The 276,666-nt window shown below is 41.5% G+C and overlaps 4 protein-coding genes across 9 annotated transcripts; 1 reads left to right on the forward strand and 3 right to left on the reverse strand.

The window, feature by feature from the left end:
• Nucleotides 1–1,881: 1,881 nt before the first annotated feature.
• NADK (NAD kinase) lies at nt 1,882–49,919 on the reverse strand. 2 transcript variants are annotated; one of them, XM_048824751.2, is made up of 12 exons: nt 49,657–49,919; nt 40,374–40,593; nt 20,156–20,239; nt 14,473–14,602; nt 13,809–13,917; nt 13,476–13,561; nt 13,038–13,140; nt 11,309–11,463; nt 9,100–9,199; nt 8,041–8,198; nt 6,679–6,761; nt 1,882–4,621 (listed from the first exon to the last, which is right to left on the reverse strand). In XM_048824751.2, the coding sequence occupies exons 2-12, from the start codon at nt 40,550–40,552 to the stop codon at nt 4,477–4,479; spliced, it is 1,332 nt and encodes a 443-aa protein (XP_048680708.1). In that variant the 5' UTR covers nt 40,553–40,593; nt 49,657–49,919; the 3' UTR covers nt 1,882–4,476. The 2 variants fall into 2 exon arrangements, with proteins under 2 accessions (XP_048680708.1, XP_048680709.1); XM_048824752.2 differs by lacking the exons at nt 20,156–20,239; nt 40,374–40,593; nt 49,657–49,919 and adding an exon at nt 17,153–17,856.
• Nucleotides 49,920–89,593: 39,674 nt separating this feature from the next.
• Nucleotides 89,594–174,181, reverse strand: GNB1 (G protein subunit beta 1). 3 transcript variants are annotated; one of them, XM_048824769.2, is made up of 11 exons: nt 173,974–174,181; nt 123,332–123,439; nt 115,588–115,626; nt 113,732–113,838; nt 108,285–108,348; nt 106,014–106,176; nt 98,318–98,384; nt 94,945–95,146; nt 94,133–94,349; nt 90,204–90,331; nt 89,594–89,744 (listed from the first exon to the last, which is right to left on the reverse strand). In XM_048824769.2, exons 2-10 carry the CDS (start codon nt 123,386–123,388, stop codon nt 90,225–90,227), a joined length of 1,023 nt encoding a protein of 340 aa, XP_048680726.1. In that variant the 5' UTR covers nt 123,389–123,439; nt 173,974–174,181; the 3' UTR covers nt 89,594–89,744; nt 90,204–90,224. The 3 variants fall into 3 exon arrangements, with proteins under 3 accessions (XP_048680726.1, XP_048680725.1, XP_048680727.1); XM_048824768.2 differs by having other exon boundaries at nt 90,220–90,331; nt 173,974–174,177; XM_048824770.2 differs by lacking the exons at nt 115,588–115,626; nt 123,332–123,439; nt 173,974–174,181 and adding an exon at nt 115,341–115,363 and having other exon boundaries at nt 90,220–90,331.
• Nucleotides 174,182–174,234: 53 nt separating this feature from the next.
• CALML6 (calmodulin like 6) lies at nt 174,235–239,055 on the forward strand. 3 transcript variants are annotated; one of them, XM_048824772.2, is made up of 6 exons: nt 174,235–174,305; nt 175,414–175,503; nt 231,903–232,077; nt 232,254–232,398; nt 235,526–235,626; nt 238,691–239,055. In XM_048824772.2, exons 3-6 carry the CDS (start codon nt 231,954–231,956, stop codon nt 238,735–238,737), a joined length of 417 nt encoding a protein of 138 aa, XP_048680729.1. In that variant the 5' UTR covers nt 174,235–174,305; nt 175,414–175,503; nt 231,903–231,953; the 3' UTR covers nt 238,738–239,055. The 3 variants fall into 3 exon arrangements, with proteins under 3 accessions (XP_048680729.1, XP_048680730.1, XP_048680731.1); XM_048824773.2 differs by lacking the exon at nt 174,235–174,305 and adding an exon at nt 174,446–174,874; XM_048824774.2 differs by lacking the exons at nt 174,235–174,305; nt 175,414–175,503 and adding an exon at nt 220,418–220,532.
• Nucleotides 239,056–247,092: 8,037 nt separating this feature from the next.
• TMEM52 (transmembrane protein 52) lies at nt 247,093–253,460 on the reverse strand. Its single transcript, XM_048825124.2, has 5 exons — nt 253,233–253,460; nt 252,639–252,682; nt 251,466–251,510; nt 248,847–249,016; nt 247,093–248,202 (listed from the first exon to the last, which is right to left on the reverse strand). The coding sequence occupies exons 1-5, from the start codon at nt 253,284–253,286 to the stop codon at nt 247,889–247,891; spliced, it is 627 nt and encodes a 208-aa protein (XP_048681081.1). The 5' UTR covers nt 253,287–253,460; the 3' UTR covers nt 247,093–247,888.
• Nucleotides 253,461–276,666: the final 23,206 nt, after the last annotated feature.

Below are 276,666 nucleotides of genomic sequence, written 5' to 3' on the forward strand. Positions count from 1 at the left end.
CTAAGGGTTTTTTTTTTAAAAGCACTTAAAACCCCGTAATTTAAAACTGGAAACATTACTTGGAACACTCACTTTGACAGGAGACAGAAAGAGAGAGCTTGTGACCCATATGTAAACAACTGTGGGAGTCATCCTGTCAGGTGATGTCAGGAGTCATCCAGCAAGGTGAGTTCAGCCAAATGAGTCCCCTGATGGGGCAATGATATTCCTCCACAGTAGAGGCAAGAAAAGAAATCACCGTCATGTGAAAGTCTGGGTGTGGTTTTGGGCCGTGCTTTGGTTACAAATAGCAATGTTTCTCAATTAGTGAGACATCTCTCTGCAGTGAGGAAGTGAAAACCCTCCTGGCACATACTCTCAGGCATGTCAGCTCTAATGTGGATACACCATTCAAAAACGGCCATATTAACCAGGTTCAGCAAACACTAAATTTCCTTCACTGCTTGTCAATCCCCTTCATGTGGCTTGAGAATATGCACCAGCTGTTGCTTTGTTGGACAGATTACAGGCTAGGCTAGTCAAGAAATCCTGTAAAGATGCCTTAGACTCCCAAGCTAATCAAAGATTCCTTAAGTATTTATCTCTGGGTACAGGTCAGGATGAGCTGTATGGCATCAGAGCAGAATGTTCATTCATAAACTTCTTTGGGGTCAAATTTTGCATAGAAGGATTGTGTTTAGTATTCTTCCCAGTGTCTCAGAGGTTGTCCTTAATTTCACTAGTTCTTTATCCCCTTCTCTTGGATCCTTAAGAAATTCAGTGTAGCTATGTGAACACGATGCTTTTGTTTTAGCCTACACAGCGAATGCCAGAAGCTTATTTTGTACCTTTCCCTAAAGATTGGAAGTCTTTTCTCACGAGTGCACACATACTCAGTTTCCACCTCCATATACCAGTAACACTATAGAAGCTAGTGTTCAATATGTACCCTAAAACACACTGTACTTTTGAGAAATTACTGCATATCTATTTCTATGATCTAGAGACAGGTCAAATGCTGATGCATAAAGCCAACTTTTAAAAAAGTTTATTGAACGGTTTGAAAAATATTTGATGTTTCAGGAATATGTAACAAGTTTCCAAAGCATTAACATGAAACATTAGGATTTTTAAAACGTAAGTATACACTGGATTATACTGTGTTACATCAGTTTTAGTACTTCAGTAACTTGCATTTTCCTTTATTAAAAAAAAAAGTATCCTTTTGGATATCACCAACTCATTTTTCCTTTCAAAGGAGTAAATTACAAATCTTTAGGCCTTGCCTACATAGGAAAGGGTTTGAAGGTATAGTTATACCAGCAACCCACACGCTAGCAGAGATGCAACTTGTCTCAGTAAAAGAGGTCTTTTGCTGGTACAGCCTAAACCATTTCCACAGAGTAAGCTACACTGGCAAAAGGATGGTTTTTTTGCCAATATAACTGCATCTACACTAGGGCTTTTGCTAGAATAGCTGTATCAGTAAGGGGTGGCGGAAGAATCATGCCTCTAACTGACATAGCTATGTTACCAAAAACATTTCAGTATAGACCAGGTGTTAGTAACCTGCTTGTGTACGGCCAATTAGGAGAGACGGGTCTTGTAGTGGGGGAGGTGGGGCATTCTTAGAATTAGATAAATTCTTAAAGTATTAAAACACAAACTCACTGTTTGGGGTTTTTTGTTTAAGCAAAGCTGGTAAGAAAACAGGATTAAGTAGTTTGTCCAAAGTGAAAACTGAAGCATAAATCCACCAGGTTACTTTCTTCCCTGTAGTCATGGTTGTAGCTCTCTCTATTCAGCTGTGTAGCAATCCACAGATTTTTGTCATCAAGGTGGCTTTCATAGGCAAAACTATGAAGAAACTTCACTCAGAGCCAAATAATGCAACTGCCTGTGTATGTTAGATTAATTTTAATAAGAAACATAAGTCAAATTTAGAGGGAGTAGTTACATAGGGTTTTAGAGATTACATTTTATGAAATGTACACTGAAAATTGAAGTTCCATAATTTGCTACATGTAATGAATGATATTTACTATTATAAAAAAGCACAAATAAAAAAGGTGCTAAAATGCTAGATTTTAGCTTTTTTTTAAAAAAAAAAAAACAAGTTCTATATAAGCCTCATTTTTACTTATTTTGCCTTACCATCTTCTCAAATGGTTTATTTTTTCACTTCCTATCCAGCAAAGCCTTCTGTCCATTCTCATTCATTTTAGTATATTTATACACTAAATGTTAAAATTAAAGGCTCTACTCTGTTCCTTTTCCCAATTATTGCATTTTTAAATAGGGAAATGTATCTTTTTCCAAAACAAAATGTTTCTGTAGCTCAGAAAGTAAACAGCTATTCGAAAATTGAATACTCTGTCGGCTAAAAAACCCGTAAGCAACTTTAAGCAGTGATATAACCATTATACTGTAAATTCAAGTGAAAAACAAAGATCTAAAGGTTTCAGAGTGGTAGTCCTGTTAGTCTATATCACCAAAAAACCAAGGAGTACTTGTGGCACCTTAGAGATTAACATCTATTTGGGCATAAGCTTTCGTGGGCTAAAACCCACTTCATTGGATGCATGCAGTGGAAAATATATCTTCCTACTGCATTTTCCACTGCATGCATCCGATGAAGTGGGTTTTAGCTCACGAAAGCTTATGCCCAAAAAGGTCTAAAGCTGTCTGAACATACTCAAGGATGTCACAGATTTTGCTGGTCCAGACGGAATTCAACCAATATTCTAGATAACAAAACATTTACATACTTAACATGACTTTATATTAACACAATTTTAGCATGATTTACACTGTTACCAGAGTTTAAATCTGCTGCTTTATGCAGAGTGCTCTCACCTTGATTTGACAAAATTTAACAGACTGGGGCAACATGCAAAAAAAGAGACATTAGCCCATGAATCAGAGGACTGCAGGGTAGGTAGAACATGGGAATTAATACATCCCCCATTGTTACCCCTGACTGCACAAACATTAATAAGAGCAAGACAACTATGAAAGTTCAATAGAGCTTCTTTGCAATCCCCCACTTAATCAGTAAGAAACAGATTCCTCTGCAATAATATGCTGAAGACTTCAAGATTAGCAGAGAACATCCATCCCTTTTAATGGTCTATGCAGAGATACATGAAGATGCTAGGATTTGAACAATATGGTTATGAGAGACTGCACCACAGAGAACATAAATGTAAACATTATAACTGAGTTTGATTTTTAGTAAAAGTGATTTCAGTACAAACCCTTTTTTCAAACTACTTATTTTCATAAAAGCATGTACAATAAAATATGTACATAAACAGGTTAGAAACATTTGAAAGACTTATAAAAGTACATACAAGACTTAAAACATCTTGAAGTGTGCTGAAGGCACCATCGCTACTATGCTGGGAATGTGTCCTGTTTCTGATCAGCCTATCAAGGCAATATCCCTTTTCTCCTTACTCAAGAGCTCCATCCTGCAAGCAGCACACTTATCTTCAATGGGCGTGAAGACCATTCAGATCCTAATTTAGAATGTGAGACTAGTTAACGTAATTAGTGGTTCAAAAGAAAAACAATACAGCCATCCTAGAAGAGACTCTGCTGGTTGGGTCAACAACACTTGATGAAAATCTGTAGTTTACAACCTCAAATGCTGCTGCTTACTCCAGAGGTTAAAAAGAGAAAAGAAAAAATCCATACCATTTCTAAGGGTCACAAACATGCTGAAAAAGCAAGGAACTGCTCAGGCATAATTAGCTCATCAACAAAAAAGTATGCCACTTCACCAGTTTGTCCACGCAAGCAGTTGTCAATGCTGCCTATGGGGACCCTAAATGATGTCCATTCAAATGGGCAGAAAGAAAAAGGGTTCTCGATACTTACAAAACTATCTGTATTTCTGATAGTAAGTTGTATCTGTAGAGTAACTGTATAGTGGTTCTTTCCCCTAATTCTTGCTATATTTTTATGGAAAGGCAAAATATTTAATTAGTTCACCTGATGGGAAGACATTTTGACTACTATGCATTCATTTACGTTAACAAAGAGCATTTTAAAAAGAAAAATTCCTTTGAGTTTTAGATGAGAAGTCTTAACCACAGAATTACAAATCTACCAAATTAACTGGAATATTTTAATGCCATTTTTCTATTATGTATCTAGGTACAACCTAGAATACTACTCTGCAAATTACTCGTTACAATCGTGTTTGAGGTGGTTTGTAGATCTGTGTGTTGATATTGATTAAAAATACCAACCCATTATAAATAAATAAAAAAAAAAAGGCTAACAAATCAGATTCTAAATTCTTCCACTCCTATTCTCAGCAGAGAGGAAGCAACATGATAATTTCTGGTCATCAGCAGAGCAGACTGATATGAGGTACGTCACTATTTAAAAAATATATGTATTGGTCTATTCCCCCTAGGCTGAACAAACATTTTTATACAAGGGATACTGCCATTTTAAGTTCCCACGAGTCTCATTAGGTGGCGACATTCAAAATTCTTCTTCAACAGCAAAGTGATTTTGCTTCTTCCGAACATTCCAGTGTAAACACTCAGCCAGGCTTTCAAACCAGTCGCTCACAGGATCTCGGAAACAGATCGAAGGGAGGGGATAGCAAGAGGTAGTGATGCTAATACTGCAATACAGGAATACCCTCAGTTAGTAATAAGGGAGGATAAATAGTAGTAAGACTGTACATTTGTGGTTACAGAATCAAACTGTCCTGGATTCCCAGATTTATCTTTTTCTTTCTTTAAATACACCCTTGGGACACTGGCTACATCACTAAAAATTCAACCCTTTGGAGAATGGTCAGTTTCCAAAAAGTCTGGGGGTGGCAAAGATGGGGCACAGTGCCTAAACAATACAATGAGCAGAAACAACAAGGAGTCTAACGACACCTTAAAGACAAACAGATTTATTTGAGCATAAGCTTTTGTGGGTAAAACCCCACTTCTTCAGATGCATGGAGTGAAAATTACAGATGCAGACATAAATATACTGACACATGAAGAGAAGGGAGTTACTTCACAAGTGGAGAGCCAGTGTTGACAGGGCCAATTCGATCAGGGCGGGTCGGCAGCTTTGCCTCTCCTGGAATTGACACCTCCTCATCTATTATTGGGAGTGGACTACATCCACCCTGATTGAATTGGCCCTGTCAACACTGGTTCTCCACTTGCGAGGTAACTCCCTTCTCTTCATGTGTCAGTATATTTATGTCTGCATCTGTAATTTTCACTCCATGCATCTGAAGAAGTGGGGTTTTTACCCACAAAAGCTTATGCTCAAATAAATCTGTTTGTCTTTAAGGTGCCATCGGACTCCTTGTTGTTTTTCTGGATACAAACTAACACGGCTATTCCCTGATACTTGTCACAGTGAGCAGAGTGCTTTACAAATGTTGAGATCAAAGCTCTTGGGAGCAGAGGGTTCTAGGCCAATCTGCCTTGCCCACGACCCTCTCTCATCTTACTCCTTGCTGGGGTTTAACAACCTCACCTTTGGACCAACTCAAAATTTAACGTCTTAAAATATTAAACTGTCACCATGATCCTCAAATTTCAAAAATAAGGGCAGCAAATACTAAAGAGTCTAACTTTTCTACTTAAGGACCAATCACCAAATCTAAGATTGGGATCTCTGACTCTTGCTGTCCACCTAATCTGTCCATCCCCTCCATTCTTCAAGTGGTCAGGGCAATACAGAAGACTCCAAGTGCAAGATCCTGGCAATTTTCCAATTCCCTGCCTGCCCACAAATATGAAACAAAGGCAGCGTGTCACACAGCATGACTGGTCTATGAAGGAAAACACCACACTAAGCAGAAGACAATTTTGGGTTTCTTCTTAGCGTATCCTCTCTGGGCTCTCACACTTCATTGTATCTATAAAGAGGTTAAGTTCTTTCAGCTACAGCACTGTGTCTCATGAGTTGCAGAATCCTGTCACTAAACGTAGCAAGGGCCCATCAATGCATCTGCTGTTGTATAAGTTTATTTGAGCACAACAAAGGGATACATCTGCTCTTTTTGATGTTTTATCAGCCTTGCCAATGGCACAGGACACAAACATGGTCTTATCCTGAGAGGTACAGAGTACATGAAATTCACATTCCCTTCACTGTACTCAACAGGTCTCACGATCAGGACCGGTTTCAGAGTAACAGCCGTGTTAGTCTGTATTTGCAAAAAGAAAAGGAGTACTAGTGGCACCTTAGAGACTAACCAATTTATTTGAGCATAAGCTTTCGTGAGCTACAGCTCACTTCATCGGATGCATCCAATGAAGTGAGCTGTAGCTCACAAAAGCTTATGCTCAAATAAATTGGTTAGTCTCTAAGGTGCCACTAGTACTCCTTTTCTTTTTATGATCAGGACCATAACTTGAAGTCCACAGAATTCTTTAAGGACATGCATTAAGTAATGTTTGTATGATTTTTCCTGACACTTCATTGCTTTTAAAATTGACATTGCTTTTAAAATGTAATTGAAAAAAAATTATTTTCAAGTGAGAAAATGCCTGAAACAATATAGCATTTTTAATTCAGCTTGAAATTTAAGGGTCACGATGGTCTATCATAAAGGCTCCAATCATTTCCCTACTAACCCTAACCCAAGTTTGAAAGTGTGGCCGCAGATACTTGTGTCAATATTACAAAGGAAGATGATAACAGTCAAAGAAAAATCTTTACCTGTCTCCATGGCAGACTTCCTGTCTCTTCCTCCCATCAAATGAAACCCATGCTGTGTTCCTGGCATCTGGGGACAGCATGATCTGAGGAAGAGTAAAGCAGAAGACTTAAGACTGAAATAATTACAAGAGCTTTTGTAGCTAAAGGGCAAAGAGGAAGCACTCCCCTGAATATTACACTTTGTTATTACTCTTCAGTGATCTAACTGTTGTACTGAAATTTAGCTTCCTCTCCTGCCATTTTTTACTGAAAGGTTTGGCATATTATGGATAAAAGTTTAATATTTTATATACAATTTACTTCATATGCAGCATATATGTCCCCTTGTTATATATGTACATTGGAGCCTTTTCCTAATGATGGCAATAAGCTGATTTACCAAAGGCATCCCAGTTACAAAAGACCTGAGCTGATAAAGAAGTCAATACATGACCCAATTCAATGAGATGAGATTATGAAATTCTCTGCAGACAGAGTCTAATCTGCATTCTAGAATGATAATTTGAACTTTGATGCAGGGTGAATCTAAGGCTTGCAAATTTAAAAACAGTTTTTCTTTTAAATAAGACATGCCATAAAGTGATCAACTACCACCATAATAGCATCATCATCTACTGTGTAAATAATTGTGGGTTTATAGAGATGCCATTAATAAGTAACGAATCCATGAAGCAAAAATTTATCATTTCTTTAAACTCTACCCTGCACTCTCCTGGCCACATTTTCTGCCCCGCACCCCTCTAAGAAATAACCCAAGACTTCCATATTATAGATTACTATATAACTGAAACAGTTATATAAATTAATAAACACAAAACACCTGACATTCATTTTTTGAACTCAAAAATGTATTTGTGAAAACAAAATCCACTTTGTACTAAGACCTTGCCTGTCAAACTTTTCAGCAGAACTATATTATTTAAATCACAGCAGTAAAAGACAAAGAGAGTTTATAACAGATGTGCTGATACCACTTTCACTGCACACCCGTGAAAGCTGTGATACTACTTTTGACACCAGGTTCTGATCCTTCACTGCCTTTCACCTTGTGTAGTCATCTACATCTATGCAAAATGGATATAAAACACTTACTAATTAGAATGGTAGTGTATTTACACCCACTCTGCACAGGTACAGATGACTATATAATGTGCAAGTCAGTGGAGACTCATGGTCTAGAAGTTTATTCTTCTAAGCAAGTATATGTTGCTTCAAGAGTACTTTACAAAGTTCTACAGTATTCAGTAATGTTTTGCCATGGTGGATAATAATGAACACATTCTACCCCCTTGTTTTTTTTCCAGTTTCAATAGTTATCGCCACAAGTTTCTATCTTTAAAAAACGAAAGAACACAATTTAACCTTGAGCTCAACTCCTGCAGGAACAACAATGGGTCTGAAGGACAGTGAGTGAGGGCAGATTGGGGTGATCATTATTGCAGGAACATTTGGATGAATCATAGATGCTCCTGCTGCAGCCGCATAAGCCGTGCTACCAGTTGGTGTGGAGACAATCACTCCTGTGAAGGGAACAAAAGTTTTATAAATGTGGCTGCTTGGCTTGATGCTGTTATTTAAAAGGAGGCCAAGAAACAGGACTGTTGCACTCCCTCCATTTGAAAATACTTTAAAAAAAAAAGAGCTCTTTCCAACTTTAGTCATTAGCTGGATTTCTCCTCCACTCAACACAGGTATAGTAGAGACCGAAATTTTTAGCTAAATGCTTTAAAAGATTGCTTATAAAAAGTTAAATTGGTGAAATGGAAACGTCTAAACCACAAACTCACATTTCATATGACAGGAGTGGTAATAAACACATAACCAGGAGTCAGAGACATCTTTCCAAACCGAGCACTGACAGAGACTACACCTCTAAAGCCTTGGGCGAGTCAAACAGAACTACTGTGCCTCAGCTTGCACTTTTGTATAACACAGATCTATTTACTTTCCTTAGAGGGATAGGAGGATTCAATTTTTTGAAGAGCTTTGCAGGTGAAGTGCTAATATTAAATAAGTAGTGACTTCATTAAAAAATCTTAAGATTGCAGCAAACTCAGACATCCAACTCCAGGATCTTCCCAAACCGTTTTTTCCCCCCTTGCCTTTTGTCCCTAATTCCCCTACACAAACAAGTGGAGACTTGACACCAGGCCTCCACAAAATAAGATACAATCTGTAAGCCTCTTTTCTGCTTTCAGTGCTGCTCTATGGACTGCAACAATTGTTTAAATGAAACTTACCACTCCTCTGCAGACCTAGTTTTCAACAACCCAGGAGCAGAAGCCAAGGTCTTTGATTTCTACCTCATAAAACAATGCACCCTTTTTTTAAAAAGTAGGCGCAACCTAAGTAAGAGCTGATTAGCCTGTCCCAGTCTTAACAGTATGAGGTATAGGCTTTTTGATTATGAAACGGACTTACCGTCACCTTGCACTGTGGTTATGAGGTGTCCATTTAGAAAAACATCCACATTGGAAAGGTAGGAGGAAGGACCTCGATCCACTACAACTTCATTTAGGACCTGACATAATGTACAATACCACTAATTATTTCCCTGGAAGCATAATATTTGACAAGTGACTAGTTAAGTACGTCTCCCAGATCTTTGAAAGGTTAACCCCCACCCACCCACCCCATTACAATGTCAGTTTAGCTTAGTCCTGGAGTCACATACTTTTGTTTTAGATTATTTGGTGCAATGGATCAAAAATTAGCTAAAGGGCAAAGAGGAAGCACTCCTCTGAATATTACACTTTGTTATTACTCTTCAGTGATCTAACTGTTGTACTGAAATTTAGCTTCCTCTCCTGCCATTTTTTACTGAAAGGTTTGGCATATTATGGATAAAAGTTTAATATTTTATATACAATTTACTTCATATGCAGCATATACATCCCCTTGTTATATATGTACATTGGAGCCTTTTCCTAATGATGGCAATAAGATGATTTACCAAAGGCATCCCAGTTACAAAAGACCTGAGCTTGATAAAGAAGTCAATATATGACCCAATTCAATGAGATGAGATTATGAAATTCTCTGCAGACAGAGTCTAATCTGCATTCTAGAATGATACATTTGAACTTTGATGCAGGGTGAATCTAAGGCTTGCAAATTTAAAACAGTTTTTCTTTTAAATAAGAGATGCCATAAAGTGATCAACTACCACTATAACAGCATCATCATCTACTGTGTAGATAATTGTGGGTTTATAGAGATGCCATTAATAAGTAACAAATCCATGAAGCAAAAATTTATCACTTCTTTAAACTCCACACTGTACTCTCCTGACCACATTTTCTGCCCCACACTCCTCTAAGAAATAGCCCAAGACTTCTATATTATAGATTACTATATAACTGAAACAGTTATAAGAAAAGGAGTACTTGTGGCACCTTAGAGACTGAACCAATTTATTTGAGCATAAGCTTTCGTGAGCTACAGCTCACTTCATCGGATGCATACTGTGGAAAGTGTAAAAGATCTTTTTATACACACAAAGCATGAAAAAATACCTCCCCCCACCCCACTCTCCTGCTGGTAATACCTTATCTAAAGTGATCACTCTCCTTACAATGGGTATGATAATCAAGTTGGGCCATTTCCAGCACAAATCCAGGTTCCCCCCCCACAAACCCACTCTCCTGTTGATAATAGCTTATCTAAAGTGATCGCTCTGCTTACAATGGGTATGATAATCAAGGTAGGTCATTTCCAGCACAAATCCAGGGTTTAACAAGAACGTCTGGGGGTGGGGGGGGGAGGTGTAGGAAAAAACAAGGGGAAATAGGTTACTTTGTATAATGACTAAGCCACTCCCAGTCTCTATTCAAGCCTAAGTTAATTGTATCCAATTTGCAAATGAATTCCAATTCAACAGTCTCTCACTGGAGTCTGGTTTTGAAGTTTTTTTGTTGTAATATCGCAACTTTCATGTCTGTAATCGCGTGACCAGAGAGATTGAAGTGTTCTCTGACTGGTTTATGAATGTTATAATTCTTGACATCTGATTTGTGTCCCACAGTATGCATCCGATGAAGTGAACTGTAGCTCACGAAAGCTTATGCTCAAATAAATTGGTTAGTCTCTAAGGTGCCACAAGTACTCCTTTTCTTTTTGCGAATACAGACTAACACGGCTGTTACTCTGAAACCTGAAACAGTTATATAAATTAATAAACACAAAACACCTGACATTCATATTCTGAACTCAAAAATGTATTTGTGAAAACAAAATTCACTCTGTACTAAGCCAAAAGCCAGTTCTCATTGGCATTGATGGATTTTCCTTTTGCTTATATGAATCAGTGGGAGATTCAGTGGTAAAGATTACTATGAGTAATTTTTTTGTTTTGAAAAGGTAAGGAAACCTCTGGTGCAGATACAGAATATTACAGAAATTAAACACAATGAGGTTGCTTCTGCACACTCCACCCACCTTCCTTCATTATCCTTAGTAACCATTCTGGAAATTATGTGGAAGCAGATAGCATAGATGTTATAATACTGGGTTAATATCATTGGGTGTAGATACAGTATGCAAAAGAGAACTGGTGATTATCTCAAGTGAAGAGTGAATTATTTCTTAGTTCTTTTGCTTATTTCCTATTTTATGCTATTCAGACTCTGACCTGATATTGCATGATTTGCTTGCCCATTTCCATCTCTAGACTTGTAGAGATCACTCCATTTTCTTCAATACCATTTTGTATCAATGTCTTCTTCTCTCTGTGTTCCTTTACTACTTTCACTTTCAATCTGCTCCGGAGAACAAGCGCTGCATTGCCTATAAGAAAAAAATAAAACCACACACACTAGAGAGTGGCACCTACTACATTATCAGGAACTGCACCATTTGCACAGCAAGCTGGTAGCATTCACTGTGAAACGTTTTTCCCCATTTTTCAGTTGCTCATTTCTCAAGTTTCTTTTGCAGGAGAATTTTCCATCCTTTGTCTTAATTCAAAACAGAATTTTTTTTTTAAAGGAATGAGCAAAACTTGAGTCAAATTTGAGTAACACAAGCATAAAAACCCACTTTCCCACATACGTTGTAATGATAAATCTGAGAATTTACATGTACATAACCTAAAGCTGCTGAACCTAGCAACCTTGCATTTGGCTTGTTTGATAATCCTCAGGGAGACATAAGACAGACAAAAATGAAGACAATCAGTTCATTTTTAAAAAGGTATGAACTCTGAAAGACAACAATTTAGCAACATGAGAATCCTGTTAATATTTTTGGATGTCTTAATTTTGGGATGCAAGCTGAGCAGCTTTATTTCTCAGCGACCAGTGCCAGCAGCTTTTTTTCCTTTTCTTTTATTTCAAACACAACTTAAATACCAAGAACTACTGTAAATGCAACTTTCAGGTTGAGAAATCAAGCACTCAAGAGTCAAACTTCGAAAGTTAAGATTTCTCCTTCAGTGCTAAGGCACACAGCTCATGATTTTCTATTCCCATTTTCCATATTCGGTGTAAACTTGATTGGTTTACTATTTAACAACATATCAATAGGCCAGATTAGATTCACAACATAACGTTCAAGAAGGAACTTTAATTTTTGGGGAAAAAGTAAGTACTTGTGGTACCTTAGAGACTAACCAATTTATTTGAGCATAAGCTTTCGTGAGCTACAGCTCACTTCATCCGATGCATACTGTGGAAACTGCAGAAGGAGGTTTTTTTTTTTTGCGAATACAGACTAACACAGCTGTTACTCTGAAACCTTTCATTGTAAGGAGAGTGATCACTTTAGATAAGCTATTACCAGCAGGAGAGTGGGATGGGAGGAGGTATTGTTTCATGGTTTCTGTGTATATAATGTCTTCTGCAGTTTCCACAGTATGCATCCAATGAAGTGAGCTGTAGCTCACGAAAGCTTATGCTCAAATAAATTGGTTAGTCTCTAAGGTGCCACAAGTACTCCTTTTCTTTTTGTGAATACAGACTAACACGGCTGTTACTCTGAAACCTTTAACTTTTGGAGTTTTCTGACTTTTGGATGCTTGATTTCTTACCATTTTAACTTGGCATTGTTTACAAAAACTAAGAAGTTACATGTGGTGGGGTCATCTACTGTATGTCCATGCAATTAGATATAGGTTTTTGCATTTTATATTCAGATTGTGCAAAACATTAGTTCTATATTCTTTCCTTACACACCACAACCAAGCAAGGAGTGATTTCTGGACCATTCCAACTTTTCAAATCAGCGAGGAAAACGATATTGAAAGTTAAATATCTATTTATTTATGTATTATAGGACTCAGCTGAGTCCTACTTTAAAGAAAAACTAACAGGACAAATAAAGGATAACTCTCTAAAAAGCAGCAAAGACATCAGAAGGCTTACCTTCTATAACTTGAGTAACTTGGGACTGAAAGTTCTCGAAGTTAAAGGGGGTGAGAAATCCAAGAGATCCCAGATGAAAAGCCATAACTGGAGGTACGCTGCCCTGTCCATAAAAAGAAGAATTGGGAAGCTGTTAAATGTTGCACAAATCAAACATTTATGTTATTTCCATGATTTTTAATGTATAAGAGGTACCATATTACAGCCCAGTCTGTCTGCAAATATCTTAATTATGGGTTTTACTTCAGTTGTGCATAATAGTAAAAGACAAAGGTATAATTCACCTAAGTAGCTCTCATGCTTTTTGAATGAGAAGGAGAGACTTGGCAGGAGCAGAATAAAATAAACACAACTTGGCAGAAAACTTCAAGATTGTCTCTAACATAGAGGACTTGATTAGGGAAAGGACCTCTAATTACTATTCCCTATAGGACTCACCTGAAAAAGTGAAGAAGCATAAAGCAAGGTACCATCTCCTCCCAGGCATATGATAAAGTCTATCTGATTGGAGATATCATCATAATCTAGAGGATAACATTGAAAATAAAGGTTTAATTTACATAATGTGTCACAGGTTTCAATTTATGGAATAAATTTGGCGCAGCACACTGATGCTAATTTACATGTGTAAATGATTGACACTATCAAAATAGCTACATGGGTTTATCAAGGATAGGTTTCCATCAGACAATTCTGATTCATTTGAATGGATCACTAAGGAAACAGAATAAAAAGGCAGTAAACCTAGATTTTAAGAAATCATTTCTGTACCTTCTCTGAAAGTGCAAAATTTCTTCTTCACTGGTCCAAAATTATCATCATTAACTATGGCTGGGTCTTCTAGCACTTTTTTTTCTACATAAACTATCATGTTGTTCTCCTAAAAGAAGCATAATTATTTACTAAAAAAAAATCTGTTCATGAAATGACAAGCGCCTGAGCAATATTCTATTAGTTTACAATGATTTAAATTACATATGATTATGTAAAATATTACAAGACTGATTGCCTACTTCTGTATGTATGGTTACAATTCTGCAGCATTTAAGCATAACACTTATTGTCATATGAAGGCCACATAACGATTGAATTAATGAAACTAAACTTCGGAATTTTCATTACATGCCTGTGATATGGTAACACTGCTATGTTTTCTAATATTTTTTCTCAAGGCATAATCAAATGAATATTTTACCCTATTCATCTACGTTAAAGAAGCAGATTCCTTTAAGCTAAATTAAGCTGAGCTCTTATAGCAAGAGTAACTTGTTTTAAAAAGTTTACTAATTTATTATTTCTGTTGTTCTCTATATGTATTGACTTATTCATACAATTCTACGTACTCCTTCTGCAAGAAAGCTAATACATACAAGTTAAATATGAGATGGTTATACTGTAACTATGCAAAAAAGTAAACGCTCACAATTTGAATTACCTCAGTAAGATAGACACAGAGTTCTTTAAAAGGCTGTAGCAGACTGGCATCGCGAATCTTTTTGATAACAAGGACACTCTTTGGAGGTTTGTTCCATGTCAACCGCTGACTTGCTGGGTCCTGAATATGCCTGTGGAGGGAAATCAACAGTATAACTATTATATGTGGGAAAATGGATTGTAATTTCTTGACTATCAAGTTAACAGTCCCCTTTTAGTCAAAGTATACTGGACTGAAAGAGAGGTGAATAAATCATGAAAAACCTTAATATTATAGCTAAATTTAATCTAGTAAAGAGACCAGACTGGCTACAATGCAATGCCACACCAGCTTTCAGCAAATATGTAATTGCACTTTTCATTGAGAACATTCTGTTCAGTCTTTATTAAGAAAACGTTCTAAGTTTTAATCACGAGAGGTCCGGAAAGATGCAACTAAACAATTATACAGTGATTTATAATGAAAGCAGTTTTCTTGGAGCCAAACTGCACTGCTTTATACTGTATAGGGTTCTGACTAGATGGACCATTTTTCTGCCCCAATATAGCAATTCTTATTTCCCCACTAAGTTGACAGACTAAAGTAATATTAAGGTGCCTACTCCTACAGGTACAAACATGCTAGAGAAGTTTGAGAACATGGGTCCTTTGTTTCTGGTGGGAGCATAATGATAGCTACTAAAGCCCTTTCTTGAACTACCAGACCACTCCACTCAGGGTGTGTCTACACAGCAACTAGGTTCCCAGTGCTGGCCCGTGCCAGCTGACTTAGGCTAGGGTCGCAGGGCTGTTTCATAGCTGTGTAGACTTCTGGGCTTGACCTGCAGCCCAAGCTCTGGGAACCTCCTGCCTTGCAGATCCCAGAGCCAGGACTGCAACCTGAGCCCAGAAGTCTACACAGCCCTGCAGCCTGAGCCCTGTGAGTCCAAGTTGGTTGGCATGGGCCACCCACAGGTGTGTAGATGCTGTGTAGACATACCCTAACAGACTTCCAGCAACTGTGCTCCCCGTCTCTTGCATTAGGGGCCACTCCACTTGGACTATCAGAGTGGTGAAGCATTAAAATGAAAATCTGAGGAAGCAGTAACATGAAAGACTACCTATGCTTTTCTTCCAACACTATAATATTCAGCACGGGTCTATATCAATCTAAAGAACAGTAAACACAGTTTTAATCAATGAGACTCTCAATCTTAAATCATTAAAACCAAAACAAGTCAAGAATTGTAAAAGGGAAGTTTTAAATATTTCAGCTCTAGTCTGGGAAGTTACCTACGTAAACATTTTATATTTCCTCTTGGGAGATATTACAATAGTGCTATTCAGAAGGCATAACTAATTAGCTTAGCTAAACAGCTGTTCACTTGATTCTATTCCTACACAAAAACTTCACTAAGGTTCTTGCTGGATGAGAGTGCATATTTTCCTTAAAAAAAAAAAAAAATTTTACTGTCCAAGTCACTTTGTCAAACTCACTTCTAATTTTACAAAAAGAACCTTAGCCTCAGATCTAATCTAACAATTAGACTAATATAACTTTTTGTGGATTTTTTGGGAAGGAAAAAATCTGTAATGGAACCTCAGTTGCAACCCTAAATATGAAGCAACAACTGTGGCTCCATAATACATTTAGCTGATTTAGGGAACACATCTACATTCTGCTCTATTTCTTTAGCTAAAGCTAAGTAAATCATTTTACACTTGTCCTTAGCAGTTTATAAGCATCTCATCTTTTTCCATATGCTGTAGATGTAATCTAGGCAGAAAAGTGGATTAATGCAAATGCTGAACAAGCCAAATTTGCAAACATATTTGGAATAGCCATCTTTTGATAGAGGGTTAAAACAAACACAACTGTTTTATATCCCCTAGCATCTCCAAAATACATAGGGTCAAAGTTTCATGAAGCTATCCTGAATTGCGAGATAAAAGTTGAAAAGATCAGCTCCTATATCCAGAATTGCTTATACGTATATTGTATGTACATATGTAGCATTAACTACAGACTGTAGTGAAATACCGAAACACCAAGTACACAGTCACTGACAAACAGTACTGTAGTTTTTATATAGATGTAACAGAATGTAAAAGTGAGAACAGGGATCAGAACTCATTTACCCCATACCATCTACAAGGTCTTCAGTTTCCTCCATCCTTTTCTCCACTATATTTAATCCTATTAGATGTTTTAGTTTTGAAGACAAAGAATTGTGTTTCAAAGGTCATCACAAACTAATACACACTTCAAAATCTCCTCCAATTTCACCATCCAACTACTAACTGAACTGTTATTAAAAATAAATCCTGAAGGAGTAAGGAACTGAACAATGAAGAAAAGTCACAAGCAACACATTTGAGATTAATTTTGAATTGCTGCAAAAATAATTGCAAAGGGAAAAGGGATTCAAATTTTACAAGTCATTTTCAACATTAATGACCACGAAGGAAGCAGTGTTGTTTCTCCTCTACAAGTTTTCAGAAAGTAAATTAGAATATCCTATCTCTGTAACAAAGAAACAGGATAAAGACATTTCAACATAATCAGGCTGGTTCTCTGTCAGCTGTAAAAACTGCAGATTGTATCAGTACGATGTCACTTAGTAATCTGAGAACACATCGGAACTCATATGGACTTTATTCAAACAAACAAGACAAACAGCTTATTATTTCACTGTACTCACCATTTCCGTGCAGTTCTATTAAACGAGGGATCATGCATAACATGCTTAAAGATTTTCATGGCTTTCTTCAAAAGTTGTGCAAGTGCAATAAACAGAACTCCAGAAAAGGCCTTGACCTAATCATTTTTAACTGAACTGCTACCTTAAACAAATCATTTTTGTCTGAAGTTGATATCCAGGTGAACGTTTCAAATAGTCCTGATAAAATGTTTTTGCTGCTTCACAGAAAAATTCCTTATACAAGTGCTACAAAAAAAGTATTTAGACACATCCTAATGTCTTTCATTTGCAAAACCCCCTTTCAAAGAAGTTTAACTGAGACTAAAAGCTACCAAAAATATAGTATTTGACTTCATTAAAATTCATTCCATTCAGTCATTTCAATAGCTTTTTCACAAACAAACTCTTCAATTCTGTCAAACACTAGAACTAAAAAAGACTCAGATTTTGTGCTTTTATATAAAGTGCTGCCTTCGCACTCTAGTGTAGGATTTTCTGTTACATTCCTCTTGCAGAAAGTATTTTAAATGACAATCAGAAAAATAGCTGACTTTAAAAATACAATTCTTAAAAGCTGAAACTATCATTTACAGTTTAGATTTCTAAACAGCCTTTCACTCTGATGACCTGAGAATGTCCTTATCTCCCCAGCAATTCTGAACACTGCATGAGCTGTCTTTTTCTTGGCAATCAGAGCGCTCTTAGTACTGCCTACAGTCTCTGTACTGGACTAATCTTGACGTACTATCATTATATTGTACAGCTCTGGGTCAGCCCATGGGGAGGAGTATATTTGCCACAATCAGGTGGTGAAATACATGATGTAAGCAAAACTTTAAACAAATTACAGTCTGAGCCACAGACTCCTGCTGACAGAGGGCATAAGGAAGTTAAAGACCTGCCTGCAGATCACAATTTCCTCCACACCCTCACTGGAAAAATCACCAACACACTTTGAGGAAAAATTACTACTTTAAATGCACATTTAAAAATCCAGATCACTTTACTTTGGAGCCGCGATCGGCCGAACCTGCAGACGCGGCAGGTAAACAAACCGTCCTAGCCTGCCAGGGGCTTTCCCTGCACAAGCAGTGGAACAAGTCTGGGAACCACTGAATTACAGTAACAGTGCACCCACCAACTTATTTTAAAGAGGTGTTTACCAAGATAGTTAGTCCAAATTGGTATTTACCTTCTCTCTCATCCTACTCCTGTTTACCAAATTAGGAATGAATTCAGCGTCTTCTCAAGAGAAATAGGCATAATTTTTATGCTATGCAACCGATGTCCACTGGCCAAGACCACCTGAAGAATTGAAGTAATGCCTTATTTCTGCACTCACTTTACCAGCAGTGCATGAGGTAAGCAAAACTGCCAGGCTGAGCTGAGTTTCACCTACAGCAGGTGTCACACGCAAAGCTCAATTCGTGAACTGCAACTACAGTATTGTAACTCTAGCACTATCAGCTTGAAACTAAGCAGCACAGGGAAAGAAGCATTTACCACACCATGATACCAATTAGCAGTTTCTGCACTTCGCAATGCCTATGCAAATCTTTGTCTCTCCCCCCTCTTTAAATGGAGAAAAATGCCAGTTTATAGGTAGAGTAACACAAGAATCCCAACAGTAAGGAATAAAAGAAAGGATGCCGCTCACAAACAGGGAAGAAATGGTAAAAGAAGTAGAAGTGGGTGGCAACCTGGGCAGCAGTAACCATGAGATGGTCGAGTTCAGGATCCTGACAAAAGGAAGAAAAGAGAGCAGCAGAATACAGACCCTGGACTTCAGAAAAGCAGACTTTGATTCCCTCAGGGAACTGATGGGCAGGATCCTCTGGGAGGCTAATATGAGGGGGAAAGGAGTACAGGAGAACTGTCTGTATTTTAAAGAAGCTGGATTGAGGGCACAGGAACAAAACATCCCGATGTGCGGAAAGTATAGCAAATATGGCAGGCAACCAACTTGGCTTAACAGAGAAATCTTCGGTGAGCTTAAACACAAAAAGGAAGCTTACAAGAAGTGGAAACTTGGACAGATGACTAGGGAGGAGTATAAAAATATTGCTCGAGCATGCAGGTGTGTAATAAGGAAGGCCAAAGCACAATTAGAGTTTGCAGCTAGGAAGGGATGTGAAGGGTAACAAGAAGAATTTCTACAGGTATGTTAGCAACAAAAAGGTGATCAAGGGAAATGTGGGACCCTTACTGAATGGGGGAGGCAACCTAGTGACAAATGATGTGGATAAAGCTGAAGTACTCAATACTTTTTTGGCTTTGGTCTTCAGAGACAAGGTCAGCTCCCAGACTGCTGCACTGGGCAGCACAGTATGGGGAGGAGGTAAGCAGCCCTCAGTGGTGAAAGAACAGGTTACAGGCTATTTAGAAAAGCTGGACATACACAAGTCCATGGGTCCGCATCTAATGCATCCAAGGGTGCTGAGGGAGTTGTCTGATGTGATTACAGAGCTGGGAAGAAAGTGGTGTATTCCTAAAACACTTTGTTAAAGCAACCCCTAGAGAAATGTAACCCAGATAACTGGCTGCTGTCAGTAACAGCACAAGAAAAGCTAGTTAAACATAGGGGGTAGCAGAAATATGACTCTGAAATAATGCATAAATGTGATTTTTTAAGTTGACAAAAAAATATGAATCACAAACACAGATATAGGATGAGTAAACCAATGACTTTACAAGACTGTATTTATATGTTTTTCTAAATCACAAAGATTAAGCTAATAAGCACACTGATTTTACTGATTTTAGTCCAGTTCAATGTACACTATCTGTCCTCCTCACAAGATGTTTTTTCAGGGCTTGTGTGGTGCAAATGGTACATAGATTTTTGGCTGCATCAGACTCCACACAGGCACTTCTTAAGCTAACTGAAAAAATCTTTGTTTAAGCACTGGGTAAAATACAGTGGATATTGATTAAAAACACAGATCAAGATATTCTCCTGAATGTAGGATGAAAATACTGTGCATTTTAAAAAGAGGCACTTACATTATAGTTTTAGGGTTTTGCAGCATACATGCCTTTGGTCCAAATGTGGTCACTGGGCATGGTCCATGCAAGGAGCGTGTCCTCCTGAAAAATGAAACACATGTAAGGGAAAGCTGAAGTAGGAATGAATTATATTCATTATCCAAATTACCTGTTTCTTTGAAGTAGTTAATGCTAAAAAAGGAAAGGTGGGGGAAATTTCATTTCTAAAGTCTCAGTATGCAGCTGATCAGCAAGTCAACGTAATTCTGTACAAAAAACTGCACACACAAAGTTAAAATGCAGTTGCTGTTATCTACGGGGCTGCATTTGAGCACCATATGTTGTCTTCAGTGATTATTGCAGTTGAAGCATTAGTAGAAGCTCATCTAGACTGTGTATTGAATATTTCTACATAGCATATGACTACACTTCTAGTATCCTAGTACCAAATAGACTTAGGGGTATGTCTACACTACGGAATAAGGTCGAATTTATAGAAGGCGGTTTTTTAGAAATCGGTTTTATATATTCGAGTGTGTGTGTCCCCACAGAAAATGCTCTAAGTGCATTAACTCGGCGGAGTGCTTCCACAGTACCAAGGTTAGAGTCAACTTCCGGAGCATTGCACTGTGGATAGCTATCCCACAGTTCCCGCAGTCTCCGCTGCCCATTGGAATTCTGGGTTGAGATCCCAATGCTTGAAGGGGCTAAAACATTGTCGCGGGTGGTTGTGGGTACATATCGTCAGGCCCTCCTTCCCTCCCTCCCTCCATGAAAGCAAGGGCAGACAATCGTTTCACGCCTTTTTTCCTGAGTTACCTGTGCAGACGCCATACCATGGCAAGCATGGAGCCCGCTCAGGTAACCGTCACCCTATGTCTCCTGGGTGCTGGCAGACGCGGTACGGCATTGCTACACAGTAGTAGCAACCCATTGCCTTCTGGCAGCAGACGGTGCAGTACGACTGGTAGCCGTTCTCGTCGTGTCCGAGGTGCTCCTGGCCACGTCGGCTGGGAGCGCCTGGGCAGACATGGGCGCAGGGACTAAATTTGGAGTGACTTGACCAGGTCATTCTCTTTAGTCCTGCAGTCAGTCCTATTGAACCGTCTTATGGTGAACAGGCAGGCGATACGGATTGCTAGCAGTCGTACTGTACCATCTTCTGCCGAGCAGCCATGAGATGTGGATGGCATGCAGTCCTTCTGCACCGTCTGCTGCCAGCCAAAGATGTAAAAGATAGATGGAGTGGATCAAAACAAGAAATAGACCAGATTTGTTTTGTATTCATTTGCTTCCCTCCCTCCCCTGTCTAGGGGACTCATTCCTCTAGGTCACACTGCAGTCACTCACAGAGAAGGTGCAGCGAGGTAAATCTAGCCATGTATCAATCAGAGGCCAGGCTAACCTCCTTGTTCCAATAATAACAACAACTTAGGTGCACCATTTCTTATTGGAACCCTCCGTGAAGTCCTGCCTGAAATACTCCTTGATGTAAAGACACCCCCTTTGTTGATTTTAGCTCCCTGAAGCCAACCCTGTAAGCCGTGTCGTCAGTCGCCCCTCCCTCCGTCAGGGCAACGGCAGACAATCGTTCCGCACCTTTTTTCTGTGCGGACGCCATACCAAGGCAAGCATGGAGGCCGCTCAGCTCACTTTGGCAATTAGGAGCACATTAAACACCACACGCATTATCCAGCAATATATGCAGCACCAGAACCTGGCAAAGCGATACCGGGCGAGGAGGCGACGTCAGCGCGGTCACGTGAGTGATCAGGACATGGACATAGATTTCTCTGAAAGCATGGGCCCTGCCAATGCATGCATCATGGTGCTAATGGGGCAGGTTCATGCTGTGGAACGCCGATTCTGGGCTCGGGAAACAAGCACAGACTGGTGGGACCGCACAGTGTTGCGGGTCTGGGACGATTCCCAGTGGCTGCGAAACTTTCGCATGCGTAAGGGCACTTTCATGGAACTTTGTGATTTGCTTTCCCCTGCCCTGAGGCGCATGAATACCAAGATGAGAGCAGCCCTCACAGTTGAGAAGCGAGTGGCGATAGCCCTGTGGAAGCTTGCAACGCCAGACAGCTACCGGTCAGTTGGGAATCAATTTGGAGTGGGCAAATCTACTGTGGGGGCTGCTGTGATGCAAGTAGCCCACGCAATCAAAGATCTGCTGATATCAAGGGTAGTGACCCTGGGAAATGTGCAGGTCATAGTGGATGGCTTTGCTGCAATGGGATTCCCTAACTGTGGAGGGGCCATGAACGGAACCCATATCCCTATCTTGGCACCGGAGCACCAAGCCGCTGAGTACATAAACCGCAAGGGGTACTTTTCAATAGTGCTGCAAGCTCTGGTGGATCACAAGGGACGTTTCACCAACATCAATGTGGGATGGCCGGGAAAGGTACATGACGCTCGCATCTTCAGGAACTCTGGTCTGTTTCAAAAGCTGCAGGAAGGGACTTTATTCCCAGACCAGAAAATAACTGTTGGGGATGTTGAAATGCCTATATGTATCCTTGGGGACCCAGCCTACCCCTTAATGCCATGGCTCATGAAGCCGTACACAGGCAGCCTGGACAGTAGCCAGGAGCTGTTCAACTATAGGCTGAGCAAGTGCAGAATGGTGGTAGAATGTGCATTTGGACGTTTAAAGGCGCGCTGGCGCAGTTTACTGACTCGCTTAGACCTCAGCGAAACCAATATTCCCACTGTTATTACTGCTTGCTGTGTGCTCCACAATATCTGTGAGAGTAAGGGGGAGACGTTTATGGCGGGGTGGGAGGTTGAGGCAAATCGCCTGGCTGTTGGTTACGCGCAGCCAGACACCAGGGCGGTTAGAAGAGCACAGGAGGGCGCGGTACGCATCAGAGAAGCTTTGAAAACCAGTTTCATGACTGGCCAGGCTACAGTGTGAAAGTTCTGTTGCTTTCTCCTTGATGAAACCCCCCGCCCCTTGGTTCACTCTACTTCCCTGTAAGCTAACCACCCTCCCCTCCTCCCTTTGATCACCGCTTGCAGAGGCAATAAAGTCATTGTTGCTTCACATTCATGCATTCTTTATTCATTCATCACACAAATAGGGGGATGACTACCAAGGTAGCCCAGGAGGGGTGGTGGAGGAGGGAAGGAAAATGCCACACAGCACTTTAAGCACAGCACTTTAAAAGGTTTACAATTTTAAAATTTATTGAATGACAGCCTTCTTTTTTTGGGCAATCCTCTGTGGTGGAGTGGCTGGTTGGCCGGAGGCCCCCCCCCCACCGCGTTCTTGGGCGTCTGGGTGTGGAGGCTATGGAACTTGGGGAGGAGGGCGGTTGGTTACAGAGGGGCTGTAGTGGCAGTCTGTGCTCCAGCTGCCTTTGCTGCAGCTCAACCATACACTGGAGCATACTGGTTTGGTCCTCCAGCAGCCTCAGCATTGAATCCTGCCTCCTCTCATCACGCTGCCGCCACATTTGAACTTCAGCGCGGTCTTCAGCCTGCCACTTACTCTCTTCAGCCCGCCACCTCTCCTCCCGGTCATTTTGTGCTTTCCTGCACTCTGACATTATTTGCCTCCACGCATTCGTCTGTGCTCTGTCAGTGTGGGAGGACAGCATAAGCTCGGAGAACGTTTCATCGCGAGTGCGTTTTTTTTTCTTTCTAAGCTTCACTAGCCTCTGGGAAGGAGAAGATCCTGTGATCATTGAAACACATGCAGCTGGTGGAGAAAATAAAAGGGACAGCGGTTTAAAAAGCGGTTTAAAATTTTATAAAACAGTGGCTACACTCTTTCAGGGTAAACCTTGCTGTTAACATTACATACATAGCACATGTGCTTTCGTTACAAGGTCGCATTTTGCCTCCCCCCACCGCGTGGCTACCCACTCAACCTTCCCCCCTCCCTGTGGCTAACAGTGGGGAACATTTCTGTTTAGCCACAGGCAAACAGCCCAGCAGGAATGGGCTCCTCTGAGTGTCCCCTGAAGAAAAGCACTCTATTTCAACCAGGTGACCATGAATTATATCTCACTCTCCTGAGGATAACACAGAGAGATAAAGAACGGATGTTGTTTGAACGCCAGCAAACATACACTGCAATGCTTTGTTCTACAATAAGAAAAGGAGTACTTGTGGCACCTTAGAGACTAACCAATTTATTTGAGCATTTGAGCTTTCGTGAGCTACAGCTCACTACAATGATTCCAGAGTATGTGTTAATGGCCTGGAGTGGTAAAGTGTCCTACCATGAAGGACGCAATAAGGCTGCCCTCCCCAGAAACCTTTTGCAAAGGCTTTGGGAGTACATCCAGGAGAACCGCGAATGCCAGGGCAAAGTAATCCTTTCACATGCTTGCTTTTAAACCATTTATAGTATTTTAAAAGATACACTCACCGGAGGTCCCTTCTCCGCCTGCTGGGTCCAGGAGGCAGCCTTGGGTGGGTTCGGGGGGTACTGGCTCCAGGTCCAGGGTGAGAAACAGTTCCTGGCTGTCAGGAAAACCGGTTTCTCCGCTTGCTTGCTGTGAGCTATCTACAACCTCATCATCATCATCTTCTTCGTCCCCAAAACCTGCTTCCGTATTGCCTCCATCTCCATTGAAGGAGTCAAACAACACGGCTGGGGTAGTGGTGGCTGAACCCCCTAAAATGGCATGCAGCTCATCATAGAAGCGGCACGTTTGGGGCTCTGACCCGGAGCGGCCGTTCGCCTCTCTGGTTTTCTGGTAGGCTTGCCTCAGCTCCTTCAGTTTCACGCGGCACTGCTTCGGGTCCCTGTTATGGCCTCTGTCCTTCATGCTCTGGGAGATTTTGACAAAAGTTTTGGCATTTCGAAAACTGGAACGGAGTTCTGATAGCACGGATTCCTCTCCCCAAACAGCGATCAGATCCCGTACCTCCCGTTCGGTCCATGCTGGAGCTCTTTTGCGATTCTGGGACTCCATCATGGTCACCTCTGCTGATGAGCTCTGCATGGTCACCTGCAGCTTTCCACGCTGGCAAAACAGGAAATGAGATTCAAAAGTTCGCGGTTCTTTTCCTGTCTACCTGGCCAGTGCATCTGAGTTGAGAGTGCTGTCCAGAGCGGTCACAATGGAGCACTCTGGGATAGCTCCCGGAGGCCAATACCGTCGAATTGTGTCCACAGTACCCCAAATTTGAGCCGGCAAGGCCAATTTAAGCGCTAATCCACTTGTCGGGGTGGAGTAAGGAAATCGATTTTAAGAGCCCTTTAAGTCGAAATAAAGGGCTTCATCGTGTGGACGGGTGCAGGTTTACATCGATTTAATGCTGCTAAATTCGACCTAAAGTCCTAGTGTAGACCAGGGCTTACTTGACTTGTTCCAGGTTCACCTCCATTCCTTACACAAGAAACACCACAAACTCAATAATGCCACTGTGACAGTGAAGTTTCCCCTACACAGTTCTGCCAGTGCACGTCAATCCTGACCCGCAACATTCCTGTTATTTCAGTCCTCGTTTCCTCCTGAGCAAAGGCTAGTAGATGTGCTGTTTTGTAATGGGACAAAAGTCCACTAGAGATAGTAGGTGAAGATCAGCTCACTTGACTGTGAAATAATGAAGTCTTGAGCATAAAAATGAAAAACTAAAATCAACAATATAAACTTCAAATTCTTCCTGACAGAGTGAAAAGTGAAAGCATATATTGTTAAAAATCTAAACTCCCATATCAGAATTAAAAATACATAATTCTTAAGAGTCAACTTTTAGTGTTTTTTTCCTAAACTACTGTAAAGATTATGCAAAAAAAGAAAAGGAGTACTTGTGGCACCTTAGAGACTAACCAATTTATTTGAACATAAGCTTTCGTGAGCTACAGCTCACTTCATCGGATGCATAAAGATTATGAATGACTAGTAGACAAGGTTTTTCCAACCACACAACATGTAATCCTAAACCAATACTTAAGCAACAACCACCAACAATAAGAATCTGGAGAACTTAGGAGTGTTCAGCTGTTGGATCAACCAGGTGATTACAGCTTTTTAGGCAGTGCAGCAAATTTCCTGAAGTTACAGCACAACATTAAGACACTACACCAAACATGAGACTCTCAGCAAATTTTTGAAGAAGGCTTCACTAACAAGACAAGCAAAACAGCACATATATTCCAGTTGTAATATTGCCCAGCAAAACAATGTCTGTGTTCTGTCTTTGTTATATAGTTCAATAGTTTCATGGCCTTCACTAAACATTTTGCAACAGAACACGTGTGCCTAGTTAAATATTTAAAACACTAAGAAGGAAAGCTACCAGGGCTTCTTTCATACTGTATTTTAGGACATCTGCATTTTAAATGATAAAGTATTTTAGCACAAATTAAGTGTTCTCCAAACAATCAACATACAAAAACAGCTGCAGATACACATTCAGAACTTCAAAGCCAAAGACCAAAACCTATTCTTTCATATCTTTTTAATTTTCTCAGGCCATGCTCCAGGGAGACACGGCAGTAACTGGTATTTTTTGTGATTAGACAGCTGTAAAGACTGCCTTGAATCAGTTTCCAAGGGACTTCAGTCCATATAACCACAAACACATTCATCCTAATTCAGCACACTTGTTTCCGAATTTTCTTAAAACACTATACCTTCATTAAAGATCCTACAGAAAAGGTAAAGCATCCAATTTTAGAACTAATAAGCTTTGCAAAATGATTGATATATATGGTATAGATACACAACACCCACTCCTAAAATATATTCTTAACAGGTATGCACATTTAAAAGGTACCCTATGTCTTAAACTGAGACATGTAGTGTGGTCCTTGATAACCATTTTCAATAAAATTCACCATGCCTGAATACATTGTCAGGTCCTGGGCAATGTACAAGCCAAAATGATTTAACCCCTGTTGTATTAATTTAGATAGAATAAATGGACCAAAGGTGTTAACTTAATCAATGTCTCTTTCTCTGGCCCAATCTGGTCAGGACATCCCTCTGGATGAGAATAAAAAAGATCCAGGGACTGAGGAGATAGTAGGAGTGCCAGTCATGACAGTGAAGCTTGCTCAGTAGCTTTGGTTTGTTCTCCTTGAGTGTTCTTCCTTTACCCATCCAGCCCCTCCAAAAAAAAAAAAAAAACCCTCTCTCTTTTAAGGATCCAAAAAGTGACTGATGGGTAGAATAGCCCATCCCCTCATTATTTTGTCCACCAATTAGGCCTAATATACAACACACCAATTTTGGTTCATTAATTTTTGGCTCCACATATCGGTTTTTAACAAGCATAACTTCAACAGTCCTTGGATTATATCACTGTGGCATCTTTAGTTTCAACTAATCAAGTTTCTCTGGTTCTCATCCACATCTGTATTTTAGGATTGTTCTATTATAGATTGTGACGTTTTATGAATTTAGACTCACTTTTTACAAACTGAACTCATGATTAGGGTAAATTTGTAGGCCTTATTATCACTACAGCGCCAACCCTACAAACACTTAGGCACTTTAAACATGAAATCAGTAGGACTGCTCATAGTAGTAAAGTTAAGCATGTGTATATTTGCAGTATCAGGGCCTTGTACATGTCCTGAATTACTAGTATTTTTCCTACAAGAGTTTTGTTTGGAACATAAAAAGAAAAGCTTCCTTTTCTCTCCATCACCAGCCACTGAAAGAATTCTTGCATAGTCAAAGGCTAAAGAAGCCAAATTAAGTGTAACTTCTGATAATTAACTGAATTATTATGTGGGAAAACACTATAAAGTGATGCAGACAGGTGGCTTATGTACCATCACCACTGAGAAATAGTGGATTGAAATTATGCAATAACATTTAAGGAGGGTACACGGAGATACATAGATTTCAGAGGAACAGCCGTGTTAGTCTGTATTCGCAAAAAGAAAAGGAGTACTTGTGGCACCTTAGAGACTAACCAATTTATTTGAGCATGAGCTTTCGTGAGCTACAGCTCACTTCATCTGATGAAGTGAGCTGTAGCTCACGAAAGCTCATGCTCAAATAAATTGGTTAGTCTCTAAGGTGCCACAAGTACTCCTTTTCTTTTTGGAGATACATAGAATATCAAACGCAAAAAATTCCTATTTTACCATCAATCTGTCTTCTTTGTTTGTTAACATTAATCTTTCCAACAACTACAATATGACAAAGGCAGTCACTAGTCAATTTACAGAATTTGTAAAGGAATCCCAAATGAGGGGAAAAAACCAAAATTCATAATTTCTAGATTCAGCAATATTAGCATTTTCTCTCTAGTATAAGGGGAGGCAGGCAAGTGATGGAGAGTTGAGACACACACTTTTCTGCTGCGGACATTCTAGTCCCAAACCAAATTTTTTTAAATTATTATTTGTTGATAGTCTGTGGTCAAATCACATGAACAGATTATATAGAATTTAAGAAGGACTATGCCGGCACGTCACAGAGCCAGTGGACTTTTGATTGATAAAATATAAAACTGCATTTCCATAGCATTTTTCAGAGCATCAAAGTGCTTTACAAACATAAGCAAAGCCTCACATTGGATAGATACCCATTTAAAGATTAACTTGAGGCACAGAGAGGTTATATAACTTATCAAGGTGTCTCAGAAAGTTAATGGCACAACTGGGAATATAACTTTGTAATCTTGGTTACCAGTAGAGACAAAATGAGCTCCCAACCCATTTAGAAATAGGGGAGGGACTTGGCAAAAAATAAATGTGGCAGTGAAGATGAGATGCCATGAAAATTTCATCCAAAGACTGACCTAGGTAGTATCAAATGTGATGATGTTTCGGAGATAGTAACAGACCAAGTTGGAGGCCTGGGGAAATGTGTCTACACCTGCAGCAGTGAGTTTCAGAACCTGGGTCAACGGACTCAAACTTGTGCTATGGTGTTAAAAAACAGCCACACAGATGTTCTTACTCTGGCTCTGAAACCCACCCCACTCCCCAGGTTTCAGAACCTGAGTGGGAGCATCTACATGGCTGTTTTTAGCATCGCAGAGTGAGCTCAAGTCTGTAGAACCCGGGACTGCAAGAACTGGTGTCACGGGGGATTATTTTGGCAGTGAACACATGCCCTAAACAGCATAAAGGACGGCATGTGAAGGATTAAGCCAAACACAGAGGCTCCTAACTGTACAGATAAGTACAATTTTTGAATCCTTAGTGAAAAGTGAAGAGAGGAGTTTTTGCTTATGGTATATTATGGTTTCCAGTGTTTAACTGGAAGTAGCTAAAGTCAGTTACACCAACCAATTAAACTGAGTAACAACAAACAACAACAAAGTGAGTTATACCAATGAACAGATTAATCATTCCACTGTGTAAAGAAACAGAGGCCATAAGACAACCTGCCAAAGCATTTAGTTTACAGTCTGGATCCTTTCCTTGAGAATAGTTAAGGACTGGTAAAAGGTAAAGTTAAACTCAAAAATCTCACTTCTATAAGACCTGGGAAATAATTAACAAAGCCATTTTAGGCTTGTTTAGTGATGTTTTACCTCTGGTACAGACCAGAAGTCCCACTTTTCATATGGACCACAGAATTCATGAGGTAGCTACTGTTAAATCACGTAGTAAAGACTTACTCCTGGGAGAACTCTGCACCACTGTGCATGCACAGAAATTATGTCCCCTGCAGATTTATTTGCTTCCCTGTAGAAAAATGACTTTCTGATGGGGAAGCAAAGGAAAGGCACAAGAGCAGCCCTGTGACCCTCCCCAGCAGTATGTTTCGGGGGCCCAGGGCAGCCGGCAGAGAGGTAAATCACAGTGGCGCAGGGGACGAGAATGGGGAAGACCCGGCTGGTGGCTCCTGCCCTGCACCGGGCTCAGCTGCTAGTCACAGCTGGGCTGAGGAGGATGGGAGCTCCTCTTCCCTTGCACAGTATCCGTGGCCGGGTCAGACCCATCCCCAGATTTCTCCCCTGGCTGAAGAAAGCTATGCAAACTCCCCCCACCACCCACCCGCTTCCTGCACCCATTGCTCCTCAGCTGCAAAGAAAGAGATCCCTGTAGAGGGAGTGCTCCCCCATCCGCCCAACGCCCGTGCATCCAGACCCCCTCATACCCAGACCCTTCCACCAAACCTCACCCCCGCCCTGCACTTAGAACACCCCCCTCCATGAGCCCCAATCCCCCTGCACCTGGACCATCCTGATGAACCACCCGCATCCAGATTCCCACCCCACCGAGCCCTGAACACCAGCATCTGGGCCCCCGCACTGAGGCCCCCACACCCATACCCCTCTGCTGAGCCCCAACCACCTTCACCTGGACCTCCCTGCAGAGTCCCATCACTGTTGCATCCAGAACCCCTCAACAAGCCTCTGTGCATCCAGATTCCCCCCCGCATCCAGATCCCCCACTGAGCTGTCCACACCCATATTGCCCCACACAGAACCCTCTCGACCCACACCTCGACCCCCACACACTAAGCCTCTCCACACTTGGATCCTGCCTGCCCACACCTGATGCACCTGGCACAGAGGGGCAGACCCAGTCCTTACACTGTGTCACGGTTGGGTGCAGCCTCACCACTGAGTCAGTGTCTTGGGGAGGGGGTGGGGGGGCGCACAGTTATCTCCCACCTCTGTGTAGCCAGTGGCCTATGCTCCCCAGTACCATGCTGGAGCCTCCGCATTTATTTGACAATAAAATTTCCAGAATGCCCACAGGAGTAAAAGACTGTTGCAGAGGGGCTGGGTTGTCAGATCATCAGAAATGCCTCCAGGACCAGAAGAAAACTTCTATAAGTACTCCTTCTGGCTCAGAAATTGGAAAAAACAGATTCTTAATTTTGCAGCAAATGTAATGCTGAAGAATCCAGCTTTCTAGGCATTTTTAATGCAGGTGACCATGAGTCCCTTCGTCCTTATTGTGAAGTAAAAGCAACATGAAGCTAAGACAGGCAGGTAATGGAGATCAAGAGTTGTGGAAAAATACTTTTTCCTCGCAACTTTTTATTTTGAGTAAATATTTGCCAATCACTAAACATTAATTTATCCCAGAATTCATTCATATAATCTAAGTGGTATTTATTTCCTCAGCCTCAAAGAGTTGAGGCAGTAACTTGCAAAATCTTGCAGAGTAAGATACCAAACATACCCAAATGAGTGAAGAATTGGAGCAAGCACTTCCAGTGTAATTGCAGAAGGTTATGATTTTTGTTTTATACATTTAATAGAAGGGTTAGATTACATGACACCGCCAATGGAAATGTGAGTTCCGAATTTCAATTTAGCCTCAAACAAAGAGGGGCATGGTCTAGTGGCCTGAACATGGGACTAATACCAGTTCTAAAACAAGTTTACCTTGGAGAAGTCACAACCTTTCTGCTTCAGCTTCCACCCGCTTCCCCTAACCAGTAAAATGTGGATAAAGTTTACCTACCTCCCATATCTATTGGAACAATTAGCTAATGATTGTAAGGCACTATGTAAATGTTACCATAAACATTATAGTCATTTACACTGAAAAGTGACAACAGGGAAATATACCTCTCCTGTTCCTGATTAATTCATGTAATGTGCTGACTCATTCCCAGCCCAAGAGAGTTTACAATCTGCCAAAATACAAAATTATATGAACAGTGGAAGAAAGAGATACAACATACAAGCAAGTGATTGCGGTGACATTCTGTGAGTTCCACATTTTTTTTTTAAGAAGTTTGAATAAAATTTGTATTTACTAATAAAAACAAATATAACAATTTCTCCCTTTCCAGCAGGCCAATAAAATTGACATTTATCGATATCAGAGACACATGGTGGGTGAAGTAATATCTCTTATTGGACCAATTTCTGTTGGTGAGAGAGACAAGCTTTTGAGTTTACACAGAACTCTTCTTCAAGGTGATTTAACTGATGTGTCAGTACAATGTATTAGTATAAATTTCAAGCATTACTGAGCCTGTCTGAGGAGGAGACAGTAATAGATATTTTCATACTTATCCTTATTTATTCTTTTATTATCAAGAAGAAAAACAAACATACAAGGACTTTAATGACACTATTTCTTAATAGTATATTAAGGATGAACAAGAATTCCAAGTATGTGTAGAGGAATGAAGGCAGCACTGATAAAGTCTTCATACATTTTGAAATTATAATGTTTTAAATTAGGATAGTAAACCATTCCCTTGCTTATGTACCTTCTGACAGCTTCCACTCCACTCAATTTCTCCCCCCTGCCCCCCAAAATTGTTCTGTCCCTTTCACCTACATATTTTTTCAAACCTTAAGGAGTGGCATGAAAGAAACTCCTTCCCGCTCCTCCTACAAAAGGCAACCTCTAAATACCTCTGTTCCCACATGTATTTAAGCAATGAAAGTTATACACAACGTCACGCGTTTGCAGTATTACAACATTGTGCATTGTATGGATTTGTACCTTTCAGGACCTGAGCCTGCATGCTGCAGCATAACCTCAACTCCTGTGGCATTCATTGAGAATAGAAACAGCTCAAAAGCTTAAGGGATCAGATCCTCAACTCTGATGAAGAAATCCATATTTGATACAATTTACCCACTGTACAGCACCATGTACATCTTTCTAAGGCATTATATAATTAAAATTAGGTTTTCGGTAAGGGTTTTATCAGGATTGAATACGTGTGCCATTTAATCAAAGGATAAGATTCTTTTATTAAGTGAATAGAGATAAGAAGGTATTACTACCATTTTCTATTCTACTTATAATGTACTAATGTGCTTTAGAAATGTATTGAACTATGGAGAGAGAGCCTGCTAAGTTGATATATAGAGAGGACTCAATTACAAATACTGCATAGCAAACCTAAGATAATTTTTATTTGACATTTTACAAGTTCCTTTGAACTGGTGGTGAAAGAATCACAAAACCAGACAAAGAGTGACTTACAGAAGTAAGTTTTAAGTAGTAAACCTCATTCAAAACATGAATGGCTACCCCGACTGCAAAGATAGATTGTAGTTTCAGAGCAATTTCTATCCATCAGAGAGCAAGCTAAACAAAAGAAAATGGAAATAAATTAAGAAATGTGTGCCCAATAGAAAAAAAAAAGCAGGTTTCCTAACTACCAAAAAAAAAAATTACTTGGAAATATTCACACCTAGAAAGGAGAGAGCAGAATTTAGGCCAACAGGCCTTTTACTCATGTAGACTAATATTAGGTGTTTAAAATCCTATGAACACAATCAAATTTCTGCACTTAAATGCTGCTAATTATAGGATATATTTCTACATAAATACTTTGTTTTCTTATATTGTACTGTGTAGTCCATAGGCAATAACAGGAAACTTCAAGCATTAAAAGGTTTCCACTGATCCTGCAAGAACAGCCTCCAAAAATTTTTAAGTACATTAGCCTAAAGAAACTCCACAGAAACAGACTAACACGGCTGTTACTCTGAAACCCCACTTATTAGAAAACATTTAATCAGCTTACAGTCTGTTTTGAGATCCTCTTCTCTTCAATTTGGGAGTCCCTCTCCCCCAGCCCCTTTCCCCCCATCCTTATAGTCTCACCTACAAATGCTCCACATTGCAGCAACAATACTGCTAGTAACACAGTTTGGATGGGAGAGACAAACCTCTCTGGTAAGCAGCTCCTTTAGAATTTTGCCATGCCCCTCAGGCATCTGGAGGATCAGAGTTCAGTAGTGCAAGGTACTCCCTCCCTCCCTCAAAGCATACTGCCTCCACAGTACAGTCTTTACCTGCCATTGTTGGTCTGAGAAATGCCACACCAGAAGTTAAATCAAGGATCCCCGTGTGACATAAGGGCATTACTAGTAGGTTAACAATCTGGCTCGAGGAAGGCAATAGAGATTTCTTGGTGCACTAATTATGATCTATGAATAAAAGGTACTTTTTTGCCACCCCTCATTACTATACAGATGAAACGCACCCAACCAGGTTCTTACTACCATGTATACTAACTCTAGGTGGAGCTGTTCAAAAGATCTGGTATCAAGTCCAGCTCTGATCCTACAATTTAAGGAAGACTGAACATTCCTTTTGGATTATATTACTATCAAGCTATTAAATTGATGTACCTCAACGTCACCATTTGTTCCATACTTCATTTTTGTAAGATGTGTAGAACTGGAAGTTGGATCCTTTGTACGATGGTTGACTTAAAACTGACAATAGTGTAACAAATTGTATCAATCTACTCTGTAAAACATTACGGAGTTCTATTAAATAAAGCCACATGTATCCTTGTAAAATTGTGTACATAAAGAACTAGAAATATTACTTGAACACCCGTATACTTATTTTCTGAGTTATGGGCAAGCTCTTTCAGTATATGATAAATGCTACAGCTATGCATTGCATCCACAATTCCTATGCTTTGTAAAAAAAAAATGTGAAAAGTTATTACTATGTTCAAAATTCTCTCTTGAAGCCAGCAGATGATAGACCAATGACTGTTTTTTTCCTTGGTAATATACTTCTAATCTCAGAAGCTATTTAAGGGTTACCTCACTATGTAAATACAGACTAGAAGAGCAAACACAAAACTTGGGTAAATTTCACTTTTGCCCTGCTTCTACAAAAGCAGGAAACTTCCTGCTCATTCAGAAATATTGGGGGGGGGGGGGGGGGGAGGGGAGAGAACCAGCCTTTAATCTCCATGTTCATGGTTCAAATCCATCCAAGGTCAGTAATAACCATTACCATGGATGGATATTCAGTGCTCTAAATGAAATAAGCTGAGCCCTGATTAGGGGGCAGGGCTTCTCTGACTAGGGGTCCTATAAAGGTAGCCAGCCAGTCGTGCAGCGGCACAGGGGAGTTTGTATTGTTTTTGCTGTGGGTGTGGTTTGTGTTTCCCAAATTAACAGGATTTGGGTGGAAAGGCTATGACAGATACAGAGGTAGCAGTTGGAGTGACTCATGTCGTGGAAGACACAATGAAGATGACTCGATGTGGAAGCTGCAGTATGTATATGAGCCTGGAGGTGGTACCTGGTAAGAGTTTTGTCTGCATGAAATGCTGTCTCATAGAGCTGATGGAGGAAGAAATCTGAGGTTTGGAGATGCAGGTGGAAAGTCTGGCTGAGTTTAGGAAGTGGTTTGAGCAGATTATGGAGCAAAGCCATGAGGTATCTGAAGGGAAAAGCTCAGACTTGCAGATGGAAGCAGGACTGAGGAATTCTGAGGGGAGACTGGGTGAGGAAAGTGGTCAGTGGAAGCATGTGACTAAAAGAACCAGGCAGAGGAAAAGATGGGCTAGTGAAGGAGAAACAGACCTCAAGAACAGGTTTGCAGAGTTAGAAAATGAAGAAGGGGCTCAGCAGGCAGTCACTGAAGGTGGAAGGGCAAGGAAGAAGAGAAGAGCGGCTAGTCCTACAGGAAAAGGGGAAGAGTCAATGGAGACTACACCAAATATGAGCCCCAGGAGGATACAGGATGGGTTGAAGAGGATTACAAGGGAGAAAAGGAATGGAGAATAGCACCGTCACCAGGAAAAGGCAGGTCTATGTGATCGGGGACTCTTTACTGAGAAGAATAGACAGGCCTGTATCCAGAGCTGATCCAGAGAATAGAAGGGTATGCTGTCTTCCAGGTGCTAAGATACGGGATATAGACCTGAGGTTGAAAACGATCCTAAAGGGAGCGGGAAAGAATCCCCTAATTATCCTTCATGTGGGAACAAATGACACGGCTAAATTCTCGCTGGAAAGTATTACGGGAGACTATGCTAGGCTGGGGAAGACGCTTAAGGAAATCGAGGTTCAGGTAATCTTTAGTGGGATTCTACCTGTTCCTAGAGAAGGGCAACAAAGGTGTGACAAGATTATGATGATCAATAGATGGCTTAGGCAGTGGTGCTATAAGGAGGGCTTTGGGATGTATGGCGACTGGGAGGCATTCATGGACAGAGGACATTTCTCTCAGGATGGACTTCATCTGAGTAGGGAAGGAAATAGACTTCTAGGATGGAGGCTGGCACAACTGATTAAGAGAGCTTTAAACTAGGAATTTGGGGGAGATGGTTGGGAGATGTCCAGGTAATCTCCATGCCGGATTTTAGCATTGAGAGGGAAGAAAACGAAGTAAGAAAGGATACAGCCCGTAGGTAGGAGAATGTATATAAGGAGAAGGGCAGTGTGGATACCAGTCTAATAGGTTATACTGGCTGGAGAATGACCGTGCTTAATAGGATACAGAATGTGAGCAAGGGCAAACAGCAAAAATTAAGATGTTTGTACACCAATGCAAGGAGCCTAGGTAACAAAATGGAGGAACTAGAGCTACTGGTGCAGGAAGTGAAACCAGATATTATAGGGATAACAGAAACATGATGGAATAGTCGTCATGACTGGATTATGGGTATTGAAGGGTATGTGCTGTTTAGGAAAGACCAAAATAAAGGCAAAGGTGGTGGAGTAGCATTGTATATCAACAATGAGGTAGAATGTAAAGAAATAAGAAGCGATGGAATGGATAAGACAGAGCTCGTCTTGGCAAAAATTACATTGGGGAAGAAAACTATTAGAGCCTCCCCTGGGATAGTGCTTCAAGTGTGCTATAGACCGCCGGGATCTAATTTGGATATGGATAGAGCCCTTTTTAAATGTTTTTAATAAAGTAAATACTAGTGGAAACTGTGTGATCATGGGAGACTTTAACTTCCCAGATATAGACTGGAGGACGAGTGCTAGCAATAATAATAGGGCTCTGATTTTCTTAGATGCGATAGCTGATGGATTCCTTCATCAAGTAGTTACTGAACCGACTAGAGGGGATGCCATTTTAGATTTGGTTTTGGTGAGTAGTGAGGACCTCATAGAAGAAATGGTTGTAGGGGATAATCTTGGTTCAAGTGATCATGAGCTAATTCAGTTCAAACTGAACGGAAGGATTAACAAAAATAAATCTGCAACTAGGGTTTTTGATTCCAAAAGGGCTGACTTTCAAAGATTAAGGAAATTAGTTAGGGAAGTGGATTGGACTGAAGAATTTATGGATCTAAAGGTAGAGGATGCCTGGGATTACTTTAAATCAAAGCTGCAGAAGCTATCAGAAGGCTGCATCCCAAGAAAGGGGAAAAAATTCATAGGCAGGAGTTGTAGACCAAGCATCTCAGAGAGGTGATTAAGAAAAAGCAGAAAGCATACAGGGAGTAGAAGATGGGAGGGATCAACAAGGAAAGCTACCTTATTGATGTCAGAACATGTAGGGATAAAGTGAGACAGGCTAAAAGTCAAGTAGAGTTGGACCTTGCAAAGGAAATTAAAACCAATAGTAAAAGGTTCTATAGCCATAAAAATAAACAAAGAAAGAAGAAGTGGGACCGCGAAACACTAAGAATGGAGTGGAGGTCAAGGATAATCTAGGCATGGCCCAATAACAAACACTTTGCCTCAGTCTTTAATAAGGCTAAAGAGGATCTTAGGGATAATGGTAGCATGACAAATGGGAATGAAGATATGGAGGGAGATATTACCATTTCTGAGGTAGAAGCGAAACTCAAACAGCTTAATGGGACTAAATCGGGGGGCTCAGATAATCTTCATCCAAGAATATTAAAAGAATTGGCACCCGAAATTGCAAGCCTATTACCGAGAATTTTTAATGAATCTGTAAACTCAGGGGTTGTATTGTATGATTGGAGAATTGCTAACCTAGTTCCTATTTTTAAGAAAGGGAAAAAAAGTGATCCGGTTAACTACAAGCCTGTTAGTTTGACATCTGTAGTATGCAAGGTCTTGGAAAAAATTTTGAAGGAGAAAGTAGTTAAGGACAATGAGGTCAATGGTAAATGGGACAAAATACAACATAGTTTTACAAAAGGTAGATCGTGCCAAACCAACCTGACCTCCTCCTTTGAGGAAGTAACAGATTTTTTTAGACAAAGGAAATGCAGTGGATCTAATTTACCTAGATTTCAGTAAGGCGTTTGATACCGTGCCACATGAAGAATTATTAGTTAAATTGGAAAAGATGGGGATCAATATGAAAACTGAAAGGTGGATAAGGAACTGGTTAAAGGGGAGACTACAACGGGTCCTACTGAAAGGTGAACTGCCAGACTGGAGGGAGGTTACCAGTGGAGTTCCTCAAGGATCAGTTCTGGGACGAATCTTATTTACTCTTTTTATTATTGACCTCGGCACAAAAAGTGGGAGTGTGCTAATAAAGTTTGCGGATGATACAAAGCTGGGAGGTATTGCCAATTTAGAGAAGGACAGGGATACCATACAGGAGGATCTGGATGACCTTGTAAACTGGAGTAATAATAATAGGATAAAATTTAATAGTGAAAACTGTAAGGTTATGCATTTAGGGATTAATAACAAGAATTTTAGTTATAAGCTGGGGATGCATCAATTAGAAGTAACGGAAGAGGAGAAGGAACTTGGAGTATTGGTTGATCATAGGATGACTATGAGTCGCCAATGTGATATGGCGGTGAAAAAAAGCTAATGCAGTCTTGGGATGCATCAGGAGTGGTATTTCCAGTAGGGATAAGGTTTTAGTACCGTTATGTAAGGCACTGGTGAGACCTCACCTGGAACACTGTGTGCAGTTCTGGTCTCCCATGTTTAAGAAGAATGGATTCAAACTGGAACAGGTACAGAGAAGAGCTACTAGGATGATCCGAGGAATGGAAAACTTGTCTTATGAAAGGAGACTCAAGGAGCTTGGCTTATTTAGCCTAACTAAAAGAAGGTTGAGGGGAGATATATGATTGCTCTCTATAAATATATCAGAGGGATAAATACCGGAGAGGGAGAGGAATTATTTAAGCTCAGTACCAATGTGGACACAAGAACAAATGGATATAAACTGGTCATTGGGAAGTTTAGACTTGAAATTAGACGAAGGTTTCTAACCATCAGAGGAGTGAAGTTTTGGAATAGCCTTCCAAGGGAAGCAGTGGGGGCAAAAGATCTATCTGACTTTAAGATTAAACTAGATAAGTTTATGGAGGAGATGGTATGATGGGATAACATGATTTTGGTAATTAATTGATCTTTAAATATTCATGGCAAATAGGCCTAATGGCCTGTGATGGGATGTTAGATGGGGTGGGATCTGAGTTACCCAGGAAAGAATTTTCTGTAGTATCTGGCTAGTGAATCTTGCCCATATGCTCAGGGTTTAGCTGATCACCATATTTGGGGTCAGGGAGGAATTTTCCTCCAGGGCAGATTGGAAGAGGCCCTGGCCGTTTTTTGCCTTCCTCTGTAGCATGGGACACGGGTCACTTGCTGGAGGATTCTCTGCTCCTTGAAGTCTTTAAACCATGATTTGAGGACTTCAATAGCTCAGACATAGGTGAGAGGTTTTTCGCAGGAGTGGGTGGGTGAGATTCTGTGGCCTGCGTTGTGCAGGAGGTCGAACGAGATGATCATAATGGTCCCTTCTGACCTTAGTGTCTATGAATCTAAGAGATTCTCGAAGTTTTTCCCAAGTGAAGCCCTATTAGTCGAGATTGTCTCATTGACCACCTCTCTCCAATTCACGATCACACAGACCACTTCCACTACAATTCACTATCACGTGACATCCACATATCAACTATAACAATTGTTTACACGGAAGAGTAACATTTGAAAAGTACAACTTTTTAGCTGTCTTAAATGCAAGGTAGCAGGTAAAAACAAGGAATAGGCAGCACCACGTCACCAGCCAGCTGTCTATGTGCTTCACAGACTACAGTTTGGGAACCTTACGGAGCATTCGTAGGAGAGATGCCAAGGACTGAACGGGCTATGGCACCACAAGCAAGGCAAATATATTGTCACTGTTATACTTATTCAGTGGTTATTTAGACTGGAGCGTTGCCTTTTATCAGTGCTAAACAACATTCTATCCAAATTGCATTTTCTGTATTTCTTGCCCTCATGTTCTATATGTGTCACTAAGGATTTGTGACCAGAGGTTCTCTGATACTAAGTTTGTCCACTCCTGAATACCTAACTTTGTTTATGACAATCTAAAGCAACTGAAGATCATGAAGTCAAATGAACGAGAAACAAAAGAACACATGGACTCTTAAGGAGATCCTGTCAAACAAGATATCCCTAGAAATAAAAAATATATATATATATAAAAGAACAAGACAGAGCATAAGCAGAACTGTTCTAAAATGAACATTTCTTCAATTCTTACCATAAGATGTCATTAGCTGTGATTCTTAATGCCAATGAAAGCTGCCCGCATAGGAAGAGCCTATATTATCATATTTGCATTACATAAATGTGGCACTAATGTTATATTAGTTTTACCAAAGAATCATCAGCGTAGAAGATTCGAGTCTAGTTTACTTCATACCTGAATTCTTTGGTGCTTCCGAGGGCTGGTGAAGCAGACAAACTACGAGTCTTAGCCCGACCCCGGATAGGGTTAGCACAGCTCCACTCATCATCATCATGACATGCTGAGCAATGAAAAGCAGATTCAGCGCTCTCATCATCTTTACTGATGCAAAAGTTTTCTTGTTCCGCCTCCATGGTGGAAGTAAAGGAACTTCAGCTGAGGGAAATACAGCTTCCTTTGGGGAAAGAAAAAGTAAGATTTTACTTTATTTCAAATTTTGGAGAGTACAAACCACAAATTAAATGGACACTATCTAAGTTCATAGACCTAGAACATGACACACACTTCTCAAGCTATTCTTGAAGAGATTCCCACCCTCCGGGCAATTTCAGTGCTCTGCCAAGTCACAAGAAAAACTGGCAGAAGGATGGAGGAACCGATTGAAGTGCGTGTGTGTTAATGATGCCAGTTACCTGGGTTGTTTAGGGCCACTTTGGGCTGCAATTTTAAGACCATTACAATCCTATTTTAAAGAATTGGTAGTCACTTTCTGTTATAAAAGGAGTACTGGACAAAAGCCAAAAGTCATTTTTAAAATTAAAATACCAAAATCTGAAATTACTGTCGTATACCTGGATTCATCCTCATCAGGTAAGTGAGACAGTGGGGCATTCCTAAGTTGCACTGTACAATACACTTGGTCTTAAGAGCATTTTTAGTAACTGTGACTCCAGACAAGGGGGAACAAGACATCAAATTATGCAGTCCAATACTTTGTTTCTACCAAAGCAACTTTATTAGCCTGATATCTCTGTGACCAACAACAAAGCTGTGGACCAAACGAACAAGAACTAAAAAATTCGGTTAAGCAGTTCCAGAATAGTGAACTACAGTGGAAGGAATGGACCTCCTAAGCAAAAAAATAAAACCATTTTGAGAGGATTTGGATAGTTTACTGAAACTATAACAAAACTATTTGAGCAAATAAATTTGTTAGTCTCTAAGGTGCCACAAGTACTCCTGTTCTTTTTGCAGATACAGACTAACAAGGCTGCTACTCTGAAACCTATAACAAAACTGATTTGTTTGGGATCTATTCATCTTGTTGTTCCCATCACTTCCAGCAATGTAACTTCAGGCACAGCTCCCATCTGAGACTAGGCAACTGTCAGAATGCCAGGAACAGCACTGCAATGGACCTGAAAAAGGCACTCTTTAAGTGGACTTTCTTCCTTAAAACCCTATTTGGAGAAGATGTGGCCCTGCCAGGCACACAAGTCTCAAGCCTGAGCATATAGTTTTACACTGGGTAGATTTCTAGCCTTTAAAAAAGAAAAACAACAACAACATGAATTTCATGAAGACAAAACTAGCATGATGCCAACTCTACTCATCACAAGAAGTATGAAAGAATCCTGCATTGCCAGGGAAACAAATGGATAAAATGATTTACTAGGTCTTTCCCACCTTAAAAATCCGAGAGTTTACATGAGTGTACCAATCTGTTAACAGAACTTCCTACTGAAAGTCTACTACATCATCAATATATATATTTTAGTCAGATATGGTTGATAGTTACATACGAGTAGCTTCTCTACATAAAACATTCTATACTCCCTCCTTAGAGAATGTAAGATAACAATGGAACAAGCCATTTTAAGTCTCATTTTAAGTCCCTGAAATGTTTACTTTCCCCACTAATATTAAGAATCAACATTTGTGCAGGTTCTTATCCATATCTGAATATAGCTGCTGAAGAATCCTTGTCTATATATAAACAGCAAACAAATTTCAGTTTAAAAAGGAAACTGAATCTAAGAATAAACAGTGATTACAATAATTAAGCTTGGATTAATATTTTATACTTACTCTTTAATAAGCTCAACAGAAAATACAAAGTTATCTTGCTATAATATTTGCAGGATTGCACTTTTACAACTGCAAATCCTTTTGAACAGATTTCCTAATACATACTAAGAAAAGGAGTATTTGTGGCACCTTAGAGACTAACCAATTTATTTGAGCATGAGCTTTCGTGAGCTACAGCTCACTTCATCGGATGCATCCGATGATAAATTGGTTAGTCTCTAAGGTGCCACAAGTACTCCTTTTCTTTTTGCGAATACAGACTAACACGGCTGTTACTCTGAAACCTAATACATACTGTGAAGAATGTGATAGTATGGCATATCAATTAGGAAAGACTGATAAACAAGGGAAGCTTACCAGTTAACCTTCCCTAAACATTAACCCCCAGTCCCGCACCGGCCGGGGCAGCAGGAGCCCCCCTCCCTTTAACCAGTTAAACGATATAGTTTTAATCATTTAAACAGTTAACTTTTAAAATTATATTTACATCCCTATGGTAAACAAATATGCTAATAGTAATTTGCTGTGCTGATCCCAGGATATTAGAGAAATATCTTTCACCAACACAAGTTGGTCCAATAAGACAGTTTTCGCGCTTACACAGAGCTCTTCTTTGGGTCTAGGAAAGCTACTCAGAGTGTACTTTCACCCAATTTGTCTTTCTAACAATAGTAATGATACTTTGCCACCCTATAGCACAGTGGTCTCCAACCTTTTTAAGCACAAGATCACTTTTTGAATTTAAGTGCAACCCAGGATCTACCTCAAAGAAAATGCAGAAATAACAGTAAACCCAAACACTCTTGCCCCTCCCCGTCCCCAAGGCCCTGCCCCGCCCCTTCTCTGAGGCCCTGCCCACTCCATCCCCCCTGCCTCTGACCCTTGCTCTCCCCCACCCTCACTCACTTTCACTGGGCTGGGACAGGGGATTGGGCTGTGGGAGGGGGTGCAGGCTCTGGGCTGAGGGGTTTGGAGTGTGGGAGGGGCTCCGGGCTGAGGCTAGGGCAGGGGATTGGGGTGCAGGCTTTGGGAGGGGACTGGGGTGCAGGAGAGGGCTCAGGGCTGGGGCAGGCGGTTAGGGTGCAGGCTCTGGGAGGGAGTTTGGGTGCAGGGGGGGGCTCCAGCCAGGCACCACTTACCTCAGGCACCTTCCGGGTGCAGCACAGCGGGGCTAAGGCAGGCTCCCTGCCTGCCCTGGCCCCACACTGCTCCCAGAAATGGCCACCATGTCCATGCAGCCCCGGGGGGAAGAGGGGCAGGGGTCTCTGTGCGCTGCCCAAGCACCGACTCCACGGCTCCCATTGGTTGGGAGCTGCGGGGGGTGGTGCCTGCAGGCAGGGGCAGCACTTGGAGTCCCCTGCCCCCGGCGCCACAGGGACATGCTGGCTGCTTCTGGGAGCTGTGTATGGAGCCCACTGGCCCTGCTTACCTCAGGCGGCTCCCAGGCGGCAGCGCAGCGGGGCTAAGGCAGACTCCCTGCCTGGCCCCGTGCTGCTCCCAGAAGTGGCTGGCATGTCCGGCAGCGGCTCCTGGAGAGGGGCACTTAGGCTCCCCGCACTGCCCCCATCCACAGGCACCACCCCCACAGCTCCCATTGGCGGCTGTTCCCCATTCCCAGCCAATGGGAGCTGCAGGGGCAGTGCCTGCAGGTGAGGGCAGCGCGCAGAGACCCCATCTCCCTCTGCTCCCGGAGCAGCTGCCGGACATGCCAGCCGCTTCTGGGAGCGGCGTGGGGCCAGGGCAGGCAGGGAGCATGCCTTAGCCCTACTATGCTGCTAGACTGTCAGTGGCTGATCTTCCGGTTTGGCTGCAGGAGGGTTGGCATGACAACCCTAGATCGAGACTGAGATAGACTATCAGAGGTTCCATGATCGACCGGTCGATCGTGATCTACCAGCTGGTGACTACTGCTATAGTACTTTGAAACAACTGGAAAGTTGCCTTACAAAATACTAAGCCTCTCAGCACCCTATTTTAAGATACAGCCATTGCCTCTAGCATGGGATACTGTTTCAAAACTATTGCTGGTTCATTACTGACTCAGATGGAAATGCCACCTACTGAATCACCAACCACCACTTCCTTCATTCCTGACATGAATTACATCCCCATTCCAAAAGGACACGATGACAAAAATAGATATAATTTAGTGGCATGCATTAGTTATCAATTTATAATGTCTTTCACTTTTCAAGATACACATGTTTAGTGGCTCAGTCACCTGTGAACTTGAGCTTGGAAATATTCATTTCAACATACTTTTGACTTTCCTAATACCTAGGAATTTCAGAAGAGGGGCCTGGCTTTCAGACAGACAAATGTGTGTGCCAATTATTTGATTTGTACATAATTACTGTGATCATGCATCAATAATACAGAAATTACTTTTTGACATGGAAAATTATGCATCTAAGCTCATTTGTATTAACTTTGTACCACGGTTTTATACAATTTCTCAAAAGGAATACTAGCTTCTTCTGAACTAATCATAAAATATAATTCACTTAAAAATTATCTAAGTTTAAGAAAATAAGCCAATTTAAATATCAGATATTAAATGCCTAAAATAAAATATGACAGGTTTCAGAGTAACAGCCGTGTTAGTCTGTATTCGCAAAAAGAAAAGGAGTACTTGTGGCACCTTGGAGACTAACCAATTTATTTGAGCATAAGCTTTCGTGAGCTACAGCTCACTTCATCCGTGAGCTGTAGCTCACGAAAGCTTATGCTCAAATAAATTGGTTAGTCTCTAAGGTGCCACAAGTACTCTTTTTTTTTTAAATAAAATATGAAAGGCGTTTTTCAACATATTAGTATTTTAAATGTGATGGCTGAAAAACCCCTTATTCATTTTATTTGGGTTCATTCATCACCTTTTAAAGTAGTTATTATTCTTCAAAGATTCATTTGTTTGTCACAGGTTTAGTGACACCAAACATCAGTTTTGATACAATCCTGGACTGTATTCTGAATTATGTAAAAGAACCTTCCCAGAACAAATGCCAGGAAGTTTCCATTTTGCATTTTACCTTATGGCTTGCATATAAAGTGTAACCAAGATTATATTTCATATTAGATGCTCACCAAGAAAGCACTACAGAAAGTCAGAAAAACAGAATTCTATTTCTGTCTATGCCTAGTGCTGCTTTAGAAGTGTACGTGATCCCAGTACACTGCATCTATGAATCTACTTAACATTTTAAGACAATCCAATGCCTCTACTCCCCCTCTACTTCTACCTCTTTGGTCTTTAAGGAATTATTGGTCTAGTATCAGTAAGTCTTTGAAGTGGATTCCTGTGTTCTTCTAAGCTAATATCAGCCAAACCCGGAGTAACTATAGCAAGTTACGTGCCTATAGTGCCAAGTGACCAATATGTTTCATTTCTTATGCGTAGCAAAAGCCAAATATTGGTGACAGCTCATTAGCAACTAAAATGACAATCATCCAAGAAGTCTATTTTTTTAATTAATGTGAAATTGTTTTTATGATTGTTATTCAGCACTCCTAGTGATTTTGCCAGGGTGCTTTATAAATAAATTATTAATTACTGAGTATTTATTTTGGCAGCTTGAATACTGTATCATTAGTAAGATCCATTCATTCTAACATAAGTGTTCAATTCTTATATTAAATTCAGCTAAAAAAGCATCAGGCAATGATATGTCAAGTTTTCACAGCTATTTCATTGTAACATTATCAAAGGGGAAAAAAAGTCTGAACTTTTAAATTCAAAATTATTTATTTTTTGTATCATCACAATGCCTAGGAGACCCAGTTAAGGGTCAGAACATCTTATGCTAAGTGCTGTACAAATACAGAACATAAAAACAAAAAACCCCCAGAGACTGTAAACTCTTTGGATTAGGGACTAAGTAAAAAGACAAGAAATTGATACAGATGGGGGAGAACAAGGAAACAATGAGACAGCATTGGTCAACATATAAGCAGTTTCTCAGCACAACAGCAGCTTAATCGCTCTCAAGTTTTTTAAAGGCATCTTGGCAAAGTTCTCCTTTGAGGAGATTTTGAAGGAGGATAATTAATTAGTTTTGCAGATGTTTACGGGTCACTCCTCCCGAATGTAAGGAGCAGCCTGGGAAAAAGCATGAAGGTGCCCGTTAGAAAATTCAACAAGTGGGCAGTGAAGGCTAGCATCTTCGGCCGATCATACGAGACGGCTGACATCTCAATACCAAACCAGGGATGACAGGTAAGGTGGGGATAGACCAGGGGTGGGCAAATTTTTGGCCCAAGGGCCACGTCTGGGTGGGGAAATTGTATGCAGGGCCATGAATGTAGGGCTGGGGCAGGGGACGGAGTGTGGGGTATGGGAGGGGGTGCAGTGAGCAGGAAGGGGGCTCAGAACAGGGGGTTGGGGCACAGGAAGGGGTGTAGCAGGGGGCTCAAGGCAGGGTGTTAGGAGGCTCAGGTGCAGGAGGGCTTCAGGGTGCTGGCTCCAGCCCAGCTCTGCTTACCTCAAGCGGCTCCGGGGTGGGAGTGGCGCGCAGCGGGACTAAGGCAGGCTCTCTGCCCGTCCTGGCCCCGTGCCACTCTTGGAAGTGGCCAGCATGTCCGGCAGTGGCTCCTGGGGGTGGGGTGTGGCAGGCAGTTCCACCATACGCTGTCCTCACCTGTGGGTACCACCCCCAAAGCTCACATTGGCCGCGATTCCCCATTCCCGGCCAATGGGAGCTGCGGGGGGCGGTGCCTGCAGGCAAGGGCAGAGCACAGAGCCTTCTGCCCTTCCCCACCCAGGGGCCACAGGGACGTGGTGTCATCCGCTTCCAGGAGCGACGCAGGGCCAAGGCAGCCTGGAGCCTGCCTTGGCCCTGCTGCGCCACTGAGCTGGCAAGCCTGCAGGCCGGACTGAAAGCCCTGATGGGCTGGATCCGGCCCGTGAGCCACAGTTTGCCCTACCCAGGACAATTGTGCTGCTATATCAATCCCTTCATATTGTGTTTACAATACCTAATGCGGTATATATGGGTGTTTGCCTCATTAATACTTTGCAAGGAAATCAAAGTGAAGTTAGATCAAGAATTGGTATGATATATGTATGAAGGCTGTTGTACAAACACACATTTTTATTAGATAACCAGAAATCGTATTGGACATTCAGATCACACCATTTGACCTGTTACACATCTATTATTGTTATTACTGATTTACTGTAATTCTCATAAGAGTAAGACGACCATTACATTCAGAAATCATTATCTTAGCTTCCTTTTCTATTAATTTGCATTATGCCTCTTCTGTGTCAATTATTCAGTAACTCAAGGAGTCCTCTTTACCAAGAAGCCAGTCAAATGGAGGATTTCTTTACATAGCTGTTTGCACCCAAAGGTTCCCCTTCAGTCCCACCAACAATGGAGAAGCATATGTCAGCTGGACAAGTGTTTGGTTTGTTTTTTTTATGTTTTAGTTACAGATTTCCCTCCCACCCCCTCATGTAGATGGAGTCAAGAAATACACTACAATCACTGATAGCACTTGTGACTCAGAAGCATCTTTCCAGTGGATGGTTATACAACTTCTAACTCGTCTATTTCCAGTGAAAAACAGAAAGCATCACTGTCAAGAGTCAAAAATACCAGAGTAGAAACTTTACTGCAGCAGCCCTCCTCCCCAAGATCATCTGTGCAACATTTCAAGCCACATTCTAGCTGTACTGTTTCTCTTCCTCTTTAATGTAGAGCAAAGATAAACAGAGCAGATATAACTAGATTGCAAGGCCCAGAACAAAACCGAAATTCCGAGCAACTTCCCCAACAGTTCAACCATCAAGACTGTGTCGTTTGATTAAAAAAAAGAAGCCACATTATTAACCAGCTGAGGACTCCTTCATATGACAAGGTGCAGTCACAGGCCAGAGGGGAAAGGAGTACTTGTGGCACCTTAGAGACTAACCAATTTATTTGAGCATGAGCTTTCGTGAGCTACAGCTCACTTCATCAGATGCATAGCCCGACTTGATTATGTAAAGAGTTGTCACTTTGGATGGGCTAGCACCAGCAGGAGAGTGAATTTGTGTGGGGGGGTGGAGGGTGAGAAAACCTGGATTTGTGCTGGAAATGGCCCACCTGTTGATCACTTTAGATAAGCTATTACCAGCAGGACAGTGGGGTGGGAGGAGGTATTGTTTCATATTCTCTGTGTGTATATAAAGTCTGCTGCAGTTTCCACGGTATGCATCTGATGAAGTGAGCTGTAGCTCACGAAAGCTCATGCTCAAATAAATTGGTTAGTCTCTAAGGTGCCACAAGTACTCCTTTTCTTTTTGCGAATACAGACTAACACGGCTGTTCCTCTGAGGCCAGAGGGGGTTATTCTATCTGTTGAGTAGTCTCTTTTTCTGCACCTAGGCTCTGAGACCACATCTGTGTGTTTCCATCCCCTCAGTGCAGATTTAAGAATGATTATTCTTGGTTCACAGGAACTGAGAGAATGTTATTGTCAGTTTTCAGAGCAGCAGCCATGTTAGTCTGTATTCACAAAAAGAAAAGGAGTCCTTGTGGCACCTTAGAGACTAACCAATTTATTTGTTATTGTCAGTGTGTTTCTTAGACACCACTTGAGACCATCTATGGCTTTGCTAAGGAAACCTGCACTGAAACTAGTTACGCCAGAAGGTACCCTCTATGCAAGATATATATGCACAAACCATATGCCAGCTGGTCAACTGTTTAAGGGCCTGTACCAATGAAGCCACATTTGATACACACAGTTAATGAACATTGGAGTAGCACATGGTACATCCACAGTGCTTCAAGAACCACCAAAAAGACCCAAATATCATCTTTAGGCTTGGATTGATTATTTTATTGGTAAACATCAGTTTCACCACATGCTAACAAAAATATTGACATTTTAAATTGTAAATATTGTAATTGAAATTTACAGACAGGCAAAGTAAGACAATATGCTGCTCGAGAAGTCAAGAGATTGATTTAAGGCTATTTAACATATATATTTTGATATGCTGACAATTTATGTTTTAATTATAAAGCTTTATTTTTGTGGATCTCAGTGTCTACTGTCATTAAATTAGTACCGTCGTGACCAGCTGCCCATCGTCTGGCCACCCCATAACTTCGCATAACTGTGAAAATTTAAACCAATAAAAATGAAAAAAGTCTTAAAATAAACACTGACATCCATCAAAATGACTAAAAAAAAAAGGAAAACTGAATTCTGCCAGGCTTCATCCCAGAGACCAGTTGTGCGCCAAGCATCCTCCCGCGGGCCTGCCCCGCAGCACCCCACGCAGGGGCAGCAGCCGCTGCCCAGAAGGAGGCACCACAACGACCCGGGCAGCCTGGCTTTGCTACCTCCTAGGAGCAGGTCCTACCCGCCCCCGCGCCCCCGCTCCGCTCCATTCCATTCCCCCTCCCGCGCTCGCCTCGCGCCGCCGTGCCCCGCTCACCGCGCTGCGAGCTCTTCCCCTCAGAGGCCCGCCTGCCGGAACCGGTGGTATTGGCGGCGGCTACTCCCGTCCAGTGAGTGCGGCCGAGAACCCCGGCGCGCCTCCATAGTCCTCCCTGGTTCCTCCGCCTCCTCACGAGACCTAGCCGCAGCCGGGCCCGGAGCCGGCGACGGGGCAGGGAAGGCGGGGGGAGGGGGAAGAGAGAGAAGAGACGACAGCCCTGCGCATGCGCGAGACCGCCGCGGTTTCCCAGCCAGAAGGAGGCGGTAAGAGCAGCTGGGTTGCGTACGCGAGGGTGGGCTCGGAGCCCGGAGGCTGAGAGGGGAGAATCACGCTCATGCGCATGCGCCAAACCTCTCACGACACCGAGGGGGGAGCGGGGCAAAGGCGACGAACATCGACGCGCATGCGTGGGGTGCGGCTGGCTGAGCGCTGCCGCTATCTCCCGTCTGGGTTGCCTCGTGTTCTGGCGCGTGGCGCTGCTTCGGCTCGGGGGCGGGGCGCAAAGCGACGCTGCGCTGCGCTGCGCTGCGCTGCGCGTAGGGGGAGGGGCCGCCAATGCCGAGTCCAGTGGGTTTGCTCCATTTGACGCGCCAGGCGGCTGGGACAGCGAGGAGCGAGGCTCGTGCTCTTTGGGGTCAGTGCGCTGCATCGTTTTGCACCCTTGGAGCCCCTGCCACCCACCTGGTCACCGTGTTACACATGCTGAGCGTTGCCAATTCCAGGCACTCATGAACCATGAGTTAGTTATTAAACCCCCACCACCACCACCAGAGTGGGTTAAAAAGCATGAGATTTAAAATTAAAAAAAATTAATTTTAGGCTTATTTTATTTCCCCTAATTTTTGAGCTTCGGTCATGTTTTCAGACATGAGAACTAGAAACGTCTCCCTTTTTTTAAAAAAACCAAAGCTGAGATTTCCATCTCATCGCTAGACGGTAGACCGTGAGAAGTGGGGCTGTGGGGAAAACAGCAGACTTATGGTAAAAGTGCAAGCGTTGATAACACTGTTAATGCTGAAAAAATATTTCATTTGTATTACTAAAGCTGTACTGTGCTAATCACTGTACAAACATATAAGAAAAAGACACCCTAGCCCAAAAGAGTTTACAACTAAAGTTTAAGATGAGACACATATTGTATTTATCAGAACGTCCCACAAAAGAACCTAGCAATTCTGCAAATCTCCAGTTCAGTAGTTTCCTCCCCTCCGGCCCGAAACTTCACATATGTAACTACAAAGATACTTGGTCACCTTTTTAGAAATCATGCTAATTGTGCTCCTTCCTACTGCCTTTTATCTGATGCCTGCAAAGTACTTTATAAATCTTCGCTATGCCTCACAAAACCACTGAGGTGGATGTGACGTTGCACTCCATATGTTTTATGGAAATATGCTTATGAATCTGACATAACTGGAATATGCTTTATGTTAAATACCCCTTGTACAGCGTTATTAGAAAACTTGTAATCTACTAAGTGTGTTCATCCTATTGGTTTGCATGTATTATTTCTATATCTGGAGTTAGGAGAATAAGATATAAACTTGTATCACTGCTGTAAACATAGTAAGTGGAGGCCATTAAGGGTGCTCCAGAAACACTCAGTTGTAAATGGCCTTAGTTACTTGAAAGTCTTCCTGTGTACGTGTGGGCCAGCCCATGGGGAACGGAGACTAGGGATCTTACAGTGATATGTGACTATGTCACCTGATAATGAAATCCATCTTAAATCTGGTACTTTTTCATTTAGAAGGAGGGGGGACCCAGAGAGACAAAAGATTCCCGCCTTGTGCCAAAGCTATAAAGGGGGGTGGAGCAGAACAAAAGGGGCGGCCAGTCATGAGAAAAACCCTGCTTACCACGTAAGATGTCTGCTGGAACTAACAAGGACTATACCAGGGGAAAGGATATCAACCTACTCCATCCCCAACCAGTTGGAGCCTCCTTTATATCCCCACATTTATGTCTTCAGATAGTAGAAAGAAGTTTGCTCTTTTATTTCTGCTGCCCCATATGATGACAGGGATTGTCTCTTTTCTATGTTTGTATAGAGCCCAGCACAATGAGGCCTCAATCCTGACTGCACCCTTTGGGTGCTACTATCATATACATGTATAAATATTTAAAAATAATCTGGAACTTGCTCTCTCCGTTTTCCCCTTGTGTACCCTACCAACGGTAGCAAGTGCACTAGTGGAAGCTGTGGTGTAGACAAGGAGTGATTACATCCTCAAATAAGTCTGTAAGAACTTCAGGGCAAGAATTAAGAGTTTCTAAACATCTGATGAAGTGAGCTGTAGCTCACGAAAGCTCATGCTCAAATAAATTGGTTAGTCTCTAAGGTGCCACAAGTACTCCTTTTCTTTTTGCGAATACAGACTAACACGGCTGTTCCTCTGAAACCTAATAGTTATGCAGGGCACCTAGCTGTAAAAAAAAAACAAAACAGAAAACTAATAATCCTTCTGCACTCATCTCCAAGGAAGGGGAGTGGGCTATACTCGTGCCTGCGAAGAACTGGTGGATTGTAGATACCACACTGAATGTTATGATTTCCTGTCCATGAAGGAAATTACAGGCCAGATACCTTCATGTTTCATTTAGGAACCATAGCATGTGAAACTGCACATGCCTCTATATGTGTGCCACATGTAATCCACGGATTTGTTGGATATGCTCTGCGTGGAGCTTCAGGTGGATTAAAACTCATCTTAAACCACTTATTTTGTTTAAGTGACTAACCAGTACCCAACGGCAGCCTGTGATGAACACACAATTGGTATCATACCCCTTCAGAACCCTCTTCCACCTTCCCAGCTGATGGGCATCTGTGGCTTGTTGACAATGTTTGGTTATAATACAGAAGGAAGACCAAGCTCAGACAAGGCCCTCTGTAATTTGTCCCAGTCTGTACAGGGTGTGTTGTAATTTTATCAGCAACATATTTAAATAGGCTAAATACAAACCAGATTCTAATCTGTGTGAGAAGTGCAAGTATAACATATGGGCTGTGTGAGGGGGAAATGAAGTCAATGATGAGATCATGAATAAATAGGGGACAAATTTCAGAGTAACAGCCGTGTTAGTCTGTATTTGCAAAAAGAAAAGGAGTACTTGTGGCACCTTAGAGACTAACCAATTTATTTGAGCATGAGCTTTCGTGAGCTACAGCTCACTTCAGCGGTTGCATACCGTGGAAACTGCAGCAGACTTTATATACACACAGAGAATATGAAACAATACCTCCTCCCACCCCACTGTCCTGCTGGTAATAGCTTATCTAAAGTGATCATCAAGTTGGGCCATTTCCAGCACAAATCCAGGTTTTCTCACCCTCCACCCCCCCACACAAATTCACTCTCCAGCTGGTGATGTTGTCACTTTGGATGGGCTATCACCAGCAGGAGAGTGAATTTGTGTGGGGGGGTGGAGGGTGAGAAAACCTGGATTTGTGCTGGAAATGGCCCAACTTGATGATCACTTTAGATAAGCTATTACCAGCAGGACAGTGGGGTGGGAGGAGGTATTGTTTCATATTCTCTGTGTGTATATAAAGTCTGCTGCAGTTTCCACGGAATGCATCCGATGAAGTGAGCTGTAGCTCACGAAAGCTCATGCTCAAATAAATTGGTTAGTCTCTAAGGTGCCACAAGTACTCCTTTTCTTTTAGGGGACAAATGTCTATCACACAACCACTGCCACTCTTTGTGGTAGTCAAAAGCAGAGGATTCAAGGACTGGATGAACTGTGGTGACTGAATTCCTCTACATTTCAGGTATGAAGCACACTAGTAGGGCAGCATAAGGAGAGAGTCTTGTCTTGCTGCTGGTCATACTCGACCTGTTTTGCAAATTTGTCAAGGGACTTATAGGGCGCTCATCATTAGAGTGTCTGAGCCCTTCCCAATCACTCGTGGATTTGACCTTCAGAACGCTCCTGTGAGGCAGGGAATCATTATCCTAATTTTACAAATGGGGACCTGAAACACCAGGCAGGGTAAGTGACTTACCCAAGGCCCCACAAAAAGTGTGTGGCATAGCCAGGAATAGAATCCATATTTCCCAAGTCTCAAGCTGGTGACTTAACACATAGGCCACTGTTCCTCCAAAGGAGAAACAGAGGCACAGAGAGGTGAAGTGTCTCGTCAAAGGTCACACACCAGATCAGCAGTAGAGCTGGGAATTTAATTTACGTATCCAGAGTCACAGCCCAGTGGCCTAATGCCCAGATGACATTCCCTCAGTCTCCAGTGCTGTCAATCACCAGCCCAAAATTCAGATTTAAAAAAAATATATTACAAAGTTTGATATTCTAGAAAGTTTAAATGAGCTGGGTGCTTTAACTGCAGTTAGGGTGATTTTGTTATCCTCATCTGGTTCTTATTAGTACTCCTGAGGGCATTCTTCACCAAAAAATGAAAAAGTCTGTGCACAATATTTTAAAATTCTGCCAAATTCTGCAAATTTTAGTTGTCAAATAAATGTGGAGGCTCCAGCATGGCATTGGAGAGCATAGGCCACTGGCTACACAGAAGTGGAAGATCACTTTGCAGCTCCTCCTGGGGGACAGACTCAGCCATGAGGCTGCACCCAACCCTGACATAGCACAAGGACCAGGCCTGCCCCAGAAACAGCCCAGTGCCCTGCCCCTCCATGCCAGGTGCACCCAGGTATGGGCAGGCAGGCTCAGCTTGGCAGGAGCTTAGTGGGGTGGGGTGGGAGGAGGGAGGAATACAGGTGTGGATTGAAAGGCTTCTGTGTGGGGCAATCTAGGTGTGGGTGGCTCAGTGGGGGATCTGGATGCACAGGGGCTTGTTGGGGGGTTCTGGATGCAATGGTAATGGGATGCTGCAGGGGGGTCCAGGTGAAGGTGTTTGGGGCTCAGCAGTGGGGTCTGGGTGTGGGGGAGATCTGAATGTGGAGGGATAGAGCTCGGCAGGAGGGTCTGAGTGTGGGGGTCCAGATGCTGGGGGGTGGGGCTCAGTGGGGTGGCAATCCACGTGCAGCTGGTTGGGGCTCAGTGGGGTGGTGATCCAGGTGACTCATTGGGGTTGTGCAGGGGGAGTGGAGCTCCTCAAGGTTGTGTGTGCGAGGGCTGTGAGGCTCAGCGAGAGGGTCGGGGTATAAGGGGGTCTGGATGTACGACAGTTGGGTGGATGGGGGAGCAGCTCCCTGTACAGTGATCCCTCCCCCTGCAGCTGAGGAGCGATGGGTGCAGGAAGTGGGGGAGTTTGCAGAGCTTCCTTCAGCCAGGGGAGAAATATGGAGGTGGGTCTGACCCAGCCCCGGATGCCATGCAGGGGAAGAGGAAGTCCTGTCCTACCCAGCCCAGCCAGGACTAGCAGCTGAAGCCGGCGCAAGGTGGGAGCCACCAGCCAGGTCTTCCCCAGTCCCGCCCCCTCCCCTACAGTGATTTACCTCTCTGCCGGCTGCCGTGGGCACCCAAAACATACTGCTGGGGAAGGTCGCATGACTGCTCTTGTGGCTTCCCTTTGGCTTCCCCTCAGAAAGTCATTTTTCTGCAGGGAAGCAAAGAAATCTGTGAGGAACTTAAATTCTGTGCATGCACAGTGGCGCATAATTCCCCCAAGAGTATTATTAGTTACCACATTAGTGAATATTCTTTAACACAGAGGATAAAATAGCAGTCCTCAACAGTCATCCTGACTCTTTATTTGGTAATTGGCTAAAAATTCTCCCTGCTTTAAAATCCCTCTCAGCCCCTCAGAACATACATCTAATCTTATGTAAGAAGCTCTCCAACTCAGCCACAAATAAAGTCCCCACCCCCAAAAATCACTTTCCTACCTATTGGTGGCTTATGGCCAAATCCTAAGAGAAGCTGAGAAACTACAGCTCCCCTTGAAGTCATCACAAACTGCCTCTCCCTTCAGTGAAAGCAGGATCAGGTCCCTAATTCTGTACTCACCTAACACATGGGGAGTGTCTTCGGTCAAATCCAAAGGGGTAAGTTACAGGAGGGCTTAGAATCTCTCAAAATTAATGCCTTAGGCATTAATGCCACTCCTGTTCCCATTGATATCAGCAGGAGTTTGTCACAGCTTTAGAAAGGAGTAGGATCAGGCCCTCATGTAGCTGCCATTGTAGACATAAACATAACAGTGGCCATACCAGGTCAGACCAAAGGTCCATATAGCCCAGAATCCTGTCTTCCGACAGTGACCAAAGCCAGGTGCCTCAGAGGGAATGAACAGGTAATCATCAAGTGATCCATTCCTTGTCGCACATTCCCAGCTTCTGGCAAACATAGTGTTTAGTTAACTCTTGCACAGTTGTCTCAGGAGATATCCTGTTTTCTAGGGATCAGATATTATTTTAATTGCATGATGTAATTATTATTTGTTAGTCCAGTCTCAAGCATATAACTCATTCAGAGCAGCTCTGGATAAAGATATCAGATCAGGTCAATTTTGCTAGGGTAATTTACACCATCTGAGGATTGGGCCAATTATTTGCTACATCCAGAATTGTTTTTCTCGGTAATGTAGGGAGATAAGAAAAGGTGGCTGCAGTTGATGGGTTGGTGCAGGTTGTTTTGAGATATCACATGTTCTCTAGTCAAAAATTCTGTGCATTTTGCAAGGAATTGGGGGTCAGGAAACGAAGTGAGTACAACATGGAACTGAGTGCCAGGAAATGAAATGACAGTGCACATTGAAAATGAGGAAGTTGAAAGCTAAGTGGTGGGGAAATGCCAGAGATTCAGTAGAAAGACGGGTTTCAGAGTAACAGCCGTGTTAGTCTGTATTCGCAAAAAGAAAAGGAGTACTTGTGGCACCTTAGAGACTAACCAATTTATTTGAGCATAAGCTTTCGTGAGCTACAGCTCACTTCATCGGATGCATAGAAAGGCGGTAGAAAGTAGAAAGACGGTTTGCTGTCACCATGACATCGGAGGATGAGCAATACTTTGAATTTTATTCACCCCACCATCATGGCCAACAATTGTATCAACCTTTGTGTATAGGAGAACACAATGTATGGTTCTGGGAATCCAGTGGTATTTTAGAGAACAAATTGGTATTAAAATGCTTAAATGATGCACAAATTTGAAGCAATGGTGGAACTTGAGGTTAGGAAGGAATTGCTCCCCAGCCAAGGAGTTGCAGGGTTTTTTTACATTGCCCCCAACCCTTTCTGGAGCACTAATAAAGACTGGCTTTTAGAACAAGATGGAAATATCCCAAATTATTTCCTGCAGCTTCAGAGGCATGGGAGGAGGCTGGCATTGGTAGATGGGGAACCTAAGGCACAAAGAGGAGACGGGACCAGCTCAAGATCATACAGAAAGAATCAAAAATAGAATCCATCTCTGCCTGCTCCTTTTCCCTACTCTTAGTACTAAATGATGTTCTCTCTCTAGTGAGATGCAATCCCTCTTACAAGAAAGAAGCAAAACATTTATAGCCCAGCACAGAGGGGTTATGCTCAGAGATCCAGTGTTTATGTAACAGTCATTTACCCCCAGATCTCCGGTATGCAAACCAGGCAGAAGACATTTCAGTTGCACTGAGATTCTTGCAAAGGTTAAGGGAACAATGCTCCTTTAGGATTTTGCCTTCCACTATTTCCAATTTGAATAAATATTGATTATTAAAAATAAAGATGCCAAAGAAAACAGATTTTTTGAGCCCATTGACAGTATCCCTTGCCTGCGTGGCGCTGCCTGCCGTCTTGTCAAGGCCATGAACTCTGGACTTGATGAACACTTATCCTTATTAATTGATGGAGATTAGATGAGATTGCTAACCAGCTGTGTGTCTCCTATTTATAACAAACCTATATGTACCGCAGTCATGCTGCAAGCTGCCCAGGTTCCACAGTGACCTTGGAAGTCCTGCTTCCTGGGCTAATGGAAGAAATGCAGCATGCCATGCCCTGTGACATCCTCTTGTTCCTACACAGAGCATAAAATAGTCCAAGTGCAGGACAGTTATATCCCTTTTGAGCACCTGCTTGCTGACAAGGAGCACAGAACAGGTAAGCGTGTACAGAACCTTATATTAGGCTGCACATAGTAAGGTGCAGTGAAGGTAGGCCCTTTGTGAGAGGGATGAGAAATGAAATGTTTGAGGGTCTCAGAATTCACAGTCCCTTGTGCCTCTTTCAGGAAAAGCCAATAGAAGGAAAACCTTTGGTACTAATACCCACAGTTCTTTCTGCTTAGGTCCTTGGTTTTGCAAAATATAAAGTGCATGGCTTTAGGTTTAATGGAACACTATTGTCAGATTCAGCCTCAGCCAGTCAGATCAAACAATAGCAGGATGTTTCTGCTAAAATGCTCAGCAGTGAAATCATTAACTTCTGAATTGTCATTAGGCCTCAGTTAACCTGTTGAGATGAAGGAGTTCATGTCTCCCTTATAGCTGTTTAAGGTTTATCTACCTGCCATTTCTGTGTAACCATGAGGAATAGGAACTTAATGTTTTTCAAAATGGAAGCTTAAATCCTGTAGAACCTGATATCTCCACTTGCTATGACATAGCAGTTAATAATGATGCTGTTTAACCACAAAACCACTGATGGATGGACAGGGGAATTATACAGTACTATTGCTTTAACTTTTCAGAGTGGTGTGCAAATAGTAACTGTGTTCTCATAAGACACCCCCATGAGGTAGGTAAATAAATATCATTATCCCCATTTTAAAGATGGGGAAACAGAGGTTAATGGACTTGCAATGCACTCACAATTCAGTGGCAGAGCTGGGATTAGAAACTGGGAGGTTCTGGTTTCTAGCTCCATGCTCAATCCACTTCACAATGTTTGCTGTCTCTGATAACATGATAAGCTTGAGAGCAGTTGGCAACTGGTGTACAGAAAGCTCAGTTAGCGTGAGTGGAGAGACTTAGCAGTAGAAAAGTGAAATGTCACAAAGGAGGGAGGGAGAACCAATGGCAAAATCTTTACCAGAAAACCCAGCAATAGGTGGATGAAAGAACCAAAATCTCAGTATTGTGGAGAGCGAACAACTGGCTAGAGAAGGTGCACTGAGTGTGTGTGTTCAGGTACCTCACTTCCTTTAGTATTGCAAGTAAATTTCATATGAGTTTCAGAGCAATTTTTAGCAATGTTAAGAAGGGATTTATTCAGAGGGAAATGTTCTTAAGGGAGTTTAAGCAGAGATTTGATGACTGGCCAAAAGGAATGTAAAGCTGAGATTTAAAAGGTCAGTTTAACATTGATAGTCACACCTAACCATAGAGAATGCCATTTAGAGGTAAGAACTGCAGGAAACTCAGCTGTGGGAAGCACAATCACCTTATCTGAGCTGCTATGTCTGGGCTCTGCAAGGAGGGGAAGGGTCACCAAGTTCTCTTGGTCTAAAATAAGATGGAGCTTGCCAAAGCCAACTACAAGCTAATATCCTAGGCCCAGCACACTCTGGATACAGGCCACATTATGGAACAGAAACAGCTTTAGTGCCACTGATACCTGTCCTCTGTCCATTGACAGGAGATCATCCATCCATTCTCATTCTCCTGAACCTCTCTGCAGTGTTCAACACTGTTGACCATGAGATACAGCTATACTGCCCAAGAAAAGTAGCAGGAGTCCAGGGTAATGCATTAAAATGGTTTAAGTCCTTCCAGGACGGACAGACGGACACACACACACACAATAGTGATGGGAAATTGCTCCTCCATCACTAGATCCCTCATTTGTGGAGTCCCACAAGGATTAATTCTCTTTCCTGTCCTATTCAACATCTACATGCAACCACTAGGTGAACTGGTCAGACATCAACTCAAGTGCCAAGAATATTCAGGTAACTAACAGCTCTACATATCCTTCACCACATATGGCCACATAATCACCACCAAATAGCTCGGTGGCTGAATGAGATCAGCTTATGGATGAAGAACAGGCGGCTGAAGCTGAACCCAAGCGAGATAGAGGTGATGGAGGACAGATGAAAGCACTTTAAAGAGTTTGCAGCCATGGTGACAGTCTCCTTTGATTAAAAGCCCATGCCCACAATTGGCCAGTTCAGTCTGTAGTTCAGGAGTGCGCCTGGATTCCTTATTGACACTAAGTTTTCACATAGTAACAAGCACAGTAACACTTTCTACTGTTGGATTTTTGTTCAGTTTTGTTGTTAATAAGAAGCCAAATGATCAGACTCAATTGGTATTTCTTAATCAAAGATTTAGTCAAAGATTAACACAGCACAATACAGAAAGGAAGGCCATAGTTACCAAAATGATCTGGAGACCAGAGAAGCGTCTGTAGGTCAGTTCACTCCTAATTCCCCAAAGCACCCATCCTCCTATATTTATTCAAGACAAAAACAAATTCCTTTCTCATACTGGACTACATAAGAAGTTCCTTTTTATGGTATCTTATCTTGTCTAATTAATAGGCTAAAGATATCTGAAAGTAAGTCCTTATTATAGAAAACATCTGTACCAACAAGTAATTCGTAATAAACTAAAAACATCACTCAATAGGTAATTATTTCATCGATCACCAAAGACACTTGTAATAAAAAAGTCTCTCTTTACCTGGAGACATTCTCCTCAGGTCAATGGGGCAAGGTAAAAAGTATTATACACATTCCATTATTTGGTCACACACCAAAATTCAAACTAAGTACAAAGTCCCTAGAATCATAGATACAAAACATTTCCATTCATACATTAAGGAGCATGGGATTTTATATACAAAGAATTGTGGGAATACAAAAAATCATGAGGAGTGGTTTATTTGCTAACAATACTATTGCTAATTGGCTTGTGGTGAAGAGACTGGACGAGAACTCAGGAGTTCTGGATTCAGTTCCTGGCTCTGCAACAGACCCCTTATATGACCATGGGCAAGTCACTTAATCTCTCTATGCCTGTTTCCCACCTATAAAATGTGGATAATACTTTGTTTTCATCCATCTTTGCCTGTCTTTAGGGCAGGACTATCTCTGTCTTTGTCTCTCTAGAGTGCCTAGCACAATGGGACTCTGATCTTGGCAGGGGCCTTTAATTGCTACTGTAATACAAATAAATAGATCTAAAACATGCTTTCCTATTACAGTATATTCCCAGACCCACAAAGGAGTTGGTTTACCCTAGATGGGGGGGGCAAGGAGGGAGATGTTTCTTATCGAGTCAGCTATCCTAATTCTTTCTATGAATGTAGCTTCTCTCGGATTGGGGGGATCAGACAGCTTTTCCTCCGGGCAAACTTTCCCTGAAGCACCTAAAGGACTATTACCGATAGCTACAAAATGTAAAACTTGCAAATAGATCTATGAAATGCAACATTCAGACTGGACAGGTTAAAAACCCAAACCTTGCGTCTATATGAAAAAAGTTAGTGGGTGGCTCAAGATCGTGAGTGCCAACCTCAGGGCAAACTGTCAAAAAGCAGGGCAGAAGCCCACACTGATTGTAATTAGATTTCACCAACCCAGTAACAAGTGTGAACGCTTGAAGCACTATAACAATCTTACCATGGAGTCACAGACAATCCCCTTGGACATTCCAGTGTATCTTGCCCTGCAGGCAAGCTGGACTATGTGACAGATGGTCACTTTACACCAAAAATCACTATCATATTCAGGTTACTCCTGGACTAGTCACTTACTCCAGGTCAGTTGTATTCAGATCTCAAACCAAAGATAATGTCTGTAGCCAATCCTGTAATAAACTAATTAGAGATTTGTTAACGAAGAAAAGAAATGTGTTATTTACAAGGGTAAAGCAGGAAACATACCTACACAAATGAGTTACAGTCTTAGATTTAAAAAGGTAATTTAAGATTCTATAAAGAGATCTATATGTCCTTTATGGCTGACCCACTGTGACACTACCCAGGGTACAATCTGGACTGTTGGGACAGCTGTGTCCCTCAATTCTCCAGCCTAAGGTGCCTTTTACACTACTTTCCTGTGAGAGCAACCACTCCTGGCCTTGATCACACACAGCCTTTAGCATGCAAATTACTCCCAGCTGAGTTATAAGAGTGCTTCTAGCCAGCCACTCCTGAATTAAATTGCAGAGTGACACCAGCAAATACCCAGTCCCAGATTGTCCCCAGAAACGTGCATCTTGTACCGCCCAGCTCTTTCCTTTGTGACAGGGTCGGGCCAGATGGCTACAGGAGAGTGATAGAAGGCTGATATATTAGCCCCAGGTTAAGTAGGTCCCTTTTCCCTAGGTAAGGTAAGGGGGCAGTTCCAGAACAATCAGGAACTTTCTGGAAACAATTAAGGCAGACAGGCTGATTAGAACACCTGTGGCCAATCAAGAAGCTGCCGGAATCAATTAAGATAGGCAGGCTAATCAGGGCACCTGGGTTTAAAAAGGAGCACACTTCAGTTTGTGGTGTGTGTGTGAGGAGCTGGGAGCGAGAAGGTGTACTACTGGAAGACTGAGAAGTACAAGCATTATCAGACATAAGGAGGAATGTCTTGTGGTGAGAATAAAGAAGGTGTTTGGGAGGAGGCCATGGGGAAGTAGCCTAGGGAGTTGTAGCGGTCATGCAGCTGTTACAGGAGCCACTGTAGACAGCTGCAATTCACAGGGCCCTGGGCTGGAACCTGGAGTAGAGGGCGGGTCTGGGTTCCCTCCATCCCCCCAACTCCCTACTTGATACCGGAGGAGTTGACCTGGACTGTGGGTTCCAACAGAGGGGAAGGTCTCTGGTCTGATCCACTTGGTGGCTCAGCAGAGACTGTGGGGATTATTCTTCCTTTTCCCCATGCTGGCCAGTGATGAAGCTAACTGAGTGAACGGCAGATTTGAGCCAAGAAAGTGGCCAAATTGAGGGCTGCCGTGAACCTCTGAGGTGAGCAAATCTGCCAATAAGCATAGGACCCACTGAGGCAGAGGAGGAACTTTGTCTCACCTTCTGGACCAGACAAGCTCATAGCAAGTCTGTCATTTTATTAATAGAAGATGATATGCACCAACACTTACCTCAAATGGAGTTTCTCAAACACTTCAGTCCAAACACACTGGCTTAGATAAAACAACAAAACAAGTTTCTTAACTACAGAAAGATAGATTTAAAGTGATTATAAGTAATGAGGCATAAAAGTCAGAATTGGTTACAAAGAAAGAAAGGGTAAAACGCAAACTAATACCTAACTTAACAAGCTAAGTGAATTTAAAGCAAAAGGTTTTCTCACCATATGCTTACAGCAGTCTGGCTGGATTCTTCAGGCAGCACCCTTCCCCTGAGTTCAATGATCCTTCTTTTGTCTTTCAGATGTTTTTGGTACCATGAGTAGAGATGAGGGGAAAGAGGTGATTTTTATATCTTTTCTTCCTCTTTGAGAATAGTCTCCAGCTGGAGTTCAGGTGGCAGCTAGTCTGTTTATACGGGAACCACCAGCTGTTCTATTGCCAAGATGTAAATTTCTCACACACCCTTCTTCCTGACAAAAAATGGCTGTGTAACCAGGTGATAGTCCATTTGATTTTGTTGGCACCTTGCTGAGGCATCAGTTTGTCCTTTTGTCTCTGAGGAACTAGTCTGAGCCTGCTTTTCTAAACTTGGAGCATGTCTCAGCAATGTCATACAATAAAATCTTATAATTTTACATACAATGGTTGCCACACACCATTGTATGTATTGCCAGGACAATAATGCTCAGCAGATTTTGAGTTTTCAAACTATACATCACAAGCCATACTTTTTACAAGACTGTGATAAATTGTGTAAAAAGGATGAACAGGAGTACAGACTGTCACACCCATGCAAGCAGCATGGGGACCTCTGACTTATGTTTAGGAATCTTTGCCCCTCGGAGCCCAGACAGCATAAAGATCCTAGTTCCTTCTTGTCAGGAATTTTTATTCTCTTTACTCTAGAAGCCAAGCTGATGGGATGAGTTCATGCACAGGCCTACCTTTCCTGGAGAGAGTGAGGAATGCAGTCAACCAGGTCTCTGTCCTTTGATGCTACACAATGCCTCATTTTCCTTCAATGGGCCATCTTGTGTGCAGGACAAGCACTTTACCTTAATTCATGTTTCTCTTCCTGTTTTATGAGCTACACAATTACAGATTTACAGTGCAAACCCTCAACTTAACTTGATACCATGGGATACAGATATAAATAGGATTAATACACACAGCATCCCACAAGCATTTCATAAAGTCTAAACACTAGACATTCTTATAATGCTAATATCTATTTTAACTATACTAATCCACATGTAAGCCAGATTGATTCAGTGAGGCCCTGGCATGACCTAGCACCTAGTCTGCTAGCATCACAGTGGGTGTTCAGTCCATTTTCACCTCTCAGCTGGCAGCGGTTATTGGAAGTTTCTGGAGAGAAGTCAAGGATTCCAAGCCTCTATCTCTTGTGATCTCTCCAGGTTATCTTTGGGGAACATGGTCATGTGGGGGAAGCTGGCACTTCAGTGCTCTTGCTACACCTGCTCTGTGGGGAAGGAGAAGTCATCAGTCTCCAGGGCTGTCATTCCAGCACTCAATTAATTAAATTTTACACAAAATTGTAAGATAAACCTTTACGTTGCTCTTTCTCAATATAGTTAGACTCAGTCCGGAGCCCTTTGAAACCTAGCAGTATGGCAATTCCTAAATCAGTGAGAGTTTTGTAACTTCAGTGGCAGTAAGATCTGCCTATTGCTTAGTGAGAAAGCATGGTCTAGCTGATAGGGTGTTGGGAGACCTAGCATTCATTATTCCTGGCTTTGCCACTGACCTGCTGGGTGACCTTGAACATGTCACTGCCTGTCTCTGTTATCCAATCTGTAGGCAGGTGATAATATACCCACCTAGTTAAAATGTTATTGCTACATATTTATTTATATCTGACAATTTTGAGCTTGGCTATGGAAATCCTGCCTACACTGGTATGACAATTTAATTTCACTCAACGAGCTGATAGTGATCCACCACACACACCCTTTAAAGGAGTTTCAATTCTATGCAGCCCTAGCTCTTCTTGGGCAAATTGTTTTTTTGGGTTTGTTTGGGTTTTTTTATCTCATCGCTGACCATGAAGCTTGCCCCACGGTTTACTGTTTGCAGCATATGAAACCATCTGACTTAACAGGAAATGCAGAGACAGAGGGTAAGGAAATGGGCAATACAGAGTAGGCTGCTTTCAGGCCCAGATTGGGGCAGAGTGAACAAACATTCAATTTTCATCTGGTTGCCTGCTGAGGCTAGTTTTACACTTCTTTGATAATGATTCATGTAGCAGATCGCAGACTCACTGCTATGGCACCTCCAGCTGGTTGCCTCAGGAATTAGCTCCTTTTCAGCCTCAGAGCACCCTCTGCTGGCCAGTGTCTTGCCTGCCTCAGGCCCCCCATGTCCCTCCCAGACGCCAGTGCCCCTTTACCTCGGGGTTCTGCCCTAGCAGTACCCATGCTCTGCATCTCCCCTCCTAGGGGAACCCTCGACCCTCTACGCCTACCTTGCCTCAGTGGCTACTGCCAGTCATCATCTAGCCCCCTTTACCTGTGGCAGACTGCAGTCTATAATGGCCACTCATCATTGGCAAGGGAGAAGGACCTGCTGCCTTTGCCTATCCCCAGGATGCCCCTCTGCAGCCCCAGTACCTTTCGTAGGCTTTCTACAAGGCCTGCAGCCTGGGGGTTTAGCAGGCTGGAGCGCCCCTGCTCCCTTTACCCTTCCCCAGCACTGCTCTGCCTCAAGTACCTGGCTCCCAGAGAGCTAGCCCTTCCCACTGCAGGGCTAGAGTGATATTCCTGCAGATCCTGGACCCCCAGCCCTCTTATCAGGGCCCAGCTGGGCCCTGATTGGGGAAGCAGCCACAGCTGGAGACACCCCAAATCAGCCTAGCTTGGCTGCTTTTAACCCCTGTTCTCCAGGAGTGGGGCGGCTGCCCCACTACAATCGACTAACCCTGATATTCATAAAATAGTCCAATGGGTGGGACCATTACATGGTTTTGACATGAAAGGTAACTGATAATACTTCTGTTGTATAAAGGTGACTAATACTTTGGTTTCTCTTCAGAGCAGACCCAGCTCTATGCCACTGGTCTATTGGGTGAACTTTAGCAAGTCACTTCTCCCTCTGCCTCAGTTTTCCATCTGTAAAAATGGGGGATAATGATAATGACCATCTTTGGAAAATGCTTTGAGATCTACAGATGAAAGGTGCTACAGAAGAGCGAGATATTAAGGTTATTAAAATCTTGGAAATCCATCAGTGCTCCTGATCAGGATTTATGAACGTCTGAAGTGAAATCCACACCGCACTTTTCATTACTCCATCCCAGGTTTTAAACAGCACACTGGGAGGTCTTAATCAGTTGTGTGTGGGCTTATGGGACCAAAGTAAATCCTGGATCTTGAGCTTTGGGAAATTCAGATCCCAATCCACACTTCATGCTTGCTCTAATATCTGCCATGGGATGAATCAAAAATCTAGCCAATCTCCAGTACTCCGAGAACCTTGCTCTGGCTAGTCTCTCATTCTATGATTAGCAAAGTTGCTGGCTTATTCTCAGGGAGCAGCTATACTTTGAGATGCAGATGTAAATTGAAGTTTAGTTTTGTTTTGTACCATGTATTCTAGAGGGAAAAAAGTCAGGTAATTTTGAAAACGTGAGCATACAGGAAATGTAGTGAAATAATCAGTGTGTGCCTCAAAGGCAGAACTAACCAGTGGCAGCTACGGGATGATAATGGAGTTAATTTTGAACAATAAACATTACACGCCATCCTTCTATATTCAGCACTACTGAATCAGTTAGGTAACCATCAAAAAGAGAGACAAAGAGGTCCAATCCTCTATTAACCATTGATTCATTTACATTAGAATTCCCCACATCTCAACCTTATTAACATTCTTCTCATGTATTTTTTTTTAAGCTGTAAGCCACAGCTGCTCAGATCACAGATGTATGTGAAAACCTTGTCCTTCAATACCTTTCTTCAGAACTCACTCAGGAAGTGATAGAGAAGGAAAAGGAAAAAAGCCCTTTAGCCTTCCACAAAAGGAAATGTCCCCTCCTGAATGAGCTCCCAGAATGACAAGAGCAGCTGCACCCAGCCATTTAATGATCCTTCTATTTGAGGCAGGTAGCTTAGTAAGTTTCAGATAAAAGGATTAGACATTCAGAGGGATAAGACTGCACCTGCACTTACAATAGATTGGATAAAATTACCAGGGTGATCAGTCCTGCTGCTTGATGGTAGAAGCTCATCTCCAGCTAGGGTCAGGAAGGAACATGCTCCCCCTTGGTCGGCTATGGGACAATTTTTTTATATTAAAGGGGTTTTATATTTTCCTCTGAAATATCCAGTGCTGGCTACTAGGGGACAGGGTTCCAAAGTAAATGGAGCACTGATCAGTTCTTGAGTGGTAGATATTGACACAGTCACAGGGCTAGCTGAACCTGTGTCCCCTTTCTGATTTCTCTCAGAGCACCCCGTCCGGTATCAGGCCTCCTACCTTTACCTCGGCTATGGTGGAATTCCATACTTTTTCCTGTCTTAGGCTTGGTCTACACTTGAAAGGTTATATCAACATAACTACATTGGTCAGGGTTCTGAAAAAAGCCACACCTCTGGGTGACATAGTTATGCCAACATAACCCTCATGCAGAGGCAGCTTTGTGAACAGAAGAGCACTTTCATCAACATACATAACATTGTTCGAAGAAGTATCCTTCCTGCACTGACTGAAAAACCCCTTCTTTCGGTGTAGGCTGTGTCTATGTTACGGGACTGTGCTGGCATAACTACACCGACACATCTATAAAGGTATAGTCTTCGCAACGTAGATATACACTTAGACCAGCCTGGGGCTACAGTACTGAATAATGCCCATCCATGACTAGTGAGTCAGCATTCCACCTACTGTCTGTCAGCTACAATACTGGCATGTAGACACATTCAGCTCTTGCCAAAGCAAGCATAACTCTAGCTGGAGTCAGTGGAGTTGGGCCTGCTTCCAACTGAGGCTGCGTGCATGTGCAAGGGAGAGAAATGGAGTAACCAAAATGTGCAGCTCTGCCCACTATCCCTCAGGCAATTCTCATTCTTTACTTGTTTTGGAGTTTTCCTGGGACCCTCAGTGTTGGAAATATGGGAGCCTGCAGCCAAATACCAGGTCATGTCAAACATTCCACAGGCTCTAATAATTGGCAGAGAGTCTTTTCTGAAAAGGAAATCTGATTCTGCCCTTTTATTATGGAAAGATGCCATATAGATCTCTGTCTAAACCCTCAAGTGCTCAATTGCCCCAGTCACAAAACCTCGGTGTGACAGTTTGTGCCCTTATGTTCACCCCTTCTATGATTAATTTCATACAAAGTATGCCTTGTGAGGTATCATTTGAAAACTCATAATTTGCTGGCCATTATTGTCCTGGTAAAATGTGTGTGACAACACTGTCTAAAAGTATAAGATTCTACTGTACAAGACAGGTTCCAAGTCTGGGGACAGCTTCAAACCAGTTTCCCAGAGACAAAAGGCTAGTAATGCATAAGCCAGGTGTCAACATAATCAAATGGACTATCACCTGGTTAAAGGTGAAGAATCATAGGACTGGCAGGGACCTTGAGAGTCCAGGCCCCTGCACTCATGGAAGGATTAAGTATTATCTAGACCATTCCTGACAGGTGTTTGTCTAACTTGCTCTTTAAAATCTCCAATGATGGAGATTCCACAACCTCCCTAGGAAGAAGGGAGGGAGAGCTCAGTGGTTTGAGCATCGGCCTGCTAAACCCAGGGTTGTGAGTTCAATCCTTGAAGGGGCCAATTAGGAATCTGGGCCAAAAATTGGGGATTGGTCCTGCTTTGATCAGGGGGTTGGACTAGATGACCTCCTGAGGTCCCTTCCAACCCTGATATTCTATGATTCTAAGGGCGAGCATGAGAAATTTAAATCTTGGCAATGGAACAGCTGGAGGTTCCAATTCAAAAGACTTTGTCTCCTGAATCTCAGATGGGGATGATTCTCAGAGAGAAAAACACCTATAAGAAGAGAGAACACAGGACATCATCTCTCCTCCCTTTCTCTCTGCCCACAACATCCTCAATGCCTAAAGGACAAGGAAAGGAGCATTGGACGGGGGAAGAGGTCCTGCTTGAATAGCATCCAGCCAGTAAGACTGGAAAAGCATATCGTGAGAGAGACATCTTGCTTTGAATTCACTGAGCCTGTTAAGTTAGCTATTAGTTGTGTTTTACCTTTTATTTTCTTGTCAAATTCTGACTTTTGTGTCTCATTACTTGTAATCACTTAATCTTTATTTCTGTAGTGTGACAAAGCTCTGTCCTTGCCTCCGTGGGTCCTGTGTTTCCTGGCAGATTTCGCTAGCCTCAGAGGCTCACTGTGACCCTCCACGTAACCCTTCTTTCTCTAGAGACAAGGGTCACAGTCTACTGAGCCATTTTCATCATAAGCCAGCAAGGGAGGTGAGGAGAAGTTATCCTTCCTTGCACAGTCTCTGTCTCCCAGTCTCAGTGATTAATGAGGGGGCAAAGGTGGTGGTGGTGGGGGGGGGGGAACCTGGGCCCTCCCTCTACTCTGGGCTCCAGCCCAGGGACCCTAATAGTATCAGCTATGGTAGCTGACCTTTTAGAAACATGACATGTACAATTCCCTGGGCTACTTCCCCCACAGCAGCCCTCACTTCCTCAAGTTCCACTTTACCCTTACCTCAGGGCCTCCTTCCTTGTGCCTGATATGGTGTGTACTACTCAGCCTCTCCAACAGCGCAACTTCCTCCCACAGCTCCTGACATCCACACCCACCTGACTGACTGGGAGGCTTTTAACTAGTTTCAGCCAGCCCCTGATTGGCTTCAGGTGTCCCAATCAACCTAGCCTTCTCCCTGCCTTCTGGAACGTTCTTAATTGGCCCCAGGTGTCTTAATTGACCTGGAGCAGCTTCCATTTCACTTACCCTGGTACCAGGGATTTGTTTAGCCTGGAGCTAATATATCTATCTCCCACTACTTTTCTATAGCCATCTGGCCTTGCCCCATCACAGTAGTTAGTAAACGTGTTTTATCTAAACCAGTGTGTTTGGATTCAAGTGTTTGGGAACCTCCATTTGAGATAACAGGGTTTGTACATATAATTTTCTATTAATAAAATGACAGACTCTCTCTGAGCTTGTATTGTCCAAGAGAGTACTGGGCAGTACAAAATGCACATTTCTGAGGACAAGTCTGGGACTGGGAATTTGTCAGTGTCACTCTAATATAATTCAGGAGTGGCTGGCTAGAGCACTCTCAATATAGCTGGTTGTAATTTACATGCTACAGGTTATGTGTGAGCAGACCAGGATTGATTGCTTTCATAGCAAAGTAGTGTAAAAGGCACCTCAGGTTGGAAAATTGAAGGAACACAGCTGTTCAACAGTCCAGATTGTACCCTAGGATGTCACACTGGAAACTGAGGCTTTTAGGGATTGTGTGTTGATGAACTTCAGTCACCTTGAGCCAAGCAGACATCTGAGAGCATAGAGTAATTATAGGGGATAAAAATCAGACCTTGGGATATGAGATAGACGAGTGCTTTGTGCAAACCTCTCAATCAGTGTAACAACGGTAAAATGCTACTGAGGCAGTGCCCCCTGGTGCCCATTAGAAGGACAGTTGCTTTCTTTGATTTACTGCTAGAAGACATTTGATAAGAAACAAATTTAAAACTAATATTAAAAGATTCATTTGCAGGTAGTAACTGTTTTTTTTTTCAAAAGGGTAAAAGTTATTAGAAAACAGGAGCATTTCTGGGATTCATCATAACCACTTTGAGATCTTCCTGTGGAAGGCACTCCAGGAAGGCAAAGTACTTTCCGAATACTCAGTATTAAGACTCACAGTTCCCCATGACGTATCTCAGTATTTTTATCACTATGTTACAGATGAAGCTGTTTAGTCCAGCAGAGCAAGCCATACCCATCAGACCATCTTTCCTCCCCTTTAATAAACATAATTAAGAATATATAGGTTACCATTAAAGATCAACAATAAGGGCCTGAGCTTCTATGGATGTGTCTACACTGCAGTGTGAGCCCAGGGTTCGAACTCCTCTTCTGTATACACACACATTGTATCCAGGGTCCCAGGACCCCACAGCGGTGGAGGGTCTGAGTCCAGCCGGGACCCAGGATTAAATCTCTATTGCTTTGCGGTGCAGACGGAGCCCCACTGAACTTGTGCTCTGGGAATCCGCCAAACAGGCACCGACTCCAGGGGTGCTCTGGGATTGGGGTGGGAGATTGGGGGAAGGGGTGGAGTGGGGCCAGGGACTGGGGCTGAGTGGGGATTGAGCACCCCTGGTGAAAATTGGAAGCGGACGCCTGTGCCGCCAAAGTATCCCACAGGCCAACAGTGCAGATGCTGGAGCCCCAGGTTGGGCTCAGGGTTCAACTATTGCTAAAATGGAGTTACAAATGAGTGTAGATGCTCAAGCTGTAGGTTAATAAATTTAGGCTAACGCAAGCTCTACTAACCTTGGGCTTGCATTGCAGTGTAGACATACCCGCTATGAGTGCCCAGCACAAGTGGGTCCTGGTCCATGATGGGGGCTCCTAAGCATTATGGTAATAGAAATCTTAAATATCTGCAACCACGTCATGGCAATATTCACCCTCACAGCAATTTAAAGGACCTGTTTATTCATGTGTATGATCAGAAATAGTTTTAAAAAATAGTTTTTTCTATGAACAAGCTCCAGTCAACCCAATCTACAACAGTGTCTGGGCCTAATTCTCAGCAGCCCCACATCTTGCACAGCCATTTACACCACCAGAAAACGAGTGTGTAGTGAGCGTACAATATGCCATTCTGCTTGGGCAGCATCGAGTACTCATAGTGCACTGTTGTGACTGAATGAGCAAACCTCCGGGATACAGCAGTTTAGACACTCTGTAACCCAGAGAAAGGTTTAAATAATAGAACTTTATATCACAATTTCTGTAACCTGTAAATGAATGTCATCCATAACATGGTGTTTCCTAATTAAAGAAAGCAGTAGAGATCTATTGCTGTAATCCCAAAACACTATTAATTCCAGGCAGTTCCTCAGAGCATGCAACAGGCCCCTTTTCTTGATGTAAAGCATGAACTCCTATGTACTGAGAAGTTACCTGATGTTTTTGCAAGCATTCTGACTGAAGGAGTCAGAGTTTTTACTGTATCATACATAAGCACAGGGTACAAGAATATCTCTTGGTAACATGCTAAATTAAGCCAGCCATTCACGATTAATAACCTCACGCTCTATTTATTTGCCAAATGTGCCATTTGTTTAGCAATACTTAATGTTTGCAGAGGTATCCCCACATACCATCTACTTTAGGGTTTTATACTGCTGCCTGTCACCATGGTATCTGAGCACCTTCCATGTAAAATCATAGCAATAGTGAAATCCCTAGTGGGCTTCATGGAATTGCTGGCAAGTTCAGGGTCAAAACTCTGCCTGGAGTAAGGGTTTTAATTTCTACTGTAAAACAACATATCCAACTTAATCACAAAAACCTGTGACCTGTTGCAATTAAAGATGACATGCAGCCCTTCTGAGGAAGGTGACAGGAAGGTTTCATCCTAGGAAAAGCTTTAAAAAAATATATAAAGTTGAAATATAATTCCACTGACTTTGTTTAAAAACAAAAACACGATCCAACAGATTTACATTTAGAGAGTTCTGTCTCAGCCAAGCTCCTCCTCCTCTTAAAGCATTAATGTTTTTAATTTGATTTTGGTGCAAGATGCCAGCCTACATTATGACTGGGATCAGTGTGCAGAGTCTATCAAAGCAATAAACCTACCCCCCAGGTGAGAGAGTGGTCACAACTCAGACAGCAACTGAATGCCGGGAACAAAAAAGGAACAAACAAGGACAGGGGGTGTAGGTTAGGGGGTTAGCAGAAAGGAACCCAGAGGGGTCACTGAGCAGAGAAATGCCCATTGTTCTGCAAAGGAGATCGAGGAGTCAGTGGCTTTCACCCAGAGAAGCTCTGCCCAGATGCGGGAACAGAAGAAAAAAAAATCCACAGAGATTCCCCCTCTTGTCCAGCTCTCTCTTCCTGGACTGACAGCCCTGGAGCCCTGAGGTCTTGCACTGAATGTGACACCACTGGCAGGCGTGTGTGTCTTTACTGCAGGACCAAGCAGGAGAAGAATTGTTCCAAGGGCCAGTCTCAATACTAGCAAGTGCAGAGAAACACTGCCATCATAAACTACTTGATCTGTATTGATTTCTTGGATGCACTGCCAAGGTGCACATAGCAGTAGTATTTGGGCAGATAAAATGTAGCCCTTTCCTGAGCTTGCCCCAGTATCAAGATCTCCCATCATGGTAAGATGTGAAGTGATAGAAAAATTCTCCCACACCATGTAATGTGAAAATTAGGGTAATTTGGTTTTTAAACTTACCCATATCTGGAACACCTGTAGATAAGGCAGTATGTCCAGTGGTTAGAGCAGGGGCTAGGAGCCAGAATGCTGTGGTTCTATTCCCAAATTTGTCCTGGATTCACTGTATGACTTTGAGCAAGACACTTAACCTTGCGAAGAGTTACAGATGAGTTTCTCACAAGCTTTCATTTTATATCACATTAACAGCAGGTGGCAGTAGAAGCTGCTGTTTGTTGCTTTTGATCGAAACTAGCCAAACAGATTTAAATCAGTTCTGGATTGTTGTTATTTAGAGTTATTTTTTCCTCAGGATATCATCTGTGCCTCTCTGCAATATGATTAAGAGATCATGTTAGTGGAGTGGAGCAACATTACAGGATAATAGTCTTCTGCTTTCGCCTCAGCACTTAGGGGGGAAAAAATGTCGATGCGAAGCCCAGAGTGAGATCTTAAAAACAAGAGGCCATTAGGTCTGATGCACAAAGACTTCATTTAATCAACAGTATGTAATTCACAGATTAAAAGAGGAGGGGATCTGCCAAGGTAGTCAAATCCTACCTAGCCTCTCACAGATGTAACTGAGCTAGTGAGGTGTGGTTTGCCTGCTCATCATGGGCAAAATATTTTGTAGTGGGCTTTGGTAAGACAGATCATAGAATCATAGAATATCAGGGTTGGAAGGGACCCCAGGTGGTCATCTAGTCCAACCCCCTGCTCGAAGCAGGACCAATTCCCAGTTAAATCATCCATGCATATATATGAAATGAAAAGGAGTACTTGTGGCACCTTAGAGACTAACCAATTTATTTGAGCATAAGCTTTCGTGAGCTCACAAAAGCTTATGCTCAAATATATTGGTTAGTCTCTAAGGTGCCACAAGTACTCCTTTTCTTTTTGCGAATACAGACTAACACGGCTGTTACTCTGAAACCTGTCATATATGAAATGAACTCTGGTCCTGATCGCACAAGTTCCTCTATCCAGGCAGACCACTGTGCCCTTGCAGGGGGCTCTGTCTTTGTGGAGCAGTTTCCAGGATCAGAGCCTGTGGTTATTCAAATCCCAGCTAGCTAAAATGCTATTTTCCCCAAATTTCAGATACATCCCTTGAGTCCTTCAGATGATTTGTATGAACACGTAAGAAAGGGTGTCTGTGCACATATTTTGTACATATTTATAGAATTAGAGCTGCCCCATACTTGAGCAAACCGAACAAAAAACTGCAAGGCAATATATATTCACATTGCCTTATTATTAATTATATATATTAGGATAGCACCTAGAGGCCCAATTGGGGATCAAGGCCCCTAGATTCTGGGCGCTGCACACACACATAACAAGAGTCAGTCCCTGCCCCCAAAGAGATGAGAGTCAATAACTTGTACCCTAAACGTTCCTAATTCTCCCAATCACCTTAGTGTCTTATTTCCCAATGCTACTAAGATTTCCCTCCGTTCATATAAGTTTCAAATTAAAACTAAACTACAATTCACAGAGCTAATGAACAAAGTTCAAAGCCCTTATGAAGTATATTAAACTCTCCCAAATTATAATGGTATCAAGGTAAGAGGTTGAAACCAAGACCTTGTTACAGGTCTGAGGAAAATGATGTTTTCCATGACACACAGCAAAACCTTCAACTCCAGACAGCAAGGAGAAGTGTGTGTCTGGCCATTCATGCATATAAATACCCTAAATAATACATAGTGTTACTGTGAGCTAGTTCTTGACACACATGCTTTCTGACAGATATGAAACCTTTCTGGGGCAGTCAGCAGCAGTGCAGGGAAGTTCTCTGACGGGTGGGGTCAGAATTAAAACCAGTCCCTGGCTATTTCCTCCAATCAGTTCTAGTTTAAAATCAGCCTCCTGAAAGCTCTTGGCTTTGTGACATGGAAAAGAGAGGAAAAGGAAAGATCCGCCTAACTTTCAACTGGGATGCAGCTGCCAAGTTACATAACTTTTCAGAGCGCCCAGACAGGATTATTTTATGGTCTAGTCTTCCCCCATAGAACTGAATTTCCATACTGCAAAGCATTAAAGTGACTCAGACAATACCAAGAAAAACAGGACTATGATTTGACTAGGATGAATAGACTTATAAATCCCCACTGATCTAATTGTGGAAGACATCCTATTGAAAACCAGGCAAAGCATAACTCAGAAGGATTCTCTTTTCCCACTAGGATAAACTATAAAAATAGGAATATTTGTGTTTTCCCTCATTTATATTCAAACAAGCTACAGTTGACATTTACAGTTGACATTCCATGTTACACTAATCTCACCCTAATTCTATTGCCATTGCCCTTTGCCACATACTGCACTGTGGCAAAAAGTGACTGGGACTGCCAAGTTTCACCAGACTGAGCAAGCAGATGTGTAATGGGAAGAGCAGATTCTGAAGAGGAAGGACAGTTTGACAGCTAAATGCAGAACCATAGATCAGAAGAGCTGGCTTGTGTTCCTGACTTAGCCATCATGGGACCTGTGGCAAAGTTACAAACCTTTCTGGTGCCTCAGTCTCACCATCTCTAAAATGGGGATAACATCAACCTCACAGAAATAAAAAGAGGCCCTATTCATTGCTTGTTGTGCTTTGAGAAGTTTGGATGGAAAAGAATATGAAAGGGTAAAGTATTAATCTTTATGTGGCAGCAGCAGGTAGATTAAAGCAAAAATATACCTTTGGGGATGGCAGGAGTTTTTCCCCTTCATAATTTCTTTTAAAAAAGGAAAAAGGGAAAACCCAGAAAGGTTTGGATTTGAAAGCTTCTGTGCAGTGTTTGCAACTGGAACAGTTCTGTGCTAGTGCAACAGAGCCAGGAAGCGAAACTACCTGCTTAACTGGCCATTCTGAAAGCAGTTAAAATGAAAATAAAGCAGTGAAGAGTTATATTTTTAATTAAGTAATAATCTAAAGTATTCAGAGAAGAGATAGGGACAGTTTAGATAAATATATATATGCATTTAATCTTCAAAGCACATTTCATCTCCGTGCAATCTGTAAATATTAACTAATGATAGGGTCTGAGTTGCAGGGGTACTGAGCGCTCAACTCCATTTGACGTGAAAGGGAGATGCAGCTCCTTAACACCTCTGAAAGATCAGGCCCAGAATTGTTAACTTGTTTTTTTAACAAATAATGAGATGCTGAGAAACCACTAGGAGCCAATTATACGTAGCCATCACTGCAAATTCCAGCTAAATCAGAATGGGTGGAGGGCTTTCATTTTGGCCTCAGTCAGAAAACGGACTCTAGTTGAGTATTTCTGGCTAATTTAGTCTTGGTGTTTAGAATTGTGTGGCTGGCTTCAAAGTACAAGAATGATCCATTCACTTATGAAGTACACTTAGCCTTTAGTTCCAATAGAGCCATTTCTTAGGCTCTATTTTTAATTGTTGGCATCTTGCATTTCTGCTCCTTTTTTTCCCTGGTGCCAACATCTAACACCATCACTTGACTGTAGCCAGTCACGGAATGAGGAAGATGAGTCTCACTCAAAGAAACCTCCAGCTGTTGATCAAAGAAGTCACAGGAGACCAGATTCATCAATATAAGTGGATCAGCTTCCACAGTTCCTCCTCTCCTAACTCACAGCCTGATACTTACTGGAATGGTCCAAGGGCCATCCCTTCTGTCATGCTGTCTGGGGTGACTCGTGACTTTTGAGTGTCTACCTCAGGGCAGACACCCCAAACTGTTGGTGTGTTTTATAATTAGATTTCACCAAGCCAGTAACAAATGTGAACTCCTGGGTCACTCACTGTAAGTCTTACCATGGAGTCACAGACGGGCCACTTAGACTCTCCAGTCTATCTTGCCCCTCAGACAAATTGGACTTAGTGATAAATGGTCACTTACACCAAAAATCACACCACGTTCAGGTTCCTTCCAGTCCCCAGAGAGCAGTCACTTACCCCCCAGATCAGTTGGTACCTAGATCTTACACCAAAGACAACACCTGTAGCCAATCCTGTAATAAACTATCTAAAAGTTTATTAATTAAGAAAAAGAAATGGAGTTACTGACAGGTTAAAGCAAGCAAATATATACACACAAATGAGTTACCATCTAAATCCTAAGAGTGGTGGAGTTGCAGTGATTTGTCAATTCAAAGTGTCTTTCAGGGCAACTCCAGGAGACAGCCCCTGGGGATCTCTGGCCCTTCAGAGTTCAAACAGCCAAAAATATGGAAAATTTTCCTGTGACTTGGTTTTATTTCCTTCATTCAGCTTCCTAGCCCACAGGATGAGCTTCCTTGCACGTAGCATTTCCCAGGTGCGATAGGGCCATTAACCAATCCTTTGTATTGTGATGGCCCATCTGAGTTTGATAGATGGATGAATGGGGAGGAGGGGATGATTCCCGTGCCTGAGTTCATAAGTTCAGAGCAAACATTTTCAAAAAGTTATAAAGCAAATGTACATATTTTCTTATAGCATGGAATACAGACATTACAACTGAGATTAATGCATTCAGCAACTAATAAGCATTTCATACTAAATACATTCTTATAAAATTAATACCTATTTTGAACAAAACTAACATACAGGTGACCTGGTCTGGTCTCCAGCTAGGAGGTTGTCAGTTCTTAGCTAATGCTTACAACCTGGTCAAGAGCTGGCATCTGGCCTGCCAATATCACACCTTAATTTTTCTCTCTCACACTAAACAGGAGTGAGATCTGCAAAGGCTTTTGGGAGCTAGAGGGTTAGCACACATCTGAAACGTGCAATGGACCAAATGCAGAGAAGTTCAGCTAAGTGATGTGGTCATCTTTGGAAGTATTCCCAGCTCCCTCTTTAGTGCAAACTAGTGTCCATCACTTCAGACAAGGAGCTGTCTTTCCTTGGATGTTTATTGTTCATTCAAGAGCACTGAACTCTACTGGGGTGATGGAGATGGTAGCTGTTTAAATAGCAGTGAAAGGTGCTCCAAGATGCAGGGGAAATGGGAGAATCAGGGCTTTTGCCTGGACCCAAACCTGCAACCCAATCACTTCTCACTTTGTCACCAGAAGCACAGAATTGTGAAATGGTGGTGGTGGAAAGTTGTGCGCTAAAAATAACTACCACCACCAGGCTAGATTCTTCTCCCTCTCAACGCTATGAGAAAACACCCTTTAGCTTCAAAGAATGCTTGATCACTCCTTAGTTTGGCTTGGTGCTGTTGACACAATGCAAGATGCACATGTCTTCCCAGGCTTTTCTATGGGAGGGGAAAATGACTGAAGTGCTACGGTAGGGATGTCATTGTGGGAGGTTTGGTTTTAGTTTTAATAAAAGTTCCAGGTTTGTCCTGTTCTGTGATTTGACTGGAAGTGTACACAGTTTACAAACCTGCACTGTACCTCACACCCAGGATGGTGTGGACCTAATGTAGATCAAAGTAATGTATAACAAAGAGACCGCGATACGTATCTAGTCCAGTCCCCTGCACTGAGGCAGGACTAAGTATTATCTAAACCAGTGGTTCCCAAACATGTTCTGCTGCTTGTGCAGGGAAAGCCCCTGGCGGGCCAGGCTGTTTACCTGCCACGTCCGCAGGTTCAGCCAATCATGGCTCCCAGTGGCCGTGGTTCGCTGCTCCAGGCCAATGGGAGTTGCTGGAAGCGGCGTGGGCAGAGGGACATACTGGGCGCCACTTCCAGCAGCTCCCATTGGCCTGGAGCAGCGAACCGTGGCCACTGGGAGCTGCGATCGGCCGAACCTGCAGACGTGGCATGTAAACAAACCGGCCCTGCTCGCCAGGGGCTTTCCCTGCACAAGCGGCGGAACAAGTTTGGGAATCACTGATTTAGACCATCCCTGACAGGTGTTTGTCTATCCCGTTCCTACAAACCTCCAACGATGGAGACTCTACAACAAGGGTGGCCAACCTGAATCTGAGAAGGAGCCAGAATTTACCAATGTACATTGCCAAAGAGCCACAGTAATAGGTCATCAGCTCCCCCACCCTGCTCCCAGCGCCTCCCTCCCACCAGCAGCCCCACCGATCAGCACCTCCCCCTCCCTCCCCACAGGTCCTGGTCAGCTGTTTTGTGGCATACAAGAGGCTCTGGGGGGAGGGGGGAGGAGCGAGGGCAGTGCAGGGTCAGGGGAGGGGGCAGGGCCTGTGGCAGAGCCAGGGGTTGAGCAGTGAGCACCCCCTGGCACACTGGAAATTTGGCACCTATAGCTCCAGCCCCGGAGTTGGTGCCTATACAAGGAACCACATAACTTCTGAAGAGCCACATGTGGCTCTGGAGCCACAGGTTGGCCACCCCTGCTCTACAACCTCCCTTGAAAGCCTATTCCAGAGATTAACTACCCTTACAGTTATGTTTTTCCTAATATTTAACCTAAATCTCCCTTGCTGCAATTTAAGCCCATTACTTCTTGTCCTGGCCTCAGTGGCTAAGGACAACAATTTATCATCTTTCTCTTTATAACAACCTTTTGCATACTTGAAGACTTATATTAACCCTCAGTCTTCTTTTCTGCAGCTTCTCACACACCTGGATATTTTCATGTCCCTTATTTTAGGTCTTTTTGCACCATTGTACATGGAGAGGGACAGGTGGGCCTAAAAGAATTGTCTTATGGAGGTAAAATGCCCAATCCAGACATGAGAGATTCCTCAATTGTTTTGAATAGGCCATCACAATCAAGAGAGCTTATCTTTTAAAAATAAAATAAAATAGAAAACCCAAAGAAAACATGTTGACTTGCCCTAACCTGGAAGTGAGGAGTGCTGTGAGTGTGCATTAATTGTCTTGTATTAGCTGAAATGATTCTTGTATTGATCTAGGTAACAGGAACTTGTGGGTATTTATACTGTAAGCTGGGTAGTTTTACACTGTGTGTGCACCTGGAGTCTGAGATAGGGATAAGTCATCAATAAAAAATGAACATGCTCACTTATTTTATTTAGAAAGTATAGTTCACAACAGATGTGTGGCAGGTTTCTGGATATACAGATTCTGTACATTGTGTGGTTTACTGTAATATAATTGTGCTAGAAAATACATGCAACTTCTGATATTATCCGATTTAAATGTAATCAGTGCTGGTAATATAAAAGATGCTCTACTGTAGTTCAGTGCAAGGCAGATGGTTTCAAAAGCGCTCAAGATATCAGAGTTCGAAGAGGACCCTCACCAATAGCGTCAACTCTTCTAGATTTCCGATGTTTTAAGCACTCTGGAGATAGCAATATTTAAGAAGGCAAAAAGCATCAGCAGCTCCTATAGGTTTGTGATGGGTGAACACTAACAGTTTGATTTTAAATCCATAAGTTCAGGCAATTCTTCTAATCATATTCACAGATGGGTCTATAAAACTGGGCTGGGTTAGTATTGTGGATAGCAGACCCTTTCAGAAGGAGAGAAGTATGTGAAAATGAAGATGGTTAACCACAATATTTCAGACCTCAAAAAGAACCCTGGGCACAGGTTGAGGGAGGAGGCATATATCTCATATCATATATGTAAACAGTGGATGTACTCATTTCATTTTGATGTCTATTGAAACTCTTGTACCACACCCATTACCATGGTTTTCTGAGTATTTGACAGGTGCTAATGTACACGTAGCACAGATTTGGAGCGGTAGTAACCTAAAAGGGCAGGCACAGTCTAAAAGCATTTTAAACCTAGAAAGGGAACAAGAAAATATTTCTAAGAGAAGTGGAAAACTGGCACCAGATCAAGAGATCATAGTGTAAACTTGGTTAATATTACACTTAGAACCTGGTTTTCAGTTTGCTTTATGTCGTCTCCCAGACTAAACCAATCAATCAGTCATTCTGGAAAGAGATTAAGGATCTGTGGTGAAAATAGATGCAAGTTTAAATACAAAAATACATAATTCCATATTACGTATGGTGGTATGACTCACACTTCCAAACACCAGCTACTATAGGCAACCGTTCTTCGCTGTGTCCTTGTTTTGTTAGCAATGAATTTGAGTCCTCATTTTGCATGAGGAACAGCAAAGCCAAAAATTGAAAAGTTTAATAGATGACATTAATATGCTCTTTTTAAAGGACTCAAAATTTAAGTTCAAACTTGTGAAAAAAATCTACATTTCTGCATCCTTTACATACAGTACAACATAGTATTATATACTAAACATGAATATTTACTGTGAGAAAATCCCTCTAAGCTGTTAGAAAAAAACCTGAATCTTATCTGAGAAGGAGCTCAGCCCTAAAAGTCAGAAATCATTTCTCAAAGATATTTAAAATAAATTTCTGCCTAAACAGGGTTTCTACACCACTTTGTGAGGATGATTACCTACATACAAGACTTAGGAGAGGCTCCCAATATGATCTGAAAGGTAACCCATTGATGGCAGATTTAGCACAGAGGTAGGGGGTAAAGGAAGGGGTGGGAGCCTGGGGTTAGAAGACTGTCAAAGCTACAATAAAGAAGTGGGAGGGAGAAGGGAAATGCATGCAGAACAGAGTGGAATGTGACCATCTCAAGTACCATTTACTCACTTTTTGATGGGAAAAAATGTTTTTGACTGAAAATTCTCTTGGAAATTGGCCATGGTTGACATTTTCTAGTTTTGATGAAAATTGGATGAAAATGTGATTTTTTCAATTTTCAAAAATTCTATTTTTGTCACACCATAAAGTCCATGAAAAATTTCAAACGAAAATTTTTCTCTTTTTATTGAAGAGTTTTCCCCCCATAAAAATCTATAGCATTTTCAACTTGCTATGGTAAAAGATGAGGGGGAAAATGTTTTGTTCCTCTCGAAAAATACACCCAAGGCCTGCATGTGGGTTGCCATCCATCATGGGTTTCCAATGAACCAATCACACTAGCCTTGTTCTTACAGTTTATGCCACAAGATGGAGTTGCACCCCTCTGTATAGAGGGTCAGAAGAACTTTGTAAGTGTTACCATTTTACACCATTGAGGGAGTCATCTAATGAGCTGGATAGTTCATACTCTTCAACAGACATTTTATTTTCTCCCTTGCGCACTGTGCCATTTAAAAATTGTTACATCAAACAAACTTTTCATTCTCTACTTCCAGCACACCAGGTGATCACCTGTCAGGGTCAATTATGTCAAGCAGCACGAATCTAAAGCAAATGGCTTATGAATAATTAAGGAAAAGAGCCTCCCTTTGTTCTAAATTATGGCAAAATTCACTTGGTGTAAGCCTGCAACTAGTTGAATGCACACACCACTCAGGGTTTGCATTTCAGAGGGAGATATTTACCAGGCTCTTATAAGGTGAACAGTGGTTTTATATGAAAGACTTAGAAAATGTGAATGGGAGGGAGAGCTATTCTCCACACACCCCTGTGCAAATGGAATATTGTGTAATGTTACACATCTGTGTACATATATACAAACTACAGCTAAATATTTTTCAAGGAATTTCAGTGAGTGAGGCTGACATCTGAAGACAGCAGCCCAGATTGAGGCTGTTAAGCATAACTAGTGATTTTGGGTACTCAAGCTCTGATACATTACAAGGGACCTGATTTTTCAGAGGGCAGGTGCCCAGCACTTTCAGAAAAATCAGTTGTTAATTTGAGTCCCCAGACCACTTTTGAAAATCTTGGCCTTGGTTTGACTGGAGAGAACAAGTACAATAGTGGTTAGCAGCAGCTCAAGCTTCTCCACACCTGCTAAAGTGAGACTCGGTTCTGACCCACAGAACAACCTCCAGATAAGAAGGGAGTTTAGTCTCCATGTCCGTTTTCTCCTTGGCACCTTTGCCAAGACTGCCAACAAGTTGGTGAATTACTATCAATAGCAGCAGTGTATTTTCTGATGGGGACAACTGACTTCTGGGAATTGGCTTGTGATCAAACTCATTTACCTGTAGCAGACTGTAACAGTGCATGGTCACAACTGACCCAAATGCTAGAGATCTGGAAATTAAAGGCTCCATATCCTGTTCCCACTCCAGTCATCCACCATTGAGTCCTATCAGATTATGACCACTCTCACCTGGGCAACAATCCTTATTGGTTTAACCAGCTTTTAAACCAGCCAGAACTTTAAACAAAAACAAATTAAAAAAACCCACATGCATCTGAGCTTTGCAACTGTCCATTTTACTGCGGTGTTCAGTGGAGCTGAGCTCTCACTTGTTCTGGGGCACATGAAGATGGTACTTTTCCTGTTTAATTACTAAAATGGTATTTGACTTTTTTTGGTGAATTAATATCAGCAAGGTGTAATGGTTAAAAAAAGTAAGCAGGCTCCTCAAATAAAATCCATATCCCCCAACTGAGAAGTGGGTAAATTCACTTTACCCAAGTTTATCCTTGACTACACTAGTGGCTATCAGGATAACTTATTATGCTACAGGAAGGTTTCCTTTAAGAAAGGGTCCAATGCCTGGCACAGCCTTTGCTAAGCAGAGAAACCAAGTGGCCCTCTTCAGGGGGTGCAGTGCTAGCAGTCAAAGATAGGGCAGAATTTGATGGTCTGATATCAGAATGCCAGGGATCTGCCAATCACATGCAGCCTGCTAAAGCAACATGCTACCCCACCTCCTACCAGGCACCAGGGGAATTGTGGATTGTCTGAGCATCTGTTCCCGAGGAGCTGGCCTACCTTCATCAGTAAAGCCTAACAATGCCTCGTCACATCAGAATAAATTACACAACAGAATTATTAAGGCTTTGAGTTTGTTTTAATTCAAGTGAATGATTCTGAGCAAGAGTATGTTTTGATTTACTGCTAAAACAGTTTTAACTAGAGAGATTAAAATTTTGGGATGCTGTGTACTTTTACAGAGACACTTAGGAGAGGAATGCATGAGGGGAGTGGAGTGTGGTACCTTTGGAACCTTCTAAAAATCTCCAGGCTCACTGGAGCAGAATAAATTTAATTAACAGATACATGAAATGTTTTTACTGTTAGTGTTATCCTCAGGTGAATAGGTAGTGCTCCAACATTTCAGCTACAAACTGCCTTTATCAGCTACCCTCTGGGTGACTAAGAACAGAGGCAGACACTAAGCTGGAGACCTTCAACCCCCTAACACACTATATTCTATACGGGCTCTATACAAGCAGTATTGTTTGGTTAGAGAACTGTTCACCCTTCTCTGTGCAGAGCAATAAAGAACAGTCGTTGCGGGGCATTTGGACCTTATTTCAGTGATGTGAAGCTTATTACAAACTAATCAATTTCACCCAGCCCATTAGGCTGGACAAATGTTTAGTACTTGATTAATCACCTGAAACAGAGGGGAGGAAAACACTCTAAGTGCTGTACAACGGAAGTTATCAGTCACTTGGAGGGACTGTTTTTTTTCCATCATAGCCTCCTCCCAGCCCCAAACCAGAAAAATGCAGGAACTACTGACGTTACCTACCTTAAGAACAGCACTGAATCCTTCTGTAAACCTCACAGATCATAATGCAATACATAGATTTGCATTTCAAAAAGTTACTCAAAATTCAGTCAGGGTTTTGCAATTTAGTGGTTCTGTATTATTCACTGTGCAAGCTCCTGGAGGCAAGGACCATACTGTTTCTATCTTGTACAGCACAGAGCGTACTGTCAGCGCGTTATGTCAGTTTGATAGTTGATATTTAGTGAATCTAGACTGTGGTTTAACTATGCACAGAACTTAGGATGCCACATTCTGCTCCACTGCTTAGATTTCAGAGTGACATTAGGACAGCTAGACTACTGGGCAAAGGGATATTTTCTCAATTATTTCTCTCAATTTCAGGAGATGTTGCTTTCTTGTAGAGTTAAATCCTTTAAAGAGGCACTTGCTTGGGGTGTGGAGAAGAGAATGTGAGAAGCAGCATCTAGGCAAACAAAACCATTGACTTTCCCTCTAGTATTGTGTTCCCTATCCCATTATTGCAGGTAACTGGTTTGAACAGCCCTACTTCTGCAGACCAGTTTGAACTTGTTATGAAGTAAAAGCCCTATTTTTAGGACAGGGTTTGATTAGAGCCCAGAGAAAACAGCTGCAGCGTCACGCCTTCTTTGTGATATCAGTAGAGGATAAAGAAAGAGGAAGGGATGTTACAGATGCAACCTCTGTTTGAATCCAGATCCAAACTTAGTCAAACTTTGAGGATGTTCAAATGTGAGGGGCTTGGCCCACTACAGAGACAAGGACAAGCTATACAGGAGCTAAGTATTAGTTTCAAGTTGTACATTATTCTCCTCTCTCCCCCAAGTTATAGTATTCAGAACAAATATATTTGCTAAATAGGAGGAAAATGGCCATGCTATGAAACATGAATCTCATTTAAACATACATCTATATTTTCAAGTACAAGTTTGGAAATGAAGATTGTCTGTTATATTTGTTATATCTTAGAGGGATCTAAAAATACATTGACATTTCCGATAAAGGTACTGTGTGTTCACTAACCTCTTGACACTGGGAGTCAGTAAGTCTTGGCAGATATCCCCTTGCTTGCAAAGGGGTTCCCAGCAGCTGCTAGAAGCAAAAAGTGAACATATGGGAAGGAGCATGGTAAGGTACATTTGGGCACATGGCGAGGAAGAATGATTGAACTGGTTCCATTATAGACTAGACAAATTCACAACTGAAACATCTGCTGCAAAAATATATCAAGGAAATGGAAAGTAGCAGCAGAATCACTTGGAACTACGGGTTTCAGAGTAGCAGCCGTGTTAGTCTGTATTTGCAAAAAGAAAAGGCGTACCTGTGGCACCTTAGAGACTAACCAATTTATTTGAGCATAAGCTTTCGTGAGCTACAGCTCACTTCATCAGGGGTATTGACTTACCTATGGAGGGAGCTACCCTGATCTCCAAGCAGTTGTCTGTGACAAGCCTTGTGTGCTGGGACAAGGGGAAAGAGATCCCACCACTGCACCAGTTGTCACGGAGTCCCTGGGCGATGCTCTGGAACTGCTCCCCATGAAGCCAGTCAGGACTCTGGGGAAGCCTCCTTTCTGTGAGCAGCCTGTCTGCAGGACACAGCTCACACAACTTCCACCTTCCTGGGTCTGACCTCGGAGCATTCAGCATCCTCTGTCCCTCCTTAGGCAACCTGGTGACCCCAAGCTCCCCAGGGATAACCATATCGATGCCGAGCTTAGTGCGGACACCCAATCGGCACTGCCCACTGCAGCCTAGAACCCCTGAGCTCCAGCGATCCGCCGGCCTCAGCCTCCCCAGGAGCTGGGATCACAAGCTTATGCTCAAATAAATTGGTTAGTCTCTAAGGTGCCACAAGTACTCCTTTTCTTTTTGGAACTACAGAGACATTTGGAATTAAATTTAAAGCATTTCTGCTCATTTTAAAGTGCTCTAGACGTTCTGTTCGTTTTAAACATAAGGAAGTACTTCTTCACAGAACTCACAGTCAACCTATGGAGTTGCTGCTAGGGGATGTTGTGAAGGCCAAAAGTATAACTGGGTTCAAAAAAGAATGAGAGAAGTTCATGGAGGAAAGGTCCATCAATAACTACTACACGTTGGTCAGGGCTGCAACCCCATGCTCTCGGGTGTGACTAAACCTCTGACTGCCAGAAGCTGGGACTGGATGACTAGGGCGGATCACACGGTAATTGCCCTAGTAATTCCCACTGAAGCATCTGGCACTTGACACTGTCAGAGACAGGCTACTGGGCTAGATGGACCATTGGTTTGATCCATTATGGCCTTTCGTACTTATGTAATGTTCACAGGCATAGAAGCTCACACTAAGGCTACAATTTAACAATAATTACAGAACCATCATCTTTTCCACACTTGCAGCTTTTGGGAAAAAAAGCAAAAACAAAAAAAAAAACTTATTTTGGGCTGAAACATTTTTTGTTTGGTCTCAGCCCAAGCAATGTTTTGGCTGAGTGGGAGGGGATGAAAGATTTGAGGAAAATCCAGTCAGCTGTTTCTGAGTCAGACAAAGAGCAGAAACACCCTTTTTCCATTTTAAAAAATAACTATGACTTACGTTTTGTGCACTGATAATTCAAAACCAACTGTTTTAAAAAAATCCTTTTTTAAAAAGGAACCCCAATATCTATCAGGATGTAGGTTTAAATGAGTAAATAAATAAATAAATGTGAAGGGAAAAGCTTCCCACAGTTTTGGTCAGTACAAAATGTATTTTATATATAGAAATTCAGCCAGGATTTTTTAATTTTTTTCCTGCTAAGCCTTATGTTGATACCTACCTACCTACCCACCCATCTCAATGCCAAATACAGAAATTCAACAGTGTAACCAATAAACAAATCTAGTAGGCCAGATCCTCAGCTGGGGTAAGTTCATAGAGCACTCTACTGAAGTTGAGGAAAGGTACGCACTAAGCAATTTTTAAAAAGTTATTGAACTCTTGACTGTTTCCAACCTCAGCAGTTGTATATTTAGATAAATGTAGCATCTTCCACACAAGAATGCTTTGGCCATGAATACCAAATGATCCATGCGCTATAGCGACCTTCACTTGGGAGTCTGTGCATAGACAGCTCCCAGCAATTCTTGATTAAGCTCTTGACTGGTTCTCACAATCAAATAGATAAATGTGTGTCTTAAATATTTAACAATGCTGAAAAATATGTCTGCAGCTGCTGAGCTCCAGATACTTACTATGTCCTTAGTAAGCCCTATATTAGCACATATTTTGCATTCCACATGGTGGCTAGACACTAACGGTAACTGTAAAAACACTAGTACACTCAGTGCACCCACACGGCTGAAAAATTGTGAAACAGTTCAAGTCAGCTCTGCACATTTGTCACTCCAACACTCAAGAAGACTCCATTCGTGTGTATGCTACTTAATCAGACATGCAATTTTTCCAAGCCTCTTGCGTAACGGCTTATACCTGGTTTGCCAATTAGTATTGTATGCAGTAGGGTAGAAAAAAATCCAACCACTTGAAAATGCTGAACTTAATCCAAAAGATGCATCAGAAGCTGCCACAGCACAGACTGCCATTTTTCTGATGGGCTTGTTTGAATTCACCACTCAAGATCTGTTAGGTTAAGAAGTTTTGTTCTTTAGGCAGAGCCATCAGCTGGAGAACAAATCAGTCAGACCAAATTCATGTCAAACTGCTTTATTACATCTTAAATAACAGTACATTTTAATATAGTATCTATCTTGCATCCAGCTTCCTTGAAGTACACTGACTTTAAAATTAAATACAAAAAGGTGAAGAAGAGGGATACAGGGTGCGGAGAAAGCTCTACAGAGTAGTTTCATGAAAGAGAGAGGGAATTCATCTTTTTTATGCCAAATCCAGGCCTAACGCACAATTACAGCACATTTTTGTACAGAATGTTGCAGAAAAACAGAATGGTGAAAGCCACTACTGCTGCTAGGGAGGCGCATTTCTGGATACAGTGAAGATAGGAGAATTTAAGAGAACAATCTGCTGTCCAAACGCTGCTGCTTTTAACATTTTATTTGAAAAGAAAGCCAGGAAAACCTGTTCATTACAAAAATGATTCTAATCGGATGCAAAGAACTGACTTTACAAGAGGAACTGGCTGTGAAGAATTAATTTATAAAGAAGATGGTCTGGGTTCCCCCACCCCCACCCTCACCCCAGAATCTTTGACAGCGATCGTTTGAACAGGCTGTTTCTTTAAAAAAAAAAAGTGACTTCTCACGCTACTCCAAAACGTGCATAGCTTTGTACTTGAAGTCTTCATAGATTTATGCACAGAGTAGCAACAATAAATGAATACAGCGGCAATGGTTACAGTTTTTAAACAGGTTATTTCTTTAAAGAAAAAAAACATCTAAGGACTTAGTCCAATATGCACTTTTTAGCATTTCTACAGCATGCGATTCTAAGAGTAAACCCACCCAATATGGCAAACGATCAAAAAAAAATTTTTGTTTAACTTAGAAAGTTTAAGATCATTATTTTCAAAACATTGATTTGTACATCATTTCATACACAAAGAATTGACTTAATACCCAAGCGCAGGACAGGTCTCTTTTGAAAAACAGAGATTCCTGGTTGTTGAGACTACGGGGTAGTGTTAGGGTATATAAACTGCCCTTGCAAGTGGGGACAAAGTTTTTTTTTGTTGTTGTTTTTTAAATCAGTGGGTTTGGGAGTGGGTGGGTAGGAATTGAGGATTTGCATTTGTTACCCATAAAAGGTGAAAGGTTCTTTAAACAAGCATTCAATACCATGTACAGCATGTGCTTGGTTACCTTACTTCTTAACATTATTCTATAGATGCCATGTTTTGTGCAACAATTATTTGTGATACTAGACAGAAATAAAAAAAAGTAGGGACTAAATTTACAGCATTAACAACCCCAGACGCTCTGGGCTAGGACTCCCTTGTTTTACTCATTTATTGACCATAAAGAAATGTATTTAAAAAGGAAATGTGGAAAAAAAAAATGAAATCCTTCTACAAACGTGACTTGAAAATTTGAAACCGTGTGAGATAAAACAAAGTTCTCAACTTTAACTTGAAAACTACAGTGAAGTTAAGTTTGTTTCACAATTATGCTCAAGTTTACTTTCTGGTCATGCTTTTATGATAGTGTTTCTTTTTTAAATTCTCAAGACAAAAAATGGTCCCAAACGGAATGCACAATTTCATTTGCTTACAACTGCAGAAATTCTTCTTTGAAAAGTAATTGTGCTCTTCATTTCAGCAATAGGAGACGGTAAAAGATCTTGCCCTTTGAAGTTTTGAGGAGAATGGGGGGTCCAAGTTAGTATGGTTGGATTGGATATGCTATCATTTTAGTTTTCAACCGTTGGAAATGTCTTCCAGTCACGGTGGAGTCCGTTGCTTGTCTGACACACAAAAAGTTTTGTTAAAACTTACGTTCGGACACTAACATTAAGTTCTAAGCTGGATGAACTAACTTCTGTGTCTGGTAAAACCGTTTATTCTCCCACACCCTCTACTCTATCTTCCCACATCAACATTTACATCCATTATTTTTATTTCACCGTTTTCAAAAGATTTAATAATATTTACCAGCCCAGATGTGAAAGCCATTAACCCACCCTGTACCATGATGATAATGAAAAAAGTCAATGATACCTATAAAAAAAATTACTTCCCCTTGGCAAGTAGAATTTTACAAGGCAGAGTTAAACTGCAAGAAGTTAATCTTATTTCTAGTGTTTTAAATTAGTTACTTTTCTAAACCAAACTGTGAGCTTGTAGCATAAAAGCAGTTGCAATGTACATTTGAAATGAGAAAAAATGAGATTATAAACAAGATAATTAAGGATGTTCTTCCCTACCCTCCCAAATACCTACAGACTTCAGTTCCAGATCTTGAGGAAGCTATCCCATGACCCTGTTGCTACTGCCATACCATCGTCAGTCACACCTAAGCAACTGACACGGTTATCGTGGCCAGCAAGGACACCTAGAAATTAAACAAAATACACACGCATATTACAGAATCTTGATGAATACATACTTCATTTCAAGCAACTCAATGATAAGGGCTTGTGTGTTTGTATTGGATACTCTAGTGATCAGAAGAATGGAACATTAACTTGGTTTAATATTTACACAAATCTGATTTTGATAGTTTTCTTTACCCCAAACTTTTGGCAGTATTCACTTGGAAATGATTGTAGTAGCCAGTGAGGGACTCCCAAATGAAGAATATGACAACATGAAGTGTTTCGGAGTATCAGCCGTGTTAGTCTGTATTCGCAAAAAGAAAAGGAGTACTTGTGGCACCTTAGAGACTAACCAATTTATTTGAGTATAAGCTTTCGTGAGCTACAGCTCACTTCATCAGATGCATACTTTCCACAGTATGCATCTGATGAAGTGAGCTGTAGCTCACGAAAGCTTATGCTCAAATAAATTGGTTAGTCTCTAAGGTGCCACAAGTACTCCTTTTCTTTTAACATGAAGTGTGTTAGCCACAAGATTTTCACTTGATAGGAATAACCTTCAATAATCACGTCAATTACAAAGTCATCACCAGTTTCTCAAAATACTTCTGACAGCACACCCCAAGCAGTTTTGAATTCTATATTTATTAGTCCATTGCTGCTAAATTCAATTACTTCCCCTCCTACAGTGTTATAAGTGTTATTTGTCTTGTAAAAAACCCTAGACTATAAAAAATGCAGAGTTAGGCTGGAGCATCTTAAACACACTTAATCTTGCATGAGCCCTAGCCCTCCTTTTGGGATTACAAGCACATGTATTACGAAAAGGCAAACAAAGACCGGCCACCTACCTTCATTAGATTTGCTACTATGGAAGATGCTTCCATTCAACCAATATGTTATTTTGAAAAATTGCATTGAGAGGGACTGAAAGAGACACTTACACTTAAAAAAAAAAAAAAAAGTAAGGGAGCTGTAGAACTACAGCTCTAGTTCTAATACTGTAGAAGTATTAGAGAGTCTCCCATTTGAATCAGTGGGCTTCTTAATACAATGAATTCTGCATTTCTGGAGCAGCAGACACATGAAAAATGTACAAGTGGTTAATAGCATCTTTAAAAATTCATAGTGCCATATAGGAAGCCTGCTGTCACTGCTGATGAAATGGCTCGGAACTCTTCTAGGGCACATTGTAGAAGTAGTGTGATACACTAGAAGTGTGTAAAACTGAGATTATAGTTGTGAGATTTAATGTAGCAAGACCCCAAGCAAAGTACCCGAGGAAGCTTGAGCAGTTAATTTGTGACCGATGAGTCAATGCATGTTAGGATTCTAACAACTGATTGCACACATCTGCAGACTGTCCTCCCTTCCTCCTTATTAAGTACTGTTCTCCTTCGGACTCTAACCACACTGGTGATTCCTTTTCCCATTCAACATCCCTCTACGGTGAGATTTATGCAGGGAACCAATAGGATTTCTGGGAGAGTGGGAGACAGATCAGTTGTGGTGGTGCATCTATTTTCACCCTTCCACTTTCCCTGCAGGAAGGACATGCAAAAGTCACTGCCTCTTATCACCCAAAAAAACAACCCCAACAAACCAGGAAACTGCAGAATCCAGGACTCCCAAGATAAACACTACCCTAATGAAACAGATTTGTACTGAGGCATGGTAATTTATTCTATAGGGACTGAAAAGTAGTTTTTCCTACTTAAAAGTCAACCAAAAGTACAACCTAGTACATTAGTAAACAGGCACTGAAGACAAATCACACTGCATTAGTATAGTATAAAATCAAAGCAGGAAATGGAACTAGCATTAGTCATTTCAACAGGCCAGCGAACTCATCGCTTCCTCTTAATCAGCTTCAAAGAAAAGAATGGTCATCAGGGACCAAATATAGTTTTCCCCAATAGAAAAACTATGAAGTGTAGTAATATGTCACTAAGAGTTCCCTAATCTGCTTGGATCACCCACCTAATAGTTTATCACAAGAAATTACTGGAGTGTTGGGAGCAACACTACCATGGAGATACAATAATTTACAAACTGAAATCCTGCAGATAATCCAAAAGCAACAAGTAACACCTTGTATTCATCTGTTCAACGCATTCTCTGGTGGAACAGCAAGTTACTTTATTTCTACAGCACTTGATTTAAAGCCAGTAGTAAGGAAGATAACACATTTATGAAAGGAAAATTCTCTGCCTATCAATATATGCTATTTCAGACTACCAATTTGTTTTCATTTCCATGTCTCTTTTTGGCCTCAAGTATCAACTGTAAATCAAGATTTCAACTGTAAATAACCACTGTGGGGAAACCTTGAATAAGGTGCATTTGGACAGCATAACCATGTTACACTTATTTGAAAAATACGTTCCTGGTACAATTAAAATCATAAACAGCACTGAAAAGTGAAGTAACCCGCTCTACACATCAGATGAACTTTGAGCTACTACTGTGCCAATCTCTGCACTGCACTGATAGAAGGTACATTTGTTGGGAGAGGCAGGGGAAGAAGCAAGCCATGGGAGCACTGCTGTTAGACTACAATGAAGGTACTAACACCACACAGAACGTCTCTGTTGCTGGTGTCTTCTCTATTCTGAGCACAGTCTCCCCCTCAGCCGTGATCAGGTTTGTACCAATTTTTGTTTATTACCTTTCTCCAGATGCTAAACAGAACCTAGCTTTTTGTTCTTGTGCTCGTTCCAAGAATTAGAAATACTTTCTCCATTAATCTATCTAGTTCCTCCTCTGTACATTCTATAATCATAAGCAGAAACTTTGTGGTCATTTATGATAATTTGTACTTTCCCTGTTCTAATATCTAATTAGTTTATATTTTAGGAACTGATGGCATCTATACTAGCTGGGTTGGTAAATTCAATACCCATCTCCTCCCATTCATTATACCCCTAAATAAAGTTACATAACCTCTTTTTCCTTTTCTCTTATTATGCATTTTATAAATACTGCCACAAACGCACATTATCCAGCTATGCCTTAAAGATAAGGTGTCATGTTAGCGAAATAGGTACTGATACCCTTACTGAGATAAGGTAACAATAGCATAAGATCCTCCCTGACCTTTGACAGTTTCTTCTTCCAAAACATGCAAAGTCACATTTCATATTAAATACACAAATAAGGCAGCTTTAGAAAATGTGGAAGATGAGGTAATAAAGGGCGAGTTTTTAAGAAGTACTATCTAGAACTGTTTGCTATGTGAAGAATTTTGAGGTAATAAATCAGTGGCTACAAATCTCTGCTTGACATTTACACTACCTAAAAATCAGTGCAAATTCTCAGAGGAATACTAAACAGCTTCAAGCACTGCAGTACAGCATAGCAGCCAACTCTTAACCTGAATTGTTTCAGTGAATTACTAATGACAATTATCTTCATATAACTATTACACAGTTATAGACCCTCCATACATGAAGTGATTAATAGTAGGTGTTTCATAAAGTGTCAAATACGTTTAAACAGTCCAAGTGTAAAATAAGCTCTTTGAAGGTAAAAATATATTTAATTTTCCCAGATGTCATTCTTTTACTGAGTTCTGTTTGCAGAGGGTAACTTTCTGTTCTCAGAAACCCCATATTCTTCACTAACATTTACAAATCTACCAGCATGTTGACAACACAAGTAAAATACCTTCACCTGGGGTTATCTCACAGCAGACCACATTATTGAGTTAATTACAGTAGGCTAACAGCACTGTGCTAATGTTTGATAAAGCACTGTCAATAGGTCACCCCTTTAGGTGCAGCTGATAGTATTTAAAACCCAACACACAAACTATTTACCTGCTCTATCAGCTTTCAGTGTGTCCCAGACGTTGCAATTAAAGTCATCATAACCAGCTAAGAGGAGACGTCCGCTTTTGGAGAATGCTACAGAAGTGATGCCACAGATGATGTTGTCATGTGAATAAACCATAAGCTCCTGGTCAGCACGAAGATCAAAGAGCCTGCATGTGGCATCATCGGAGCCTGTGGCAAATGCATTGCCATTTGGGAAGAACTTTAAAACAAAACAAAGATATTATAGAATAAGATACTTTGTGTTTTGCAGCTTTTGGGAACAGGGCTTTTTCCATTTGGCCAGCTACTATGAAATCTTAGATAATGATCTAGCATGTTTTGCACTTTCATTTGGTACCGTAGAACACTCATGCAGGCCAGTCGTCTTATGCCCAGAATTGGGAGCTAGGAACTCAAGATCTACTCCTGGCTTGGTTTGACTTTCTTTGTGTTCTTTGCCACATCCCTTTGCCTGCATGTTTCCCTATCTGTAAAATGGAGCTAAAAGTACATTATCTCCATCACAGAGGCACTAATGTTTTTAAAGCCTTCTGAAGATGAAATAATAAGTATTACTATCAACAAAACTTTAGTAACATACTATTTAAGCACCTAACAAATTGCCATGTACTGCAATAAACTTTATGCAATACAATGAATTGAATGTAGTTTTGTCAAATGTGGAAAACACTGTGTTTTGGAAAAACTATGCTGTAATACTACAGGATCCACTATGTGTTAAATTCTAACAGCTGACTGCAGAGTATACATCATGAATTTAAATCCCATTCCCCCAATTCAGAGTTCATACGCACACAGATGGCATTGATGTCTGACTCGTGGCCAGTGAATGTTTGCCGACACATTCCTTCTCTAACATCCCACAGTTTGGCAGAGGCATCACAGGCACCAGAAACAAAACACCTGGCATCAGGAGCCAGGGACAAACTCATGACATCCCCGGTGTGTCCAGTAAAGGTGGTCGTCTGCTGGCCAGTTTCAATATCCCAAAGGGCGCTTGACAAAAGGGGGGAGGGCAGAGGGAGAGATAAAATGACAAAAATTAGAACCATCAAATAAAACTGATTTTTTAAAGTAAGTCTCGCAGTACATTACCAGAAGTTCAGACAGTGTCAGACAGGGCTGGTTAGCCTGGACTTGGCTGGTTTGTCACTTGTTTTCTCTGGTTTAATTTTTGTATTTAAAATTAAAAGGGGGAAATTAATCCCAAAGTATGTGGGAAGAAGATGCTCTCCTTTGAGAGATTTCAGTATATCATACACAAACTCTCAGTCTTTGCCTTAAAAAGGCACCAGTACTTTCAAATGGAGCCACATATTATTTCTGGTTACAGAGGATCTGCTTCTTGGCTGGGTTACCAGCAATATAGACAGCATAGTGACTAATGTTCACCATTGTTGATACATGGAGTTCTGTAACATGGCAGTGCTCTAACACTAGCATAGAGCTGCTTTAGAGTAGCACCCACTACTGCTGCTATAGTTAAGGTTGAGTCAGTGTTTCCATTTTTGAGGCTTTTTGAGGGTGTATAATTCAGCCAGAATAATTCACTGTTGCCTCATGGCTGTCAGTGCCCCCACTTTTCCATTGACAGTAAGATCACCACAGTGACAATCACATAGTATAAAAAGGGGATGAAATACTGACTGCATCACCCACAAAAGCAGCAGACTTTCCAGAGATGTTTAGAAGAAAGCATTTAACTTGTCTGTTCTCTTTCCCAGTAAGTGAGCATAATGTAGAATTCTGCTTTGGCTTAGAACCAGTGCAGAAGCCAGTTTTCTTGTTTTCAGGTTCCCTGGTTATGTAAACCATATGTTCAGTAATTAATTCTGTATCAGCCTTCAGTAGTCAGTTCCAACTAGGATATGAAATTTTGCTTAGTGTTCCAGCCCAAATCCATTTGCAGCTAGAAAACATCATGCCCTTCATGTCAGTCTCCTCTTTAGTTCCCCATTCTAGGGGAGTGCAGGTTTAGAGGAAGGAGACTACTGGCTTCCTCCTTCCATAAATGAAGAAAACCATCAGCACAAAAGCAGAAGTTTTTTCTTAATAGAACCAGCTTTCATTATGAACCATGTGTGTTTCAGAAATACATATGCAGAAAGAAGAACAAGACAAAAAGGAATCCCTTGCCAGTAGCGAGGCCATAAGAAAAGGCCAGAATTTGTGTACTCAACACCCTACCTGGACTTAGAAAAATTATTACATGCAACAGTCAAAACCTGCTAAAGCTATATAATCAAGTACAAAGAGCATCACTTTAGCAATTTTTGGTGTATTTAAAAAGGTTTCCATTCCATTTTGAAAAATCATGTTAATATTAAAGAAATTCATGTACAATCAACATCCATCTTAAGCAGCCACTCAAGAAGGCCGTTTAATAGGAGGGTCCTTACGGGACCAACATAACAGTAGTGAATGTCTTAGGAAGACTTCAAAATAATTGCCGTAAGGACTGCTGCCTAGTGGATGTCCTACTATTTTCTCTTTAAGATTTATTTATTCAGTGAGTGAATTTTTTTGTTTACATTGAATTTTTTGATAAAATGAGTATTTATTGGTTAAGCAGTTGTTTAAACAGGCCACACTACAAGCAGCACAGAAATGCTGTGCAAGTCCAGAAATAGAGCTAACTTTGGGGTTACCTTTCCAGTTCTGATGGATTAAAATTAAATCCATTTTAAGTAACAATTCAGTGAAAACAGAACACAGACTGAATCTGTTGAACATCTTGAGTCTTGTTAAGCCTTATTCTATAGATCTGTTACCTAAAGGGGCTTTTTCTTTTGTTGGTTATGGCAGAAGAGCTAAAACTACATAAAAAGTACAGCCCACAAAAACGAGATTTCTTTGCTAGTGAGACTAGAGCATAACAACCTCTAGAAGCAAATGCACTACAGACAACTCCTATAGGAGAAAGCATCTATAAGTGTTTTAGCTGATCTCTGAAAATGGACTATGGAGTATAGAAATTACAACAGAACATTATGTTTATATTAAGCCAGTGGACCACAGAATAGAACATTTTTCAAAGACTGATTATTTTTTAGTTTTGTAATTAATGTTTTGTTAAACGTTCAGTGATATTCCTTTAAAATTCACTTCTGCTAACTTTTTGAGAAGATTTTCTGAAAGCTATTCATAATCTTACAGATTTAAATAAAAATAATTTTACCAATGTGATTCAATATTTAATATTTATTTTCTATAATAGTACTACAGAGCTTAATGGAAAAAAGTCATTAATTCACTCAGCCTATCCTTCCCCTGACAACCAATTGTCTATGGATCCATAGTCCATCTTATCACCAATAAGAACATATATGATGGACTTCAAAATTTGAAACAACGAATCAGTAACAGAGTGCAAAAGAGAAGTGCAAAATGTTGGGGGGGTTTAAAATGGCACTGGCATAAAATAACTGTAAAACATGCACTAATTGTGACTCTTTACTGCCTGTATACATCAAGTTCACTCCCCAATAATTTGATAATGGATATTTAAAAAGTACACAAGACTCAACTAAACAGACATTACCATTCTGTGGGAGCTATTTCTTCTGATCAGACACTGGTCCATAACTAACCATTGGTACAGGAGACTTGTTTGAAGCTATAACTCCAAAATGTATCAAAATCCATATTGTCAAAACTTTAATTCTTTCCTCAGTGAGCCATAATTGCTCTGAATGAGCTCTTATAGACCACATGTAAAGAGTTTTACATTTTAAAAATATTGCATTCTTTTTATCAGAGATGTTAATAAAAAACATCAACGATGAAAATTACTTAGCACATAGGTCTGTCAGTACCTAAATGGTAAGAAAAACCTATGGTCTGACAAATGAAAAGGAAAAAATTCGAAGTCTGGGTCTTCACACACCCAATGCATTTTATTTAAAAAGGGGGTATTCAAAAGCATAGTTTGTAGAGCTTAACAGCAGTATTTCCATTTGCAATTTCCTCTAAATTGCAAGCCATTAGAGGTTTTTATCCAGGCTGTCCTATGAGATTTCTACACCAAAGACTGCTTACATAGGATTCATACAGCACTAACACTATTGCTATTACTAAGTGTTATGACAAGTTCCCCCATAATATATTATCTATATTTTTGAATATGCAGCCATTAGTACAAATGTTACAGTTCGTAACACTGCTTACCAAGTGGTGTCTCCAGAGCTGGTAACAATTTGATTATCATCCAGGAAACGGCAGCATGACAAGTAACCTGCAAAAAGTAACACATGGCTGAACAAAGCCGCAAATTCCTGTCTACTTTTCAGATTGAGTTGGTCACGTAGCGAAGCATCTCCTGCACATACTGGGCAATGTCTACGCTGCAGTCAGAGATGTGACTGCAGCACATGTAGACATAACTCAGATAGCTTTGATCTAGCAAGATAAAATAGCACTGAAACTGCAGCAGCCTAGGATAGCTGTCCAAGACCATAACCTGGGCCCCAGGTGGGCTTGTATATAGCCTTTACCACTGTGGCTTCATTGACACTGGTACACAGCTAACTAGAATATGTCTACATGTGCTGCAGTCACACCAATGACTGCAGTGTAGATACACTCAGACAGGAAACCATCAAGAATAGTCAGAAATTCCACAAGTAGTACTGATCACAGTAATTGGTTAAGGACCACTTTAATTTATAGACTGAATCTTACAGCAATCTGATGTTTGCTGATCTGCTTATCCAAGCAAAGAGTAAAACACTAGAAAACACAAAAAGTCCATTTGGTTGTTAAAGAAAAAAGAAGAGACCTAAACGAACAGATGATAGTCTTTCACATAAGACTAGGATTGAAAATTCTCATAGGTCTTACTTGAGACAACCTGGGCTGTGAGCATCATAAGGATTCACATTCCAAGCAGAAGAGAGTGTGAGAAGAGATGTATCTTGCTTCATAAGTACGAAGACAACAAGAAGAGAGGAAACTGGTGGCCTTATACACAAGGGCAACAAACCCTCATGACATTACTTGGATCAATCTAACTCTCCTCTAGGGGGAAGCTGCTCTCTTGGGGACCAGCTGTGACTAGAAGAGCCCCAGCAGAAAGAGGGAGAGCACTCCCTGAGGAATGCAGGGGGGCCCCTCCTCCCAAGGCTTTACCCATTCATTAGCCAGCCAGAGGAGGAAGGGAGCTGACTCATCCCTTGCTCTCCCTTTTCATTAATTTAAATCCTAGCTCAAACTACAGGGAGCCTCTTTTTGTTTTATTTCAGGAAACTCCCCACTCCTTCCCCATGACTGTAGTTTTAAAAAAAACCGGTTACTCATCTTCTCGTAACTGTTGTTCTTCAAGATGTGTAGCTCATGTCCATTCCAATTAGGTGGATGCACAGTCGTCGGGAGCTTCTTCCCCTAGCACCACCCGTCTGATCAGGTGTGGACCCCCTGGAGTGGCGCCTTCATGGCAGTGAAAATAGGTTCCTGCCGACCCGCCGCCTCTTCAGTTCCTTCTTGCTGGCTACTCCGACAGAGTGGAAGGCGGGCGAGTCTTAGAATGGACATGAGCAACAAATCTTGAAAAACAAGAGTTACGAGAAGGTAAGTAACTGTTTTTTCCTCTTCAAGTGCTTGCTCATATCCATTCCAATTAGATGACTCTCAAGCCCTAACTAGGAGATGGAGTTGGAATTCATTGAATTGCTGATTGAAGCACCACTCTGCCAAATGCTGCATCGTCCCTGGCGTGCTGGGTAATAGCATAAAGTGTGAACTGAGGACCACATCGCCGCACTGCAGATCTCCTGGATGGGGACCTGGGCCAGGAATGCTGCTAAGGAGGCCTGTGCTATTGTGGAACGTGCCATTAGTGCTGGGACTGGAACCTTTGCCAGCTCGTAGCATGCCCCAATACAGGACATGATTCATGATGAAATTCTCTGTGACAAGACTGGGAGGCCTTCCATTCTATCCGCAACCGCCACGAACAACTGGATCGACTTACGGAATGGTCTTGTACATTCAGTGTAAATGGTCTTGAACGTCCAAGGAGGGCAGCCTTTTGTTCTCTACTTTCTGCGTGAGGCTTAGGGATGCAAGTTTGGGAGAAAGGCTGGATGACGCCTAAGCTGTACCTTGTCTTTATAAAAATAATGGTATAAGGGGGATGGGAAGTTAGGGCTTTAAGCTCCAAGAGTCTCCTTGCTGATATAATAGTGACTAGGAAGGCCACCTTCCATGAAAGGTAGAGCAATGAACAAGTCACCAGGGGTTCAAACGGTGCCTCTAAGCTCCTGAGGAACCTCCTCCACAGCTCCCGCATCGAGGAGTGTTTGGACCTCCTACGTGAGAAAATGCTCATGAGAAGGGTCCTTGAAGAGGGACAGGGAAGGGGGTAGCAGGGAGGGGAGGAGCAGAATTAGAGAGAATATCCCATTTCTACCGTGCGAAGGACTTAGTGGTCTGAAGTTATCTGGGACCAAGAACAGTAAAAGTGGGACAGACGGTTCAGAAAACAGGGGGAAGGATCCAGTGAGTAGACTAGTGCATTGCCCTTGGGCACACCTTCAAAAGGCTTGCTAAGAGCCTGATAACTGCCTTGATGAGCTCTGGCCTTGGCTGGGCTTATGCCTACCATTCCTACCCCGCTTCCTTGAGAAGTCCTGCCTGGGCTGGGGAGGACAGAAGCGCTGCAGGGGCTGAGGTCTGAAATGATTTCGCTGGGTAGCTGGGGTATGTAGCCCCAGTGATTTCTATGCAGCCAACGAATCCTTTAGGCTGTGAAGCCTGGAGTCTGTCTGCTCTGCAAAAAGGCCCATGCCTGCAAAAGGCAGGTCCTGAATTGTTTGTTGTACTGTCTGACCTGGCCGCACTCAGTGTGGGTGAGTGCCCCCGTCCATCTTCTTGTGCTGCTTATGTGGCACCAGAGAGTGCGAGCGGTGCTGTACTGCCTCCTCAGGCTTCGGTGCTAGGGAGCACTGGTGCCAAGGGTCTCTATAGCCAGGAATCCTTCCTTGGCCCCGTTTCACGTACAGAGGCCGGAGCGCTCTGCATGGAGGTGCTCAGTGCCGGATCCTGACAGCTGGAGCTGGCTGGTGATGGAGGGCCGATTCCAACAGGATCTGTTTCAGCCTGAAGTTCTGTTCCTTTTTAGTCCTTGGGCGGAACTCTTTACAAATCTTGCACCACTCTGTTTGGTGCGCCTCCCCCAGATACTTGAGACAAGATTCGTGGAAGTCGCCCATTGGCGTGGGCTCGTGGCAGGTTCCACAGGGTTTAAACCCTTGGGACCAAGGCATGCCCCACACCCCAAAAGGGGAGAGGGAGAAACCCCCAGCTCCTAGTTAAGAAACTATCTTAAACTAGGTTTCAGAGTAACAGCCGTGTTAGTCTGTATTCGCAAAAAGAAAAAGAGTACTTGTGGCACCTTAGAGACTAACCAATTTATTTGAGCATGAAAAGCTCATGCTCAAATAAATTGGTTAGTCTCTAAGGTGCCACAAGTACTCCTTTTCTTTTTATCTTAAACTAGAAACTATTTACAGAAAACTGAACTACAAGGACTAGGGGAAGCACTTGCAAAGGCAAGCGATGGCAGTTCTAACAACTGTCACTGGTGGTAAAAAGGAACTGAAGAGGCAGCGGGTTGGCAGGAACCTGTATTACCACCATGAAGGCGCCACTCCAGGGGGCTCCACAGCCGACCTGATGGGTGCTGCTGGAAGGATTTTCCCCTGACGACTGTGCACGCGGCACGCACACACCTAATTGGAATTGACATGAGCAAGCATTCAAAGAACTGTTTTTGCAGATGCTGCAGGTCTTACTGATCACTTGCTTTGGGGTGAGGAAGAAATTTTTTTCTTTGTGTTGTTGCCAAATTAGCATAGGCCTAGTGGGTTTTTTCACCTTCCTCTGAGCATACTCCATGCATGGTCAGGTTAAACAAGGAAGAGGATTTAGTAATTCATGGTAGTACTTGGTAGTAGTAGGGATGTTAGTTTGTTACAACTTTCAGCCAGTTTCCAGTGCAGTTAGAAGGCTAAAAGGAATGGCTCCCAGAAGTGAAAGACCTGGGATTTTGCTGAGTGGCCTTGTGCTCATGGGATAGGGGGAGACCTAAGTAAGGTCCCCACCTTTTAGTCCGATCTGTACCCTTCACTGGGGGTGGTCAGATTCAGAAGAGCAAGCTGAGTCCTAGGGGTAGGTCAAGGAAAGTCTACCCTGAGTTCTGGGTTATATGGGAGGAGCCCTGTAACCTCTGCACTGGAACCATTTAAAATACAGGTGACTAGGAGGGTAGTGCCCCTCCTCTCCATTAAGTACAACAGAGTTGCACCCTGTTGCTTAAAATCCATCCGTGTCCGTCCTCATTCACTGCCAAGTCCAGATCCAGATGTCACCCCCAATTACAGCTTTATTGCAGCAGTCCTGCTTAACCCTGCACTAGAAGAGCAGTTAATTAAAACTGACTCTCTAAGATTTCACACTAACAAATGAAACCAATCACCTCTTTTGATGCATCCTTTCTCGGCGTCTACAATATAGTATAGTCTTTCACCCTCTGTAGAGGCCATATTCACCCTGCCATGAACCCACATACTGCATTTTAGTGATCTTACTAACTTACAGGGCCCATCTCTAAAAGAGGCCACTGAACAGCTAAGATATACTGTAAAGATATTCTTGGCTTTTTATTGCTCAAATCTTTTTTTTTAGGATTTTGACATGCACATAGGCTGCATCATGGATACCCAACAAAAATGCATGTGACAGCTAGTTCCATTTTTCTTTACAACAGATATTAAAGAAAAGTACATTTTATGGATCATGGTGTGCTTGGTTATCGCAACTACTCAATATCTGTTTTAGTGGTCAGTCAACATCTCTCTATTTCAGACAGAGTACACAATTCCAGTGAACCAGGTAGCTAATCCATGCTTTGAAAGAAATGCAAGAGATAAAAAGAAGTTAAGTGCCATCTACAATATAGTTTAACACATTTTAGTTATTCTTTTCAACAAACAGAAGCTTTGGAAGGTTTGCCTGATTATAACGATACATGTATGAATAACCTTGGTTTCCTTCAATGAACAGTTTTCAGAGGGTTCCCTTTACATATATAGGCAGAGGCTTGATCAGGCAGAAAACCAGCAAGAGACACAGCTCGCCTGATGTTTCCTCTTAGAGCTGTTAAAGGTTTTTCCGGAGCCATGCTGGCAGCCTCTGGACTAAGAGGACTCTGTTTTGCTGCATCTTGGGATTTTGTTCTTTACAGAAACAAAGGCAGCATAAAGATGACACACAGTTTCAGGGTTCCAACCTTGACAGATATGACTTATTACAAGCTGATTCCCTCCCTCAGGTTGCTGGGTGTATTATTACTGAATCTGCAAGTGAACAAAGGCTTGCTGATGTAACACTGAGTATGTCACATACTATGATTATAAGCACATAGCTACTGAAGTGACTGGCACTATGTAATATCTAAGATAAACAGAGTCCTGTTACGTGCAGTCCAGAATCAGCACAGGCACTCTTTGAACCAAAGTTCCAGCCCAGACCTCAACAAGGAAGATATCAAGCCAATTTACATCCTATTTCTGAGTGGCTACTTCTTCCCATTAAAATCTTTCAGCTTCCTTTCCTTTTCCTCAACCGCACATTTCTTCAGCAGGTAGAAGTCACTCTAATGAATTACCATTTCAACTTCTGCTGTGATATGGGATGTTACAATGGTCTTGGACTGTAGAGGGGGAAGAGAAAAATCCTGAGCTCATCTCCTCCGCTTTTAGCTGCCTTGGTGGATCTTCTTATTTCAAGGAAAATGGAGCCCTTATATGGGTCCCTTTGTTCTCACAATCATAGCTCATTATCCAGTTTAACTTCTTTTTATTTCTAGTTATCACAGTCATTAGTTACTCTGATGAAAAAGAGTGGGCCAGATTCTGTGCTGCACCTCTGAAGAGAGAGAACCCCAGGAGGGCCAAATGTAGCCCTGTAGTCTCCAGGATTCTGGCATGGCCCTGATGTAGGTTAGAGAAACCCCAGAAGAAGCTGTAGCGCAGAGTACTCCGACCACTTTCCCTCCCTTCTGTCCACTTCTACCTCCAGCACAGGGCAGCAGTGTAGGACAATCTACACCAACGTAATGCTGAGGGGCAATTCCCAAGCATCCAGTTAAACGAGCTCTGTGCCCTCCTCCTGGAGGCGGAGCCACTTTAAAGGAGCCACTGTGGATCCTAGAACACTGGGCACTACAGTCCTAGTTTTTAGAGATTAAAAGGATTTTTTTAAGGCTTTCAGATATTTCTATGGCCAGCCAAACATCTCTACAGACTTCCAAGAGCAGTAAGATACAAGTCATTCTGAGGTTTAAATCTGAAGTTCAGGTCAGAGGTTCTTAGATGTCAGTACCCTGAGCAGCCAAGTAATTAATTTTGGGGACTCCAAAGGAATTATCCAGTATCAATGACTGAACATGTGGGGACAACAGGGTGGAATGTGGGTAAGTACCTGCAAAAAAAAAGGAAGACCTTGAAAAACAGACCATGGTTTACACTGAAACTCAAAGAACATTACTTCTGCCTTCCAGAACAACGAAGGTAATTTAGAGACCAAGACTGGAAACAATGGGCTTGATTTTCAGGAGGTGCTCGGCCCCCACAGCTCCAGGTGAAGGCAACGAGTTAAAAGGGCAGCATCTCTGAAAAAATCAGACCTCAAATCTTTGGGACCTAATGAAAACCCAGCAAGCTTGTCTAGTTCACAGAAATAAAAATTGGCACCAGCAGCCAGTCTGAGATATCTGATATCTGCAATCAGATAAATAAATAAATAAATAAAACAAATGCATGACCAATTAGGTTTCTCTCTCCAATTTGAGTTTGTAAATGTAGTGTCCTTTCAATATCAGGAAAGAGCTTGGATACAAAAAACAAAACAAAAAAAAAAACCCCAAGCTTTAAGCAGATATGCTATACTGTAGCAGTTTTACTTTCCATAAAGAAAAAAAGAGTTGCAAAATGAAATAATTCCCTTTTGTAATCACTAAATCTTCCCCTTCATGCCTTCCAAAGACTAAATATTTTGACCAAACTACATTAAGCTTCCTAGGATATGGTTTTACAATAAGAGCCCTCTCTAATAAATCAGCACCAACAATGAGGTAAATAAAGAATAATTTAAGACTGTGGACAAAGTGTAAGAGGTTGGGACTCATGTATTTAAGAAAAAAATTTTGTCCCATTTTCTGCCACAATATTTATTACATATAACAAGAATTTGATTATTTTCAATTTGGGCAATGCTGCACTTGGCAACATGTTTTCTGTAAGGGATCATTGTCTCTATTTGGGGACGTGAGCAATAAAGATTTATGAAGCTGTTAGAAAGATTGGTGAAGCCATTATATTCATTATTTAAATGTTTAAAGTGTTGCAAAAGTTGTGAGCAACAAAGAACAATTTTTGAAGAAAGATTAAAAACTAAAGATGTATAAATTGGCAAGGTGATGACTGATTTTGGCATGGGGCGCGGGAGGAGGGAATGTCACCTATTTGAAAAGTGAACACACAAGGGGGAAAAACGTATTTAACAAGGTGCAAAAAGGTAGACACAAAAGCTACAGGATCACACGATGATACTTAACTTTCTGGTTTAATATTAAAGAAAAATGTCTTGATCGAGACTAGTCTATGGAGTAGTCTTTCAAGGGAAATGATTGAAGCCTCATTGCGTGAGACATTTCAAATAAGACTGGACTGTATGTTGTAGGAAACCAGTCCTCTGGCATTGCAGGATTGAGTAGATGACCTAATGGATCTTTTCCATATCTAGTGTTCACGATTCATCATGCATTCAGCTCACAACTAGTTTACCCTTCAGAACTGATGCTCACCTGTGTGACCAGCCAGCTCACGGCTGACACGTACATTTCCTTCACGAGTTTTCAGGTTGTAAATGGAACAGATGTTATCAAGACCACCACAGGCCACATAGTTTCCAGAGGGGGCATATGCACAGGTCATCACCCACGATGAACGCAGAGGAATGGCATGGACCTGGAGCAGAGGCAGAATACATAATTTATCTTTAAGTCAATTGACCATCAGGAAGTTCTTATTTATATCTTCTCTGTAACTACACTACTCTCTCTTTAAAGGTAGCAGGAGGGAGAATAATGAAAAAGATGAAAAGTCCTTGTACTCCAAGGGCCAACCTTATTTCAGAAATAATTTGCGCATTTAACTTGTCAAAACAAATAGTATCTTAATTAAAACTTCAGAGTTGCACTCTAGCAGAGAATCCAGTTTAATAGGTAGCGCTATGAAAAGCCACAAGAGCTAGTCAATGGTTTTATGATTATAGATCGAGCACTATGTTTTAGCTTGAGAAAACACACTGGTGCTCAATTTATGGTAGGTAAAAAAACGTTGATTCCAGGATTATATATGACGAAGGAACAACAAACAGCAAAAAAAGACTTACTTTGACCCTCTTTTAATCGTGCCTTAAAACCCACTTCAACACTTACCAAACAAGTTAGCAAACCAAGGCCTTTCACTATTTAAACAAACTCCCCTTTTGCTCCCACATGCCATATACTAGCCTTCGTTGAGTAACCACAGTCTTATTAATGCTAACCCTGTCCTTCCTTCTCTAATCCAGACCTACTGTCTTCTTATTCCTCTTGTTGCACTGTGTTTGAAGTTAGTTTGTAAACTCCTTGAGGGATGGATCATGTTGTTATATCTATTATGAGGCTCTGTGAAATATCCCTGATTTCCTCATATTTCTTGACTAGGGATTAGAAAGGTGTTTGTCCCTCTGTGCATACAATCTCCATCTATAGCCATTACAAATCCTGCGGTAATGGGTGTGATATAAAAGTACAAATAGCAGAGTAATGCTCTGTGCTAAAAATACAGCCAACTAATTGCAAAACATGTATCTTCTACCATGAAGCTAATAAAATGCCTCAAGATGGTTGTTCAAATCTCATCCCTAGGATAGAACACATTTACGATCGCATTCTTTATTACTACTAACATCGTGCACAGCATAATTGCAATGAGCACTGCTTAGCCATAATGTGGTGCTAGAATATTTTTAGACAACCTGTTTTCAGCTGTAGACAAACTGTTTTCAGGTGTAAGCTATTCAACTATTAATCAAAAACTTTCTAGTAATAAGAAGATGCCCTCAAATTTCCTGGATTGGAAAGTCTTTCTTTCACTGAGTGGATCTTGTTTCAGGGGGATGATGTACTTGTAACTAGAGCACTTGATAAAGAATTCTATTTCTGACTCTACCAAAGACTTCCTGTGTGACCTTAATCAAGTAGCAACATCTCTGATTCAGTTTTCCCAATTCTAAAATAGGGATGCAAGTCGCTGTTTTCAAGGGATGTTGAGTGTTAATTAATGTTTTCAAGAATATTGAAATCCTAATATGGAAATCACTGTAGAAGTATTTTATTTCCTATTTCTGCACTGTCTTTTTCAATTAAAAACAACACTTCTGCTTATTTAACTGCCATTTACCTGCTGAAAATTTTTATTTTAAGTTCTCCACAACCAGTTTTGTAATAATTTACAAGTATTGTTTTTTCATCCTTCATGGAATTTATTGGAGAGCTCATAACAGTAGCCACTGGACACCAACCACAGCCATGTGACCACAAACCTTCTGTAACCCTTTTTCATGTCATGTTACTACAGCCAGAAAGAGACCAGTCTCTTACCTGCATTCTTGTAATTCTCTGCTTTATTACAGAGCCCCAACTAGTATGGCTGTGCTTTGTCTCACATCGCACATTTCTGGGAAACGTTTGCTAATTAACTTCTACTCCCTCTGATGACAGCTGCTCCTGCAGCAGCGAAGCAAAAATACACTCACTGAACAATGAAATATTTTTAGTTTCTCGGAAGCTGGGTAAACATATTTTATATATAATTAATGTGTGTGTGTATGTATGTATGTTATACAGACAGACAGTAGCTAGGTCTCTAACCACATTGTTTAAAATCATAATTTTAGAGGTCAGGTGTTAGGCCTAAACTAAGTTTTGGTTGTATCCCTTTAAGAGCCAAGGTAGGTAAACAATATTCCTCTCCCTTGTATTTTCAGTCAAATTTTAATTAAGCAGCAGTATGTCAATTACTCTCACCTTGTTTGTGGTGTAGCTATCCCAGATGATAAGTTTGCCATCCTGGGAGGCACTAACTAGAAGCCTGGAGAGAAAATAAGAACGAACAAAAACAATCATTGCAGGCAAATATGGAGAAAACAAAGCCAATTAGTTTCAAATGAAATGTTATCATAACTACTAAGATGTTTACATGAATGCTTTAAAAAAGTACAATGCAACATCAGTATTCTTTTAAATAACGTGCCTCATAGAAACAAGAGCAGATGCACTTCATGTTAAATATTACAGCAGTTAACAACAAAGCAACTCAATAGTTGTTGCAATGTTATGTGGTTAAATCACAAGATAGGAAGTCAGGAGATCTGGGTTCCATGCCTGACTACCACTGACTTTTGGAAAAGTCACCTACCGCTCTATGCCTTCCTTTCCCCAAGCATGGTATTTTTATTTTATTTTTTTTAAAACAATTTTTCCTCTCCCAAAGACAGCAAGAAGTTCACTTTTTTCTGATTGTCAAAAGATTCAGAGGGTGGGGGTTGGGAAAACGCATACAGAGTTATTAGTAAAAGCCTATTTTAACTGCTTCCCAGTTATTCTCAGAAGTTCATCTTGTTTCCACATACTTTGCATTGTCTTCTACAGACCTTCCTTATTAAAGGAGTCTGGGAAAAGGACCTGAGAATTCTTCTTCCCACCCTCCCCAGCGGATGATCTACAGATGCACAAATCAGGAGAAGGAGAAGTAGCGAAAATAATCCCTAAACAGCAGTGATGTCTCTTGATCCCTTTGAAACCTTGGAAATCACAGTGATAGGCACACTTAAAATAGGCAGACCCAGCTAATTATTTGGACCCATCTTCCCAATTTCTGCTTATTCTAACACATGGTAAAAAAGGTTGTTTCAGGATGAAAGCCAATAAATACATAAAAATAAATAAAATCCAGTGTCTGAGTAGAGTTAAAACCCAGGCCGACAGAAAATTTAGTTTACAGAGAAGTACTCTGCATAGAAGGGTAGAGTGTAGGGAAGGAAGGGGTGGTTTTCTTTTGTTTCCTTTTGGGGCGGGGGAATCTCTCCCCTCTCAATGGAGACAGACTGAAATACACCATTTTGTCAGAGTGGTATTCTTGGTCTAGTTTAAAATATGAGCTTTTGTTTCCAGGCTTCTTTTATTTTTTAAAGAACAGCTTTTCTAACGCCAAGAACAAAAAAAGTTCAGATTGCAGGAACAATCAGACAAAAACAGCTGAGAGTGCCTTTTTCTGTATTAGGGAAGCAGATATAAAATAGAGTTCAGATATGTAATATTTCATGCTCTGAGTCCTGACCTTACACATTTTCTTTCTGACTTATTACTGGGGCTAAGAGTTTGGCTATTCATCTTAAAAGGTTCAAAGTATTATGCCAAAGCACCACATCATTTCAATTTCCATCTTAATATCTGTACGTGCAAACCTAATTCAAGTGAAAAGTCCAAGTTTCAACACACAAGTACTGTGTGATAATACCTAGTGTAAGAGAATACCGGTCGTTTTCTAACTTTCAAAGCTGCTACTATCCTAAGAGGCCTTTGTGAAAAGTGTCATATTTAATTGTTTATTTTAAACACACACAGTCATGAGAAGGGTCCACATCTCAAGCCAAGTCTCTCCTTTTAAAGATACATTCATTTAAAATCCAGTGCCTGGCTATGACAAATCACTTAACCAAACACACTACTCTGAGCTTGCTATTAGATCGTCTATTCACAAATCTGACTGCTCTATTTTTCAGATTATGGTGTCAATACAAGGGCTAATTTAAACAGTACAATTACAAATTTGGGGTTAAGGACTTTCATACTGTGTGTACACAGTGCCTTATCCTTAATTGGGGCTTTTACGTGTTTCTACAATACATGCTCAGGGTGGTCACTTTAGATAAGCTATTACCAACAGGAGAGTGGGTTTGTGGAAGGGGGGGAAAGAAAACCTGGATTTCTGCTGGAAATGGCCCAACTTGATTATCATACACATTGTAAGGAGAGTGATCACTTTAGATAAGCTATTACCAGCAGGACAGTGGGGGGGGGGGGGGGGGGAGGTATTTTTTCAGGCTTTGTGTGTATAAAAAGATCTTCTACACTTTCCACAGTATGCATCCGATGAAGTGAGCTGTAGCTCACGAAAGCTTATGCTCAAATAAATTGGTTAGTCTCTAAGGTGTCACAAGTCCTCCTTTTCTTTTTGAGAATACAGACTAACACGGCTGTTACTCTGAAACCATAAAACATGGGTCACTTGCAGGTTTAAATGGCAAATTCTCTGTAACTTGAAATCTTTAAATCATGATTTGAGGACTTCAGTAATTTGGGCAGTGGTCATAGGTCTATTACAGGAGTGGGTGGGCAAGGTTCTGTGGCCTGCAATGTGCAGGAGATCAGACTAGATGATCATGACGCTCCTGTCTGACCTTAAAGTCAATGAGTCTCTGAGAAAGAGTTGTGGCTGCGTTAGGCTACTCTGCTGTGCACAGGTAAAACACAGTTGCGTCACTTGAGTCTGAGTTTTGAACTTTTAATCCAATTTAATGAAAATAACCTCTAGTCAGCTCCCCTTAAAATTGAGTTTGCTGATAAATACTACACTTACCTTCTGCGGATAACAGTATTACCTGATTTATCTATATATTAAAACTTCATGTCATACACTTTTGAGCCTTCTACTTCCGCAGGGCAGGAACCATGTATCTGTACAGTAGTGAACGCTTCTAGCACTTAATTAAAATTTCATTTAAATGTCACTAATTTCAAAAGCTTTGTTTCCAACAGATTCCATTTCAAGTAGCATGCCCTGAAATTTGTTACAAATCTTCACACTAAAACTAACAGAAAAAGGAGATAGTTTTCTCTGACCTTTCCATTTTAGTAATCTCAGGTGTTACTTACATCTATTTATGGTAACACAAACAACAATTTTCAGATTTTCAACTTAATTATGTCCCTTCAAATGACAGCATAATCAGTAAAACATTCCTACTGCATAGTAATCTTTTGAATCTCTCCTTTATTGTTAGGGGTATCGGCGCCTCCTAAAAAAGGATAAAGCTGTTTCAGAACTTGGAGGGGATGCATCATGTGTCAATTGTCTCTAGTGAAAACAGCTTTGCCTGGAACTTAAAATGTAAGTATCGTGAGTAGTGGTGTCTGTTTCCTACATGACTTTCTAAATATGCTAACAGTCAGAGTTATTTCCTGAAAACTGTATAAACAGACTGATTGGAAAGGGAGAAAATGCAGTGGGATGGAGATTGTTTGAAGTCAGATTTCTTTTTAGAAATCTGAATGAATTTAGTGTTCATAAAATGCAAAACTAAAATGCACTGGGTTTAAGCTGACAGTGAGGTAAGTGCTAAACTGCCTTCAACAATATAGCTCTGCGAAACCACCATCATGGATGTACTCTATAAAGATGAGACTATTGTAGACACATAGCTTTAAGGCTATATACCTGTTAAGGAGTGCTGATATTATGTTTGTGTGAAATCACTTCAACCAGAAGATGTATGTAAAGTCTTGTTCACAGATCTCTTAGGTTGTTGTATAATATATTTGAAAGGAAAATTTAAAAAAAAAAACACGACTTTGTTTTTATAAAAGTTACAAAAATATCTGACCGCCTTCACTTTTTGAAAGAAAGAATGTTAGATAAAAATAGGACAAAACAGAGATCTATGATCTTTATTGTGACATCAGAACTAATTTGGTGTTTCCTCTGGCTGGCTTTGCTCTAGTTGTACAACACAATCCTATTGCTAAAAATGCTTAAGTTACTGCAGGTGGGGGGAGACACTGGGTCATCACCCACACCAGCCCCTACTCTGTGGCTGCCTTCTACCTGTGTCAGATGGCTGTAGCTCCCAGCCCTAGCTCAACAGGTGAGACCCTCCTGACCCAAGTGGGGGAGGTCCCAGCACTCCAACTGGAGTGTCCGGTTTTTAAATTTTATGAAGTTGGCAACCCTAATATGCCATATCATTTGCAACATTGGAAACTATATACTTATGACAAGCTAATATAGTACTCCTATGAAATAAAATGAGATTCTACAAAATGTATGAAACTTCAAATGAAACTGTTACACTGTGTTTATCTGTTGCTCTGCCAACCCTGAGCAATTCAGAAACTGAAAATAAAAACAAGTACCACTCCTTTAAAAATATTTTCCTCTATATCTCCCCCCTCCACCCCACAACTAAGCACTTTGCTACTTTTGCACTAGATATACAGTAGAACTTCAGAGTTATGAATACCAGAGTTAGGAACTGACCAGTCACACAAACACACACACACACTTCATTTGGAACTACGCAGTCAGGTAGCAGCAGAGACAAAATAAGTAAACAAACAAATAAAAAGCAAATACAGTATAGAACAGTATTAAACAAACTACTTAAAAAAATAAAGGGAACATTTAAAAAAAAGATTTTGACAAGATAAGAAAACTGTTTCTGCACTTGCTTCATTTAAATTAAGATGGTTAAAAGCAACATTTTTCTTCTGTATAGTAAAGTTTCAAAGTCAATGTTCAGTTGTAAACTTTTGAAAGAACCAGAACGTTTTGTTGAGAGTTATGAACAACCTCCATTCCCAAAGTGTTTGTAACTCTGAGGTTCTACTGTATAAACAGACCTAGGATTTTAAGTTACTTAAGAATAGAACTGCTTATCAATCTTGTGTAAACAAGCTCTGTACTTAAGACTGAATTAACAAGATCACCTTCATTAGATTAACAAGGCTCCCTTCAGTAATTTCTGTTGATTAGAAATGTACTTGCTTTGACCAGATTAATTCACATATTTACAAGATTAAAAAGAAGCTAATTCACCTATTCCTACAATGAAGGAATACCATGTCTACTCATTTTAAGATGGACAATTCACCGGGGTGCGTGCTTTAAGATTCTTATAAAACTACACATTATAGTTGTCATCGACAGGGATACCGTTAGCATCCATTTTTTAATTGTCTGGAAATCACAGAAGGACTAATATCCTCAGAAAAAAATAAGTGCCTATTTTAAAATGCTTCCTCTAAATCACTGACAACAGTATTTTTCAGGCAAGAAGGGGTTGATATTTTGTATCTGAATTTAGATTATGATGCCAAAAATATGGAGATTAAAAGGGAAAAAAAGTGACATTTACTGTTGCTAAATTCTCTTAGTACCAGAATAGAAGCAAAGGTTATGCAACTTCAAATGAAGTAACCACCCCCACCTGCATCCAAGATCCCCTGCTCCTCAAAAAGAGCTCTGGTATTTTAAAATTCCACTTCTAGCGGAAAGGACTTCAGATGGATTATAGGCATGACCTGAAATGATGGGACTGAATTTCTAACCATACTGTATGAAAAACCAAATTGAACTTTTCCACAAGATCTTAATGAAACCCAAAAGATTATCCTTCTGTGCCAGTGACACTCACCTGGAATCAGTCCCCCAGTGCATTGCATAAATTTTAGCCAAGTGCCCCCTCAATGTTCTTCTAGTACGCATCTGAATTCGACCCACTGGATCAATGTTGGCTGTGATCTAAATAAACAAGTTATTATAGACCTTAGATTCTGCATTTATCTTACTCACAGAATATTCAGATACTTATTAATGCAGAAACACTTATAGTAGTCTATTGCAGAAAACCAAAGGATTCAATGCACACATTTTGGACATGTTCAGATTTAGACAAACAAATTGACTAAGAAATATGTTAGTGCTATGCAGTATTTGCTTGGTTATTCTCTCATTTACTATTGTTCCCCAGGCCCAGCTCTTTATCTGAGCATTGTAGGCAAAGCCCTAGCTAAATATAATTGCACAATATTACTCTGGAAGAACATGCATGTTATCCAGGCCCAGTGGGAAACAACTGCATGCATTAGAAACTCTCAGAACCCGGGGCAGGATTATGTTCAGTTTCTATCTTCTGAAGCCTCTAGTTTTAAGGTTACTACAATTTGTGGCAGAGGGTTCCCGCTGTGCCCCCCCGACCCCCCCAACAATAGAGATGCATTCAACAGAATAACGCAGCTTTCTGTTTTTAAAGAGGCTGGGAAGATGGGGTGTTTGTATCTGAGGCTTTAACTGCACCTAACATTTTGAAGATAAACTCCCAATTTAGATCTAGCATAAACTGCCTTTTGAACAGAAGATTTTCAAATGAGAATATTAATATTTTATCTAACTTTTAAAGCATAAAAGTATATTCTGGAATGAGTAAGTGAGTAGCAAAGTGAGGAAGAAATCAATACATTGTCGTTATACCATTACATTTAATATAAATAGTGTCTCTGGCCTGGAGCAAAGCGCTCACTCAAAAAATAGCACATAGCACATTTCCAGTAATATACGGAACGAACGAACACACATTAGTGAATCCAAACCAGTTTATAACTCCATTTTACAGGTAACGTCTGCATACTTGTCCTGTCTCCACCTAAAAAAATTATTTAGCAGAAACATTTGAGTAAAGAACTCTGCTTCATTTTGAAAACTGCCCAGACAAATTAACGTTCAAACTAACAGATCGGGCCAGATTTAAAATTCCTACACAATGCCCATCCCTTGTACAAATACAGTAGCTTTTTAGAGACTTTTGCACATGGGAAATATTTTAGATATTAAACTTAGCACATTTATTTTACATTTATGGGCAACTCTCTTTGTCACATATAAAAATGTCCCCAGTAATTTAAATGCTGAAAGAAGGCCTCTTGCTCACTACCTCTCTCTTGCTTGATGCTGCAGTGCTGAAGTTGTAGCACTGTATTTGTAGCATTACTCACTTCCACAGCAACAAACTGATATCAGACACAGGATTATTACTCCCAGTTCAAGCAAAAGGGATTAAACTGGGTGGTGAAAGGTAAAATCTGATTGAAAACACATCTGGAACAATAGCTCCTGGCAAAGGTTTCTTTATAAATGGCCTTCCAGGTTGCTCCAATGCGAGGGTCCTTCAAATTATAAATCCATCTGTATAATACTTGTATTTAAAAAAAAAAAAAAAAATCAGGGAAAGGAACTCAGTGACCTACCAAGGAAAGTACTACTTGATCCTACTACTGGCAGTAGTTCGCCATGCATAAGCAGCAGGATCTGTGTGTAATCAAAAAAATCACACCATGCAAAGAGTCAAAGGAAGCTAATGTTGCCAAGACTAGACTATAGGAAGAATTAAGATATTGTTCATAATTTTACACACACACAAAACTTTCTGTATTTACATTTTCCTTATGTAGATTTTTTGCAAATAAAATGTGAGCATCTGAAATGAGTACTTACCTGGGCCAGAGTGGCATCTGCACATGCTTTTCTGGCATCCTATAACAAGGGAGAATTAGAGACAACACATCAGAGACAGCTTAATATGTGCTGAACCATTTATGCTGACCATTCTGCAAAAGTTACTCGGAAGCAAAACCACTAGATTTGGGAAAATCTTGCAGTTATGATCACCCCAAGGAGAGAAATTGGCAGAGGAACCTATCAAGCCAGACTCTGTTGCCAATGTGTGTCTAGTATTCTTGCTGGAACCTTTATTTATTGAGAAGATAATTCTAGCATTTAGTGGGCAAGGGTAGGAAGGAATGTTTAGCAGCAAGTTTCAAAGTGTGATTTCTGGGGTAGTGGGTTATCCCTGAGTACTTACTGCTGACATTCTGTGCATCTTATAATGGATGGCCAAAATCCAAAATGCAAAGTATAAGGGGAAACTTGGACTCAACAGATGCCTTAAATAGGGGCTATACACAATATATATTTCCAACTCTGTTTAAGGAACCTAAAATAATTTGTTACATAGAGCTAGAAAACACTTCAGAATAAAAAAAAAAATCAAACTAAAGGAGTCTGAAAGTACACTGCTCTTCACCTGGCCAACAAATACTTTAGTCAATGCTTTAGTGTTTAATGCTCCATACCTTGGGGTTTTTTTTTTTTGGTTTTTTTTTAACAAGCAGAGATGAAAAAATGCAGGAAGTCTCTTTATTGGCGCCAAGCTTTTGTTCTGTTTAAAGAAGTTTAAAATTAATGAAGACAGGAAGACATGACATTAATTTCTTAAGCTAGTTATGTACACAAAAAGTCTGGATAACTTGTGAGTTGTCCTAGAATGGTCATTTATATGGATGGAGTCAGCTCAAAGAAAGACTCAGCTATTTTATTCATGTTGTGAAAATGTATGATTGCTTAGGCTTCTCATTGAAAATACTTCCAAGCGCATACTAGTAAGAAATGGTGGTGTTTATCATTTTAATTAACAATCTGGAAGAGGAAGTAAACAGCACATAAATAAAATATGCAGGTTATAAAAAACTGGAATAAGTTTCATTCACCAGCCAGAGGACTTAGATTAGAAGCAATGGCTGCCCAGGCAAATTTGGGCTGTCTATTCATAAGTATTAGTCACATATAGGAAGAGAACTATGGCTCTACCGCAATCATACTGGACAACATTATTCAGTTCTGGGCACCGAATTACTAGTAATATTGAGAAATTGGTAGGAGTTCAAACAAAATTGACCAGGGTTTGATTTATAAAGAAAGACTACTGGCTAAGTGTAGCTTGGCTAAAAAGGGAAGGGGATATAATATTTTACAGTTATGTGAAAGGTGTAAATACCTTGGATGGAGAGAAGTGTAGGAAGGTACAGGGAGTTACAATTAAGTAATGGGAGTAAGAAAAAGAAGTGTTGGCTAAATACGAACTGCTTGTCAGCAAGAGTTATTGGCCTGTGGAACAGCCAAGGGAAGAGTTGGAAGCCCCACTGCTGGAGACTTAAAACTAGAACAGACATAGCACGAGAAAATGTAACCGAGGGAACAATCCTGAATCAGCCCCAAGGAAATTAAACAAGTACATCTTTTCCATCTTTAAATTTCTATAATTGCATCCATGCAATTTGTCAATAATTTGAGAAGGTTCTTTACTCTATTTGAGCTTTCTTCAAAAGCACGTGCACACACACAAGGACGTGTTTAAATTATATCATAACAGGATTTAATCTTAAATACGTATCCACGGTTCTGCTCTTAGTCACTTGCTGACAATATTAAACAAAAACTGTAGGGAAATAAGTGAACTCTGTCACACTAATAAATTTCTGTCTGTTTATATTTGTGCTGCCATGAAGTCTATACTATAATCACAAGATACTTGCACATTTTCATGGTGCAATACAATATATTCCACTTTTCTAAATAAAAGGGAAACTTTTACCCACTACAGCACAAGGTTTTTTCATTCATTTTCTACTCTCAAATTCTGTTTATGAAAAGTTCTATTGATCACACCCTGCAAAGAACAGTTACTTATTCCACAGCAATACTGAAGATCTTCTAGATGTTGTCTGTGTGGAACCTACTGTAGATGTGCATATGCCTCGTGTGCAAGATCAGAATTTTTTGAACAGGTAAGTTCCAAAGACGAAGGATAGAACAGCCATGACATTCCCTCAGTTCCCTCTCAATTTGAAGCCCATAGTAGATGAGGACTCTGCAAAATGGGGATGAAGGGGAGTCATGAAATCCCTACTGATAACATCTCAAAGAACCTCAAAGAACCATTTGAGTAGTGTGGATTCAACTGCAACCGGCATCCACCCATGACGGTGGGATTTGAGGAGTCTTAGCTGCACCAACTGAGCAGTGATTGACGTATTCCTCTCCTGAACATAGCATCCGATATAGCAGCTGAACCCAAGGCATTGGGTTTGGCAAATGTCATTGGGTTACTCCACGTTGCCACCTTACAGATTTCCAATATTGGCATGTACATGAAACAGTTAGGGCATGTTACTTGTGTTCTGGAGGAGTGAACCTTGATGTTTGGTGGGAGAAATACACTGTCCTCCATTTTAATATTCTCGGTGATTAAATCACCTGATCTTTAGAATGTCCTGCTATGCCTAGACTGACAGGCTAGTTCAGACTATTGCCCCATCCATGTAACAAACCAAAGTCCTGGATACATTTAGCGTGTGCAAATTCTCTTTTCCCAGTGCTAAACATGGCTTCAGGAAGACAACAGGAAGGTTGACTGGTTTAGATGAAATTCTGAGACCACTTTAGGAATGAACTTCAGGTGAGGTCTTTGCACCACCGTGACCCTCTGGAATATCATATGAGGGTTTGGCTATAAGTGCCTGAAGTGCACTCACTCTTCTGGCTGAAGTGGCAGTCACTAGGAAAACAGTCTTCAGTGTGCTGGTGTAAAGAAAATTCTGCAAGAGGTTCCAATGGAGACTCAGTGAGCCTCTGGAGGATTATACTGAGGTCTCAGACAGGAGAAGGTTTTCTGATTGCTGCATAAATTATTTTCCTCAACGAGCTATTTCAGGTGGGTTCAGAAGTGCTCAAAACCCACAGGGTGGGGTGCGGGTGCTGATACCTCTTCTCCACTTGCTTGGGGGAGAGAGGAAGAGTGGCTGGAGTTTACCATAGTCCTCTGGCCAATTCCAGGATTTCTTCATTAATTGGGAGGGTGATCCTGGCTGGTGTTGTCACACTCGCATATTAAATGTGTCATGAGACTGTTCCTGTATGAACGCAGTCCCAATGTGCAGGGTCTCTGCAATTTGAGACAGGAGGTCCTCAAAGGCTTTCCGCCTGGGGACTGGTGTCACTCCCCTGAAGAGGATTCCTTGGGTAGAGGCAGGAGTCATTGTTGCCTCCCTGTCACTTCCTGCTCCTATGCACTCACATCCAGTTCCAGTGTGGCCTAGCCATTGATGCCATTAGGCAAAAAGGAATAAGTCAGCAATGGCAAGAAGGAGAATACCTCCTCTTCAAAAGGCAGCACCAAGAGGTGCTATGGAGCAGGTTCCAGTGCTGGTCATATCTGTGACACCAGGAATGTCTCCAGAGACATTATGGATTCCTCCAAGGCAGATCTCAGGTCTTTGCTCACCTCCATCACAGGTACCAGTGCCAGGTCTCTCACTCTGCCCTACTGCTTGGGGGATTTGTCCTTAGATTAATCTGTTTCATGTCCCTCTCTGGAACTCCCCTTTGGTTTTGGAACTACGTGTAAGCTTGGTTCAGCTACACGAGTTGGTGTCCCATTTGTGAGCAGGCACAGGTACCTACTTTAACACCTGAGGTGCCACGATAGAGGCAGTCAGTACAGATGCCGAGTCCATGAGCCCTGGGGTAGTCAGTGCCACGGTCTTGTGTGCAGCAGACTTCAGCAGTTGCTGTCAGCAGCATCACTGCTGACCACCTCAACATCAGTGGAGTCCTCTTCACCCACCTTCCTTCCACTGTTCAATCTTAGAGTGTGATGTGTGCTCGAGGGAGTGCTGGCCAACACTGGTTTGTGTGGTCTTGCTGTGGTCATGATTGTCACCTCTGGGTCTGCAGTAACCTGCATGAACCACTCTAGCTCATGTAGCTTGAACTGAGCTTGCAGGTGCTGGAGGAAAAGGACTTCCACACAGAGCACCTGACCGGGATGTGCCTTTCCCCTTGGCAGAAGACATTTGCTGTGACAGGTTTTAAACCCCGAGGGTTTGATTCCACCATGGAATGTGGCAAGCTGGTGTGAAGCGTCTTGCCCTGCTGTACGGCAGGGTGTAGTGGGGTTGTTGATGGACTTCCTTTTAAAAAAAAAATCCTTCCGTTAACTGGCTTAGGATCTCTGAAAAGAATAGTGTGTCACACACTCACTGGCTTCCGTCTCATTGCCACAGGCAGTAAGAGGAAAGTGAGAGAGTCGTAGCCACTCCATCCTTTATGCCCTTGTGCAAGAGCATGAGGATGCCAAAGGCATATGCACGGCTGCCAATACTGCTATTCAAAAAATCCGATCTTGAATGCATGAGTACCTACTCTGGGATTCACACTGACAAAATAATTGAAGAACTGTTGACTATGTTATGTATTATGCGTAGAGACTTCTATTCTCTTGAACAGCGATGCTCTGATTTGATGATCTAAAGTTGTTTGGCCAAAACTATTGTACGTAAATCCCAAATCCTTTCCAAAAATTGTGTTCTTTAACAGCATAGTTTAACAATATACAGGTTGTATAGTTTACAGTGATGCACCGTTGCCCTTTTAACAAGGTGGCTCCACAAAACTGTCCCTCTTTATGTTGCTGTAAGTCTTGAGCACAGTTCGAAAAACAGCTGTGTGTGACTTAGGATGGGGTCAGGGATTGGAATTTCTTCTCATTTACAAAAATGATTTGTTAAAAATAACTATGAAGGGAGGCAACACCACCTGGCAAACACACTTTCATTAAGTGTATTCTCTGGAAAGGAAATTGTTCCTGAAAAATATACTGCACTATGCCGTCAGTGTTCAGGGGTGCAGAGAATCTGGACATGAGGGAGACGTGTATTCTAACCCAAGGACTTTTAAAAACAAAAAGCAAACAAAAAAAAAACCCCAGACTTGTTGAAATCAGGTGTATTAAAAGGCAGCACATTTGCTCTTCAGAAATACTTTTATGAGCCCTGGGAATATACCGACTCTGATGGGATAATTAGCAGCATTTAAAGAGGGTGAATTCTATTCTAGCCAAGAAAGATACCCTAACCTCCTCTTCAGTTTTCTAGCATCCTTTTAATAAAGTAACCCTGAAATCCCCCTGCAGTAGCTGACATACCATTTAAACTCTCAGTAAAATGTGCTACATCTAAGAACAATGTAATCCTACTCTTATTTTGGTGGCTTTAAAAAAATCTAACTGCAGAATTACATTGGTGAGGTCCAACATGCTGTTTACTGTACAGTACTGATGGCATCTAATTTCAGTGTACATTGATATTTATTGGTGTGAACTCTTGAAATTAAGGTCAGGAATTACAATTACTCACATCCTCTCCCTCTCAACTCTGGGACGCTTGCCTTTTGCTGCTCCCTCATTTTAAGTTAAAAAGAGGTGTGGGGTTGAAAGGAAGGCGTTTACAATGTGAAAGAAAAAGTGACCGTATCAGCTCACTTAAAACCAGTGTTTGGCAGTGAAGTCAAGTTGTTCTTGTGTCTGTATACTTTCACATGAATGCCAGTTTTCTGATTTGGCAGCCCTGCTATCCCAAATAGCACAGACATGAAGACTGGTGTACAAATCACCAACCCAATAACATTTCAAATTAGATTAAAATTACTTGAAGTTTGGGGTTTCTTTTTACTGTATAAGTGATGAAAAAGTCATCTTTGCACACTTTTTAAAGAACTTACTCAGTTTACAAACGAATCACAGCGCCATACAATAGCAGCAAGTTACACATAGCAATAGCAGTATTATGAACTCAGTTACATAGGTGTTTAAGCAGGCACGGAATATGGTTCCTGTCACAGAAAGTTTACATAGACAGAAGGGGGAGGGGTTGGGATAGAACGCAATAAAAAGCAAGTGAGAGGAAAACTTCAGCATGTGTCCTGTTAGTACTACTTTTCTATGCACACTGTGAACAATGAGACGACTAGGATATAAATCTCCACAAAGTGCTTCCATAAGAGGTCTCAGAGAGGGTGAAGACCCTAGCACACTGGGTCAGGAAAAAGCGATCCAGGTGCAGGAGATTCAAGTAGAAGGAGGATGCAGTGCAAATTAGTGTGGCTTGGGTGGAACAAATGGGGTGGTGAGGGTCAAAAGGAAACACAACCAGAGAGCTTGTCTGGAGAAAAACTGTACATCACCAGTGTCAAGTAACCTACATTTTACTTGAATGAGGTAGAATGGGGGTCCAGACATTTTCATTACTTTTGTTGGTTTGGGTCTGAATCCTGTGTGGTATCAGAGCCATTATTTTGGGGCCTAAAAAAAATTGGGGGCTGTCAAAGTTTTTAAGACACACATTGCCATGATGACAACAGTTGCTGACAAGCACAACCTGCAGGAAGCAGAAGTGATGTTCTCTCCCCGCACTAAACCTATTAAGTCTTGCCAGTGTAAGTACTATAACTTGGCTATTGTGCCTCACTTTACTTCTGAGCTGGAAAGACAGAATGTATTTTGAGCAATAATCCAGTGCCCACTGGATCACAACAACTATTTTGGAATATTTTAAAAAAACCTCAAAGAATACAAAATCTAGTTAATGTAAGCTATTTATTTTTTGGACTTGTCACTTTACACAAACTGAAATTAAACTGATCAATTTCACTCAATTTATATAGTCAGTTTCTCTTTCTGCTTCATATGTGCTAGTGTTTCCAAAGAATTAAAAGACTTTGGGAATAATTTTGTTCATGTTAAGTTTCATAAAATCCTTTTGAAAGAAACCTACAAAATGTCCATTTGACAATAATCCTCTTTTGGAAATATTAAAACACTTCTCTTTTATTTCACTCAGCATATACATGGTGAGTAGATGTGCCAGCAAGTGAGAAAGAACCAGAGTATATTTGCTGTGATCTATAACTTAACAACAAGATGACCTAGTTTTACTGCTTGTGTATACCTTTGAGCATAAAGCAGGAAATAAAATCTAGACAGTAAATAAAATATAATATTGTACTTCAGCCAGTCTTTTTAAACTACTTTCTGAGAGGGCTGTGAGGAAGTTTATTCATGCTAAACTTCATGGCAAGTGATGAATTATAATTTGTTTAGTACTAGACGCTACTGGTCCAAAATACTAAACCAAGATATTATCTATCTAAAAGTGTTTTACAAATCAATCTGAAGACTTCATAAAAATATCAGATACTCAAACCTGATGCATTAGAGATCTGGACAGCTTAAAGTTTCAAGAGAAATGTATACTGGCCTTAAGGTCAGGTTAAGATACAGAAATGCTTTTAAATATAATCTATACACTCTTATATTATTCTGTGTGACTCAATCATAGAGCTCACTAGAAACTGGAATGGCTAAAAGCAACTTCCTATGGAGTTATCTGTGCTTACGTTTATAAGATATCCCATATATTAACTTTTGAAATATATTTTGCTTGTTAGGCTGAAACTTTCACGTCATTTTTGTCCATCTCCCATCCTGTTCCTAAAAGGACACAACTGGCATAAGTATCACTTGCATTAACCTAAATACACACATTTGATTTGATTTAATACATACTCTGATTTGGTTTTTCAGTTGCTCAGCCTCCTGGCGTAACTGGTCAAGTTCACTCATCTTCCTGTGCTAATGGTGGGCTTCACTGCCACCTCTGAGACAATCAGAAATCTGAAATACAGACACACGAGGATTTATTACAAAAATAAAACAAAAATCGAAGTTTGATAAATTAGTGGAGCAGAATGTCCTTTCAGTATAGCTAGAACTCAACCCAGATTTTTTTAACGATGGGTAAAGTCAGCTACAGTGGGTCCAAGGCCATTTTTCTCACATCTATTCAGAACAAGGTATAGTCACAACCCTTCATATCTACTGTTTCATTCTTTATGCCCAGGACTAATAAAATATGTGTAGGAATGTTTCCTCTCCTTTCCCTCAGGTCCCACTGCATTTTTCCTACCATAAAATATCTTCTTGATTGCATTTTGCATAAGCTGTAATACTGCATGAGCAAAACGCTGATTTTTTACAAACACTAATTGTGATAAACCCTTTTTCCCTTGGGGTAAAATTCTGTGTAAAAAATCAGTGGAAGATTTGTTTTTAATCAAAGAAAAGATAAAGATGTCTCTAATATTTATAGACTGGAGTAACAAACTGAGAAGCCAGGAATACGATAATACAATGAAGTTTCCTGAAATTTGGTGATTGTGAGGAATATGGTCTGGATAGCTGAGTAAACAGGGATTGTTCAGGTCCTTATGAGGCAAAAGAAACCAAAGGGACAGTATATTTGGGTGAGAAGCCCTGAAGTACCTGTTGGGGAACCTCATTTAGTTTTCTCTTGCTAGGTAGTAAAGTCGTACTGGAATAGATATTTGTAATGTTATGTGCAATTTCTACTGTAAATATACTTTCTGTTTATCCTGTGATGTAACTGAGAAGCAAATATGAGCTTACAGAAATTAGATGAAATATTAAAATGTTTCGTTTTATACAATTACGTTTGTTCTCACGCTTGCCACAGAGCCCCACTGTAAGACTTTTCATGTAGTACATAATTGGGGTGGGGCTAGCCAGTACAGAGGACTAAACAAAACAAGTTCAACTTAATACAAATAGCTAGGTAACACCATTTCTCGGTTTTTGAAATGTATTCTAGACACTGTTTCATACAAAAATTCACCCAAAAAACTGTGGATATGACAACTTATACCTGCTTTAGGAGTTCAACTAAGTTACTTCAGGCATAATTAAAACTGTCAAAAGAAAATAAAGCAAATGTGTGGAAAGCAAATGAGGTATTTTAGAAGCTACCTTGATCTTCCATATTTAGTATTATCCACGCTGCTGCTGTTCATTGTTTGCCAGTCATATACATTTGATTCTTCTATTCCTCCACTGTATGGCCATAATAGATTATGCATATTTTATGTATTATCAATGGACACTGTCTTGCTTTTAATTGCTACCCTTGTGGCCATCATTACCTCTTTTTCAGCAAATCAAACCTTCACGTTCCTGAACTTTGAAAACGACAACAGATATAACTTCTTATACTATTAAAATCAGTGTATAGAAATTGTAGTAATGTTCAGAGAACACAAAGCCATCTTCTCCAAAAGAAATTCTGGCAATTGTTTTAGAACAGCAATGAATGGTCGTCTACTAGGATAATGACCTAAGATCTCATTTACACTTTCTATAACAGTGTTAAAACGGTTTCATTCTGTCTACAGTATCAATTACACAGTTTAATGAGTTGGAGAACCTGCTGCTGACAGCCATTTTATGCAATAGCTGGTTTTCCTAGTGTAGATCCTGAGTTATTGGCTAGCATACATGCCTCTGGCTGCTGCATCCTAGTAGGAGATTGTCTGTAAACAATCTAGACCAGACAGAGCTAAAACACCATCCCTGAACCACCATGAACTTCCCACAAAGGCAATTTCACTCCAAGATGTTACTCAAACTATTTAAATATCTTCTGCTAAGTTTACAATACTTAGCCTTTAATAGAAATATTTTCCTAAACAAAACTATCATTTTCCTTTAGTGTTCTGGCCTAAAAATTCATAGTTACCCCCAAACTGAGTTTCTTTTAACGTGGTAGTACTAGGCACTAATGTAAAATTGCAGAGGTACAGTAGCAATTCTAATGAAATTTACATTTAGCTGGGAGGAACAAGGCATATGGCTGTGTCAGAATTTTAGAGCTAATATAAGAGTGGAACATTAACTCAATTTTACAGGCAGATTAAGTCACTAAATTAACCTTTTTAAAATACTTCAATAGTATAAACATCCAAACCAATTTATAAACGTGACATTATCGCTGGCTAAATTCTTAAATTAGAGCACTTGTTAAAAGACTTATTTTAAGAACAGTGTTTAGTTTTTTAGATAGATAGATAGATAGATATGTTATAGCAAATTTTTCATTTAGCAAGGCTGTTAAATTTGAGCTAATAAACTGCTGTCGTATTTGTTTCTCCCTTTAAGGGCTATCTATAGCATGTATGAAAATCTAAAGAACAGAACTGGTATTTATTTTTGAAAAAGTAATTAGGTAACTAGAACGGATCCATCACCACTAAAGAACACAAATGCTGTGCTAGCAGCTTCAGATATTATTCTACTGGGATTTAATCCGCCTTTTAAAAAACACCCACCTCACAGGTAGCCCTACCCAGGAGGAAAGATAAAGATAATTGCAAAAGTCCCCTGCTAATCAGCGATGAGATGGTATAGTAAAGGCAACTCAACAAGCAAAGAGATTCTAATCCACCAGTAAAGAAGTGGAAAATAGATGACGTGAAAGTAAAGTGCTAATGCTCTCTAAATAGGGTCATTCTGTTGCTTTCTTACAGCTTTCTATCGTAGTAAAAAGTACTTTAAAGTACCTCAGAACTTTAAACAGCTCCCAGAATCTATCAAGACAAATATCAAATGTCCAAAACTTCTGACACCATTACTTACAAATATACTGGTTTCAGAGTAGCAGCCGTGTTAGTCTGTATTTGCAAAAAGAAAAGGAGGACTTGTGGCACCTTAGAGACTAACCAATTTATTTGAGCATAAGCTTTCGTGAGCTACAGCATTCCAATGAAGTGAGCTGTAAGCTTATGAAAGCTCATGCTCAAATAAATTGGTTAGTCTCTAAGGTGCCATAAGTACTCCTTTGCTTTTTACAAATATACTGTTCTCTTCAGCACTCCAAAATATACTTACATTAGAAACTTGAGTCAGCTCCTACCAAAAAAATCTCCAGTCATACTGTTCCAGAGCCCAGACGCTGTGTTAATGTGGAACTAGGTCTCTTTCTCCCTTCAGATTCCAGGGTCATAGTTAAGCCCTTGTAAAACTGTTGGTTTAGCTTAGTACCCCATTCAAATCCAGTTAAGACTAAACCTGCTGAGAGCCTTATGCTGTCCACTATCCTTCTGACCCATATTCACCATTCTGTCTTCTTTGGAATATTCTTTCACTTCAGAATATTCTCCACTCTGAGTTCAGTACTAGGGACTCATCTGCTGAACCACACACCAGTCTTGAGAATGGAGCAGTCAATGCTCATCTTGTCTCTGCAGCTCAGCTCTCTTGCTTGGAGTTGTTTGTACTGCAATTTTGACAATGAAAATCACTTCAGAGCAATACAGGCACTTGACTAAACAGTGTTCTTTAGCATACAGGGTGTCAAATTTGTCACATTTCAGCTTCACCACAGATCAGTTAGACTGTAATTACAACAATTTTAAGTTATTGTTTAGCTCTATTTTAGCTGGTCAAGAATATAGAAATATCTACCATCAAGCAGAAATAATAGTCTCTGGTATTATACCTTTCGGACAACTAACTCCTCACCTCTGTGAAGTGGTGGTGTCCTCATTTTACAGGTGGGGGAACTAAGGTCCACAGGTTAAACAATCTGCTCAAGGTCACAGTAGTGTAATGACAGAATCAAGAATAAAACCTACGTCTTCTGGCTTGCAGTCTCCTACTCCAGTCACTGGAGATGCCATCTGCAGCTTTATCTTTAAAAAGTCTGGTATGGACTAATATAGCAGCAGACAAAGGACTAGCTACATATCTGTCCTGCTACAGCACATGGTGTAACATGGTTCCAATCTTCTACTCATGCCAGAAATTATAAGATTATAAACAATGGAATTATATTCTTCACCTACTTATTGAAATATAGTATTGTTGTTTTTTTAAAAAATCCTTAAAAAGTCTTGAAAGGAGACAAAAACTGATCCTAAAATCAGAATATTGTTGAGGAAGTTCACCTTACAGTGACTGAGCCTGGTAGTATCATTCTGGATCATCTGAATACATTTAGCAGTTTTTAAAGATATACCAGATGTTGCTTAATGAGGTGTGCAATGAAGGATACTACTGCAGATGTGTAAACCAGCTGAAGTGGGACATTACTATGAAGTGCCACATAGCCATTAAATATATAAATGTAATAGTATGAAGTGAGTATAGCCCAATATGTTAAATAGTTAGTTTAGTGGACAAGTCTACAGATGTTAGGACACTCCAAAATATGTACACACATTTCTTTCCACAAAGAAAAGCCTTCATTAAAAAAGTTAAGATAAGAAGGGTCCAGTGATGGAATCTCCTCTAACATACCTTAATTCCCACATTCACCACTTTCACTGACCGACGCTGCCCACCCTTCTATAGGTCCCACAAACCTCCAACACCACACTCCTAATGGATTCTCTGTGCTGTGAAACCTTGATTGTAACTTGATATTTTCTAACAAGAAACCATAACATCATACATTAATTTACCAGCATATGGGTGTTTAAAGATGTGTTAATGTTGCTGAATATGAGTTAACGTTTTTTGTGATCATGAGGAATGCGGTGTGTACATTGTTTTCCTGTTAATGATTAGAGATGTGACTTCTTTACAGGAGGGGGAATCTGACAGTAAAAGTGGTGAATGATAGGAGATGAGGAGTTAAGAGTTGTAAGGAAACCTAAACTTGACATTTCCTGACCTTTAAGGGTTGGAGTAAGTGGTTGGTCACCATCCGTAATCTTAGCTATTTTAAAAAATATTCTATTTGTGGCAATCTTCGTTGAAGCGGTTATGTAGGTCATGTGGAAAAGAGGAAACAGACCCTTTCACCATTCAATATAATATATACATGTAAACAGTAACGACAAAAATACAAAGTGTATAGAAGGTCAAATCTTTGATACACAACGTGCCTAATAGGTAAGACTTGGTTCTACTATAATTAAGAGCTGGGTTCCATTTCTAGCTTTTTTCTAGGTCAATCTTCTCTTCATATTGAAGACACTCCGAACTTCACTCCTGCTTACTTCTTTCTCTGCCTGCCTCTCCTCCTGCATTCCAAAAAGTGCATTTAAACAGGGGTACCTCCTATGTATCCTGTGAAAGAGTACAGCAGCTTTCCAAATCTCTTCATACTTTTTCGAGGTTCACAGGCATTGAGTCAAGGTCTCTACAGGAGCCTCTGCCTCAGAGTCACATCTCCCTTCAGTACACTTTTCACTGTGCAGTTCAGACAGGTACTCCCCTAGAATTCAACCTTCCTTATCTACAGTACCTCTAAGCTCAAAAGTGCCTTACTTAAGCACTTTGTGAGCTTAGTGAAAACCTCAGCATGTTGTTTCCTCAATATAGGATCTAGAGTACTAATGAACACTTCACCTTTCATCCAAAGGTCCCAAAGTGCTTTACAAACAATAAGCTACCTTCTAGGAGTGTAGAGAGGTTATTGCCCCCATTTTACAGACAGATAAACGGAGACAAGGCATTTAAGCAACTTGCCAATGATATTTAGCAAGTGAGTTGCATAGTCGAGACAGTACCAAAGAGTCCGGATTTTTACTCACATGCCTCTAGACATATTGCTTCAATTAAGCAAATACTATACTTGATTTCATGGCACTCCACAGCTAAAAGTATAAAAAATGTAAAACAGGCAAGCATCCACATCACAATATATTGTATTAACAAGATTACATCACAACAGTGAGTTCAACACATTCCTTCATTCAGAGTTAAAAATCAGCCAGTATACATTACAAACAACCCCAAATCCCAAACTTGATTTCTAGCACAATGCCACCAGAAACCGTTTAACCCAGATTTCCCATTTCCTCTGCAGGCCCTTTTTTGGTTTAAATATTAACAGGAAGTTTAACTCCTGCCAAAGTGACTGAGAATTCCCTAGCTAACACTCAGGAAATGAAAAGCCTAACCCAGCCATGGGCATAAGAATACAGAGGTTCTTCAAAACAGATGGTTTAAGATTTATGAGCGATTCAGCCAGCCAACCATCTTTGTGACTTTTCCATTCCCTTCTTACCAAGTCTCACAAAGTAAATTTTATGCTAATATCAAACCTCATGGGAAGGAGGTGGGAGGGAATATATACCTTTTGTGCTAATTTGAATCAAACATCACAAAATATTTTTGTGGCTCTATACACAAACAAGTCAGCAGAGCTTTTTGAGGCTCCAAAAATAAATTCACCTTCTCTTTAAAGCTAATTAACCCCAAAATTTGAGGTTATTAAACTGGAAGGGGCATTGTGTGGAAATTAGTTATTCTTGCTCCCCATATATGGACCAATACAATACAAACTGCCATGCAAAAAAGCTTTAAAAAGCACTGAACCGGCTATGCTGCTATGTCAAAGCTGTCAGCTTGAATGGGAAGACATTACTGTACTTCAATTTCTGTGGTTCTGAAACATTTTGCGCCTGAATCAATAATACTGTTGTCATACAAAAAGCCATATACATGCATTTTGTTTTCAAAATTATCACCTTGGGGGGTAAACAAACAGATATTATCCATCAATCTCACACTTACCTCCCTTTCCCTTCAATGTGCTACTGTGTCCTCGAGAACAACACACATCACTTCATCATCACCTTCACTGAACTCATTCAAAATCTCCTTCCATAAGCTGAACTGCTTAATTGAGTCTTTCTGCTGCGAGACTAAATCCCCCTAATCTTGTTGACAAAAATATATCTTGTAGTTAATTCTTTTTTTGTAAGAGACATTAAAATACACACTTGACAAGGTAGTTTATTATTCCTTGCAACTTCAAATGACCCACGTCCCTCAATTAATTTGTTCAGTTACTTGCACCACATACATAGTTACTTCATCGCCCCTTTTCCCACATTCAGAAGCTAGATAACACACCATATTGGTAACTTATTAATGTAACGTATGGAGGCTTTTACCTCTTATCATAAGAAACTATTTCAATACTCTTGCTGCACCTCAAAGTTGCATTTTTTAAACACTAAAAGGAAAAAAATGTGCAAGCAATATATTTAGGTATTGGAGACTTCTGAAGAATCACCACCTATGGCGTAATGGATTCTTGACATTTCTCTTACAGGGGAAAGGGAAGTTACTTTCGTGTATTTTTTGCAAAATAAGCAACAGGCATGTTATCTATACAGCTGCAGTAGTAGTGTTTGAGCATTAAAATCTCCAGCTACGTACTGTAATTTGTAGCCATTTAAAACTTTATAAACACCACCACGAACACAAAATAGTTATTGTGAATAGGGAAATAAGCTCAATAAAGAGTGCCCCAGTACAATGTTTCTGCCCTGAAGATAAAGCTCACGCATCGTAATGAACAGTAACACACTAATGAAAGGAGTGATGTATTGTTTAAGTCCAATCATACTAGCACTATAATTTTAATTTACAAAGTCTAAATAATTTAAAGTGCTCTATACTTAGCTCAATCTAATACACAGACTGACATTTACCTTAAGTTTTGAGTTGTGAAAAAGTCTAGCAGCTCTATTTTAAAATACATCATTCTTTAATCTACTTGGCATAGGCTGCAATAGCCTCTTCAGAGGCATAAAGAAAAGGTGTACTTGTGGCACCTTAGAGACTAACCAATTTATTTGAGCATGAGCTTTCGTGAGCTACAGCTCACTTCATCTCACAAAAGCTCATGCTCAAATAAATAGGTTAGTCTCTAAGGTGCCACAAGTACTCCTTTTCTTTTTGCGAATACAGACTAACACGGCTGTTATTCAGAGGCTTAGTGTGTGGTTATACTCTAGAAACGGGGGGAAGTGACACTGGGGCAAAGTTTACTGCACCTCACTTATTCAATTTCAATTTTTCCTCATTTTACAAAAAAATTAAGTTACTCTTTTTTTAAACAACCAGACTTGTGAACTCAACCCAGACTTTGAGAGTCAAACTGGGTTCTTTCCCTTCTACACATCACAACCAGTAAAGAAAAAAAAATTGTGCAAGGTGAATGATTCCCAATTTCAAAACTTCAGTAGAAATACAGAAAGCACTGACAGCATCATTTTGCTTGCAGTTCTCTCTATTACTGGTGATGATGCATGAGAAGTAAAATAATCCAGCTACACTGTATTATTGATGGTACTAATCATATCAATGTATAAAGGTTAATAATTAATGCCTGCCATATGACTGTTCACCTCTTAAAATTGTTATAAGACATGGTGCTGACAAAACTAATCTCATCTCCCAAGAAGAGCTATTTTTAGGGGCTATTGAACATTGGTGAAGTCCTAGGTGGCTGTTGTACTTTTTGAAACATACAAGAAGTCACACTGAGGGACCTACATTATGCCCACCGGACAGATTAGCAGATGCCTTTCTAATCTATCATATGCTATAAATCCTATTAGTAACACCAATGATAGCTTGTACACTTTCACAATGGTAGAGTCTGCATGCAATGAAGTCACACAAGTGCCACAGTTTAAACAGAATTCTGAGTTTTCTTCAGCAGTTGCCTTAACATTGATATTTCTTGCAACAACCTTCTCAGTTCATCAAAAATTTAGCCTGTTCCTAAAGGGACACCAACATTCTACGTCACATCTCCTTCGGAAAATTGTACCCCTACTGTTCTAAGTTACCCCTAAGATTACTATCAGAGAAAATGAAAAAAATATTTTTCTTTAATTTTATGCATGTGATAGCACTTTTTAGGTGATCAGTTGAGTTCCACTTTTGTTGATAGCACATGCCTTTTCACACTCCCCACAAGAGGGCATTTACCAATATCAACAATAATAGAGCTGATATGGAACAGGAAGCAAGTTGTAGCTATATACAAAGAGAAAGGGTAGAAGAGCAGGAGTCAGACTGAGTAAATTTGCTGATGAAGCTATAAGATCCACACAAGAGATGTTCTAAACAAAAGGAGAAGAGCCATAATATTTCAGTCTTTCCATAGTTTCAGAATATATTAAGGTGTATTCTTCTAAATATTCAATTTTCTGACAATCAGTCATTACAAAAATCAACTTGAGAGCATTCCTTTAAGGAGTTCTGATCCAAATTGAAAGAAGTCTCACTTATTTCTCAGGGCCTCCTAAGATTGGACTACAACAAATTACTCCTGGAAGAATTCTGCGTCACTGCGCATGCACAGAATTCATGTCCCCCACAGATTTCTTTACTTCCTCGCAGAAGAATGACTATCAGGGAAGCAAAGGGACGCTGCAAGAGCAGTCACGCACCACTCGCTAGCTGCGCGGGTCCATTGCTTCAGGCACCCAGAGGAGAGGTAAATCACTGCAGGGCTGGGGACACCCCAGCCAGTGGTTCCTACCCTGAGCCAGGATCAGCTGCTAGTCCAGGCTGGGCTGGAGGCAGGAGAGGACGGGACCTCCTCTTCCCCTGCAAGGAGTGGCTGGGGCTGTGTGTCAGACCCTCCCTCAGAAACCTCCCCCAGCTGAAGAAAGCTCAGCATCCTCCTTTGCTTTCTGCCTGCATCGCTCCTCAGCTGCAGGGGGAGGGGGGGGTCACTGTATGGGGAGCTGCTCCCCCATCCACCTGGACCTCCCAAACAACCCCACCAAGCCTCACCCCGTACAACCCCTGGCCCTCCATACCCAAACCCCACTCCACTGAACCTGAACTCCTGCATCTGGAGCCCCCACCCCTGCACCCAGACCACCCCGCACCGAGTTCCCTGCACTCAAACTCCCACCCTGATGAGCCCCAGCCTCCTGCACTACCCTGAGCCCCCATGCCACTGACCCCCAACTAGTTGCACCCAGACCCCCCACCCCACCGAGTCCCACTCCCCCAGCACCCAGACCCCCCACCCCACCGAGTCCCACTCCCCCAGCACCCAGACCCCCCTGCTGAGCCCCATTGTCCCTGCACTTGGAACCTCCCCCTCCCGCCCCCGCTTCAGTGCATCCAGTTCCCCCCCACAACTCTCTTCACACACATACACCTGCACTGAGCTGCCTGCACCCAAACTGTCCCACACAGAATCCTCTCACCCCACACCTGGAGCCCCTCCACAATTGGATCCTGCCTGGTTGAGCCTGCCTGCCCCACAGTGGTGTACCTGGTGCAGAGGGGCAGGGCCCCAGGGTGTTTCTGAGGCAGGCCCAGGCCTTGTGCTGTGTCAGGGTCAGGTGCAGCCTCACCACTGAGTCTGTGTCCCGGGATGGGGAGGCTGCAGGGTAATCTCCCACCTTCTTACAGCCAGTGGCCTGTGCTCCCCACTGCCATGCTAGAGCCTCTGCATTTATTTACTGACCAATAAAACTTGCAGAATTTTGCAGAGATTTAAAATATTGTGTGCAGAACTTTTAATTTTTTTGGTGCAGAATGCCCTCAGGAGTAACAAGTACTCTGATAATGCTTTAGAGAAGATTCATCCACACCTGAGATGAACACAATCTCAAAAACCATATAAGTCACTATTTGTCTCTTCATCTATTGTAGGATGTATGTGTGAAAGACTAGTGTCATGGAGGCACAGGCAGTTCTCTCAACTGTTCTCCAGTCTCACTTCTTCAAAAGAAAGAAAGTGAAGTCAAGCTATTAGGGTTGCAGAGAAAACCTTCAAAACATGGAGCGAAACCAATGCAGAAGTCTCATCCTGAGTTGGCAGAAAGCCTCAGGTAACAGTTTGAGGTGTCAATGAGCCCATTATTTCAGTGGGTGCTAACTTAGATGCCCACAACAGTTAAAGTATTTCACTGCTTATAAAAATGTGTAAGAAAAGAGAGGAAGAATCATATTATGGAAAGCTACACCAGTGTTTCACAAAATTGGAAAGGAAATACTAGGTACTAGCCATGGTGGGGAAGGAGGAGGAGGGCAGGAAGATGTATGCATTAAGATGGGTAACGGGCCTTTAATACCACATGATGGCATTATGCAGAGGATTTGGTAAAAATCTGACAGTTTTCAAAGTCTGGGAAACAGTGATCTAGACGGATGTGTCCTCCACGTGTCTATGAAAAGGACGCAGGAGTTTCTGCTTGAAGAGAGCTTCACCGTCAAAGCTCTGATATGACACCATCCTATAGTCAAAGATTAGGCAGAACTTGCCTTCACAAGCAGTCAGTGGAATATGTTAAAGTGAAGGATAAGACAATGCTAAAAACCTAAGTTCTTCTCCACCACACAGAACTAAGAGCCTATCCCCTCTGAAGCCATCTCCCTGTCAGCAAGGGACGAGACTGGGATCAAATCTTGTGGCCGTGCAGAGTACTACAGTAGAACCTCAGAGTTACGAACACCTCGGGAATGGAGGTTGTTCGTAACTCCAAACAAATTATTATGGTTGTTCTTTCAAAAGTTTACAACTGAACATTGACTTAATACAGTTTTGCAACTTTACTATGCAGAATGAAAATGCTACTTTCCCTTTATTTTTGTCAGTAGTTTAGCAGTACTGAACTATATATTTTTTATCATCATCTCTGGTGCTGCCTGATTGCATACTTCCAGTTCCAAATGAGGTGTGTGGTTGACTGGTCAGTTTGTAACTTGGAGGTTCTACTATATCTGCAGATCAATAAGGCTCGCTATAACTTTAATTTCTGTCATTTACAGCACTTCTGAAGCAATTTTTAAGAATATTAAAAATTACATTTTATCAATCAAATGTAATCTTAACTTCACATAAAGGAGACACTATCTGATGTGTTCCCTTCTGTGCTCCAATGGCATTAGCCTTTGCCGGCTCATTTGTCAGTTTCTCACACAAACATCCCTATGGCTTTCATATGTACAGAATGCCCTCCCTGAACTGATCTGTAAGTCCATTACCCTCTTTGGCAAATCTTTCAAGATTCACCTCTGTCACGATGCTTAAAAATCCCTAATTAATGAATGATGGTTTGAGGGACAGATGGGGTAGTTGACAATTACAAGTGTATGTACAAGCACTGTGTTTGATTGTATCCCTCTACCTCCAGCCTTCCAATATCACTTGTTCTTGATTGGGTGCTTCTATTTTATCAATTTACTACATGAAAAAGCAGCTTCTCGTGTTAAATAGAAGTCATTACAAGAATTAAGCACTACCTATAAAAAGATACTGAATATTAATTACATCTTCAAGACACTGCATAAAATTAACACCTCTGTGAGGTAAGTGGTGGTTAACCCTATTTTACAGATAGAATAGCTGGAGCAAACAGCTTGAGCCACTTGCCCAGGCCACAAGAAGAGACACTGTCAGAGGCAGGATAACAAGGCAGGAGGGGATTCTGGCTTTCAGTCAAAATTCCCAACCCATACTGCATTGCCTCAAGTTACTCGAAAGGCAAAAGAAAAACCAGGGATTGATTTTCAGAGGGGCTGATTCCCTCACAATTCCCAATGAAGTCTAAGAATCAAGGCCTTAATTTTTAAAATCCTGATATAATAAATTTAAAGACTAACACAATGGGTCAAAAGAACTTGAGAGAAATTCATCTTTAACAAAAAATTTCAGGCGACCCTCAAAACACATGAACTTTTTCATTGGCACATAGCCAATTCTAATGATATAATTTAGATTTAAAAGAAAGCCTTGTCACACTTACACAAGAATAAAAATAATGTTCACAAATATGTAAACACCCACTAAAATCTGCATTGTGAAAAGTTAAAACATTGTTTTCAACATTAGCATTATGTGCCTCATGCCTTCAGTTCCAAAGCACTGCTAATAGTAACAACTGAAGTAGTAAGAAAAGCTTGTTATCAGCACTTAAACAAGGCTGTTACTATTGGTCTTAAGTGAAAACAAAATATTGGGAATTACAAGAAGAGGAAGAGGTAAGACCTCAAAATCACCAGAAGTAGCACTGAGGAAAATAAAAGGATTTACAGTTGCGAAGTATTTCAATTTTCCCCCCAGAACTCCCAGTTTAGAGGATATTAACTGTTTGTACAAAGAAGTTTTGAGGTGTTTTTTAAGACTATGTACCGCCAGCACCATATGAGACTAACTAGTGGCCCACCTCCACATCGATGATATTGAAATCGACCTTCCCTTAGAGCTGTTGGCATGTTTAAAACATCACTGTCTTCACTACAAGGGTGTCAAATGCAGATAAAGTAGATCTTTAAGCCTGCTGTGTCAGGATAATAGGGGATTTTACTAAGTATAAAGCAGGAAGGCAAACTGAAGTGCAGTAACCTGAGATTAAAAAGCTAGTTTTGTAACAATCTTGACTTATTTTAAAATGTTGACACACAATTTTAAATGTGTTTTTCTGCTTGTATAGTACACTATTAATGAGAGAATTCACTTCTGGGGACCAACACTAAGGTTAAGCTACTTTGCATTTGGGGTCAACCTCATCAAAACTCCAATTTAAAGATGAATAATTTAGGAGGGACCATGAATTTGCCATCAAAAGTAGAGTATAAATATATTTCCATGAAGATTTCTCTATGTCTCACATTCAATCATTTCACATTTTAAAAAGAAATCAGCTAGTTTATTATCTAATCTTCCTAAAAGCTGAACAGATGAAATCTCACTGATTTAATCTGCAGTTAGTTTTTGGCATAAAATTAGGTGAGAACATTGAAAAGTAAACAACCCTAACTGAAGTGGAACTATAACAATGATGCACATCAGAATATGTAATATTAATTTTCAAATTAAAAACACTTACTCCAGCAGTTCGCTGAGCCACACCCTTCCTAGTACAGGACAGAAGCCACAGATCGTTCATACATTCTGGATAAAAACTAAGTTATTTGCCAGGTCCACATTAACTACAAGTAACTCAAAAAAGTTATACAAATCTATTTTGCAGAAAGTTTAGTTTCGTTTTTGGAGCAGATACTCCATGAGTATCCTGTGATGGCTGCAGGAAGCAACCCTGGTATCGGAAAATTTATTTTCAATGTAACACTGCAGTTAGTACTTACTTAAGAACAAACCAGACAAACCATAAAGAAAAAGAAAGATTTGCAGTGCCATAAGATTCCATTTTTAGATAGAATATAGTCTTGTAAAAGCAACATTAATAATTACAGGCCAACTCATTTTCATCATGCCACAGCACTGATTCAGTGAGGGCGTTTTTGTAATTCAACTGCTGGAGGCCCTGTCTGAAACAGCATTTCTACTCCTGGTAAGCAGAGAGCTTACAGCTCTCATCATCACAGTCAAAGGAATGGGTTTTTAAAAAACAGAAGAGAAAGGAAATAAAACCATAGAAGGAGAATGTGTTAAACAAGGTTTAGTCAGTTAGATCATTGCACCAAGATGGCTGGATGACAGCCAACAGTACAGAGCATGGTGGAAGTAATGTCCCAAAATACCCAAATCTTCCACCTTCAAGAAAGGAGATGGAAAAGCTGGGGCTAAGAACAAATACACTGCTTCTGAGAGGGTGCAAAAATACAAAAATAGCCGTTTCAGAGATAAAACCTCTCTACTGAAGACTAAGAAAATTGCCTTCTCTCATACCAAACCAGTATTCTGATTCCCAGTTTTTCAAAGATTTAGAGAATTGTTACACTGGTAAATGCTTGACCAGATTGTCTACTAGAAAGTCATCAATACTGAGGTATCCATTAAATAGAAGTCTTGGTCTTTTCCTTAGAGATTCCTGCCCCGCCCCACCCACACCACTTTTCCTTGGGAAAAAATATTTTGAAGAAAGCTCTTAGATTTCCATCATTTTCCACATTACCCCAAATCTTAACATACTCAAATGAAAATAATTAATAGAAAGAACTTGTTTTAAAATTATTAGAAAGAGTTTTAAAAAACTGACTCCAATGATATACTAAACACTCTTCTAAGCCATCAGATGTATGAACAGGTGCTTCTCTAATTCTGCTTACACCCTCCTCACACAGCAGTATAAACACATTCAAACACAGGATTTAGGAGCCAAACATGCTGCATGTTTGTCTGAATACAAACCTCCACCCCTTCCTAAGGTGGTTTTATATGTACACTGGCTACCTCCCAAAGACTGATATTTGAGTTTTATGAGGATTAAATTACCCTGATGGAGGCCTTTAAAAGCAGTCTACACCTGAACACTGTGAACATCTAGCATAACCATATGAAGTATTTTCAACTCAGCGGAGTACTACATTGATAGGAACTGCACCAATTAACCTCACAGGCCCGTAAAAGGTTGAGTTGGCTCCTAAGGTGGAGTATTTGGAAAGCAAGAGCAGAGAACCTCCTCCACCTGTGCCCAAATCTAACCTACCTGGGCTGCAAAGGAACCTAATGCTTTCGGCAACTCTTTAGTTTAATATTTCATTTTTAGGTGAATATTAAAGCATAAAGGCAAATCAAAATATAATGGCTGATCAAGAATTTAAGCACAGAATTTTTTATTTCTAGAAATACCTGACAAACTTTAAGGATTTTTATTCATTCGAGCTAAGAAAATATTTATCTGAAGTTTATAGTATCACAACTGAGCCTGGAATAAATTTCAAAAATTGTTGTATTCCATTTAAATTGAAATTATTTCACTGCTGCCTTGACCAGTTAATGCTTGTTCTTCAGTGATTTAAAATAGAAAGCACGTTTCCTAAGCATCTACTGAATAGTCATCAGTGCCTGAAGATTGTCAACAAGACACAAACAACTCCACTCCTCTTCATTTTCTCTAAGTAATAAATATTACATCCAGACAAAATACTTGAGAGTAAAACCAAAAGTGGCTGTATTACAGGATTCTCCAGTAGCAGTGAGAAATTCACAACAACTTGCCCATCAAATTAAGGTGATGTTTCTGTAAACAAGTGTTCTATGATGAGGAAGTGAAGATACTGCTACAGGAAAATAAAGTTAATTTTTCAGCAACATGAATTTATACAACTGATCCACTCAGAGCCTTCAACAAATTTATATCTACCCGAGTTCTGACTTGTTTTTGTCAGAGTCCTCTCATGTCGGGAGCATACTGCTGCAATACTAACTTGTAACAGGTCACTTAACTGCAAATGGTAGAGTTTGATATTATGCATGTATTTATGGCTGTACTACAAACTCACAGATGTATATTGTTCATTTCCCCTTTTACCCAGCCTCCAGATAAATGCACAAAGCTGTAGTTTAATTGGAAAGGTTGCTGTGTAAACTATTTTATCTTTGGCTTGCTACCCACCCACCTTTCTGTATCATTTATGACCTTATATAGACACTGTCTTCAGGAAATGTATTAAAGCCAATAATTATTTAAATAAAATGATTCTAGTGTGAACATATTTTACTAATTTAAAAGTGTGTCTAAAAAGTAAATTTATCTCATTGTGCAATACACTACTGCAGTTGATGCATTCAGCCACAATACCACATGGCTCTATAAACAGGAACTACAGTAGTAAATAAGTCATGGGTGTGGTCTCACTCCAATATACATAGAGCTAATCTATTATAATTCAATATTAATTCTATATAGAACTGTCTACTTCTCAGATTCTCTTCAAAACACAAACATTTAGAGAAAAAAATGTTTATGCTGCTCCATGTGCTTGAACAGCTTTTTACTTACTATTCAGCAAGCTCTTCCAAAGTCTTGACACCACCTCTTCTGTGAAACTGTGTGCTTTTACCTGCATTTGGATTGCATTGTAACATATCATAGCTGTGTAGGTGCATGACCATGTGTGTGTCTGGCAAACTCACTGTTTGTAGAACATATATACAGATGCTGCACACAATCTGTTGAAATGAAACCTCTGTAATGAGACTGCCTACTTCAAATCAAAACTCAAATGGATAGTTCTGAAGGAGTAACATCTTCAACAGCTTTATCTGTTCCACAAAAAGATTTTGCAGCAGCTGTATGAACAAGAATTCTCCAAATGAAAGCGTACATACATTCCAGTTCTGTGTTTATTAATTTTCACTAAAGGAATAATCATACCTTGAGTAAAGTTTTTACTTTCATCTCATACATATCCAGTAAATCTTGCTTTAATGTACCAGCTAACCATGACTCAGCTAATTTAACCAACCCTGTGAAACTTAAACAAAAGTGAAGTTTTACATAGCAATTATGTAGGGTACCACATAAAAAAGAAGTATTCCTAAGCTATGTTCTAGGAGTCCACATAAAATAACCTGATCAAAAATCAATTCCAATGTGGCAGAACAAGTATGCAAAACACACACACAAACATACCTGTTTCAGTTAACTATTTTTCCACTATTAAGGCAACTTTAATAGTAATATACAGAAATTCAGCCACAAAGATTTTCATTAGTGTTGATGTGGGGATACTAAAACCAAACTCGCTTGTGACAGCTCTGGTGGGCAGGGTTCAAGTACATTAGATTAGTGCTGCTTTATTTGTTTTTCTTCTTTAGCAGGGTACAGAGCAGAACGTCTGACAAAAGCAAAACTTAGAAAAGATAAATTAAGAAATGTAGAGTGTAGAGTTAAAGGACATGCCAGTTGGTCACTTCCGCAATCTTATTACGAACTTATCACTAAACACATTTTAGGTTTTCACAATACTAAATGGAAGAGTGCTAACTTCTGTTAGTAAGAGAGACGTTTAAATCTCACTTTTGCCTGAAATAATGCACTGCCAGTTGAAGCATCTTGCCGGCTAGCAAAGGCTGAACAAATTGAGCTAACATCTGATACCTTCAGTTGGTCCTCTTCCCTTCACAGAGAAAATAATTTAAGTCAACGAAGTTCATGCCAGAGCTTCCCCCTTTTTTCAGGGGAGAAAACAGCTTTTGTGTCAGATCACCACACTATGCAGAAGATGGTTAAAAGGAGTGTTTTTCTTCTGAATAGTAAAGTTTCAAAACTGTATTAAGTCAATGTTAAGTTGTAAACTTTTGAAAAAAAGATCACCAAAACGTTTTGTTCAGAGTTAGGAACATTTCAGTTATGAACATCAATTCCAAACATGTTCGTAACTGAGGTTCTGCTGTACATACAAGGCTTGAAAGGTTTTAACTGTGCAAAACACCTCTTTTTGCTTGCTTGTTATCTTATAAGTATTAGGAATGTCACGTCTGGTCTTCCCTAGTTTTGATGCAGGATTGGAAGTCTCATATGTGATTTGAGCTCTTTCACCCCTTAACTGATAATACAAGTTGTGTGGAATGGTCTTCACATTACAAGGTGAATCTAACAAGAATTTCTTTCCCTCCCCCCTGCCCCCACATGTTTACTATGTGTTTGAACACTTGATTCTAAAACCCCAAACTGGTGTTATTTCCCCCCTTTGATGGTTACCTGTTTTCATAAAGCACCATTTAATTAAAGGAAGGGTGGTCTTGTGGTTAAAGTACAGGAATAGGAATCAGGATGTCTGGGTTCTTTTCCCAGCTTTGCCACAAACTGTTTGACACCTTTCCTGTCTTCTACGTGTGTTGATGTAATGGGTTACAGATGTCATTCAATCAATGTCCGTCACCTACTATGAACTCCACAGAAATTACTATAAATACCTTTCATGGTGCTGCATAAATAAAAACAATTAAAGGCGTAATCCTTGCTGTTAAAAGGCTTGGAGCAACTTTTAGGAGCTGTATTACTGCAAAGCTGTCATACCAATTGCTGTAGAACAATTATAATATATTTACTAAGTAACTAATATTAATAAACCAATATGAAACCTCCAACCTCAGTTACTAATAGCTCTCAGCCCCTGAATTTACATTCTTGAAGTAACATTTTGGCTTCTGGAGTATTTTAAGTTTCCCAACACGGTTACTTGTGGTGATAAAACTGGCCCGCCAGTTCTGAACCCAAAAATAAGATTAAAAACCAAAACATGATCATTTAAATATTACATATTAGAAATCTGTAGATGGGTAAAAAAATACCACTGTTAAGAAGAATTAATTGACTGAAAGCCAGAAACTCGTGGACAGCTTGAACTGGCAGCTCTTGCTCAGTAAATCTGGGTAATTTTTATTATTTTATTTAAAGAAAAATATAAAGTGTACTACTTTTGAAAAACTAGTGAAGAGAACTTTGATATTTTCTACTAGGAAATGCTAAGGATCACAAATAAAACAATGCCAGGAGTTGAATCATCACAGACCAGAGTCCAGCCATGCAATTTACAGAATATGACAGTAAGGCCTTGTCTAAACAGGAAAGGTTCACCAGTTTGACTTAAGTCTGTTTCTAAAGAGATTTAAACCAGTGCAAACCTCAATGGGTATGTCTACACAACATTTTGGAGTGAAGCTCCCAGCTCAGGTTGACAGGCTCATGCTAGTACCCTAAGAATAGCAGTATATACAGTGCTTTGAAGTTGCTCGGGATGGAGTTCAGATTCTGAGGCCTAGTCATACAGATGGATTTCAGAGCCCAAGCTCCAGCCTGAGCCCCAAATGCAAAGCGCTGCCTACACAGCTATTTTTAGAACACTAGCGCAAGCCTTAGTCTGTCTACCAGGGCTGGGAGGCTCGCTCCAAAATGCTGGGTAGACAATTTATTTTAGTTTAAAAATGGCTTATTTCGGTTTTCCTTAAACATCCTCTGAATCAACATACACTAAACCAAACTAAGCCTTGTTTAAACCAAGTGTCCAAACAGCCTTTCGCACCAGTGTCCCTACACTGATTTTTTAAGTGACAGCTTCAGTTACCCGGTTAACTTACTTATATGCAAAAGGCACTAACAGTTGGGGATGATTCTGCTGGGAAAAGACCCCTCTACCACCACACATTTCAACTTACAGATAGATAGAAAAATATCATTGTTGCTGGAACAATTGTGCTGAAGGAAAAAACCATGTATTTGTGTTATTATTATTACTTCAAACCAGAAGGTGCGACAGCCGTTGCAATAAGCCCCTCCCAGTTACAACACCTATGATTGTTGCTGTTAAGGTAAAATGTCCATTTTTAACTGAAATCTGCTAATATGCCTGTTCTACTTCGTTTCATGGCACAAACTAAAAATTTGAAAGGGCTGTGTCCTACATCTTCCATGGAAACTGCACAGAGACTGAAGGCTTTATTGTCGATGCTCATGTTTAATTACCTAAGTAGTCACATTCATTTGTAACATAACATATATAATCACGTACTAGAGATACAACATCTTCAAGTTGACAAATCCAAATTAACAGGTTCTTTGCTACAATAATTTCTTACCATCTACCCTGCTGGTCACTAGTATGTGGCATCATTTCCAAAGAGAACGAAAGTCAAAAGAACTTTCAAATTCTATTGTCACTCATCAGAAAGCAATAATCTGAAGAGTTACTGATTGCCTAGTAACAGTGCTACGTTAGAATTAACAGCTGCATTAAGTTGTAAATGTAATGAAGTTTTCTGGTAAGAATATTCAGCTAAGCTAGAACGTAGTATGTCAACTCTTGGATTATTATTTATTGAAAATGTTGTGAACTACACAGTTCTTGAGGGACACAGTTTATATACAGGTTTCAGAGTAACAGCCGTGTTAGTCTGTATTCGCAAAAAGAAAAGGAGTACTTGTGGCACCTTAGAGACTAACCTATTTATTTGAGCATGAGCTTTCGTGAGCTACAGCGGAAGTGAGCTGTAGCTCACGAAAGCTCATGCTCAAATAAATTGGTTAGTCTCTAAGGTGCCACAAGTACTCCTTTTCTTTTTAGTTTATATACGAACTATCTTGGCTACATCCACTGAATCAGTCTGGATGAAGGTGCACGTGACTTTTCTCCACCATTGGACTGAATGAGTACACTGGCCACATTAATAGGATACAGCTGACAACTTGACTGGGGTTCACTGGCATTACCGTTAATGATGAAATCCAGAATGTTACTGTTCACACTACTTGAGAGCTATGGAAGAAAAAGCAATGTAAGAACCAAGTATTTTCCTAGCTAACTGCTCAGAGTGAATTCTATAGCAGCAGTTCTCAAGCTGTGGGTTGGGACCCCATTTTAATGGGATCAGCAGGGCTGGCTTAGACTTGCTGAGGTCCAGGGCCAAAGCCCGAGCCCTACCACCTGGGGCTGAAGCTGAAGTACCACCTGCCAGGGCCAAAGCCCAAGCCTCAAAGCTTTAGCAACCCTTTGGATGGCAGAGCTCAAGTGGGCTCAGGCTTCAGTCCCCCCTCCTGGGGTCATGTAGTAATGAAGGGGTTGTGGTGCAATGATGTTTGAGAACCCCTGCTCTATAGCATACAGGTGCAGACCATTCCCCTTAAGAACATTCTTCCTAAGATATCTGGGTTATCTTTTTACGTTTATAGGTTTTGTTCTCTTTAACTGCACTAGGTGTTAAATTTTCTTTCCTCTGTCCCCCCCCCATAGTTGTAGATTCCTTTTAGGACTTCTTCGGCTGCACAATCCTTCAACTTCTCCTTGATTTAAGCACCCTTCAGTTTCAAAATCAATGGAGGAAGAGTTTCTGGAGTTTATATATAGGCCTTCTTGCTTGAAGAAAAAAGTTGTTTTTTTCGAACTGTAGGACTGCACTGTGTATACAAGAATTCCCAAATTGTTGGTTTGTTCGCAGCTTTCAACATTAACAGTTTTATGAAATAGCTGTAAGTTGGAAGGACACTTTGGGCATTAGTATGTAACAAGCTCATCCAATTTTGTTTCAGAATTCTCTTGTTCAGTACAGATCTCCATTATAAGAGTCTTAACTGTCCATTAAATAGGCTAGCCATCTATGCTTTATTTGTTTTCAAATACTTAATGTCTAAAGATATTAAACTGAATTTATACAAACACTTCCCCCATCTTCATCATCCACTTGCCACTTCCTTCTTGGAAACATTTTATTCAATTCACAGCATATTACTGAAGATATTCTTGTAGAATGATGTCTGAAAGTTCAATACTTGGGAACCCAAGGTTGCAAAGCAGCATTGCTCCTATTAGAAAAGCAAAACTGCACATCTATTTCTGGTTACTGTAAATGCTGCTGTATTCAGAGAGATGTTTTACAAAGGTTAGTGTGGCTGGGCACCTTCTATGAGATATATTCATCTCCACATGCTTCTTGTTTTTCCTTTAATAACAGTATTGCCAGACTTGAACTTGAAGCAGATATTTTGCTTAGCGGACAATTTTTCAAAAGCCAGATGGAAATACACATCAAATAGAGTATTAGTAAACTTTCATTATGTGCAAGACGTGATTTATTAAGTGCTTAACTAGCTATATTTCTATTCTTTTTTTTTTTATAAAGCAGGTAGAGTACAAAAAGAAATAGTAAACTACTACATAAGTTAAAGCTTAATATATCTAATTGAATGAACAATGATTTTCATAGTGCATAGTTCTATTCACATAACCCTCACTTTTTACAATACAAGTTTCACTGTGATTAGATTTTTTACAGGGGTCACCAGTAGTAATTTGATGTATAACAACTACAAAGTGGATTCTAATATAACTTCTAGTTTTACAAGTCTTCAGGCTGAAGATTCCTATGGAGGTTGTTGTCTGAAGGTGAATTTTTTGAAGTCTGTATCTTCAAAATCCCTGTATCTATTTTTGAGATACCAGTAATGGGGAGCGGGAGGAGCGGAGAATCAGGCATCTACTAATTGCTGTGTTTTATCATTAAGTCAGTCAGGCCTTGGTGAAGACTTTTCTATCATTGTACATTCTCTGCCATGCCTGACAGGTCTAAGGGCTGATAATGGAACAGTTTTCATGAGAAGACATTGTAAACTCCCTCTGAAATAAACATACTGTGAAATCTTCCTATAAAAGTGCCTTACAATAAAACAAGAAAATATTACTGGCCCCAAAAGAAAGACTTACTTTTAGTCTCTCCCCACAATTTTGGCTGTATTCTGTAAACCCTACATCTTCATTTACCTGAAATAAACATCTATATTTTACTGTTATAAAGTCAGTCATCACAACATAAAACTATTCACGTGCTGCTGCCTTGTTAACATAGCCTTGCATGAAACTGCTGCCAGTCAAAAAAAAACAGCAAAGATGGCATTCATCCATTTTGCTTTTTCAGTGACTTAACTGTTTCAATCCCCAACAAAAACTACACTACGATGCAGTTAATGTTGTGAATGCAACTCAGTAAATACGGGGTAACATATCACACGTGACACCATTCAATAGCGATTTGATTATGATTACGGCACTTTAGTGTTTGTGGTCCCCAAGGCTGTTGCTACAGAGCAGAGTTAAGGTGCCAAACAAATCATTTTAAAAATTTTAACTTGTATATCTAGATTCACCAGTGCCTTCTCACAGCTTTAGTACACACTGTAGCAGCACAAAACAAGTAAAGTACACTAGCTAATTAAAGTGGGTTTACAGAGCAGTACAAAGTGGTTGGGAGTGTGAACCGCAATTTTGCCCTCCTTCATCCCAACATTCCCTAGCACACAGAAAACTTAGTTAACCCTCTTTATCTTGTCCTCTGTTGATTAGACTGGTGCAACAAGGCAGTTTTGGAAAATTAGGATTAGCGAGCATTTTTGGCCTTTTCCCCCCATAATGGAATATCTGTCATGGGATGGTGCATATCATCTCCTCCTGCAGAGGCACTCATGAAGAGCTGCCTTTCCCAAAACACCCACCACATTCCATCGTTACTAGCAACAGTGACACCAAGCTGTCCCCAAAGACTGGGTGGCCCCCATACTGCCAGAATATTTGGGATTAACACCTTTTGCATTTCCTGACTGATTTTAATTATCATATAACTGTTGTATCAATACTGTTTTTAAAGTATATAAATATACTGTATACTTTGTGACGGGGCAAGGCCAGATGGCTACGGAAAAGTAGTGGGAGATAGCTATATTAGCTCCAGGCTAAACAAATCCCTGGTACCAGGGTAAGTGAAATGGCAGCTGCTCCAGGTCAATTAAGACACCTGGGGCCAATTAAGAACTTTCCAGAAGGCAGGGAGAAGGCTAGGTTGATTGGGACACCTGAAGCCAATCAGGGGCTGACAAACTAGTTAAAAGCCTCCCAGTCAGTCAGGTAGGGGTGCATGTCAGGAGTTGTGGGAGGAAGTTGTGCCGTTGGAGAGGCTGAGTAGTACACACTATATCAGGCACAAGGAAGGAGGCCATGAGGTAAGGGTGAAGTGGAGCTAGAGGAAGTGAGGGCTGCTGTGGGGGAAGCAGCCCAGGGAATTGTACATGTTATGTTTCTAAAAGGTCAGCTACCATAGCTGATACTATTAGGGTCCCTGGGCTGGAGCCCGGAGTAGAGGGTGGGCCCAGGCTCCCCCCCCCCCACCTTTTCCCCCAATTAATCACTGACATTGAGAGACAACAGAGACTGTGCAAGGGAGGAGAACTTCTCCTTATCTCCCTCGCTGGCTTATGATGAAAATGGCTCAACAGACTGTGACCCTTGTCTCTAGAGAGAGAGAAGGGTTACGTGGAGGGTTACAGTGAACCTCTGAGGCTAGCGAAATCCGCCAGGAAACGCGGGACCCACGGAGGCAAGGACAGAGCTTTGTCACAACTTATAGAAGTAATATAAATATGGACTGTAAGGTTACTTCCTTAACTGCTTCCCAACATTTATAATTGTATCTCGTAACTGTGCACATTGTCAACACAAACCTGGATGTAAATATTAAAAAGCCAATGACTAAATTTAGTCTACTTATAAAATTTAAATTCATAAGGCTACTGTAGTGTTAAAATTCTTACTCAAAAAGCATTACTACTGCTATCTCAAGAGACTTGACCACCACCATCATACATCTCTCCACTGGGCAAAATTACCATAATAGAAACATTAGTAAAAGACTAGAAAATTCTTTTTATTAAATGTATATTTTTTAAAATCTTTAAAGTTAAAGTTCCTTGCTCACATAATACAATTATCTCCCTACCTTTTTCATAAGCTTGGGGAAGCCTGCATGAAACAGAGAAAGAAAAATGTTCATGATTACTAATGGAAACTGGAAAGGAATCAGAATGAAGAAAAGCCACACCCTAAAGCTGCACACAATTACATACTGCCTCTAAGTTAGCTTTTTGTCTTTGTTGCTTTATATATATCTATACATATCTATATATACATATCTATCTATATATCTATATATACATACACACACACACATCTTAACAAAACCAGAGAATAATATGTCTTAGTGTGGGGCTTGGTTTTTCTTTAGATTTCTAAGATTACTTGAGATCACTATAAAGATTTACTTTTCAAAGAGAAGAAATATTTGAGTAGTGTTAAGAGTGGTGGATGGAACACAGCTGTAAAATAGCATATTTTGGATCTATTCTACTTAAACTCTTACATATAGCAACACTAGCTGTACATATGGAATGCAAAGGCTGTTATTTTGTTAAGCAAGTTATATTACACTATCATTTTAGACAAAAAGGGTTTAAAGTATTTCAGAGCTGGAATTTCTTTATGCAGTTACCAAAACAAGAAATGCACAACTGTTAAAAGCAAAACCACACTAGAAATTAAAGGTTTTATATGGAGGTTATATGTAAAATACTCAGCATTCTACATGAATGTATCTAGCTGACACACTGCAATTTCAGACACACATGAAGAATGAATTAGGTTTCCAAAGGTATCAATTCCTCTTTAGGAGAAACCTAACTTCATAGCACATACATGGAGAAATAGATCCTGGAAAAGAAGTAGATTACCACTGTTGAGAAGAGACCTCTGTGAGGATGGTTTTTAGGTGACTAGATACAATACATATTTAGCAATTGGCTCATTCCCTCATCTTCTGCATGAAATTTCCTTTAGGAACACTTCCCTCAACCCAGTCACCCACCCACCTCCAAAACTGGCACCTTTAAGGAGACAGTAAGTTAATGCCTCACACAGGACTAAGGGAAGTCTAGTACCCTTACATGAATGAATATAATTTATTCAGAGGTGTAGACACTAGAAGTAACTGGGCACCAGGACTGAGGGTATGAGTTAAACCATCATCATAATGGATAAAGGAGCTCAAAGGCCACATGTGTCTTCTAAAATATACCCAAAAGCGTTGCGACAAGTGGTATTTTGGCACAGAAAACCTGTTCAGCGTTTCAAACACGAAGCTGGAATCAGAGATTTGACTACCTTCACCATGATGTTGATATTCTGTTGTTGTCATTGTAGGTTGCAGTGACACTTGAGAAGACTGGATGGTTCAGTGTACAGAAAATAGGGTCTTTTTCCTCAAGATTGTTTGTTTAAAACACTACCCGTGAGTTGCGATTCAGACCAGCTCAGGAGACAACTGTCTACACTACAAAAATATCACAATTGGCACTAACTGCAACTCTTTTTGCAGTCTTAGAGGAGAGGCCAACGGCACAAATGTGAACCTCCCTCTCATTCCCAGAGCTGGCATCTCCAGGTCAGGCTAGAAGCGCATCAGTGTCAAGGGGAAGATGGATGAAGAGGTAGTTTGTACTGCTGCTCATGATTAACCTGTTTGTTAAACTACAATTGTGGTCTCCCAGCTCCAAAAAAAGGTAGTCCTATGCTACTCACAATTAACAATCACACCAAAAATAGTTTGGGGGGGGGGGAGGGAGGGGCTGGCTGGAATCCTCTTCCTTAGGATCACATGGGAAAGTTATACTAAAAATCCAACACAATAGAACATAGCTGCAGTGACAAGTAAGGAGAGCAAAGAAAATCTAACCATACTTGAGGAAATCTAACAACCTTACCTGAAAAGTAGAATCCACGTTTCCAGGTAAAAAACATGTTAGTTGCACCCTCAGATTCAACTAGTCTGAACCAACTGAACTTGTAGCAGTCTGTCAAGACAACACCAGACAACAGTTCACTTAGTAATTCCTTGTCAAGACTGGAAGAACCAATTTTGGCCATAACAACTCTGGCCCAATTTTCAATGGATGCAAAGAAAATTGCTCCACTCCACAGTTTTTTTTTCTATAATTGTAATAAAAGACCTTTAGCTTCAAGAATGCTTAAAGCACATTTAAAAAGAGAACAAAAAATTATAAAAGAGCCACTAGGAAACCTGGGATGAGAAAAAAATATATGCTGTGCATTGAAAACTGCAAGACTGCAAAAGGGGAGGGGGGTGAACTTGTAAAGGACACATGATTATAATACACCCCAGTTAAACCTTGTTTCATGATATAGTAAAGTATCTGCATCCGATGAAGTGACCTGTAGCTCATGAAAGCTTATGCTCAAATAAACTGGTTAGTCTCTAAGGTGCCACAAGTCCTCCTGTTCTTTTTGCGGATACAGACTAACATGGCTGCTACTCTGAAACCTGCATGAACATGCAATTTCCGATGCATGGTTGTTTGACAACTATGCAAAGGGAAGATTAGAAGCAATTTAATTTTTAGAAAATTTAAAGTATGGAGACAACATATGTTTAGAATTTGTGTCATCTCTTATTACTAGATCAGCTGAATCAATGAGTTAATGGTTTTGGAGAGCTTAAAGAAAGGAAATTCCAACAGCAGCGTATTTTCTTCTAAAAACAAAAAATATGCATTAAAATCAAAGGAGTGGAAGCAGTCTGTGTTGTTGATCCAAGCAATTTACAACTAATTCCAGCTGTGACAGAGCAACCAATGACATCATCATAACCTAGCAAATACTTACAATAACACCCCCTCCTAACCAGTTTTCAAAGATAAACGTAGTTCTAGCAAAAAGTTGTTTCAACACATTTAGACACCTACTTCATCAACCATTTTGAAATGTTCCGTGCATTGAGCGCTCACACACATCTTTGCTAGGCTACTGAAAGACTGAGTCCTTCTTAAGTTATGTATCCTCCATCAGACAATGCACTGAATTAGATTTTACACCAGGTTATGCTGCTACCATAGTTTTCATCTCCTTACCTGATTGCCCCTAATACTGAACACATTAAACCAGTGAAATGAAGAATACAGGCTACGAGTGTTTCGTGAAAGCGCGGTTGGTTTTTACTGAAGAGGTTGTAAAAGCGATCTTCAAGAGATAATGTATATTTGATGTATCCGATGAAGTGAGCTGTAGCTCACGAAAGCTTATGCTCAAATAAATTGGTTAGTCTCTAAGGTGCCACAAGTCCTCCTTTTCTTTGTTCCTTTAGTGATGTAAAACTGGTTTGACTAATACTAGAACCCTATGCACCAAGCCAAATTATACTACAAAAAAAGAGTGTTCTACATTACCTAAAAGCAACAAAATAAGATCTCACCCAAACTATATTCTACACTGAAAAGCGTACAACTTCCAATGGCAGCAGAACCTAGATTTGTTGCAATCAACTTACACAGTTCTTGAGAGAAAGCACAGATCCAGAGACTCCCTCTCCCCTTGCCTAATATTGACCCCATGATAAAATTAACAAGTTGGACTAACAACAAAGGGACTATATCATCCAGTCTTTGGGGACTCCAACAGTGATTTGAACAAACATTCATCCAGACAGAACGGTCCTATTGATGCATTTTCTGAAGCCACAATGAGGAGTACCCTCCTAAAAGCTCCATCAGCTGATAGCTGCAAGTGTAGCTAACTGCGTAAACACATTCAAAAATACACAAGATGAAGTTCCAGCCCAGGAGATCACTTCTGTTGGACAGCATGCTCTTTTTGCCCATAAAGCTACTGCTTGCATAGAGCACAACTTTAATGCCTTCAGATAGTTACATATTGAGGATGCTTCTGGTGGAAAATAAAGCATTTCTTCTCAATAGCTCAGGGCCCTTATGCCAATACTCTCTACAGATGTTCCTGTAATCATAATGCTGCTTACTGAGAAGCACAGGGAGACTAAACTCATGGAGTGTCAGAAAAGAAAATTAAAAGAAGTCAGCCTACTTGGGATGGAAAGTTGGTGGTGCCTTTCTCAAATTTAAAAACAGCAGATATATGTTAATGTGGATAATGTGTGAGCTGATTTAACAAGTTTACATAGACAATCGTTCTAAAATTGGATTCTGATTAAACTAAACTCATATCCCAGAATATTCACTTCTTTAGAAATCTACTTCTACTAAGCCTCAGTTGACTATCATGCTGACTTGCATGAATAAGGCTTACTCAAATTAAAGTATGGACATTTTGTTTTTGCAAAGATTCCTAGACATCTTTAAATGACAAGACTCAGAGGCAACAATCCCACTTGATTTTTAAATATTAAAACACCTTCATGGTTCTCTGTTCATACATTAGTTTCCCCAACTAGGCTAGTAGTGTTCAGTGAATCGTGAAAGAATGAGACCTCCAACCTGATGAACCTCATTCACAATTACAAATACAATTTTTATAAAAGTAATGATTGTTTACACAATGCCAATTTAACTGTAAGAAAAACTGGAGTGATCAAGTTTATTTTTCTCTTTGCTACAGGTTTTTAAGTGGCATTTTAGAATAAGTTTCAGAGTAGCAGCCGTGTTAGTCTGTATGCGCAGAAAGAAAAGGAGTACTTGTGGCACCTAAGAGACTAACCCATTTATTTGAGCATAAGCTTTTGTGAGCTACAGCTCACTTCATTGGAATGCATCCGATGAAGTGAGCTGTAGCTCACGAAAGCTCATGCTCAAATAAATGTGTCAGTCTCTAAGGTGCCACCACAAGCATTCCTTTTATTTTAGGATAAGCGTTCATCACCGGACCTGTGAATATCAGGTAACGATGTAGGGTATACTCAAGGTCATCTACTACATCAATCTTGAAAGACATGTAATTTGCAATTTTCCTGAGGTTTCATTAAGAAAGAAGGATTTTCATGCCCTTGGTTACCAAATTCTGGAAACTGTATCACCTCTCATGCTTCATAATCTTCTCTGAACTGATAAGCAATTCTGTCTAAGTGTGGTCAAGTAGCAAAGAAATTACTTATTTTAACCCTTCACTGTAATATACTCCAAATAAAGCAAACTTATATAGATATGTGACAACAGTATCATAGGACAAACTAGCAAGCAGCAGAAAATTAAAGATGTGCCATACTATATACACTTTTATCCAGCAGTTCATAGTAAACATAGTATGTATAGCAACCACTCTGATCTAATAAGAGATGCCTTCAGTACTGAGGTACGACAACTGAATACAGCAGCTATATCAGAATATTTGAATTGATTCATACTTCAGCAAAGTTCAAATTTGTATGGTAAGTTTGTTGCATCCTCCCCTTGCACAAATCAGTGTAAAGGGAATTTGTTAAAGATAAAACTTTGGTATTCTTATTTTTTGAGATAGTACACTCATTAATTACAACTCAACATCCCCTTATTGTCACACACATTGCGTCATTGCAAAGACGACCTTACATCTCAGTAGCAAGAGACAATGGCACTTTAAAGAATCAAGCTACTACCTCTTTTTCTGCTCTGATGACCCATTAAGTCAATTTTCACTTCTGATCCATTAGTACTAATAGCAAACTGAAGCCATCATTTCCTATAGTACTTATAATTGATGTTACAGGAACATAAAGCTGAATATCAGGTGGGGTGAAAGGAACTGCAGAAGAGAAGGAATACAATAATTTAGGAAGATTTAGAATAAAAATGTATTATTGTTAAGCATTATCCGTGTTTGCTGTTGTACAGCACAGAAGATAAGAGTTCCTGCCTCAATGAGTTTATAATCAAAGAGATCACACAAAACACAGAAAGAGTTTCTACAGCATAAAGAAAAGGAGTACTTGTGGCACCTTAGAGACTAACCAATTTATTTGAGCATGAGCTTTCGTGAGCCACAGCTCACTTCATCAGATGTTTACCGTGGAAACTGCAGCAGACTTTATATACACACAGAAATCATGAAACAATACCTCCTCCCACCCCACTGTCCTGCTGGTAATAGCTTATCTAAAGTGATCAACAGGTGGGCCATTTCCAGCACAAATCCAGGTTTTCTCACCCTCCACCCCCCCACACAAATTCACTCTCCTGCTGGTGCTAGCCCATCCAAAGTGACAACTCTTTACATAATCAAGTCGGGCTATTTCCTGCATAGATCAAGGTTTTCTCACATCCCCCCCACCCCCATACACACACAAACTCACTCTCCTGCTGGTAATAGCTCATCTAAACTGACCACTCTCCAGGTTTAAATCCAAGTTAAACCAGAACATCTGGGGGGGGGGGGGGGGGGGGTAGGAAAAAACAAGAGGAAACAGGCTACCTTGCATAATGACTTAGCCACTCCCAGTCTCTATTTAAGCCTAAATTAATAGTATCCAATTTGCAAATGAATTCCAATTCAGCAGTTTCTCGCTGGAGTCTGGATTTGAAGTTTTTTTGTTTTAAGATAGCGACCTTCATGTCTGTGATTGCGTGACCAGAGAGATTGAAGTGTTCTCCGACTGGTTTATGAATGTTATAATTCTTGACATCTGATTTGTGTCCATTTATTCTTTTACGTAGAGACTGTCCAGTTTGACCAATGTACATGGCAGAGGGGCATTGCTGGCACATGATGGCATATATCACATTGGTGGATGTGCAGGTGAACGAGCCTCTGATAGTGTGGCTGATGTTATTAGGCCCTGTGATGGTGTCCCCTGAATAGATATGTGGGCACAATTGGCAACGGGCTTTGTTGCAAGGATAAGTTCCTGGGTTAGTGGTTCTTTTGTGTGGTATGTGGTTGTTGGTGAGTATTTGCTTCAGGTTGCGGGGCACTACAGTGCTAATAAACAATGGCCACATAAACACCACCCTATACCGGAAACCTACTGACCGCTATTCCTACCTGCATGCCTCCAGCTTTCACCCTGACCACACCACACGATCCATCGTCTACAGCCAAGCTCTGCGATACAACCGCATTTGCTCCAACCCCTCAGACAGAGACAAACACCTACAAGATCTCTGTCAAGCTTTCTTACAACTACAATACCCACCTGCAGAAGTAAAGAAACAGATTGATAGAGCCAGAAGAGTTCCCAGAAGTTACCTACTACAGGACAGGCCTAACAAAGAAAATAACAGAACGCCACTAGCGGTCACCTTCAGCCCCCAACTAAAACCCCTCCAACGCATTATTAAGGATCTACAACCTATCCTAAAGGATGACCCAACACTCTCACAAGTCTTGGGAGACAGGCCAGTCCTTGCCTACAGACAGCCCCGCAACCTGAAGCAAATACTCACCAACAACCACATACCACACAAAAGAACCACTAACCCAGGAACTTATCCTTGCAACAAAGCCCGTTGCCAATTGTGCCCACATATCTATTCAGGGGACACCATCACAGGGCCTAATAACATCAGCCACACTATCAGAGGCTCGTTCACCTGCACATCCACCAATGTGATATATGCCATCATGTGCCAGCAATGCCCCTCTGCCATGTACATTGGTCAAACTGGACAGTCTCTACGTAAAAGAATAAATGGACACAAATCAGATGTCAAGAATTATAACATTCATAAACCAGTCGGAGAACACTTCAATCTCTCTGGTCACGCAATCACAGACATGAAGGTCGCTATCTTAAAACAAAAAAACTTCAAATCCAGACTCCAGCGAGAAACTGCTGAATTGGAATTCATTTGCAAATTGGATACTATTAATTTAGGCTTAAATAGAGACTGGGAGTGGCTAAGTCATTATGCAAGGTAGCCTGTTTCCTCTTGTTTTTTCCTACCCCCCCCCCCCCCCCAGATGTTCTGGTTTAACTTGGATTTAAACCTGGAGAGTGGTCAGTTTAGATGAGCTATTACCAGCAGGAGAGTGAGTTTGTGTGTGTATGGGGGTGGGGGGGATGTGAGAAAACCTTGATCTATGCAGGAAATAGCCCGACTTGATTATGTAAAGAGTTGTCACTTTGGATGGGCTAGCACCAGCAGGAGAGTGAATTTGTGTGGGGGGGTGGAGGGTGAGAAAACCTGGATTTGTGCTGGAAATGGCCCACCTGTTGATCACTTTAGATAAGCTATTACCAGCAGGACAGTGGGGTGGGAGGAGGTATTGTTTCATGATTTCTGTGTGTATATAAAGTCTGCTGCAGTTTCCACGGTAAACATCTGATGAAGTGAGCTGTGGCTCACGAAAGCTCATGCTCAAATAAATTGGTTAGTCTCTAAGGTGCCACAAGTACTCCTTTTCTTTTTGCGAATACAGACTAACACGGCTGTTCCTCTGAAACCTTTCTACAGCATGTGTATGTGAGGGTGACTGAATTTTTGATATGGGTGGATCAAAGCGACTATTCATCCACAAAGAGATTAGCAGAGGACCATACAGAATGGGCTACTTCCATTACAAACTTCCAGCAATGAAGAGGACACCTAAGACGACAGAATTTTTATGAGATATGAGATATTGATATATGAGATATTTATGAGATATTGCACATAAAGCCATAGCATTATCCCTGGTTGTGCCTGAACTGAACTTTTAGGAAATCTATCATTTCACTACAGCTGTTAACATTAGTGCAACTCTGCAGGTGGCAGCAGGAGAGCGAAATACTAGACCGGGTCCTATTTATTTTTGTTTTAAAATCACCATGTTGTCTAAGTGCACTCTGAGGCCTGGTCCACTCTTAAAAATTAGTTCAACCTAGTTACGTAGCTCAGGGCTGTGAAAAATTTAGTGCCGTAGGTAGGATGACCTAACCCCCAGGGTAGACCCATCTAGGTCCACAGAACAATTTTTCCATGGCCCTAGCTACCACCTCTTGGAGAGATGGATTAACTAACATTGGCAGAAAACCAGCAAGATGGGAAGTGTCTGTTACAATGGCACAGCTGCAGTGCCGTAGCTGTGCTGCTGTAGTGTAGATAGGACCTGAGTAGGTATGGATCACATGGCAGTAAGTTATTCATCACCTGAGACATGCATTCCTTAGTGCCCCTGCCATGGAGCTGCTCTAACATTTATCTCCTAAAAATGCCTGGTGTAGCTGAGGCCTCAGGCTGAACACAGAATTAGCAATGCTGTTTCAGCCTAGAGGCTTAGAAGAACAACCTGTGCAAGTAAAAAGTAATATTAACCACAACAGAAAGAACTTGACTATTTTTAATGTGACTATTTATTCCTAAAAAAGGCCTCCTGACCAAAACTTTACTTTCCAAAGTAAGCATATAAAAACTAACATCCCTCAAGCGTTGAAAAAAACTGCGGCTGCAATATAGCAATTTCCTATCTGACATTTTAAACTCAAGTCATGGTTCATATCATCGCCTGCTGTGGAAAAATCTTTGGAGGGGTAAAAAAGTTCTGTGCATTTCACGACATGGAATGCCCAGTGTTGCTGCCTCATGGGGTGGAGGAACGCTAGTTGACACAGAAGTGATGCAAGGCATGGGCTTGCAATTGTATCAAAGCATCATAAAGAGGCTGCGTTTCAGCGTAAGCTCTGAATGTGGCCACTCTACCATTGGTTCCTGTCTGCTACTAGCCCCACTGAGGTGGGAGGAAGCTTTGATACTTCAGGGTTTTGTGCCATATAATCCACAGGATTTCAAGAGAACATGTGCTATCCAGAGAAGCCACTCCACAGTTCTGGCTCCCTCCAGAACCCCAAACTTGTAATGCTCATGGAGGGGGGCTCCTACCAACTTGGTCATATCAGTTGTGCTCCCGTCCTGCAATAGTCAGCCCCAAATCTCACTTTTGGTCTGTTATAGTCCCTTCTAATGTGCAATGTATGGGGCCTTAAGTATCTGAATACACAAATCCATCTTCTTAGTACTTAAAGCTCAGAATTATTCTGTGGACACAAGTAAAATGTTTTTACATCTCTTACTATTATGAATTCCAATTTTTTAGAACTGAATAGGAAAGTCAAACAATAAGAACTGAATGCCCCATTTCCTTCTTTGGGCACATGCTATTTTTAGTTGTATCTGCTTTTTCCATGTACATATATCCAATACTACTATAACTCCATGTGGGCGGAGACACGCTCCCTGAAGCTCAACTAATTTAAAGCGCTATTCCTTAAAAAAACAGATGAATTATTGGGCTACATGCTTCGAAAAACAAAGAACTCTCACTCTGAAGATTCCTTGCAGGAAAAAAAACACCCCAATGAGCTATTTGGTTAGTTTTTCACTTTCTGTGTCCCCTTCCCAAATTGTGGTTCACATCCTTCTGGCTATGTTACTCCAATTCTCCAGCCCAAATACAGGCTAAACAAGTCTTGAAAAAAAGTGGTGCAGTTCCACCACAAAAGGATGGCAGGATTCTGAGGGATCATGCCACTGAAGTTCTACCTATGGGCACATGGAGGGCATAGAATAGGCCGAAGGAGGTGCAGGGAGGGAGATGGCCAATAGATTCACAACTATGTAGATCCATTGACTACATCCTCAACGAAGGGGTGACAGTGGGTTAAACACACTTAAGTCTGGTCTACACTAAAGTTAGGTTGATGCAAGACAGCTTACATCGACATAACTATGGAATTGTCTACACTTACATTTCACTCCTCCCAACATAACTGCCCTGCTACGCCAACTTAATAACTGCACCTCCACGAGCAGCACAGAGTCAATGTTTATGTAGTCATGTTGACAGTGTAGACACTGCATCGCTTACGTTGACCGTTACTGGCTTTCAGGAGCCATCCCACAATGCCTCACATGGACTCTACAATAAATACAAATGCTCCTGGTGAGGACAGGCGCTGCTGACACAAGGAGGAAAGTACAGACGTGCACAAGCGGTGCAATTACTGTGGCAGCTGTATGCCAACATAAATTAGGTGGGCTTAATTTTGCAGTGTAGACATGGCCTTAGAAATATTACCAAAACCTCAGGTCTGCAGCAGAAAATATGGATTGACTGCTGCTACTTTACGACAGGGAGGAACTGTGCTCCCAATGGCCTATGAAAAATCAATTTGAGCTTTGAACACAATAATGCACTTGTGTCTTAACAAAAATGCTTTCCCCTGCTGCTTGACCTTGATAAAATCATAAATCGTGCTGTTGATGACATTACCACTGCACTGGAAGTGACATCAATATAAGTATTAGGACCTTCATGGTGGGATTAAATTGGAAAAAAGAGTGGTTGTGTTGGAACAATACCTTGTTTAAACACAGATATTGGTAGTCAAAAATAGGAACATTAAAGACATGAAAAATTAATTTATATTTAAATCTAGATCATAAAGACTCACCCAGCATGCAATCCATCAAATGCTCAAAAGAAAGTGATAGCAAAATTTAGTTTATTTCTTTTAAATGATCACCGTTTATTCTGTACACTATGCTAATTAAATACTTAGCACAGTCTCAAAATATAAAATTAAAGATTAAGATTTTACTTTAGATATTTTAATTTGCTGCGTACACTATATTTAAACTAGCATAATAAACCTTTTCCCTTTACAAATACATGCCTGCTAATCAGGAAATGGAGTCAAGTTGACAAGAATCAGCTATTGCTCCTGTTCTCATCACATCACTTAGGCTATGTCTACACAAGCATTTTTGTCAGTCAGGGGTGTGGAAAAAAAAAACCACACCCCTGACCAAACATAAATTTCACTGACAGCAGCGCAGGGGTGGACAGTGCTATGTCAGCGGGAGACTCACTCCCATTGACCTACCACTTCCAACAAGCAGCGGTAGCTTTAATTATGCCAATGGGAGAGCTCCCTCCTGTTGGCATAGAGCAGCTACATGGGAGACCTTAGAGTGTTGCAGCTGCATCAGTATAGCTGTGCCATTGTAAGGTCTGTCATCTAGACACAGCCTTAAGGTAGAAGAGCTTAAGAAGAGCTCTATGTAAGCTCGAAATTTGTCTCTCTCACCAACAGAAACTAGTCCAATAAAAGATACTACCTCACCCACCTTGTCTCTCTAAGGTATACCAAGGCAGCCAATAAAATTTTAACAACTTCTACAATGGTACTTTTAGCAGTGTGAATTAATCCACACATTAAGATTCCAACAATCCAAAAATATGAGAGATGGTCAACCTAAGCAAAGAGTGCTTAAACTCTTTTCTCAAGTAGTGCGAAGCTCAACAACAGTGCCTAAAAAACATCTAGGCATATTTTCCCATGTGCAGAATTAATGAAAAAGTGTTCTGGCCACAAGCCCTTATCCAGCAAGGCATTTAAGCCCATGTTTAAAGTTAAGCATGTGAGTAGTGTCACTGACTTCAGCAGAACTATTCACATTTAAATGTCTTGCTGGACTGGGACCTTAGTGCTGTAAAGGAATACAAACTGTATTGAAAATTAGTTTGGCTACTTATATTCCACCATAGATAAACATTATGCTTTACTACACAGATAAAGACACATTCCCTGCTTCAAAAACCTTGTAATATTAGGGCCTGATCCTGCAAAGCACTTTGGCCATGTCGATTCTTACCACTGACTTTAACGGAACTACGCAAGATGATCCCCTTGCAGTATTACGGCCTTAAGACAAACCGAAAAGGACTAACTGAGGGAAGGACTGAACAATGGTACTTGAACTGCCTTCCATCCATCATACTTATCACTCAGTCCTGGCTATACACTAATATGGAAGCTGTAGCTTGTTCAACTGATCTGAACATCTCTATCCTTGCTCTCCCAACCATCCTTACCGAATATAGGACTAGGAAGAGAGATTTCAACCCCTACAAGTATCTTTTGTGCAAAGACTTGAATACACAAACTTAAAAATTACTAGCTTATTTGACAGGTTTCAGAGGAACAGCCGTGTTAGTCTGTATTCGCAAAAAGAAAAGGAGTACTTGTGGCACCTTAGAGACTAACCAATTTATTTGAGCATGAGCTTTCGTGAGCGAAGCTCATGCTCAAATAAATTGGTTAGTCTCTAAGGTGCCACAAGTACTCCTTTTCTTTTAGCTTATTTGACAAATTTCAATGACTGAAATGTAAAAATTCAGAAGCCCAAACAATTAAGCTAGTATGCCAGTCTTAACAGAAAGAGAAGGACGCCAAGATTTAAACCATTCCAATTGATCTGTACTGATTTACTACTTATAAGTTCTCTGAAGACATACATTTTCACGCTGGACACCAAAGCTAACAAATATTTTTAGACGCACCCACTAAATAACGATCCTCAGAGATTTAAATCTGACACGGTTTTTCCTATTTTATAACAAACCTTGCACATTGTAAGCAGCACAACTGTTCTGTAACTCTTCCAATGCCATTGTCCACAGTAAGCATACAAGCAGAGAAAGTTCTCATTCCATCAGCCTTTATGTTGCCAGTTCATACACCCTGATTGCTTGCAGTCTCCTAGTTATCATTACATTTTGTCCTGCAAAGCCAATAAAAAGCTACATCAGAGCTCAGGAAAGTGGCAATGGAAACAGAGCTTTTTTACCTCTAGGCCACTGGTTCACATCCAGTTCAAGTTGGTAGTCACCAAAAATTATAGCCATCTTAAAAGCAGTTCAGTGACCCCCTATGCGAAATGTACTGGTCTCAATACAAAATCTTGGTGGACAGGTGTCCACATCCCAAAATCATAACTGCCATCCTTGTCACCAGTGGTACCAAGGACTGAACAGAAGGCTAAGGAAGGGTAGAGCAGTAGAGACTTCCAAGGTACTTAATTATGGAGGAGGGGGGTGTCTGGGAACACAGAATGCTTCTTGTCTCAGCAGCCAGTGGGTTTGGGGGAGTGGGGCTGAAGAGTGGTGTTCAAAATTTATCTGATGCCTTCCAGTCATAGGCTGCTACAAAAGATAGAATCTCTGAGTAGAATCTAGGGACAACACCACAGCAGAAGTTGCAACATCTGGAAGGTGGGGAGCCTCTGCTTCTCACCTGGGTATTATCCCTCTTGGCCAGCGCCCCCTATCACAGGCGGATTTTTTTTTAATAAATATTTTGTTAACGGGTTTATTCCTCTAGATAGTACACATCTAGGGAAGAGTGGGAGAAGAGGACAGAGAAGACACAGCAGCATTGAAAGCAATGTAGAAGGGAAAAAATAAGGGGAGGAGGAAGAGAGAAATAAGAGCAGAAACCAGCAATGAGAACATCACAGAAAAAAAAAGTCAGATTTATTTCAGGGAAAAAAAGCACACATGGAAGCGAGGAAAGGAAAGATGGTCTAACAACAGAGCAATATGATAAATTGTTAAAGGACCAGGAAACAAGAGATCGATGTTATCTCCCAACTCTTGCTCTGCATTTGTACAATGGGATTCCAAATTCTGTTGCTGCTTCTAAGTGCTATTGTAATACAAATAGGCTTTTTTTTTTTAAAAAAAAAAACACAGTAAAGAGAAAGTTATTTGAAAATATATTCCAATTACTTATAGTACAAGACAGCCAGTACATACAGCGGACCCTCGCTAGAGCGCGGATTCGCATATAGCACCGTCGTGGCAATGGATCCCAAATTTAAATATTTCAATTTTAATCCATGGTAACGCAGCCCCACGCATGGATCCCGAACTCCGCATTCTAGCGAGGGTCCGGTGTATTCTTTTAAACTGTAAGGGGACATGGTTTCAAGGCCCAGCCTGGAGACATGCTATTTTTCACTCTGGATAGTAGACTGAGTCCTCAGGCTAATAGGCATCAAGGAAATTCAAGACCTGGCTTAGTATATGAGTTCATATTTAGCTTTGTGGAAAAAAAAGAGGTTGCAAGTGAACAGAAACATTAAAAGATCACATTATATGCAGGCCATCCTCTTATATCTGGAGATTTGCCAGGATACTTTACCACAAAACTTTGAATGTGGTTTGAAACATCTTCTCCATTGTCAAGGAATTTACACAGCTTAACACACACACACTTCATTTTCTCAGGATATTCTATTCAATGACAGAAAGTGGAGGATTTGAGGAAAATGCTACAAAATTGCATCTAAAAAACTTATGATTAAATCTTATGTATACAACACTAAGATGCAATAGCAGGTTAGAGAACACTCAAGTAGCCACACCTACAAACTACTACACCTGGGTCTAAAAACCCTATATATTTAGGTTTCTTTCTGCTACCAACAAATATGTTTGTATTAACAAATGTGTTTATATTAAGGAATAAAAGCATTTCCCTACAGTGCTGAAAATCCAAGTACAAGGCTTTTCCCAGAATTAGAAAGTAAACAGATTATGAAAGGAAAGTGAAATTGACTAGTCTAGCTTCATTGTCTAAACTGAGTGAAGGATAAATTAAATTTTTAAATATCTGATTACACTTTATTTTTCTCCATTTATACTATGACGATGACACAGGTAATAAACTTTTAATTTTTAACCCAACACTGTCTCTTTCAACAAAAAGACTTCACTTTCTAACAATTTTATGCAGCTTCTAACTAATTCAGACTTTTTCTACAAAGAGCTAATAACTTGTCTAACAAAACCTGCAGTAGTTGCAGTGATTGTAGTTTGATTGTCCATGAAGTCCCAATACTCCCATAATAGTTGTCAGAAGCATTCAAAATATGAAAGAGCTACTGCATAACACAATTGGAAGCTTATTATGGACATAACTGGATATTTTTAATCAAAAAAGCTGATCAACATGTTTGAAGTAATTTAATTTTTCTGCTCAGTTGCTAATCTCTGAAAATGTCCTAACTGTGCTATTAACATTTTATATTTGTTAAACAGCAATAGTGGGCTTGGTACTGTACAAGACATGGAATTTACAAGCTAAGCACACTTGTGTTCTGCACACTGGACTGGACGGGACCTTTCTGCATTAAAACCCTGATTAGTGCCTATTCTGCAAAACCGGCAAGCTTCAAGGTCCAAAACTTGTGAACCCAAGGCAGCTGAGTATAAATTCATCTCATTCTAAGGATATATACAATTTGTTTCTAGCCCTGACAAGTAATACAATCTCAAACTTCAAAACACAGCGATTCTTAAATAATCTTATTTTCCCATATCATTGCCATACACAATTACAGCTACTTCAAATTAGTATAAAGCAGTATTCTAATTAGAGGATCATGATATATTGGCTGCTAAAATCATATATGCAATGAAGAGATGGCAGAAAGATAATGCCGTATTTTGAAGTATGGGATTCACTTACTGGGCCACTGGAGCTCCTCTTGAAAGTGAAAAGAGGAACTGCTTATGATGTCAGCAGCAGCACTAGACTAAAAGGGCTTCTCAGAGTGTGCTAGGCAAGGGAACTCCCACAGAAAAAAATAAATATAAACCGCTAAGGGTTTTCTTAAACCATTGAGAAAGTTTAAAGTGCGAGCTTGGACCAACCTACAAGAATTCTCTAGTCATCCAAGTTACACTTTTGAGCCTGATGAATTCAGCGTAAGATCCAGGGAACTACAAGACATCCAGTCTTTCAATGTCTGCATCCAAATGGTATGAAGTATTCAAGTGAGGATAAAAGCTGAAATGACTGCAGTTTCTGCCTTCTGTCATACTGACTTTCAACACATGTTCATGGGTCAGCAATACTTTGACTCTAGTGTATGGCTCCAGCTTATGAAATTTATGAAAATAACTACATCAATTTAAAAATTAGAACACTGAATTTATGGGTCATTCAGCTATAAGTCCAAGAAATATTTCTTATCTGGTTTTAAATAGCAAACGGAACAGTCATAACAATAAACAAGTTATCAGGCACAGAAGAGGTGCATACTGATTGCCAGGCAGTGTGTCTGCCAACGCTTAAGAAAATTCAGGACTTCGTAACCTGCAGCATAATTAAATTGCTATAAACATCAAGCAAGTTGTTGGTGATCTTTGTACAGACAACACTTCTGCATAACAGACAGTGGTCTCTATCCACTAAGATCTTCAGCACCCCTAATATTCATTACCTTATGAAGGGTGTGTGACAGGATTATCAACACTGCAACACATGCTTATTCTTTCTAATAGTTTAATAAAGTACAGGAATTTTTACTTCCTTGGTTGGCATATTATAATCTGATTTGGAGTCTCGGAGATATCAGCAGGATACAACAACAGGAACCCTTGCCCCTATTTGTCTGCCTTATTTTGTCAGCCCTATGGAAAGTAACAAGTCCCATTTTTTGTTAGCCCACTTTGACAAGAGCATCTTCTAGGACATGCATCTAATGGGAATTTCTACAATTTAAAATTAGCTATGAGAATTAGATTTCTTTTTAGTTTCTTACAGCACAAAAATGTCTACTTTGTTAAATTTTACTATGTTATTTATTATGACCAGAGCCAGAAGATTAATTTATATTATACCATCATAAACCTCAGTGTGACAAACTTGATGCTTATGTTGACGCATTTTAAACACAGCAAAAGTCTACTGTAAATATAGCACAATACTTTGCACCAAACATGCCATATATCGAACCTCATGGTCTGACCTAATGAATTGTCAGCCCAACAATTTAAAAAAAAGGTATACAGAGAACAAGGAAGAGGAAGAGAATTCATCTTGAGCCTGTCAATATAGCTTATTCTCCTGAGATCAAAACAGAACTTATGACGTAAGTCTACAAAAGAAAGCTTGCAACAAAATATCACAGAGTTTCACAATGCATACATAAATACTAAAACAAGAGGAATGATATAGCCATAGTCTCTATAAGTTCAAATCTTCAAACTGATCAATGTTCTTGTCTGCCCTTAGATTTTCTACTTTTAAAGCCCTAACGACAACATTAATTCTTGCAGAATGCCATGTAGTTCAAAACCATACAATAACCTACATATTTTCCCCTAGTAAAAAAAATGTCTGGGATAATCAGTGTTGCCACAGGCATTCAAATGACAAATTCAAGTTGTCCCAAGAATGTGCCAACCATTACTATTGGTCATTTAAATTCAGTCTCTAAAGCAGCTACCTTGTAATTTGAAAGTGAACAACTGTATATTCTTCTGTCAGAAAAATCTGTTAGTAATCTGTCTGAGCTTCCCACACAGCACAAAAAACCGACCCACAGTAAATACCTGTGTAAAGCTCCATAAACTTTCAGATAAAATTCTAGAGCACTTCTATTTATAGACAATGTGATTTCAGTAACATTCTCAGTTGTTGTAATTTATTTCCTCAAAACAACATGCAAGCTAGCTAGTACCCCAGAAGTGAAATTTACATGAGTTTGCTTATAAACAAATAAGCAAACAGAACACAAAGGATAGAGATATTTGGAATATAAAATGCAGAAAGCAAAAGGTCTTACATAGTTTACATAACAGACAAGAAGTATAGAAGTATTTGACTTTAGGGAAAAATGAATTCTTCTTTATGCAGGGGGAAGATCATTACAAAAGCAGGTAGCAGTTAAGATTATTTAGAATATGAACAGAGTGGTTTACAACAGCAACAATGAAAGGGTACATCACAATCTTGACTGTTAAGAAGAAATAGGTGAAACTTTCATGTCAGCAATGCCTACCCATCCTTGGTGGTTGTGATTCTTTACCTCTGTCAAAGTCTTATGGCAGCCTTGCAAAATTCAACTCACTCAACTTTCCTGGTCCAAGTACATTTTTGATTACTGAATAAGGGTGAACAAGCAGCTTTGGTGCCTTACCTGGTAGAATGCTCACAACAAGTTTGTAAGGCCACATTAAGGAGTTTGTGGAACCGCATATTTTGCTATTATAAATTTTTTCCTTTCTTGAAAGAGTTGTAGATAATGACAATATATTTTAATTATGATCCTTCATACTTGTATTCAGCCATATGGAATCTGCCATTGTAATAAAAGCAAACTAAACATTCTAATTATGGACAATCCAGATTTTATAATTAGGAATGCTGGTGAATTTTGCTCAGAGGAGTGTGGTAGCATTAAATATTCAACCATAAATACAACTGACAACAGCTGGAGCACAAATCAGAATTACTCGCAGCAACAACAGGACATATGTAAAATGCTGTTCAGCTATCCAGCATTCAAGTAATCCTTAGCATGTGTCAAAGATGCTTCCTTTTCCACACAGTTACCAGAAATTAGAGAGATTTTGCAGGCTAAAAATTTAAATACATTAGGTACTTTTTACAAAGCAAAGTTTTAATACTAAAAATATATATATATATATATATATACCTAGAGCAGTACATGGTGTTTCTACAAGACTAAAATTTACACAGTCAGACATGGTTTCTTCTTTTATCATTCTTTTCTTCTGCTGCTTATCCTCAGCACCTGGCTTTCCCTTTAAGTTATAAGTATTCTCTATGAAAATGTCAAACTGAAGATAATCTGGTCCTTGTCACTTTTGCTCCGTTATAGGGCTAGCTGCACTTCTGGTACGCCCCCTCAGGTCTTAGGCCTCGCATCTTTAGATATCCTGGGGTGGCATTCTACAATTCTGCCACTCTTGGGCTTCTCTGCACAAACATTTAACCCCTGGCAAGGTGGGGTGTGCACTGGCACACCAAGCACTGTCAGTATGTGTCATGGACAGTTCGGGAATGCGCTTTGATCTAGTCCTGTGTCAAAGAGAACTAAATTAAAGTGCATTAACAAACTATTAACATGCGTCAGCAGGGTCCACATGGACAGTTAGTCCACAGCAAGCTAGCATGGAGCAGATTCATGCTCCTACTTGCCATGGGCTAATTGTTCACATAAATATGACCTTAGTTAGATCAGGCCCCGAGCTGCAATAACCTGTGTAACAGTGCTTACTCAGAAGGTCTGAGTCCAGGAACTTGCGGCTCTTCTCTTCAGGAATATACAACCATTGGCTAACAACAAAACACCTTCTTACAACAAACTTATTTATTTTGCAGTAGGAACAGAGCCTGTAGACAAAAAAAGATTAGAAAACAAGGTACATCCATCTCTACCTTATCATGCTCTGATGGTAACCTAAGCAGGGCTAGCTTCTTTAGACTCCCATGATAGATGTTTGTCTCTCACCCTGGCTGCCCTGCACAACTATCTATCCCCTTCTCTTTAGGGGGTGTTAGCTTTTAAACTGTCCCTAGTTCTTTTGATCTCCTGGGTTTGCAGGCCTCTTCCTCTCCTAGCATTGTTTGAAGTGTTTGCTGAGAAGTGACTTATTGGCCATTCTTTTACCTTCCTGCTTGTTTTTTTTCCTGACACCCCCATATTAAACTAACTCAATATATTAATATAGTAAATGCCAGAACATACAATATTCATAAATTACAGAGCAGCTCCAAATCAGTCACAGAGCTAGAGAATCAACAGAAGTCAGTGTTCAAACTAGCATTTGAAATTACTGTGACTGACCAGTGGATGATTATTTTGGAGTCTCACCACCAATCATGTTTATGCTTCTGTGAAGTTTCAGAAATTTTACTATGATTTACATACAAGAATGAAAAAAAGCCAATCCCTAATTACAGTATGGCTGGGAAACAATGAGTATATATGCAATGTGTAGCAAATAGGCACTGTGTCTTAAGATGTTCCCAGGTTATAAAATGTAGGCTATGTGGTTATCCTTTAGCTAAACATCTAAGACTTTATTGCACAGGAACTTAAGGCACAGAAAAGAAAAAAAAGAAAAAAAATCAACCAGTGCCCTTTATCACACTAGACTTCCAGCTGGAGTCTTCAACCTAAATACAAGTAATTCTTTCTTAAAATTGAAATACTTTCACATCAGCGTAATCTAATTTCAATACTGCAGTTCAACAATTATCATATAAGCACCAGGGTCAAATTACATATACAAATATTAAAAAACTTGGATACACTATTGTTACCTGAGGTTCACAATACCATTTTTTTAAATGGGTAATAGAAATCTGTCCTTATATAATACTCTACCTTTAAACATGTATGCATATTTTTGAATATCTACATTTTTTGCTTGCATTGGGAAGCCTTCTAAGGAAATGCAAATTACCATTAGATGCACAAGTAATCAAAGACACAGTTAACAGTCAGCTCAAATCTTTTAAAAAGCTTTTAATGTTCTGCTAAACTACCAATTGGCTCAAGTATGTACAGATTGTGTATATATTTTTGGTCAATGCAAAAAAAAAAAAGTTTTCAGCTGAGAAAGCTGAAAAACTAATATAGATATGATACACACCCTTTGGAGATATATTAAATTGTGATCCAACATTAAACTGATCCATATATAATTTTTTAAAAGTTAATTTGTGACTTTGGTTGCAAGAAAAACAATCCAGATTTTCAATTGGGTAAACTATTTTTTAGCCTGCACTTAAGGCTATAGTTAGAAAACACCCTTGCTCTCCACCCTATCCTGACCATCAAAGTAACAGAATCTAACCAGCACAGGGTTATCAACGTTCTCCCTACCACAACCACTAATATGTTACGGCAAGAAATGTTGGCATTAGTCAGTGTAGGCATTGGGGGGGGGGGGGGGGAAGAGTCGAAGAGTCCTAAGAAGATTTGTCTAATAGTAATTCAACCATATGACTACATGATTTCTCATTTCCATTTGTTAGTATCAAACTAGTTGCTAAATGGGAGTCTCAAAACAATACGGTATGCCATATGGCTAAAACTGGATATTAAAATTGAGAATATCAATTACCAATCCACTAATGCTGAGAGCCAAAAATCCATGGACAGTAAGAATTTAATCCAATTCAAAGACCGCAACATGAGCCAAGCCTTATCTACAGGAGGCAAAACCTACAGTCATTTTAGCAGAAAGCTACAAAATACAAATTTCAATCACAAGAATAAACTCAATTAGTAAATGCATCACCTCCTTAATACTTCTGTACCTTTAACCTGGAAGTTGCAGGGAATCAACCTAAGAAAGAATTTATCTTGCTTTGTTAAGAATATATTTCTGGATCTCAGCTTTCTGAAGGGATCTAACTTAAAACCCTTCTTACAGGAACTACGTAAAAAGCACACATTTTAGCAAAATTACATATACAGTTTATATCCCTACATTCTGATTTTATATAGTTACCAGTATCTAATTTCACACTGTGGTTGAGAAATCATAACTCAAAACAGAACTGCTAAGGAAGATCAGTTAGTTGCTTCCTACATGACCTAATTTAAACCTTTAGAACACCAGGAAGTTGTTACACACAACACCTAACAACATCTTGTTTGGTTTGGGGGAAGGGTGTTATACACAAAAAAGATTATATATATTTGTTGTTAATGAATATATTCCAAAGCAATCACATTTACATGCTGGGTATACAACAACCAAAAGTCAAACTATTCTTCATATTCCACAATAATTGCTAATTTCCAAGGATATTAATACACAAATAAGGACAATAGTTTTAATTGTTTCAGTTTTTAAATTTAAGATCGATTTACTAAATGTTCACAATTGGATAAAGTTATGCATTCAAATGGTGGGAAACACTGCTAGCTTTTTTTACCTTAAGAAATTGTGAATTCTTATTAGGTTTAACATTCCATCTTCAAATATGTTTCTCCAAGTGAGGGTAAAGCCTCAAAGCTGTTCCAGCTGGATTTACAGTAGATTCTGAACATGAGGCACCAACAAAGATTTCATGAAAGGATGCTTGCTACACAATGACCTGACAACTATAAGGACTAAGCAGGGATAAATTTATATGATCTTAGTCGCCCAATACAGGAACCTACTTTATTTTTCAAGTTCTTACCATGAAAAACAAGAAGAATCTGAAATATTAAATACTAGTGAAGCTAGTTTTAAATTCAATGGCATAAAAAAAAATATTCAAACTGAAACAACACTGACAGGTTCTTAAAGAAATGTCTGTCCTTCAAATGATTTATTGAACTAATTATATAGATGTAGTTAATTTCTTCAATATTTATCTTCATTTTGAAAAATGCTAACATTATGCATTTCCAATACAAAACACAAAAACGGAAACAAAAACCTTAGTCACAAATAAGGTTTTTGTAGCCCAATACAAAAGTAAGCTATAAAACAGATTGGTTATACTCTAAATAACCAATGGCAAATGATGGATTATAGAAAAAATAAATCCACAGAGCAGTACTAAAACTCCTGATCCATTATCAAGAGTTTAGAGGTCATCTGAATACAGAAGACATATTACAAAGCAGCAAAATATTTTTAGAATAGTGCAACATGTATTTTAAACTTATTAACAGTCATTTGAAAATGCTTGGGAGTAAATCTATTTTATTAAATACTAACTGGAGAGTTTATTTTATTGAGGATGTGAAGTTAGAAATAAGGTTAACACTAGTATAAATAATAAACAACATCATAAACTACCAATAGGAAATTTATACCTTTCTGGAATATATACTTTTTTTAAAAAGTCATCTTGTAATGTAATTTTAAAATATGACATGTACCATATAAAACACAGAAAAAGGTTTTAATATCCAAATAACCTTTTTCTTCCACCTCTTTATAATGGAAAGAATAATGCCCTAAGTATGACAACTATTTCAGGTCAAATGCAGTTTTAAAAGCCTCCACATATCATCTGAACATTCTCAAGCAGAAGGGAGCTTCTCCTTTGTATCACAAAAAATGACTACTTGGGGTCTGATTATTACTAGACTGGTAAAACAAAATTTTACAAAGCTACTCATACAGGATTTTGTATACACATTCTGGATTATGGAAAAATGTTTTTTTAAAAGTCTATTTGTGGCTAAAATAGAAAACAAAGAAAAACGTTCCTAAATGCCATTATAACGGGCATTAGATGATAGAACAAAATCACGTTTCTGTTTTATTCAGTCACAGCCTATGTGAAAATTTCAACAAAACTATTTACTCCTCCCACCTAGTCTATCCTCCCATGTATTTGGGGGAAAACCTACAAAAATTAAAACAGGAAGAAAAACGTTTGTTTTACCATTCCCCCAATCCCCTTCCTACCACAAAAAAATAGGAGAAAGCAAACAAAAAACAAAAGACATCCAAAATACAAGTAAGGAATAAGATCTACTTTGGCAGAGCTATGATGAGGAGGAGTTGAAAATGAGAGAGCTGCCTTGCTGCAAACGCCATCTTGTTGCAGTTATTGGGCCCAGGCACAGAAGGATCCATTCATTCACAGCAAAAAGAAAATCAAACACACACCCTCGGTAAGCTGCAGCCACCAAAACAACTGCACTATTATCACCTCGCTCCCCAAAAATACACTCTTATCTAAAAAGACTGATACTTAGCACTTAAAAAGAGTTTAGATCTCAGTGCAATCTCTTATTTTTTCACATGCATTTTACATATAAATCGACAGCACTTTGTCTTGATTCACATCCTTCTGCTCAGCAAACAAGCTTCAAAATGTGGAATAAGCCTCCAACGACTAGGTGCAGAAATGATCAAACTGCAAAATGTTTTGTCTCTCATTTCAGTCAGTTGTCTACAAGAACAATTTTGCTGGATTTTTTTTTTAAAGCTTCCTTTTATTGTCAGATGTTCTTTCCTCTTTGTTTCTAGTGTGTAGACAATACCTAATAATGTGGCAGTTAACATCATGGAAAGGATGCCTTATTTGAAGTGAGTCCCAAGTAGTGACTTGGTAAGAGAATATTGAAAAATCACATTTGTTAAAATTTCAGCTAATCTTCACAAGTGATTAATTGACATCTTGGAATAAGCTCTATGTCATCCCGACTCTCTTCTAGACAAGATTATTTTTAAAGTCTTGCCTATTCCCTAATTTCATATTCATTACTTAAAATATACATGACTGTACATCCTTTTTCATTTTTATATGCAGTTTTAGAATTGAAATTTAAAAAGCTACACTTTGAAAACACCTTTAATGGATAAAAAATGTACTGAAAACCTTTTCATAACTAAGCTTTGAATTTGGGGGCAGGAGTTTTTAATATTTTTAACACTTCTTCCATGGAGAAACTCCCTTATTCTGCTGTAGCAAACATCCTCCATGATCTTCGATATTACACTTACAGGCACACAAAAATATGCAGCACCATAACAGATGGAGGAACAACAAATATGCAAGCTAGATTTAAAAAAAAACATAGCTAAGGGATTAACACAACTATAGACCATACCCACCCTTCCTCCCACAGCAAAAAACAGTGTGAACCCATCCTCCAAGCCTCAGATGTTCCCTTTTCTGGGCTAGGGTCTGCTTGGAGCAGCCTTACCCTGTTTGTCACACCCTTGTCTCCTCTTAATCAATTTTCCACCATTACAGCAGAAACACACCACAGCATTTCTTGAGACTCTCCCTCCCCCAACACTCTCTCTGTAGGGCTCGGTTTCTTTGCCAACTCACCTTTATACCTTAACGCACACACACATATACACACACACAAAGAACAGCACAGTGCCTAGTGCAAATCACTCCAGCCTAATTGCAATTAAAAATGGAACCCAGCAAAACCCCGGGTTCTCTTCCCTTCTGGTCTTAAAAAACCCTTCAAAAGAAAGACTCTCCCACTCCTACCCCCACCTCTTCCTTCTCCAGCAGCTAGAGAGAGACTTGCTAGGGGAAGCTGAAGGGAGGTATTTTCAATCTCTCTATGCTCGTAGGCGCTGGACAGGCTGGGGGCAGGGGAGATCAGGGGGCATGGGGGGCTGTTAGCGAACAGGAGGGGCGGAAGAGGGATTGATGAGGCGGGCAGGAGAGGGAGAAGAAGGCGCGGAGACACAGGGAGAAGGGTCCTGGGGAATCTGGGGAGTGGGGCAGCCGGGGAGGAGGGAGTGTCCGCGGGAAGGGGTCCCCAGGCCCTTACCTGCCCCTCCGGCCGCTGCTCATTAACGGGGCCGCTGTGTCCGCCGCCCGCGGCCCCTGCCCACTCCAGCTGCGTCCCTACCGGGCTGGGGGAGCCACCCGCGCTGCGTCTGGCCGGTCCCGGGGAGGCGGCGGCGGCTCGTGGGGCGCCCTGGCTCTCGGCTCCTCCTCGCGCGCTTGGTCCCCGCTCAGCTCCCCGCAGCCATCGGGAAGCGGAGCCAGGCTGGGCGCGGTAACCGCCCCGCCCGTGCGGCCCGGCCGGGAAACCCCGGCTGCCGGTCCCGCCCCGCCTCCTGGGCCGGCCCCCGAGCCCGCCCCGCGCGGCTGAGGAGGGTGAGGCGGGCGAGGGCGGTGGGAAGGGCACTGAGGAGAGGGGGCATGGGAGGAGGGGAGGGAAGTAAGAAGGGCAAAGGGGGAGGCGGGGAGGGAAGTGGGGTGAGATAGCAGCGGCGGGGAGGGAGAGAAGGCGAGGGGCACCGGGGCTAGGGAAGCCAGGGCCACCAAGGGACTGAGCAAGAGTTGGGGACGAAGCCTTGTTTGTGGGGTAAAGCTCCGGGTAGTTTCAGGCGCTGGGGCTTTAGCACGACACTGGCCACCCCCAGCACCATCCCAGGATTCATGCCCCCCAGACAGAGCCAGCCCATCTCGCCCAAAAGCTCTTTAATTAGCCTCTCATACAACAATGGGGGCCGAAGGGAGAGGGCGATGAGGAGAACGGAGATCAGGCCAAGTGACGTTTTTCTGGTGGAGCAGTTTATTTCTCTCTTCGGGACCATGAAACGCGGAGTGGTCAGTTTCACTTTCTGGTTCCCTGGCTCCGTGCAGCGGCTGGACTTCTCCTCCGGAGGACTCTCCGGCCCTGCAGTGCTGTGATTCTCTCGGGGAAATGTTTAAATCCGGAGGTAACGGTCTCCGTGTCAGCAGTTGAGGTTTTGTAAAGGATCACCAACTTTTTTAAAAAAATTAAATTTTGAGCTTCGCCTAAGCAAAGGTGCCCTTGCAAAGAAAACAATTCCTTTTATTACAAAGTTAACATGAGAATAAATTATCCCCCCCAAAAGAAAGTTGGGTTTGAAGAAAGAAAAGGACGCGACAATAGTCAGAGACCTCAGTGAGGGTTTTTTTTTAATTATTTTTAAAGATATAAGAAACCTATTCGCTTTCAGGATCTTGGAGAAAAAGCTACAAAGCAAGAAGGTTGGAAGTAGTTCCCTTTTACTTTACCCCTGGGACTCAGAAACCAAGCAGTGACATAATCTAAAATAATCAAACACAGATGTCCCTGTAGGGTTTTATTTGTATTGCAGCAGTGCCCATAGCCCCAACAGATTGGAACTCAATTGTACAGATATATAGTAAGAGATAGTCCCTCCCCCAGTGAGTTTAATCTAAATAAGCAAAAGCAAGGATGGGAAACAAAAATATTATTCTTATTTTACAGCTGGGGATTAAGGTACAGAGAGATCAAGTGATCTCCTGCATCCCAGTTTAGTGACCTAGCAACAAGACCTGTTTTCCTTATGGCAGAAAAGTAAGTATACAGATACACCAGTCTTTTTTCATTAACAGTCCCACGTGCATTTTCCTGTACTTTTACATTAAGTCACATGTGAGGACTTCTCTTTTCGTCTAACTAATTACAATGAAGCCCATAAGAACCAAACAAACTCTTTACCCAGTAAAACCCACAGAAAAAAGGTGGCTTAAAATCCTGTCTGTATGTGTATTGATAAAGCTAGAAAAGAAAAATAACACTAATTTCTTAATAAACCAAAGAAAAGAAGTTGCTCCTTGTAGCTTCAAAACTTTCCTCTGTAGGTCTGTAATTGTCTCCTTCTCCAGGATTTAAATTTCCAGGTATGTGAGGAAGTGCATGCTGGGAAATGTTCGTTTAAAAAAAAAAAAACACAACCCTCCACCCCCTCAGAATTGGATGGTTATGAGTAGTTACTAAGAAAGAGTAAGGATAGTTTTGGTGATTATGATTCAAGAGAATGAGTTACTTGATGTGTGTTAGTATAATATGAAATAACTTAGGTAACTATATTTTTATTTTTGTTTGTATAATAAATATTCAAATGTGTTTTGAAAAATCTTACATCTTGTGTTTGATGTTACTGGTAAATTTGAGGGTGGAGTCCTGAACAAAACAGGAAACTTTACTTAGGTGACTAGATCAGAGGACTGAGCATCACAATTCTTGGGTTACATTCCCAGTTCTACTATTGTTCTGTTGTGTAACCTCAGGCTATTTGCTTATACCCCATTCCTACAAACATTTATGGGTGTTTACCTCTATGGACAGGTACAGTCCCACTGAAGTCAATGGAACTACTCATGTGTAAAGTTGGGCATGTGCCTAGAGGTCCCAGATTGTGGCCTTGATCTCTTTTATGCTTAATTTCTCCCATCTGTAAACTAGTGATGAGACTTAACTATTTCAGAGGCTTATTGTCTGCTTTACTGGGTGTTGGTAAAGTGTTTGAAGTGTAATTATAAACACAACTACTGCAATGTTCCAGTCAAAACAGCCTCTCCTCTGAGTGGTAGGGTTTCTTATAGCGTATGTTTCATAATTGTTTATAGATACTGTATATAGGTGGGCATTTTTTTAAACACTGAGATTAAAATGTCATTTTTGAGACCCTAAACTTTGTGTTGAATGTAGGGGAGACCACCCAGTATTCAATATACAAAAAAGAGATGGCATATAGAAGCTAAAAACATGTACTGTTAAGCAGAGTTCAGGCCTGAGTGCTCTTGTGGAATTTCATCAGCTTTAATTGCCAAAACAGATTGGCCCCTTTCCAGTCTGTGTCCAGAAGTGTCTTGGCAGATTTAAAGTCCAAAAAGGTACTTTGTCTTTAAACAAGGCTCTGAGCTTGTTCAGAATTAGAAAACCACCTTTTAGTCTTCTGAGTGGTATCTTTCCCTGGGGTTAGGTCCCATCTCCTTCCCTGTATTACTAGACTTAAATATATATGGCATGAATCGTTTGTTATAACCATACAATAACAAACCAGTGAACATTTCTTCCCCTTAATTTCAAGCACCTGTGACACTAGATGACACACATTACTACTGCTTTGCCCTGCTTTATATGTCTGCTCCATTCTTACATGCTGCTCATAAAGAGAAATTTACATGAATCCTGAGCTTTTAGAAAATATGCCATCAGAATTATAGACTGCTCCTCAACCAGGAGTCCATTTCATTTTTACCTTTTTCAGTATTGTATGAGAACTATGGACTAAATTCTGTGCTATGTTAGATGTGGGCTGTGCAACCTACTTCAGTATATGAGGGGTTTGGTAAGAGAGTTGAACAGACAAAACCTTGTCCTAGTGTCTAATTTCAAGTTCTTCCTCCCTAAGTGCATACTCACAATGCAGCTTTGGAGCAGTTCCTGTAAGAAATGTTCCCATTCCAGTTGCTTAATTATAATTCTCCTCCCAACAAAAATTATGAATAATACGAAGTTATACTATTAGCCTGAAAATAAAAAAGGGAGGACGTTGTCTTATTTATTTATTTATAGACTAACTAACTGGACAAGTTAGTTCTGTTGAATTTTAAAAACTGTCAGAATGGTTTCTCTTTGCTGTCTGCACATAGTGACAATTTGAAAGTTAAGGTGTACACATAATATCCATTTTGCAACACAGCAAATGCCTAATTTTTACATAATATGTTACATAAAATGAAATGTGCTTAATACTATAACCCAGGACAAAAGAGTGCTGTAGTCCCCAAAGAAAAGTGAACGTATTATAGGAATCTAGTAAAGTTTAGCTGTCAGATGCCAGCTGAAACAGTGGTTGGAATCTTGAAACATATTTGCTAGTGTAGCTATGGCCTGGCTACCTAGGCTTCAGAAGAAACTTCCTCTCTGAGCAGGTTATTCCATAATTCTCCGTTATGGAATTTCTTGCACTTTCCTCTGAACCATCTGGTATTTACTGCTGTTAGAGACAGGATACTGAACTAGCTGGACTTTTGGGCTGATCTGGTATGGCAATTTCTATGTTCCTTTGAAAACTGCTTCAAACGTGGCTACAAAGCTTCACATGGTTATAGACTGAGGCTGTTTTTTACTATTACGTTCCCAGAAACCCTATGATCTTGGGAAGCAAGAGTCTTGCAGGTTGCACTCTAACATAAGATCAGTGTGTTACGGTGCATTGCACATTGCTAGTAAAGCTGTGAAAAATCGTTGTTCAATTGCACAGGAACTATAAGCCTTTTGTGTGGAACACAAAGAAGCTGGTTGATAAAAATGAGAATATTCTACTTAGGGTAGTATCATTATGAAACATTTGCAAGTAGGGAACAATTGTGCCACAACAATTTTAGTTAGCTGCCAGTTCCAGACTTAGAGGACTTCCCCTTTAGACCAAGATAGTATTTAATTTCATACACAGTGAAGAGCTATATTCTAGCTTTCAACCTCCAGATTTCACTCACACTCTTGCGGTCGTGTGATTGCTGCTAACACACAAAAAATTGAGGTCCAAGGGTTAAAAATGTCCGTGCAGACATTAATGTGTAAACATTAACTTTGGAACCATTGTGTACCAGAAATGCTGTCTCCGCCCTGCCCCCCAAAGGTCTTGAACTGAAAGGTGGAGTTGTCAAGTGGTTAGAGCAGGGAAGTGGGGTAACAATTACTGGGTTGTTTCTTGCTCTGCCACACTTACATGTGATCTTGGGCAAACCTTTTCACCTGTCTATGGGTCAATCACCCCACCTGTAAAAGTGTTACAATAATACTTGCCCACAGGGGTGTTGTGAGACTTACTGTTCATAAAATGCCTTGAGATCCTCGCTTGAAAGGTGCTAGAGAAGTGCAAATATTTTCATTCTAGTGCTTAGTTAGGATTGGTTTAAAAATAAATGGACTCAGATATGACAGTTTCTTCTTTTGTTTGTAGATCTTGTTTGGCTTAGCAATACCTGAGGTTCAGCAGGTCTCTCTTCTTCACCAAAATTACATAATATTTTAAAAGTTGCAGGGAACTGGAAATGTTATTTACCTGAAGGTTATTTTATATTTCAGATTTCCAGATGCCTAGAATTAATACGCTGGGACTCAATATTAAGCAAATAATTTGCAACTTTTCAGAACACATAACGTTAGTCTACCTAAAACTAAATTCCATATCTTCTGTTCCCAGCATGCACTGGGGCTTCTTGTTCAAAATTTGAGAAAACCTCTCTACTTTGATTGTCCTAAAATATGGTCAGGAACATACGGAATCATTTTTATTCAGTAGGTTATTACAACTAAGCTTAACCTGCTTCATTTTTACAGAACTAATATACACTGATTATCTACATCCACAGCAAGTGAGTTTTGGGTCAAAAGCTATATATCGAATGAAGTAGCCGAAAGAGAGAAGTGTGTGTGTGTGTGTGTGTGTGTGTGTGTGCGCGCACATGTGTCTGGGCACAAAATCTACTTTCTTGCCCTTTATCATGTTGCAAATGAAAGAAGATAGGTGAAATATTATCTTAAATCAGTAAGTAGAATTTATAGTACTTGCATGAATGATAAAAGCCCTGATCCTGCAATAAGCTCTGTGCTAGGCCCATTGCAGAACTCGGGCCTAATTTATTATATCAAATATCTTGCATGTTATAATGAACTTAATTCCATTATCATTGCAAACAATGAATAAAGTAACATTTAATAACCCATTACAAATTTTAATCTGGATAGCCATTGTTTAATGTTGCAGATGTTATGGATAACAATTGCTATAAAACTTAGTGGTAAAATGGAATTATTCTATTTATTACACATGCTTAGAATTTCAAAATTTTATTCCTAGGGCTTGACTGTGATAAGTGCTGAGCACCTGCAGCTCTCACTGACCTTAAAAGGAGCCATCAAGAGCATGCAGTTAGTGACAATTTCAGTAGGGGACTCCAAAACTGGGTATGTGATTCAGTGACAACTCAAGTCAGTTGACTTCCATTGGATCTATTGATTTCAGTGGGCATTGACTAAGGTCTTTTGAGAGAAATAGTCTTATCTCAGATGACAGGTGTCTTAAAAATATAATTATATGGACAGTAAGATTAGGTGTAAAAAGCAATTTGAAAATCATCAAATAGGGCTGTGAAAAAAGAGTATTGTTTAGATAGCAAATTACCAGCTAAAATTCAACCAACTTAGTTTGGGGAATACAGTTATTTCCTTATACCAATTATCTTCTCTTTTCTATTGCCATATATTTAATTAAAAAGAGAAATTGTATAAATTAAATATTTCTAACTTCAGATACTCTTCCAGGGAATAATCTGAAAGTGTGATGTAAGAGTGTTGCTGTGATTCTGGAATATGAGGTGGTCTCTTAGTTTATTATTTTGGTTGTTTTTAGAAATTTTAGTCCCCTAACATTTCTCAGTTGGAAGTCAACAAATAGAAGCCTTAGCAATATGTACTTTTCTGCTACACGTTCATTATTGTTGTACATTAAATGGAGCCATAGAACTTTTTCTTTTTTCTGCCTTGTCTTAGGGAATGGTATTTATATCTGTCTGGTGATAATCACCTGCTTATCCCAAAGTCTAGGAGCAACTGAACTCATCATAAGATTCATATAGCATTTTACTTGGATATAATTTGTAAAGTTGAAATCATTCAGATAAAAGAATAATACTATTTGTATGCAAAAATTAATCACTTTCTAAGAAACGGGAAAACTGCTGACAAAATACTCTACAATAAAACATATTATATTTCTAAACAATATGTAATAATGTCACTTGCAAACAATCTCTTTTGTGAACTGAGTTATACTTTGGGGACTAAATTAGGTCTTTACTCTTCTTGTTTAACAAAGATCATTCTCTCTTGGGTATATGATATATCCCTCCTTCTTTCTCTCTTACTTTAAATGCGTTTCTCTGACTCCTGCATACTTGGAAAAGGATAATGTTCTCACTTTAATTGTTATACAGAAAAGACCTAATACAGATGTCTCTGAAAAGTAGGTACTGCTACAGATTGTTCGCTGAACATTGTTGGTGTACTTGAACCTGCACAGAATTTAGAGAAAAACAGAGTCCCTGCCTGTCATGTGTTCAACAGGGCTATTATGTTTTGGTTTAGTGAAAAAGTAACCTTTATTAATCTTTTAAATTAATAAAATTTGTTTTACAACACTTAGGGTAATCTAAAATGATTTGATTGAGTTCTTTATCTTTCTTTCTGTCTAAAAATTTATATAAGTTAAACATGAGTTGGAGAGTATTTTATATGTATTTAAGGATGGCAGAAAAAGTAGAAATTTGGCAAAGGAACTAGAAAGAGAACTTGAATGGACTATTAATAGCCAATCAGGTATCACTGGCTGATTAGTAGTAGAAGTAGTCAATATTTCTATTATGGCAGTGCTCAAAAGCCCCAGTTAGGGGCCTCGTGGTGCTGGGGATGTACAAATACAGATAAGAGGCAATCCTTGCTTTCATTTGCAATCAGGGACTGTAAAGAACCCAGGTTTTGGTGATGAGAGAGGATTCTGGAACTGGAAGATTTTAGAAATAGACTGAGATTGATCTTCAAAAGGGAAATATCAGAAAAATGGCTAGGTGAAAATTACACATTATTCAACAGTCCTGCTTCTTGTGGTATTCAGAATCTTATCTGCTTATCTAACTGTTAAAAATAAGATTTTATTACTTTTTAACCAATTTACATTACAAAGCCACCACAGCAGTGGGAGAGCAAGCTGGATTCTATTCTAGCTCATGCAACACCTTGAGAATTTTGACAGGTTTCAGAGGAACAGCCGTGTTAGTCTGTATTCGCAAAAAGAAAAGGAGTACTTGTGGCACCTTAGAGACTAACCAATTTATTTGAGCATGAGCTTTCGTGAGCTACAGCTCACTTCAAAGTGAGCTGTAGCTCACGAAAGCTCATGCTCAAATAAATTGGTTAGTCTCTAAGGTGCCACAAGTACTCCTTTTCACCTTGAGAATTGTTAACCAATTTCCTGTTGCAAATCTTTATTGATAGTGCATAAGCCAGAAAGAACCCAGCTTTACTTTCAGATTGCAGGTTGAGTTTGCAGGGCTGTAGCATTAACTTGCTATGGCAAATTGTGCTGGGATTTCCACTGGTTTGGAGGGGGTCCCTGCCCAACCCCAGCTCCCTCGGAACTGCTAATGACCCAGTCAGGTGGATGGTAGCATATGAACTTCTCTCTCCCCTTTATATACACCTATTACTTCAACTTTTCTCCATCAGAAATTTAGGAATGGATGAACCATCCTTAGCTTATAGCCTTTAAGGCAGAAGCTGCAAATGAACTCTCTAATAGAGGTCCCAGCTGAAAGTGCACTCCAATTTGTGCAGTCCTTTTATTGGATGTGTGTATTATTTAATATGTGTGACCTCCCTTTCTACTGCTGTTTCAATAATTTAATTTAATCCACGTACTTACATATTCACGTATATTTACATTTGTACCTAATACGTTGTCTAAACCATGTTTAAAAACCCATAAAGCAAAAACGTTAATCTTACACTTCAGTCAAAACACAGTCAGGCTTGGATTTAGTCTTAAGCTGATCTCTTCCAACCAGCAGTTTCATAGACAGTGTCTTTTGTCTGAGAAACTGTACACAAACAATTCTGGGAAAAGTTCAGTGCCAAGGAAATTATTGGCAAAGGTTTACAGACCTATTCAGATTTTGTTAGTAGCCTTAGTAGGGGTGGAATGGTTATTTCTAATGATTTTTAATGTCTAAAACACTACGGCCAAATTTTAATATAATACATTATCTAACAAAATGTTAGTTCCATATCCTGGCATGCAATTTTCTGCAATTCTTGTACATAGCATCTGAATTGGCACAACATAATGTGGCATTGTTTTTATTACCAGGGAGTATACTTGGTATATATATGTACTGATTAAATGTTTATACATATCTGTGTTTATATATAACAGGGTTCAAAAAAGAACTAGATAAGTTTATGGAGAATAGGTCCATCAATGGCTATTAGCCAGGATGGGAGGGATGGTGTCCCTAGCTTGTTTGCCAGAAGCTGAGAATGGGCAACAAGGGATGGATCACTTGATGATTACCTGTTCTGTTCATTCCCTCTGAAGTATCTGGCACTGTTGGAAGACAGGATACTGGGCTAAATGGACCTTTGGTCTGACCCAGTAGGGCCTTTCTTATGTTCTTATATAACTTGGGTGGAAGTGCAGATAATTTATAATAAACTAAGGGCAGAATTTGCCTGTAAAGATATTTCAGCAAAATCTTTGTAAAAGGTTAATTCAAAATCAGATGTTTTGAGTAAACTCCAATATGACTAGATTTACTATACATATCTATTCTCTTACGGAAATATTTATTTTCATCTCATATAGTGATAACATTTATTAATATACTGTGGGGGGAAGGTTTTCACTCGAGGTAGCATATATTGTCATAGAGTCCATGAGCTCCTTTCATGATCATATGTTAATATATATATGAGAAATTCAGAACCATATTCCCCACCATCAATACAGCTGGTGAACCTCCCAAGTCAGATCCTAAGCTGGTGTAAATTGATGTAGTTCCATTTAAGTCACACAACTATGCCAGTTTACAGCAGCTAAAGAACTAGGATCCTCCCCAGAGTGATTTCTATGAGAGTTCCCAATTCCAGCAGCCTCCTCCCTAATCTTGCTATCTGCAGGCATTGCAGTGGGCCACCATCAGACTCTTCTGATGGTGTGTGTTGAAACAGAGCAAGGACTGTAACATTTCCTGTCTGTTCCGTTGTGTATATGTCTGTGTGAAGGCAGGTGTGCAATTCAGTGGTCCTGTAAGGGGATTGATGGAAAAGTTAGCCTTGATTTTGATCTGCTTTGAAGTCTTATCCCATTTGGTCCAACAACAAAAAAAAGAAAAAAACAAATGTAAAAGAGACACACCCAAAACCCTCACTCTGCCAGAATCATTAACTTGCCTTTCCTCAGAACTACATGAAACTTTGAGTTTTGCATCATTTTAACTCAGAACCATACATTAGCCCCAGCACCATTCAAAGGGATCACAAACCTTTTGCCTATGCTGGAGCTTTCTAGGCTTGCTGCTCTTTGCCATCTCTTATTAACAATGCAATGAAAATCATGGCTGTTCGTTTCTGAGGAGGAGCCCAGGTAGCAAATTGTCTAGATCACATTCATTTTTTAGATTTTTTTTTTTAATTCAAAGTCAATACTCAGTGAACAGAGGAGGAGGAAAAGGTGGGAGTAACTAGCTCCATCTCCTTAATTACATTCTTAAGTTCCAAGGTTTTTTCAACTTGCCTATTGCTATGGAACCCCAATCCCGGACACCTGCCCCTTTTGCGGCGTGAAGGAAACCCTGGCGCACGTCTACCTGGAGTGCGCCAGGCTGCAGTCCCTATTCCGGCTCCTCACGAATATTTTGTTAAGGTTTTGGTTGCACTTTTCCCCTCACCTCCTTATCTATGCACTCCCTGTCTGTGGCCCCACTAAGTCGCGGGACCTCCTGGTCAACGTCCTCCTGGCCCTGGCTAAAGTGGCCATCTATAAAACCAGGGTGAGGAGGTTGGCTCACCCATCTCCTGCGACTGTGCGGCCTATTTCCGATCCTCTGTCCGTTCACGCCTCTGGGCAGAGTTCCTCTGGGTGGCGTCCACTGACTCCCTTGACACCTTTGAGGAGCAGTGGGCACTGTCCGGGGTCCTCTGCTCGGTGTCCCCGTCCGGTTCCCTTCGTTTGACCCTTTGACCGCACTCCTGTCCCTGTTGTTTATTAGTTGTCCCCCGTAATTATTTGGTTTCCCAGGTCCTGTGGACCCCCCACCCCTTAAACTGGGGGGGATCCTTTAGCAGTGGGCGGGCTTTGCCCGCCCACTTCCTGGATCCCAATAAGGCTATGGAACAAAAAAGTTATTTTAAATACTTTCTGAGACTGGAAAACAGAAAATTAGCAACAGTATTCTGGCCAGGAGGGAGTCTTCAGGGAGGATCTTTAAGGAGGAAAGTGGGGTGCAGGGAGAGGAGAATCTAGTTAGGAGGGTTCTAGCATGATCTAGTAGTAAGAGCAGGAAGGACAGGGAATCAGGATTCCTGTGTTCTATTAATAGCTTTTCCCTGACATGTAACAGGGCTTTGAATGAGTCACTTATCCGCTCTGTACTTGAAATTACTCATCTGTTAAATGGGTACATCTGGGAAATGAATCCTAGCACCAAATGTGTAACTGCAGCATCAGTATGGACGTGGGTGTATGGAGTCTGGGTCATGCACAGCTCAGCAATGTGGACTCTCAGAGGCCGGTTTGGGTAGCACATGCCTGTATGCATGCTAACCAGGACCTGGATACATATTGCAGCGTAGATGTATTCTAAGAATATTTACTTAATTCACAGCGGTGTTGAGATGCTTTCCATAAGCCACCCTGAGATCCTTTGAAGAAAGGCACTATATAAATATGCACAGAGGTATAAACAAATGGGAAAAGGTGCCTTCTTCCCAAATAGGTGTGAAAGCAGTGTAAAGAGATGCACAGTTTTGGTTGAAGGTAGCCTAAAGTCTGCTGCATGAAGAAGGCAGTGGGTATGGCTTGGAGATCCATTCCCCAACCACAAGATAACAAGGAGAATAAAGGCAATTGAAGGACAGTAGTATTCCTGTAGGCCTCATCCTATTACCTTAATGGGCAAATGAATTACCAGTAAGTACATGTAAAATACTCCTGTAGATATGTATCTCCCCTTATGCATCTTCCTGGTTTGAGATTAAATAAGTTATATGGGGACAGTGCATATTGCTCTACCTTCACATGCTCTACTGGTCCTCATACATACAGTTGCACTTCCTGGCAGACCTACACCAAGCAGCTTTTATTTCAAGGGGCAACCCTCATTCATCATCTAATACCCTGCACCCACATTAAATCAATGTAGTCAGCATGCCATACTTCAGCTATATAATGCCACCCAAAAGTTCATGTATAGTGCTTTTCATGAGTAAATCTCAAAGCACTTTACAAAGAAGGTTAGTGTTATGTCCATTTTAGAGATGGGGAAATGGGGGCACAGAGACATGAAGGGACTTGGGCAAGGTCACCCAGTGGGCTAGTGACAGAGCTGGGAACAGGACTCAAGTCTTATGAGTCTCAATCTAGTGCCTTGTCCGCTAGGTCACTAGTTTTGCAAGGAACCCCATACTGTGATACAAATGTATGATTCTGCAGTGTATATTATTTTGTACCACAAAATAACAGAGGGTGCCTGTTAAACCAAGCTTTGTTCTGTATTTTTCACACATTTGTCCATTTTTCCCTTTGAAACATAGGGGATTGCCCAAGCTGGTCCTGCTCACTTGTGCTTTGCCCTTCCTCTTTTACACCCCTTTTCATTTTCCATTTGTTCAAACTGTGCTGGAAAGTCCCAGTGGAACAGTCTTTTTGTATGTTTCTCTGCAATCAGAATTGTGGCCAGGTACTTCTTCCATGTACTGATGATTATGCATCGGGGTCTTGCTCTGTTTTTCCTTCTTATTCATGTGTGTATCCTTAGCCAGCATTTTGCCCTATACTTTTAAACTTAGTTGGCCAGATCTTTGCCTCTAGAAGAGCTCCTTTGTCCCACCCCAGCTGTGCAAAGGGTCTGTAAAGCTGCCTAGCTGGATAAATGGATATTTTTTCATCACAGGTGAACCTCCATGTGGCATAAAGCCAATATAGGTGGCTCTGTGCTCCCTCTTCTGCCCCTCCCTCTGCCCACTATAGGGAGCATGATCAGACTGCTGCTATGCTCTAGTGATCATCAGCCAGAGTATTGATTCCTTGAGGTCTGTTTGTTAGCTGGTACAAATTAAAGCAGCCCAGCGGTTGATCAAACTTGTGCTGAGAGCTGAACCAGCCCCTGGCAGCCCCAGGTACTGGGAGAATGCAAAATTGATGTATAGACACCTTTTTCCATCACCTCAGGTTATGCATTGAGCTTAGGTCAGCTAAATCTGGGGATTTGACCCTGTAACTATGCCTTGTCCTCAGCATATATAGGGAAATTAAAGGAGAGAGGGTGAGGGTAGCCACAGTTAGGTGTATAGAAGCCTGTCTCACCTTCCTTCCCACCCACAATTACTGTAAATGTAATAATGATGCTAGATACAGCAAAGTGAATCCCAAGTGATAAATGGCATTATCATCATGATTAGACCCTGTGCTATATATTTCTGTGTTTTCTGCTAACTAAATAACCTTTTTATTACCATTTCAGTGGCATGAATTCAAACTCATGAAGCAGCTGATGAGTAAAAGTTAATACTAAATATTTTTTCCCTTTTAAGGGGCTTTTCCTCCGGGGGATCATTGCCTCATTGAACAACTAACAGATAAACAACGGGTACCTTGGAGATGCAGAGAGTTTAGGATCCACTTTGAGGATTCAGCCTAACTACTGAAATTTCCATGATGTTAAATGCATCCGTCCTGCAGTAAAGTGTGCCCATGGGAAATACCTCCAAATACAGAGGAGAATCCGCTTATCAAGTTGCATGTCAGTTTCCTACAGAGCACTCTTTACTTCTTGACAGAATGCAGTTTCAGGAAATGGCCACAGCCATCACAGGGAAGCTGTTACAAAACATGCTGGAATTATTGACGAGAGCGCTGTTCCTCCAAATAGACCATGTCTTATTTTACTGCTGCAGTTGCAACGTAGCTTCAGTGCTGCTGCAGATTCCAGGATCTAGACATCAACACAACCAGGTTTATAAAGCAAAAATATTTCACTCGGGGTTAAGATAAGAAGGATCCAGTGCACAAACTGAGGAGTTTATTCCAGTGTCCATTCATTAATAATCAAACAAGGGAGCCAACATTTGTGATACAAGAAAGGGCTAACTAAGGGAGACTCAGAAAATAAATGCCCCTTCATTTTATTGTAACAGATAGTAAAATTAATAGATTCACTAAGGGCGATTCCTGTTCCCCAAGAGCCAGTTTTGGTGCAGGGAAACTTCACTAGGGCTGCAGCTAGGATGGTGGTGAGAGGGATTTTGCAGAACATCTGGCTTCTTGCATCTGGCTTCTTGCATTCCATGGGTGGTCATTGGCCATGAGTAATGGATCTGGTTCTGGCAATGGAAAACAACTCAAAGCTAAGAAGGAAAAACTCCTGCCTAGCTTGCCATGTGGACAGTTAAAAGGCAATTCCAAAAGAAGTTGCTGTGAATGCTACATAATGTGCAAAGATGTTTATCAAAGCCTTTGCTAGTGCTCCACCTGGTAGACTGTTGTTTAAACTGCCCTGTGAGCCCTAGGGGCTGAGGGTACAACATGGGAATGAATAAAGAACTGGTTAAATGAGGAGTGCAAAGAGCTGTTGCAAGAGGAGCTGTGGGAATCATTAGACACCAGGTCCCATGGTATATGAGCGTAGTTACTTTTGTTCCCTCTTGTGAACATTTTGGACAGAAGAGCAGTGCATACTGGGAAAGGTAGAGAAAATTAGTTCAAAGAGTGCATTAAATCAGGATCAGTTAATCCTTGTGATTTGAGCCCAGCAGATTGGGGGAGTCCAAATGCAGCAGTGATTATGAAAGTGATCTGCATACTGTATTTCCTAACTCGACTGGGGCAGGAGGAGCTAGGATGGGAAATTCATGGAGATCTTGGGAGGAACAAGAATGAAGAAGTCTGTTTCGGGGGCAAGGCAGAGAAAAGAAGATAAATGAGCTGAGGAGCCCCAGTGTTTGGTTCCAGGTTCCATTCCATCTTGGTCTGTGTTCTTGCAGTGAAATGACTGCTCTATGTATCTCAGTCCCTCTGTGAACAGAGGGCTGAGTCCTCCAAATGACTGAATGAGAACTTTCCCTATGGCCTCCAGGATCTGATTACAAAGCATGGCCCAACTTTCAAACCACTTGTTAGCAAGGATCCCAGTTCAGCGATGCCCTCTCTGGCAAGCACCTGTTAGAAAAAAATGGCCGTTAAAAGCCAGGTTTCCATGCAACAAAACAAAACATACACAAAGTAAAACTTGTCCTAAGCCACAACCCAGGGGAACAGCTAGAAACAGTTGCCTAGCAGAGCTGGCTCTTTAACTAAAGGTCGAATGAGAGAGTACTGGGAGCCTGGGGAAGACTTTAAAGTGATTGTTTACTCGAAAAGGGGCCTTCAAGGCAGGTTCCACAGTATTCAAATAAAGTGAAGCCCTTTTAAAAAAGCAAATGGTAAACTTGGCCCATGCTCTCCTCCCCCTTCCTGCACTCCTCTCCCCCCTCTATCTCCCTTTTCATTTAACCTTTCTCCCTCTTCAGACAATGACAGACCATTGAGCACTATAGTACAGAGATTTGAACACCCAGCTCCCATTGACATTCATGGGAATTGGGGATGAAATATTCATTCCATTGAAGTCAGTAGGAGTGTTGACGCTGGCTTCAACAGAGACAGGGTTTCACCCTAGGTGTTTAAATCCTCTAGGTGGCTATGAAAATCCCATCCTGTATGACCTGTGGTGCAAATGGCAAACACCATTAAGGAAAGGAGGCTGGAGCACGTGCTCAGCTTTATGGATAAGATCTACCACAAACTGAGTGATTTCAATTATTCAGGGTTGGAATGATTTAAATCAAAGGAACCTCACAGTAGTAATCAGGAGCGCATTTGAGGGGATTTTTAGCTGTATTCTTATACATATTTTTGTGATACTTATTATAGCTTGTAAAAAATAATAAAGAAAATAAGCTAAATTTTATGAACTGTTGGGAGTGTGAAATCCCGGGATAAAAGCTAGAAAGAGATTCCTTAAAATGCCACTGAATGGGCATTGGCTTACCTTTTCTAGCTCACTCTTGCACCTATTTAGTCTATAGCAAAACTCTCATTGATTACAGTGGGAGTAGGGTTGGGTTCATATTCTTCTGAGCTGAAATACATGCTCCTTCACAGAACATATCCCTAATATCTCACCATTGTCACACTTTAGTGGCTGTTATATGTGAATAGTATCACCCTCTTAACTGAAGATCTCTGCTGTCTTTCTATTATCTCTTTGGTTTCCTCCCAGGAGTCACAGCACAAAGTTTGCTATTTTAGTGGGTAATCTTGTTTGGAGATAATCCCATTTATAGGTTATCCCTCCTGCAAAACAATCTTGTTAATAGAAAAGGAGTACTTGTGGCACCTTAGAGACTAACCAATTTATTTGAGCATAAACTTTCATGAGCTCACTTCATCGGATGCTGTAGCTCACGAAAGCTTATGCTCAAATAAATTGGTTAGTCTCTAAGGTGCCACAAGTACTCTTTTTCTTTTTGCGAATACAGACTAACACGGCTGCTACCCTGAATCTTGTTAATAGTTCCCCCACAGAGCAAACAAGGAATGGATAGCGGCAGCTGCAGGAAGGTTGTTGGGGAATTAAGGCACAGGAAAGGGTATGTCTACACTGCAAATAAAAACCCACATCTGCCCGTGCCAGCTGACTGTGGCTCCAGGGTCTCGGGTTGTTTCATTGCAGTGTAGACTTCTGGGCTTGGGCTGCAGCCTGAGCTCTGGGACTTTCCCACCTCGCAGGGTCCTAGAGTCAAGTTCCAGCTTGAGTCCAAAATGTCTACACTACAAGGAAATAGCCCCTTAGCCCAAGCCCCATGAGCCCAAATCAGCTGGCACAGGCCAGCTACAAGTGTCTAATTGCAGAATAGACATACCCGGAATCATAGGAGTCCTCAGTTCTAGTTCCAGACTTTGCGTGGCCTTGAGGAAATTACATCGGTGACAGAGAGATTAAGTGAACAGGCATAGTAATACTCCTCTGTAGGGTTGCCAACTTTCTACTTGCAAAAACCAAACACCCTTGCCCCGCCCCTCCGAGGCCCCGCCCACTCCATCCCCCATCCCTCTGTCGCTCGCTCTCACCACCCTCACTCACTCGCTTATTTTCACAGGGCTGGCTCACGGGGCTGAGGTGCGGGAGGGGATGAGGGCTCCAGCTGGGGGTGCAGGCTCCAGGGTGGGGCCAGAAATGAGGAGTTCAGAGTGTGAGAGGGCGCTTCTGGCTGAGGCAGTGGGTTGGGATGTGAGAGGGGATGAGAACTCTGGAGTGGGGCCAGGGATGAGAGGTTTGGATTGCGGGAGGGGGCTCTGGGCTGCGGTGCAGCGTGTGTGAGAGCTCTGGCTGGGGGTGTGGGCTCTGGGATGGGGCTGGGATGAGGGGTTTGAGATGCAGGAGGGTGCTCAGGGCTGGGATCGATCGAGGGGTGTGGAGGGTGGGAGGGGAATAAGAGCTGGGCTGGGGCAGGGGGTTGGGGCCCAGGAGGGGGTCAGGGATGCAGGCTCCGGGTGGTGCTTACCTCAAGCAGCTCCTGGAAGCAGTCGGCATGTCCCTACTCTGGCTCCTACACAGAGGCGCGGCCAGGTGGCTCTGCACTTCCCCATCCACAGGCGCCACCCCCACAGCTCCCATTGGTCGCGGTTCCTGGCCAATGGGAGCTGCAGGGGTGGCACTTGGGGCAGGGGCAGTGTGCGAAGCCCTCTGGCTGCCCCTCTGCGTAGGAACTGGAGGGGGACATGCCAGTTGCTTCCTGGGAGCTGCAGAGCGTGGAGGCTAGCAGGGAGCCTGCCAGCCCCACTACACGGCACCGCCAACCGGACAGTCAACAGCCCGGTTAACAGCGCTGACTGGAGCTGCCAGGATTCCTTTTCGACCAGGTGTTCCCGTCGAAAACCGGACACCTGGTCACCCTACTCCTCTGCCATACAGAGGTGTTGAAAAGCTCAATTCAGTCATGCTTGTGAAGTGCTTTGAGATCCTTGGTTTGAAGGAGCTGTAGATACAGAAACCATTATTGTTGTTACTACTGAATTACTCCTCACAGCCCTAGACATGAGAGCTGAGATCCAATGCCAGGAGAGTGGCATAAGAGCAACTTGCACTGCCTCAGATCCTGCTCTACCTGTTTTATGACGAAATAAAGGACATCACTCTCCAGTCTAATCAATCTGGTCTCAAAATTCACCGAGGAATGTAAAAGAAAATTATGTTTAATTGCAACCAGGCATAAATATCAAGGCAGATGTCTAAGAGCTTCATTTAGCAGAAAAGTCTGGTTAATTACTTGGGAGAACTTTTTCTTGAAGGCAAATCAAACAATCATACAGCAAAGAAGGAAGCATGTATCATTCTTCAAATAGTGCCATAAGTATGCATTAGACAGACAAGGTGGGTGGGATCTCTCGCCTATTGGGCCAGCTTCTGTTGGTGAAAGAGAAAAGGTTTCGAGCTTGCACAGAGCTCTGAAGAAAGCTTGTCTCTCTCACCTGCAGAAGTTTGTCCAGTCCAATAAAAGAAATTACTTCATCCACCTTGTTTCCCTAATATCCTGGGACCAAAACAGCTAACATGTACAGTGCTAACAATACTGCAAACATAAATGTGCACGGCATTTAACAAACAAATGTGCATGACATTTAGCAGATAAATATAGACAACATGGCCCCTACTCCAAAGGCTGTACAGTACTGGATAGTGGCCTAATCCTTGTAATGGGACTATTCTCAGTAGTAAGAGTATGCAGAATCAGTCCCTAGGGCGCGATTTTTACAATGAGCTCTGCACAGCCACAAGGCTCCTTCCGCATGGAGCTCATTGTTGGATTGGGGCCTATGTATGAAAGTTCTTGTCACAATTATGTGCAGCTTGTGAACAGTACCATATTCTGGTACAAAGGCCATTGATGAGATGTTGACAGTTAACATTACAGTGTGATTTTTTTTTAAAAGCCAGTTTTTATGCTATCTGGAAAACGGGAAAATGTGGGGGAAAAAACATATAAGGATATATAAAGACTTAGAAGGGCTGTAAAATCCACGTTTAACATTAAGTACAAATTCAGTTTTAGAGTATCCAGATGTGTCTGAATTTTTTTTATTTTCACAGTTCTAAAGTCTGAAGATTTCTGACAAACTCTGTGTGTGCGCGTGCGCATGTGTGTGCTGGTTTGAAAACCTGGGTCCCTCCATCCATGGAAAATTTCAAGCTTTATTAAAAAAACAGAAGATGCCAAAACTGCAAAGCTTTTGGCCAAAAACCACACATTTTTGGGTTTGGAGTTTTCCATTTTTCAGTGAAAAGTCAAAATTTTCAACAGAAATAAGCCACTTTACACAAACATTTTTGTTTTGCCAAAAATGCAATTTTCCATTAAAAACTGTTCTGATGGAAAATTTTTGACCATCCTAAAATCTTAAATCCACCCAACTGTCAAACCAAGAATTTCTAAACAGGACAAATGATCCATTAATAAAACAGATACTCAAACTGGCATTAATCACTCCCCATCTCAACAACAATAAATAATTGATCTCCACAGACAAACAAACTAAAAAGGAAAACCACTGTCAAGCTGTATGATTAGTTATTTGTCCAAAAGCCTTTAACTATAAACTAGCCAAACAAATTTGTTTCAAATTTTGTAATAAATTCCTTTTTAAACTTGACTATTGTAATGTGGGTTTCACAGTAGGATTGAGGACATTTTTACCTCAGAATTCTAACTGCTGAAAACCAGGGAGTTTATACTATACTGCAAGGGACATACCAACACATCCCTTAGCTACTAAAGCCCAACAACAGGGCTATAATATTGCCTCTGTGTGTTTAGGCTGAATTATGCTGATATATTACTGATGCGTATCATGCTAATCCAGAAGAACATAAAGACCATTGTATTTTCTGTAACTTCTACCACACTGGTACCAGTAGAGATTTGCATTGGTAATATAACAGCAGCAAAGCAACCCAGAGAATTGTTAGATATGTCCTTTTTTTTTTTTTCCCCTGAAACTAAGGACCCAATCCTGCAAATAATTAAAATTCCCACTGACTTCAAGGAGAATCTAAGGCTCAGAACCTCCCAGAAAGGACACAGCACCATGGAGGATTGAGATCTAAGGATGTTGTTCATTTCCCCATTTTAAAAAATGCTAACATATAATACAGTGACTGTCTCAAACACTCGAGTTTATAATAGTGTTACTGCAGTATTTTGTTATTTGTTTGTTTTGAGGGTTGATTGTGTATGTATTTTATTGACTTTGGAGTCAACAATTTCAACTTTTTTATTTAATACAATTAAATAGTTACCTTTTCCCACCTCTTCCTTTTGATTTCCTTAATCCTGTGGATTTTGGGTTAACATCATAAGGTAACTAAAACAAAACCGCTTTCATAAGTTAAAAAGACAGTTAGGAGTAAAATCATATTTAAAAATAATTCTTATCTGCTTTACTAATAACATTGTAGACTATTAGAATTTTAAAGAGTGAATGTACTTTTCACCATTTAAAATATTGGCTTACTTTGTGCACTTCACTCAGTGTGCACGATTAAAATAGACTGGTCAGTGTCATTTTCTTGGTCTCACGTGCTAGTACAGTGGTTCTCAACCAGGGGTATGCAGAGGTCTTCCAGGGGGTACATCAACTCATCTAGATACTTGCCTAGTTTTACAACAGGCTACATAAAAACTACTAGTGAGTTCAGTACAAACTTAAATTTCATACAGACTATGACTTGTTTATACTGCTGCTCTATATACTGAAATGTAAGTAAAATATTTTTATTCCAATTTATTTATTTATTTTCTAATTATATGGTAAAAATGAAAAAGTAAACAAATTTTCAGTAATAGTGTGCTGTGACACTTTTTTATTTTTATATCTGATTTTGTAAGCAAGTAGTTTTTAAGTGAGGGGTAATGTGGGGGTACACCAGACCAATCAGACTCCTGAAAGGGTACAGTAGTGTGGAAAGGTTGGGAGGCACTGAACTAGTACAGTGGGGTTTAATTCTCTGCAAGAAACAGTTTTCATAGTAATAAATAAATGAAACAAATGAAATCTTTCCAGTCATTTTTGTAAAACCACCCCCCCCACACACACCCCTCCAAAAATTAACCCGGGGGCCTCAACTAAGAGCACTATGTTGCTTTTACCCATATGCATCAGTCAGCAGATATGCATCTGAGTACAGCATAGCTCTGTGACATTTGGTATTGACTGTGTTGCTATTTATTATTTATTAAGTTCTGTCAGCATGAGCATTTACAGTGCTGTTGTGGCTCATTTATTTTGTTTCTCGTAGGCATGCATGCATGAGTGGGTGGTGTGGTATGAGTTTTAAACACATCCTGCCTCTGAAAGGCACTTGAACCCAGATGCAAGCAGTGGCATGTCAGGCTGCGGGGGGACAACTCCCCTTTTTCTAAATGTAAAAATTCATAATAAAGCTTTCAGGTTTTGAAGTCCTGCCCATCTTATGTTTGTACCATGTTAGCGAAAATTGTCTTCAGAAATGGTAGTCAAGAATTATTCTGACACAGTGGCTCTGTGCATTTGTGTGGACTGGATTCTCTTTCTGAGAACCACACTTGCTCAATCTCTGCTAGAGACTTAGGGCTGGTTTACACTATTTCTTAAGTTGATGTAACTTACGTCACTCAAGGGTGTGAAAAGGACATCCCCCTGAGCGACATAAATTACATTGATCTAAGCGCTGTCCACACCAGCACTATGTCGACGGGAGACACCAATGTAGTGCTCTAGTGTAGACTTGCCCTCAGTCCATTTCAACACTACAGACTTCTGCCAACACAGCTCTGTCGGTCAGGGGTGTGAAGAGGTGTGATCTCTGACCAACAGAGCTGTGCTGCCAGAAGTCCCTAGGGTAGATGCAGCTATACCAGCAAAACTAGTGGTGGTTTCTACTATGCTGGCACAGGCCGCAGCTTTGCCAGTATAATTGTGTCCCCATTAGGGACATTTTGCTGATATAATATATGAAAATTTTTATACTGGTTAAGTGCTCATAGTGAAGACATGGCCTGAATGTTAGAGCTGAGTGCAGCATAAAAGCCTAGAGAGGTAGATTTTAAATGACTACAAAACCTGGTTAAAAATCAGTGGGTGAAATTCTGTCCCTATTTAAGTCAATGGGAATTTCACCACTGACTTTGGTGGACCCAGAATTTCACCCAGTTACCCCAGTTCTGCAGTTGCAGTCCTTACTCAAGCAAAACTCCCACTGCATTCAGTTAGAGTTTTGCCCAAGTTCATAGTATGGACAGGATCTAAACTACACTTCTGGATTGTCTATACCATCTGTTCTGATCATGGTTGGTGTAGAGATTTTACAAATATTCGGACCCAAATTGTGTCTGTGGCTACTACAAAGCAGCACTGCAACCTGGGGTATTTCCAGAGGGGAAGAAATATCTTGTCTTCAGCACTCCTGAGCTTCCCTCTCGGGCTGTTTAGTTGAAGCATTTGGGTGAGGCTACAAATCATGTTAAAGCCACATTAGGATGTAACCTGAACAGACAGGGCCTAAATGTATTCTGTGCTGTTCTGCATTCAGAGAGGTGGTGAGGGAAATCTACTGGAGAGGAAGTTGAACTTCCTGTACTGAAGTTTGTACTGGAGCCTCCCCTGAATTCAAGACAATGCAGCAAAGGCCTCAAATATGAATCACTGAAGTACAAGGCACACAGGACTTGATTGCCTGCCAGAAATGCCCTTCTGAGTCCCTAACTGTGGTTGGGGAGTTATGTGTTTGTAAATTCATGTCCAACGTGTCTCATTTTTGGACTCTTATCAGCTGCCTCTTTCTCCACCCCTGCGAATGAGAAGAAACTCCCCCTGCCTAGTTTCATTTCTGTGAATATTGCTTCTGATTTGTGAAGAGGCTAATTTGGGCATCTGGGTTATAATGGGCACATGTATAAATGACTGCACAGGCTGAGCTATGAGAAACAGGAACTAAATGGCCTACTTGCAGGATCAGGGCCTACGAGGGCAAGTGACATACAGTACAAGGATGTGTCAAATGTACATGCTTGTTATATACCTGGATTCATTTGCAAATTTATTTTTCATAATTATACATGGATGAAGAAAGTGCCAAACTATCCTCATCTGTCTCTCATGCCCTCATGAAGTGGCTGATTTCTTGTCATGGTGCCGTAAAAATGCAGTGCTTCATAGTACAGTGATTCCTTACAGATCCGTACAAGGAGGGTCATCCACGTGTGAGAAATCACAGAGATATTTATGTGAGATGCTCAAAGGAGGGAATGAGTATGGTTTTTATCCTTATGGTATGGTAACACACACTGGCTGCTTGGTTATACTATCATCGAGTCACACCGACAATTCACACTAAAAAGTAAGGGCTAAGATCTGGTTTATGATTGACTCTTGTGGGAGCAAAATCAAGCCCTGAAGAAATATAGTTTTCTCCATTGTGTAGAGTCATAGAAATTCAAGATGGGAAAACCTATCCCGTTTCCAGGCCGGAACAGCATTGATCCCTATTCGCTTTTAGAAAAGGAGTACTTGTGGCACCTTAGAGACTAACCAATTTATTTGAGCATGAGCTTTCGTGAGCCACAGCTCACTTCATCAGATGTTTACCGTGGAAACTGCAGCAGACTTTATATACACACAGAAATCATGAAACAATACCTCCTCCCACCCCACTGTCCTGCTGGTAATAGCTTATCTAAAGTGATCAACAGGTGGGCCATTTCCAGCACAAATCCAGGTTTTCTCACCCTCCACCCCCCCACACAAATTCACTCTCCTGCTGGTGCTAGCCCATCCAAAGTGACAACTCTTTACATAATCAAGTCGGGCTATTTCCTGCATAGATCAAGGTTTTCTCACATCCCCCCCACCCCCATACACACACAAACTCACTCTCCTGCTGGTAATAGCTCATCTAAACTGACCACTCTCCAGGTTTAAATCCAAGTTAAACCAGAACATCTGGGGGGGGGGGGGGGTAGGAAAAAACAAGAGGAAACAGGCTACCTTGCATAATGACTTAGCCACTCCCAGTCTCTATTTAAGCCTAAATTAATAGTATCCAATTTGCAAATGAATTCCAATTCAGCAGTTTCTCGCTGGAGTCTGGATTTGAAGTTTTTTTGTTTTAAGATAGCGACTTTCATGTCTGTGATTGCGTGACCAGAGAGATTGAAGTGTTCTCCGACTGGTTTATGAAAGCAGCTGTTCTATCTCGGGGCCTCTCCTTCTGCCCCTCCACCCCCACGAACATGATACAGTTCTGTGGTGACCTAGAATCCTATTTTCGACGTCTCCGTCTCAAGGAATATTTCCAAAATACCTCTGAACAACATACTAATCCACAGAGGTCTCCCTGCCAACACTACAGAAAGAGGGATTCTAGATGGACTCCTCCTGAAGGTCGAAACAGCAGACTGGACTTCTACATAGAGTGCTTCCGCCATCGTGCACGGGCTGAAATTGTGGAAAAGCAGCATCACTTGCCCCATAACCTCAGCCATGCGGAACGCAATGCCATCCACAGCCTCAGAAACAACTCTGACATCATAATCAAAAAGGCTGACAAAGGAGGTGCTGTTGTCATCATGAATAGGTCGGAATATGAACAAGAGGCTGCTCGGCAGCTCTCCAACACGAGTTTCTACAAGCCATTACCCTATGATCCCACTGAGAGTTACCAAAAGCAACTACAGCATTTGCTCAAGAAACTTCCTGAAAAAGCACAAGATCAAATCCGCACAGACACACCCCTGGAACCCCGACCTGGGATATTCTATCTACTACCCAAGATCCATAAACCTGGAAATCCTGGGCGCCCCATCATCTCAGGCATTGGCACCCTGACAGCAGGATTGTCTGGCTATGTAGACTCCCTCCTCAGGCCCTACGCTACCAGCACTCCCAGCTACCTTCGAGACACCACTGACTTCCTGAGGAAACTTCAATCCATCGGTGATCTTCCTGATAACACCATCCTGGCTACTATGGATGTAGAAGCCCTCTACACCAACATTCCACACAAAGATGGACTACAGGCCGTCAAGAACACTATCCCCGATAATGTCACGGCTAACCTGGTGGCTGAACTTTGTGACTTTGTCCTTACCCATAACTATTTCACATTTGGGGACAATGTATACCTTCAGATCAGCGGCACTGCTATGGGTACCCGCATGGCCCCACAGTATGCCAACATTTTTATGGCTGATTTAGAACAACGCTTCCTCAGCTCTCATCCCCTAAAGCCCCTACTCTACTTGCGCTATATTGATGACATCTTCATCATCTGGACCCATGGAAAAGAAGCCCTTGAGGAATTCCACCATGATTTCAACAATTTCCATCCCACCACCAACCTCAGCCTGGTCCAGTCCACACAAGAGATCCACTTCCTGGACACTACAGTGCTAATAAACAATGGCCACATAAACACCACCCTATACCGGAAACCTACTGACCGCTATTCCTACCTGCATGCCTCCAGCTTTCACCCTGACCACACCACACGATCCATCGTCTACAGCCAAGCTCTGCGATACAACCGCATTTGCTCCAACCCCTCAGACAGAGACAAACACCTACAAGATCTCTGTCAAGCTTTCTTACAACTACAATACCCACCTGCAGAAGTAAAGAAACAGATTGATAGAGCCAGAAGAGTTCCCAGAAGTTACCTACTACAGGACAGGCCTAACAAAGAAAATAACAGAACGCCACTAGCGGTCACCTTCAGCCCCCAACTAAAACCCCTCCAACGCATTATTAAGGATCTACAACCTATCCTAAAGGATGACCCAACACTCTCACAAGTCTTGGGAGACAGGCCAGTCCTTGCCTACAGACAGCCCCGCAACCTGAAGCAAATACTCACCAACAACCACATACCACACAACAGAACCACTAACCCAGGAACTTATCCTTGCAACAAAGCCCGTTGCCAATTGTGCCCACATATCTATTCAGGGGACACCATCACAGGGCCTAATAACATCAGCCACACTATCAGAGGCTCGTTCACCTGCACATCCACCAATGTGATATATGCCATCATGTGCCAGCAATGCCCCTCTGCCATGTACATTGGTCAAACTGGACAGTCTCTACGTAAAAGAATAAATGGACACAAATCAGATGTCAAGAATTATAACATTCATAAACCAGTCGGAGAACACTTCAATCTCTCTGGTCACGCAATCACAGACATGAAAGTCGCTATCTTAAAACAAAAAAACTTCAAATCCAGACTCCAGCGAGAAACTGCTGAATTGGAATTCATTTGCAAATTGGATACTATTAATTTAGGCTTAAATAGAGACTGGGAGTGGCTAAGTCATTATGCAAGGTAGCCTGTTTCCTCTTGTTTTTTCCTACCCCCCCCCCCCCCCCAGATGTTCTGGTTTAACTTGGATTTAAACCTGGAGAGTGGTCAGTTTAGATGAGCTATTACCAGCAGGAGAGTGAGTTTGTGTGTGTATGGGGGTGGGGGGGATGTGAGAAAACCTTGATCTATGCAGGAAATAGCCCGACTTGATTATGTAAAGAGTTGTCACTTTGGATGGGCTAGCACCAGCAGGAGAGTGAATTTGTGTGGGGGGGTGGAGGGTGAGAAAACCTGGATTTGTGCTGGAAATGGCCCACCTGTTGATCACTTTAGATAAGCTATTACCAGCAGGACAGTGGGGTGGGAGGAGGTATTGTTTCATGATTTCTGTGTGTATATAAAGTCTGCTGCAGTTTCCACGGTAAACATCTGATGAAGTGAGCTGTGGCTCACGAAAGCTCATGCTCAAATAAATTGGTTAGTCTCTAAGGTGCCACAAGTACTCCTTTTCTTTTTGCGAATACAGACTAACACGGCTGTTCCTCTGAAACCTATTCGCTTTTGTTACTCCAAGCAATTTCTTGGACCCATCAAAAATCCAATCGCTTTCACAAGGGATATTTATATAGCACCTTCCACCCAGAAGCATTGCAAAGTGCTTTGTAGCTCATATGCATTTGCTTTTCCTATTTTCAAATGTTTCATTCATTTCTGAATGATGAAACAGCAGAAGTGGAAGTCTCTCTCTCTCTCATCTCCCCACCCTTTGTCTGTTTCCTCTTGCAAGGCCTCTCACCAGAGGGACACAAATTAGCAACACTCTGAACCAGCTCCTGAAATCACAAGGCTGTGTTGAACTCTCACTGTATGAGCTGATGCAATGTCAACCTTAATGGTGCAATAAAAAATATTGCATAGATAGCACCGGCAAAGCACAGAATTGAGCAGCTCTGTTTGTGAAGGTAAACAGTGTGATTAATTATCTGTCTCATGTCACATTTCCCATAGACCACTTTCCACAGCTGTTTATTACACCACCATGTTCAATAGAAATACCACAGAATACCACAGTTAAACCAGACCTGTGAGTTATAGGATATACTCTCTAAGAGCATTATATCACTCTAGTTGATAAATAGGTGGCAATGAAACTTTAATTGAAAAGTTCCTCAACAAAGCATTTTAGCTGGGGGAATGGAAAGGGAATAAAGCACGAAAGACTCATTCAATCAAACCAAAGATATTCTAACTTATTAATTTTTGCATTACAGTAACATCTAGAGGCCCCAGCAGGGATCAGGACCCAATATTCTAGGCTCTGTACAGACACACAGTGAGAAACTGCCTTTGCTCCAAATCACCTACTGTCTAAATAGACAAGACAGTCAAAGGGCAAGAGAAATGAGATACTATTATCCCCATTTTACAGCTGGAGAACAGAGGCATGGAGAAGGGAAGTGATTTGCCATAAGGTTACACAAATAGCTTGTGGAAGAGCTCAGAATTGAACGCAGGTACGCTGAGTGCCAAGATAGGGTCTTAACTGCAACATCCTTCCTGTTAATAGTAATGTCTTCTCCTGGGATGTTTTGTCTTCTGGTTCTATTTTTTAGAGTGTAAGCTCATCAGGGCAGTCTTAATTTCTACCTGACAGTGCCACGGACAACACATAATAAATAACAGTGTGTGACACTGTCCACAGTTATGTAATGAAAAAGTCTCTTGTAGGGAAGGAAGTGTAGTCCAGTCATTAGAGCATGGGACTGGGAGTCATGAGTTTGGAGCCATTTTCCCAGCTTTGTCACGGATATACTTGTGACAGTGAGTAAATTACTTAAGTCCTTTGTCACTCTATCTCCCATTTGTACAGTTAGGATAAACAACTGATTCATGAGGTATAGGAGGTTTGTTATGAATTAGTGTTCATAAAGTGTTTAGAAATACTCAGATGGATGACATTGTGGAAATGCAAAGTTTTAAAATATTGAACAGGCAGGTGGCAGTAGAGAAGAAGCTGGGCTTGGAATCTGATATGAAAATTTCCCTGATTTCTTAGGGACCAAAATCCATTTGTGTGGAGAAAGCCAGCAAAAAGACTGTGTATCACTGAAGCACAAAATTTTGAGGGCTTAAGTGAGGCTTAAGTGGTGCACAGGCTTTGGCTCCTTGCACAGAGTGAATTTCACCCTAATGGTGTATTTGTGCTGAGAGTAGGGTTTTTTGCATCAAGAAAAATGAAAATAAAGAGTCTTTGGCCCTTGGAGTTTCATGTTATATCCTGCTACAAAGAACTTCACCTGATATCGCAAGAAGCAAATATGGGGTTAAAACAGAGTGAAAGGTCACAATTGTAAAAATGATCAAACTGAATGAATTTAGCCACTTTCTCCCCCTCCATCTGCAGTACAGTCCACCATGTACTTTACAATGAAAAATAACAGAGCAGATATTTCCTTCTTTCCTTCCCATATTTCACATGACCCAACTCCACTGAATTTCACGATCTCAGAGCACTACAGCCGTGTACAGACACAGTTGTGGAGATTAGATAGTTCTTAAGGCTGCTTGCACCCATTGTTTCATGTTCTCTGTGTATATAAAATCTCCCCACTGTATTTTCCACTGCATGCATCCGATGAAGTGAGCTGTAGCTCACGAAAGCTTATGCTCAAATAAATGTGTTAGTCTCTAAGGTGCCACAAGTCCTCCTTTTCTTGTTGTTTGATGTGTGTATGTGAGTCAGCAGAAAGTTCCTAGTCTGACTGGAAAAGCTTTCCTGGGATTGGAGTCTCTTCCTCCTGCCCGTCTCATGAGAGAATGAGCACCAGTGTCTGTTGGCATTTTGTGGCTGAGATCTATATCCATGAGCAGGAATGCATGTTTAGTAATGGGTTCTGCTACTAACATCAGCAGTAAACAAAGAATATATGCAAGATGAAAGCATTCTTAACCTCCGAGGATAGGAGAAGAAACAATGGGCTTAAACTGCAGCAAGGGCGGTTTAGGTTGGACATTAGGAAAAACTTCCTAACTGTCATGGCGGTTAAGCACTGGAATAAATTGTCTAGGGAGGTTGTGGAATCTCCATCATTGGAGATTTTTAAGAGTAGGTTAGACAAACACCTGTCAGGGATGATCTAGATAATACTTAGTCCTGCCATGAGTGCAGGGGACTGGACTAGGTGACCTCTCGAGGTCCCTTCAGTCCTATGACTCTATGATTATTGTGCTCCAAGGCTGCTGAAGTGGGCAGCTTCACTGAAGTGAGTGCAAGCATGGTCTGGCCGTGAAACTAGATTCAGCTATTGTATGTTTCACAGGCTTGCCAGGTGTCCCTTTTCTGGAACGTCTGGTCGAAAAGGGACCCTGGCAGCTCTGGTTGGCAATGCCGACTGGGCCATTAAAAGTCTGGTCGGTGGTGCAGCAGTGGCCCGGGGCAAAAGCAGGCTCCCTACCTGCCTTGGTTCAACGCAGCTCCCAGAAGCGGCCACCAGGTCTCTGCGGCCTCTAGGTGCATGGGTGGCCAGGGAGGCACCGCCCGCTGCCCCATCCTGAGTGTTGCTCCACTGCTCCCATTGACTGGGAACCATGATCAATGGGCACTGCAGGGGCAGCGCCTGCAGGTGCAAGAGCAGCGCGTGGAGCCTCCCTGGCCACTGATGCGCCTAGGGGCTGCAGGGACCTGGCAGCTGCTTTCTGGGTGCTGCAGTAAGAGCTGCAGGGACCCCACACCCCAAAACCCTGCCCCAGCCCGGAGAATCCCTTCGTGCACCCAAACTCCCTCCCGGAGCCCGCACCCTGCCCACACCCCAACCCCCTCCCTCAGCCCTGAGCCCCCTCCTGCACCCCAAACCCCTCATCCCAGGCCCCACCCTAGAGCCCACACCCCCAGCCAGAACCCTCACCCCCCCGCACCCCAACCCCCTGCCCCAGCCCAGAGCCCTCACCTACACCCCAAACCCTTCAACCCCGGCCCCACCCCAGAGCCTGCACCCCCAGCCGGAGCCCTCACCCTCCTCCTGCACTCCAACCCCTGCCCCAGCCTGGAGTCCCCTCCTGCACCTAAACTCCCTTCCGGAGCCTGCACCCCCCCATACACACACACCCCAACCCCCTGCCCCAGCCCTGAGCCCTCTGCTGCACCCCAAACTCCTCATCCCCGGCCCCACCAGAGTTCTCACCCCCAGCCAGAGCCCTCACCCTCCTTCCACACTCCAACCCTCTGCCCCAGCCTGGTGAAAGTGAGTGAGGGTGGGAGAGAGCGAGCGACAGAGGGAGAGGGGATGGAGCGAGTGGGGGCGGGGCCTCAGGCAGGGGGTGGGAGAGGGGTGTTCGGTTTTGTGCAATTAGAAAGTTGGCAACCCTAATGTTTCTGGGTGCTTTGGGAACTCTAAAAACAAGCCACTTTTGTGTTATCATAGATGGTTAGTACTTATAATAGAAGAAAACCACGATACCTATAAGGCCAGTCAAGGAGGGCTGAAGAACCCCAGAAAGAGAGCTGTGAGCAACACTAAGAGGGAATAGATGAAGCTATGTGAAGCAAAGAGAAGACTCTAATGGTGCCCTTCCAGAATCTGGGGAAACACATTGTTGCAGCTGTCTGAGGAGCAGAAAAGAAGTTGCGACTGGGTTCTCAGACCACCACACCAATGCAGCTGTGCTCCGGTAGCATTTCTAGTACAGACGCACTCAGCCTACGCGAGCGGCCATAGCTGTGTTGGCGGGAGAAGCTCTCCTGCCGATATAGTGCTGTCTGCACCAGCACCTAGGTTGTGATAACGTACGTCGCTCATGGGGGGGCTTATTCACACCTGTGAGCGACTTAAATTATGCTGAAGTAATTTCTAGTGTAGACAAGCTCTAAGGTGTGGAGCTGTGGACAGATCAAGGATACTAATATTCAACAGCCACTGGCAGCTGCTTCTTCAACATGGGAACATTTGATGATACCCCAAAGTCTCTATTGAGAAATGCAACTTGCCATCCCTCCATTACAGATGTTAAATTTGCACTTGCTCTCAGATGGTGCCAATACATGTGAAAAGAGGAAGTGGGGTAGAGACCCAGGCAAGCAGCTGAGTGCAACATTATCAGACAGAGATTTCCTAGGCTGGGCCATGTTTATAATAAACACAGAGATGCTCACTGAGTTCTAAGCAACAAATTGGCCTCTTGGAAAAGGGAGATGACTAAGGGGAGAGGCAGATGTTCTATCTGGGATTTGGCTAGCATCTATGGGCCAAGAAAGAGACTAAACTGAATGGTGAGGAACTTGGATTGGTGGCTTCATCAGAGCAGGGAAAGTACTTCTTTAGTCTGCCCACATTACAGTCAGGGGAGTTTACTTAAGATTTATTTACACTACACTAGTGTAAAGGAGATCAGAATGTGGCTTATTGTCTACACCACTCCTACAGCTTCTTTCTTTCTTTCTTTCTTTCTTTCTTTCTTTCTTTCTTTCTTTCTTTCTTTCTTTCTTTCAGAACACTTTACAGTGTGTTGGCCAACTGTGCTTGTCTGAGGCCTGGTCTACGCCTCAAACTTAGGTCAACCTAGCTACATCACTCACAGATGTGAAAAATTCATACCCCTGAGAGATGTAGTTAAGCCGACCTAATCCCCAGCATAGACATCATTAAGTTGACAGAAGAATTCTTCTATCTACCTAGCTGCTGCCTCTCAAGGGGTTCATTTACTACACCAATGGAAAAAACCCATTCATCGCTGTAGCGAGCATCTATACCACAGCGGCACTGCAGTAGCTGTGCCACTGTAACACTTGTAGTGTGGACATGCCCTTCCTCACATCACCCACTGGCTTCAGATGGGGCAAATCACATGCGTGGATCAAACCGGATTTGGCCATGTGCGTGTTATGTAATAACACCATTACACTGCAGCCAGCTCTGAGGTGGAACACTTTTGCTAGTGGAACAACACAGCTTGTCTTTGTATTTATTCTGGTAAGTGAAAAAACGACTTCTTTATATGAATCTTGTCAAAGTCTGGCTGGCCCTTAAAGGGGAGTCGGGCTCAGCTTCCCTCATGATGCAGCAGCTGTCCCCCAGCTGATCCCAAATGGGTGGCTTAATAGCAGTTGTCGGACATAGCTGGATAAGGGTCATAAGGCCTACAGAGAGAGAGAGAGAGAGAGAATTCAGCTGGGAAGGAGGGGATGTGAGAAAGAAGGTTGGATGTTCTTGCTCTTGGAAGGGGCTGATAGGAATCAGGTGGAAGGAGAACTGGTGAAAGCCACAGGGAGAGAGTTAGCTCCTGTCATGGCAAGACTGCAGGGGAGGCAGCCCTGAGTGTTGGTGTTCAGTTGAGGAATGGAACAGCAGGGAAACTTAAGAGGGACAAATGCTCAAGCCAGGATGAGTGGAGGTTGCTTTAGTTGGACTTTTTTTGTTTGTGGTTTTCTGTCTTCTGTTGGGGGATGCCTGGGAACCTGAGAGTAGAGTGGGACTGCAGAGGAGCCCAGGATGGGTGAAGATACTGTGTTGGTAATTAGATTTGTATGGGACACTGGTTATATGGGACCTCGATACCCCATCAGGATTGAGACTTTAAAGAAGTCTGGCTGAAGGGCAAGGCACGAGATGAAGCAGACCATTGTAAGGATGGAGTGGTTGGTGGCAGGGCATCAGATGAAGAGAGCTTGCTAATGCCCAGTCTTGGGGGGCATGTTGTCCAGTGAGTCACTCTTCTACAATCTACATATGAAATTTAAAGGTAAGCAAGAGGTATGCATTCAACCTTCTCTCTCATACAAAACACTCTGACTTCATTTAATGCCCTGTTTAGACCCCTATTGTTTGAAGAAAGCTACATGCTTGCCAGACTGCTTCAGTCCATTACAGGACCAAGTGGATATGACTACAGTGAAGAGCTGGGAGTTGAGGGCCCTGGATTCAAGCCCTGCCCTTGACTGGCTACTCATGTCCCCCACAGATTTCTTTGCTTCCCTGCAGAAAAATGACTTCTGATGGGGAAACAAAGGGAAGCCCGCAAGAGCGATCATGTGCCCCTCCCTAGCAGCACAGGCAAGTTGGTTCAGGTGCTTGGAGCAGCCGGTAGAGACATAAATCACCACTAGGATGGGGTGGCAGGGCCTGGGCAGTTGTGTTTGAGTGAGTGAGTGAGTGAGAGAGAGAGAGAGAGAGAGAGAAAGAGAGAGAGAGAGACTATCCCTCTTGTTTGCTATTGCAGCACGCTTGGCATGGAGAGGCAGGACTTTGGGATGTTTCTGAGGAGGTAGACATGGGGCAGAGAAGAATGTAGCAGCCTGCCTGTTTAATGAATTGTTCCCATTGTCTTTGTGAATTCCTCCAGGAGTATAAAACAGGTGTAAAAGTGTTAAGGCTCCTTTACATTGCCAAAGTGGTGTAAAGGACAGTATGGCCTTATAAATGCTTATGGTGCTTTCGTGATTAGAACTGGTCTAAATTTTTTGACTGAAAAAAATTTCTATCAAAATGTGCTCCATGAACTGTTTGATACTGACCTTTCTGGAGATGGTCAGTAGCCAGTATACATTGTGAGTTTGATTCCCCAGTCCTCACTTGCTCTTCAGTTGCCTATGATGTAACACTGAGCATATGGCTGCATATATTTGTTGGCTAATCATAGAATCAAAGGACTGGAAGGGACCTCAAGAGGTCATCTAGTCCAGTCCTGTGTACTCATGGCAGGACTAAGTGTTATCTAGACCATAACTAGAAATAAAGGTTCAAACCTAGCTACATTCCTGTTAGACAAAAGGGGGTTGGGGATTTTCTCCCCCACCCCATTCCCCATCCATTGTATTGTAGTTTAAATAAATTACCAAAATAATTGAGACTGGCATGATTATGTTGCATTATTTTGACAAATAAAATATGCAGAATTTTAAAATATTGTGTGCAGAATTTTTAATTTTTTGTTGCAGAATTTTTAATATTTTGGTGCAGAATTCCTACAGGAGTAACTGGCTCTGGACCTTTAGGTGGGTCATTGTACATCTCTGACTTGGTTTAGCCCTTTCTAAAGGGGGGTGGTAATATTTACCTCCTCACAGTCAGTCTGGGAGTGAGGGAGTAGTCACAAATTCATGCAGATATTTTTTCATTGGTGTTTTTCTCTCTCTCTCACCCTTCGTTTATCTCTAGCTGTTTCTCTCTCTACTCCCCTTTTCACACTCTTCCTTATGCAGAACGTGAATCCAATGATGTTTTTGCACCAAAACCTTTTTGAGACTGTTCAAAATGGGGCAAACCAAGTCTTCCCCCTAATTACCACATGGAGCAACCCTGACTAGCCAAACCTCGTTTATGCTCAACTCTCTTCCCCCCCCCAACCCCCACCATCATGTCCCCTGCTACCATCACTTACTCTGAAAATCCCCTAGATTACCCACACAAAGCATTCGGTGTCTTCGCCCCCCATGCCATTTGGATAACTGAGCATGAGCTGTGTTGTAAAGAGACATCCGTTCCTCTCTAGTTTGCCCTAGTGTGGCTGTCTCTCTCGAAGGCAGGGTGTTTATCTCACAGTACAGACTGGGGGCTCTTGCTCAGCTGCTTTTCACCTTCAGGGATGCAGATTCCCTTGTAATGAAAGCATTACTAAGGTGGGGTGGAGGCAAGAGGAAGAATGCAGCTTTCTGGAGGTCCTCTGTCGGGCAGAAATTTCACAATACCCTTCAAAATACTTCATTAAATAAATCACTTCTCAGGATAGCAACTGAACGGGTGTAGCTCTGCTTTCACACTTAGGCACACTGATGCCATCTTGTGGAAGAACAATAGGATAACAGTGGTTGTGTATATACAAGGAAGGTTTCAGAGTAACAGCCGTGTTAGTCTGTATTCGCAAAAAGAAAAGGAGTACTTGTGGCACCTTAGAGACTAACCAATTTATTTGAGCATGAGCTTTCATGAGCTACAGCTCACTTCATCGGATGCATACCGTGGAAACTGCAGCAGACTTTATATACATACAGAGATCATAAAACAATACCTCCTCCCACCCCACTGTCCTGCTGGTAATAGTCACTTTGGATGAGCTATTACCAGCAGGATAGTGAGTTTGTATGTGTGTTTTTTGGAGGGGGGTGAGGGGGTGAGAGAACCTGGATTTGTGCAGGAAATGGCCCACCTTGATTATCATGCACATTGTGTAGAGAGTTGTCACTTTGGATGGGCTATTACCAGCAGGAGAGTGAGTTCGTGTGTGGGGGGGTGGAGGGTGAGAAAACCTGGATTTGTGCTGGAAATGGCCCAACTTGATGATCACTTTAGATAAGCTATTACCAGCAGGACAGTGGGGTGGGAGAGGTATTGTTTTATGATCTCTGTATGTATATAAAGTCTGCTGCAGTTTCCACGGTATGCATCCGATGAAGTGAGCTGTAGCTCACGAAAGCTCATGCTCAAATAAATTGGTTAGTCTCTAAGGTGCCACAAGTCCTCCTTTTCTTTATACAAGGAAGGGTTGTTCTCAAGTCTGTGCATGGCTTATTTATTTTTAGGGCCTTCTGGCTGGCTAGTAGCACTAATGCTGCTAGTCTAGTGTCAATAAAAGGAGCTGTTGTGGCCTTCATAGCTACACAACTATCTTCTACCTGTTTCTCAGAGTTCTGAAAATTCCCCTGGGCTTTGCCCCTTCCCTCTCCGCTTGTTTTGTGGCAACTGTCTTTCCAACTTGGGACACATGTTCTGGAGGAGCTGCTGCAGTGCAAACAGCAGCACTTCCTATCCCAAGGGCCTGAACAGATCTGTAGAGCCCCCAGCACCAGCTAGATAGACTGAACTCCCATGCGGCAGGGTGGAGCACTAGTCGCAGAGGCTACTGAGCAGTCCAGTAGATTATATATCACAGAGCAAGGGCTGAGAGCCCTCAGAAAAAGACAGATAAACAGGATACACAGGTTGAGTGAGGAGTGGTGTTTGGATCCAGATCTGCATTAGTCTAGAGTCTAGATCAGATTTTAGGCTGAATCTCAGGAGATTCAAGCCCCAAAATGTCAGCAGTTTCACTTGATCAGCTGCTATCACAAAATACGAGCCATCTGGTTAGGCAAGTTGCCACTGCTCCTGGGCCTGCCTTTGAACTTCTCTCCCCTCAGCTTCTTTCCTCTTCCTGTAGTTACTATGTTGTGTGATAAGGGGGTTAGACACCTGGATTCTGGGGGCTGTTACTCATCCTCACAAGTTGTTTACATTTGTTTGGGTCTCTCCATTCTCTGTACAACTAGTGGTATTAACCAGATGTTCTGATAAGCTTTACTGCTGCTTTGGATGTCCTTACCCTCCCCCGCTGTTCTCCCTCCACCCCACTTCTTTCAATTCTGCTCCCTGATTCCGAATAATATCACAACTTAGATCTTATGACTGCCTCTCCTTGTCTTCCCTAATTCAATCCTGTCCTCTACAAGCCTTCTAAAAATGGTTTTCAGTAACCAATTTGCTTAGAAGTTAACTTGCAAAAGCCCTGCAGGGATTTTTGCAAGCACAAAAAGTGGGGATGGCTTGGTGCATCCCAGAGCTGCGTTTTATTCAGAGTATTCCCCTATCCCTGAGACTCTTCAGCCTTTTGATGGCCTGAAGATCAGGAACTTACACCAGATCTACTGTAGTACAGGGAGCCTCCAATTCCTCACAAAGCAAATACCGAACACTGCTCATGCCGAATCCTCCACTCACTTACTTGAATGGTAGCATTTCATATCCACTTTGCAAAGCTGTAAGTGACAACACAAAGTGCAAGGTGCTGGTCAGTCAGGCCTGATGTGTTCTCATCAGCCTCTCTGTATATTAAAGGGCTCACATCACCCCCCATTATTGTAATATCTGAGCACCTCACAATCTTTACTGTATTTATCCTCACAACCTTTCTGTGAGGCACAACCTCCTGCCCCTCCCTCATGGCACAGATGAGGAATTGAGGCACAGAGAGACTAAGTGACTTGCCCAAAGTCATGCAGGAAGTCCGGGAATTGAGGCTGAGTCTCCCAGGTTAACGTCCTAAGCACTGGACAATCCTTCTTCTCTTGTGGAGAGGAAGTGGCCTGTGCCCATTGGCAGACTGCCTGCCATCTGAGTATATATTGGGCTGTGTGTCCGCCTATCATCAGCCTATTATTTCTTTTTTCATCTATAGGCTATTGGAAAGCTCAATGTATTTGAAAAACAAAACAAGACAAAACAAAAACACACACACACCCTGAAGGAAAAAAAGGAAGTGCTGCAATGCTGAACCACTGTACTGCTGACTTTGAAACAGGAAGCTTTTCCACCCTTCCTCTAAGTACCTGAAACACGTTAACTAATAAGCATTTGTATTCTCCAAAAGATGCAAAATATCTCACAAAAGACCTCTCATTTCCCCTGTCCTTAATGACCAGTCTTTCCTCAGAAAGTCAAACTCTACTTGTCATGAGCTCTTGCATTTTATATCTTAGTATTCATATAACGATTGTCTGGTAAAATTTAATTGAAATTTTTTTATGCCACACAGTAAGAGCTCAGTAAGGAATAAGGGAGAATCTGAAACTTTTCCCAGTGGTGTTTTGATGCACCACAGACCAGCCTTTTGTGCACTGGATTTGATTTTAAGATTTAGTATTCCATAAAGCATTTATTGCCTTCTCCATTTTTATAGAGCATAATTCCCCTAAAATACTTGCTGTTTCATAATCCACTCTCAATCTGATTCAACAGCTTTACTCACAGTTTGAAGCTTAGTTGCAGGCAAACTAAGGAGCCTGAGACATTTACAAAAAAAAATTAGCAAAAGGCTCAGGGAGCAAGGATGTTTCCAGCAGATAAGGATGATTAGAAGCAGAATCAAGGGAGAGCTGAGTGCAAGAATCTGAAAAATGAATGTATGCCAAATATTTTTATTTATATTTAATTTAAGGGAGCAGGTTTTATGTGTGTTCCACTCACCAATGTTGTCAACTCTGATTTTCTCACCAATTTTCGTATTTATTTCTGTCTTAAAGCTCCAGCTCCTGGAGTTCTGTGGTCATTTGAGAATCTCCAAGTTGTGTTTTTTTAAATTAAAGTGAAGACCCTTAGGTTTTTAGCCTTCAAGGTTGCTGAGAAAAGCTTGAAAGCATGACCTCACAAAAACCTTGGACTTATTTATTTTTAAAATTTTCATGACATAAGCCAATCACATGAAACACTTGGGGTTCGCAATACTGTATTTGCACAGAGCTGTTGGATTAAAACAAGTCTATTGCCATGAATTACTGCAGAGGAAGACTTGGGTTTTTGTAACTTTGGGTATGTCTACATAGCAACTAGACACCCGCGGCTGGCCTTTGCCAACTGACTCGGGCTGTAGGGCTGTTTCATTGCTGTGTAGACTTGTGGGCTTGGGCAGAAGCCCAAGCTCTGGGACCCTCCCATCTCACGGGGTCCTAGAGCAGGGGTTCTTAAACTTCATTGAACTGCAACCCCCTTCTGACAACAAAAAGTACTATACAACCCTAAGGTGACCAGATGTCCTGATAAAATCGGGACTGTCTCGATTTTTAGTTCTTTGTCCCGCGTCCCGACTGATGCACGGCGGGACGCCATTTGTCCCGATATTACGGTTTTGGCCGTTCCAGCTGGTTTTGTTGTTGTTGTTGTTGTTACTTTGGCAACTCCGCTCCAGCCGCTTTCTTTTTTTCTCCGCTTCCCCCATGTGTCCCAATATCTTGTCCGTTTCATCTGGTTACCCTATACAATCCTAGGAGCGGGGGACTGAAACCTGAGCCTGCCGTGGGGAGACAGGGGAAGGCAAAGCCTGGGATGGGGCAGGAGAGGCGAAACCCAAAGGCTTCAGCCCCAGGCAGGGAACCTGTAACCTGAGCCCTGTTGCCCAGGGCTGACACCCTCAGGCTTCGGCTCCAGGGAGTGGGGCTCGGGCTTCAGCCCCAGGCCCCAGTAAGTCTAAGCCAGCCCTGGTGACCCCATTAAAACAGGGTCGCAATCCACTTTGGGATCCCGACCCACAGTTTGAGAACCGCTGTCCTAGAGCCTGGGCCCCAACCTGAGCCTGGAAGTCTACACAGCCATGGAACAGCCCTGCAGCTTGAGCCCCGTGAGCCCAAGTCAGCTGGTACGGGCCAGCCCCGGGTGTCTAGTTGCTGTGTAGACATACCCATTGAAGGCTTCATTGGCAACTTCCCTGGAGCCAGAGAGCTGTACCTGAACTGTGCCTGCGAAGGAGCGGGGAGGGAAGGGGAGGGAAGCATACCAGTAAGGACTAAATCCTGGTCCCATTGAAGTCCATGGGAAGATCCCATAAGGGATCCTGATTTTCAGAGGACATGTGCTCAGCAGAGACTTAAATGGGACCAGAGCTTGGCCGTAACTTGCAAGCTGCTGAGCAGCCCCTACTGCTATTAGAGTCACTGGTAGCTGAGAGCACTTCTCGGGAGGTGCTCCTCACCTGCAGGCTTAGGTCCATTTTACTCTGATTAAACAGGAGTAAGTTGCCTGCACCAACTGCTGTAACTATGCTCAGTGGAGTCTAGCTGGCAGCATCGTGACAGCTCATATTATACCCTACGCAGATCCATGGTATCATCCACTGTGCTTTTTTTGTGGGGTGGATGGGAGAGATGCAGCTGGAGTTCACACTAACTCCACTGGGTGGTGCTGAGCAACTTTGGGACATAGGTGCTGGAACTAGGGGTGCTGTCGCACCTCCTGGCTTGAAGTGGTTTCCATCATATACAGGGTTTACAGTTTGGTTCAATGGCTCTCAGCATCCCCACTGTACAAATTGTTCCAGCACCCCTGCTTTGGGATGTCACAGGAGGCTTAGAGGCAAGTCTTGGAGTTTCATTCTTTCTGAACATGGATTCAAACCGCTCCTCTTTTCTGTTCTGAGGCAATGGGGGATGGAACTGAAGATCACATTGCCACTTTCTCATAATTATAGCCTTTTGGAGCAGTAAAAAGCTTCTGCTTTCCCATTTTGTTAAAAAGCACATGCCTGATTCTCCCCTCAGTATAGTATTATGCAAGTGTTTGGAGTTACTCCTGATTTAAGGTCTGATCCAAAGCCCACTAAAATCAATGGGAGTCTTTCCATCGACTTTGGATCAGGAGCTTACACTGGTGTAAAAGGCCCCTTGGACCAAGACACCTGAGTAATTTCACAGTCTTCCAAACAGTCCTGGATTCAAACCAGTGGCAGAAGTGAAAGACTCCATATCCCATTACCAAAATTCCCTGAGCCAGCCAGTCCCAGAAGCATAGTGACATTTAATATAATTTCAACATTAAATTGAATGTTTAATCATCCACCCCCCACTCCAAGCCTTCATGTAAAGCAGATACTGCACATCTTCCCAGGAGGCTGGCTCATGTTTGGATCATTCCTTCAGCTGCACATTTACTTTTCTCTCTTACATTCTAAATAAAACCTCCCTCAGACATTGATCACTTCTTTGCTTGATTCAGTGGAATCTCTCCTTCCAAAGCACTTGCCATTTGCTCTGTATGGATCCCCAGTTTCTCTGCATTGTGGCCACCTACCCAATCAGTTGGGGCTAGCTTTGTGTGTAACATTTCAGGCAACTGCATTATCACTGAATAACTATTCCATTAAAGGGAAAAAATGAATAAACCCCACACAGATTAACACATGCTCCTGCTCTGAAGCCCATCTGTGTGCAAGGCTGAACCTCATTAGCTGTAACACTCCTCCAAGGAGCAGCATCAGCAGATTTCAGTCTGAACAGCAGGAGTAAACTTATTAGTGGCTTTTCATATCAAATAGTGCCAATCCCCCTGACAATATACTTAAATAAACTTGCTCTTGAACCACTCCCTTTATTTGGCATTAGCCTCCGAGGCTTCTTCTCTGGGGACTGGCATCCAGCTGTCATTTCAATGGCCATTTGAGGAGCGCTGGCAGATTCTGGAAGGAACAGGTGCTGAATGTGGGGCCTGTCACTTGTTCCTCTTGGCAGAGGCTGATGACCAAGAGAATATTTTCATAAGAAGATTTACAGCAGCTAAAGCTATCTTGGGTTTAGCAGACTAGCAGTGTCATAATCCTGAATACTGAGCAGACAGCTTTGCTTACACTATAAAATAAGATTCCTTGTCCTTTGGTTGGATTTGCAGATGGGTATTTCCTGAGAGTGGAGAGCGCATGTTAAGAGGGGTGGATTTTGTATGAGACCTGGCCCTTGACTTGTTATACCAGCCATCTATTCCTTTTCAAAAGCCCCTTCATATTTGTAAAGTGACCAAACAAGAAGCTCTTTTCTGTGGCCTATCTCTGATCATACACAATACCTTGCACCTGAGAATTTCAAAGCACTTTACAAATACCAATGTATTAAGTCCCATAGGCCTGCCTTGGGGGAGAAGGCCAGTATCATCCCCAACTGGGGAAAAGGAGGCATGGAGCTGAAGCTCATGCATTGAGCTAAGCATCAAAGGTGAGACTAGAACCTAGAAGTCTTGCCTCCAGTCCTGTGCTTTATTCAGGATTGAACCTGCATTGAGAGTGTAGGTAGAAAGAACATAATTATCTGAGCTAGAATTTGGCTAAAACCCAAAGGACTGTATCCATAGGCAATATGGAGCTGATCCTACTCCCAGTGACTCTAGGCCCTACAAACACAAGTGGCATCAGTGAGAGATTTAGGATTCTGAATTGCTATGATTTTTATTTTTGTTCTTTTTTCTTTAAAGGAAAAGTTTGTCTCATACCCTTTATCCTCTGTATCCTTCTCTGCATGTGTTTTTCCATACCTATCTATTGTTCATGAATGGTGGCTAACTGGTTAATAAACCTGAAATAAGCAGGTACAGAGTGGGTAAGAATGAGTCATTTGAGTCATTATCGCTCTGCTGTAGGTAGGGTTGAGTGTCTCTTTCTGTTTAAAGGTGGACAATTCTCTGTGCTCTAAAGTCTACTTGCTGACTCAGATTGACTTGAAATTTGCTGTGCCTTTTGGGAGTGATCGGTAGTTTCAGTGATCCAAATTTGGGATCACTTGAACAAGGGGTACATGAAATACAGCCCCCTTAAAACAGAACTTAAAATCAACTAGTTCTAAACTTTTTTTTATGCACACCTGGTACTCAAGTCATAACTCTAATCACCCTTGAAGTAATCTCAGTCACTTAGCAGCTAGCTCAGCTAGTGCACAGTGCCAATTGCCCTTTGGGGAAGAACTCCTGGAAGTTACTAACCTCAGCATTTGGAGCTATAGGTCGGGGTGGGTAAACTGCCAAGCCAAAGAGACTGCAGTGCACATCTGTAACGAAACTAAATGCTCTGTTGAAGCAAGAGGGTTTTCAGGTAGGCTGTTGTCACAGTTCCTAAGCAGCTAAAGGTGATATGATGTGTTCATTGAACCCGAGCTGTGACCGTGCACTGAGTGTGAGCCCCACCCTGGCACTGTTCAGAGAATGGCGTGCTGTGAGTGCTTACACTCAGGATATGTCCTCTCTGCAAAGTTAACTCAGGTAATTGGCATCTGGGTTAGCCTAGCCTGGGTGTGAGCAGCTACAGTGAAAAGTCCTGCCCGACTTACTGTGTTCTCACTGGTGCTGAACTCCCATGTGGCCCTAGGACTCCTAGGATGTGCGCTGAGATGTCCTTGTGCTGCAGTAAATTGAGCTTCTCTATGAATTTTTCCCAATGAATTGTGAGAGCAACTGTTTGTCCTTCTGCATGAAGAGAACTGTGGGAAGGCATTGGATGACTATCAACATTCTGGTGAGTTAGTCCCCATCCTCACTGCAAAGCAGATGGGTTACTAGCCTAAGCAAAAGTAACACTTGGGCTTTAGCTTATAGCTTGGGTGGAAAGCAGTACCAGACTTCGATGGGAGGGTTTAGTGTGTGAACAGAAGGGGGAGGCCTAGTGGCAATGCCTGATTCAACTCTGCAGACCCTCAAACACTGAGCCCGCTCCCCGTAAGACACCCCAGACTTGCTAAATGTTGCCTCCCATTCACCTAGGCCCTGAGGATTCCTCCTGAGACACTGCCTTAGTAAGCCTTGGCGATCACCAGCCTGCTGTCAGTCCCCTGGCAAGAAGATACCCTTGTGCACCTCTGTGGACACAACCTACAGAACTGAGGCATACATGATCCTTCAATGCCCACATTCACCTCTCGTCAGTCACAGCTCTGCCAAGCAGCTCCAGTTATCCCCTCCACCATTCAGTACATCTACCTCTAACAGTGAAGACAGTTGAGTGTGTGCAGATAAGTGATGCAGTTCCAATCTGTGGAGCACAACAGAAGTAATGGTATATTCCTGTAGACCTTCCCCATGTCTCTTTATTGTGACACCCCCTTTACTGATCTATTCGCAGGAGCTATTGCCAGCTCCTAGGGTCAGAGTTAAGGTGGCATTGCTGGCGTGGCATATACCTTAAGTTTGTATTTGCTGGTTGGCTAAATTTAAGCCCATGCAAATCTCCCCATGCTAGAAGAACAGGAGCTCCCACTGGGTAATCTTAACACTGTATAACAAAGTTTGGGAGGCATCTGAGAAACAAAATGGATCAGCTTTTCCTTGTCTCTGTCTCCTGCGCTTCATGAAACAGCTTTCCAAGTACTGTGCCACTTGTAAGGGCAGATTTAAGCAGTAGAGGAGACTGGAAGTTTGGACACGTTATCAACCCTTTTCTTTCATCCAATTTATAGTCTACACTACAGCAGTAGGGCCAATGAGGAAGTGTTATGTAGTGGCTAGAGCAGAAAAATGAGAGTTAGGACTCCTGGATTCAACTCTTGCTTTTACTACCAACTTGCTGTATAAACCTTGGGCCAAACTTTCAAAAGCACTCTTTAATTTGGGGATATCACAGTGTATAGAAGCCTGATTTTCAGAGGTGCTGAGCACCTGCCAATTCCAACAGAAATCAATTGGCATCCAGTATTAGAGGCTACTTTTGAAGACATGGGCTTTAGCATTTTTGTGCCTCAGTTTCCCCATGAAGGGAAGAGAAAACCAACAGCTATTATTATTCGTTATTTGTATTACACAACTGCCTAGGAGCCCCAGTCAAGGGCCAGGACCCTATTGTGATAGGGGCTGTACAGACACAAAACAAAAAGAGAGCCTTTGCCCTAAAAAGCTCACAATCTATACACACATTTCTAAGAGGCATATGCAGTAAGTGGGCTTTGTTCTGAGGGTCTGATGAGTTTGTTATGCTTCCTAGAAGCTCTTCACAGCACTGTGTCAGGTAGGTAGGTAAATATTATTGTCCCATTTTATACGTGGGGAAGCGGAGGCAGAAAGGACAAGTAACTTGCGCAGCAGTGTCATAGCTGTCAGGAGTTCCTTGTTCCCAGTCCTGTGCTCTTTCTCAAACTTCAGGTTAGCCCTGCATTCTGCCATTGCTGAACACATAGGTCTTGCAAACCTCTAAGTAGGTTTTGTTCATGTCAGTGCCCTGCAATTTCTCTGATGTCAGTGCGTAACAGGTTCCTTAATCTCTGTGCTCGTAAAGCAGAGCAGTTATGGCACATTTGTCCAATTACTATATAATCAGTTCTGGCAATTACAATACACTCATTTCTGGCTCATCGGAGTTGCTATTCACGCCCCCATGATGAAGCGATCTGCCCCAGTCTCTCTCATTTATGATGACAGCCTGATTTGTGCAGCTTTAGCAGAAAGGGAGGGGAGGTTACCCCAGGCTGTGGTTATACAGCTGCAGGAAAAGCCGACAACGATAATCAGAAAAAAACAACATTTTTCCTTCTAAAAAAGATGCATTTTTCCCTCCCATCTCACACAAAGGAGAAATCCAAAATTTTGTTATCAAGCCAAGTGCACCCCAACTGTCACAAATACCCATTCAAATAAATCATTGAATTTGCTTGACCTGCGTCAGGGCCCCTTGCCCATTGACTTCTTAGAAGTCTTTTAAAGAACAGGATTATAGGCATGACTGTTTGCAGAAACAGCCAGTTGTACACACCTATTAGAGAATTTTGATAGAAAGTGAACTGTGAATTTGCAGATGCAAAGGATTCACACTGGAAGGGTGATCCTAAGAGGCATATTCAGCCAACAAAGGCTCAGAAACACCACCACATGACCAGTCCGTTCACTAAAAACTAGCCAACTCACCTTGAATTTCAGATGCTTGTGCACAAGCTAGAGGCCATGTAACATTCCAAAATTATTCTCGTAATAAATTTTCAGTCACCAAGAAAATAGAGAAAATTGTCATCTGATCGCAGATAACTTGGGAAAAACTAAATATTTGCTATAATTATACATTTGCTTGAAATATGAGCTTAGGCCAGATCCCCAGCTGGTGTAACTATGATGATTTATGTTAACTTCAGTGGTACTATGCTGACTGAGGATCTGGCCCAGTATTAGGGGAACCTTTCTTCCCAAAGCTCTTTCTGAACTATGTAAATATACTCTGATTTCATCCACTGTTAAATGCAGCCACCTCTGGACTGGAAGCTAGGCAGACAACCAGTGCAAACCAATCGCACATCAGGTTGTGGAAGATGTGTGGGAGAGGAAATATTGCTCCAATCAACACAATCAGGACAAAACCTGCTTTTATGAAAAATACCAGGGGATTTTTAATCAAAGCAAACAGGACTTTGACTTTAAACATCTGTTCTGAAAATGACCCACAGGATAAACCATATGAAACTAAATCCCCTACCTTGGGAAGATAAAGGGCTGAGCCCTATTATTATTATGTATTGTGGAAGCATCTCAGACATGGGTCCCACTGTTCTAGGCACTGAATGAACACACAAAGAGACGGTCCCTGCTTCAGAAGACCAGACCTGCTGACGTTAGAATGTGAGTTCCAGGCAGTCTCAGTATTTCAGACCTGCTGCTTAATCCACAAAGCCAGCCCCTCCTAGATAGTAATGCATATATTATTGATAAGGAGAATGTATTTTGCATAGTGAATAAATGGTATTTGAAGGCAGTGCAGGAGGCAAAGGCAGGACCGGGGATGTCTTCTCACTGCCTCCAACTGCGTTCAGTGTCTACTGATGCTTTACTTTGGATGTTGCAGGTTTATCACTTAATGTTTTCCAAAGATTATATTGCAGTGATCATAAATACCATTATGAATAAACCACTTTGATATTATTAAGGAGCTTTACTATAATGGGACATGAACTTGAATTTTATGACAGACCCTGGGTATAATTTGCACTGGGCTATAAAGCTCATGAATTATTGAGACAATTTACTTCCCTGCCTGCATTTCCTTCCTGAGTGAGCACATGTGTTATTGTGCTGCAAGCTGCTGACAGTGACGCAGGCGCAGACTTGCTCCAGCAGCATCTCTTTTCATCCCTGGCTCCAGCACAAGGCTGGCAGATCACAGCTGTAAACAACTGGCAAAGCCAATCAGATTGGACAGGTAAGAGGAAAATTGTATGCTGAAGAGGAAAAAAGTGAAGGTTCTGAGAGCTCTGAAGAGCACCCTTCATTGGAGCTGGGTGGGGTTTTACCCCCATCTGAGACACCACATGTGGGAAGAGGGGTGTGCATGCACACTAATGATTTGTAGAAAATTTTAGTGATTAGGAAAATGGCTGGACTGCAAACTCAGAAGTTTAACACCCTTTAGCCAAGCTGTGGATAAAGCTAATCTGTGAGACCATGTCTGTCACTTTTAAAAAATTAATTGTTTGCATTACATTAGCACCTAGAAGCCTCAACTGAGACCAGAGCCCCATTATGGTAGGTGCTATACAAACACAGAGTAAGGGATTCCACTGCCTCAGACTCGTGAAACAGATGAGACAGGATGGGAGGAGAAATCAAGGCACAGAGAGAGAGAGGAAGCGACTTGTCCAAGGTCAGCCAGCAGGTCAGTGGCAGAGCCAGGAATACAAGCCAGAGGGTGTGAGTCCCAGTGGAGTGCCCTACCCACTGGCCCACACTACATCTCCCCTTCCTCCCTCCCGCCTCCTTCCACACACAGACATTGTGTTCTGTCAGAGTGTAAACTCTGCAGGGCTCAGACTGCGTCTTCATGGGTGTTTGCACAGCATTAACTCCACATGCCCTGATCCTGACTGAGACATCCTAAACACATAGCAGCACAAGATAGGCAGCAGCAGACACCTCGCTTGACTTGGAGGGCACCCTTTTAGGGTGGGCTGCATTAGGAAGTAAAACCAGTTCCCACACCAGTGCTGCAGGGAGTTAACCAGTTCCAGCACCCTTCCAGAAAGCATGATAGAGACCAGGTGGAATGTGGTCTCCATGGTCTTGCCAAAAATGCCCCACCATTGCTAACACCAATACAGCTCCCGCATAGCCCTAGTGCAGAGGGGCTGCTGGCACTTAAAACACTATATCTGTAAGACCTAGCTCAAGCAGTGAAAACAACATGGCGGTTAAGAGTCTAGCAACCGCCAGCAACCTGTCTGCACGAGGGGTTCCAATACTGCCGGCACCAACAGCGCAGAACTAATGGCTGATTTTCGTAGCATAGATGGACCCTTAGAGGTGAAAGGTGAGTTTTGTATAGCACATTTTATTCTTGGCTTTTCTGCTGAAACTCCCAACATGTGGGCTGGTAATGTTCATTTTGTAAAATAGTTGGTCTAGAGACACATCTCTTGTGCATGCACAGGAGCTACAAATGATAAAAGTGTCTGAACAGAAGTCCAGTCAGAACATCTGGATCAATCAGAGCCTAATCAGAAATGAGTGCCTTGGGCCCATCTCTAACACAATCCATCCTAGGCATAGAGCCAGCCAGCTAGCTTGCTCCTCCTCATTTCTCAGGGTTCAGATTGCTCTGGCCAAATACAATTAAACCAGATTCATGGCCATTTAAAAAAGAAAAATCAGCTAAGTCTGAAAGCATCCCTGGCTTTCTTTCATTGAAACAATAAAGTCCTTTCCTTGTACTGGAGAAGAACAAGGTCCAAGAGCCATAAAGCAATGTCCTGTTGGTTGAACTATTTTTATTTCTGGTCATAAGATTATGAAAACATTATGTTTAATAGTCCCATTAATGCTACTGCTTTCCCAACCTCATGTCCTCAGGCCCTGCCATTTATTTCGCTTCCTTTTCTCCCGTTTGAATTCATAGCACAAAGGGACCATCATCCCAAGAGGTTTATTATTTCAGTTGATGCACTTGCTATGCATCTTTCTGTCTTAAATCCATTTGGATATTCATTGGCTATAGAGCCCATAATGTGCAAGTAGACACTGACAATGCGGCATTGTATTTAATCGCCCAGACTCCTTGCATTGTGTCTTTAGATCTTCCCATTGGCTCATTCCTCCTGTCCCCAAAGAGAAAAGGGAAAGTCAGTCTTTTCTTTTGTCTATTTTTTTCTTCAGTGGTGTGACTTTTCCTTCCCTCCACACCCAAAGGCACTAGCTTTTTAATCCATCTAATCTTCACTCATCAAATGGAACTGGAGTTTCTAATCCCCTCCTCATGAAGGAAGAGCCTCTGGGCAGTGCACAATTTTTGCTGGGAATTATTTAACATGTGAGTAGGAATCTATAGCATGTGGGCAAAGGTTCAAAAGGAAAACGTGCTACACACACACACACACAGTGCAATGCATGTACTCAGGTTAAAGGGATGCTGCCAAAGGGCTTAGGGTTCAGATTGAAGCTACCAAAAATCTGTAAATATGGCAGGGGATGTCACCTAACCAACTAGCTAGCCCCCGCCCCAAATAATAATAATAATAATTAAAAAAATCCAAAGCTTTGTCTCCAATCAATTCTAAGAAAGCTGTGAATATTGATACTCTGTTGCATTTCTCTACAGTTTTACACTGGAGGGTTTCTAAGGCTGCGTTTACACTAGAGAATTTTAGGAAAAATATTGGCTTAGTGAGACCCCTAGTGTGGACAAGACTGCAGTGGCTTCTAAGTACTTACATTTGCTGACCGCCATTTCTCTTGCTGACCGCCATTCTCAGTAATGGGTCTCTCTGAAGCCTAGATAACTCTTCAGGTCCTGTAATTTCTGGTCTTCACCAGGACTAGCCGCAGTTCCTTAACATGGTGGTAACATATTTTGGTCTTGTCCACATAATCAAGATCAGTACATGTTATATCATGGAATGGCCACTGCCACGCTTAAGCACTGTGCTGTACAGTTGTATGATCCCCACATTCAGTGAGAATTGGATTTCTCTTCCTCATCAGGACAATAAATAAAACTTTGCACTCACTAAAATAAACTCAGCACCTTTCAGCTGATGATCTCTAAGCACTTTACAAACATTAGGTAAGCTTCATATGAATTGTGCTTTCATCACTATAAAGTAGGTAAATAAATTCTTCCTATTTTTTTTAGATGGGAACACTGAGACCAAAGTTGTTCAGGCCAAAGTTTTCAAAAGTGGCCACTGATTTTGGGTGCCCAGGGGGGACACCAGGGTCTGATTTTCAGAAGTACTGAGCACCCATCACCTGCACCTGCAGTTCAATTCCAAAGGGCCTCGTTCAGGGATCGGCAGCCTTTGGCACGCAGCCCGTCAGGGAAAACCGCTGGCGGGCCGGGATAGTTTGTTTACCTGCAGCATCCGCAGGTTTGACCAATCGCAGCTCCCACTGGCTGAAGTTCACCGTTCCAGGCCAATGGGGGCTGTGGGAAGCAGTGTGGGCCGAGGGATGTGCTGGCTGCCACTTCCCACAGCCCCCACTGGCCTGGAGCAGTGAACTGCGGCCAGTGGGAGCTGCGATCAGCTGAACCTGCGGATGCTGCAGGTAAACAAACCGTCCCGGCCCACCAACGGATTTCCCTGACGGGCTGCGTGCCAAAGGTTGCTGATCCCTGGCCTGGCTGATCAGGTTCTCCATGTCTTGATTTGGGCACCCTGAAATGGAGATACTTCAAATCAGTAGCCACTTTGGAAAGGGTTCAGCCCATGTGACTTGTCTGCAGTTACAGAGGCTGGATTATCAGCCTGGTATAGATTATTGATGTGTTACACTGCCATCTTCACTTATTAGAATACCACCACCCCCAGGAAGGTGGAGAATGTAAAGAGAAAACCATCCTTAAAAATGGATCTTGGCTGTGAGCTGACTGTCTCACTCATGTTCTAAGCAGATGTAGTTAGAAATAAAATTCTTCCAAAAATAGGGTTCCCTGTCTTAAGCTCTTGAAGCCATAAAAGGTTTCCAAGACTCTATTTTTCCCTGGGGACTGATGGCCTAACCTTCTTCTACGATCTAAAAGGGAGAGATCACTTTCCATCTGGGGCAGACACTGTTACTGGTAGGTTACTGACATCCTGAGCAGCCTTCCTAGACACTGCAAACATGGTGAGTGAACTGTCTTTCCTTGCTATCCTAAACTGTAATGATTGGAGTATTTCTTCTGTGGACCTGTGATATTGATTAAACACCTTTCAAACAACCTGTTCAGGACTTCATGTGAAAACCTATTACAATATGGACCTTTCTAAGACAAACGATATAAAAACAATGTTGAACAGCTCTAACAGACAGTAGACTCATATTTTGTTAATTGCCTCATCTTGAATGACTACCTCATTAGAGAATTCTTGAATTTTTTAATATGTCCATTTAAATTAATTTCTCTTGCAAACTTTAAAAAAAGTGTTTAATAATTAAAGCATTTTCTAGGAAAAACGTGCAGGATTAATTCTTTATGAGTGGAGATGTGGTGATCCTGGAGCTTTCTGAAAGGTTATTTAACACCAACTCAGCATGTACTCTATGTTTCACAAAAGGAAAGGATGCTGTTTTAGACATTCAGAGTTTAGATGACTATAGCTCTAATAAATAATTACTGGCATGTATGCTGTGTCTTGTCTAAAGATCTCAAAATACTTTAAAAACTGGCTATAAAAACAGTACAAATACAGAGAACACTTCACTCATTGCTGAATGCAGCCACCTCTGGGATGGAATATTGTGGCTGTTTAATAGTATACAGCAATATTACATAATACTTTGATAGAAAGCAGGGAGCGACCTGTGTTGAACTGAAAATACAGGAGGAAAGTACTAAGGATCATCCATACGCAGCTGGGAGAAGTGAAACCATAAATGTCAAATGGATTGTTCCTTTGTATTAAGGATCTGCTCTTGGTTTCATTGACCGCAATGCACAGAATCAGATCCTAAATGAAAATCAGCCATAAGTTCCAAACACCCCCTGCAACAAATAACCAGGGAACCAGCCATTGTGGGGAAAATAGTAACTGAAATCATGAACAATCATAACCGCATCAAATTAAGCTCACGAAAATAAACTCAAAAAAACCCATGGCTGGGTGGGTGGCTTCACTAACTTATCAGTTTCTTTGTTGGGTCTCATTGCTCTGCCTTTTCCTCTGTTAAAGATTTCAGGAACTGTAGAGTCAAATATCCAGACTGATGGCTAGATGCAGTTAGCATCAGGACACAAGGCAAGAACTAGGAGATCAATGCAACTTTAGGGTTTCTGCCTCATCAGAGGAAAGTGGAGCAGGAGTTGGAGACAGAACATTAGTCTCCATTGCACATTCCCAGCTTTGGTCAATTAATGCCACAATTAATATTATTTTCAAATAGGAGGTATCTTTTTTATTTTGGTTTATCTTCAGTAGTTGAATTACAAATGCCTGAAAATAGCGATTTATAATGGAAAATCTGACATCCCCTTTCTGGCAAGGAGAATGGAAGGTGGCAGCTAAAAAGACTCTATTTGGGGCCCAAATTCATAAACATTAATAACCTACATGAGTTCAGAAATCCCATATTTTTCCAGACTTGCCCTGTACCATACAAGGTGAATCAGATGGCTGATTATGAGGTATCACGCTGCTTGCTGCCATTAAGGATATGCTGGGCATTTTGGGAATTAAGAGATGCAGCATCAGCTAATGGCTAGAGCACAGGACTAGGCTTCAAGAGATTTGAGTGTTAATTCCATCTCTGCCACTGGCTTGCTTTTTGACCTTGGTCACTTTACTTTGCTATATTTTAACATCTACAGTGGGGGTTGTGGAAATCAACTGACAGGTATAAAGTGCATTGATCTCGTCAGAGCGGAGATGCTAGACAAATACAAAGTATTATTTTCACAGTGGAACGAGAGCTCCTTGTTTGCTACAGGAATTTAGGTGGAATTCCCGAATCCCTCATTCACTATCTTATTCCCTGGTGGGACGAAGTGTTTCCAAAACTACTGAGTTGAGGAAAATCTTTTAAATGAGGATTTAAACAGTGAACAACTGCCTGTATTCTGGCATCTGAAGATGAGAAATTGATGAGCAGCACCCAAGCTCTCAGGAGCTATATGGTGAAATTTGAAAGCTGCTTAAAGCAACTTTCCATATGAACTGAAGTTCAAGGGATGTTGAGAACCTAATCCTGCCTTTGCTAGCCACGCCCAAAGCTCTTACTGACGTCTGTTGCAGTATGTTCGCCTGAGAATCTCTGCTAGGTCAGGATAGGGTTGAAGATCTGGAGGTGCATAAAGATAAGTAAAAATGCACAGAAAAATAATCAGATACTTTGCACATTATTTATAATAATCATTAGAACTTTAGCCCCACTCTAGTCCCTCTGATCTTGAAGAATTACAAAACTTTCTACAGACTATTAACCTGCATATTACAAAGGACCACTCACTCTTTACCAAAATGCCAGAACACAGCAGCAACATTAGGGAGAGACTGACTTTGGCAATGCCAGCAGTGGTAGATAAATTGGAATTCACACTTAAGAAGCAGGGAGAAGGGGAAGAGTAGAGAGCATAAATAGGAAAAGATGCCATAGCCTCAGTAGCTAAAACAAGCAATTAGAGAGAGGGGGAGGGGAGGCCCTTTAGAGAATAAAATACTTTAACTTCCCTCCTGCTAGGAATGCAGGAGCCATGCCTTGAATCTGTGCCTTTTCTCCACTCTATCTGAAACCACGTTTCCTTCTTTCACTTCCTGCACTGTCATCAGCTCTTTCCCCAAGATGTGCTTTGGTAATGAGGATACAGGGAGATCTTCCTTGCCCTGGACTCTGGACCACGGGAGCAATGCTATAAACTGAAGCTCTGTGGTGAAATGCAGGGCAGATTGCTACCCGTGGCAGTTGCTTTTAGGCTGGCTTTGCAGAGCTGCCCAGGAGTGAGGCTGACACAGCTCCCGAACACAGATGAGCGCAGGCAATAATATTTGGATCTGGATCCAGATATGGATTTTGAACAGCCCTTTGGGATTTGAGATTTGGATCTGAGGCCTTATGTGGTATGGTAGCTTTTCAGGGTCACTCTGCTTCAAATGTTGTCTCTGCTAGGGACTATCAGTCCCCAGGCAAGTTCTGGTGATGACTTACAAGCAGGAAGAGTTGTAAAAGTGAAAGCATTCTGGGGAACAGAAGTCAGACTGGAATTGTTATTACTCCCTCAACCCCCTTAAACAGGCACCAGCCTCGCTCTAGTCAGAGGACTTTTGGTGGTTGCAAAACTGGGCCTTAGCACGGCCATTTCCCCTTGGCAAAACTCCAGCTCTCATTGTTCACAAACCCAGTCTCATCATTGCTGTAACAATGCAAGTCACTAAAAAGTGCAGCACTGCCCTCTAGTGTCACCCACTGGATTTGTTGTTTGTCGGTTATGTCCTGTCATGTACTGTGCAGCACTATAAAAGTGGTTAGAAGTTTCACCCCAGCAGTTTTGACAAGTTAAATCTCTTACCAGGTTGATGTTTGCAGTGGGAGACCAGAGACAGAAACATTCAATGATCAGTATAAGCATTTACCACTCTGGACGGACACTAACATGTTTAAAACCTATTCAGGCTTTGTCTAGATTAGGATGTAAAGGTGTGTTAGAACAGGTCAGCTATCGTGGGCAAAATTTTCAAGTGATTTCAGCTCTTACATCTCATTTTCAAAAGTGAGTTCACCAGTTAGGAGCCTAAGTCCCATTGGAAAATCAATGGCATTTAGGCTGAGTGCCTCAGTTGCTTTTAAAAAGAAAAGGAGTACTTGTGGCACCTTAGAGACTAACAAATTTATTTGAGCATAAGCTTTCGTGAGCTACAGCTCACTTCATCGGATGCATTCAGTGGAAAATACAGCGGGGAGATTTTTATACATAGAGAACATGAAACAATGGGTGTTACCATACACACTGTAACGAGAGTGATCACTTAAGGTGAGCTATTAAGCAGGAGAGTGGGAGGAGGGGGGAATGGGGGCGGAAGAGGGAGGAGAAACCTTTTGTAGTGATAAGGTGGGCTTTTGAAATTGCTTTTGAAATTGAGACTTTGGCTATTGGCAAATTTTCCTCATAGCCTCTCTCTGTAACCTTGTCTTCCAAAATCTTCCTTATAACCTCTCAGGTTCCCCCTTAAACTTCAACTCTTACTTGTATGCTGTCGTGTCTTCTAGAACATATGAGCATGTGGGTAAAATGTTCAAAATGCCTACCTGCCCATGTTCTATGACCTCATCAGGATCATCAGAACTCAAAACTAGGTAAATGCGCAGCATGATGGCACAGAGAATTTAATAGGTTTCAGAGGGGCAGCTATGTTAGTCTGTATCAGCAAAAAGAACGAGGAGTCCTTGTGGCACCTTAAAGACTAACAAATTTATTTGAGCATAAGCCGATGAAGTGGGTTCTAGCCCACGAAAGCTTATGCTCAAATAAATTTATTAGTCTCTAAGGTGCCACAAGTACTCGTTTTTTGTGGGTTTTTTTTTGGGGGGGGGTAGATAATTTAATGTTGATTAGAGCTGCTTGAAAATATTCCAATTTTTAATGAAAGTTTTTGACAGAAAAATTCCTCTTTTCAATGACTTTATATTATAGGCTCTTTATCTTTTAATTCAAAAGTTCTCACACAAAAAATTAAAAATAATTCACAATTTTTTCTGTTTTTCTACAAGCTCTAATGTTGACAAATGAAGTAATAAGGAATAATTTGAACCACCCATATACACTGCTGTTTTTTAAATTAACTAACTACTCAGGGAGAAAGATCTGGGTTTACTGTTGGTTTCAGAGTAACAGCCGTGTTAGTCTGTATTCGCAAAAAGAAAAGGAGTACTTGTGGCACCTTAGAGACTAAGCAATTTATTTGAGCATAAGCTTTCGTGAGCTACAGCTTATGCTCAAATAAATTGGTTGGTTTACTGTTGGCAGCTCAGCTGAGAACAGCTGCTCAGTGGCAGTTAAAAAAGCAAACATAATGTGACAATGTTTAAAGAATGGGATGGAAGATGCTTAAAATATCACCATGCCATTTTCTAATTCAGTTCTGTTCACACTATCTCTAGAAACAGAACACTTTTGCTTCTTCTTTCAGAGATGGGTGATAGAAATGGGAGGCCTGGAAGGATGTCCCTGTGAACAGAGACTATGCAGACTAAGACTGTTTAGAGAGGAGATGAATAATAATTAATAATACTTAGCTCTTATACAGTGCTTAACAAAGAAGTAGGCATGATAGAGGTACAAAAAGAAATGAATAGCAAAGGTGAATTGGTGAGACGGTTTCTATCCACCCTCTCTCAGTACAAGAACAAGGGAATTTCAATAAAATTGAGAGGCAAAAAACTTAAACCTGATAAAGGAAATCCCTTTTTTTGGGGTACACATCACAATCACCCTGTGGAATTCACTGCCACAAGACATCCCTGAGGCAGGAAGCTTAGGAGGAGTCAAAAGAAGATTAGCCATTTATCTGGATAACAAGAACACAACAGTTACATCACATATCAAACCAGGATGGTCATATCTAAATGATATTTAATTCTTATGCTTCAGGGCACAAGTTAACCTCCAACTGAGGGGAATGAGGATGAAATTTCACCTGTGGACCACCTGTTCTTTATTGTTCACTAAGAGGACTCTAGCACCTTCCTCTCAAGCATCTGATTGAGGCCACTGTTAGAGATACAAACGAGACAGATCACTAGTTGATCTGATATGGCTGATATGTAGTAGGAAGGGTATCTGCTGGGTCATGCAATAGACCATGGCTACATAACATGGTCATCAGCAGGGTTTGAACCTGTGACCTACCACACCAATTGCTACCCTTTGAGCTATAGTAATACTGTCTTTAACTATGAGTAGGTGGCAGGATGTTGTCGTCTCTGAGGCCAGCTACTTTAGAGAAACAAGACAACATTCACTCAACCTCTCTGTTACACAGAACTCAGAAAAATAACTTCCCAGGCTGGGCTGCTATAGCAAGTGGAAAGCTTATTACCTTGTAATTGACAATCTCTGTCAGTGAGGAGGATATGGTGTTGCTTTTAGGTCCACAGACTATTTAAATGGCTTGCTGGTTGCAGTGACTGAAGGTGGGCTACCATGAATCAGAAAAATTCAATACAGTCGGGAAATATGTGGGACTGGGCACTAATCCCAGGGACTTCAGGGTAATAGAGAATGCAGTGCTGGCTTTGGGAAGTGGCCTTGGGTACTTCACTATGATAGGGAATAAAGCACTGGCTGTTTGGATCAAATGGAGCCTGCATCTGAACCACCCTGGATGTGGTGCAAGACCAATTTCCAGCCTTCCTTTAGAGAGGATCTATATATCCCCCTAGGTACTATTCTGATAGAAAGGCTCCGTGGATAACAACATGTCTGCCATACCACTGGCCTGGGGGTGGAACAAACAACTCTCTGTACTGTGGTGGGGGGGAGGATGGTAAAGAGAGAGAAGGAGCAGACTCAGTAAGTGTTCCCTGCTTACCACCCCTTTCCCCCCCAGTCAACTATGAGCAAGTTAAATATAGACCCAACACTTCTCCGGGGAGCCGGATGCATGAACTGATCAAATGCCACAAATCTGTAGCAGAGACTCCAGTCTCCACTCTGTTAGTTAGCAGGGAGATCTTCATTTTCAAATTTTTAGCGCAGGTCTCTGGGCAGCTCTTACTGTAACGTATGTCAGAGAATAGTCTTTTAAAAGCCATGTCAGATCTTTCTCCCATCATGGCTCCTTTGAAGACTCTGGGGCTACCATTTAAAAAACAAATACTTGAACACCTTGTAGACAGCTACCAGACACCTCCTACAGCTACCAGGCTGGCCTCAGCAGAAAAGACCATCAATCATGTTCTTATTCTCAAAAGACCAGCTAACTTTAACCCCATCCTAACACTCCCCACTCCCTGTTCTAATCATTAACAGCACTTGGCACTCAGACTCCCACTCCTCACTTAGGTCATGATTCAGGAGTGGAGTAACATGAAATTCTTTTAAAAAGGAGGACTTGTGGCACCTGAGAGACTAACAAATTTATTTGAGCATAAGCTTTCATGAGCTACAGCTCACTTCATTGGATGCATCTGATGAAGTGAGCTGTAGCTCACGAAAGCATATGCTCAAATAAATTTGTTAGTCTCTCAGGTGCCACAAGTCCTCCTTTTCTTTTTGCGGATACAGACTACTACTCTGCGGCTGCTACTCTGAAACATGAAAATTCTTTGGATACTGGAAAGCAAGCTGTCCTGTTTGGTAAATGGTCTCTGATGGCCCACATTTTTGGCTGGTCTGAGGGACTAGTAACCATTTCAAGAGTCCCAGCTTTCAAATGATGTATAGAATAATGTATTTTTCCTGTCACTGGTGCTTCATGAGATAGCAGACCATAAGAATCACATTAGTTAGAGTACTCTCTTGCACATACTCTGTGTTCTGTGCTTTTAGCTTAGCCCCTTGCCTGATGACCCTGCTGGTTGTGTTTCCTCCTGCACATTACTGAGCACATCTAACTAGAAAATTATTGGAAGCTGGCACAGACCTTTTGATTTATTCCTTTCCACACAGGCTGAGACACTCACACCAGAGCAGATAACAGAGTACAAAGGCGTCTTCGAGATGTTTGATGAAGAGGGCAACGGGCTAGTGAAAACAGATGAACTGGAGAAGCTTATGAGCTTGATGGGAATCAACCCAACCAAGAGAGAGCTGGTGACAATGGCAAAGGAGGTGGACAAAGACAGTAAGAACCTCCCCCGGTCCTATCTTTTACTATATTTCCTACCCTGAAACCAGTGTGTTGAGCTGCCCAGGTTCTGTGGTTCACAAGAGGAATCTACAAGGCAGGATAGACCCTAACTAGACTGCTTCTCAATGACTAGCATGTTAATGTACCCTAGTGCTTTGTTGTTCTTTTAGATAAGGGCACCTTCAACTGCGACAGTTTTCTGGTTTTGATGGGCATTTATCATGAAAAGGCTAAAAACCAGGATGAAGAGCTGAGGGCAGCATTCAAGGTCTTTGATAAGGAACACAAAGGCTACATTGATTGGAATACACTCAAGTAAGTAGCAGACTTCCTGAAGGTATGAAAATATGGGCCTGATTCTGCATGATGCTGAACATACCAAACTCCCATTGAATTACAAGTCAGGAACAGACCATGCCTTTAAAGTAGGAAGAGGAATGCTGAAGCTTTGGAAAGGCAGAACAGGTACTGGGATCTCAACACCCAGTCAATATCTGAGTTTGCCACTGGACTCCAGATTGACAAACTGACTGATTTAGACCCTGAAAATTGGATTTATCTTGATGTTATTTTACTGTTCAGTTGAGATGTTCCAGACAGGATTTTTTCCTTGAATGTTCAGTGTTTCCAAAAGATCAAGGTCCATATGTCTGAATTACACTGACATACAGATCTATGAAAGTTACATTCCAAAGAACACATGATCAACTGAAACAGCAATCAGAGCTGGTGAATAATGAAAAGAAAAAATTCTCATGAATCTTCATTCAGATTTTTAGATTAACATGTTTATTCTATGTTTGCATGACTTTTTGTTATCCTTCAGAGACTATGTTAGCAAACAAGTTTACTGGTAAGAATATTGGCAGAAATAGTGAATTTAAGTCAGATGTGGAGAGACTATTTTCTGAAATTGTAAAATCATATTGGAAACCTTAGCTACCATGCATAAAACAAAGATACCATGTGACCGATCAAACCATTCAACACATCTCAAAGATTGAATAGTAAATGAGCAAACTAGGAACCAAGAATCATTCACAGAAATTATTCTGTTAATCATTTAAAATAACTAGCATATCGAAGAAAAATCTTTAAGCCATTAGCAGACAATTTGTGAAAAGAAATTAGCCAAATAAGTCATTTGCTCAGCTCTAATACGAATGAACAGTCTCTAGACTATGTCTTCAGAAGGCATAAAATGACATCTCTCCATTGAAGCTATGCTGATTTCACCAGCTGAGTTTCTTGCTCTTTGTATTATCAACAACAAACAAAACTAAGAATTTACCAACACAGTAAGAACAAAAGAAAAAGGCAACAATAAAAGAAAAAAAGGATAAAAAGAAACGAAAAAAATTAAAAGATCACTTTATAAAAGTAGCAAATGTTTCTATTCTTCACTTTGAAATTAACCTAGATTTCCATATGGATATGAAAAAGATGTCTATTAGGCTGGAAAAGATTAATGCATTTAGCTAACTCAAGGTCATATCATAGGCAAATATTCCTCTGGTTAATGAGCATTAATCAAGCTCCTGTTCATAAATGTGTAAAAAAGGAGGCATGCAGCTTGGAAATGTTTGTGTTTATCATTCAGACACAAGGTTCCAGATTGTTTAACATCCTCAGAACTTGTCCTTGATAAAGAAAGAAAACAAACATTCTTTAATTTAAAAAGCCTGGGATTTGCCTCAAAGCTTCAAGCTACCAAAGCTGGCAGAATCAGAGGAGCTATGCAGTTTGTGCGACAGTAAGTTCCAAGAGAGCTAGTGCAGGCTTCAGGCTCCTGTAGAATCCTAAAAGAAACCTTCATTGCTAGCCATTCAAAAGGAAATGAATACATTAGCCATAATTCCGCTGGAAAAGCAAGATTGTTCTGACTGTTCTACCCTTTCATGACTTGGCCAACAAGGCCAGAAAGTGCTCAGCACCCAGTTGTTTCTCATTTTCACACTAAAGGTCAGATTTTCAAAAGTTCTCACCAGGTTGGATGCATTTTTTGTGCTGGGTTCTTTTGAAAATCTGGCCCCAAGAGGGTGCTGACCACTTGGAAATCTGGCCTTGAACTCCTTGGGAAATGGCTTCAGGCCCCAGCCTGTGCTGTTCTAATGATTTATATTTTCCCAACTCACATGATGTTTCAACAAAAGAAAAAAAACTTTAAATATTACCTTGACATTATTTCAACTCAAGAGTGAACAGTGCTGGTGCCCTTATTCCCCTCACCTTTCCCCCAAGGACAGGAACACTGCTTTGAAGATCTTTCATGGTTTATATATATAAGAACATCTTCTGTATTTTCCACAGTATGCATCCGATGAAGTGAGCTGTAGCTCACGAAAGCTTATGCTCAAATAAATTGGTTAGTCTCTAAGGTGCCACAAGTACTCCTTTTCTTTTCATGACCGTGAGCTTCTCTGACTGCTTTGGTCTGTGGATCATCAATGTGCTCTGATGATGGAAATTGCCTCCCTGACTTTGAATTACGCACCAAGCACATGGCAGGCATGATTGCCTGTATGCATTACAACTCAGCAAGCAGAACATAGCAAGATGGGTCGGGGCAATAATATCCAGCACGCTTTTGTGTCCTGACACGTACAAGATACTACAATCCTTACAAAGCTGCAACAGCCCCAGGGACACTTGGATAAATGTGTGTTTTCTTACATCGACTAAAGATCTGTATGGAAGTATCATGCCTTGGTGAATTAGGTTTCCTTTCATGCTGAAAGCTGGTGTTAGCTGTTCTATGCCCATGTCTACACATACACACAGGATTAATTCTGTATCTGAGAGTTTGTGATTGGCCAGTCCAGGCTTTATTTAGGATCAGAATTCTGAGACTCATGGGCGAGATTTCAAGAACTATTTTTCTTCACTAAGTGGGATCACAACATCTCAAGTTTCTGTTTGTGTTGGGGTTGGAAATAGACAATGCACTAGAATAGACACTGTAAGGAACAATCTTAATCCAGATCACTTAATAGGGCTTTACCATCTCTCACTTGTGTGATACTGTGTGTGGTCACTTGAATGTTTATTGCCATAATTCTATGCAGGTTTTCCATTAGAATATGAACAGAGTACACCATAAGTGTGGGCTAATGGTTAAAGTAGGGGACTGGGAATCAGGACTTCTGGGTTTAATTACTTGTTTTACCATTGATATGCTGTGACTGAGATTTTCAGAGGTGCTGATCACTTGCCGCTCCCAATCACTTTAATTGGAGTTGTAGGTGCTCACAACTTCTGAAAATTAGGTCATGTTTGACCTTGGCCAAGTGACATATCCACTCCATGCCTCAATTTCCCCACTTGTAAAATGCACCTAAATACCTACCTTTGAGAGTTGACAGGAAGAAGTTCATGTTTGCAAAGTGGTTTGAAATTTACCTATGAAGGGCAAAGTATTGCCAGATTTGGTCTGTATTTTTAGGTATGTACTGATGAATGCTGGAGAACCACTAAATGAACAGGAGGCTGAACTGATGATGAAAGAAGCTGATAAGGATGGAGATGGAACAATTGATTATGAAGGTATAGTATCCATACACAAGACTCTTTAGCAAATGAAAGGTGCACTGGGAAGATTATTCTGAATAGCCTGTAGTCAGCAGTCTTGGATCCGTCTTGCCTTACTCAGAAGCTTTGCCCACGGGAGTCACCCATTTTGACTAGGTGGGTGTATTCCACACAGACAGTGTCATGCAACTGTGAGAGGGATGTGTTGTCTAGGACATAGGGCTGAGTTCTAATGCTGGCTTTGACACCGACTCCCTCTGTGACCTTGGGAAATTCACTTAACCTCTTTGTGCCTGAATCCCCATGACTTTGTGTGGCCCTCCCTCCCCCTCTTCCTCTTCCCTCCTTCGCCCACCCAAGTGAGGAAAATATTTTCTTATCTCTTAGGAGGGTTTGTGAAGGTTAATTAGAGAATGTTTGTGAAGTGGATTTAACAAGACTTTTAAAAAGTGACCAGTGATTATGATTGCCTCAGTTTTGGGTACCCAACTTGAGACACGTTAAAGGGGCTTGATTTTCAGAGGCCGGGTGTTCAGCACTGTCTGAAAATCAGGCTCCTTTAAGGTGTTTCAAGCTAGGATCCAAAATTACTAGTCATGCTTGAAAAGTATGGCCTCTGTGTGTGTTGCGAGTTCTAAATAGATGTGACTTCAGGACTGATAATCTAGCACCTTTCACCAGCACTAAATTAACTTTAAAATATTGATTAAGGAAACCAAACTCTCCAGTTAAGTAGTTCTTCCTGTAACAAGAAAAATGGGGACTAAAGTACATGAACATTCATTTGTCAGCGATGTGATTTATATAGCAGAACTCAAGAGGATTTATCTGCTCCTCCAAAATAATTTATCTATATGACATTCATGGTCTGTGTGAAACCATTTTTTATTTAGAATCATAGAGTATCAGGGTTAGAAGGGACCACAGGAGGTCATCTAGTCCAACCCCCTGCTCAAAAAAATTTCTGTGCCTTCAATCTTCAACCTTCACAGAAATCTGCTGCCATTCCCAATGCAATCGGAAAGCATTGGAATAATATCTGTTCATGGTTTGGATTGACATTAAAAGACTGGTCAATAAGTGGTAGAGTTTAATGCAACCACAATGCATTTTATCTGACCTTTCAGCAGAAGGCAGTAGAAGCATACAGCAGAAAGAGATCACAATACCAACCCATTATTGATACATTAGTCAGACTTCCTGGAAAGACTTTGGATTTGTTACAGAGATTTTGGATGTCTCACTACACTGTCTTTTTATTAATACAGTATTGCTTTCAGAAATTTAATATTTCTCTGTTCTTCATTAGAAGATGAACAGAAATTTGGTTTCATGAATGAATATGCCCTAATAATACTGAGTCCTTATACTGGGTAGCTCTTTAGAAACACAGGTACAGCTGCACCAGCTCAGACATGTGGTTCATCTTGTCCATTATCCTTTCTGTCAATGGCTGGCCCCAGCTGCTTTAGAGAAATCCCATAGTTCAATAATCTGCCCATCGAGGGAGTGCCTTCTCAAACCTCTCATTAGTTAGAGGTTGGCTTGGGCTGTTAAGCATGAGGGTTTACATTCCTTTTCATCCTTGGGATGTTCTACAAATATAAATTAATCCCAACATCAAATTACCTCCATTTTATAGATACCTTCATAGTGATGTGCCCAAGGCCAGAAAGTGAGCCAAGATTAGAGCTTAGGAGTTCCTGGCTTTCAGCCCTGTGTTTAGATCATTGGACCACATTCCTCTCTTTAATATAACCACCTGCTCCCTGCCCTAACAACCGCCATCCTGCTCCTCCTACTCCGACGTCTTCTTGCCGGATCTCTGGTATGTTCACTACCATCTCAAGCAGGCCATTGTGGAGCAGGAGGAGGTAGGGAAGGAGGCCCTTCAACTACACAAACGGATGTACAAAAGAAAAAGGGGGGTAGCAGAAGGGCTCAATATGCAAAGTTTGGATTCAGGTCTGAACTTCCCTAAGGTTTGGGGAAGTCCGGATGCAGGAGCGCAATTCAGGCCCAACTCAAACTGCTTTTTATGTCGACATGTTCGGTTTCCACCTCCGTTTGCCACAATGTGAAATTCCCTGTTTATCACAGATGTATGTTGCCAGTGCTAGGGGAGCACTTTGTCTGGAAGAAGCAGAGGCAAAGCAGGGGTGAGAGGCTTATCTCTAACAATGGCTGACAGCTTAATTAGCTCCTCAAAGTTTGTTACAGCATAGCAGAACTTGCCTTGACAGCCTGACAGCACTAGCTTGGCACAAGCCATTTTCTCACTAAAGAGCTAGAGGGGTGAAAATGAAGCCATCGGGGCTGCATTGCTGCTGGTTTATTTTTGAATGCTCCGGCATTTCATTTGAGGTGCCATGTAACTAAGGTTCTGTCAGTTTCACACTAACAATTCTCTTCAGGTGAGAGCTGAGCAGGCAAATTCCCACTGAAAGAGGGAGGCGAGATTCTTGTGAGATGTGCAAAAGAAATTGCTCATGCCATTCTTTAACTGGAAGGGAAAATATTCAGTATCAGAGGCAGCCCTCCCACTGCACTTAGCCAATAAAGCCAATTAAAAAAAATTTACCCAAGGCAATTTAAAGACTCCCATAGACTCCAATGGCCTTTGGATGAGACCTTCATCTTTGCTCTGAACTAATGATTGTGTCATGACACTAAAAAACCTACTACATTTGCAAAGATTCCGGTAGGGCTTGTTCTCTGCTGTCATCACCCTAGTGACTTCAGTGGAGCTGCATCAGAGAATTTGCACTGTGGTCTGAGCATAGAACTGGGCAACAAGGATGCATGTGATGTGACAAAAGAGGGGATCCCCTTCAACTTCTGGAGCAAATCCCAACCTCTGGAAATTCAGATTTCAATGAACAAAGCACTATTTAGCCAAAAAGAATCCAACTCCTGTCCCTGTGGTGCGTCAGGCCTATCTTGCTGAGTGAGCGTTATAGAAGTATCCTGCAGTGCTCCTTGCCCTGTCAACCTGTGATGAACCCACTCTATGGCTTGTGCCAACAGCACAAGTTGAGGCTAATAAATCCTGCCTTGTCTATGGTTCTCTCCCTCTCAGAGTTTGTGGCCATGATGACTGGAGAATCCTTTAAGCTTGTTCAGTAGAGTCCTGCAGAAGAACCATATCCTTTGTTACAAAGATCCTTCCTAGACACCTTCACCTGCAAGGGCTGCAATTCCTCTCAAGATGCCGTGATCTGGAGATGTCTCCGAACACCACTCACACACTACCCAAGTCTGAGGAACTTCACCTGGCATTCACAGCAGGAGGAAGCTACAGACCAGAGCACAGCTGAGAGACTCCTCTCACAGCAGGCGTGGAAGCTCTTGCAGGACAGATTCAGTTATTCAAGGAAGCTGTTTTGGGCCATGGAAATTGTACAAGAGCCATAATTTATGTTTATTAATAAACTTTATAAAGAAGGTTTTTCCAATATGGCTTTAAAGAGTCCTGTGAAAGGAACATAGTGTACTTAGGAAAGGAATGCATGTGCTTTGCCAGGACTCTCACTTCTCCTGCATAAATCATTCCTGGGTCTGAGAATTGCTCCCAGGTCCACACCTACTTTTATCCATCTCAAAAAGAGTTCACACCTTGGTTAGAAATGCCTAAACTTCACTTCTGCATGGCGGACTAAATAAAGCTACCCGAGGGAGTGCATGAGAACATGAGTCACATTGCACTGAATTTCAAGCTCACAATAATTCAGTGTTTCAAGTGGGCTTGGAAAAACATTGAGGAAACCTGTGAAGAGATGCAGTCAGGGTTGGGTAGCAGATGGAAAAGTTTGTAATGCTGCAAGCTGGTTCTGAACCAAGAGCATAGCACATAAGGGGAAGGGCATTGGACTTGGGGAAAGCAGAAGGAATCCTTGTAACACTGCATGTCTGTGCTCCAGAGTACAAGTGGGTTAAAGCAAGCTATTAAGTCAGGAGAAAGCACTAGGGAATTGGTCCGTCCTGGCACATGCACTGTTCATTGTGGGCCAAATTTTCAAAAATATTTAGGCACCTAAAGGTGCAGATGGCACTTTTGAAAATCCATTTGGTGCCTATCTGCCACTTTAGATACCAAATACCTTTGAAAATCCAGCTGTTTGCCCCTACATTTTAGAATGAACTAGAAGTTATTTCTTCTAACCTATCTGTACCCTCTTGCTCCATAAAGCTTTTTAAATTCAGAAGACCCAACACTCAACTCTTGCTGGTGGGGAGGAAGGGGGAAGCTCATAGGATCTCTGGCCAAAAGCATGTGCTACCCTGTGAACTGAACATAGTGCTTATTTCTGCATAAGAACTAGGACTCTTCCTCCTGCATCAAGAGGTTATTGAAATGAAGTACTGTAGTCAAGTGAAGATATTCACCTGAAGACAAACACTCAAAAGGCAGCAGTTGTGGTTTTGGACTATATTTGAGGAACATATATGTTGCAATGGTTTAACTAAAGATGTGATTTTAAACTGATTTAGTTAATCTAGTGCAAACCCCTGTGCGGACACTCTTAGTTCAATTTAAACCAGATTTATTGCAGTGTAGCTTAAATAAATTGGGAATCAGCTTAAGCTAAAACAGCAATGAGCCACTCTTAACCAAAATAAGAGAGTCCAATTTTTAAACTGATTTAAGTTAAACAATCTCAACTCTCTTATGTAGACCACGCCTAAACAAATGCTATCTCACAGGCAGGAGTAAAACTGAGCTCAGTTTGCAAGTGACACAATCCAGTGGCTTTTCAGAAACCATTCTTTCCATGCTGATTCAGAGACCTGAACAGCGAGGGGGTTTTTTTGGCATCTACAAAGCTCAGACATCATTGAAAATATGATTGACAGTCTTCTTTAGCCTATTATATATTTGCATTGCACTAATGCCTAGAGGCCTCAGTGAGGGATCGGGGCCTTCTTGTCCTAGGGTAATTATGAATGGGTCCATAGTATTTTCCATAGCACACAACCCTCCAGTACAGGATAGTTCAAGCAGGCAGAGTACACATATTCATAGATTTCAAAGAGGCTTTGCTTTTATCCACAAAACACTGTCCAGACCAGTTCTTGTCTTACTCCAGCAGCCACGAATCACATCCTCAAATGACTCCTCAAGCTCACCACACTTGCTTTGGTCAGTGAGCAAATGTGACTTGTTTCTACCAGCTCTGAGACAACATGAAGAGCTCACACAGCACCCATCTGATGCTCAGCTAAGGGTACCACTAGATTTCTTGCACCTATATGCTCTTCTTATGCAACAAAAGGCCTTCACTCTGTTCCAGCAATGCAATCACAGAAACATTCCTCTAGAGTCCATGGTCATCTCCCCTCCTTAGGAAATTTTCCCTGTCCCAATCACTACTAGTCTGAACAGACCCTGTGTCCAAACATGAAGGACTCTCTCTCTCTTTGATTCCTAATATCTCATCTTTATTTACTAGCTTGGTCTTTCCTTTTAACTCTCTAGGGCTCTCCCTTCACTCACCTCTTAAGTAAAATAAGCAAATATTTTTTCAAATCTATCTTTATGTTGATTTTGAACAAGCACAGTTCACCAGGGGGTAATTCTTTCCCTAAGCTGCCCTGGGGAAATCCCTCAGCTTCCTGGAAACCACCAGCCTCCCCCCCAGACCAATTATAAGCTAATTGAGAGCCGGTTTAATATTTCTTCCCATCATGGACACAAACCTTCAGTGGTGGTAACTTCCCAGCACTTGTTTGCTAATAAAGCCTCCTATGCAATGCAGGCTACTGGCTCTTTTGGGAATAATTTTACTTGCCTACTTCACAGGGTTGTTGGGAGGGTTCCTGACATGGTTTCATTATTCAGATGGTGCCAGTCCGTACCATAAACAAGCACAAGTTGTCCTGGGGGGTGGTAGGGAGTGCCTGGCTAGCCCTTTGTACCTTGGCAATGGGCAGCAGATTGAAGAAGCAGGGAGAGCTCTCACCTCGCCAGCCAAGGAGGCTGGGGGATCTGTGGCGGGGAGGGGGAGCTGCACTCCCCACTTGATCACCTGAGAATAGGAGCTAGAATGTGAAATGAGTTGAGCAGTGAGCTGTAGGCATCAGTCCTACAATGTGAGCAGGCCCCAGCATCTGCACAGAGTCCCACAGCCTTCAGCAGGTCTCTGGTCAGGTGCAGGGGTTCATTTGCATACAGTGCTTTGCAGAATCAGGGCCTTAGTCCAGGTGGTAGCCTCCATATCAACAAACCTCCAGCCTGTTTTGGCAAGTCTCAGCGGCGATATCTGGGACTCAAATGGCTGTAGAGACTTAATACACCTGAAAGCACCACCCTCCAAATCAGTCTTGAGGAGCAGTGGGGCAGGGTGCCCTGCCTGACCTACCTCAGGCAGTTCTATGGCCTATGCCCATAGAACCTGAGCACCCTCAGTCACTACTGTATTTATCCTTGCAACATCTCTATGAGGCAGATCCACAGAAGCCAAAGTGAATAACAAGTGGTGGAAGATGGAGATATACCCCCTCTCTCCTTACAGTAAAATCTGGTTTTAATTAGGACAATTTCACAATGACCAGAATTACAATTAGCACATTGCAATTCATCGTGTAATGTCCTGGGCCCATCTCATCATATCCATGTACCTCATCGGGACTCTGGGATAGGCAAAAGAGACACACCACAGAGACTCCATCAGGTGTTACACTAATCCCAGTACGGAACTTTGAGAATTTTAGCTTGGGCTGTCTGAATACAAGTAGAGTACAAACACAACCAGTAACTGTACTGAGAGTAAAAAAATTTCATTTGAAAAATTGGATGGAAAATGGCCATTTTCCTCAACAAACCAATGTGCTGAAAATTTCCATCTCTTTTGAAATTTTCCAATTTGTTTGTAAAAAAACAAAACCTGAAAATCCCCAAATTTGGAGGGCAGGGGAGGGGTATTGTCAAACCAGCTCTACTCAGTACTTAACTTAGTTTCGAATCTCAGTGCTTTGAAGTAAGGAGTTTCCCGGTAACTGCATCCTATTAGATTGAATCACTCTGTACAACAGGAAAACTCTGAAAGTCAACTACAGTATCATTGCAAAGTGCAGCGTTTGGGATCATTTAAGAGAGGAATGTATGTAAGCGAAACAGCAGGAGTCTTTGTAGATAGAGGAGGCTGTGTTGCAGATAGGTTGTGAAAGAGGCAGGATTAACTTGTGCAGCATTTCAGAACTCATGTAGCTTTCTGCAAAAATAGCACTACGTGTCAGAAACCATACTGGCAAGTTAGAGTGAGCATGAACACTGAATTCTGTATCAAGTTCCAGTACAAAATATGCTAGCACTGGCAGGGAAGATATGATACTCATTGTACTGGCAAAAATGTTGGCAACCCCTAGAGAGCACCAGTTTCCTAATCAGAGCACAGCTATGATATTTAAGTTGCTAATTTAGCACCCCCAGCAGGAGCTTCCTGCACATCATTTGCAGAAAGGGCCTGCTGCCAGGCTTGAGGGTGTAGACCTTGGAGATTGCTTGTGCAAGATCTCTCACCAAAGAGGATGGCAAGCTTGGGGAAGATAAGACTGGGCTGTGAGCCCTACCTCCTGTTATTTTAATAATACCTAGCTCTTATCTAACACTTTTCATCAGTAGAGCTCAAAGCACTTTACAAAGAGGTCAGTATCATTCCCATTTTACAGATGAGGAAACTGAGGCACAGGGAGATGGCAGCTCAGATCCTCAAAGGTATTTTAGGCACCTCACTCCCATCAAAATGAAAGGAGGATCTAAGATGAAGTGACTTGCCCAATGTCACCCGCAGGCCAGTAATACAATCCAGGTTCCCTGACTTCCTAGTCCAATGCTCTGTTTGCTAGACCACACTTCCCAGACAGGCCAGCCTGCTAAACTAATCCACTGAGCAAAAGACAAGTTGCACAGGCCAATTACCAGGCTGGCTAGGAAATCACTAGTCAACACAAGTGAGAAGGGTTTAGCATTGCGGGAACCTGTTGAGGAGTCTCAAAATCAATTGGCTGGCAAGGAGGATGTTTAAGAATCTTGTTCTATCAATGTAGTCACACACAATAGCCTTGGACTCAGGAGACCTGTGTTGATTTTCTACTCTGTCCCTGGCCTTCTGGGTGACCTTGGACAAGTCCTTGTAGATCAGTTTACAAGGGAGGTACGTGGTGGTATCCTTATCTTCCAGATGAGTAAAAGTTTTTGAGACCTACTGATAAAAAGTGTGATGAAAGAGCTAGGTGTAATTCACAGTACTATTTTTCCCCTCTCCTTTTGGAATCAGCTGTACTGGACTTTCCCCATTTAATTATTTTAAAAATGTGAGGTAGGGCAAAACTGACTAAGTAAACAACCAAAACATTTTAACAGCTCTACAGCACTTAGGGTTTCACAGATGTCACTTTACTTAACAGCAGGAAGTTACACTGGGGGTGAAATACCAGTGCAGGCACAGCCAAGATGGCAAACAGTAACTGGTCACTCAATTACAGACCTAAAAGTTGCAATATTATTTTTGAAGTTTTTTTTGTTGTAAACTCCAAAGAGAGATTGCTGAATTGGAATTAATTTGCAAACTGGACACTATTAAATTAGGCTTGAATAAAGACTGGGAGTGGATGGGTCATTACACAAAGTAAAACTATTTCCCCATGTTTAGTCCCCCCTACGCCCCACTGTTCCTCACACGTTCTTGTCAACTGCTGGAAATGGCCCATCTTGATTATCACTACAAAAGGTTTTTCTCCTCTCTGGCTGGTACCCATTGTTTCATGTTCTCTGTGTATATAAAATTGTTCTACTGTATTTTCCACTGCATGCAACTGATGAAGTGGGCTGTAGCCCATGAAAGCTTATGCTCAAATAAATTGGTTAGGCTCTAAGGTGCCACAAGGACTCCTGTTCTTTTTGCGGATACAGACTAACACGGTTGCTACTCTGAAAAAAGTAAACGGCCAAGATGGACCCCAGGCTGGAAAGCATATGGGGCCTACTCCTATTTCTTTTGAGGTCTACAGCCAAACTTGACTTCCAACGTACGACAATAAGATCAGGCCCTTGCTCTGTTATGTCTGCAGCTAAGTGGAGTCAGTGATGTGGTGTGTCCCTATACCATTTAATCTCCAGCAGGGAGGAATGTAAGTTGAGCAAGAAGGCTACTTGTCAGCAAGTCAGCTGCATGTGATCTGAGAAATGCAATCCCAACCACACTGAGGCACCAGGTGCAGTTCAGGGTCTATATCATCAGCATTTCCCCTCATTAAATGTCTTTTACAGCAGCCTTAACTCAGTCATTAAGTTTCCATTTGGGCTGGAATCAAACAAGTAACTTCTTGTGTTAGGGGTGTTTTGTACAGCAAACTTCACAAATTGCTTCAGCCAGCAGAAGAGTGTTCCATATACTCATGAACTCCTGTTACCAAACACCAGGACTTCTGTGCCAGTTTGCAGATGTGCTGAACCAGGGACAACTCCAACTGAAGCCAATGGGAGCTGCAAATCTGAAGTGCAACTCCTCTTTTGGCAGCCCTAGTTCATCCAGTACCATCAAGACTGGCAAAACAGGAGTGGTTTTTGCAAAGCCAGGTGCAGCTGTTAGGAGCCAGATTCCAGCTATTCGGTTGGATCTTGATTTTCTCTTTCTACTCTTTTAAGCTGGTCTCTGAAGGCTCCTCACCCCACTACCAGGGCAGGGGAAGGCTTAATTGAGCCTTCTACAACTCAGGCAAAAAAAAAAAATCCCATAGAAAACAGTTTAAAAAAACCTGATACTAAATGCTAAAAGTTGGTGCAGAATTCCTTGGCTTGGTAGGTTTGTGTTAAAACTACCACTCACTTCCAACCGCAGCTGAGCCTCTTTGCTTCTTCTAGTACAAGTCAGACTAGTCACTAGTTCCAGTCAGTAGGGAGCTTAAGGACAAAACTTCACCAGTGAGAATAGGGCTAGGAGGGACAAAAAAAAAAACCACCAGCCCCAGGGCCCAGCCAAACACCTTTGTCAGAACAGAGGACAGCATCGGAAATACAAGTTTACACATCACTCTTCCCTCCCGCCCCCCTTTGTACCTGCATTCCTTCACCTGAGAGTGAATCCCAGGAGTGAAATACCAACGGAACTGGTCTCTGCAGTAATTCCAGAAACTAGATCAAAATAAACCCTCCCTAGAGAACAAGAATAGAAGTGGGAAAGGCATAACATCCACCCTACCTGCCAAGGGGCCTCGTCACCTCTCAGCTTAAATGGTACTAGAAAATGCTAAAATGATTTTGCGACACTTTAATCTGGCAATTATACTGCAGCCTGAACCCCATCTACAAAGACCATTCCCCTCTAACGAAAGGCTGAGCTCATAAGTCTGAAAGCTGGCGATGGCTAAAGGAAAAACATGAAATGGGAAAGATGACCTGCATTCCAAAATGAAGAATTTTTAACTGATTAAGCCAGGGCTGCTTCCCTTTGTGCTAGGCATTTAAGTAGCGGTAAACAGCTTTCCAGAGCAGTGCAATCATACATTAGTCCCCACAGAGCAGTGGTTCATTCATATAGAAACAGAGGATGTTTTCCCCTATAGTTTATTTCTTGGCACTGCAGCTTCCCCCACAAAGATGATATTTTTCTGCAATAAACACGCATTTGCTAACTATGTCACAATGAACTACTTACTTTTGAGACTGGTGTGGCTTCCCCTCCCTTTTAGCCTTGGTCCTGTGCATTGTTCTGATAGTTCAATCATTACCAGTGTGTAGGGCTTCAGTTCTCAAACAAGCAGCTACTAGACGGGTACTGGAAATGCTTACTGCTGGGTAAGCAGCAGCAGTGCCCTATTCAATGGGGATTTTTGCCCAATACAGTTGTTGCAGCTGCGGCTTTTCCTACCTTCATCTTTTTCTTCGTCCTGAGTTCACTTCACCCTTTTTTCTAAAAGATTTTGTGCATTCCGTTTCCTCCCAACAGTTGCAGTAAAGAGGAGACAGAAAATCACACTGCCACTGGAAAAAGTATCCTAACAATCAGAACTTATTCAAGCTCAAAGGACTAGGATTTCTTGGACCTGCAGTTTTAAGGGATAGAAGGTTTATATGGTTCCCATGCACACACAAAAACGGTTAGCGTGCAAGCCCCACAGTCCCAAGGAAATATAGTGTGGAGTTGAGCTACATGGTATGAAAGATCCCTTCAGTGCTCATTTCTATTGTTCTATGCTTCACATCTCTTTCCTTGAAGAGATTTCTATTGGACACTTTTCTGTGTAACCCTTTCTTAGGTTACTTAGATCTCACAATGGCAGATGGTTTCCATTAGAAAGTTAAAATTTTATTTATAGTTTAAAAAAAAAATCAGTGAAATAATAAAAATCCCATAAGAAGGTCAAGCACTGCAGCTTTATAACTTAACTTTTTCTGAAATTCATACTACTGACAAGGCATTCAGTGTTACCAGATCATTTAGTTTTTCAAACCCATTGGATTCAGTCAGCAAAAAGCATGAATACTTGAAATATTTTAATACCAAACCATGTATAAAAGTTTCTTCCAGGAGGCTAATTTGCACTGTAACTGACAAAACCAACAAGCATCAAACCCCCTCCCTCCCCCATCTTGAAAATGATGGGTTTTTTTAACGATTCGGGTCTCCCATAATTGGCACAAATGCCTTTTCCCTTGTCTCTCCCCACCACTGTGGAAATAACAGTGTGGATTTCAATTCATGAACTATAGTAGGGTCCTTGGGTGCCATTTTCCTTCAGTTTAAAGAAACATTCGCCGTTACGTAGCAACGAGTTCAGTGCTTCAGCAATTTGCTGGACAGTTATCCTTCTCAAAAGAAGAGACAAGCTATAGAAGCTCTTGAATTTGCACTTGCTCAAGACTCCATTTCTGCCTCAAGTTTGGGAAACTCCATCTTCTGTTCAAGAACAATGCACTGTTTGCATCATTCTGGCATCTAATGAAGGTGTCACTATCGCAGTACCATGCCCCTGCCCTTTTCATTGCTATATCAGTACAAGGGATTATTTTTCATTGGCAGGACACAAACTAGCATCCATGTATCACCCACACAGGGTATTTTTAAACTGCTGTCCTCCTATTTCATTTAATACCCTAGAAGTGTCAACAGAAGATTACTGCAATTGCAGGAAACATTCCTTCCACATGACAGATCATTGATAGGGACATCAGATTAGGCCTCTTCCCATGGTTACTTGCATATAACATCAAACTTTTAATGTCTTTAGTACTTCTCAAGGTCCTTGTATTGCTCTATCTCCCTCACCCCTAAATGGGCTAGAGCTGAGGTTGGCCTTGTGTTGCAACTTGTGGTTCTTCTGAACTTGGCTGTGTCTCCGGTTCACCGGTCACAGGAGCAGAAAAACCTTGGTGCTGATTTGACTCTTCTGGTGCCACTGACTCAAGGATGTCATTGAGTTTCTGGCCCACCAACACTGTCTCGATGTAGGGCTTAGCCATTTTGATGGCCTCATCATAGGAGGGAGGCAACTCCATGGCATAGAGGCTGTAGGCTGGGGGAGACATGGTGCTCCTATCCATATCCCCAAATGGAAGTGGGGCACTCTGAGGGTACTGGAAAGAGCTGTATGCTGTAAAGAGAAGGCACAATAAGGCTTGAACAAGTGAATAAAATACATCTTTGTATAAAGATCGACACTATTTTTCCAGTAAATTGTTCATCTATAACTGTGACATAGATGGAACCCACCCAGCCCCACCCGGAAAGCAATCAGGAGAAAATGCTTTTGTTTAGACCCATCTAATTATTATAATGAGGTGTCTGACATAATGGGTATATGCTGTAACCCAGACAACAGGATACTTATTAGTTGGGCTTCTACCATTCTGGTTTTGTGCTATAGCACCTATAAGAAGCAGTTTGGCTGGGACGGACAGAACAAAATGGCGGGGCAAGAATGGATGTGTGAGAGAACATGCACAAGGCCAGCCCATCAGGGATTTATTTGAACCGTTAGAGCACGAAACCCCAGTTGCCTTCTGCCACTTGCTCACTGTGTAGACTTGGGCAAGTCACTGAGCCTCTCTCTGCCTCTGTTTCCCCATTTACAACATGTGGGATGATAGTACCACACAGGGCCTGAGGTGTTGTGAGGATTAGTTAGTATCTGCTTTGAAGATGTGAAGAGCCAGGAGTATTGCACCCCCAAGTGCTAACATCTCCAGGATTAAAGCCTGAATTACCCCCGAATAATAGCCCCTGAAGAACACTCACAGGTCACGGTGCTGTGGGCAGTGCTATCGCCATCAACGGCGACGACCGTCATATCGTAGGGGCGTCTAGGGAATGTCTGAACTGGGGGTCTCTTCTTCCGGCAGCAGAACTTCACGCAGCTTGCTGTGATGCCACACAGCAGAAGCATGAACACTGTCAGTAGAATCAGCCTAGGAGATGCAAGGAGAGAGAAGCCCATTGCTTTATTATTAATGCTTTTCCTCTTCCATGAATAGGAGAGCTTTAACTCCTACGGACACTCTTTGCAAGGCCTGGCTTACCTACTACATAGGAGTCTTTTTTTATTGGTGCTGGCTCTGTGTGTGTAAATGCCAGCGTGAGAAAAGCCAGTTACAAAACTGTCAGCTTAATGTCCCCAAGCTTTGGTGCTACTGATCACTTGTTAAACCCTTCCTGACTCAGGGATGGTGTTAAGTTAAAAAATTCACAGGCCAGACTTTTTTGTATCTGTTGTATAACCTTATAATACACAACACCTAAATCAGTATTCTACTGAGTAAATGAGGGCAGTGCAAGAGTTTGGACTTCAAAAGGTGCTGTTTTCCCAGCATTCCCATCTGGACTTCGACACAATACCAGATCTAGACCTCTGAACCACTTAAGTCCTCAAAATAGTGCATAAGTGAGATTTAATGGGGCATAGGCATTTAATGGTGTATTGGCCCTCTACTCAGGGGTCAATTCCACCCAATATACCTAAAAATCTAGATTTTGGTGCTTCTGGCTCCCCTCTCAAATTTAAATTCTGGAGTTTTTTCCATTCTTGAAAGTGTTCTTGAATGAGTTAAGTGTTCTCATGAGCTAGTTAAGCAATAAGGCATGCCAGGCGGGATTGGGTTGCAAGAAGTGCCTAGGAGTGTTGTAAAGAAAGAGACCCAAAGTCAAAGATTTAAGTATTCTCATGGTACATTGGAGGGAACTTCTCCAGAACAGCTGACACACCAAACTTCCATGTTTGGATTCCTTCCCTCCCCCCAACTACTCACACAGGTCAGAAGAGACCCCAACAGTATTGTTTCCCTCCTCTCCAACCAATTTAAAGGTAATACTGACAGATCAAAAGCATGCCTCCAAAATAATTCCTTCTTAGCACCCCTAGATTACTAAATATGACAATTCAAAAGTAACCAAGATTATACTGCAGGGGATGTTTAAATCCAAACAAACTGTTTTCCTTTAATTTTAAAAGGAGCATTTCTATTAGTATGAGGATCACGCAAACATATCCCTTGTCCACAAAATCTGGAATTTGGAACCTACACTGAACAACAGCTCAAATTCCATACCACAGGCTTTAGTACTCCATGGGAATCCAATACCTTCCTTGACCCCGGGGATCTGAACCACAGTTTCCTGCACTCTCAGGACAACCCTTATGAAACTGCTGTTTTAGCAAACCCAGGTTTCTTTCCTGCTCAGAAGTGAAGTTAGATTCTTCAAAACTAACCTCTGATCAGCAGCTATAAATTCCTAGCGTTTCAGGCCATTTAAGATTACTTTTAAAAATAAAACGTAGAAAATTCAGAACACAGCAATGGCAGAACAGGAAGTAACTGATATTCAGGGCTTGCTTTTACATTTCATAGTATAAAACTTTGCTGGAACTTTGTAATAAACATTGCACCAGAGAGTCAGCAGAATATGACCTCATCACCAACCAATTAGATCATCCTAGCATTCCAAGAGCTTTATGATTCCACATTCTGAGAGTGACCTCTGAGGGAAGTGATGATTACTGTACACTGCTATAATAGTGTAACAGTTCTGAACAGCAAACTATGATACATTAGTTTTACTGTTTATAAACGCTGACAGCTGCCTTCAAGCCGGTCTTAAAATGTCAGTTAGTTTTTGAAACAGTTCTGCATATCAACTGCCACTGAGAGGGTTTAGAGTATTTGTAGAAGCCTAAATTAGTCCAAATGCTAAACTGTAGTTAACACTGGCCAATTTGCACTGTATTCCCTCATTAAGTTTTACAGCATACATCCTGACATGTACACTCTGAAGCTGCAAGCCAAGATGCATATAGCCTGCAATATAATGGAATCACTGATCTGTCTATTACAATAGTGTTTGCCTATTTGTTTTCTCCTTTTTAAGTCATAAAATCAGCCAATAAAAAAAGGTTACCCATCAGTCAATGACAAGGAGTTCAGCAAGCCGTGAAAGAAAGAACAACATCATAACCCAACCATAAAAGGGAGAGGGGGATAAGCAAAACCTGATGCAATGCCAAGAACTGACAAGTCCACTACACTGCACTGCTGATCCCTCTCCAAGCAAAGATTCAGCAAGTTGTCTGTTTAGAAGGGGTGCACAATGGCTTTGGACTCAAACTGTAACATATCAGAGTTATGGGGATGGAATACTCATCTAGGAACATGTCCCACATAGAATGGAATTGATTACTTTTTCATCTAGCTAGTCTAGGTTGTATTCCACTGGCACCTTTCATTTAGCCACAGGCAGACTTTTTGACATCCTCTTCGATTCAGGATCAGAGACCTGTGTCTTTATTCATCCATTCCTACTATTTATTTGTTTACATCACCTCCCAAACATCTTGTATGTTAAGTAAAATAAATCTGAACTTACCAGACATACCACAGGCTAGTCCAGTTAGAATTATTCCGAGCACACCTGGAAATGAAGGTGAATAACTAAGCTCAGTCTCTACATTCAAATATTAATTTCAGTAACAAAGCAACTAAATTTCTCACTAATTGCAGAGTAGAAAGGGCAATTAACAATTTAAGAAAATGAAGCTAAAAACAAACTCTGTACTTTGTTTCATAAGATCATCATAAACAGTTTTAACAGTAAACAATTGTAAATGTTTAACAGTAAACATTGTAAACAATTTTAACAGTTTAAAGACAACTCAGATGCTGCAATGAAAATTGTAAAACAAACTATTCCTAGGTTTCAGAGTAGCAGCCGTGTTAGTCTGTATTCGCAAAAAGAAAAGGAGTACTTGTGGCACCTTAGAGACTAACCTATTCCTAGTTTCTTGGGTAGACAGCTATTTAGGCTAAGGAAATTAGCCATTGAAATTCACAACTCCCTTAGATGCATCTGAAAATTTCCAGCCTAAGGCAGCTTTTTCATCCTAAATTATTCTTATAGTACTCTTGCCATGGCTGTAATGCAAACAAAAGTGCTGTAATGGGACCTGCCCATAAATACAAGAAAGATGACATCACTTCTGCAACAGCCAAATTGCCAGAGTGGGAGAAAAATAGTATTAGGTTTAGCAAGTTGTATCCATTTAGCATATAGAAAACCAATTTATGCATCCAGTCACTGGGCTGTATTCACTCTTTTGTGCCATTTTAGCATAGTGGATATAATCAGAATATGAAGATTGAAGGGAGTTACTTTAAAGTTAGCTGACTTTCTGGAGTGAAGATGTGGGGAGGCTGCACTTATTTTCACTACAAAAATAAGCTCAATCCACACCCGGTGAGAGGAAAAACGGCAAAAGGGTATTTCGAAGAAGGGAGTCAAGTCTGAATGAAAGGATCGGTCACCCCAACCTCCTCAGTAGGTAGGATTGAAAGGAAAAGAAAAGAAAAGATGAGCTGAATTGGCTTGATCAAATTCGTGGGTTGTTCTCCTAAGCAAAGGCTTTCCAGAGAGAAAAGATCAGCAGCAGAAGTCCAGACAACCACCCAAGTATAACTCAAGTAAAGAATTCCACTGGGCCACATCATGATTAAAACAGCTTCAGACCTATGCCTTTGCCATAGCGAGAGAGCTTTTACTTACTGGTCGGGGCTATCGCAGTTACTCTGGGAAGAGCAGAGCGCTGCCTGGGGAAGGAAGGAAGGAAACAGCATCAGATACAAACCCCGAGCGTGCATGGAAGCAGACAGCCAAAGGCAGAGAGCCCCGATCCTCAGAGGCCCTTGCTTGCCTAGCTGCGTGTAGGTTTGTCGTTCGATTTAGAACCTCAGCCTCCCGGCGCGTTTGCCAGAAGCTAAACCCACCACACGGGGAAAAACCGTGCAAGCACAATCAAATATCCCCGCCGCGCCCAACGCCCTCAGAGGGCTCCCGCCACGAACCCTGTGGCTTGAGCCCGTCTCCAGAGAAGGGAATTTACTCAAACAATAAAAGTAACGGCCGCTGGTGAGAACAAGCCACCACTGCCGGTCAGCTGAGGGAGAAGGTAGGGGAAGGGGCATCATATGCAGTGTACGTGCCTAGCTAAGCTGGCTGCACAGAGCTGCCCCAGAGGCCCAACAGGTTTTAAAGCCACAGGAAAGTTTCTTTAGGCTGGGGCTTGTCTGCGAGAACCTTTCCTCGCCAGGCGAGCCCGCAGAAAGCAGCTGGAGCGAACAAAGAGCTCCACGGACCCACCTGCAGCAGCAGCAGGCTCCAGCCCGTGCACAGTCGATGCACCTTGCCAGCCATGCTCCAAAGCAGCCGGGGGAAGAGAATCGGGTCCCCTACGTCCAGAAATGCCTCCAACAACCCTGCGGAGATCAGGTCTTGCAAAGCCCGAGGAGCGCGCCTAGGATTGCGCCCAGCTCTGCAAGCCTCCCTAAGGAACAGGCAGCTCCCGGCTGGCGAGCTTGTCGCTTCTGGGCAATATTTATCACCCTCCCTCCTCCGACGGCGGCTCACATGCCTCTGAAGCCCCGCCCACCAGAGGGGGAGGCCCGCCCTTCCTTTTGCTGGCCTGGTTCGTTGCAGCAGGAGGGGGCTGGCACTGGGATGGAGCAGTGGGGGGGGTCAAGCACAGCAGCCGCTCTGTCTGCACTCACACGCAGCCGGAGGAGCGAGTCCACCCTCCTCTGACTACGGGAGGATCCCGTGCTCTCTGCAAAAACCACCCCCCGGACCAGTTCACAAAGGGACAGCATCCTCCTCCAGCGCGTTTGGCAGAGCCCTCCTAGGGAGGGTGCTCGGAGCTGGCACCATCTGCCTTACAAAACTGGGGCAATCCCTGGAAGAATGGAGAAGCAGAGGGGGCTAAGTAACCACTGCCAGCTGCAGTCAGACCCCATCAGTGCGTGGCCTGTATGATTCGGCTGCTGACAGCATGCATATACCTGTCTCAGTTCTAGTGGCTTGTTTTACTAGAGCACTCTAGGAACGGACCCCCTTCTTTACAGCAGCCTCCTGTCACAATGACTTAAAGCCTTTCCACAGTTCCCAGTTTTACTGATTTCAGAGTAGCAGCCGCGTTAGTCTGTATCAGCAAAAAGAAGGAGGAGGACTTGTGGCGCCCTAGAGACTAACATGTTTATTTGAGCATAAGATTTCGTGGGCTAAAACCCACTTCATCGGATGCATGCAGTGGAAAATACAGTAGGAAGATATATATATATACACACACACAGAACATGAAAAAATGGGTGTTGCCATAGACACTATAATGTGATGCATGTGACCGATGAAGTGGGTTTTAGCCCACGAAAGCTTATGCTCAAATAAATTTTTTAGTCTCTAAGGTGCCACAAGTCCTCCTGTTCTTTTTGCGGACACAGACTAACACAGCTGCTACTCTGAAAACTATCATGAGAGTGATCAGTTAAGGTGAGCTATTATCAGCAGGAGAAAAAACCTTTTGTAGTGATTATCAGGATGCCCCATTTCCAATAGTTGACAAGAAGGTGAGAGTAACCGTGTGTGTGTGGGGGGAAATAAGCATGGGGAAATAGTTTTACTTTGTGTAATGACCCATCCACTCCCAGTCTTTATTCAAGCCTAATTTAATGGTGTCCAGTTTGCAAATTAATTCCAGTTCATCAGTCTCTCGTTGGAGCCTGTAAAGTTATCTTCCAACCTGATTTTACAGAGGGGATTTTTACCTTTTTTTTTAAATAAAATTCTTCTTTTAAGAATCGATTAATTTTTTTTTCAGTGTCCAAAAATCCAGGGATTTGGATCTGTGTTCACTTCGTAACCAATTGGTTAGGATATTATTCTCAAGCCTTCCCAGGAAAGGGTTTGGGGGGATATTTTGGGGGAACAGGAACTCCAAGTGGTCCTTTCCCTGATTCTTTGTCTAAATCACTTCGTGGTGGCACCATACTGTTCAAGGTGGAATTTGTGCCTTGGGAAAGTTTTTAACCTAAGCTGGTAAAAATAAGCTTAGGGGGTCTTGCATCTATACCCCAGAGTTCAGAGCAGTTAAAGACCCAACTACAATACACAACTGATTTTTGCTGATCCCCTGGTTAGTCACTGTGGGCAGGCTACCCTGTGTGTTATGAAGCACCATCTACAGTGCTGCACACCTTGGATAACTTTATATGGCTTTCCCCTATGGGAATTTCACAGATGAATCACTAGAGTTGGGAGATGGGGTCTCAACAGTGCACAGTGATGTATGGGATAAGAACATAAGAACAGCTACACCAAAGGTCCATCTAGCCCAGTATCCTGTCTTCTGGCAGTGGCCAATGCCAGGTGCCCCAGAGGCACAGAACAGACCAGGTAATCATCAAGTGATCCATCCCCTGTCGCCCATTCCCAGCTTCTAGAAATCAGAGGCTAAACAGAGGATTACCCAGGGAATGGCACTTTCAGGGAATTCACTGTAGTTCTGGAACAGGATTGTGTTGCTAATTGTGTCAAATACTACACAGTGCTTTCTTTGCACAGAGTGCATTAAAATGCACACTAGTACATTTGAATAGTCTGTGCTTTTATGTTTTGTCACTAGGAAATTGAGGCAGGATATAGGGGAGAGTAATGAAAGAAATATGAAAAGGAGTACTTGTGGCACCTAAGAGACTAACCAATTTATTTGAGCATAAGCTTTCGTGAGCTACGGCTCACTTCATCGGATGCTGTAGCTCACGAAAACGTATGCTCAAATAAATTGGTTAGTCTCTAAGGTGCCTCAAGTACTCCTTTTCTTTTTGCGAATACAGACTAACACGGCTGTTACTCTGAAAGAAATATGAAAATTTCAAAGTGAAAAAAGCCTGGAGAATAGAGGTTTTTGCTTTTTGTTTCAAATATTCAAAACTGGTCCACCTTTTGGGAAAAAATGATGGGAAATATCCATTCTTCATTTCAAAATCAGAGTGAAAAGGAGCCTGTTATTCACTCAGAATTGCTCTGTTTTGAGGAATAAAAAATAATGCAATGTTGTTGCAGGAATGTCGTGAAAATTAAATTTCTGTATCACAAATGGCCCAAAAAATGAGGTGCAGATAACTTTTTGCTTGAAAATGTCACAGAAAAAAATGTCACCACTTTCACACAGTTCCAGTCATGGCATCTGTATGTAAATAAAGGAGACCTTTTCCTCTCCAATCCCTCCTGTGGTTCTCTTCTCTGCAGCCTGGACATCAGCTGATTTCAGTGGGACTGCTCTCAGTCAGTAAAGTTAAAAACGTGCACAAGTCTTTGCAGGATAGGGTCCTTACCATGAGCATAGAACTTCCACTGATGTCAAGAGAACAGAACAAGAACAGAATGTGCAGAAGAGATCTATAATGCAGATAAGAGATCCACACAATGAATCAGGGAGGATTATTTTGCCCTTAAAGTATAAGGGAATATGGAGTTCAGTCACCTTTAAAGACTGACATCCTTGCTGCAACAAGACAATACTAGGTAGTAGGAGAGATAATTGGAAACATGTGATAATGATGGTATATGGCTGGGAAAACAAGGAAAAGGAAAAGATGATTAGGGCTGAAGAGCAGAGGAGTTTATTAGTTAATTCAGGTGAATGGTGCAGTGGAAAAACAAACATTGGTGACGAGTCCTTTTCCTGGGAAAAGTGTGCTGAAGATATGGTGGAAGGAGAGACGGAACTGATAAAGGTTATGACTGTGTGGAATAAAATTAAGATCTGTCTGGAGGAGACAGCATTTTAAGACATGCAAAAATTCCCTGAAGAGGCTGCTCAGGTGCCTGCCTGCTTCTCAGAAGCATGTATCTGAGGGCTCGTCTACATTAGAAATGCTACAGCAGTTGCGACGCTGCAGCGCATCTGGTGAAGACGTTGTATGCCAGTGGACGAGAACTCCAACAAAACCACCTCCACGAGAGGCAGCCAGTAACACTGTAGGTGAGAGAAGCTTTCCTGCCAACATAGAACTGTCCACACCAGCGCTTAGGTCAGTGTAACTTACGTTGCTCAGGGGGGTGGCTTATTCACACCTGAGTGACATAACTTATACCAACATAAGTGGTAGTGTATACAAGCCCTGAGTAATTGCAATGGATGCATTACAACAAATGAGATTCTTCCTGACACTTTAATGTAACATGAGACTGATATGTTTGGACGCTGGCTTGATGGAAGTTTCTTTGTTTGGAAGTATGAGTGGATTTCAGAAACATTATGGCATCCATAGGGAGAATAGTTTGGAGGTGCCAAGATTTTAGGATGCACCCTCAGAATGGAAACAGTTGGTAGAATTATCCTATAAGCCTCATGAACCGAAAGTGCTTTGTGGATCATGGCTGGGATGTGTCATTGACTGAGACATTTACCTACAGGGACACCAGGGTCATGGGATTGTTGCTCATGGAGGAAGTGCTGCATTCACTAAGTGTTGAGTAACCTCTCAGAAGTCAGTGGCTATGCAGAATATATCTAAGTGATGTAGATATGAAATTAGGGATTACTCCATGTGTCCTCACCAATGTTCCCTCTAATTTTTGACAGGCTGTTTGCGCAAAAAATGTCTTCTGTGCAAATTTTTGTGCGCATGGTGTTTCGCCGTATGCACAGGGTTTAGGATCTGTGTGCGCGTGAACACGCGCACAGCTTAGAGGGAACAGTGGTCCTCACACTTCCCCTCCATCGCTAAAAATAACAAGATAGATGTTGCTCTCCAAGAATTAAAGAGTCAAACAGGATCTACATTTCTATTAAAATGAGAGTGGGGCCTGAGGCAGGAAGTTCAGGTCCAAACTTCTCCAAAAGTACAAGGAGGCTTGGATCTGGTGACCGTGTTTGGATCCATCTTACAAAGATGCGTCTGAACTTCTGAAGTTCAGATCCAGATCTGGATCCAGATCCAAACTTCTCCAACGTTGTGGAGGGAAGAAGTTTAGGGTCCAAAGAGATTTGGGAACAATGATCCAAGCCAGGGCCATATTTAACAAATAGGGGAGAAGTCTTTTGCATATTCCACCTCTTCACCCATCCACATCTCAGCCCTACCCTTACTCACATGAGTAGTTCCACTGACTTTATAAATGTTGGACCTGATGCTGATCTGACTTGCACTGGAGTAAATCAGGAGTAACTCTGTTGAAGTCAGTGGAGTTATACTCCTATAAAACCAGATGAAAGTCAAACCCAGTTACTTAATTCAGTCTGATCACATGAGTAAGGGCTACAAGATCGGACTCATGATAGTGATTTTAATAGAGGTACTTGATCCAGTAAAATGTAAAAGCTGTGGCAAAAGAGAACACATCCAAGTTTGTTACAGGTAGATTCCAATCTCCGATTTCATCATGTACAGGGAGACCTGTTCCGCTTAAGGTACTTTGCATTGTTGGACTGATGTGAAGTACCCAGAATTTAAAAGATTCCCAGGAACATTGTTGTATATGCAACAATGTGTTTCCTGTTCAAGAAACAGTTCCACAGATGTGAAGTTTAACCTATGAGCTTTAAGCTTCTGCTGAAGTGTTACGTGAATGAATGCCTGAGGGCAACGGGCTATACCTGGAGCTATTTAGGGGATTTAGCAGAAAGAGTTGGGTTGGGAGCAGAGCTCTGATAATATGAATTTAAAGATCATATATTTTCTTCACATCCACTCCCAAGCTCTCTCTCTCTCTCTCTAGGTTAGATAAACAGCCCCACCTACATTAGTGGCATAGGGCTTGATCTTGTGAGGTGCAGAGTGCCTTCAGTCTCCATGGAAGCCAATGGGAGTAGAAGGTGCTTGGTAACTTTGGGAGTGGAAGATGCTCAGCACCAGACAGGATCAGATGCATAGCAAACCAAGCCCATAAATAAACCTGCCTTTTGTGATTACTTAGGTCCTAACTCATCAGGATATGTTTCCTTCACATTCATTATTGTACATCTGAGTCAGATCTCTTTGAAACATCTGATGTGACAGATACATGTGGCAAGCCCATGAGTCAACAATGCGTTCAACTGATAAACAATGGTGCCTTTTATAGTCCTTGATAAACATGAAGCTTCACAGTGCCTCCAGAGAGGAAAGTAAGGGTTATTTTACAAAATGGGTAAAACTGAGGCACAAAAGTAAAGTGACTTGTCCAAGGCCACAGAGTCAAGAATAGAACCTAGGAGCCCTTATTCTTAGTTCTCTGCTCCAGTCACAAGACTATCCAGGGGTTGAGAAGGGATTAGTTTCTAATTTTCTCTTTATGTCTCCTAGTCATAGTCTTTCCCCCTAACCCTTGGGTCTTCTGTCTTTTGCATATTGTTATTATTATTATTATTATTTGTACTAGTTGTGCCAGAGGCTCCTGTAAGAACTGGATTCTTGTGACACTAGTTACTGTACAAACACACAGTGTGACCCAGTCCCTGCCTGGAAGGACTGACATTCACAAATACGTTACATGTTTTGTACCCTTCCTAAAAAAAAAAAATCTAAACAAAGAAACTCAAATTGATTTCAAAACCCTCCTGCTGCTGATTGAACACTGGGAACTTTGGAAAAACATTCCATATGGAAGAATATTGTGTTTGTTATAATTTGGATTTACTGCCCCTTTTTCATTTATTGATGTGAATCAGGAGTAATTCCATTGAAATCAAGGGAGATATTGTAGGGAAGGTAAGATCAGAGTCAGGTGCAAGTTCTGTATGCCCATGAAGTCACTTGCTCAGGTTGATTAAGTGAAAGTTTTTGGTGCATGCTGTCATCATCAGGATTGTCACATTCCCAGAAACCATTGCAATGCCACAGATCAGGGTAGAGAATGAGACTGTGGCAGATGAAGGGGTGAGAAGCAAATTCCCTGTTTGCATGCCAATGTCCTGAGCTATAAAAATTAAGGACAGGGGAATATGTGAGAATAATTGGAAAATTACACAGTGCAGGGCCCAGTTCAGGCCTGGTGTCAGCAGGTGCCGCCTTATTAACTTGCACCTGCTCATACTTAGTCTGAACTAGTCTTGCAAAGCTTACCATGGGCTGGCATTTGGTCATTAAGGGTTCCTTTCGCATCTGTACAGGGACATAGGAGAGAGAAAGGACTCACTCTCCCCACCTTGCAGAGGCCACTGTATGGCTACCTGTGTTGCGGCTCCAGGTCTGCAACTGGAAGGGAAGAGTCAGGGAATAGACAGAGCTATGGTGCTGCCAAGTTATGTGCTGGCCTACTTTGATGTCTGGCTCTGCAGAGGGAGTGGGCTACACCTGAGCAAAAAGTACCACAGATTATTCTCTCCCCCATCCCCCCTAGGGAATCTCACCTGGAAGAATACCATGCTGAGTCTTACCGCTGCTCCACTGTCCTCTCTCTCAGAGCTTCTCATGGAGCACTTGTCTACATGCCATCCCCTAATATGGCTGCTTGCAAATAGCATGTTTAATGGAAGGAGCACAGGGGTGGGGGCCAGGAATCCTGAATTCTAGTCCTAACTCTGATGGGCTAGGTCACCGAGGGTGAATCACTTCCTGTCTTTGTGCTTCTGTAAAATGGGGGGAATGAGCCAAATCCTGGCAGGTGCTGAGCCTCTGAAATTCCAAAGTGAAAAGTATTAATAAATAAAATAATTAATAATGTTGGTGCAAGCTAACAAAAGCATAATATATAGGGTCAGCTCCCCAGCTAGTGTGGATCCATTGCAGTTAAAAGAGCAGAGCTGATTTACAGAAGCTAATCTGACTCTAAAAGTTTAAAATGTCCCTTTAATAGCAGAGGAATCATCCTTTACACTGATTTTCTTTGCTATTGTATGTCTGTGTCAGAAACCCTGATGGTTTCACGCATCCGATGAAGTGACCTGTAGCTCATGAAAGCTTATGCTCTAATAAATTTGTTCATCTCTAAGGTGCCATAAGTACTCCTTTTCTTTTTCCTGATGGTAAAGTAATTTTTGCATGTACTAATTTGAGGTCTTCACACCATAGTCCTGCAGTGAAGAATCAAGGCACTCCCTTTTGCATTTGGTTTTCAGTTTCCAGCAATGGCCGCTTGTGTTGGGCTCTGCACCATGAATGAAAGTCTGGTGATATAGTGCAAAAGGCAGAGATGGGTATGGTGTGAACACAACCTGGGCAGCCCATCATCCTTGAGTCCAGCTTTGTCAAGCAGGGCTTATCTACGTGGGGACACTCAGAAAATTAATCTGAATTAACAAGTGTGTTAATTTAAAGTGGATTAGTTGAACCCTTGTAAATTGTGTGGCTGTAACTCAGGTTATCTGTGAATTAAACTAAATCGAATTAAGATTACTTTAATTCTGAATGAAAGTGTCTAATCAGAGGTTTAATGCAGTTTAATTTATCCACTTCTTCACACTTCAGTTAATTCAGATAAATTTTGCTGAGTGTCCCCATATAGATAAATCCTCAGTTCCTCTGGCTCTGTCTACACTTAAAATGCTACAATGGCACAGCTATATTCACTATCGGGACGGGAGAACCTCTCCTGTTGCTATAGTTAATCTACCTCCCTGAGAGATATTTGCTAGATTGACAGAAGAATGCTTCTGTTGTCCTAGCGCTGCCTACTCTGGGGGTTAGGTTGGCACAGCTGCATCTTTCACACTCCTGAGAGATGTCGCTATCCCAATGTAAGTTTTCAGCGTAGACCAGCCCTCTGTGCCTTTGGCCAAATGGTTTATCCTCTCTATGCTCTACTTCCTCCATCTGTAAAATGGAGTGACTACTATTTACTGTGGGGTTGTGAGAATTAATTATAGTATTTATAAGGCAGTGTGTCAGTGCTAAATAGTGGCAATATTATTGCTCCCTGGACCTGTGGTGCGTGACAGTAAGGAGAAAATGTTTTTAAGACGTCTCAGATCACGTACGTTCACACAGAGTGCAGTAGTAACAGGACTTTACTGAGCTCTGCATTATTTTGAGACCATATTAATGTTTGCAGAGGTTAGAAATAGGCCTACCTCATACCCCTTGGTTTGGACACACTGGCTTGTGGACCTGGATTTGGATCTGATTCAGAATTTTGCAACCCCAGATCATTTCTAGGTTTTGCATCTGTTAAGCCTGTTTCTGCTCCTGTTGAAGTCAATGGCAAAATGGATTTCAATGTGTGTCTGAGAACTGGGCTCTGTTGAAACTAACTGGAAACCAGAGTGCTTCTCATGGGCCCAATTTCCTTGGTAAATTCTGACAATTCAGTCTTTTGAGTGGTTATTCTATGGACAGCTGCTGCCACAATTGTGGAACATTCCTATAGGATTTAACAGATTGCTAATCTTTCTATAGATTTTTTTTTAACCAGTCTACAGGCTTTGATAACTGGGATGTCTGGGGGAGATGGTGTAAATCTTATGCGAGGCCTGCCATATCCACAGCAGGTCTCCAATGTGAACAAAATGTTGGTAAAGAAAGTCAGTAAGCCAGATCCATAACTTCAGGATAAGGGTTAGTTCTAAGGGCAGTGTTGGTTGGGCTAGGGCACTATGGTTTAAAAGTAACATAGAAAAACTCCACAAGTTTTCAGAATAATTTTTATAGACCTTTGAGTAATTGAGTAATAGAATCATACAGGTTTTATTGCTGTTACATTCTACAGGAATTTTCCATGAGGACCAGGACACACACCCCAGGGCATTGGAGGAGGAGTTAGAAACTTATCTTATCTTTTGTAATGCCCCATTATCTAACCTCTCATGCCAAAAGTTCACAATGACTTTGGTCCATCTCTTGTGGAGCATTTCCCATTTCAGACAGTTTTCAGAGTAGCAGCTGTGTTAGTCTGTATCCGTAAAAAGAAAAGGAGGACTTGTGGCACCTTAGAGACTAACAAATTTATTAGAGCTTAAGCTTTCGTAAGCTACAGGTCATTTCATCGGATGCATCCCATGAAGTGAGCTGTAGCTCATGAAAGCTTATGCTCTAATAGATTTGCAAAAAAGAAAAGGAGTACTTGTGGCACCTTAGAGACTAACAAATTTATTTGCGCATAAGCTTTCGTGAATGCATCCGATGAAGTGAGCTGTAACTCTCGAAAGCTTATGCTCAAATAAATTGGTTAGCCTCTAAGGTGCCACAAGTCCTCCTTTTCTTTTTGCGAATACAGACTAACACAGCTGCTACTCTGAAATCTAATAAATTTGTTAGTCTCTGAGGTGCCACAAGTACTCCATTTAGTCAGCAGACAGTCAGATATCCAAAAGTCCATGAATGTGACCATCAAGTACCTGTGCACCTTCAGGCACTCAAGTAGTTAACTTTATGTCACCACATGGAGTTAGAATAACAATGGACAGTGTTCAGAAGGGACTTTTCAAAAGGCTGATCTCTCTGGGAGCACATTTGTTGTGCAATTTCAGGGTGTAAAGCAAGCCACTTGGCTGATAAGGCAGCAGTCATTGTTTTAAAAGCCTTCAGGTCTGAACATTTACATATTTACCCTTTACTGTTAAGAGACATTACCTTACCCTTGTTCACATCTTGTATTCTTTCCTCAGGGACATGCTAGAAGAATACAAGCCCCTACAGAGGAAATGGAGTATCATCACCATAGATTAAATACAAATATCCTGTCTTATGCTGAGTGTACTGAGGAGGCTTAGGGGTCAGGAATAGAGGAGTGAAGAGATCTGCTGTCTCTCATACAAGCAGCAGGGCAGGATTCTTAGCAAGCACTCAGAAGAACACAAGACCCAGGGCCTCGCTTCCATACCAAGCATCCAAAGAAAGTGATGTATACTACAGCCTGCATCAAGGGCTAGTCAAAGGAGCATGTGCTACTTTTCTAAAGGAAGGTAAACTATGCCAAGTTGTTTGTCATCCCATCTCACTCGGTGATGTTCTGATTTGTGCTGATCTAGTGGCTCAGGTCCCAGTTAGGATCCCTCAGAGTCTACTCCACACCTCTTCCATGCACCTCCATCTTGTTAAGATGTGGTTCTTCTTAGCCCAGGTCTGCACTACACACTAAGAGCTTGTCTACACTTACATTTTATAGCGCTCTAACTTGCTGGCTCAGGGGGGTGAAAAATCACCCCCCTGAGCGCAGCAAATCTGAGCACTTTAAAGTGCTGATGAAGTGAGCTGTAGCTCACGAAAGCTCATGCTCAAATAAATTGGTTAGTCTCTAAGGTGCCACAAGTACTCCTTTTCTTTTTGCGAATACAGACTAACACGGCTGTTCCTCTGAAACCTGTCTTTAGTATAAGTAGTTAGCACATATTCTAAGGGACCATTCAAGGTGAAGTGGCCCGTTAACACCTCAGCAGTCATAGAACAAAAAAGAGGGGTTAGTGGGTTACAGATTGTTGTAATAAGCCATAAATCTAGTGTTTAGCAAAGTTGTGAATTTAAGCGCTCAGGCTCGTCTTTTGAAGGTATAAACGGTTCCTTTGAGGATGAGGACTGAGAGGTCAGCTATGCAGTGATTGTTCTGTGAACAGTGTTAGCCCACAAGTGATTTGGTGTTTTTGTCTTTTTTCATTTTTCTGTGTGAGTTCATTCAAGAGTGCAATGATTATCTGGTTGTGTTTCACCCACATAGTTCTTGTTGGGGCGTTTGATGCATTGGATGAGGTACACCACATATTGTGATAGGCATGTGTAGGACCGCTGCATCCTGAAGGGTGTGTTGTGAGGGGTATTGATCATTGCAGCAATGGAGATATGTCTGCAGGTTTTGCAACTGTTGTTATGGCAGGGTCTGATACTGTTTTGAGTTGGTGGATCCTTGTCCGGGGGCGGGGAGCTTCCTGCTGCTGCTGAGCTTGGCGAGGTTGGGGGGCTGTTTGAAGGCCAGAAGAGGGGTTTGGTAAAGGTTTCTTTCAGGATGTGGTCCCCATGATAGGCCTCTATACAGTTTGATTGCATCCTGAAAGCAGTGGTTTTTTAATCACGAAAGCTTATGCCCAAATAAATCTGTTATTTAAGGTTATTAAAGTCTTTAAGGTGTCACCAGACTCCTTGTTGTTATCCTGAAAGAGTTAATTACTAAATAATGCTTAAATAGTGCTGCAAATGTACCAGAGGGAATTGATTCTTTCCCCTCTTGAAACTTTCAAAAATCATATCACATGCTTTCTGCACCTGTTGGACAGGCAGCATTGCATGTAAACAATTTCCCGTCAAATGGCAATAATAGGAGATCTCAGGGTGGTATTTTTCAGGAAAGAGTAACTATGTATGCATCTCTCAGATTTCATTTGATTAGGTGGAACTCCAGATTAGATCCAGACCAAGAAACAAATTTGCAACCCAGCATATGGTTTATGGTAAATGTATTATTTTTGTATGCCAGCCAGTTACTGTGGGATTTTATTCTACACAGGAGCCACTCCTGTTCTATTTTTGGCTGAGTGCTGCTTCACGTGAGGTCTGGGAATGTTGCACAAAACACTTCCTGCCACTCATTGAGGCAGGAAATATTTCAGACTGTCTTCAGGGCCCAATCCTCCTCCTGCAGGAAGCCAAACTGCATTTAATTATCGACTTCCAGAGACATATGATCCAGCCCTTGTTGTATTAAGTTGATATCTGAATGATTGTTGTTCTTTAAGTGCTATACAGAAATTCAGTGGTATCTCTTTTGCCACACATATCATAAGTTCACTGACTTTTATTGGGAGTGCACCTGCACAAAGCAGCTGTACTCTGTGATTCTGACATACTAAATGCCTCATCCTGCAGGCTTTGATGCACATTTAACCTTTAATCATGTGAGTTGTCTTATTGAAGTCAGTGGCTTACGTTAATTGGAGCCAGTGTGATTGCTCACACTTGCTTGTAGGATTGGGGCCTAAGAATGCAGCCTGAGACTGCACACTTGGAACCTGGTTTTATGTCCTTAATCTGTTTTGTTCACATTTTGCAAATCACGATTTGGTGCAGACAATGAGACGACACTGGTCAATTACCCCTGCTCTTTCAAATCAGCTTCATCTTCCGGTTCTCATATGTTAGCATAAAGCTGCCCTGTTTGGGATTCTAATACCCTCGGGCTGATTGACCTGATCCAAAGCCCACTGATGTCAGCAAGAGTCTTTCTCATGGGTTCCAAAGAGCCTCACAAACTCCTTTGTTTCTCTGTAAAAATATATATATAAAATATTTCCACGCCTGTGTTTTTAATCCCCCTCTTCTTTTCACCTTTTTAAAATATAAGCTAAATCTTGGACCTTAATTGCTATCCCCTCTGCATTCATTTATTCAGGTATTAAATCTAATCTAAACCCTGATTGGAACCACATAACGATTTGCATCTGGCCATTAGTATTTCAGTCCTGCAATTTACAGGCTACTGGATGATGCTGCAGACATAGCTCAAAGCTCTTTAATTTAGACTGAGCAGGGGTGGATTGGGCGTCCAAGTGCCTGGGTTCTATTCTTGGTTTGTCTCTGGTTTACTGTAGCTTGGAGAAGTCACTTAAAAGGAGCTGATTAGGTGAGGTGCTGAGCACCATAGGGTATAATTGACTTCTGTTAGAATTGGGGGTGCTCAGAAGCTGTTAAAATCAGCTCCCCAGTTTCCCTGCCTCAAAGGTGTGTTGTGGAGATTAATTAATTCATGTTTGTCAAGCACTTTCCTTGGAGGACAGGTTCTGGGGACCTACGCAGTGTTACTATTCCTTCTGAAACGAAAGATATTGTTGCATAAGCCGTTTGGATTGGTGCTGGCACTAATTATAATAGCAAAACAAATGTTTTGCATTATTGAAGTGTTAAACCTCAGGCTCTGGGGAAAGCAAGAATGATCTCTTTTTAAAACCCAGGGACTAAATTCATCCCTAGTGGAATGCCACCAAAATCAAATTGCCAAACTCCTATTGACTTCACTGGGGCCAGAATTTCACCCCAGGACTTTCTGTTGCACAGCACTGTCTCCCAGTGGCATATGGTCAATGCCTGGTGGCTTTTGAAACTCTAGATTATTAATCTAAGTACTGTAAACTCCATTTGTCTGTCAGGAAAAGCCTTAATGGACTGCATTAGAAACCCCTTGTGAAAATTCTGACGCCATCTATTCAGTGGGATGCTTTCCATGTCCCTAAAATTCACCTCCTCTCTGTATCCTGAGAAATCATCCCTGCCTGGGATTAAAAGCATACTTGTCAAGAGCAAACATTTAGCCTTCAGAATGTACCAGATTGCACAAAGAAGCAAATTGTTTAAAAAAATCCCAGGAGCGTAAAACCCCCGTACAAGGTCTTTGCTTCCCCCTCAGTTATAACAGCTGAACACTGTGCTGTTCTATTAATATTGACAGTGGGCAGATCCTCAACTGCTGTAGATTGGCATAACTGCGCTGAAATCCAGGAGCTCTGCTGGTTTACACCAGCTCTGAATCTGGCTCAATATATCTGTCAGGAACAAAGTTCCATCAAAGTCCATCTCAGCATCAGTTTACCCAATATTGCTGCCTCCCTCCTCAGTAATAGAGAAAACCTGTTTTAGGCTTTCCAGCCCCTCCCTCTCCTCCGTGCAACCCCTGGTACTGAGGGAGTTATGTGCTATACAAATATATACCAAAAGATAGTCCTTGCCCCAGAAAGCTCTACATGACAAGCAGGACACGACAGGAGGACAAAATCGACTAATAGGGTAGGAGGATGAGGTCACAGAACTCACAGGACTGAACACAAAAGCAGAAGTCAGAGCTCATCAATTGCTAGAAGATCCTCCAAAATTTCTTCACAGTCCAAAGTCATGTTGAGTCTTTTCCATCAGTCCCTTCCTGCTCCTCCCCCAAAATTCCTATGCTGCCTCTTTAAGCTGATGTTCTACTGAAATCAGGTATGTCTGGTAATACAAGAGGTACATGCCTGCGGTATATGCATGTCCCTCATACATTTGGCAGTAATCAACTTATTAAAGTAGGTCAACTCATGGAAATCTCATTATGAACACATAAATGCTCAGCCCTCTGCAGTAGCTGGAAAGGCTAAGGATGAACAATTACTTTGCTTGTGGCTTTAAGTTGTCCAAAGTGTGATAGATCCTGGAGGTCTCCTGGCAGCTGTCTACAGCTGTGTTGTCAAGTGGGACGAAGGTTGGGAGGGCAATCAAGAGAATGAGGAAGGTTTGGGGTGGCTTATTTCTTCTATCTCATTTCATAACAAAGAGGCTTTTATATTGCAAGGGGAAGAGGTTGGGTGACTGTCTGACTTTATAAATATGCCTTAAATGTTTTGTTTGCAGAGGTATTTTAACTGTGTTGGTCACAGGATATGAGAGAGACAAAGTGGGCGAGGTAATATCTTTTATTGGATCAACTTCTGTTGGTGAAAGAAACAAGCTTTCAAGCTACACAGAGCTTAGACCTGAAAAAGAGCTCTGTGTAGCTCAAAAGTGTGTCTCTTTCACCAACAGAAGTTCAGGAAAAGATATTATTTCACCCACCTTGTCTCTCTTGAATGGTTAGTGTAAGGAGAAAAGGGTGAACCTGGACTAATGTGCTCACATGGCCATTGGAAGGGAAAACACAAAGTTTTTTGTGCTACCAGTGTTCTCACAAGCCCTGGTATGTGTTATGCTGTGAATGGCAGTGACAGGTTATTCCAGAATAATGTACTGTGAATGGCAGTGACAGAGGTTATTCCAGAATAATATGCAGACCAGGAGTATAAATGTCTCTAAAAAGGACTTGGAGGGAATTTAATGCTTGTGAAAAGTGCTGGCTGCTGATGTGTTCTGTTTAACCACAGAATAGAAATAGTGACAGGACAAGATTCCTTTACGCTACCCAGCCAACACACCACGCCCATCTCCCAAAGCAATCACCTTGCTGGGCAAGAGAGGAGTCCAATGTACGGGGCCTATTCAATTCCAGGGTTCTCTGCTGAGGCTGACAGTGTGATGTGACCAATGGGAAATGCCCTGAGATTCACAAAACGTATTGGCACACTGACCAGCGATCGGATGGTAGACACTTCGGGTCATTATTGCCTTACGCTGAATACCAACTAGTATTTAGAGGTGAAAGGTTCTGTACGTCTGGCTAACTCCTCACCCCCAAGCCATCTCCCTCTCCCAAGAAGATGCACCTCTTTTTATAGCTAATATAAATGTTTTTCTTTTTCACTGGCTTTTTAAAATCAGAAAGCATTGCCCCATATACGTAAAATGAGGTAATCTGTTCTTCATGTCTTTCAGAAATCTTCTCCAGTACACTGCCTAATGCTAAAGCATTTCTCTTCCAGGGGGATAATGTATCACTGTAAAAGATTAGCAGTAAATAACAAGAAGATGTATGATACTAAACACAATTCAGTGAATCTCAGCAAAGCTATGAAGCTATCACAAGGATGAATTTACTGAGAGGATGTATCCCTCTCTCTATACTTTCAACGAGTTCAGGGTGTATTGTAGCTGGACATTTAGTAAAATTCTCTGTTTCTGTGACTCTGGCATCCCAAGTTGTACTCCCCAGTGGGTCAAAAGTGGAAGGGGCATGAAGCAAGGAGTAAATTCTCCATTGCTTGGCATTTTTAAATTGCCACTGGATATCTTTTGAAAAGACAACCACAGATGCCAGGGCTGGATGCAAGAAATTGCTGGGTGGCATTCTCTGGCCTGTGCTATGCATATAGGAGGTCAGCCTGGATGATCAGAATAGTTCCCTCTGACCTTTTTTATGGGCCAGCTTCTCATTAACAATCTGGCCTCTTTAAGACACTCAGGTGGTACAAAGGAGCCAGAATCTGGCCATAAACAACAAGTGAAAAGTTACCTTTGTAGAGGGGAAAGTGTCTCTGGAAAAATTGTTGGACTGGTTACTTTGCCAGCCACTTCCATGCCTCCTGGCTTAGGCAGCATGTTAAGGAATGGAGGAGGTGTGGCAGGGGCAAGCGCATGGTGCAGTATAGTATAGCTAAAAGCTGCTCTAACTTACGCCAGAGCCAGGCTGACTCAGAATCAGAGTTTCATAATGGACACAGAGCTCAGACTCTGGGGAAAACTGAGCCCTATTAATCTCAGAAAACATGCCGCACAGACCAGAGTCTGGTTTCAGGTACCAGTGTAGATATGGATTCAGAGTAACAGCCGTGTTAGTCTGTATTCGTAAAAAGAAAAGGAGTACTTGTGGCACTTTAGAGACTAACCAATTTATTTGAGCATGAGCTTTCGTGAGCTACAGCTCACTTCATCAGATGCATACCGTGGAAACTGCAGCAGACTTTATATATACACAGAGAATATGAAACAATACCTCCTCCCACCCCACTGTCCTTATCTATTACCAGCAGGACAGTGGGGTGGGAGGAGGTATTGTTTCATATTCTCTGTGTATATCTAAAGTCTGCTGCAGTTTCCACTGTATGCATCTGATGAAGTGAGCTGTAGCTCACGAAAGCTCATGCTCAAATAAATTGGTTAGTCTCTAAGGTGCCACAAGTACTCCTTTTCTTTTTGTAGATATGGAGTAACTCTAATGACTTCAACAGAGTTAATATGACACAATTTAGATCAGACTCAGGCCCCACATCTCTTTTATTTATAAGTCCAGTGCATGTACTGGTTCATAATGGGCATGAATTGACAAGAGACCATGGAATACAACCCCTTCATGAAGTACATTCCAAGGTGCTGGGCAGAGAAAACCCCCACAATCCAGCTGAAATGAACATGTGAACTAGAAATAACAGAGAGGAGGGAACTAAGTTTTCAAACTTGCAGATTGAAGCTCACTAGTACAAATATCACAGCAAATCCCAAAGGCCTTGGTTACACAGCTGAATTACTTTACTCCTGTAAGTAAGCCCATTACTGACATTAGTGTTTGCAGGATCAGGCCTTATTCATTTTTTCTTGTTCATCATTGGGCAACACTCACTGTATACTAGAAAGTATAAGGCTGAGGGGACTGAACCAAAGCCTGCTTGAAGTCACTGGGAAAGTTTCCACAGATTTCCAGTGGGCTTCAGAGAAGACCCTAGATGTGTCTGTGAATTAGAATAGCACCTGCAGTCTCACCAGTTACAGTTGATTGAAAATACATAATGCTGTTTAAGAACCTAGAAGGGCTTTATGATGGGTCCAGTGGCTAGAGCAAGGGTGTGGGAGCCAGGACTCCTGCTTTCTAACCCTGGCTTCATCACTGAGTTGCTGTGTGACGTTAAGCAAGTTGCTTTATCTTTCTGTACTCCGGGTATCCCCTCTCTAAGAAAAAAAAAAAACAAAAAACCAGGGATAATGATCTAAGGGCTTGTCTATACATTAAAGTTGTTCTGCATGAAGGCAGGGTGTGAATTCAAAGTGGAGTAGCCATGCCTTGAGTTTAATAAAGCACATTGCTATCTGTGGATGGCAATTGATATAATACATGCAAATTATTGCTAGGGTGACCAGATAGCAAGTGTGAAAAATCAGGACGGGGGTGGAGAGTAGTAAGCACTTATATAAGAAAAAGCCCCAAATATCAGGAATGTCCCTATAGAATCAGGACATCTGGTCACCCTAATTATTGCTGTGATTATCATCCAGCATCTGGCAAGGATGGGGTTAAAAGCCCATCTCCAGCAAAAGAACTGCAGCAGGTGTTGGCCCCCTTTGCTGATGGATGGTCACATGGCTGGGTTCAGCTAAAACGGCTAACCTCATAGGGTAGAACTTATGGGTCTTTAGGAGGATCTAAACAACTGCTAGTTGACCTAGGAACTGCCTGAACTATTAGACTTGTTCAGTAGTTGGATCTGGGGTGGAACTGCTTTCCCACTGCAAAGGACAATACTGAGGTGTATCTACCAGTAAGAGTGTAAACAACAGAAGTTTGACTGTTTTTTTACCACTAGGACACCTGACTGTGAAATGTATATTCTGGGCTAAAATAAGACCCTGATCCTGCAGTCTCCTACATGTGAGTGGATCCCCACCTCCATGATGACCCTGTGGAAATCAATGGGGCTCTGCACAAGTGTTGAATTATGGGAGAGCGGAGGGGTGCCAGGGGCAGGAGCATGGAGGAGCTGAGCTGAGCTCTGGTAAACCTTCACTGCTCTCTAGAACTACCTTGGCTCTGGACTTTGTAGGATCGAGGCCCAAATATTTTTCTTGTCTGGCATGTGCACTGTGGGGTTTCACTTTTGCCATTGGCTGGTCATGACTATGAGATTTAGGTCCCAGTCCTGAATAGATTTCATTGGGTTCTACCTGGATGGTTCACTCTGTAAGATCAGGCCTTTTTTTATTGCAGGGTAGTGTGGGGCTGTAGCATTGACTCTGATAGGATATAATTTGCTTTCATTTCTTTATTTTTAGAAAAAACAATGATGCCTTTCTTTATTGGGAAAAGAAAATGCCCATGAAGGATGACTTGCACTTTCTCAGGAGGGTGATGACACTTGTGTGAACAGGTAAGTGGTGGGGTTGATGGGGGAAACCCTGGTCAGCTAACTCCAGCGCTTGTGCTGGATGGAGTTCTATGTGCACTTCCCTGTTGTTTTTCCTCTGTTAATTATTTATTAAATCTATGCACTGAGCATCATTCGATAAGGAACTGGGGCCAGTTCCAAGTCTACGATGTATGGTATTTGTGCAGTTTTCATGTGCCCATCTCTTGTGTGCATGAAAGGCATTTGGACAGCTGTCTAATGTTCATTAGGGTCATTTTGTCTTGTTTCCCTTCAGTCATCAATCATCCTCTCCCCTCTACTTCCAACATGTAGCAGAGGGGCACATCAGGAATGAAAATAGAATGGGCAGGACCAAGAAAAACATTTGCTTTAGAGAAATGTGTCACTTAAATGCACAAGACAAAAGGAATTTGCATGGAGCCAGGGTGAAAAGCTGGGCTTGTCAATAACATACTGTTGATTGCTTCTCTGAGCAGCTACAGATGTCTGAGAGATGGTGTCACTTAAACAGTAAAGCAGTGGCATTGTGGCTTAGGGGGGATGTAGAAGGTAGCAAAACAAGGGTGTGATGGAAAATAACTAACAATAAAATTCCTATCTGCTTGGGATCCCCCAAACCTGTTCTGCTACTTAAGATTCTTGACATTGTGCCTAATCCTCAACATGCCATTTCAAAAGGTAAACCTTGAAACAGGCCAAGCAAAGAAGCTCTTTCATCTCTGCAGTGTTTGCTGCCAGGCAAATTTGGCTCCCTTAGCTGCTGTGTTGCCAGTGTTCCCATGCTCTTGAGGTTTTCTCAGATGGAAGCACTGAAAAGATACACCAGTTTCAGAGTAGCAGCCATGTTAGTCTGTATCCACAAAAAGAAAAGGAGGACTTGTGGCACCTTAGAGACTAACAAATTTATTTGAGCATAAGCTTTCGTGAGCTACAGCTCACTTCAAGTCAGGAGTAACTCCACTGTATGAATGGAGTTACACCAGTGTGAAACTGCTGCAAAAGAAGAATTAAGCTGAATCACTTTCTGGAGGGGACTGAATCGGTGGGTCTGATTCTCCATTGCCCTGCCCTTCGTGTACTCACCTACAGCAGTGCAAAATGGTACCATTCTGCTGTAGTAGTGTTTTACACCTACTGTGCACTGGTGTAAATCTCTATATAAGGTGTGGTTCAATAGAAAATCAAGCCATGGAACTTCCCAATTCCACTAAATGGTGGTTTCTCAGGCAACTTTTAGACTAACCCTAAAAATGTGTATTTACAAAAAGTTCAGCAGGAGGATTAACTGTTTGCTGCTAGGAGGTGTTCTGTAGTTCCTCTATAAACAAAGCCTGTTATCTGACTAATTTTGCCATGCAACAGAAGTGGGAAATTGGATGAGATTATTAAAACCAGTTTCATGCTCCAGAGTGCAGAGATGTTGGTTGGTTGGCCTTTGAGCTGTTACTGTTTAGGATGAATGCAAAGCCTATTATTTATTATTAACCCCTTTATTGCACTAGGGCTAGAGTCCATCCAGGACAGGGCTTCATAGTGCCAGGCACTGTGCAAACATATTTGTTACAGTATAGCAAATGGTCCTTAAAACTTACCAGTCCATACACAAAATTATTCATTTATATTACTATAGCACGTAGGAGCCCTAAACATGGATCAGGACCCCATTGTCACTAGATGAATACAGGCGAGGAAACGACAAGACAGTATTGGTCAGCGTGGTAGGCAGCGCTCCAAGCATACCAGCAGTCTAATCACTGCTAAGTTTTTATAAAAAGAACAGGAGGACTTGTGGCACCTTAGAGACTAACAAATTTATTTGAGCATAAGCTATCGTGACCTACAGCTCACTTCATCAGATGCATGCAGTGGGGAGATTGTATATACACAGAGAACATGAAACAATGGGTGTTACCATACACACTGTAACAAGAGTGATCAGGTAAGGTAAGCTATTACCAGCAGGAGAGAAAAAAAACCTTTTGTAGTGATGATCAAGGTGGGCCATTTCCAGCAGTTGACAAGAATGTGTGAGGAACAGTGTGTGTGTGTGTGGGGGGGAGGAAATAAACATGGGGAAATAGTTTTACTTTGTGTAATGACACATCCACTCCCAGTCTTTATTCAAGCCTAATTTAATGGTGTCCAGTTTGCAAATTAATTCCAATTCAATGGTCTCTCGTTGGAGTCTGTTCCTGAAGTTTTTTTTGTTGAATAATTGCGACTTTTAGGTCTGTAATCGAGTGACCAGATAGATTGAAGTGTTCTCTGACTGGTTTTTGAATGTTATAATTCTTGACGTCTGATTTGTGTCCATTTATTCTCCCCACTGTATTTTCCACTGCATGCATCCGATGAAGTGAGCTGTAGCTCACGAAAGTTTATGCTCAAATAAATTTGTTAGTCTCTAAGGTGCCACAAGTCCTCCTTTTCTTTTTGCGGATACAGACGAACACGGCTGCTACTCTGAAACCTAAGTTTTTGTAGGCATCACAGCAAAGGACAGTTTTAAGGAGGAGGAGGAGTTAGCTTTGCAGAATGTACTTGACAGCGCTTTAGCATGATTATTGATAATGAAAACACTGCCTTCTTTACTCATTTTAAAAAAAATACCGAGCGCGTGCGGTATACTTATGGCATGTTTTTTGGCAGCTGGCTATGCGATTGCTTTGTGGCTAAGAAGAAGGAGAACCGTGTACCTGTGGTACGTCTGTAACCCCCTCCACCCCACCAACTGATTTTTGTTCTTAATTTTCATGCATAAATCCCACTTCGTTATAACTCGTCCCCATAGGCTGAGTGGTGCGGAGACTGATACGGCGTTTTGGAGAGTGAAGATGGTGACTGGCCTCTGGTTTTGTGATCTTAGAACATCCATGTCCTGTGGCTTAATTACTGTATTGCTCTCTGTGTGGTGGATAGAATTTTGTACATGTAAAACATTTTTTCTTCTGTTGGAGATGAGGGGGGAGTTTGGCATGGGATTCACACATCCTTTCCCCACAACCAAGGCCCCGCTTTGCAGGTGACTTTCTTCCAAGACGGGCAGGATGGGATTCCCTTAAAAACCCTTCCATGTGGTTCCTATGACTTCAAGGGCTGAAAGTCAGATTTTTTTTCAAAGGTGCTAAGCACCTGAAACTTCATTTGAGCTAAAAAGAAAAGGAGTACTAGTGGCACCTTAGAGAGTAACCAATTTGTTTGAGCATAAGCTTTCGTGAGCTACAGCCCACTTCATTGGATGTATACTGTAGACGCTCAGCACTCTTGAAAGTCAAGCCAGTTTACCCATGACTGTGGGGCTGCACTGAAACCCCAGACCCAAACATCCCCTGAGCTTTGGGGAAGCTTGAACCTGGCCGAGAACTCTATGCCATTGGCCTATCTCCACTTTTACTTGTTTTCATTTAATTTTTCCTTCCTTCAGGTTCCCCAGTCAGCCATTGCTTCTGCATGTTAGCATTGCAGACTGCGTGTGATTGCTGCTCAGAAGCAGTGTCTTAAAATAATCCTCTTGACAACCCCTAATTACATTCAAGAAAAATTGCATCCAAAATGCACCCACTGTCTCCAAGTTTAAATTGGTGCTCTGAGCTATCCCTTCAAGTCCTGCCAGTGATTGGTGCCTGGGTCATTGCACAAAAACAGAACTGCTGTTATCCTGGGACACACTTGAAGCACTTTCCTTTACACCTAACAATGTTGAAAGGGATTGTTTAAAGTGAGTGAATTTAAACTGTATCCAGCCAACTAGACAAGCATGTGACAAAATTCTAATAAATAGAAGTTTACTGGTGTGTGCAGTATAATTTATTTTCCACAGTTCAGCCTCCTCTTGTGATTTTTTGAGTCATCTTATAGCCTTAACTGTCCAGCTTATCATTCATTCTGAGTCTATAATAAACCTTCTATAGTGGCTGTATGTGACAAAGGTCCAGATCCGCCCCCCAGTGTAAATTGACAATAGCACCATTGACTTTGGGTGAGCTCTGACAGTTTAAACCAATTGAGGGTTTGGTCCAATATGTTTCTTCCCTGCAGATAAGTGGTGGTTGTTGTGGATCTGTGGTTCAGTTCTTAATGGCACTTCATTGTGGCTACCTAATATCCAAAATAGACTTTTTTTTTTTTTTTTCCCAGAATGACTGAGCAGGGTCTGGATGTTTCAGAGGATTGGTAATAGGTTAAAAACGTCTGCTGTATGTATCACTATCTTGAATCCAGTGATGGTCAGGTGTGTTTGTTAGAGAATCAAAGCAATACTGTAGATAGTCCTTGGCCCTACAGTTCACGAGCCACCCATGACTGGGTAGCGGGAATAGAACAGCCAAGGTAACTTAGCTAATCATATAGTTGGTGTGAGTTGCG

This window comes from Caretta caretta, chromosome 18, assembly GCF_965140235.1.
Source record: "Caretta caretta isolate rCarCar2 chromosome 18, rCarCar1.hap1, whole genome shotgun sequence".
Classification (NCBI taxonomy): Eukaryota; Metazoa; Chordata; order Testudines; family Cheloniidae; genus Caretta; species Caretta caretta.

Excerpts from the sequence above, each read along its gene's own strand:
- NADK (XM_048824751.2), bottom strand. The coding sequence starts at position 40,552 with ATGGAGGCGGAACAAGAAAACTTTTGCATCAGTAAAGATGATGAGAGC. Across the intron at positions 13,918-14,472 it reads TCTGTGTCTATCTTACTGAG|GAGAACAACATGATAGTTTA; the intron begins GTAATTCAAATT and ends TGCTTCTTTTAG. Across the intron at positions 9,200-11,308 it reads AGCAAATCATGCAATATCAG|GTCCTAAATGAAGTTGTAGT; the intron begins GTCAGAGTCTGA and ends ACATTATGTCAG.
- GNB1 (XM_048824769.2), bottom strand. The coding sequence starts at position 123,388 with ATGAGTGAACTTGACCAGTTACGCCAGGAGGCTGAGCAACTGAAAAAC. Across the intron at positions 113,839-115,587 it reads CAGATGCCACTCTGGCCCAG|ATCACAGCCAACATTGATCC; the intron begins GTAAGTACTCAT and ends TTGTTTATTTAG. Across the intron at positions 95,147-98,317 it reads AGCTCTGGAGACACCACTTG|CGCCCTTTGGGATATTGAAA; the intron begins GTAAGCAGTGTT and ends CCTTTTGTCAAG.
- CALML6 (XM_048824772.2), top strand. The coding sequence starts at position 231,954 with ATGTTTGATGAAGAGGGCAACGGGCTAGTGAAAACAGATGAACTGGAG. Across the intron at positions 232,399-235,525 it reads ATTGATTGGAATACACTCAA|GTATGTACTGATGAATGCTG; the intron begins GTAAGTAGCAGA and ends CTGTATTTTTAG. Across the intron at positions 235,627-238,690 it reads TGGAACAATTGATTATGAAG|AGTTTGTGGCCATGATGACT; the intron begins GTATAGTATCCA and ends TCTCCCTCTCAG.
- TMEM52 (XM_048825124.2), bottom strand. The coding sequence starts at position 253,286 with ATGGCTGGCAAGGTGCATCGACTGTGCACGGGCTGGAGCCTGCTGCTG. Across the intron at positions 252,683-253,232 it reads GGAGCCTGCTGCTGCTGCAG|GCAGCGCTCTGCTCTTCCCA; the intron begins GTGGGTCCGTGG and ends TTCCTTCCCCAG. Across the intron at positions 249,017-251,465 it reads ACTAGCCTGTGGTATGTCTG|GCTGATTCTACTGACAGTGT; the intron begins GTAAGTTCAGAT and ends TGCATCTCCTAG.